Source organism: Colius striatus, chromosome 6 (genome assembly GCF_028858725.1).
Source record: "Colius striatus isolate bColStr4 chromosome 6, bColStr4.1.hap1, whole genome shotgun sequence".
NCBI classification, from domain to species: Eukaryota; Metazoa; Chordata; class Aves; order Coliiformes; family Coliidae; genus Colius; species Colius striatus.
In genome coordinates, this window is record NC_084764.1 from 30,035,265 (window position 1) to 30,310,553 (window position 275,289).

A 275,289-nucleotide genomic window follows, 5' to 3' on the forward strand; every position below is an offset into this window, starting at 1 on the left:
ACTTGATAAAGCTTGAGCTAGATCATTTCAGATCACATACTGCCTGAGGCTGCACCTTATCTGTTCTGTAAGCATTCGGCTCAATAAGAAGTTACTTCTAGCTAGTGGTGACTTAAAATCTTTTGGCTGATGGGGATCCCCACTGGTACTACCATGCAGGCACACTGTAATGTGGTTAGCTACTAGCCTGTGTGTCATCACCATATAGCACAGGAGGGAAACAAGACCAGGATTTTAAACTTGAGGTTTATAAAGTTCTGTTGGTGGTAAGCCCCAGCATTTCCAAGGTGAAAGGTGATGCTGAGGTATGAAGACCTCTGTTTTGACCAAAGACTGTTTTGTCTAATACCTCTTGCATTTTTTCCCCCAAACATGGGTACACCCACAGGCATGCCTGTCCCTTGCATAAGCAGGAAAAACAATCACAGTGCCTGGAGCAAGCCCCCACTCTAATGACTATATTAGTGCTCAGATTCCCCTTCACAGTCTCAAATAGCTGTCTCCTTGCTCACAGCCTGCCTGATGTTGGGCTGTGCATTCTAACTCTAAACCATCTAAAAATGGGTCCAGCATGAAACTCAGTTGCAGGGTTTTGAGACAGGATTTCACAGAATCCTCTGCTGTTACAGATGTGGAAGACCCATCCAGCTTAATTTCTGTAATGACTTTCGTAGACTCCAAAAGTGAGGGTGGCAAGAAGAAATATTCATTCATTTGAGAGAAATAGGGGCCCAGATATCAAGAGACTTTGACACTGAAGGTCTAGAAAGATCTGGGCCCCATCCTTCATACATTTCTGCTCATGCAGCATGCAAACTGCAGCTGTGTTTACTGTAATGATTTTCTTGTGATCACTGAGGCATAACATTTCCCAGCTCTACTGGACATAGGATGAAAGAAAGGAAGATAAAAGATCATATTTAAGTGATCACATTTTATGATCCAGATCTGGTTTAATTTGCTGTTTTATTTATACCTACTATTAAGTACAGACTTTCTGTTGATGAATACTCCTTTGGACAGGCTGCAGTCTTAACCTCTACTGGCTTTGTAATTTATGAAAAGATTACTATTAGCCCAAGTATTCTCCAAGTAAATGTTTCATATATTGCTGCTTTTGCTTGCACTCTGTGGAAAGCTACACTATATCTCTCCTGTTGGGTACATAAGGATAGAACGTGATTCCTGTAACTAACCTCACACACTCAGCTGCTTACTTATTGTGTTACATATAAATTTCAGCCTAAGAATTCTCTGGCAAGGAAACTCACAAATCTAATAAAAAACAGGTCCAAGACTTTGCATTTTGTCAGTTAACAATTCAGGAAAAGTGGAACTCAGTGAAAATCCTGTGCCTTCCATTGCAGATGAGTTTTTTAGTGTCACACAGCTTGTACGGAGCAGTAACCGTTTCCATGGCTTGTCCCATCACCCTCACGCAGACCCTTCTCATGCACTCATTCATAAGGTATCTCTGTGAATGAGTCTCAAAATGGCTGTAGGGAAAATGTTTCTTCACATCAATGTTTTTGCTATGAGACTACAAAATTAATTTCAAAGCGACTTTGTTCTTTCAAGGTCACTTCCAGCCCTTAAGATTCTGTGATTCTGTGGCCTTTAATTCTCCTGAAATTAATTTCCATCAGAATAGTGCCCTGCCTCATGGACTGTGCCGTTAGGACTGTTCATCTCAGCCATTCTGTCCACGGTTTGGTCTCAATACTAAGAGAACACCAAATCCACAAAGTATCATTCAAAAATGAAAAAAAGACAAAATCATCTCACAGTGTCATTGAGGAAAAAATGAATCTATGGAAGCCAGAACTCAGGTTTGATGAAGTGAGCAAGGTGAAAATCTTTTTTTAAATACAGCTGTTTGTAGACCAAAAATGATCTCATTTTCCCTTGCAGAGATTCTCAAGCTCTCCATTTGCCCAATACCTGGGAGGCTTGATTAACTTCAAGCTGACAGCAGCAGGCTTGTAGAAGTTGTTTCCACAGTGGTCTTCTATAAAATAAATTCTCACTATAAGCTTCCTATTAATCAAGAGTTTGTTATCTCAGAAGTCATACAGGATTGTCATCATTCTAGACACCAGATGGATTACGGATGACAGGGGATGTGAGTGGGCAAGATGGAAATAAAACAACCAGAATAAAACACCATGAACATTGCAAGCCAGACATATTTGGCAACTATACATTTGTGCCTTTATTATTTGTTAGGAACACAGTTCAGCCTTCTACTAATGTTGGCAGTTTGGAATGTGGAGTCTCATAACAACTTTAGTAGTGACCCAACTACTTTAGCCATGCAATGAGTTTAGATTGTGTTGCTCATTTTGTTTTGCTTTGATAACAAAGTAAAGAAGGCATATAGCCCCCAAAATATTATTCTCTTCTCACTGCCTCTATAGTTTCCTTTGTCAGTAAAGCCCAAGAATTGTTGGGGTTCATCAAGTGTTGAGCACCTATTGACCATCATCATTACCACTAGCAGTTGTTTCCCTCTGTCGTCTGACATATATATTTGTACCTGAGGAAGTCATCAATGTGATTCTAATTCTTTGAGAGTGCATGCAAGAAACCGATTTGGATGGGCAATGGAAACCACACAAGCATTCCATTAATTCAAAGAAGCCACCACTGCATAATGTTGAAAAAGCAGAAACAGGTTAACCATAATCATATTTGCCCTAATGTGCTGAAAAATTTTGGAAATGCAAGTAGAAAATTTCAGCTCAAAGCTTACTTTAATATCAGTATTTTAGAGAAGGGAAGAGAAGGAAGGGAAGAAGAAAATAAGAGAAAAGCTTTGGTCTTGAATTATTAATTGAAAGCCAGTGAATAAGTGTCTCACAGATCAGGCTGGATGTTTTGAAACTAAATTATTCAAAATGAAAACCAAATGCTTCACGGGAATAGTTCATGGAAGGAGTGTTTGATTTTATTAAAAAGACATTAATGATAATGACTTCAGGCATTACACAGCCTTTAGATCAGAATAAAGTAGTAAAATAGTCACCTAGTAAATTAAGAAGTAGCTTGACTTCATAACAAAGTACCAATACAGCATATAATTGACAGTGAAGTCTATAGACAAGATACACAGTCAGCTGACTTTGAGAAAAGACAAACTTTCAAACTCCAGCCAGTTAGCAAGTGTCAACAAACTCCAGACTTCATGCTTCTTATCCCCAGCTCCACCACCTTTTTTGGACTGAATCCATGTGTGCAAAGTGTGTTTAAAAAAACTAAAGTGAGATTTTTTTAAATTTGGTTGCCACTCCTACCAGTTGTTTTGGATTCATTATTTTTGTGGGAAAGCTACAATTGAGGCAATTGTGATAGCATGTAAAATGCTGTATCTTCAGGGCAGGTATCTGGCATTGACCTACCTTATCCAGAAGTTTTCTGTCCATATCACTGCATGCTGGCATGGAAAAGGTTGTCCCTTCAGTGAATGCTGACAGACAGTCTCCAAAACCAAAACTTTCTCCAGAGGAGACTGGACTCAGTCAAAGTTCCGGCCGCTGCTGGTGGACAAAAGAAATTGCTTCCCAGGAAGATATCTGCCATACCTCCTGGAAGGAAAGGTGGGGTTGAAGCTGAGTTGCTCACCATAAAGCCTTCTGGTTCACACAGGCTCCTGATTTGCAACCTTTCATCCCTATGAGAGGCTGTGCCCATCTGCCAGCAGTGGCTGCAGTGCAGCAGGGAGACAACCTCAGTGTGGGCATAGTTGATAGTCTATTTTATCAGGTCTGTTGGAGAGAGCAACCAGCTTCATTCAGACCAAGCAAATGGGGCACGATCAAGTCACAAGAAAGTTACACAATTAGAAATACAAGGTGGAGTGGCACAAGCAGCACAGAATGAATGCTGGGTGCGCCACCTGTGCACATCTTGCAAACTCAAGCACAGGCATAGGCTTTTGCTAAGGCAGTATAGATACAGCTTCCAACACCACATAGAGTTGCCAGCCCAACCCAAGTTATTTTTGTTCTACATCAGTTTAATTCTACATTGGCATTACAGTTTTCCAAATCTGCAACTTTATGAGTCATCTAGATTGAATGTTATAATAGCAAATCTTTTGATTTAGTACAATTTGTTTGCACTAAAGTAGTGGGAACAGTTGTGTGACGGAATCTATCAGCATAGTACGGGATTTTTTTCCTGCGTTCATGCCAATTCAAACAGATGTATCAGTCCTGCGCTACTCATTAACATTTTAAGTGACAGAAGATATCATTTGCTGACATACAGAGAATATATAATTAAACAGTTGGCTAGTAAATGAAACAGCTCACTGAGGAACATGCTGAAAGTAAACTGCTAATAACTACATTTTGAAGCCTATGGTAGCATATTAACTCATTGATGTGATCCAGAGAGAATTATGATTTGCTATAACGAGATACCTTTGGGGTTTTTTGTTTATTTTAATATACCTGACACAATTCTGCAATCAAATGGCATTAAGGAGGACTTCAGAATAACAATTCCTGAACAATTAAGTGATGTTTAAATCATGAACTTAACCACAATATTATTACAGTTCCATCTGCAGTGACCCAGTCAGATATTTCACTACACCTAAAGTAGCTGCTATCAGATATCTTAAGGATAGAGGAACATATAATATAGGTAAGCATATTTTTCCATTCTGGATAGCCAGAAAAAAGTTGTAGTAATATTTAATTCTCAAAAATATTAAGAATGTATGCTTATATTTAAAATCTGTAAACATGCAAAACCTCTTCTGTTCAGCATTGTACTGATCCTTAAATCCCGTTGAAAGACTTTCATACACATAATTGCTTTCCTACTTTGAACACATGTTTTCCAGCAGTAAGCCAGGTCCCATCTTACTGAAAGGGCAAATACACTCTGTCAATCCAAACCAGCTTTGGTACTGAAGAGGAAAGTCCTCAACAGACAACCAAAATTAAACATTATTTCCTGCTACAAAGACAGAATAGTCATTAAAAATATATGTGAGTATTGCTGTAATTCACAGCCAGACAGAGAAATAGCATGATGTACCTGAGGTACTCACTGACACCAGAGACACTGATCATTTCTCAGTGATCTTTCACCTCAAAATGATAAGCATGAGATTCTGGGCCACTTCCTGTTTCTCGTGTTTTTGTATCATGAAAATACCTGCAATTTAAATAAAAAAATTGCTAATCTATTTTTCCTGTGTTCAGTCTGCATTTAAAAATCTGCCCACATCAGCTGGTATTTTTAAGTCTTAGTGATGTTTTCTCACAGTTCCATTCAAGAAAATTGACTGCAAAGTGTCTTACAAGCACGTTACAGACACAGGCAGTAAGTTACCAGTCAGAGGCGGGTTTTAGAAAGCACTATAAACAATAAATAATGTATTGTATTTCATAAGTTATCTCAATAGGAGATGTCACTGAAGTCTTCTTGATCTTTTCTCTTTTTCTGCTAGCTATACATATTTAGCAATATTCTCTTGTATATCCTTCTGGTTACCACAGAATTAAACCCTCAAGCAGAAGCAGCATGGCTTGTATAACCAGGATTATTATTCACTAGAAAATTGTCCCCTCGCACCGCATGTATCAATTTTTTTAATATGTAAATGGGGAGGTTTTGAGGTTTGAACATCAATGTAGAAAGACGGGAACCTGAGTATCTCTAAACTTGCTGTAAGTGGACACAAATTCTCTGTAACTTGGCTCTGGCAGAAGTATTTGTACACAGTCAAACTGAGAGCAAACCTATCAATTCAGGCTTGCCCAGTGCTTGCCAGACAGAGCTCTGAAGAGTGAAGTAGTGAGTAACCATGCTGTACACATGGGCATTGTGGCCTGCTGAAATGCCCATCTTTTGATGGGGATAGAACAAGCCAGAAAAGGTGAAATGTAGGATGAACTGTCAGAAACCTTGATTGGATAGCTAAACACGGAGAAGACTGCATGTAAAAATGGCAGTAATAAAAAACGAGATTCAAATATGTTCAGCATCAGAGGACATTTGCAATGACTGCTGTACTACAAAATACATGGCTCAGGTTCATCTCACTTTGAAACACTTGTGTTTCCTGCCATTGCTGCATATTTTATTGCTCACACAGTTGACTGTGTTAATCTGAAGACACCAGAAAGCATCTTGGCATAAGCATCTATGATTCTAAGTGATCATAGCAAAAGCACACTGTCACATGGAAGCAGTCTTCAAAAAAAAAATTTAAAGATATATTTTCTTTCCTCCTTTCCTGTACACTCTTAGCAAAAGTTAAAACCAAAAAAAGAAAGCAAGGGGAAGAGATAGCAGTATCTATTTTCAGAATAAGTTGTTGGCTGCAAATCTGGAATATTTTGTTCAAAGAAAGAGAAAATTTAGGAACAATCTAAGCATCACTGCAGTATTTACTACTAAACTATCCCTCTGAAAGAAAGCACTCTACTATAAACTACTGCAGAGAAAGAGCTTACTGAGGGGACAATAGTGGCCAGATTGTCACTGTTCAGTGATGGATGGGGAACGCAGCTCAAGAAGCTGACAAAGAGCTACCTAATGCTGTAGACAACTACTTGTCTCCTTCACCTGACAGATTTGTTATTTAAAAAAAAAAATTAGGGCAAAAAGGAACCCTGAAATAGATACTACACATTTTTAAAATCTGTTGGGTTTACCTAATTCTAGGATTGTTTTTTATCAACAGAACAAACTGTTTGTTTGGAATTGCAAAGCAAATAGTCTAGTAAAATATGAGTCCACAGTCCACAAAGATCAACAGTTAATAGGGCTGAGAAACTTCATTTTTTCATTTGCTGCTTGTCAAAAGTTAAGCAACATCATAAACCTTCCTTTAAAGTCATTGTTACCTACCAGCAGATATTTAACAGAGACATTTATCTAATGCTTTCTGCACTTCTGATATTGTTCCAATCCTTTTTTGTTGTTGTTCTTTCTTTAGTTGTAGTCAGATGCTCCTTCTCAGCTAGAGTTCTGAGCTGAAAATTGCTGTCTACGTACACCAGATAAGGATGTAGTCCTAGATAAATTTCTGTCTCATCGTGTGCCTAAGAATTGTAAGACACCTGCCCATTTTAGAATTTATATATATGGGCACAAATAAGCAGACAGCCCAGTGAGTACTGCACTTTGGAGAGTGGAAGATCCTCTATTGCCAGTCTTACAGAGAGTGAGAAATCTCATTGCAGTTTTCAATATAGATAAAAAGGCAGCTCAGAGAAGGCTGTTTAAAATTTGACCATTTGAATAGTTCATGAGAAAACCTGAGCTTTGGGAAAATACAGGCTGTTTATCCTGTACTTAACGTTTAATTCTGTGGGGGTTTAAAATATTTGCCATAAGAAGGTAGCATTCCTTAACAATCTTAATAGTGATTTTTTAGCCTCTTCAGATATTAACTTAGATGCATTTTAAATAATTTCTATAGGATAAAAATTAGCAAGGCTTACTAAACAGTCTCTGATCACTCAGAAGTATCTTGCCTGCTAGAATTGTGATTAACTGTGGGACCTTGACAACAGAAAGCCAGCAAGTAATGGTGGGTGGAGAATGAAGTAACCTGTTCTTTTACCAGTGAAATGGTTGCACTGGACAACCTGTCTTGCTAAGAGAGCAAGCAACAGACCCTGTTCTAAGAAATAAATCAATTTGTGACCTAAGCAGGTCAACACTAGAGGTAATTTCACTCTTCTTTGTGGTATTTTTTGGCTGTCTCCTTTGCTTCCTGTTCAGACAAAAATATCTATCTGTAGTTGCTATTAATACCTGCTAAATCAACCTTGTGTCCAGCACACTGGTGGTCTGAAGCTGGGATGAGATTAATCTTTCCTCTCCATTCTGCAACAATAACTCTCAGTTCCACCCTGTGAGGACACATAAGCCATTTTTTTCTGGGTTGTGAACAACATAGGGGAAGTTAAGAAGAATGGAGCTTACTTTACAGGGAGGGATGGGAAGAAACTGTACAAGCAACAAAGAACAAACTTTTTGAAGAAGGGAGAAAGAATTGAAGCATCTTGCTGCTTCTAGGAACTTTCCTTTCAAAGGTGAGTAACATAGACACGTCTCCATTAAAACTAAACAAACTTCAGGGGCAGTTTTCAACAGCTGCTATGTAACACCCACCACTTAAGACAGAGTCTCCTTTATTATATCACCTCCAAACATAAATCTAATATGTTGTTTTTTATATAGATATAGAAAGCCCATACGTGACATAGAAGAGTATTAGCAAGACCACTGCAGAAGTGTCTGTACAATGCAATTCCCGTTGGTTGAGTTAAACAAGTATAACCTGTATTTGAGGTCTTACTTCATACCAAAACTGGCTATACCTGTTTGCCATAAGCTCGTACATTTATGAAGATATCAGCCACAATAACAAATCTGTGACTTTGCTGGTATGCCAGGAACATGTGCTCATAACAGGAATTTTCAAATGAATCTTTAGAATGCAGTTCAGCTAGACTTGAGCTAAGAGTAGCACATTCCCACAGTCATTCATGCTGAATTAAGTTTCCTAAAGTAATTTTAATTTAAATTTCACATGACTACTGTTATATGAATACTATAGATACCCTTCCTGGAAATTAACTACCAGGTTAGATTAATGGATGAATCGTGATCTCCACAAAAGAATTAATTCCCCTCCAAATCTCCTTCTTCTGGTCATTATTAACAGCAGAATACACACTCTTCAAAGTAAATATAGAAATGACTCACCATTCAGGAAAGCCTTGAGGAGGAGGGTATTTTGGTTGGTTTTTGACTGTCATTTTTCAAGCACTTGTTTTGTAAGAATTTAGTCAAAATTGTCGATAGTTGTGCAATATATAGTTGTGCATATAATGATCATCTATGCATTGACTTGATGGAAATGGACAGAAATGATAGCAAGTCCTGACTTTAGACACTTCTACATACACATTAATCTACAAAAATGTAATTAATTGTTTTTAATGTAATTTATTACATACATAAGAAATATTAGTTCTGCACATACCTATTCCTGTTGGCAACCCCATCCCTATTTGGGTCTGAGGAAAAGCTTGGGAAAAGAATGCACAGAAGTACACTGATTCCATGAAGGAAACATATTTCTGCACACTTCCCCAAGTTATCTTCTTTGTTGGGACTGCACCAGTCCCTTTGTCTGTGGGGCAAATAATTGGTAGATGCTCATGACTTCCAAGTCAGTCTGCTCTCCAACATACTCTGCTAAAAGCCCAAGACTTTCAGTGAACATATGAACAGAAAAACCTTATCAATACTGCCTTGTGATACTTAGACTCTCTCTCCCCTGGGTTGTGAATGAAAGGGATGATGACTGTCAGTAGCACAACAGGTTTTACCCAACAAGGATGATTATAAATGTGTCCTGGCAGTACTCCCTCTCCTTCTAACTGCAACAAAGTCTCTGCCCACAGAGTTCAGCAATCAGTGACCTTCCCTTAGAGCAGGTGGCAGCTCCTCACAGCTGCACTTTATGCAGCACAGGGCACTGCAATTAGCTGTGATGTCCTAAGGAGTGAGGAGCAGAACATACTCTGTAGACATGGTTTGGTAGCCTGAGACAAAAGGGTTTTGTCTATCAGCTGGTAGGCAAAGTAATTCAGAAGTCCTTAAATAAGCAATGCTGAGCTCTAGCAAGGCTTCAGATGGTCAGAGAAGGAGTTTCATCTCTGTCTCGTTTGGGAAAACAAACAATGAAGGAAGGTAATAAGAAGTTCCCAGTGGTTTCTTTTAAAAGAAATCTATCATGAACAACTTGAAATAACATCAAAAGCTCTTGTAGAAAAATCCATACAATCTGACACATACTGACTAGAGATTTTCCTCTGATAACAGGATAGTGGGAAAGTTATATTAAAAAGACATAAGTACTCTAAAAGGTAGGACCGAGGCAAAAAATGGCTTTGTTACTGTGCTTCTCATAATTCCAAGTAATGGCTGTAGTTTTCCCTACTCTGAAAAAAACAAGGTCCTTTTCAGTGACTAGAAGAGTGTCTGATATTCTCTCTTTCTGCATCACAGGAGTTATGAGGACATGGCATGGAAAGGGCAATGGGGAGGAGCAGCCCCCTACCAAAGGGAGAGGAGAGACACGGAGGAGGCCCTGCATGGCACAGCACAGCATGGCACAGCAGCCACCCAGGACTGCTCTCAATAAAGGCAGGCAGCAAAGGCCAGAACCACCTCAGCTGAACACTGAGACCTCAAGGAGCCAGTCACACTTCTGCAGAGACAATTTCATATCTCTCTCTCCTGTGGATCCCTTGATGTTAGATGAGACAGCATTTACTTCTTTAGTGGTAGCGAATCTCACACTTCAGAGCCACAGCTAATCACTGCTGCAGAGCAGAGGGAATACTGGGCAGCCATGTACAGCACTAAGCAATGGTGTACCTAGCAGATTTGGTGTCTCCCAGTTTGCCTAAAACCATTTTATCACAAAGGCTCCCACATGCCCAGCAGCATTGCCACAAAGGACAGCAGGACCCAGGTGGTATGCTGGAGTCAACATTCAAATGGCTCATCCCTTTGCTCCTGGCTTCTTACTACCTTCAGATCTCACTTTCTGGATACTTTAACAGACAGTCAGCACCTGCCAGGGACAGTGACACTACATCCCTTTGGATGAAAAGGCACAAGTCCTTTTTGAAGTTAATCTTCAGTAAAAATGTATGAAATCTCAAGAAGGGACAGTGACATGGAGTCCCGAGGGTCTGACTGAAAAAGGCAGATGTGAACACCTCTAAACGACATATTTGAATTTGACTCCTTTTATTAACCAAAGGCTTTTGTTGCCTTTATACTTGCTTAGGAGACAACAGAAGGGAGGTATTGCTGTCAAACCCTTCTGCGTCAGGCAGGAACCCACATTAATCGCTCCATACTGGCTACTGACAATCTCACACAAAAAACCGGGCACTTCCCCCTTTGAACCAGTATGAAAATTAAAAGCCTTGTAAATTAATGCAGATAATCTCACAAGACTCTGGATGGCTAACAAGTGTGGTGAGTGACTTGCAAAACAACAAGAAAAGGAAAATCATCATCAATAATTCAGAAGATCTCCTGAATGAGATGTATGATGTAGTATGTTCCAAACTCTCAGCTATCATCTGTTCTCTTTCTGCTTAGAGCTCACTGAAGCAAGTTAAACATTTTTTGCTCCCTTTGATGTATAAATAAAGAGACTATCCATTGAAGTGGTGTGGCATGATAACATATATGTATGATACTGGATACGAGCAGTCCTATTTTATTTAGCTATTATGATTAGCAAGGGTACTCAGATACATATTACCATATTGAAATGAAGTGTCCATCCTTATCCAAGAAATAACACTGTATATTTATACTGATATGTAAATCCAGAGGTAATTTTTAATATATATGCCTAAGAGTACAGGAGCTAGTCTTTACACACTAGTTCGGGAACTCACTTCTTGAAAAGAAGAAAGTTTGTTTGAAATATTTCATTCTATACATATCAAAGGCTATCGACTGGTTTTCTTTTCCCCAAGTCCTTAACCATTAAACACACAGGAATATTTTCTGAAACTTAATTAAAAATCTATATTTACATTTCCTTTTTTGAAATATGCATTTTGCTATCACCATTCCTACTTCTAAACTCTTCAGTTAAATGAGTACAGCACTGCCAGCAGAAGAAATAAGAAAGACCTGTGAATGCTGGGCTTTGGAGAGAGTGCTGGATGCATTTTTCTCATCGTCCTGCCCTGTTTTTTCTTTTTGTTCTGTTCTGTTTCTTGTAGGCACTAGAATAAACTTTCACTACTTCCCTCTCTAAGTCGAGTACTGGAGTCTGTTTTGCCCAGAACTGTAATTGGCAGTGAGCCCTCCATGCGTTTGTCTCAATCCACAACATCCTTGGTTATCTTTTTAGTTCCCATCTCCCTGGGGCCTCCGCCATCCTAACAAGGGTGGAGGTGGATGGGGGGCAGTGAGCAAGAGACTGTCATGGTGCTTCATTGCTGGCTGGGCAAAACCACAACACCTTTTTATCTGAACTATCTTGGAACTTGGAAAGGACTTCAGGACAAATCCAGTAACTCTCTTTGGTGTCTAAAAGGTCGGTGCTATAATGTGTAACATTTTTTGGTGCTCAACCTAACATTAGCTTCTGTGTAGAATGAAGGAAATGGTAAGTCGCAAGTCTCATTCCTCAAGCATTTTACTCAGAATTTCAGGAAAACACTAGTGGCCTTGCAGACCTTTTATCTTCCTTCCATGTGAAAAGTGCCTTGATTCAAAGTATGGAAGAAAGCTTACTCTTAAAAGCAGGAAAAGATTGTATTGGAAGTATATTTAAGAAACCAAGAGTAGTACTATTGAAGTAGAAGTCTTTAAATACTACTGTGAAGCTGAAAGAAGTACCTCAAGGAAGAAGGCATCCTCTGCCCAGAGCTGAAGTTAATAATCAGGTAGAATTTACTATGCTACCATAATAATCTAAATGATTAAGTTTTCATATGTGCTCTTAACTTAGGAATGGCTGCTCACATGATGATTGGATCATTATAGTAAACTCATTTTGGGAAAAGATCACATTTCCCAAACACTAGATTGCATTTCCTAGTGATTTTCTTAAAAGTAAGCTAGTGAGGACAGGCTTCAGATCTGCTTAGAGATTTGGTCTACAACAGGAAAGAAGCAGCTTTCTCCTACTTGGACCATATATGCCTCCTGCTGGCGAAACCATTTGATTCTTGTTTGGATTGACAAAGCAAATTCAGTTGAATAGTATGTTTATTTGAATAGTATGTTTATTTATTTCATCTGTTAAAAAAGTGTTTTTTTCATTTCACAAGCCAAATTTTGTTTTATTTTAAGTAATAGATGGTTCCTTTAACTTTCCCTGAATGTTAATTTTAAATGGAAATGTGACATTTTGTTTCAGGTTGGGAAGACATTTAATGCAAATGTAATTTCTCTGGAGTTTTTTTTTTCCTTTTGTATTTAACTGAGAAGATAACACTTTCTTTCAGTTTGATCTCCAAGTTATTTTTTTGTCTTCCATAGTTTACTTTTGAACTGAAAGATCAGTAATCCTGAGCTCCAGTTTTATCAAGATTTCATCTCTTTTCCAGTCTGTTCTTAGCCCAGAAACTGAGTTTTTTTCCATTGTATTTTGCTAGTCTTGTGTAGTTTTGTACCTAATGCTTCATCCTGTTTAAAGTCTGATCCAAATACGATATTCTTTATCCAGTCCACTCCCATGTTCCTTTAAAAAGAATGGGAAAAAAAAAATCAGCTTATTCTTTAGCAGAATTTACCTCTCTGGAAAACTATTGTTAGTAGCTGTCAAGATTTAAAAGTATTTTACTTTGGTCATTATAATACTGAAAAGCAAAGTGAATATTTTCACCCTCTAAATAGACCAGAGATGCCAAAGGCAGCCACCTCAACACAGCAGAAGAAGAAACCTTTCATCTGTCTACTCCATTCTATTTTTCCCATGGTGCTGTCACATTGGCTGTTTCCTAGCCAATAGCACATTCCAATCTTTGCCCAGCCCAGGGCTACTGACATATCCTGGCTTACAGCTTAACAGGTTGACATTTCAACCAATGTTTTCTGAACTTCTGCACTCTGGATACATATTGATTGTGACACAAGCTATTAAGAATCACATTAACGGACATGAAAACCTCCTCCAAAGAGTCTGCAGGTTCTCTCTGCCAACCTGTTTTCCTTTCCAAAGCTCACGGGGTTGTTAAACAAAGCTTTTCTTCTGGGTTTATAAGCACCTGTTGGGTCTCACTTTAATTCTTAGTACAAACTGACCAGTAAATTAAGCAACAGCACAGATAAAGAGGAAAAAACTTGACTACTACCTCTTACTGAGTTACATTTTTGGACATAAAATGCTATATTTCTTTGAAACTTTTTTTATTATCTGAGGGCATCCCCAGTGCACTCATTTTCCAATGTTTGATGGAAATTTACTATACATATTAATTAACAGGTACATCTGTCTAAATCAATATGCAAATGTCCATGCAGTAGCCAAGATGATCACTGCTTTAAAAAACAGCTTAAGTAGTACAAGTATGATAGCCACCAACATATGGAATATACCACTGGAATATTTGGGAATAGAGTGGTCAACTTGATTAAAGATGGCTTTAAACTGAAGGACTTGAGGGGTGGGGGGAGAAATGGCAAAGAACAAGCTATCCTGTCTAACAGGGAAACAGGGCAGGACAGGGAATGTAATGATGAGCGCTCCTCAGCCACACACCATGATGAGATGTGGAAGGCTGACCACCCTGAGGGAGTGTCAAATCAGAGATGATCCTCTTGGATCCATCCAGGGAACCCTGTGTGTTTGAGTAAGTCCCTGCACTGCCTCTACACCAATACATGCAGCCTGGGGAATAAGCAGGAGGAACTGTAGATGTGGGTGCGGATGCAGGGCTATGATCTCATTGCGGTCACAGAGACGTGGTGGGACAGCTGCCATGGCTGGAGCACAGCCGTGGAGGGCTATGTATTTATTGTTCAGGAAAGACAGACTGACAAGACATGGAGATGCAGTTGCTCTCTATGTGAGAGAGCAATTAATGTGCACTGAGCTCTGCCTGGGTGGGGATGAGGGGTGAGTTGAGTGCTTGTGAGTGAAAATTAAGGGGCAGGATAGGGTAGGTGATGCTGTTGTGGGAGTTTGTTACTGGCCACCTGATCACAGAATCACAGAATCTCAAGGGCTGGAAGGGACCTTGAAAGATCATCTAGTCCAAACCCCGCGCCAGAGCAGGACCACCTAGAGTAGATCACAGAGGAACTAATCCAGATGGGTTTTGAATGTCTCCAGAGAAGGACAAAGTGGATGAGGCCTTCTACAAACAACCGAGAGCTGCCTCACAATCACAATCCCTGGCCCTCATGGGGACTTCAACCACTCTTGATATTTCCTGGCAAAGCCACACAGCCAAGTGCACACAGTCCAGGAGGTTCCTACAGATCGTTGTTGACAACTTCCTGTCACAAGTGGTCAAGGAACCAACAAGGAGGGGTGTGCTGCTGGACCTTGTCCTAACAAATAAGGAGAGTCTGGTTGGGGACATGAAGGTTGGAGGCAACCTCGGCTGCAGTGACCATGAGATAGTGGAATTCAAGATCCTGTGTGGAAGAAGCAGGGCACCAAGCAGGACCATGACCATGCATTTCAGCTGACTTTGGCCTCTTCAAAGACCTGCTTGAAAGGATCTCATGGGATAGGATCCTAGATGGTAGAAGTACACGAGAGAGCTGGTTGATCTCCAAGCCCAGGATTAGTGTGTCCCCACAAGTAGAAAAACAGGAAAAGGAAACAAGAGGCCTCCATGGATGAGTAAGGATCTGCTGGGACAACTCATGGAGAAAGCAGCCATTTATGAGAGGTGGAAACAAGGCCTGATTTCTTGGAAAGAGTATAGGAAAATTGCCAGCGCATGCAGAGGTGCAACTAGGACAAGTAAAGCCCTTTTAGAATTAAACCTGGACAAGAAGGCCAATGGCATCCTGGGATGCATCAAGAAGAGTGTGGCCAGCAGGCTGAGAGAGGTTCTCCTCCCCTTCTGCTTTGTCCTGCTGAGGCCTCATCTGCAGTCCTGTGTCCAGTTTTGGGCTCTCCAGCTCAAGAGGGACAGGGAACTTCTGGAGAGAGGCCAGTGCAGGGCCACCAAGATGATCAGGGGACTGGAGCATCTTCCTTATGAGGAAAGGCTGTGGGAAATGGGGCTGTTCCATTTAAACATAAGAAAAAACTATTTCACTGTTCAGGTGAGGGAACCCTGGCACAGGCTGCTCGGGGAGGGTGTGGAGTCTCCTTCCTTGGAGGTCTTCAAGACCCTCCTGGACATGTTCCTATGCAACCTGATCTAGGTTGACTTGCTTCTGTAGGAGAGTTGGACTAGATGATCTCTAAAGGTTGCTTCCAACCCCTACCATTTTATGATTCTATGTTTCTATGTTTAGTCTGGAGAAGAAGAGACTGAGGAGGGATCTCATTAATATTTACAAATATCTGAATGGTGGACATCAGAAGGTTGGGGCACCACTTTTTTCTGTTGTATCCAGTGACAGGATGAAGAGTAATGAACAAAAGCTGGAACACAGAAAGTTCCATTTAAACACAAGGACAAACTATTTTACTGTTCAGGTGAGGGAGCCCTGGCACGGGCTGCCAGGAAGGTTGTGGAGTCTCCTTCTCTGGATGTCTTCAAATCCACCTGGATGTGTTCCCATGTGAGCTGATCTAGGTGGACTTGCTTTAGCAGGGAGGCTGGACTAAATGTTTTCTAAAGGTTCCTTCTAACCCCTACCATTCTATGATATTTATAGAAAGTACCTTACTCTTCTTGGCCTTCACAGCTTCCTCTCACACATGAAAAAACATACACCAGCAACCACCTTGCAGAGAGCTTAGATTATATTTACTATAGGTGGGCCCCTTGCTAGGGCTGTTAATGAGGAACAGGTGAACAGGAAACCCAGAGTGGGATATATTGCTAAGCACAGCCTGAACCTGTTTTGCTGTTGCATTAAATTGGCTTGTTTGGGAACTGCCAAATAAGAGCTAATGAGACCAAACAGCTTTATGCAGGATTGCAAGTGGGTGTAGCTAATTTATTAGTGTTCAGTCAGAGTGAGGGAAGTCTAGTCTAAAGAGAGAAAACTATCTATATTAATAGATCAGAAACAGATTTTGCAAGGCAAAAAATGTCAGTGATGAAAAGCAGAATTGAAATTATTCATTTAAAGTTTTTTTTAAACTGTGAAACTTCCTGCTAAAAAGGAATTCATATTTGCAGGGTGAGATAGTAACCATTTTATTTTCAAGTTTCTTTTAAGACAAACTTAGACTTACTTCCCATGACAAACACAGTCATACACCTTCACAGCAAGAATGTGCTGTTTGTTATAAATCATTCTTAGCAGGTAGATGTGCAGAAGGGATTCAAGGGGAAAGAGGTAACAACTGCAGCTTACAAGGGGGTTTTGTTGTTATTTTGTTGGGGTTTTTTTAACCTGATAAACTACATTTTCTTTATCAGATTGAGCTACATCAGAATGAGAGATGGAAATAAACCAGTAAAATTGTCTTCACAGCACAGCATGCATCCCCTTCAAGACGGACCTGCTCTAGGGAAGAATCTAGGATAAACAGCTGACTGGGCTGTTGTCTTTGAGACACATACACCTCCAGCCTCAGTTGGAGGATTAAACACTTCAATGTAAATCTAACAGCACAACTTGTCTCTTTCTGTACATAAGGCTCACTGGAAGTCTTGTGTTTACTCAGATAGTACTTATTTCCCTTGTAACAAAACACCCAGTCATTATTTGTTAGTGCTCAGCCCTTCAAAAGCCTGCTGCTGTATTCACACTGTGGAGTATCACTCAGCTAGGTTCTAACCTCACAGCACTCTTCAACAGAGGCGACACTGATTGCAGGAGCTCATTTTCCTGCTGCAGGATCTTTGTCATCTCCAGGTCTGTAATGTAACAGTATAAAAATGACCTCATGAGGTTTGTGTCTTTAACATCTCATCACAAAAATGCCTCAGTTTACGTGCAGTTTTGTGTCTTTTTCAATCCTTGCATTCCCAGCTTGTGCTCTGAAACATGCTAGGTGCTTTCTTTCCCACAAATCCTCTCAGAAATAAAAGATTTACAGGACAAACTCTGGCCTTTGTGGAATTTTCCCGCCCAAACCTCTTTTCCTGCCCAAATATTCAGGCAGAAGGAAGCAATTAACTTGCAACTGTTAGAACTGTACATCATGCATACAAGGGATTAATAGCCAGATCAATTTCTCCTCGCTGGATTACCTCTGAAAGGTTTGCAAGAGCAAAATGCACTGTGCAGGTCTTTATTTTCAATGACACCACCTGCAAAAGCATGACATGCACAGTAGTCCATTTATATGCAGTGAGATAGTGGCTTATGGAAAAGGTTTTGGTCTGGGTTTTGCTGTTGTTGTTGTACTAGACTTGTACTAGAGGCATCATAAAGTCAGACAGCAGAAGCTCTGATAATTTATAATTTCACAGCAACAACCAAAATCAGATTTCATGAATATAAATAACTGGGGGTTTTATTTACTATTATTTCTAATAACAATTATTAGAAATAATGTTTTTCTATTTAAAAATTATGAAATTCACAGATTGACACACGGATGAAGTTACAAACCTTTTCAAAACCACTCATGCAAAATCTGCACAAGTTCAGTGATGGTTAATGGTTCAGGAAGATCACCAAAGAAGCTTGTCAGAATTCTCCTGCACAAGACAGTAGAAAGTGAGACTGTAGAGCTGAAAGCTGTAGAAAAACAGAAGCTGAGTTGCCCAATATGTCTGAGGGCTGCGTGTACAGAAAATCCATGTTTCCTTTGTTCTTTCAGGTCTCAATTCCCATGTCAAGTCAAGTTGTGCTCAGAGCAGAATCTGAGAGTTAAAGTTGGCAAGTTACCCTTTTGCTTGACTTTTTATTTTCAGGATGCTTTGAAAATGTGTAATTCAGAGCGAGGAGTTTTGCATATGGTTCAGATACTTTTTGCTAAAACCTTCAATATTGGCAAAACAGTCTCACTAGAAATAACATCATGAGTTTTTTATAAGTGTTATTAAATATCAAAGGGTTAGAATTTTAGCCATAAAACACTTAATATTTGAATCGAGATTCTCTCCCAAGCTGTTGCATGCAACTAAAAACCAATGGATGACCTGTACACAGGGAGAAGCAATTTAGGACATTAAGATATCATTTGAGGTGTCAGACCTTTCTGTCTGCCCCTTATGGAATACATCGTTTGCACATAATAAAAATTGTGTATCTTGAGGTATTTAATAGGCAATCATATATGGAAAAAACCAAAAACCTACTCCAGTAGCAGACCGGCATCATTCTCAGCAAGTTTCATAGACACAGAAATAGGAAGGAATGAAAGAGAGTATTTTGCTTTCATTGAAAAGGTCATCAAATGCTCTGCTCAGTACCACACTGGGAGTTTATTCAGCATCATCCTTTATCCCTGAAATTATCATATCCCAAAACAGCGGTTGCTGAACACAGCTGATAAAATGTCAGCCAGAGACTCCTGCCTGGTATTGCCAGGCAGAAACAAGAGTGACACACATCTGGCTCAGTGGACAGACTGAGAACTCAGAAAGTTTAGAGATGAAGAATATATCAAGATTACATTTTCCTATGCCATCCTTGGTCACCAAATTTCGCCTCCTCAGTCACTTTGTCCATGTCAAATTGTTTTCCATGATTTGCCCACTGTCCAACTCCTTGCTCACACAGACAAGTCCTGTAAGACAGATTTTTACTTTCTTTGCTCCTAATCAGCAGAAATGCTCTGGTTATAGCTAACCTTATATTTCATATACAGGAAATGGATTTCCCATACCCTTACAGCTGCCTGTGCATCTGTGCAGGACATTTCCATTACAGACACGCATGTCTTGAGAGATGGACTCACTTGAAGAACAAATAAAACTGCACACATGTTGTTGGGTTTTGGTATTTTGGTAACCAAGGAAAGAATTGTTAGCATAATCTGTATATATTGCGTGTGCTTGATCCTTCATACAAGCAAAGTGCAGAGCAGTGTAACCAGGCAGTACTTTAACTCCCAGGACTCAGATTGCATGTCTGAGCTCTTCTGAACCTTGTTTGGAATTCAAAAGCAAATCTAAATTGTAGCTTTATGTCCTAACTTCTCATCACACTACAGTAAAACCCCAGATCTGAAAAACATAATACCTTAGTACATCCAAGTATGTTTCATCTATCCTGACACTACAGAATTAACACAACATCATTCACTGTATTTCTCAATGAGACTTCAGATTTGCTCATGTGTGAAATGAGAGGCTGGACTTTATTCAGACCTGTCCAAAACCGGAGGCAACAGGAGTACTAAAGGATTCCCATGCTTGAACAGACCTGCTTCATGCTGGTATCTACCTGCAGCTGGAGAAGTACAGGATCTGAAGATGGCCACAAGCTGCCATCTGCATCATTGTGAAGTAGAGCACAGGGCTGCATGGCATAAAAGCCTCCAGAATCCATGGCAGCTCTGAGTCAGATGAAACCTTCCCTGGGGACTGGGCTTAATGTCCTGCCTCCAGTAAGATAAAACCAGAGCGCAGCCCTGTACCTTAAGAGACTCGTTGGTCAACTAAGCAGAATTCAATTTCTGTTGGATCTCATTGAGTTAAAGCAATCCCAACTGACTTGAGATTTTTCAAACATTGTTTTTTCGTCCTTAGTTTTCAGAAAAATAATGAAATTAGAAAGACGGTACGATACTTCAAGTGAAGTGAATCATCACACAGAACACACTAAGAACTTCTTTCCTCCTCTGCACTACTGGTATGTGGCTCACTCCTGTAAATTATGCAATTAGATATGCAAATATCCATACTCAAAATTTGCATTTGCAGCGCCATGCTTCTACTCATAGCCATGGCAGTCATGTATTCCAGTGACTAGTTAGATTTTTAGCTGTCTCACGGTGCATAAAATCTCAGACACTATCACAGCAATTGAAGCGAACATTTTCGTGTATGCAGATATGGGCAGGCAATTCCAAAAGCCTGTCTGTGTGTTTGACTAGCTGTAAGACTTGGTATGCTTCTGCCATTACACCCATGCTTACTTTACCTATAAGCCCCTGGTCTGAACTGCAGGATTTTGTGAAAGCAAGGGAAAGCATCACCGGTGCAATCGTGTGTTTCTCATTTTCAGCATGCAAAATCTTCTACCTGCAATGGCAAATAGTGTAGCCCACAGGCTGAGGCTACCAAAATTTAGTGTGTTTTGCAATTCCCATTAATTATTTTGCATCTTTTTCTTTGCATATTTACTGTGAACTCCAGAGACATTTGTATTTCTTATATCCATATGTGCAGACACCACAAAGACTTTTAAAAAAATGCCTGTAGTTTGGTTACATTTGACTTTAGTCTAGAAATGCAGAGAGCTCATGTTTAGATTTTATCAAGAAAAGACATAGCAAATGTCAAACAAAGACAATACTTGAAAGGAAAAAACCCAAAAAATTTAAAATATTTGTTTAAAAAGTTACAAAATATGACAGCATTAATGGCACTTAAAGCTATAAGCACTTAAAAGATTACCACCATATTTTTCTCAACTTCTTTTCCTAAATTTCTTTTTTCTTTCTGAGATTATGACCACAGGTCCTGTATAAACCCAAACCCAGCAAAATGGGTAGAGAGCCCTGAGATTCTATGGTTACCCTGGCCCTCATCTGAATAGCATATATGCTCTTATGTCTATTCTTAAAAATCCAGATTCAGCTACAGAGAACAGCAGTTTGCTGACATGCAAAAGCTATAGCTTCCCTTCTGTCTTCATAGTCTTACAGCATTAAAATTGAAGGGTTTTCTCAGTGGTAGAAAGTGTGAGTGAGAAATTCTTTTTAAAAAACAGTTGGCCCACTGTTTTATACATCTAGCCAAATATCATTAAATTAATGTTTCTCTTCTTTTAAACAATATAGCACAAGATGTTGCATTGTCTTCATATGCATTTTCTTGGTGTGAGTTTACATTGAGTACTTCCTATGTGAGAAAAAAAATCCATTTGTTTATTTTGCTTTTTGTTTTTCACTGGTTAAGATAAATACCTACAGAGGTTTGGGTTTTTTTCCTTTTTTATTTAATGAAAAGAGCAATCCGAACTTTAAATACGTCTGTGTTGACTTTTCCAAACCAGCCCCTAGCTGGTTGCTGTGTCCATGGACATTCTTTTGGAGTTTAGAAAGAGAACATATCTGATTTAAAAATGGAAAGAAAAAAAATAGCTTGGATCACGTGCCAAAACATAAACTAAGACTTACTGAAAGTTTCTAGTTCATTCCGTCCATTTCTCCTCTTTTTAATCACCAGGGGAAGGCCTTATGAATGCATACTCCATTAAAAAGATACACTCTTTTTCATCTCTTTCAATTGCTCTTCTTACATAGCTGCCCTTTGTCTAATCTTACACCACAGTAGGAGCACTCAGGTAATATTGCCATGGTTCATTCTCTTCCTTTGTGTCTTGCCCTGGTAATGTTATACAGGCTGAAATTTCCATGTGCGTAGCTTTCTGTTGCCATTCTGCAGTGCTGTGTTCCTGAATAGTTTTGGCAGAGCAAGCTTGAGTTTTTATGGCACAGTGAAATATTCTTCGATGCTATATAATTCAGACTGAATAAGGAGTCTGCATAAGGCACGTGTCTCAATATATATATGTATATAAAAAACACTAACATTGTTAATTCAAGTCAAGCATCTTTTACATTTAATTTCTGTCTTCAAGTAATGCTTTGTTTTCATGTTCCTTTTCTTTGGTTTCATTGGGGATCACTCCATTCTCCAGGTCAGAGTGCTGCTGGATGCAGTTGGTCAGGACTGCAGTGCTAGAAGAGTTCTCAGAATTACATATCTTCTCCGTCTCTTCTTCCTTTTTATCTTCATCCAAGGAGTAGTTTCGGAAAGTCTCGTAAATTTTATGCACATCCTCAGGGATGGTCTTTTTGAGGTCTTTGTTTTTTCTTTTGGTCATCTTAGCAGACGATCCAAACTTGTTGACGATATTGTCCTCGGATGCCCCCTGCCCATGCTTGTTGAGCTGATCTGACCCTTTAAGGCGCAGGTTGTTGGGCCTGTTGTTGATGCTTTCCTGAGATGAGGCCTTGAAGCGTCCTGTTTCCAAGGCAGTGAAGACAGAGCGCTTCTCTGGAGATAGCATGTCCAAGGAGTGGGCCCGCTGGTCCAGGCCCAGGCGTCGGCGCTCCATGCTGCGGATGGTGGCTGCCCGTTGAAGTTTGTCATGGATCTCCACGCTGAGCCGCCGCCGTGTCTCCCTGAACTCAGCCGTCACGTTTGCTTTCCACTCAGCTGCATGGGCTTTTATTTCACCAACCTTTACAAGGACAAGAAAGAGGAATTCATAAAAAATTAAGAAAAGGCAAAAAGAAGTGACAGTCATTCCTACAGAAGAGAAGCACGAGAGCTTTCTTGTCTAGTGTAAAATCAGAGACTGGTCCCAACTCCAGTGCATCCATCTGGACCCAAACTTCAGCAGCAAAGTGGCTATACTGGCCAAGAGCTACATACATCAACTACTAACTAGCTAATGGCTGCTGTGGCATAGAACTTGTCTGCCTATTTCACATTTTGCCACCCCTGGAATTTTATACTTGTGTTACACAATGGGAGGTGTTCATGTTAATCCTTCTTTGGTTAAGAACAAAATCCTCGACTTACAATGTCAGTGGTAGATGGTCAGGAGTGAGCAAAATTAATTACATATCAATATGCTTCAGAACAGCACAACAAGCAATGTAGCAATACAATAATGTGTCTTCCCATATTGCTCATGGATAGAGTTTTTCAGTCCCATTGAAGGTCCTGTTCAGTGCCACAGAGTCACAAAGAAATTAATGTTAGAAATGCCTATTAGATAATTTCAAGTGGACCTCTGATCTAATCTAGGCTTCATTCTCAAGGTCAGATGTAGCTGACTTTAATGGAGGCTTCTATTGAGTAACTGTCTAAATATCACCCTCTCAAGCCAGTTGAAGGTGTTGCCAACACATATTTTGTGGCCACCATTTTGCTCTAGTTTACTCCTTTGCATCAGAGAACAAAATAAAGGCTAAGAATAAAGCACCTACATGGCTGCTGTATTGAACAAGTGTTTCTTCCAAAATGAAAAAAAAAAAAAAAAGAAGATAAATGACCAAACAATATCTCAGTCAACACTGGCCGTTTCCAAAGTTCAGCTGAAGGAGAACAGACTCAGGAGTGTGATATCTGCGGGAGCCCATCAAGGTCAATTGTTTGCTTGGGTTGCTGTAGCCAGAACTCATTTTTTGCATTCAGTGATCCACAAGGAAGTCATCTTTGGTTCCTCTAACTCTATTAGTTGTGGCAGCAGACATCTCACATTCACCACGAGAGATCAGATTCTGACCTATAGGTGCCTGCTGATAGTCAAGCCTCCTTTGTTCATAGAGATGCACAGAGGATGCACTGGGCCTCAGGTGGCACAGATGCCTTCATAAATGATAAACAGCAGTACTCCTCTGCCAAACCTTGTCTATGCCAGCTCTTTGTCTAACCCTGCTAGTAAAGCAGGACAAGATTGCCTTAAAAATTGAAATTATATTACTAACATCCTCCACAATAGGCTTCAGCTCTAGAGTATCAATTGCCTTATATTTTCCATGCTCATTTGAGTTGAAGCATTGGTAATACTGTATTTGAAACATGGAGGGCATGTTCTAAGGGAATTTAATCACGTTCTCATTGATGCTGCCTCATCAGTTTCTTACATTTTTACTAATATGATACTCAGTAAGAGGCCTAAATATAAACTCTTATTTAGAACCCTAATCGCTGACATGGGGAAAGGTGGGAAAACTGAATAAAAACTCTCCTTTAAATGCAGAGTCTTATTTCATAATGAAGAGAGCCAACTAATGTCTTCAAAACCTATCTATCTCAAATTTTTTAAAGAGAGAACACTGACATTTTTATCACAATCTTGTAGCTAATTTTAGAGTGAAGACTGGCCTCTCTTACTCCATAATTGCAATTCTACTTAAGTGTTTTCTGTATTTGGTAGTACTGATTTGGTATAGCAACCTAGGTGCTTCACTTGGATTTTTTTCCTCCCTTTGTGAAGGAGCTAAAGATCAAAGCTAACTGGATACCAAAGGCAGGTAGTGGAGGAAACCACAGGGAATACTGAGCATTGGTCACGCAGAGGAGCATCCTTTTTTAAACAGGCAAGTATCAGGCCCTTAAAGCACTATTATAAAATGACAAACCACTGAGAAATGACTAGCCTTACCTCTTCTTTTGTCTTCTTCGACAGGACTCTTAACCAGTCTCCAATCATACTCAGGACAGCAGCAAAATAGGCAAGGCCAACAAGGATCCAGAACCACACTAAGGGTTTATACCATTCCCGGTAATGGATGTCAGCATTTCCTCCTGAAATAAGCACATACTTATGCTCAGGAATCATGAGATGCCAAAACTATGACAAAATATCTGCAATTCTGAGAAACTCCTGAAAGTATTTCTTGACTCTTGCCAAGACCGTTGTAGTTCTAATAATAGACAAGGGGCCTGTCAGATGGGAGGAACACAGTCTGTTCTTCATTTTAGACTTTAAAATTACCTGTTGCTGTGCTGCCATGTGACCTACCAGACCACTTAATAAACACTTTTCTTTATATTGCTCAAACTCTGAAGCAATTCTGAAATTCCTGCTTTGATAGTACTTGCTCCACACTTGAACACATTTGCAAGAAAACAAGATTTAATACAGCTAGTCTTCCTGATTCTGAACTGCCTGCAGTCTGGCAGTTGAAGAACTTTGCAGTTCAACTCCGCAGGTTATAGTTTCCAGATTTTTGAGGGGTTAACTACAGGATTCAGAGACCTATAGGCAGAAACAAAAGTAGCTTTGACTTTCCTTCCAAATTAGGCTATCTGACAGGAAGCCAGCCCTACATCATAAGCCAGCCCTGATAATAAAGTTATATCATCTGTTTGGGTATCAATTATAATTCATTCCCTGGACAGTGACTTGAGAGGAAATACGGATCAAATGAAGCAACATATAGCCTATATTTGTTTTAGGATGATTTGGTAAAACAAGTATTGGACATTTGACTGTAAAAGGCTAAAATAAATGCTGTAGCAGCCAGGCTGCTACCTACCACAGAACAGAAGTAGTGGTTTTGTGTGGCCAAGTTTTGGTAGCAGAGGGGGCTACAGAGGTGGCTTCTTTTAACAAAGAGCTGCTAGAAACTTCCCCTGTGTGTGACAGGGACAGTGTCTGTTGGCTCTGAGATGGACTTACTGCTGACCAATGCCAAGCCAATTAGTGATGGAGGTAATATGTCTGGGATTAAAATATTTGAGAAGGGGAAGAAGTGGCTGCACAAACACACAGCTGCAGCAGAGGCAGAAGAGAATGCAAGCTCAACATCTCTGTAGACATCAGGGTCCAGGAGGAGGTGCCCAGACACTGGAAGAGAATTTCTGCTGTGACCTGTGGTGCAGCCCATGGTGAGGCAGCTGTGCCCCTGCAGTCCACAGAGGCCACTGGGGTGCAGAGATCCACTCACAGCCCACGAGAACCCCACACCAGAGTGAGTGGATGCCCAAAGGAGGCTGTGACTCCACGGTAAGCCCACAATGGAGCAATTTCCTGGTCGGATCTGGGAACCTGCAGAGAGAGGAGCCCACACCAGAGGAGGTTTGCTCCCAGGACTTGTGATCTTGTGAGGGACTCACTGGAGCAGTCAGTTCCTGAAGGACTGTTCTCCCCATGGATGACCCACGTTGGGGTAGTTTGTAAAGGGCTGCACCCTGTGGGAAGGACCCATGCTGGAGCAGTTCATGAGGAGCTGTAGCCTTTGGGAAGGACCCACACTGGAGAAGTTCACGAGGGACTGTCTCCTGTGGGAGGGACCCCACAGTGTAGCAGTGGGAAGTGTGAGGAGGCCTCCCCCTGAGCAGAAGCAGCGGCAAAGTCCATCTGTGATGAATTGACCATAATCCCCATTCCCTGACTCCTGCACCGCTGGAGGGGAGGAGGTAGAAACTCGGGAAGGGAGGAGGGGGATGGGGGGCAGGGTGTGTTTAAGATTTGTTTTTTGTTTCTCATTTTCTGTAGTCTGTTTTGATTGCTTTTTAATAAATCAGACCAATTCCTTCCAACCCTATCATTCTATGATTCTATGACTTCTCCCTAAGTTGAGTCTGTTTTGCCCATGACAGTAATTGCTGAGTGATCTCCCTGTCCTTATCTTAACTCATGAGCCTTTTGTTATATTTCTTTCCACCTGTCCATTTGAGAAGGGGGAGTGATAGAATGACTTGGTGGGCACCTGCCATCCAGCCAGGGATAAACCACCACAATAGAATAAACTTTTCCAAACAAAAGCAACTACAACCTCACTTTTGAAACCCCCAATCCTAACACAGTGCTATATGCACTGCAATACTGAGATACAGCAAAAGGCAGGTACAACCTTGAGATGAAGAGACTGGCAAAGAGCCTGCACATCCACATCCCTCAAAGCAGGTGAAGGAACACCACACTGGGTGACATTTGTGTAAATTTCTGCCTGAAGATTAAACCTACCAGAGCACTCAGGCAGAGGATTGCATATTTCCTGGACTCCAGTCTTGATTAGACAAGAGCTAAACACCAACCTTTACCTCTGTATGACTACAGAGAACTTTTATGATTTTCCTCCATTAAAATTGCCAGACAACACAGTTCAACATCTCCCCTGAGCTCTCTGCAATTTGAGACATTCCTACGACTTTTTAATTTTATCCAGACTCAGCATGAGTGTATGTGCAGTGATCAAACATCCCTGTCAAAGCTCACATATTTGAAAACTGGCAGGAACCCAAATAGTGGTTTTGATATTAATCTCTCCCCATATACCACATGAATCACTCTCTTTTTTCCAGTCTTTAAGAGTGAAAACAATGGGAGATGAGGGCTGCTGTTGCTATGGTACAATAGGGTTCTTTTGATCATATGTGTCCCTGAGGAAGCTTCCTATGAAGCAGATTGTCTATGTCTGTCTTATGGACTACTCAGAAAACTGAGAAAGTATGAGACCACTTATTTTAGCCTATTAGATATTTTGTCTCTTCAGGCACAATTTTATTTCCAATAGCAGTACAAAGTTTCCCAGTTTGGCAAGAGTTGGGACATGTTCTAGGTGGACTAGATCCACATAGCTCCATTGATGCAGTTTTATCCAACTCAGTGTAGTATTTTCCCTTTGATGTCAAATGAATAGAGATACAGAGAAGTTAAAGTGACAGAAAATAAAAGTGACAGGAAATCTGTCCCCAAACCAGTTATGAAACCCAAATCTCCTGGTGATCACCTGCCTTAGACTCTTGACTTGAGATCCCCTCTGAAGTTTTCTCATTCAGAGTCCTCCATTTGATTTTTGAAAAATCCAAGTTGCTATGGATTATATTCTCCTAATCATGTTGGATTCAGAAAAAAAATGTAGTAATATTCATGGCTTATTTTTTACTGTTATGTTATTAAAGAAAACAATACCAAAGTGCAATATGCTTAAAAAAACACTGTGATTTTTTTTTCATTCACACTGTGATACTACAAAGACAGAATATCAGTGAACTTCTCTTCACATTTAAGTAGTTAAAATGGACAAAGCTCATACAATCGCTTCTCTATCTGAATGCTCATAAAACACTTCTTTTTCATATCTGGAGCTCTCTTTGTTCAGTGCCTTTTTTTTCCTCAGTAATTCATGTCTTCTATACCACTATGTCAGAAAAAAAAGATCACAGTCCTGTCTACAAAAAGACTTGTCTACAGCTCTTCAGCAAAGAAATTTTATCTATCCTTGTAGTTTTATTTGATGTTTTTAACTCAATCATATTTTACTGACTTACAGTAAGTAACAAAACAGTACCATAATAAGACTGTTCGTAACACAGGCATCTCAATGCCTTTAATTAGGACCACTAACAGGAATGAGATGTAGGGGTCATGCACTCATGGGAAACAAAAAAATCCACTTATTTTAAACACCTTTTTGTTAGCAAAGCACTAGAGTGAAAAAAAAAAAATTAATTAAACCAACCAAATCCAAAAAGGTCTCATTTCTCCAACCAACAGTCTTGAGTCCCTGTTTGGAAACCGATAAGGGTGGATATTTCTAGTTCCTGCTAGTACTGTATTAATCTTGGAGAGTATCCTCCTAGTACTGAGATGCATATCCCATTAGTTCTTCCCTTCCTACATTACCTTTCCTTAACAGAACAATGGCAAAGTAAACATTTCTGACAAAGTTAGAGAACAAAATGCAGCTTCTGAAATGCTGCAGTCCACTACTGCACCTGACCACAGATTTCTCCAGCCCTATTGCTCAGCCCTACTTTGTAAAAGCATACATTCATCATTTTGGCTTCTTGCCACAGCAATCAGCCTCATACTGAAACCTAATGGACTAATAAAAATCTTGAATTCAGTGGGAAAGTCATTTGACTTGTGCATAATTCACTGCATGTTAAAGGGTAATCAGGAATTCCCAGGCTCCTGTTACCCACACTTCTGAAAGCTTGCAAATCTGCAGATGCCAAGGTACCTAGATCTTAAATTAATCTGGTATCTTATCGCACAGTAACCTCATGAGAAACACCTGGCATCATGTTCTGGTTTAGCAAGGAGCAGCTTTTGGCTTAGTAACAGGGGGAGTGGGTTGCAGTGAAGACCCGGTAAAGAGTTTGCAGATTCTCCCCTGGCTCCTGGGTTCACACCCACCTCTGGCCTGGCTGGGCCAATCTGGCGCCTCTGCCATCACTATTTAGGGGACAGGAATTTGAAGTGCTGGCAGGAGGTGTAAGAGTGATACAAGATGGAGGTGACGATGTGGGCCCTTCAGCCAGAGAAGGAGGAAGGAAGGAGGAGCAATAGACCAGAGACCCCTCTGCAAGCCGTGGCGAGAATGCAAGCTGTGCCCCTGCAACCTATGGAGATCCATGGCAGGACCGAGAGTTACCAGCAGCTCCATGTGAGTGAGTCCGGACGGGCGAGGGACTGTGTGGGGAGACAGCCATGGCCCAGGCCGTGTTGGAGAGCCTGCACGCCGCAGAGCAGCCCCACACGAGAGACAGAGAGGAGCTGCAGCCTTTGGAATAAGTGCGCGTCGGAGCAGCCCGTGCAGGGCTGCCATGCGTGTGAGTTACCCCACGGACTTGCAGGGAGGACTGGTGTGGAGCTCACCCGTCCTGAGGAGGGACAGACGGCAGAAGCTATCGGGAACAGACTAACTGAAACCCCCACTGCCTGCCCCCCGAACCGTTCAGGAGGGGACAGGGTAAAAACTCCGGGATCAGGGCTCTGAGCCCGGGAAGAGGGGAGGTGTGACAAGAAGGTGTTCTTAAAAAGGCTGGTTGGACTCTTCATTGTTGTATTACTCTGTGTTGTTTTATCTTGGTTATGTTTTGGGTTTTTTGGGGGTATGTTTTAGTTGATGTTGCATTAAATTATTTTCTGTTTTCTTCCCCAAACCGAGTGGCCTGGTCTGTTTTGTCCTGAACCTTAAGCGGCAATTAAGCCCTCCCTGCCCTTGAGCAATTCTCAGCCTCTTCAGTACTCGAGGCTAATCGTGGTCTTTGTTCCTGATGGGCCTAAACCATGACACATCACTAGACAAATTCTAAAAGCCACAGCCCTAATGCACAGCTCAGAGGCTCAAAGCTGCTCACCTGCTACAAAGTCACCAAAGCCAACGGTAGTCAGAGTGACGACCACAAAGTAGATGGATTCCAAGGCTGTCCATCCCTCAATGTGTTTGAAGACAACTACAGGAATGGTCACGAAGAAAATGCAGCCTGCCAGGATGAAAAGGATTGTAGAGATCACCCGGATCTTTGTTTGACTTACTTGCTTTTTCTAGAAAAAGGAAATAAAAAAAGAAAAAAGATATTTTGAATGCATTTCTGGGACTGTATATCTTGTGAATGGACTATGCCGGATATTTATCATTCTGCCTTTTGTGAGCTTATTAGATAGAAAATAACTGTCTTCCCTCATTAGTGAGAGCCCTCTCTGGGTAACAGTGAACCTCTAAGTCTGGTCCCAAAAGAAACGTGGTTCTCATTTTCCATGCACTAGGCAGTTTCAAAATCTACCAGAAACATAGTCTGGAAAAACAGTCCTGACCTTCATAAATGCTCCAGTGCACTCAAGTTCAGGTTCAACATGTAAGAAAAAATGCACATTCATACCCCCATATATATATATGTACAGGCACACTGCCTCACAAACCCCAAGCATTCAACAAGCAAGACCAAGACTGACATGAAAACAAACTCTTTTTTTTCCTTCTAAAACTCTGGGATTTTGTGCAGAAGCAATTCACAGTTCAAGTTTTCTAGACTTTGCTTGACTCAAAGTTTACAACTTTCATTCACAATATGCAGGTTAGATCTCCTTTTTAAACAAATAATGGATTTATGTCAAACACCAAACAGCCTGCAATAATATAATCTATGCAAATCCACTCTAGAAAGCTCTCAAATAAAGATTATGTGTGTTACTGCCTGCTACAAACCAAATACAAATGTGGGCAGCGTAACTGCAACATTTTACATTCCTAGATCGCAAAACCTTTACCTTTATTTAATATAAACTTAGATTTTGTTTCTAGTAATACTGATGCAAGCCTGGATTAACACAACTAATGGATTTATTTCAGAGTTTCTGTGCTGTAAGGAGACTCTAAATGAAATTTCACAAGAAACCTGGATATTGCTAGAAATCTTACTGTGGATTAATAACAGTGGCAGTGTAAATTCCATATTTATCCTGGAAAAGGAATGTGGAGGTCACTGTAAGTCATGTATTTCCAAATTAGTTTCCCAAATCAAGCATCTCCCTTAACCTAGAAACGAGATCTCATTTCAGATTAGGACATTGCCTAAGCAGGAAATAAGGTCTCAGAGGTTCTATCTTTATAATATAGAAAGGGATATTGCCTGAACTAGTTAATATCTAACCAGCTTGTGAGCACCACTACTGCTTCCACTAGAGCATGAGTGTTTATTTTAGAGGTGTAATGTCTGATCCTCATTAAGCCCTCATCTGACTTGGGATGCTCTGCATGTAATAACCTAGGTAGCAGCATAAATATACTATCCTCCAGAAGTGGTTTTAGTTCTGAAACTCAGACGATCCCTCTGCTTTTTTTGTTGTGGTTTTTTTTTTAATTTTTTTGTGTGCATGCATTGTTTTCTCTGTCTGGCTGAAGAAAAATAGTTAAATAAGGTCAGTAATATAGTGCCATAAATAAGATTTATCAAATATAAGACATGGAAAAACTGTCACTGAAGTACTGAGGAGAAAAACACACAGGAATATAAAACCTGACTTATATTCTTGTTTCTTCTTTTCCCAAGGAGTCATTTTAAGAAGTTTGCTAATATACTAAAGGATGGTCTAGATGTTTAAGAGTTATGGACAAACATTCTCGATGGAAGACTTTTAAACTAAATTATGTGCACTGAAGGAAAAGCAATGGATCACATGGATGCTATATGATGTCTTAGGTTGGCATACTTGCTTTTTTGTCATGGGGGACCAGGCTTTAACCAAATTCTTATTTACTGGTTTGGCCAAGGTGACTCAATCACTTCTACTAAATGTTTTGGTTTCCTGGTACATAAAAGTGAAATGGCAAACACTGTGCTACAGTGGAAGTGACAAAGTACATGCAGTGCTGTATAGTACTGAGAATCTCTGGACAAATGCCTTGGAGCTGTCAAGCATTACTGGTAAAGCAAAGTTATGCATAGTAAACCTTCCTCTAGTCCCCATGTAGCAGCATTAAAATGCATTTCAACACATGAAAGTATTGTCTTGCCTCATGGTAGAAATGAGCGTGGAAAAAAATGGCCTACAAACCAGTACCAAATGTTCAGGACACCCACTTGTTCATGAGTGATATATTCAGTTGAAGGCTGTTGGGTTTTTTAAGTAAAGATGGCAATGATGTTAATGAGAGGCTCTGCAGAAAGGCCTGACTCATGGTTATTGGGCACCTCAGTCACTCCCACAAAAGCAGAGCAGCTGAAGGTCTATTTTTTTCCTTACTCTTCCACTGATACAAAAGAAGTCAGGAAGCAATGGTGAATCAGGCACAGCATTTTTACAGATACTGAAAAGAGCACAAAAACAATATTCAGAAGCAAAATTAATTAATGAACAATGAATGACACGTGAAACTCAGAATACAGGTGAAAAGAGGGTCTTTTTATCTAGATATGCATTCTAGAGACATTCACAGTAGAATATAACAGCTATAGATCAAAAAAAATGGTAAGGCATAAATGTCATATTCATGGCACATGTACACTGTAGTAATCATATATTACCAAAACACTGGCTTGAATGTTTTTCTTGCAGATGGGGTTGGCCTTGATATTTTCCTACACAGAATGTAATTTTGTGCTGTCCAGGTTCTTCAGGAATGCGGAAATGCTGCCTTTACATTCCAGTTTTGGCATAGATGTAACGAGATGAGCTTAGATTAGCCTAAGCCACTGCAGTATTATACTGTACCATGTCATTATTAAAAGAAATATGTATAGAGATAATTACATACATAAACAGATATAAAAATATATTTGTATCAACTTTTTAATATATTTATATAAAACTAAATATATAGGACATATATATTAAAATATACTAATGTCTGAAAAATCAGAACACTTGACTGAAAAATTATTTTCAAGATAAGAAATACCCATAAATTTTACAAAATTTTTTTTCTCCAGGACAACATATTTCATCTTATGACTTTTTGATATTTTGCACTCTTTTTACAGACTAATGCCTTGATCACTGTGGTATAGAATTGGTTTCCCACTTTTCTGCTCTTCTTGCCACCTCTCCCTTTTCCTATCTGACACTGTATTATCTCCCAGGACTTTGCAGTGGGACTCCAAATAGTCTCACCAGCTACTGCAGGTCATTACAGTGTAATTAAGTCTGTCTGACAAACAAACATGGGTTTATCCAGTGTTCCCACAGTATATAGATGAACTTCTAACAGCCTTGTGGAAAATGCTCTCCAGCTGTACACTGGCTTTACTAATTAAAAAGAATTGCATTTAGAATTGTAACACCAAAGAACTTTCTGTTTTAAATGGTATTTGCAATCTGAAGTAAAAACACTGGCTAATAGCTGAGCCACTACAGCTACGCTAACACATCCTCTGAGCTCAGTTTATTGCATAAATACAGAATTTTCTAAAAGTGTCAAAATGAAACATTAAGAGAGGCCTTTCTTCAGGAATAGGAGTTCATCTTGTAGTCATTTATGTAAAGTGAAAACACTTTTGTTGTTTTCTACATTTTATTTGTTTTACCAACAAGTTCTCTCCACATTGATGAAGCAGATAATTTGAGAGATGTTCATCAAACATAAATAAATTAGTGCCTGCTAATCAGAGAGTCTTCAATTTAAATCCACCTAGAGATAAACTGGAATAGATTATAGATGCAATCTAAGAAGAAAAAATGGAGAGTTTTCAATCATATAACAACCTATGAGGGGTCATTTTCATTTACTAATGAAGGTACTAATTTTACTCTTAAGGTGACTAAGTACTAAACACATGACATCACTGCAGATGACATCATCTTGTTCACATGAATTCAGACAACCTAACATCAACCTGCTCCACTGCCAAGACACATGAGGATAGACATTTTCATGGAGACATCCTTATCAGTGGAACTTAGTTCTTACACTTTTTTTCCACCAATGAGTGTGACCTTGGTTTTTGTTTGTTTTTTATTACATACACTGGGGTCTTATCAGTTTTGATCTGATCAAATAAATTCAGGAGTTAAAAGAAATTCCTTTTGTTTTGTCCTTTTTTTCTCTCTCTCTGGTCATTGTCAGACACAATTTTTCAACCTAACTTGTGTCAAAAAAAGGACAAACAAGGTTCTTAAGTTCCCAAAGTAAGGCTTCAGGGATGATATATCTTCCTTCCAAAACAGTGAAGAATGTTTTTTCCGAGTAGGTAAGTATGAGATAAAAAGATGTTACATTCACTTTTCAGACTATAATGAATGCTAAGCATATGGAATGTACATTATTTCTATGAACAGTGTATTTCAAAAATACATGTTCCAAGATTTTGTAGTGTCACCTCCCATTTCCCAGAAACTCCACTAATATATAGTACTACTCAATCAAAAATAGCACTAGAACATTTGCTAATTGACAGTGAGTTCAGATGGTTCTCTGTCTTCCAAATATATTCTTTTCTGAATTCTTGACAAATATCCCCAAGACTCCAAGCAAATTGTTTATCTTTTTGGCCAGATGATCAATGACATATTTTTGGTGCTAGTATACTGTGTCTTCATGAAACATGCTGTCCTCAACCCTCCCTAAGGCTCTGCATTTTGGAGCACTGGTCCAAAGAAAACACATTTATTTAACATTTCTTTTGTCCCCTTCACCTACTCTTAACTTTATGTCCTTTCCCATGTTGCCAACTATTCTTGAAACAGATTGTTTCTTCCTATGCACTAATTAAACAGCTTGTCTACTAAATCACTTTCTCCAGATCAAAATATTTTAAACAAGAGGAAAGTAAGTCTTTGTAATCAAAGCATAAAACAGAATATCAGATATATTAGTTCTATCTTTTTCTCTGCCACAAACATTAGGTATAGTCAAAACATTTTTGCTAGGCTAGTGCAGATAGACATAGGTTCACACTGCTTGCCTTTTAGATCAGTGAAATGCATGATAGCCATGGTCCAGAGCCTGGCACATGTCTCAATGAAGAGTGGTGCCCATCTCAATAGGCTGTACAGAAAGACTGCCACAAGACTGGGCTCTAAAAGCACCTCAGTGATCAGTGGTACGGTGGCATCAACCTTGCTACTGCCTATACCTGTCACTGTGCATTCCTGTCTAACTTGTCCTAGCTCCCTCACATTCAAAGTAAGGCTGAAATGAAATGCATTTTAAAGATCATTGTCTTAGAGGTTACATCTAAGAGCAATATACTAATCATTTATTGTTCTATGTTCTCTGAACATACCCAGTATCAGCCAGCTCCAACAGACCCAGCACAGGTCACTACACAGCCAAGATGGTGGCACCTCTGGGAAAGTGTATTTAAGAAAGGGCAGAAATTCTGGATAGGCAGAGGAGGAGGGAATAGAGGAGTGATTAACAAGGCCAAGGGAGTGGGAGGTGCTCAATAGCAGAGCAGGTACTTCTCTGGAAGGACTGCAGCCCATCAAGGACCAGCATTGGAGCAGAAAGAGTTAAGAAGGAAAAAATAGCAGAGAGAAACCCCTGTGTTCTGAGTCCAACCCGTGCACTGTTGGCTGCAATGCAGGAGGAACTGAGTGTGACTCGCAGCCATGGCAGGGGTGGAGGAGAGGTGTCTGGAGTGAAGTGAGCCTGGAAGTGAAGATGAGACTGCGAAAGAGGGAGGAAAGACAACTTCAACATTTGTCTTTTTTTTTTTAATTTCCAAATAACCCAGACCAGTAATTAAAAATGCCTACTAATTGGCAACAAATTACCCAAGCCAAGTCTGTTTTGCCTCTGACTATACTTAGTAAGAGACTTTACTGTCTTTCTTTTGACCCATGGGTTTTCTCACTCTTGGTCTTGCTATTTTCTCCCCTTCCTGCTGTGGAAAGAGGAGTAAGCAAGCGGCTGTGTGGGTGCTTGCTGCCAGCCAGGGCCTTCTCACTACATTAATGAACAAGGTAACGCTGCTTGAAAGTATAATAGCAGAATTATAAATAATACTTTTTTAAAACATATACAACATTTGAGACATGTCCATGGGTTAAGAACAATGGTTTGAAACATTCTACCAGAAATGAGCTTTCCTTCACCCTGTCCAACCAGCTCTTTGAGTGCCTCAGTGCTTTTTTGTCATGTTTTATAAAGAATGCTGCTATTGTGGCACAAGAAGATGCAAAATCCATCCCCTATTTCTTAACTGTAGTGTCACAGAGGAGATACTCACATTTGTTACTAAGATTGGGAGAGACAGTCCCAAATACATGCAAGGCACGAGAAAGGGTAAAGAAGGATTTTTTTTTATATTGCTCTTTTCCTCCATAAAATCACACTTCTGTGGAGTGTTTGTCTAGACCCAGATGGCATATGCAACAAGCTTCTCACAGAGCATCAGCTTTCTCTACCCTTTTTTAGTAAACCTCTAGGCACGGATCTTGCTGCAATCATAATAGAATATTGATAGTGTGTTATGAAAATACAGAAAATTTCTAGGCTTAATATATCCTTTTCTCAGACTTTTTCCTCCTCTAGAAAACACATGTACGGCCTTCTGATATGCACCAATTTCTGCATGTTGCTTATTATGCTACTGAGGAAACAAAAATAGCAATAACAAATCTCTGCTCTAGCTGAGCTGTGTTCAGCTCAAGAGAAAAAGTTGAAGAAGAGGAAGCCATGTATATATATAGCTTTCTCAGACATCAGAGTAGACAAAGAACAACTCATGGCACAGACTTAAGTAATTTCAAAGGACGCTCAGAGAGGCCAAATTTGGAATGCATTCTTCCTATCTTCCTTCAACTACCTACTGAATTCTACCTATATTCCCCCTCTCCCAGGGAGCTCATGAACAGGATACTAATGGTTGCTTCACATCACTTTCCTGTACCTGAATGGATTTTACCTTGACATTCCTGATAACCTTGATTTTGATCAATGTTGAGTCAATGCTTTCATCTTATTCAGGAGTGCAATTCAAGGTAAAAAATAAAAATGCAGTTATCATGGTGCAAAGAAAAGTGTCACATAGCAGCAAGGCTAGATTTATGATTATATGCTCAGCATCTAATTAAGAAATGCACTGAGATGGAGAAAGACAATCAGAGTAGCTAGATCAATGAGAGATCTAGTTATCTATTGCATAATATGGCCACTTTCAAAGACTTAGCAAGAAAAAGAAAATCGAACTTCATGTTAAAATTATCTCCTCTTAGCAGGGTGGAAAAATTCAATATTCCTTTTCTTTTGCTCTACTTGGGCTTTCATTTTTTTTGCTATTATTTTATTGTTTTCTTCCTCTACAGTGGAATAAGGTATCCAGAGTCTTTCACACTGTTGAGTTTTCAGAACATTTCCATAGTGATTAGGAATGTAACATCAGCATTCATAAAGCTAGAATGGATACCTTGTTGGACCAGATATTGAAAGGTTAAACAGTGACCTTTTGAAACAGTGAGCAGATCTCCATGCTAGATTTCTTTTAACTGTTTTTAGCCCACAGTTTTTAATTTCTGCTTAGTTTGGAATAACTGGTTAAGCAGCCTTCCCTTTCCCTTTTCCTGGGTACAATATTATGTATCATTTTCTGCAAGAAATTCTTGCAGAACCTTTCAAAGCATATTTCATATTTACCATGAAATTCCTTATAGATACCAACACTATAAAGGTTGCAATGTTGCTGTCTTTATAGAGAAAAGCATTATTTGTGTTAGCCAAATAATCAAATAGTGTTCTCTCAGGTAACTAGCCCACAGGGAGTGAGTGTTTAGATGGGACACAGATCCCAGAAGAGTGGAAGGAAAGTAAAAGCAGGAAGAGAGAGCAACTCCCTCCAGGCAAAAACATGGAAAGAGTGGAAAATGTGTCACTCCTAGAAGTGTCCCTCCATGACACAAATCTCATCCTGCTCCTCCTAGTGTTCTCAAACATTTTGCAGGAGCTGTCACTGCTTAACTGCAAAGGTAAAAGTAGGGCAAGGAGCCCCTTCAAAACAAAAGGTCTGGCATAGGGTAAAGTGTGCATCAAATACTTTGCCCCATGGCTCAAAACAGTTCTTATTGCCACAATTACATGTGTATGTGTTGAGGGAAAATATGAACATGTGAAGCACTTCAGAGCAGTTAATACCATAGCTGGACAGTCCTGAAAGATGCAGGTTGAATATGTAAAGCAACATAACACTAAATTTACCACTTTTATTCAGCCTGTACGTAAGCTTGAAACAGCATCTCTTGGGTGGGAAAGTAGCATAGTCACAGGGCACTATGTACAGGTACCCTCATGAAGTAATCTCTGTCTATTGCCTCTCAAGATCCATCACTCCCTTCACACTCAGTCCACAGGAATTTTGGAGGATATTCTGAAGAACAGTAACAAAAATGGCTCTATGTATTTGTTGGGATAGAAGGATCAACAATTACTGTATCATGAGTGAAGGAGGATATTCACAGACAGAAGGAGGATATTCACCATTAGTGCTTAGGAAAGAGTTTAAATTGAAAAGTTCACATGTTCTTTGGCATTAATCAGCAGCTTCCACCAAAGTATCTGTTTTTCAAACTTCATGCAGAGTATCTAAGAATCCCTAGCTTCTCAGTAAACTATTAATTATGTTTTCAGCTGCCTGTCTTGTGTTTCATGAGAGATAACTGCTTGAAACTCATAGAGTTTATTTCCAGTGCACATCACTGTAACTAAAAGTTACATATCTGATACTCATTTTAGTAGGAGGCAGGTAGGTATAGTTTTACCCTTTAGAATAGTGGTTCCTGAACAATTCAGGCAGTAAGAATGACTGTTTAATTCACTTTAACTAGCAAATTTGGATTCTCCATCTGCAATAAAATGCAGCTCTTTGCCATTGCTTATCCTGAGGCCACTGAGAATACTAACCTGGTTTCACACTAGGCTTTGATACAGACAAAGAAATAACATTCACCTTTTTTCACCATAGAAAACAGAACAGAAGCAGATAGAGGGTACAATAGCTGGAAAAAGGAGAGAGATCATATCCCAGAGATAATTCATGATACATACATTAAAAACAGTCTGAGTACATTCAAATTAACTGTGGAAGAATTCCCTTTCCTGAAAACTTATTTCATTACTCTGGTGTTTTTATTTTCTTCTTTAAGGAGAAATAATTTCTTAATTAATCTGTGTAAATATTCAAACGAGCACTAAAATATTGGATACCCTAAAAAGAAAAAGCTAAAGTATGTTAAGAAAAACCCAGAAGATAACAGAGGATCTTAGGTTCATATACTATAATAGCTGCAATCTATCCATGATCAGAAAGTAATGTATTAGAAATGCTACCTAAATGAAAAATGAACTATTACAATTTAATTCAGATAGATACCCGTTGAACAGTGATAAATAAATATTAATCATGGATTACTTTAGGGGATGAATGCCAATGAATATCAGGTTTCTGTTTTGATGCACTGGAGGTGATGAGATTTCCAGATAACACTATCCTCTGGATTTAAGCTAGTTTTAAATCTGCCTTTAGAATAGTCTTTCCTCCTCCATACCATCACCATTTTAGTGAGACTGATTTGATTCTAAAATTGGAGCAATTATTCTCTTATCCTGGTGTTGACATGTTCTCCTATCTTACAGCTGCTGCCTTCTCTTTCTAGGAACCCCAGGAATTCCCTTTAACTATCACGGAGCTCAACACCTCCTGGGGCTTTCTATAGAGCTAGACTCACTTCAAGACCTTCACGATCCTCTCTTTGAAGTTGCCTCAGGCTGATGCAATACTTCTCACCACACTTTACAGGCCTAATGGATATTTTTGATACAACTAAAATGTTTAAAAGATCTTGCAGAGATGTCAGGATCTGAATGTAACTGATTGTGTTAGTATTAACCCTTAAATTATATGCCAATTTGAAATAAGTTAATTGACTTGTGGGATTAAAGATGCGCTCCACTGCCAGCCCATGTAAGCGTTATTCTTAACTCATACTCAACGGCAAAGATCAGTAGGATAAGAACATATCAGCAAAGGTTTGCTGCACTAAAGTTACTTTCCCTGAAGCAGATGAGCTGTAAGCAGCACTAATCAAATTTAATACCTAGTTAGAGGAAATAAAATACCAGAGGGATCCATAGATTTTGCCATTAATTTTTTTAGTACTAGCATACTATCTCAGCACTGTGCAGAAAAACATACTTTCCCTCATCTAAAATATAATGGAGGGGCAAAATTATACAAAAAGTAAAACAAATACATTTGAGACCATATCACAAGCCAGTGGTTGAACCTAAAATGGAATCCAGAGCCAAACTTGGCTCCTGCGGATGAAGAGTCATTTTATGTAAGGAAGTCATAGCCTGCACCATTAGTTGTTTTGTTCACCCATAGGATTATCTGCATCTTCTATTGAGCATTGGAGCATGAAGACTACTAAGGCAGGTGATGATCAACAGCAAAAATAAGACTTCCTGCTATATTTCCACTACCATAATTAAAGCATCAGTTAGAAACATAAAAGAAGATGTGTCCTGGAGCATCTCAAGAAGAAAGGTATTTCAGAGACTGGCATTGTAAATTTACTACTCCTGCCTTTCATCCTACAGTTCAACTTTACAAGAGACTACAGTCACACTGTTAGACATACTATAGTAGAATTTCCAGATGGCCCTGAGTCTGGACTGTTTTACATCCAAGAAAAGCAATAAGAACAACTCAAAAAGATCATTAGAGGAACCCAGGCAGGAAGAAGCAGAGAGAATTGATTTGTAGAGTACAAAAAGAGTGTCAGTCCTATTTATAACACATAAGCCACTGGTCAACTAGAGGAGAACACACTAAGAGCACTCATCTTGACAATAAAGTCCCAGATTCAGAAGTACTTTTGCATTTTCACTTAAGCAGTTGTCAGATGATGTTTTTCGATAGAAGGATTGAAACACACTTCCTCACTGCTCCCTCTTGTTTCCTACATATTGAAACTCCTTTTCGGGAGGCAGGAGTGAGGAGTGCACTCATCAGAAGTAGTTCACAACCCAATCCAGTGTAGTGAGAGATACACTCTTTGAATGTCCATATGCTTAAAAAGTAATTGTGCTGAGGTTTTATGTTCCTGAGGACAGCACACCAGCCTTGAATTGCAACAGACAAATGCTTCAGAAGAGTCTGACATTCCAGCACTGATGGTGTTTTTAGACAGTTACTTTTGGTCTAAATAAAGTTTGAGGAGGAAGACAAGATAAAATAAGACAAAGCATTTGCTGATTCCAGTGTGTCCATGCTCAGTATGCTAGCTGCTGTATATTGCACTTCCAAGCTGCTCTTTCTGCCATGCTCTTTGTATAGTGCCTACACAGATACTGCAAGTTATCAAGTTATGTAGCATCTATATTCCTTAATTTCACTTTTATCATCAGCTAATTTACAAAAAGCATACCTTCAAGTGTAAAACAGAGGAACTGAAAACAAAATTAAAATACTCACCAGATTCATAAGATTCTGTGGACCTATTGCTGGCAAGCACTAGACTGTATTTAGACTTTTTATTATTCTTACATTATAAAGTCAATTTTTAGCCAAATATGCTTTATGGGGTTTATAAAGGATGACATGTTGCCTGAAGATCTCTTCTGCTAGTATTTGACTATGCATATGTCCCTAAACTTAAGGGATATCTGACTGCAAAATCCAGATCTGGGTCTAGGTTTTGGTTTAAACTACCCTTACATTTCAGGATGTCCACATTTGAAATGTACATTCAGGTGCATATCTACTTGAAAGAAATACCACAGATATATCTACATACATAAACCAATCTTTTCTTGACCTGCATGCACCTCTTTTTAGTCTTGCATAGGGAACTGTGACTTTCAGGTGGACCTTTAAGGTGCTACAGGCAAAAGAATTGACAATGAGCTGAAACTGCTCACATCCATTTATCCTGGGTTTATAAATCAGTGCTCTAAAACACTTCTTTTTATCTGTACAAGCTCTCACAATGCAGATTACTTTTTTCCTGAGCAATGTATTCTGCTGCAGAGGGAGCAAAGCCAAAGCAACTTCGAAGAACCAAATTCCCAACTGGTGCAAGAGGACCAGAATCACAGGAATCAAAAGAAAAATGTTTAAAGTCAGCATACTCCGTGCTCTGCATAATATAGCTCTGCAAGGATACATCACCTTTGGCCTTTCTGTAACAAGGTGGTCTTGTGTATGAGGAAACTATTTGCATAATTTCTGTCTCAAAGTTTTCCTGCAGGTAACTTATCATGTTCACATGAAACATTAGTTTTGCTGGTAAAAGGGAGTTCTGGGAATTAGAAGGTAAAATTTCCTCTGCCAAATAATGAGTGGCTGTTTGTGTCTACTTCCAATTCTTCTAGCGATATCTTTACATCGGCTTCACTCTCAGCCTTACTTAATCTTTTTCATCTGACTTCCTTCCTCCAAAACTTTCCACCTCACAATCAGCATGCCAGTTGCTATCACATCCACTTCTCTGCCTACATATTTTCCCATCCATTTAAAAACTGTTTACAAATTAGTGTTTTCACAGTCTCAGCACACCGAGGGCCTGTTCCTGATGGCTTCTATTGTATCAAAGTGTTAATAACCAATAACAGAATGTAATTAGATCTACTGCCTGTACTGCAACAGTAAGAAATTCTTCCTAGAACGTGATAATGTAGAGCTCCTTTCTGGTGACTGTTTATATTTCTCAATCATTTCATTTTGCTTGAAATGAGACAGGAAACTGCCAGGCTAAGCTCTGAAAACTGAAACTTCAGTTCATAAATCTTGTATAATTTTGGAATAATACTGTGTATGTGCATCAGCAGGTTGAATTTCACACCCCATCCTGACAGCTCTGTCCAGAGACAGGGTGACAGTAGATGGCAGATTCATCATTGCACTGGACTGTTCCCCTGTGGAAGTTCTTGAATGTTTTTTTTTTTTGTATTGTAGGTTTTTTCCTTACAGAAAATCACAACTGTTAATATCAGTGGGTGTAATAACAGCACCTGATGCTGGCTAGTAGATGAAAGCCATAACTTAAAGCAAAAAAAGATTGTGTTGAGTTTTGATAACTTTTGATTAGCTGTCAGGAAGTGGAGAGGAAACTTTTCCATCAGTCTTCTGTTAACTTAATCTGCCCACAAATGCACATGTTGTGACGTATATTCAGAACTATAGGTTTTTACAAACTAACAAATCTCTTTAGTTATACCACATTTGTCTATTAACTCTGTGCCAAATTTTGAGTTCCGTAACAAGCATGCAAATCCAGAATGATTTTACTGGTTTGCCTAAGCAATGGCTCTGAATTTCTGGCTTTGGGAATAGTCTCAGATAGTTTGATTCAGCTTTCAAAAACTACAAGAATTAATGCTACTAAAGGGGAAGAAGAGAACGGACAGGATGGGGGCTGCAGATGGGGTTCCTGTACTATGGCATTAACCTAGAGAACAGGAGGTAAAGGTGGCACTTCAAGGAAACCTCAAACAGCTCTTTGAACAGCAAACAATCCTGAGAACTCACTCATCAGTTCTGCACTGGTGTCACGTATAATACTCCATGTTTGATGCGAGTACAGGGAAAGAAGAGGATGAGATAGAGCACAGAAACAGATAATAGGGCAAATGGAAAGACAAAGGGGAGACAACAAAAAAGGCTATATTTTTAAGTGTTCCTCCTCTCCAGAGCTACTTTTCTGCACAAAGTTTCTTTCCCATGCGCTTTTTGGATAAGGAATTTGTAAAGACAATTTCTGTCATTTGTACAGTAATAAATGATATCAGGTAAGCCACAAATCTCTAAAAAAATTAATCTCTAAGAGAAACACCAGCTAGGGTAGATCTCCTGTCTTCAGAAAGACAAAGGAAAGGTGGTGCTTTGGCAGTTGCTAAAAGAAAGTTTTCTACCACCTCAGCAGGATCTGTCTTATTCCTGCCCCAGCTTCAGCCCCAGCTTTCAACTATTAACTGCTTTTCCTGGAGCTGTTTCATAGTTAAGGTAATGAGCAAAATATGAGAAAAAAAGGTTACAAAATTTTTTTAAAAGGTAAAAAAGTTTTAAAAAGTGTGGATACCATTTTATAACACTTATATCTCTCTCAAATCTAGAGCATAGCATTTCCCAAGAGATCAAGAGATAGTTTCTTTAAGCTGAAGACCTGAAAGACTGGTAGTAAATGTGTCTGTTCTGAGTCAGTGAAGTATGAGTTGTTCACAAAGGCACTGCATTTCTGAACAAAGTAGCATATTTTCTTGAGATGTGAGTTTCAGAGGTGCAGCCTTGCCACCATCCATGTCTCTGTCTGCTTGCTCACACTTCTGCATTGCAATTCACGCCATACCAGCTGTGTTGACAGACTTGTCCTCAGCCTCATGCTGTAAGCCAGACAAGTGAAGGCAGTAACCAAGTCCAGGAACTCCTCAGAGTAGCTTCACCTCAGAAGCCAGAAAATCATGGAGCACTCTCAGAAACACATTGTACACAGGCTGAATGCCTGCATCTGTACTTGCAAGATGAGGGAAGATCTGTCAGGCTGTGCTCATCCCGTCTACTTCCAGTGAGAACTGAAACACTTGTTGCAAGATTTGAATAAAGACTATCTGAATCTAGCCTATATTTAACTCATAATGACAGCTGCTGCATTCTGTAACTGTGAATTCTGTCTGTGGAGTGCTTTCCTTTCTATCTTTAGAAGCTTGCATCCTCTGTGTGTACAGAGCAAGCCAAAAGAATGGGGTTTGTTCTGCTGTTTGTTTTAGAAACAGTCTTGGGTAGTTCATAAGATCCCTCATATAAGATTACAGTAATACTTTTACGGTTTTATGCCACCTTGTAATGCATATTTCATTTCTGTTGTGTCTGGGAAGATTTGCTAGATGAAAATAATTACAAAAATTGTCATATTTTTAATTAGATTTTGAATTTGTTTGTGATTTCCTCAGATGGGCTAGCAGGATTGACTCACCACTGAACTTAGACATTGAAAGCTTGTAATCAGTGCATATACAGTGAATCTGGTGAACCTCTACATACGCATTTTCTGGGGAATCCCATTTGCAGATGTGAACAGACTAGTAGCCAGATTCTGCTTCACATTATAGAAGATGGGACATGAATGAGTAGGTAGGACTTGAGTGACAGATGCTTTGTTTCTCATCTCTTACTTGGTTGATGTTTATTTACTTGAACTAAGCATGATTACTTCAGTAGGACAAATGGTACAAATTAGACAATGCATGGTGTTTGGGATACTTCCTCGTATCGCAGACAGTGTCACTCTGCCAGTGCTTCCCTTTCCTAAAATGGTGCACAAAAATATTGTGGTTTTACAAAGCATTATTTTGCAAAATTTTGGATTACAAGAGAAGCAGTGGAATGTGTCCAACTCTTCTGCTGAAATATTCCGTCAGTACTGTAGGGGTAGTGTGCATTTGATAAGAGCAGATCTCTTTCCCCCTTTATGGAATTGAAATTGTTCTTTAAATTCTCAGAGTGCGCGGGCTGATCACTGCAATAGCTAAACGTAGCATTTTTAGGCTCTAATTTGTGCAGCTAATTAATGTAGGTTTGGAAGGGCTCCAGTTGGGTCACATCAGAGGCGGTGGAAGTGCACTAGCACAGCTCCTCTGGGAGGAATCATCCTTTCATCTTTCAAGCTGTGTCAGAGGATGCCAGGGGCAAGCTGCCCCTTGAGCGGTGTGGGCACAAATTCACACTGTTGGGAGAGCAAGAGACCTGTTAAGGAAATACATTGGGCAAAAAGACTGTTGTCCTGCAAGAGAAACCTTCCTTTCCTCCTCATCTGCTACTGTATGCATACTGCCTCTTATCTAGCTTCAGATACAATCCTAACCCTAATGCAAGATCAAGTTGCCTTCAAATCCAGTGTGCCTGCAAAGATGATGACAAAGTTGCAAGGATTTCAGGAACTTCTGGCTGCCCTGACACCAGCTGCATAACATCCCTACGGGTGAACAGGAAAAACAGGCAACTGGAGACACACAGAAGCAGAGTGCTGAGGCATATGCACATGGAAACTTGATATCTTATAATGTCCATGACGCATGCAATGTTTCTTCCCATTCCCTTCCCCAAGGTTGCAAGCTGGACTATCCCAAATTGTGGACCCATTAGAAGGCAAATAATTCAGTTTCTGAATGCCATCTTAGAGACTCTGCTACAAACAAAGCCTGTGGGGGTAGATCTAGCACTGATTTTCATTTCTGTCAGTTGCCTTTCAAAATGGGATGATTAAAACTGCATGTGATACTCATGATGCATAGATTTGCTCAGTGGCAAATGGTCTTTAGGTTTTAAAACCATTTGCTGACACTCCTTTTACCCTTTTTAACTGCTGCAAAGTTTCACAGTGTAACTTTCAGAGAACCATCCACATTTTGGTCCATTTTGGAAAAGTGAAATTTGATACCATGCCTGTATTAATAGATTAGGATTTATTGCCCCAAACGCAGGAAATACCCATTATTCTACATTGCCAACATTGGGTTCCATTTGTCATCTTATATTCCTTTTTGCATCTTCATTTCAGCTGTTCTAAAATATCTAGAAATGTAACTTAGAGACTCTGTCACCTGCATGCTCATCTTGTTGTCTGAATCAGTCCATTCCAGGCCATCTGTGTTAAAATGGTAAGATACCAGAAGGACTCCAGTAGTAGGACACTGATAATGCTACCAGATATTTCTAATCTCCATTCACCCTTTAACCATATACTGATGTGTGAAACCTTCTCTCTTATATCATCACTTTCATCTCCTTATAGTCTTTGACGAGAAAACTTGTTAAAAGCTTCCTGGAAATTCAATTTTTTGTATCATGGTGTTTTATTACCCCTGTCAGTGTCTTTTTAACTTACATTCATTCCTTTTAGTTTTTCTCAAACCGTTCTCTTGATTTTTATGTACTCCCTTTAAAGCAGGTTGCTTTATGCCCACAAACATGCTGAATTTGAGTTCATTATAGAGACAGGTACAGAGTAAGAAACGAGAGTTACACATTGAACTAAATTTTGTTTACTGCTCAGGATTAAATCAAGAATTGTTATTCCATTTGTGGATTCTCTTGCCCAAACATTTATGGAGTTTAACAACATAAAAAACAGATACAATGGATTTATAACAATCAAAATCAACAGAAAAAACATATATCTTAGCCAAATAAGTGGACCACAGACCTCTAAAATGCTTTGAAAGCTTGCAAAATACCAAGGAGAGAATGAAATAGTTTAGATACAGTCATCAGCATTCATTTATGAATCTTAAAATACTTCATGTAGATCATATATTATTTTATTCATAAAATGTTATGCTGGCAGCTTAATGGTCATGACCACAACACTCAGAAGGCCAACAGTGCAGCTGACAGTCAAAGATTTTCTGATTCTCAATTCATGTCATGACTACAAGACTATTTTTTCTTGGGCAGAAACAGGCTGGAAGGTTCAGCTATTCCTTTGAGTTGAAGCAGGTACAATGAGAAGCTAGGTAAGACATAAATTAGTTATCATAGGTACTTCTGTTTTTGCAGGCCAAACCTGAGCCACCTTTCAATACCCTTATTTTTATTTCATGAAAACGAAGGCCATCTTCTAGTGTTGTCCAGTCATGCATGTCTGACTCATAATCACTAGTCACCTTTCTCTACATTTACACTGAGATATATTCTTTGCGGCTGGTCTGGGACACTTCAAAATAATTTAATCAAAAAGGAAATGGCTCATACTCCTGACCAATACTCAGTTACTTCATTTCAAAATCAGTTGCAAGTAATTTGCTATCATTTGTGGGAATATTTTAGAAATAGATGCCTACTAAACAAAGCAGCTTGGACAGCTTCTCTTCCACTCCATTCCTGGAAAGACTTACCTCCAGTTACACCACCTCCAAGGGAAGCATCTCACAGCTCACTTCTAGAAGTTCTGCTTCAAAGAGGGAATCCCTGAGGTGAACCATCAGCAAATTAGCAGAACAGCATTTGCTAGGTCTGCAGCACTGCTTGTGAAAGAATTGCTTATGGTGACACAGACTCAAAAACAGAGGGTACTGGCAAAAATCTATGCAGAAACCTAGTGGAGGGTGTACCCACGGTCAGAAGGACAGGTAAATACCATGAATATGATTCTGCTCAGTGGCATTATGCCAGTTACTGCAGCTGAAGATCTACTCCAACACATTTATCCTCTTGCAGTAATACTACACCACTCAGGCATCTCCTCAACTTCACATTCACTCCAGTAACCTTGCTTTCCAAGTCTTCTAGGCTTTACATTAGTAATATATCAGGACCTACTCTGTGTCCTTGTTCATCCAGATGTATACCATCTTCTCTCTATTTTCAGAGAATGGACATACATGTCCAAAGGAACTTGAAGGCTGTTTTACAGCTAGTCCTTGTAAGGAACCTAAATTAGAAGATACATTCACCAGAGATGGCTTCAAGGCAGAAATTCAGAGCTTGACCTATAATCCCTGCAATCACCATCTAGAGAAGTCTACTTTCTCTTCAATGACTAGAGAGGCAACTAAGGAGATTAAGCATCATCTCAACTGGACATGTAAATATTTCATGGTTCTCAACGTGTAAAAAGGACTGCAGGTAAAAAGAAGTTACATAACAGAAGAAAATAATGACTGTGAACTTACTCTGAAAACTTTTTCCACCTTTGCAATACCCTTCCCAAACATGGTTCCCAGTTGGTCTCCAATCCCAGCCAGCAAGAAGCCAAACAATGGAATCCCAAAGATAGCATACAAGATGCAGAAAACCTTGCCTCCAACAGTGCTTGGAGCAATGTTCCCATACCCTGAGGAGAAAAACAATTGTCAGAGTCTTGAAACGTCTATATGGCTTTTTGGAAAAACTGATGTGTTTAGAAAAACTGTTGTTACTGCAAGCAGACCTTTGCTTCTATTTACTAACTTTCCATGGCATTATGTCATTTCCCAGCTGAGATAACCCCTGTGATTAATTTATTGATTTATTCTTAGAGCCTCAGTTGCACATATTTTCTACAGATTACAGTCCTACCTAAAGTTATTTGATTAATTAATCTAGTTTGACTTATCATGGCACAAAAATCCCTCTGTGCTGGCCTGGTGCCTGTGTGCTGCTGCTCCTCTTGGGCTGTGCCAATAACTTCCTGATGGGAGTCTGATTTACCTGACCAGGCTCATTTTGAGTGGTTAGCTCATAATATTCTCAGATCCTCATCACACTGACTGCCCCCTCCAAACTGTGCTCACACTATACAAATCTGTTCTTAAACTCTTTATTGAGTTCCTTTTTCAATTTGACAATAAAAAGCTAAAATTCTATTTCATGAGGGTTTTTTAATAGCTTTTTACAAGGAAGTTTTTAAGCCTTCCCTCTGAAAATCCTATTCCATTTATATTTTAAAATCATTATCAACGCTGTAAAAAGGTGCATATGTGCCTTCCTTTCATCCTCTGGTAGGGTAACCTTGGGCTGTTGAAAAGATAACACATTCCGACCAAGACATAATTATCCAGTTCTACATCTTGAGTGAAAAGCCATTTTGGTCCAAGCATGTTTGGACATGTTCGGTTTCAATTTCCAACCTTGTAACTCCAGATAAAATATTGGGAAAATCTGATACTGCCAGAAAGGCAACCCTCCACCTGTTGTATGCAGTAAACTACATGTAGTAACCACAGTTTTTTCAGGCACTTCTTCTCTTCCTCGCACTACTTACAAACTTAAACTGAGGACTCTACATAGAGCATTATTACTCCAGTTGTCATGGTAGTTCTGTTAAAATGTTAATGTTAAACAGAAAAAGAATAATTGTGGAAGTAATGTTAGCACCTTTATATTGAAGAAGTGTCTTTAGTGAAAAGTAACAGAGAATTGTATTCTGACTATACATAAATTATTTGAATGTTAAAAATGATCACATAATCACAAATCACTGACAAAATACAGAGGAAACACAGGGCATCCATATCTAAAAAGAGTATCTGCTTCATCTACAGCAATTCTTCCTTGTCCTTGAGAATTAAGGCTCGGCTCCAAAGTCCTAATCCTGTTAAGTTTGCGATACTGGTACTAGGTATATCTCTCTGTCATGGAATGGTGAAAGTACGCTGACACAGACAACACCACCTCTCACCAAACTCAGTTTTTTTTAGGTCTGCACTGTGACTCCAGATTTCTCCTAAAACTCTCAAAGAAAATCCAGGCTTCACAGGCCAGTGCGCTGAGGCTGACTGGGTAGTCTGCCAAATGCCTGCCAAGAGGAGCTTTAACAGGGCTCTGGTGGATAAAATAAAATCACTTTTTAATGACAGATACAATATATACTATAAAAATCTCATTCATGGAGAATTTAAAGCAAATATGGGCAAAAATCCAAGCTCTTTTCAATAAGTTAGTTAAATAGCAGATGTCAATGAATATGACTACATAAACTATGCCTATATAGTGGTATTTATTTTAATGAGCAACTTAAAAGCTTGTCACTTGAGTCTATGGAGTAAACGAATATTAAGGGAGGGTTTTCTTACATTTGATTCAGAAATGTTTCCTTCCTTGCCACCCGCTGGTTTTATGCTACTGTTAAAAATACAAAGCAATGTGACTTAGTACATAGAGGAACATAGGAAGGAGTATGCTCCATATAGTTGCTCTTTCACCCTCTCTGACTACAAAGAAAAGGCAGACCCAAAGGCACAGACTCAACTATTTGAGATGATCACCACAGCAAGTCTTGTAACTGCTACAGGATTTTTATTTTTAGGATTACCTCCATGAAGAACCTCCAGATTCCTTCCAACCCCTACCATTCTATGATTCTATGACTCTACGATTCTATGATTTGAGTCAGATTCTCACTCTTTAATGAACAGTTATGTGACTGTTAAATTATTTCTCTATACAGTTACCAGTGTATATATCACAGTTGTAATACAGAGAAGCAATTTATCCAGTATTTAAATCAGAAGAATACTCAAAAGCAAAAATTTGCCAGTTGTTTCTAAATAATCAGATCTCTTGACCTCTTACCATGAGAACAATGAAATCAAGCTTAAAGTTGTAAAACCATTGTATAACTATCAGCAGATTAACTTTATCATCAGTATTGTCAGTTCATCATTTTTTTCCTTCAGACCATGTTCTGAACTCCCAGCTGTCTGAACAGTCTTCAGCAGAGGAATTGGCTCACAAAGAGAGGATAAACCCTTAACGTATCTAAGAACAGCATTCAGAGATCAAGAGAGTAAATACATAGGACACATGGTATAGGGGGTACAGATGAAAGGGCCCTGAGTAATGAACTTAACTAAAATTAGTGGTTCAAGAAAAGTAAATGGAGTGGGTCAGTATACTCTTCAACTAATATAGTGAAATGTGTCAGTATTTCAAGGCCACAAAATCTAGAATGGATAAAAATCCTTTTGGGTTCTTTCACAGAATCATAGAATCATGGAATGGCAGGGGTTGGAAGGGACCCAACCCCTGGTTTACATCATGTAGAATTCCTTCCAATTATTACTGTGTGTATTTGGTCTTGGAGTTAATTTTCCCCACAGCAGCCCTTAATAGTGCCGTTGCTTTGATTGGTAGCTAGAAAGGTGTTGATAACACCCCAGTGTGAATCTTTTCCTTTGCTTCTGCATATGGCCTTTGTTTTTGCTTTATTACACTGTCTTTATCTTGACCCACAAGTTTTTTCCACCCGTCCATGTCCTGCTGAGAAGGGGAGTGATAGGGCTGCTTGGTGGGCACCTGGTATCCAGCCACCACAGTATGAAAGCAAGGGATGATTTTAAACAGGATGTGATACTTGTCTGAATAAATTTTTAGTTACAAAGGGTAGGGAGAGTATGAGAATAATTATATCAAACTTCATAGCATAAGCCAAACTTTATTTTTGTGCTTATTAAGAAAGTTACTCTTATGGATAAATCCACCTATATTAAAATCCAAATTCCCAAACAACCATAGAATAATTATTCCATTGGCTACTGGTTCTTTATCTTTTCAGTACAAATTAAGGCCATCTGCATCTACATCATCTACATCTGCATCTATAACAGGGTTATAAAGCCTTAGCTACGTCAGTGCTGCTTGTTTTCCATTCAGAATTGCTATTCTACCCTGATTGAGTAAGCAGCTTCTGGTCTTTACCCAGAGGCTCTCTACTCTTGACACACAACAGAGGCCAGCCTTCTGAGAATTGAGAGAAAAACATTTCAGTTACTTCATTCCTTTATAATCTACCTTCCCCAAATTTCTTTCATTATCCAGGTCTTAATGTGACTAAGTATTTTACAAGATAAACAACAAACATACCTATTGTTGTGATGACTGTTCCAGCAAAGAAAAAGGCACTTCCAAGGTCCCAATGGCTGCTGTTGTTAGAGGAATTTCCTATGGGACTGACTCCTGCATTATCAGCCTCAATAGCGTGCTGCAAAGAATGAAACAACAGATCAGCCTTCTGCATGTCGTACCATAGCCTATGCAAGTTGGTATGGGCTCCAAAATGAAATTTCTAGCACTATGGGAGCAGCTTAGATTTAAACTTTTTTATATCCACTCAAAGTATAGTAGCATCCTCTGTACACAAGAGCTGAGTATATCACTGAACTAAATAGCTGTTAAGGTGAAAGATAGAAACAATGCATAGATAAATGACAAAAGATACAAAGCAATTGAGTGGAGGACCAACACCACAAAGAGGTCAATAAATACCATTCTTGTAGCAGTAACTGCCAAAGGAAAAATTCTCCAATGGGAAGCTGCAAGAAGGAAGGTAAATACACAGAAAGTCAGCTGAAGATAGTCAGCTAAGGATTTTAATTACCAGACAATTCATAATTGATTAAGCTATTTACATTTTATGCTAAGTAAAATACACACACATATATATATATATATATATATATATATATATATATAAAAATTTCAAATGGGATATATATATATATATCCCATTTGAAATTAACAGCTAGGATAGCTATGGCAACATCACAAAACAACTGTGGGATCAGCTGATCAGCTAAGACTTCCCAGTTGCCATACTGGTCATGATCCTATGTCCACAAATATAGTATGGTACAGAGACTTCCAGTTAGAGTTTGAATGAACTAAAGCCAGAACAGAAGCTGAAGTAGCTATACTGCTTCCAGGTCACTGTCTTATGTCTCGCACAGTACTGAATCAAACCAGACAAACATATCAGCCTGATACATGTTTTCTTGGGAATTTCTAAAAATGTACCATATTGTACCATGGAGACATAGACATTTGTCTTTCATTGCAGCACCACAGTCCAAGGCAAATTAGACCTAAAAACATGACGTTCCAAAGCACAGGAATAAATCTTTCATCAGCATCTGGCACATTCAGATGAATTGCTCCAAGTTCACTTTTGAGATGCCTTTTAGAACATATTCTGTAGTTGCTTGTACATCTCATGGAATCTATTGCCCATCACAGTGAAAGTCAGACTTCACTCTAAAATGACCACCTTTCAGTAAATCTCTCCTTCAAATGTTCCCAACTGGAACATAAAACCAATATAAAACCAATGCAAAGGAATCTTTCTGCCCCTTACTGTTTCCTCTTCTTTGCCATTCTCTTGTTCTGCTTCAGCCTCACTTCATGTTGCTGCCATCGTGCAACTGACACTACTGACAGATCTTTCCATTCTCTCTCATTATGATATTTGCTTCTCCTACATACTGCTACCAGCCTTCAGCCTTGGTTATGTCAAGGAACTTATTGCCAGGCTCAAATGGAGAGGCAAAGTGCTGCCTCTTACATCTTTTCTGACTTTGTTCAGTACAGAATTCCCACCTATAAATACAGGTTTGTTTTGAATTTTCTTGTTCCCTTTCTTAATCACTTCCCTTTTCCTTCTGACATATGATCTATGAATTGGCACTGTGATTATTTCACCTTTTTCTACACAGTCCATGTGCAGAGCAAGGTTAACCATTCAATTTTAGCATTGCCCCATTTCTCATCTGCTTGTGTCTGAGATTTCTCTCCTGATCTCCTCTGTAACCTCATATTCTCTCATGCTTTTAGCACTGACTTTTAAACATATCCATTTAACACCTCTTCTATCATTAGCTTTCATGATACACTTTTCTCCTCATTCACCTCTTCCCTCCAATGGCTCATTTATCACGTTTTTTCCTTTCCTGTTCATTTTTCACCTTTTCTCACTCATTTTTTTGCCTGTATTTTCAACTGACTTGTCACAAACGTTCCTTTACCACATCTTTTTCCTTGGGCTAATCTGCACCCCTGTTTTTAGTTATTCATCACATTGCCTCATAAAAAAGGGAAAGGAGTGGGAGAAGAGGTGCATGGGCAAGAATAGAGACCAGATATATCTAAAGAGATCACTACAGGATAGCATGTTTTAACAGTAGAGCTGCTACGTGCCAGGCTAAGCTGATTGTGAAATTACAGCGTGAGCACGCTCCACACTGGATTGGTTTCCTTTCTTGTGGGCAGAAAGCCAGCATTCCTCAGCACTTGTCCACCCTTCAAGAAATAGGGACACAGAGAAAGGAAGTGTTTAGGACTAAACTCTTCAAACGGGCTTCTGTGCCAGTTGCTGGCATGTTGCAGGTGGTGTGAAAGCAGAGGTATTTGTTTGTTTGTTTGCCCAGAAGAGCATAAATCAGTATGAGACAGGTTGCCTGCTTAAATAGGCCATGACACACTGTCAGCTACCCTGGCACGTTACTTCTGCCAAGGAATGCTGCTTGCCTTCCCCTTGAGTGTGTGAATGTCAGTGAGCTAATTACACTTTAATTACATTTGAGTTTACGCAGTTTAGCAAGTCTATTAGGGCCAAGCACTAGCCTCTGAAATGGACTGTCTCACTGCCCTGGGTAGCTTTGAGTCTCACAGTTTCCCTTGTTATCCAGAACAAATTCGATTTTTCTTTAAAACTCAAGTGACATCATTCATTTATAAATATCCAACTATCACACTACTATCTCTTCATACATGGTATTTTGCATATGGCGATGAAGGACAGAAGGAGGAAGCAAGAAGAAAGAAGCCATGCAGTTAGTAACTAATAGGTCATGAAACAAATAAAGGATGCCTTACTACCACCACTGTAAGTCCATCTGCACAGAAATAGCCTGCCAGAAGACTGACACAAAAGTCAAACAAGGCACTATCACTGGCAAGACTTTCCCAGCTCACACAGATCACGGAATTTTAAAACAATTTCCCATCTGTGACACTTCAGATAGGTTTTGCAGCATGTCCAGAAGAGCTGCATCTGTATGTTATCTGAAAGTATGGAAAGAATCAATTTCCAGAGTGCTAGACACTCTGTTGGCAATCCTTCCCCATTTAAGACATCTTAAATTGGTAGTTTCAGGTATTTTTATAGTTGAAGTACCATCAAAGGTAACAGGTTATCAAAGTACCCATAGCTGTTTCACATTTACTCCTCTCATGATCCTTTCTTCCTTCTCAAGAGGAGTTACATGCTCAGTGCACAACACTTTTTCAATATTTTTAGTCATTCAAAAAGCACTCTAATTAATAATTATTAATCTATGTGAATTTATCTTTTAAAATGCCATTCAGAGAATTTGGAATATCTCTAAGGGCTTAAATTGCTTTTCTTGTTATTCAATGGATGTGTCCTAAAGCAGACAGAGAGAAGTGAGGGAAATCACAAAACTACCACAGTCAATCCAAGTACTCGATATTATTCTTTGTTTAAACATATATTTCTGATCACAATGTTCTATTTGGTTCCTTGTCATGCCTAGATGTGTATTTTGTTCTCAGCTCCTTCGGTATCAGCAAATCCTATAGCAAAAGCTCAGCATATGTGGTGATACTGAGGACAATTGAATCCTGGGCTGCCCAGTTCTTAACATGTAGGATTCAGAGTCCAAAGAAATCCGTGGTAAACACTAACTTGTCTCACCAGTTGTCAAGAGTTCCCACCCCAACATAAGACCCAAATAGTATCTCTTCTCTATGGATCAAATAAATTACTTTATCCTTATACCAAACAGGAACTACTGGGGTTTCACCATCCCAAGCCCTGCCCCAGCAACACCGTACAGGTTTTGGGCTACAGCTCCCCACAACTCTGCCCTTACCTGCCTGTCCAGAGACTCCACCAACCCATGGCCTGACATGTGGGCTGACGGCCCAGGCAATCCTCAGCCTGTCCCCATCCCCAGGGAGATGGTGCTTGCTAGCCTGGGCTGGGGGATGCCCCTGACTGCCCCCAGCCAGCCACATTTAAGGACTGGCAGTGCTGGAGTCAATGGCTGCTAGCTCCCTGTCCCCTGGCATGCAGGTGGACATCAATGTGCATCAAGATTCATCTATCTGATCGTCCTTGGCACATGAGTGAGTATGTACCAGTCTTCACTAATGGATTAGATACCTTGATCACTAATTAAGTCAATTATAGGAAGAAAAAGTCTATAGTTATGCCCATAGGCACAAGATAGTGGGAGCTAATACAGCTGATGAGGAAACAGGAACCAAAAAGACTTTTTCTGGTTGCTCTGGAAAGAAAGACTTGTATCTGGTTCACTTGTTCATGTTTCTTTATTTTTTCTAATAAGATTTCAAGAACAAATAAGACAAATATTTTCCAAAGACAAGAATAATACCTTCTTGAATGCTGAGCTACTCAAAGGATGTACCTTATACATAGGTATAACCAAGGACAGGAATCTGATAAGAAAGTAAAATTCTTGTCATCTGTTTTTCAGTTCCATTAATTCTTCTCCACAGATCATGCTAATAATGATTACCTCCCTCTACAATTCTTTTCCAAGCAGATTCCTATCAAGCACACAAAATGCTGTTTCAATTGCCTTTTATGCTCTGATGTTTCCTGATTATTAGTATGCTTCTCATTAGCAAGCAGCTTGTAAAGACTAATTCTGTCGTAACTTTTCCTCACATTCCCTACCCCTCTAGTTATTCTCATCATTCCTCGTACAGTGATTAAGTGATCTTCATTATAAATTCCCATTTATTGACTTTTCCACAACACCATTTTTTAATGGCCAAGGACAGCATTTTCTCTTCAAGTATAATTCAAAGCAACAAGCTTTGAAAGCCCATCCCTTAAATATTTCTGCCTAACCAGTCTTCCAGTGACAATCAGCTAGATAGTGATCTATCTACACTTGTAGTGATTTGATTGTCATGCCTGCACTGAGGATAGACCTCCAGCATTCAAGAAGGGACATGCACAGAGATCCAAGTCCAAAGGGCTTAGCTCCCTGCAAACTTTTTAGCTACATTTTGGAAGCTGCATAGCTATGAGACAGTTGTAGACTTCTGCAGCATCCTAGGCTCAGTCTGTCTCCTATACAACTGGAATATTTTTGGACTAAAGTCACAAACTAGGATGTCCACACAAACTTCGGCAAGACCCAAAAGATTTTAATTCTTTTCTCATATCCTTTTAGTAAGAATAGTTAAAACAAAGACTAAGGACAGAAGGGAAGTTGGGAAACACAGAAGACAATTTCCAGAGGCACAGGCAGAGGGTTCAATAACCAGATATTTACCACTGGTCTTCTTCATATGTCAAACAGTTTTTTCCTGTCATCAGCAACAGGCAAGTCATCTCCATAGTCAACACAAAATACTTTTTTTTTTTTCTTTTCCATCTAGAACTTTCTTCTAGCACATGAAAACAACCCAGGCTCTCTTCATTTTGCAAGGAAACATCCTGAAAAGACACTAGTGAACCTATCAAGCAGCTGAAAATGGAAACATCTTTACAGGATTTTCTCTTTCATGCTTAACTTTAGGGCAAAAATAGTCCAGAATTTTAATAAAAAGTGCCTATCCAAAATATGGACTCTTAATAACATAATAAACCAGTAAAGCCTGACTAACTTATTTCTAGCTCTGCTTCCTTTTCAGCTTACAGGCTTACTCTAATGAGTTGCTGTAGTCATTAGTGGACATCAGTAATATGACTTAGTTCCTAAGTGGGTGATTTTTTTATACGATAATCATTCAAAGTCCTAAATTAAACCCTGAAGGAAAAGGAAGAAGAAAGTGGCCCATCAATAAGCTAAGCAACTTCTTACAGTAGCAAGCCATTCTATCTTACGTCACTGTGCAGGGCTTATTACTAACTCAGAGCTCATCACAAAAGTTTTTATTGAAACACAGCGCATAACCTACATAGAAACAGACTATTAATACTCTTATCAGGTCCACGGGAATTATTTTGACAAAACACATTGGTGATCTTCCTGTATGCCTCTACTAATGACAACACCTGACCTTTCTGCGAGGCACAACCCCTCTATTATACATTCTAAGTGTGCGTCATTACAAAGGCAAGGTGACTTCTTTTTGACCCCAGCTACAAATAAGCTTATGATATGACATATAAGAATAAAAAACCAAAAAAACAAACCAACCAAGAGTGTTGTAATATGTTAGCAGGTATAATTGCCAATGTTATTTTTCTCTTCAACTGCATATCCAGTCATTGAGTCCTGCTATTTGTTGGAGATTGCCATTATCAGTCTGAAATCACAGATATAAAGGCAGGTGCAGCCTTTGGTGCAATGAAGAAATGCATTGTGCCAGACAGAGATGTCACTTGTGAGACTATTGACATGAGGGCACGAAAGTACAATGTTAACCCCCTGAAATTATCTTCAAGCACTTCACTGTTCATATGTGCAAGTCAGTTACAGTCAGAGTTTTCAGTATCAGCATACTCAGCTCCATTCCTGGAGCAAGTCTGCCTCCCAAATACATAGAAGAATCCAAAGGAACTAGTTTCTTATTGACAAATCTGTTTCAGTATTTCACACCACTTGGCATTAAGACATTCACACGCTAAGCTGCTAAACCCTTTTCATTTACCTTTGCAAAATGACTTCCAGCTTCCTAGTGTAATGCCCGAGGACATACTGAAATCTCAGGAGATAAGATTTGTTCAGAATATTTGCCTTCTAAGAATAAAATAGGACTAGGTTTTTTTAATTTTATTTAAGTGTCACTACTTTTGAGGAGAAAGAAGGAAAAATAGTGTAAAATAAAGAAACAAAACTGGTACATAGATTAGGCTAGAGCATAGGGGCTATTTAGAAATCTTTGTACTGCAGTCAGTATGCAGGAATCTACCATCCTGTTGTGATGCTTCGCTTGTTGAACCTGATATGTATTCTGCTTTCTGCTAGAAAATAAAGTATTTTGCATATCTTTTAATAGTGACATGCCCACCAAGAGAATACAAATTTCTTGCTTTTAGTACTTTTAGAAAACACTCTGATCAGATCAGCCAGCACACAATATACCTGAGGAGCTGAAATATTGCCATGAGAAACATATCAGAATCAATATTCCTGAACAGCATTCACCCTGTCAATCAAACATGAGAACTACCATGAGAAACACATCTGAGTCAATATCCCTGAACACAATTCAAACTGCCAACCAAACATGTTCACTTGTCTTTTGCAGACAGATGAAGGCTATGCTCCAAGCCAGCCCTGATTGAAAAGCTTTGTAGTCACATCAGTGCCATACCACTTCCTGCTTGAGTGGGTTTGGCGTCTTTGCTACAGTACCAGGCTGCTCAAAGGTACAGGTACAGAGCTTCGGACTCAGAACTGACCTCTATTCTGTGAACACAGAGCACAAGCAGGGAGAGCCTACATCTATCTGCTAAGAAACAAAGAATTTGTTTTGCTTAGGAAAGGCAGTAGAGCATTACTGTCTGCAAGTGTGGGCAAGGGAAAAGAAGCAATTAAACAATCGGATATTGTCTGTGGAAGACCAGCTACCAGGAAACCGAACAAGTTTAAGTTGAAAAATAGGAGAATGCTTTTTCCATTACAACAATGAGATACTGGAATAGCTTTATAAAAGAAATACTAATCTTATAAATTTAATTCACTTATGGAAAGGATTTTATAATACAGTTAGGTAGATGGACACAAGAATCCGTGGGATAGCTCTGTGTTTTTTCAAACTGTTTGCAATCACAATGGAGCTCTGGTGCAACACCCCAGAAAGAAACACATTGTGCTCTTGGAAGGCTCAGATAAAAATTCAGGTTTGAAATACATGGCTGAAGTTCAACTTTGGTATATATTCCTTAGGTATCTCACATTTCACATCTGATCTCTATTTTCTGAGAGCTAACTGATAGGTTCTACACGGGATCCTAGAAGATACTCTACTGAAGCCTTACAAGATCCTTAACACTGTCTTTCTCTAGAGACTTAACCAGTGAAAGATAACTCCATCTTTGATAGACCTTTCTTGCATGTTATTCCATTTTCCATTTACCACTACACACTCAATATTTATTTCTTTCAAAATTGATTCTAAAGATCAGACACACTAGATCAGATATAGAATTCTTAATTGTTCTTAAATGCCAGTTTATTTTCTGCTTTTAATTGTATATTTCATAATCATTCATTTACCTAAAATTTGCAATAATAAACCTTTAAATTAATATATCAGTAAGTTCAGTATTCTTCGCTGAATATTTATTTCAAAATTCCCACCTGTCGTTTTCTGTTTGCTCCCCTAGTTGTTGTGTTTAATTTTGGAGAAAGAATTAAGAACTTAACAGCATTTGAAAATTTACAAAGATGATGGGCAAATGTCTTGTAAATGTCACCTCTCACAAAAATTTCTTCTAAATATTAAGTTCTGATTTTCTTTGCATACATTTTTCATTATTCTAGTGAATACACTTAAGCTCTATTTACAACGTTTTGGAACACAGTTTCTGTTCCTCAAACTGCAAAATGACTGGAAAAGAGCTTTCTCTTCACGCTGCCCATTACGAGGGCTTTGTTCACTACTGACTCAGCTGACCAAGAAACCACCAAGCTGTTTATCCTAACCTCCAAGAAATACTCTGTTCTTCATGGGGCCTACCTGAATCAACGTCTCCAGCTCTAACTGGGTTACACAAACGTGGTCCCGAAGAAAGTCAGCCTTCTCCAGTGCGATTGTGTTCTTCTGCCTGCTTTCAAAGGGCTGCTCCAGGGCACGGAAGACAAGTCCTCCCACCACCAGGTAAACCACCACAACAACAAAGATGGCCACCACTGTTTTCCACTTCATGACTGTCTGCAGGCCTTGAGAAGGGGCTTCCATGGTAGCAACAACAGTGGCTCGAGAGGAAACGGAGAGTCGTGGAGCTGGGAAATGCCCGTTAGTTTTGGGCTTGGGTTCACAAGCTGGTACTGGTGAGGAAACAGCCGCTGAAATACAAAGTAAAAAAATGTCATTTAAAATCAAATCCTGAGGGATATGGTCTTGATCTTCATCTATGACTTTCCTTCTTACACACATTTTCTAGACTCTTGAGTAAACCATGTTATTCACATAGATACAATTATGTTCATCTGGAAGGCATCATAAGTGGTTTGTCCACCCATACACAAGCCACCTCAAGGTGCTTAACCCATTACCTTTAGAAGTGGACAGGTCAGTTGCATAAGCAAAAATTTCAGAAGTATGCAGAAAACCATTTATGCAATAAGCATATGAACAAGTTTTACTAGTTAGGATACAAATTACACACGGAGATATTTGGTGAGGGACTCTGGTGGTTGTTTACATCCTTAAGTTATAATACTAACAGTATTAGTAGTGCTAGAAAATGGAACTGTTAATGATCAGTGATCACTACATGGCCTGGCATTGACAGAAACAGAAAATGCTTTGCAAGTCACCATGCTGTTTGGCTCACAACATAAGCAGGCCCATATTGTTTACATGGATTCCCCAAACCATGACTTCTGAAAATGTTTTTAAAGTCTGGAATCTTCACAAATTTTGGCATAAATCTTTCGCCAGCCAAGGCTGAGGTGAAAATCACTCAGGCACAAAGTACAACAGTGGGCCTCCCAGCCTGGGACTGAGACATTTTGTAGAACATGACCTGAGCAGTACATCAGAGATAAGCCCTGATTTCCATACAGATTTACTAGCCCAGTCACTGTATCAAGCTACCAAGGCATCTGAATCAAAGCTGGCAAGCCTTTAAATAATTCAGATGTCCCTGCATCCACCTCTCTTCACTCTCTGGTGCCACCATAAGCAAGAGCCAGGTCCCTCAGCATCTACTGATATAATGGTACCACATGCAAGCTTTAAAGATGCTGTATCCATTTTAAACCAAATCCATGCTGTAATCTTCCCATGGTGAGTCTGTCACTGGCCTGTAATTTCTTTGAAACCAGATTGGCTTATTTCATATGAGACCTAAATCATATTACATTTTAAATACAGCCACTTTAGCCACATTCTCTGATCTTATTCACAAAGTGTCTCTGCTGTTTCACTCAAAAATTAAAGCAGAATTATTTAAAAAACCTGATCAGAACAGCACTTTAAAATGATTCTATACAGTTTTAACATACCTTATTATACCTTGAGTTTGAAGTGGGCTACAAGTCTTTCCCAATAGAAAGTATTTTATGATATTGAATAATTTAAGAAATCAGCTCTTTACTACAATCACATTTTCATAGAAGGGATACACTTTTGAAGCATGAGGACAGAGCTTCCAGCTTGCTTTCTAACCAATGAACTACAAAAATCTATAGTTGCTTTACACATACAGTTAATGCTTATTATCATATGTGACTTGAAGGCTTCAGATACTAAACAGAAAGAATCTAGGATCAGAGGAAAAGCCCTTATGGTTGATCTCCTTTGTACCTGTTTTGCAACACCCTGTGGTACAGTTGCTCAGTTTCACCATCAAAAACTCATTGTGGTTCCCAACACTTCTCAACCATCATCGAGTGCTCTTACCTCCACATACATTTTACATAAATTCTAAGAGCTTGAATCAACAATAGGGAAAAGAGTGGCAGTATTAGAAAGAAGTCACATTTTTTGTAAAAGAGATCAATTATGTAATTTTCTAAATCTTTTTATAAGAGAGGACTACTGTAATAGATACAGTGAGTTTTAGCAGGAAATATCAGAAAGTATTCAGAAGAAACATAAAATAGAGAGGTGGTGTTAAGCAGTTAGAATCTCCCTTCCTCTATAGGCAAATATTTTAAATCTGAGTCACAACATCTTTTTATTGAACAAAATCAATTTGAGATTCCCAGAAGTGACTCAGCTGATATATATCAGTGTAACATAACTTCCATAGATTCCATGGAATTAAACCAATTTACATTAGTTAGAGCAAACAGCTACTGTGTTTACTGTGAATCAACACAAAATCTGCAAGCCTGAGGACTGATTTTGCATGCTTGAGATTACTCAGGAAAATAGTCTCAGGATCTGAAGCCCACATGGTAGGAAGAGAGCAGAACTGATATGACAGAAACAGAATGCTACAATTTTTTGAAACAGTGTAGTGGTTTTACTTGGGCCAGATTTTTGGTAGCAGGGGGGCTACATGGGTGGCTTCTTTAAATAAAGACCTGCCAGAAGCTTCCACTGTAGCAGACAGGGCTAATGCCAGTCAATTATAAGATGTACCCTGCAGCTGATGGAGGTAACACCTCTGTGAATAATGTGTTTGAGAAGGAGAAGTTGCTGGACAGTTTAGCAAACTGCAGTAGCACAGGGAGTGAGAATGTGAAAACATTCCCACAGACACCCAGGTCAGTGGAGAAGGAGGGAAAGGAGGATGCTTAGGCCCTGAAAGAAAGACTCCCCTGTGACCTGTGGTGAAAAACATGGTGAGGCAGGTTGTGCCTCTGCAGTCCTTGGAGGCCACCAGGGAGCAGAGGTCCACTCACAGCCCGTGGAGGAACCCATGCCCAAGCGGATGGATGCCTGAAGGAGGCTGTGACTCTGTGGGAAGCCCCTGTTGGAGTAAGTTCCTGGCAGAACCTGGGAGTCTGTGGGGAGAGAGTAGCCCAGGCCAGAGCAGGCTTGCTGTCAGGACTTGTGATCCTGTGAGGGACTCAGGCTGGAGCAGTCGGTACCTGAAGGACTGTTCTCCCAGTGGATGACCCACGTTGGGACAGGGTGTGGGAGGCCCCATGCTGGAGCAGTCCATAATGAGCTGTAGCCCATGGGAAGGACCCTCACTGGAGAAGTTTGTGAGAGACTGTCTCCTGTGGGGAGGGACCTCACAGTGTATCAGTGGAAGTGTTAGGAGGCCTCCCCCTGAGAAGAAGCAAAGTCCATCTGTAATGAACTGAACACAGCCCCCATCCCCTGCACCACTGGGGGGATGGAAGGAGAGTTTGAGGAAGAGGGAGAGGTGGGAGGAGGTGTTTTAAGATTTGGTTTTATTTCTCATCTCCCTGTTCTGATGGTTCATTAATAATTCAAATCTTTTTCTCCCCAAACCAAGTCTGTTTTGCCTGTGACACTAATTGCTGAGCAATCTCACTGTTCTTAACTCTCCCGTGTCCAGTTTAGGGGGGGAGTGATAGTACGACTTGGTGGGCATCTGGCACCCAGCCAGGGCTAAACCACCACGAATGACTATCAGCCTTAATATGACTGGCATAGTCCAGTGTAGGCTAGGTGAGTATTTCAGTGGTGAAAAATGCCAGACTTTCATATCCCACAAGTGATAAATCAAGAGGAAGGAAGTCAAGAAGTGATAGAGCTAAAATAGCTTTTATGAGTTTTCTATTTCTCTCTGCTAGTATAAATGTTTCTTATTCAAATCGTAATTTCTGGTGAAATCTAAATAATAACTTTACAGTAAAATCATGGCCTGTTTAATTCTGTCTTCAAAGGAAATTGTATTGTACTGATGTAAGAACAAATTGGGAAATTCAGGATAGAGAACATCAAGTATCCTTATAAATACAGTGTCACTTAAACAGCTCAGGGTACTACTGTGCTTGGTTTGCTTATCTTTAAAATATAAGATAACTGTTTTTCTAAGAAGAATTATGTTAAAGCCTTTCATTTTCAGCTATTAGAAAGAGCTACCCTAAGCATTTGTAGAAATGTTGATCCTAAAGAATTTTGTATTATATAAATTAATTCACAGAAGACTCCACTAAGGCAGCAACTGATAACAGAGACAGCCTCCTTATAAAGCTGATGCAAAAGGCACAACTGCCCCATATATGTTTAAGGGTAGGTTTTAAGCAGCAGCAGTTAAGTTTTGGACAACCAGTGTAGACACTCCATCTATCAGCTATGTCACTCTTCACAACAAGAGAGTACGCTTCAGCACATCATAAGAAATCAGAAGTCTCAATTTCTAATGGGAACTCTGCCTCTATGAACCTTTGTTCTAACAAAAGTGCTACCATTTGCTGTTAAAACATGGTTTCACCAACTAGAAAAATATAAAATAGTACTTACTTTTCTAACACAAATGTCCAGTAAGAATCCATGTTTATACAATTTTTGAGCACACATGTGAATGTAAAAGCTATATAAACTTCCAGTAGAATTTTTACCAAAAATCAAAGGATGGACTACAGTGACAATTCAATAACGTGCAGAGGTATAAAAACAGTTTAAGAAAATAAAGGACTACATATATTCTTGTATTTGTAGAGCTAATTTAGACTATAGTTTAAGAAAAATGGAGCAAAAGAGGATATGTTCTCAATAAATGCAGAACAATCCCTCCTTTATTTATCCATGTTTTTTCAAAACAAGCTGCTGTCAGAGCTGGCTTTTCCCAGAACAGAGAATGTGTGAATCACACTGAAGAAGACTTAATCTGCCTTACTGAAAGCAATGAGGACTCTCCATTCACATGCATGCACTAAATTAGTAGATAGATAAACTCAAAGGAGCACACCAATGTTTTAACACAGGCCTTATCTCATTAAAAGGATGCTAGCAGGGAAAGAAAGGTGAGTTCCTGCTTACATAGATAAACTTCAAAATACGATATTAATGTTACATGTCAAAATAAAATGGTAGGATCTGTACAGCTACCTACCTCTAAGAGTACCGCACTACCTGCACTATCTGATGAACAGTACAGCCAGGCTTCCCTCCCATTGCTATGTCAGAAGCTTAAATACCTGAGACTTCTGCTGATATTGATGAGAATTAAGGAATAAAAACTCTCACTCATCAAGAAGACTGGAGCAAAGCTTAGCTCAACTGAAGCAGTTGGCAGTTGGACTAGACGACCATTGTAGGTTCTGCAGGGGGGTTGGACTTGATCTCTAAAGGTCCCTTCCAAGCCCTACCATTCTATGATTCTATGAAATACTCTGCTTTAAAGCAAAATACTGTAATATGAAATGTTGGAGCTATTGACACAAAGCATCATAAGACATTGCTTCCGGTTAAAGATGGTCCTTTGCTACAGCAGGTATGCTTTGCTTTAGGACATTGATGTTTCAAGCAACAGGTTAGACTAACTTCTGGCAGAAATATTTAGGTATAGTTGGCTGTGCTTTACAGCAACAGGGTAAGTTAACCTGTTATGACTCTGTGAAAATAGTTCTAATTTGAAGATAAAATCTCCAGAGAAGTTCAAAGCATAGCCACCTCCGACCAGCTTCAAATAAGAGGCAAAATGCTCAGATAATGTTCAACTGGCTTTTGAATAAGAAATCACTGTGTGGCTTTGCCACACATCTATATCCTTGCAACTATCTTGCCCAATATGTCAAGAACATATGAGATACCAAAGAAACCTGACTTTAGAAGATAATTTCTCACTGGTTTAGACTGTCATGGTTTAGCAAGAAGCAGCTTTTGCTTGGTAACAGGGGGAGGAGGTTGCAGTAAAGACCCGGTAAAAAGTTCTCGGACTCTCCCCCAGTTCTTGGGTTCAGATCCACCTCCAGCCCAGCTGGGCCAATCTGCCATCACTATTTAGGGACGGGAATTTGAAGTGCTGGTAGGAGATATAAGAGTGATACAAGATGGAGGCGACTATGCAGACCCCACAGTCAGAGAAGGAGGAAGGAAGGAGGAGCACCAGACCAGAGACCCCTCTGCAAGCCACGGTGAGAATGCAGCTGTACCCCTGCAACCCATGTAGGGCCATGGCAGGACTGAGAGCCATCAGCAGCTCCACGTGAGTGCACCCAGACGGGCGAGAGACTGTGTGAGGAGGTGGCCATGGCGCAGGCCGTGCTGGAGCCTGCAGGCCACAGAGGAGACCCTTACGAGAGGCAGAGAGGAGCTGCAGCCTTTGGGATCAATGTACATCAGAGCAGCCTGTGCAGGGCTGCCGTGTGTGTGAGGTACCCCACAGAGGTGCAGGGAGGACTGGTGCGGAGCCCACCTGCCCTAAGGAGAGACAAACAGCAGAAGCTATCAAGAATAGACTGACTGACACCCCCACTCCCTGCCCCCCTGAGCCGTTTAGTGGAGGAGGATGTAAAAACACCAGGATTAGGGCTCTGAGCCCAGGAAGAGGGGAGGGGTGGGGAGAAGATGGTCTTAAAGGATTGCTTGGACTCTTCATCATTGTACCACTCTGTGTTGTTTTACGTTGGTTGTGTTTTGGGGTTTTATGGTTATGCTTTAGTTGGTGTTGCATTAAATCATTTTCTGTTTTCTTCCTCAAGCCGAGTAGCCTGGTGTGTTTTGTCCTGGACCATAAGCTGCAATTAAGCTCTCCCTGTCCTTTGGCAGTCCTCAAGTTTTTGGTACTTGAGGCTAATCGTGGGCTTTTGTTCTCTGATGGGCCTAAACCACGACAAGACTAAATGCAATTTTTAAAAATTAATAAACCTTCCTTTGTGGTATTGCTGTTACAATTTTTATCTGTGAAAAAATGTAAGCCATTTTTAATGGAGGATGTCATTTAGTAGCTTATTTTCTTACATGTTCATGTGCTACATGAGCACACAGGAATAAATGTACATTTTAATGAGAGTATAATATTCTTGACACATCTGATGCAAGTGTTGTTTTCACAGGATTCAGCACAGAATTAGATTGAGGCCATATATACTTATGCATACATAAACCCGGCAGCTGGCTTTAATACATGAGTTGATCAAAAATTAAATGACATTTCAGGTCCCATTTTAGTGAGTACATCCAAGGAAGACAACAAAGTACTTTCAGCTGAAGTAAAATGTTCTTTGATGTGCACCTGAAGCTAAGTACCAGCATGTTCCCCAAAATCTTCACAATAAGAATGGAAGTTTTTTTTAAAGATAGCAAATTATGCTTTCCTCAAACATTTACATAGTCAAGCACACAAGGTTTCTCATGGAGTCTTCCTTGTCTTTATCTTAAAACTAGAAGTTTAGATCAAATTATAAAGTATTGTTATTGTGCAGTCCAGTTTTACTGGGAAAATTCATGAGCAAATCATTCTCCCTGCAGCTTTCACAAGATACTGCATTGGGTTATCAGCAGTTGTACATCATTTATGTAGCACTAATTAATAAGCTAGCATTCCCTTCTGAAGTAATGAAATATGGTATTTTGTCAAGTGTATGAAGTTGCAGAACAGAGACCTGGAGTGCCAAGGCTCAGAAACATTTGTGAGGTGCTACCCGAGTTCACAACAGCTTCCCTGAACCAGGGATGAAGGAACTCTGCTGGCCATTACTGTTTTCATATCTTAGAAGGAGTCTCATTTACTTAATTTCCACTGGACAGAGTATTCTAGCTTTTTTTATTCCCCTCTACCCCTTTTCTGAAATGGCCACACACTGAAGATAGCATCAAAAGTCTTCCCGACTGAACAGTGTGGAAAGGCAGGAAAATGAGCAGCCCACCAGTGGATAACATATGATCTGGCTCATCTCCAAACAAATGTTCCTGGGGAATATGGGTATCTAGCATTTGCTTCCTATCTCACAACCTTCCCACAGACTCCTCAAAAGTGATTTCAGCTACTATCTACTTGGGTTAGGATAGTAGGGCTAGAAGTCAGAGCAAGGATAAGAAATATGTTAGAGAAACTGCTGAGACAACTAGTGTATTAAGCTATCAGCTATATGGATTTCTCATGAATATGCGACAAACAGAAAATGCATGTAGGTTTATGGATGAAGGGAATTTGTATGTCCAACAGGAAGCTGGTGGTTGCTATATGCATGACAAAAATAATGAAAGAAAAAGTTTCTGTCCATGTGTAACCAAAAAAAAATAATTAAGCCACTAAAATTTTGCATTATGAGGACATGGCTAATCATTTCCAACACCTGTTTTGCTTGCTATTCCAGCCCCCTCCCCACTACCATTCTTCATCTCTGTTGTGTTTTTTTAACAGGTTTTGCAAAGTAGCGAGCATCCATTTAACCAATGCAATGAATGTTGGATTTCTGCACACTAGCCACTCAAAAATACGATGCTGGTTTAGAAAGTCAGGCTTTTAGAGCAAAATATCCCAGAGGACAATGATTGTGTCTGCCTTTCTGTTTGTGCAACATCTTTGCATGATGTGGGCTAATTAACAGGTGACATTTCAGCTGTGATCAAGAAATGGGAGACAAAATCCTGCCTGCAGGCTACGATTACATATGGGGCAGAACACTAGTATCCCTGTGGCTGTTGTTCTGGATTGAGGCATAATAATAAGCACCGGTGTCTGGGGACCATGGGATCCATACAGCCATGGATCAAGAAAATTGCTCTCAGCACTGACATGTTTTAGGCTCTGGTCCCTCTGCATATCCCCAAGGTGTTCAACAACATGACTCGAGCAACGGAAGTCATCATGAGCCCGCCACACAAGGGGATTTTCACCCTACTGTTTGTACAGCATTTTGCTGCAAACTGCCATTGAAGTGAGAAGCATTACGATTACATCTGCTGTTTGTGGAAGCAAAACTTGACATATTGCTCATTTGGAAATTGCACAGAGTGCCTCCAAGCATATAGCATTCAGTGCAGCAGTGCCCCACTGGTTAAATCTAACATTGTTTTCCCTGAAGAGGCTTCTCTAATGCAGTATTAGTGGTGCTGACTTCAGCAACATCTCAGCAGTCAGCTGCAAACGCAGTCATCAAACATGGCATTCAGCAAACTAAGGAAAGAGAGACAGGTAAAGGCAGAAAGGGCAACATACATTAAACAAAACGGATTGAATGTGCTGTTAGAAAGAAAGTAGCACCGATTGCTCTCGATTGCTCCTTTCCCAGAGTGAGGAGGGGGAAAGGGAGGAGTACATTAGGTTACAAAACTGCACAAGGAGTAAAGTCACTGTTTACTTCCTATTATAGCATGATACCAGTGAAATAGAGTAAAAGTTCGTATATTGTGTTCTCTCTGTTGGTGGGGAGAGAAATGTCAGTAATATGTACCAGAGGGAATTATGTCTCACCATTGCTTTGCCATCGCTGGCAGCAGCTTGGGGAAAATGTCATATAAAAAAAGACTTCTGCAATTTTTGTATAATTTTTCATATATTCCCAGCTAGTGCTCAAACTAATGGTTCTCGGTAAGCTTCCAAAAAAATCCACATGACTGCTTCATCAGTTAAAATTGAAACATACTAATTAATAGCTCTTGGAATATCCCAACTGCTTAATTGATTTGGAACACAGTTGTTACAAGAAAACAAAAAAAAAAGGCTACTGTTTTATGATGTGTCTTTCATTATTCTTCATTAGAAAACTATAGTTTAGGAAAAATTAAAAATCTTTAAAAGCCTAAATTGGAACATGGTAGAAACTAAGATATCAGTGTGGCCTGAATTTAGGTCTCTCATTTTGTTGAAATAGCTTCCCAACTCTGAGAGTCTTCATAGTGAGGTGATGTTGATATATTGGAGATCAGAACTAAGGGGAACTTAAGATTCTAATTTTTTGTGGGAAAATTTCTTCAGTGGCAGACAAGAAACTTAGCTAAATCATCAAGATGAATCTTGCTTTCCACCAAGGATACTGTCACCCCTATTTGGTAGCAATTACTTCCAAAGGATAAATCTTGTGGGAATCTTCTCCAATATTTTCTGTCCATAGTACCAGAGTATTGATGCTTTCATTGATCGAAATCACGACTGAAATCAAGTACCTAGCTACCTGGTGTCCACAACAGTGTATTTGGTTTAGGTGGCAAGGTGTTGGTAGTTGGGTGGCTACAGTGGTGGTCTCTGTGGAAGAAGACCCAGGGGCTGTCCCATGGGACATGGACAATTCCTGCTGACTCCAACAGGCCTACCATGGGACATAGCTGAGTCCATCTGTGAAGCTGTAGCTGGTAGAACTTCTGTAAAACCACAGTTAAGAAATGGAAAAAAGTTGTGCAGGCAGCGAGGAATAAGGAAAAAAGTGTGAGAAACAATCCTGACACCAAGATCAGTGAAGGAGATGTGGGAAATAATCTCCTGAAGCCTGTGAGAGTTTTAGAAGATAACACGATGGAGCAGGTATTTCCATGTAGCCCATGAAGAGGACCACACCAGAGCAGCATGTGGAGGACACCAGACCAGAGCAGGCTGATACTTCCTGGAAAACTGCTACCCATGCAGAGACCATGCTGGAGCAGGTTTACCCTAACAGATTGCAGTCCATAGGAAGGACCCATGCTGAAGCAAGGGAAAAGTGTAAGGAGGAACTCACCACAACCCCCTATTTCTCATCCTTCCTGCACTATGTGGGGTGGGGAGGAGGAAGAGGAGTCAGGAATGAAGAAGTCAAGTCAAGCCTAGGAAAAAACCATAAAGGAGGAGCAAGGTATTTCAACCTTCATTTCTCATCATCTAAATCTATTTTAATTAACAGTAAATTAAATTAATTTTCTCCAAGTCAAGACTGGTTTGACCATGATAGTAATTACTAAGTGATCTCAACCCAAAAGCTTTTCCATCTTATTTTCTCTCCCTGTCCAGTTGAGGAGGCATGAGAAGCTGAGTGGGCAGCTGGCAGCAAGCTAAGGTCAAACCACCACAAACAGTTTACATGGGGCAATAAATACAAGAACACAACTTGGATTGTATTGTTCAACACTGGTTTTCCTCAGAGTCTCACAAGTCACAGAGTACACATGCATCTTGGTGAAAGAGTCATCAGTCCATTAGAATCATACCCCTAAGTCTATCAATGTCTAGACCAGGACTTAAACTACAGTGATGATCATGAGTTCCCTACAGAGCAAGCAGTCTTCCAACAACAGTGCCTTTTTGTTACTGTCTACTGGAGTTGGGTCAATATGGAACAAAAAGATTCATTTGTCTTGTTGAGTGGATTTGATTTTTTCACTTTTTATCATCTTTTAGTCTCATTTTTCCTTCCCACACATAAGCATTTTATTTCACTCACTTTCTATAAACATTTAAGAAGATGGATGTTAGCAGCACACATTTTCACATAAAGCTAAATGTCAAATTCATTAAATATTTCATGCTGGCAGGAAGTGCATACACTCCTTAACCAATGAAGGCAAAGTACCAATAAAATGCAGTGTCTTTGGCTGACAATTTTTAAAAATATAAGAAAACCACCATCTGTTTGCAGATGTTAAACGGATAGAAACTTGGAGCTGGGTAAACTTGTCTGGTTGGATTACTTATTAATCTAGTTGCAATTGGTTTAACAAATGTGTAAAAGATTTTAAAGTCTATGCAATTACCATTCCCCTGAGCTATGTCATGCTTGTTTTCTTTGTTTTCAATGGATTCTGTGAGGCTGTTAAAAGACTCTGATATTCTGTCATTTCATTTTATCAATTCTGAACCCAGATAGAAAAGATGTACAAGCTAATTTAATTTTATTCAAGAAGGTATGGTGATAAAGAGAGAAGGATCTGAATACCATTTTTATACTTAATATATTTCTGAATACCATACAATTACATTTCTAATTGTAAATTTCTTAAAGCACAGAAGAATGGCAGCTCAAGAATCCATCTCACAAGGAGCTTTCAAAGCAGGGAAAGGAAAATACTCCCAATAGCTGCTCAGCAAAATAGAAGGTCTACAGGACTAAAATCTCAGTGCCCTTAACCATAAAAAAGCCAGAAAAATATCACTATGCCAATAAATGCAATCCTAAATCAGTTTCTAATTCAGGTCTTTACTGATAGTTACATATTGTAATTATTTATTCCATAGAGAATAAACTTTTCAGAACAGAAGCCCTAACATCAGCAGTGTTTAAGAATGTCACTGCCTTGCATCATTACAAATAGCAATAATTACCATATATCACTGTCTTTCAAACAATTCCAGAAAAATCTGATGCTGAACAACAGTAGTTTCCCTTAACCTTTCACGTGAGCGATTCAAAGTATTTTTTCTCTCCCTCCCTCAAACTAGTTCAGCTTTCATTAAGATTTGCACTGAAACCAAGTTCAAACCAGGAAAAGCTGGGTAGCTTTGTTAGCATAGTACTGAGCTTCTGCTTATAGGCCTAGAGACTTGGCAGGACGTACTTGGGCCAAAACAGTGCTGTAGCAAAAAGGTTCAAGTTCAGTTTCCATGGCAGCCTAGCTCAGACAGTAACGTTCAACTTTCACTGAATACAGCTCTGTAGGTATAGCCTAGACAAAAATCCAGAAATTGCTTAACCAAGATCACATAACAAGAAGGCTAAAGTAAAAATCCACTTGGTGTTTTTTAGGACCTATCCAAAAAGAACCACTCCTATTTTAGACATCCGTACTTTAATTCTTTAGCTTTATGCCCATGTTTGGTTTCTGCGCATATGCATATAGTTAGCAACCACTGCAGATGATGATATATTTTTCTTTCTTCAGACTAACCAAAAAAGAATGCAAACTCTGAATGGCAAAGAAAAGGCTGCTCTGTGCAACACCTTTCTCCACTTATCACCAATATGTTCGTGACTAAATATTGACATGCTTCATTGTAACTGTTGAGTACAGGAATATAGAAGAGAATGAGTCAGCAAACTACAGGAGGCAAATGCTGGATCTGTATTTAAAGAATATTACAAATATCAGTCTCTTCCTTCAATCAGTTTTGACTGTTCTGCTGGTTTGAACCACAGTAAATCAAACTCCACCACATATTCAAATGCAATTTTTCCATGACACAATATTATTAATGTAGTCATCTTCTCCACATCTCATTTCAATTTGAATTGCAGCTTTCCAAAGTATTATCTTAATATAAATGAAAATGTTGTTTGGACTAGGTGTAAAAATGTGAATAGTAATCTCACAAACAAAAATAAGACACTGACTAACTGCAGATAGTGATGAATTCTTCCCTAGATCCCTTAAGAATAAGTGACTAATCTATACCAAGGAAGTAGGGGATTATATAGTAGGAATAATTCTAGCTACAAGGATAGCTAAGCCTGAGAACAGCCACCAAGATATGGATACCTCCTTCATTGGAAGTATCTGAGAACAGGGCATAAAATCATCTTCCAGAAATCATTTAGGTTAGTCTTTTCGATTTGTGCCCTGTATACCCCTACATAACCAAGAAGAAAAGCTATCAGTGAAGAGTAACAAAGAAAACCAGCCTAAGGTTGAAGGTTTGTGTTCATCATCCAGGTTTATAAATAAATTGGTTAAAAGTTAAAGGCATGTAAGAAACCCCAAACCTCAAAATTGTTCACCTTGATTCTATGACATTCTAGTCCCAATTCACAGCAGGAAAAGTCTCTTGAAATCCTTTCCATCCTCTTCTGTGTAAGATAGTCACAAGACATAAAAATTTCAACATTCCACTTTGCATCAATCGTGCCAAGCCTGTAACAATCTTTCATGATCATCCAAAATCTGAAAGTGTTTCACAAATAGTAGGTAAACCCCTGTGACACTAAGGAAAACAGCACTGTATGTGTTCACAGTTTGGCTCATGTAAACACTGTCACAGAGATGTTAGTGAATTAATTAAATTCAAGGAGTAATTTCAAAAGTTGATTAAAACAAGGTCTTTGTCATACGTGCATCAAGCAGATACAATGATTTGTTACCAGTGTATTAGCAAATGTTCAAGTTCTTTTAGAGGACACAATCTTCTCCACCAAACATGAAAAAATGCTGGTCTGTCTGCTACAAGATTAATAGACAGCCATAAATCAGATTCTTTATTTTTGTTGGTTATAAAGGAAAAATATGATACCCACGTGTAAGTTGCTCTTGCTGATTATTTTACAAGAACTTTCAGATTCTGATGCAGTCTCTCTGCTGTCAGAACCAGTCAGAGCCTGCCCACGAACCTAAAATGGACTTTCCAAGGGTTATTTTCCTGCAAACACAGCCTTAGAGCTCCTGCCTACTGAGGCTATGCAAATGGCAGGGAAACAACAGGATGCTGGCCTGCACAAGTATCAGCCAGAACTTACCACTGACATTAAAAAAAATCTCTGCAAAAGTCACAGTCACAGGATGCTGGGATACTTTCCCCTCTCTCCTCCCCCTCCCAGGCACTGCAGTTTTCTAAGGCATTTGTGACAGCTCAGTGGTCAAAAGAATGGAGGTGCTAAGGCAGGACATGAACTCCAGGAACAGCTGAGAGCATTTTCATTTTTTTCTTTCTGATTTGGCTTCAGGACAGCAGTCCTCGGGGCTTCCTAGCTAGCACTCATTGGCATTAAGATGAAGAGGCACTGCTGCTGACACCATTTGTAGCACTACTTACAGAGCTGCCAAGTCCAGACGAATACTTGAGTGAGATTTGTCTTGTGCTGGAGTGAGATTGCACACTGCTGGAGGGTAGTTTAAATTTTGTTTCCCTTGCTTTGCTTTCTCTCTCTTCTGACCTCTCTTCCACCCTGCCCACCTCCAAATCCATTCATCTGCTCTTGTCCCTCACTTCTCTCCAGCCATGCTGACAGCGTGGGAGGCAGCATACCCATAACTTGCTGCTCACTTCCTCTGCTCAGCTCTCAACTCTCAGATACCCTCCCCATTGCCTCTGACACTTGAGCCCAGAACAAGGAGCCAAGTACACGCTTACATGTGACGGGACTCATCAATGAACTTCAGGTACCGGAAAATGGAAAGTAGAGTAGAAGAGCGTTACAGTGAGGAGCAGGAAGAGTTGAGGGAGAGTAAAAGTGATTGACAGGAGCAAGTCCCAAATAAGGAGCCCTCCTGCTTCAAGATTGGTGACTATGTTTGTTCCAACACATTCACTGGCAGCAGCGCTACTTATGAAGCTATTTATAGAGAAATTGGATACAGAGAAACCCAAGAAAAATTCTCACCTTTCCCTTTCTGAAAGAAGACTAAAACCAACAGATCACTGCTAAAACCTGTTTCCCTACCATTACACTGGTATGTCTTGCCCTTGCTAAAATTGGAGTTCTAGTTCCTGCAGGTTCTCTGCTCTGTCAAGAGCCAGATAGAAATCATAGAATCATAGAATGGTGGGGGTTGGAAGAGACCTTTAGAGATCATCTAGTTCAAAGCCTCTGCCAAAGTAGGTCCACCTAGATCAGGTCACACAGGAACACGTCCAGGTGGGTTCTGAAGACCTCCAAGAAAGAGACTCCACATCCTCCCTGGGCAGCCTGTGCCAGGGCTCTGTCACTCTCACAGTAAAATAGCTTTCCCGTATGTTTAAATGGAACTTCTTGTGTTCCAGCTTCGTCCCATTACCCCTTATCCTGTCTCTAGATACTATAGAAAAAAGGGATGCCCCAAACTCCTACCATTTTGGCTCAAGATCTTGGAGTATAGAGATGACTTTGTGAAAAAGAGTTCCTGTTAGAAGAGATGAATCTACCATTGTTTTTTCTTATTAGCTAATGTATAGAAAAACTGCTTTCTCATTGGTATGTGACAAGCCTCCAGTACAAGTACCAAGGAAAGAATAGCTGCTCTCTGGTTCTCTGCAGATTTCACCCTTCAATGAACGACACGTTGAAGCAGTGATGATGATGCTTATCCATAATCTTCTTTTTAAAGACTAATTAAAAAAAATCCATTGCACCATGATCTATATGTTGGATGAATCAATTAGATTACTTCTCCTCACCAGGAAATGTCTTAGGACCCCAGTAATGTTTAAGAAGAGTCTGAATCTCCCATCACAGAAGTCGAAGTTGTTGGGCTTCAAAGTGTTCATAGAATGATGCAGGGTTAGTCGGTAACCTGCTAGAGAAAATGTCCAAATATTCAAATATTTGCTAGAGCAACTAGCAGCAGCACTGGCTAGTATAAACTGGAACTGTAAGAGGTATGTACATCGTTCAGCCAGGGTAGGACAATGTCTCCTGCAAGACTCTCTTAAGTTAACAGACAAGGAACAGATCATTCATATATGAGCAAGGCCAGAAAAACACATGCAATATAACCTCTAACCCCAGAACAAGGTCAGCACTGAACTGTTCCACTTCAATGATTTCTTGGGGATCCTTATGGATGCACCTACACGCTGCTGACCATACCTAAAGAGCTCGTTCTGATGCTCCTCTGTAAAAACAAGAAGTAGGAATTTCTGAATCAGTCTAGTGGTGTCCCCTCCAATCTGATTAGTGATTGGAATCTACAGAAAAATACTTTGAATTCAAATAAAATCTCATTTATGATTCACCACTTCAATTCAGTGATAAGTTATGAAATTTTCAAAGTGGATCTTCCACCATGTGGTAGCAGTTAGAAATCTGATAAGAAGCACATCAATAGGGCAATTTTGTAGTTCACTGGAACTATACTATTTGCACATCCTGAGGATATAGTCTGTTTAGCAGTCCTAAGTTCTTACACACAGCAACAGTCTTAAAGTGAAGGAAGGCTTTTGAATTCTTTGAAAATCTATTCTGGAAACAGGATGAAAAATACATATGAAATACTTATTAAAAAATTACTCTGTGAAGAAAAGATCTTCCACGAGGAAGAAAAAGTTGCTGTTTGAAATGCACTTATTTAGCATAGCTATTTTTATTTTTTCTTATTTTAAATTCCTTATAACTAACGCATTTTTCATTTACACTCTTGATGTGGAAGTTGTATCAGTAAAGCTGACACAGTTAGAATGATTTACTTGTCCAAACTGCATATAAGACACTTACTAGAAAGCGACTGTGAGTCAAAGGGAGTTCAGGTAAACCTAAGGAAATACGTGAAAGATCCTTCAGACTGATTATGCTGCTCATGGAGTAGGTAATAAACAGAACAGATGAACAGTATCACTGGGAGACTGGTCAGACACACAAAACTCCAGGTCAATTCCAGGCTGATTCTGGCTGCACAAAACTGGTTTGGAGTGTGCTACATAGTATATAATTTAGTGTATCTTAGATGATGAGTCTGGTACAACAATGGAATTACATAAGACTTTTCTTCTCTCATGCTCAGCTTCTATTCAGATAATACTGTAGAAACACAGTCGTAATTTGAACCATGATAAAACTTTATAGCTACACAAGGATTGCATCTGCTGATGTGGTATGGCTTCTAATATCTCATAGTACTTTAGAGTGTTGCCATACTGCATCACTAACATGTAGCTACCATTCACAGATTAGATTTAGGAAAGAGAAAGTTGTGGCCTTCTAATCATCTTAAGCAGAAGAATTCACAGCAAGTAGCAGGTGGAAAGGAGCTCATCCTCCTGCACTCAGAGTGAGTGAAAAGTTAAATCACTGTTAATAATACCAAGCTCAAAGCAGTATTTTGTAACTGTCAGCAGAGCTGCACTAATCATGATGGTATAGCTTCTTGTAACCTCAAAGCATGCACAAATTGAGAATGAATCTACCAGGAAAAAATTCTTGCCCTAAATGCTGTGAGTGACAAGCTACCCAAAGCCATTCGTCTGAACCTCAAAGTATGAGCAGGAACAACCCTTATCTCATTTCTTTCCTTTGCTGCAACTTAGAATACATCCCATTTGAGTCACCACAGATGTGATCAAATTGGCCATTGCAGCCTGGAGAGTGATTCTGCTGACCCTAAACCAGATACATACTAAAAGTTCTCTAGGCTTCTCAAATCATATTTGACGATATCTCCCCTAATCATAGCAATTCCCTATAAACTTAGAATACCTCTGTATTTCAGATACCTACCTGTATTTAGGTGTTTTACACTCCAACTAAGACACACTTGAATTCTGTTGCTCATCCATATTATATATAGTATCAAGTGAGAGGTAATAGGTTATCCTAATTGGCCTTACGCTGTTGCTCCAGAAGGGCAGAATTTTCCCTTAGATTCATAATCCCATATTAGTATAAGCAATTAGTATATGCAAACTGAAACAACAAATAATGTCTGGTAGCAATGAGAAATTCAGGTCACAAGGTTACATGTCAGTATATCATTGCAGCTCAGTAATGAACTCTGCTTCCCATGAAGGCAAATCAGTGTTGTAGCTGTAGCATCATGAAGAGGTGGCTCTGGTGTTCTTTCTGTAGCTGTCATGACTGCTGCTACCCAAGGCCTCCCTGCACAGTCCTTTCTTGTACAACCCAAACTCTGCAATCTTAACATTCAAGTAATCAATGATGGATCAGAGTGGACAAAAGACCACAATTAGACTTGCATACCACAGACTTAAGAACTCCCAAAAGACAGGGAGGGCTTACTTGCTGCTTATGGTCCTGGACAAAACAGACCAGGCTACTCAGCTTGGGGAAGAGAACAGAACATAATTTAATCCACCACCAACTAAAACATAACCTTAAAACCCCAAAACATAACTAACACAAAACAACACAGAGTGGTACAATGATGAAGAGAACAAGCAGCCCCTCAAGACCACCTTCTCCCCACCCCTCCCCTCTTCCCAGGCTCAGAGCCCTGATCCCGGTGTCTCTTTCTCCTCCTCTCATGAACGGTTCAAGGGGCAGGAAATGGGAGTTTCAGTCAGTCCTTTCCTGATGGCTCCTGCCACTTATCTCCCTTCAGGGCAGGCAAGCTCTGCACTGGTCCTCCCTGCCCCTCTGCAGCATACCTCACACACCCAGCAGCCCTGCATGGGCCGCTCCAATGTGTGTTCATCCAGAGGGCTGCAGCTCCTCTCTGCCTCTCGTGTGGGTCTGCTCTGCAGCCCACAGGCTCTCCAGCACAGTCTGTGCCGTGGCCACCTCCTCACACAATCTCCTGCCTGTCCAGGCACACTCACCCAGAGCAGCTGGTGGCTCTCAGTCCTGCCATTGCCCTCTTGCAGGAGTAGAGCCCACGTTCTTGACATGGGTTGCTCCTCCTTCCTTCCTCCTCTGACTGTGGGGTCCGCCTGGTCGCCTCCATCTTGTACCGCTCCTGCACCTCTTCCCACACTCTTCAAATTCCCATCCTTAAACAGTGCTGGCAGAGGTGCCAGATTGGCCCAGCTGGGCGGAAGTGGGTCTGAACCCCAGAGCCAGGAGAAAGTCTGAGAACTCTTTACTGGCATTGCAATGCAGCCCCCTCCCCCTGTTACCAAGCAAAAGCTGCTCCTCGCAAAACCATGACACAGAGTTAACCTAGAGGAATGTCTTTTGAGATATGTGAGCTGCTTCCTTCATTTCACCTGGGAGTTTCTGCAGTACCATTTCTTCTACAATTCTTTCATCAGTGAGTTTCTCACACATAGTAGTGACTGCCTCTTGTTTCTTTAAAATGAAACGGTGAAATTTGAAAAGCACTGCACAAGCTGTCCGTGTGTATTTGCCATGTTCAAATCATGACGATACTACAATATTACAGTATGGAGTAAGAGAGAAATAATCCAAACACCCTTTAACAGCATATAATTGAATCTTAAAGAGTCTCAGTGGCACAAGTTTAGGGTGCCAAAATCAAAAATCCTCATCCAGTAAACTCAGTAACATGTTTTTAATTCCTGAGGAAGAAAAGATGACTCAGTCCTGCTGAGATATGAACATATGGCTCTAAGAAATCTAGGTACTCAAAGACTAATGCTTAAAGCACTGTAATGATCCTATGGGATAGTGATACCAAAATAACTTATATTGCTTTGTAGAGATGGATTTTAGGATGTTAACTTCTATTCTCTCCTACTTTTGTACAGTTTATTGTTTTCAGCAAACAATGGTCACACAGTCTGGTTTATCAGAAAGACAGAGAACTGAAGCAATTTGAAGATATATTGACTGCATTTCTTTGGGGGCAGAATTGAGAAACAAATGGAAGAAACAAGCATGTTTCTCCAGTGAAGGACTTGCCAAATAAACAGATCATTATGTATTAAAGATACTTGCTTCATAAGATGAAGGTATTCTGTAGTATGTCTGTACAATTATTTATACTGTGCTTTAGTCTTGCTCACAGAGAAGGGCCATGATACATGCCTGAGGAACCAATAGAAAACATAAAGATACTTCATTTTTTAAAAAATATGCCCTAGGTTAAATGTTTCTTTCTAAAAGGTGGCAAGAATATCATGTGCTTGAAAACACTGAGCTCTAGCTGGATGCAGACAAACTAGTTTTCATGTCCACCCATTGTGTTCAGAGCATTTGCAGCCATGCCACAAATTCATTCTGCATTTTCTGCACTTACAGCAGATCTGACCGTGTCGCACTTTGTGTCCATTCTTTTGTATTCTGTATTACCTGAAGCAGATTTCCTTTGTCTTTCCTTGTTAGGACTTTATTTCTTTTCAAACATCCTCCAAATCTTCAAATAGCAAACTCAAACCAAATGGTAGACCTAACTATGTCTGGAAGTTTAAAAAAAAAACTGAACCCATACACAGACTTTACAGCTGATCACCATCTCTATTGAGGACTCCAGATCCTAACTGCAACAATTTCAATCCTGTTTATACATTTTATTACCTTATGTCCCCCATCACAGCATCAGCTTTCAGCAGGATGTTCCCTTTCCATTTCAAACTGGAAAAACAAAACTAAGCCAGGCTTGTGTATTCTCTTCCACCTCTTTTCTCCCTCTATATAGGTCTTGATAACAGACTCTATCACCGTATTGGCTAATTTTCACTTTCATCACTAAGGTATTTGCACACTCTGTCCTCAAAATCTTACCAGTGATCTTTGTATTTTTGACATCTGAATAACACATAATAAAACATGCGTTTGGGACACTTTGTCAATAATAAGACATAATAGCATAAGAATTTTATTAGCAGTTAAAGACAAAATCTGAATTCTTGGTTTCAGCATTGCCAGACCATGGAAACATTCCCTAAATTCTGTCCTTTCTTAATATGGTAAGATTTCATTTCTTAAGTACCATTTTGTTTAAATAATATGAGATAATGTCTGATTGTAACTGTGAAAAACAGATCAGAAAATATGTTGGGAGAATAATAATGGTCCATGGACTAAAAAGGATTGGTACTGCCACACTAAAGTACAAGGATATATGGTGTGTGCTCTTTTCAACTGCTGTTTTATCTCACATGACAGAGGCCAGGCCCTAGGATGTTTTGCAATTTCTTATAGAAAACATAAAACAGGTCTTCCTATAAAAAATGTATTTTAAAAGGTACTAGTTAGCCTTTTGCTGAACATATCATTTTTACATAAAAATTCTATAAAAACCAAATCTATGTTAAAAATATATATTCTCTGCTTTGGTTTTTGCGATTACACTGAGTTACTACAAAATAAAGCTTAGGCATTCCCATCACACTGAATTCTATAATACTGTCACATACTGGGGTCTGCTACCCCTTTTTTATCTTGACTTTCTCTTTGTTCCCTTCCCATTTCACTCTACGTACCCTACTTACAACAGTAAAAACAAAGCCTCTCTGTCTCCCAGTCATTCCAGGCACTCCTTTACTTTTAACTCAGTAAAGCCTGTGGGGACAACACAGTTCTGATACTTCTGAAATGAGGGATCTCACGTTCCTCATACTGAAGTGAGTGGTAAAATCCCTAGCTCTGGATTAAATCGAGATAGTAAAAACTAGACTGTATCACCATACATACGTATGTCTGAAGCTGATATGGTCCACACACTAGCTACATAAATCCACATAAATGCCAAAAGCTGAACCAAATACTTACCCCATTGCAACTGATATCATGTATCTTTCTCCCAGAAGCAAACTTCAGGTAGCATTCAGAGCAAAAGCCTATTAATGGATTACTCTTGAACATGTGGCAAAAAAAGAAAGCATTACTATTCTTCCCTGAAATAATAGTTCTGTCCTATGCTGTCTCATTGCTGACAATTCTCAGCTCTCCTTGTCTTAGACTTTCAGCTTCCTATTACCTTTGATTCTTTTCATTCCCTGTTTCTCACAGTAGCAATGACATCTTAATGGTACCCTACTTTTCATCTTTCTTATGTTGACTAGAATTCAGTCTTTCTTCACTATTACTAACAAAGCTGCTGCCCAGTCTTTCTGACACTTTCTTATTCCTAATTTTACTTTTCTGAATGCTTAGTTTTTTCCATTTCCAAGGCATCCTAGTGACGACAATGATGCAACTAATAGCTCTCTGCTGGTTTTCTTCCTCTCTTGCTAATTCAGTTGTATCTTCTTATCTCTTACCTCATTAGGGTCCACAGCATTCATCTGTCTTCCCTGCATGCTCCACAAAGCCTTTAGTAGAGTTCTGATTTCTTCATTCTCTTTTATTTGTTCTCCAAACTCTTCATATTTTCCACCTGGGCACTGTTTTTCCTATTGCACCTACACCATGCACCGCCAGGAGGCTACCCCTTCCTTATTCAATTTCTATTCTCCTTCAAAGCTCTCTTTAAAATAAACTCCTAACAGTTATTTCACAACTCATGGTTATTACACACAACAGAGTCCTACCTATCAGATGGGTCAGTAGCCAATACAATTTTGTGATGTAAGTAGCACATGGTCATTAGCTGGGATCAGAGCTTCTTTTTTATGCATTCCCACTTTCCATAGCAGTCTTCTTACACTGAGCTATTAAGAACTCACTAGAGCATAAAGATTTTGTCTATATCACAGTTGTACTCTCTGTCTTTTCATATATCTTCTTGAAAATAGAGGACAGAAATCAACACTCTCATTCTACTTATCTATACCTCTATAATCAAGTTTGCCTTCTGCAGTGGTGTCTCTGATTGAAAGGACAGAAAAAAGCAGCAACTGCAGCAGTTTGTAACACTACATAGGCAGTGTCAGTTTAATTTATACTGGGTAGCTTTTGCTGATGATTTTTCCAACAAACAGTTCCCAAGGGATGATCCAATCTTGATACTTCCATGAAGACATTGGAGACTCAGCTCTTTTGTCCCACAAATAGGTATCCAGTGCTGCTTGAGGTGTCTTAGATGAAATGAGAAATCCTATGGCAGGTTACACAGGACCTGTGGAAGACTTAAGCCCCTCTGGAGCAGCAGTTGCGGAATACCAAAGGTCTCTAGATACCTCTAATGGGAAACTGAATTGACTCTTCCATGTCTGTAAAGAAGAGCAAGTAATACCTGTTTCCTCTAATTGTAAAGTGCAGATAACCTCATTGTTTAATTGATGTGATCTGTGTACAATGACAGGCTGTTCTGCTCCCTCCTTATTGTTTTAGCATTTGATTGCAATACATATGCTCTTCTTTCAACAGCAAATCTTAGATTGCTATAAACAAGTTCATTATATTTCACAATGCCCTTGTACACTAGGGAAGTATTAATATTCTCATTTGGCAGTCAAGGAAAAAGAGGAAAAGAAAGGGTAAGTGGCTTACTGAAGGTTAAACAGTAAGACAGTGGCAAAATCTGAAGAGGAACTCCAGACTCTCAAGCTGCAGCTTGAATTCCTCAGACCACAAACTCCCATGCTAAAAGTAAGGCTGTTAATAAATGCATGATTTTAGGGTTCCAAACTGCAGAAAGCTGTCCTACACAAATTACATCTTTGTGAAAGGACATAGCAACTTGTATCAAAACTTCAGAGTTCCAAGAGGTTAGTGTAGAGATAAACATTTACCTGGAAATTCAAAAAGCTTTGACAATCCATACTGCTGCAATGGGAGCAAAAAAACTGCAGGCACAAAGGATAGAACAAGACTGAACACCAACTTCATGACTGAGATATACATCCTTCCCTTAGGAAAGACAGCTCACCATCAGACTGCAAGATGGTCATGCTTGGGGATAATTTCTGAGCATATTGGAAACAGTCTCATCTACCCTTCTTTTCTGCAAAGAAATGGTAATTTTAAGTAGGTAATTCATAGGGTAAAAAAAAAGTATTGCTGTGACATCTAGATGTCTCAGGATGAGTGACCCACTGTGGTTTAGGTGCTGCATAAAAATATGTGCAAAGAGATTATAAGACAATTCAAGCACAGATAACAGGTGGGTGTATCAAATAGCAGAAGGAATGCAGGAAAGAGGAGAAACGAGAACATCAGTTACAAGAATTAGTGTCTTCATATGCTTCTATAAAGCCAGTATTTTATTCTGATAAGTACAGATGGGAAGTTGTGTGAGGTATGAAACTAAAAATCTAGTCTTTCACTAATTTTAGTTATTATTGCTTTACCTGAACTGCACCAAATGGGAGAAACAAGATCCAATGATTGCAAATATCCAGGCTGATTCCACCAGTAACACAAATGGCTGGTTTACTTTTTACAATATATGGCCAGGTAGTGTGAGGTCCTGTACCCCTACTCAGTGTGTCTCAACTCTCCCTAAAACATTGTTGAGATGCCTGCTTGGGTTTTTACTAATTTCTTAAGCCACTCACTCACTGTATATGAATCGTGTGGGTTTTAATCAATAGATCTGAAATTCTAGGACATATTTCACATTGGATTGCTAGGAACAAGTCTCAGTTACTTTTGGGATAGTGTTTGATCTGTTTGTTAATGAGGTTATATAGTTTGGTTGCCTGGGTTGGTAGGGGGCATCGCTAGAGGTATCTGTAGCCTATATACTTCCAGGTTTATGAAATGCCTGCTTCCTCTAGAAAACACACTCAGCATTTACAGGGAACACACAGATACACTCTATACCCAAGGCAAGTGAAGATATTACACAACATACCTGGTTCATTCCAGTTAAATCATTGAGAAATCAGCCTCCCATTAGCTGTTTGTCAGACACGAGCCTTCATGTCTATTCTACTTTAAACCTGTTCTCTCCACAAAGTCTTTCTATGGTATATTGATCTTTGCTGATGTGAACTGAGAATACCAGTTTTATGAAAGCTACCAGCAAACTCTAATCTATTTACCTGTGTAAATCTTTATAGTTCAGTCAGCATAATGGAGTTCAAGCATTAATTCCTTTCAATGACTAACATTCTGCCCTGGGTTCAAACCAGGAACATCATCAGTCCCAAGACAGCCATATCCTGACAACAAGGGCCCTGGCCTTTAGAAGTGTGTATAGTTTCTGGCCAACATTGTTTGGAGTAATCAGATCTAAACAAGGTTTAAGATAGCATAGCTCTCATATTGTTGGACTGCTAGCTTGCTTGCCAGGAACATCAGTTGATGTATTTCAAGTACTGCTAGCACAAGTTAGCATAATTCCTACTAGACAAAACTATGGAAACTGCACATTCTCTGTCTGACGACCAGAACAGGGCACATTCATACAATATGCACTGAAATGGGTCTGGCATTTGAGTGTGAACATTAAGTAGACATGAGATATGTTGTTAATACTTTAGGACTCTTTGTAACCTTGCAGCACCAGCTTACTATATGTTGATTTTTCATGTGAGAAAAGCTATTTCAGTTCTTAAGTCCAGGTATATCACATAGGATGCAAAACATAATGTGTATATGCAGAGAACAGACTACAGATGTGCCTGTTAATCAAATTCATTTTAAGGCTCTACGATTTGTTTTTAGATATGTGTGAACATTTATATCTACATAAACATATTTTTGTTTCAAAAAGAATGGAACTCTGATTTACCTTGTCTTCTACTCACGTTACTAATTCTTCAGTGACACTATGAGAGTAGAGTGTCATTGCACTGTTCCTGTGTTGGTTAAAGGATTGGGCCTTAGACAGCTTTTACTTACCAATTTGCCTTTTTCCATTCCATCAGTTTTTATCTATTTCCTGAGTCCCTTGCAGAATTAGAAATTAACATTTTTTGTTTCCTTCCTAGCTATACATTAGCATCCTCATTGCCTGGCTAACAAAGTCGATATACTGAGGGGAAATAACTGGTAGGATTCTGCAGTCCTTAGCAGGGGTTCAGCTCAGCAGAGAGGAAACCTGCTGGGTTTGAGGGGTTTTTACCTGCTACGGTACTGTACAGTTTGGACACACTAGTAAATTGTGACCAACCACCTGTTGGATCCATACGCTTCAAAGCTGATCAACAAGCAAAGGAGCTGCATATAGTACACTAAGAGTACAGCCTCCTGAGTACCTTCACAGGGGAAAGAGGAAAGGGCTTTTTGCAGTAAAAGGCATTTTGAAATATATAAAATGAATTAAAATGATGCACGAGCAAACACATATTCAGAAAAGCACCTGGGATGAGTCAGTTTTCACCGCACAGAATTTTGACCCCAGAAAAGGAATATGCTGTTATTAAAATAACCAAATCTCTGTTGGCACCACTATCTATATGTTGATTCTGAAACTGAGGGCAGAGGAGGCTGATGTGTTGATTTCAGCCTTCACCTAATTAAAGATGTAGTAAGGCTTAAACTAAAGCTTAATTGTGTATACTATTCAAACAGCACATCAGATCTACTCAGCAGAAAGACGCCTGGTTCTGCTGTATTCCTGCTACACCAGAATAAATTGTTTCTAACGTTTCATTTTTTAGACGTGAGAGCATGGAGGATGACAGACAAATTGACCACTAAAACCAAACCTGCAGAATAAAGATGAATAATCAAAGCCTATGCTATCACTTCATACTTGCTGCAAGCACTGCTGTACAAGGACTAGCTGCCAGCAGTTCTGCTGCAAACCTGAGCATATGGCTTCAAGTTGCTCTTCTGTATTGATGCACAGAAATATGACACACCAGTATACAAATTACCAGTAGGGTTTTTTCAGTCACTTCTTCTGTAGGTTGCATATGAACCTCCTCCCCATGCTAGGAAAGGAGAGCATTTCATTATGGTTTATTTTAAAACACCACTTGGATCATTTTATTGAAAACCACTGCACTGGCGAAAATCTACTTCCATCATCACACAAACACACTCCCCAAGACAGGGTCCAAACCTAACTATAGAGTTAATCAAACTATCTGCTTGGGCTGAACAATTGTTAACAGGACAAAGAGTTCAAAGGTCCCTTCGGGCTCTGGTATTTAGTGTGTCTTTTTATACTGTCCACACTATGGGTTATGCTGCTGCAGCAGCATTTTGCTCCAGTTGCTTGCCAACAAACACTTGCCATCAAGGAGCCCTGAGCAAGCAGTCACATCTGTGTCCACTCCTGTACCACCCATTTAGCAGAGGCAATGATCACCAGAAACAACAAAGGAGCCAGAGATGCAAGAAACAGTGCTGTGAGCTAAAGATCACTTTCATCCCAGGCAAGTTTGCCATGAAAATACTCAAGAAAAAGGGAGGAGAGGGAAGAGAGATATCAAATATAGAACTATAAAACTTGCAACTAGAAGAGGTTTTACCCACCCACATACCCACCCAACTTCACATCTGAGGAGCATTTTCTAAGGCAGTGCTAGGATTGAGCAAGAAAGACTGAGCAGTGCACATGAGAAGCAGACAAGCATCTGTCGTCTCCTCCCATTTGGAGTCAAATCGTCTCCTACAAGTCACTAGACACAAGGAAGAACAATAATTGTTATTATTATAGTAATGATAGTAATAGAGAATCACCAACCTCGAGGATCCCAGTTCACTTGTTTTCTTGGAGTCTCGATTGGAAATTTCATCGCTTCCTTTTTGCACAGGGAGGAAAAAGAATTAGATAAATTCCCAACCTTCCTGTCTCAATGCTGCAGTCAAACAAATTAATTTCAAATTATAGGGAGCCTGCGCCGTTTGACTGAGGGGAACTGGTGGTTGCCAAGGCAAGAAATACACAAATAAATCAAAGAAGGTGGGGAGGGGCGGGGAAGGGAGTGGAGTGGAGGGGTTTGTACCGGCGAGGTGAGAAGGGGTGCCGGCACCCCAGCAGAGAGAGGAGGCGAAGGGATGGAGTGAGGACCGAAGGGTGCAGGCACGGAGCGGGCCGAGATGGGCAGCGGGTCGGGGTGCTGCTGGCTCCTGGGTAGGCTCCCACAGCGGCTCGCCCGGTCCACGTACAGATGCCAGAGCGGCGAGGCCTCTGCTGCCGCCTGGATCCTCAGCTGCGCCCACCTGAGCGGGCACCCGGGCTGGCAAGCCCGCAGGCTAACAAGGATGGGGGAGCTAGCCAGCCCCCACGCCCCCGGGGACACCTCCCCCACGCGCACACGCTCTCTAGCCTCAGCCGTCCCCCAAAAATGAGCCCACCTCAGTTCAGCCCCGGCCACTAGAGGGGTAACAAAAGTCAGCAGTGGGGGGCGAGCCGCAGCGGCATGGCTGGGGCGAGGCTGGGACCACCCTGGTCACTGCAGCAGCAGCAGCCTGGCTCGCCGGGGAGAGCTGGAGCGGGAAGAGAAGGAGGAGGAAGAGGAGGGAGACACCCTATAGCTTTGGAGGGAATTCACGGAGCCCCTCTCTGCACTGGCTTAAAAAGGGGGTGGGGAGAGGCTGAGTCCCTTTGTAAGAGACGGTAGCAGGGTGCTCTAGGGAGGGGGCAGGCTTCGGCTGGTACTTACTGGGTATCCTTCCCCAGAGAAGGATGCAGGCTTGTTTGGTGGAGTTTGCAGCTGGAGACGCGCGACTAAGCTACAAGCAGCAGGAGCAGCGGCGGCAGCACATGGCAGGAGTACGGCAGCATCCAGAGCCTCTGCAGCGCTGGGGGAGGGGAAGGGCAGGGGATCGCCCGAGCCCCTGCAGGCTCTACGGATCGAGGACTGGGCACTCCGGAGGCCAGGGGACTCCTGCTCCCCTTTCTGTCCCCTCACCTCTCGCTGCGGGCGGTGATGGACATCAAGGGAAACGCTGGCACGGTGGAGCTGAAAGATATGGCCAGGCTGAGAGGAGGGGGATGAAAAGCTGGGAGGGAAGCTGGAGGCCTCTCAGAGCCACCCCCTAAGCTCTCAGGGGGCTTCGAGGAAATGGAGGACACTTGCCTTTACCTTGTGCAACTACCAGACACTCCCTGCTTTCCGAGCCTGCATTCTGCTTCCTCTCCCTCCTGCTCCAGGCTTTCTCTCAAACCCACAACAGGCTGGTAACACCAGAAAGGTCTCCAGTTCCAGTTACAATTTGTGCCCCAGCTCCCCTCCCTCAGCCAGGAAAACAAAACCCCAGCCCCTCTGGGAGCTTGAAGGAAGACTGAGAGATTAACCCTGTCGTGACTCCTCTCTTCCACAGTGGAAACCAGCTCGTTGTGTGAAGGAGATGGCTTAGGGGAGAGATCCACAAATTCACGTGGGTCATCGGTCAGAGACCCATATCCAAATCAGTCTCGAGTTCCACAGCCAGGACCTTCTCAGTTTTCAGAAAACGTGGCTGTGATTTAAACCTAGTGTCTGAGATAAATTGTCCTCTGCTTTCTGCCCCGTACTTTTTGATCAGCTGTCCTCTGTGTCTTGCTTTCCTATCTGTTGGGGAGGGGAAGGGAAGGGAGTGGAGGGGTTTGTACCGGCGAGGTGAGGAGGGGTGCCAGCACCCCTATTTTCAGAGGGGAGAAATCTGCTCTAGTGGAAAAATAGAAAGAAAATTTTTAAAAAGGCATTTTGAAATGTGTGGCTGTCCTCAGGAAACTTTTATTGTGGAGGCTGACACACTCTTCATATCCACATTCAGAAGCTAAATAAATGCATACATCCCTGCTTGTCCCCAGTCTTTGTTCAACTCTGAACAAGAAAGGGAAATCAATATTAGTGAATCCACAGCTTCATTTGGTGGCAGTGTGCAAAGTTCTGTAAAGCAGTGTTGTAGTTTGAAGAAACTAGATGGAAGTAATGCAGCAAGTTTGCTTGGGGGAGGTGCTGGATGTCTCTCCTTTCCCTAATCCAAGCACACCCCTGTGGCTCTTGTTTTGTGCTGTACAGGAGGAGGCGGGAGACGCTGATCTAAGGGAGGACATGGTGAGAATGATAATGAGCCTGCTCAGTTAGACTTGAATTTGAGATGATGACATCAGGAGCACAAGGTATTTCCTTTGCAAGCAAACCATGATGCATTCTGGACAGGCTTCGGGATTCCTGTTGACATGACTTCTGCAAACCGAATGGAAAGAAAAGTGAGGGTAAGCTTTGCTAATTGTGCTACACAATCACTTGAATTATGGTTGCGAAATCTTTTAATGATTTCAATAATCAAAAAGGTTTCCAAGAAAGCTTCTGAACCCCCTACAAGATAATTTATTGAAGATGTATGTATAAAGAACTACTTATGTACTTATACATTCAAGATATATAGATATATATATACATATATGTATGTATATAATTTTTCCCCAGGATTCAAAACAGTTTTCAGTTTACTGGCATCTTCCTTGTACACTACTGGGAAAACCTAACATATAGACATTTACTACACAGTTGTGTCACCCTAACTCAAGCACTACTTTGTGCTGTAACTATCAGCAGTTAACTGATGAGCTGAGTATCACAGAATCTCAAGGGCTGGAAGAGACCGTGCCACAGACATCTCTCCACTGAGAACTCACCTAAGATCACCAAACTCAAATAGGCCACTGTAAAGCCAACAGCATTCCATTTCTGCTAACATATGCAGGAAGTCTATAGTCTAGAGGTGAAATGTTTTGAGTAGTTCATTACCAGAAAGTAATTTTGATTGTTACTGTCTACAGAAGAGGAATTTTCATGTGACTACATGAATTCTTCATTATTAAACTAACCTTAGAGAGACATATTTGTCTGACTTACAGTAAGACTAAGTATAGAATAATGACACGATACCATATTCTTGTTTCTTGTATTCTCTTAAAGTTCCCATATCCCAGAAAAAGTGTCTGTAAGCTCTACATAAACATATAGCTCTAGCTATATATTTTTAAAATCTTGTGGCAAATCAATTGTGATCTGGCAGGGACATAAACATGCAACATCATGTCGCTGTTTTGCAATTTTTTACCACGTTTATGATCATGGAAATCTTGTTCAATTATTCTGATGCCTCAGAGCTGCAGTTTTATCTCGTGGGCCAATTTATTCCCAAAGTAACTCATTTAAAATCAATGGGGTTACTCCAGAGATGGATTTGGCACAATGAGCGCATCTTTCACTGACAGCACAGCCGTTGCATAGAAACATAACTATTATCTTTTGCAAATAAAAGGCCTTTCACCCCTCAGTGATGTCAAATTCTCATGATAGGGAGAACTGGTGCCTTGAAGCTATAGCATTTCAAGCTGTGACTCTGTCAACTTTTATAAGCTAAGTGGAATCAGTAATGTTTAATATTTAAATGAAAGACTACCAAGAAAAAAGCCAAACCTAAATACAGCGTGATCAGTCTATTTTAGAACCTATGTAAGAATTTTCAGGACTCAGCTTCGTAGCAGTAGTTTATCCAACTTGTCCACCTAAATTCTTCCTTTTTATTTAGGGCTCACTGTTCAGACTTAATGTCCTCAGAGTTGATGTTAGCTGAGAATCAGTGCCTCACAGAACTAGGCTTGTGACAGTCATAATACAACAGACAAGAGGCTTTCTATTACACTGAAAGAAAAATAAAATGCTAATTTTCCTTTACTGATCATTAGTAATACAGTATGTGTGATTTAGAAGCTCTTTCTGATGTAACTAAAAGAAAGGCACAGAAGAATAGCTGAAAACATAGTTCTCACATCTACTTAAATCCAGTGAATAAGAATAGAAAAATGCATTGCTAGTAGATAGAAATAACCCATAACTTGTATGTTCCATTTCTTGGATGCACTGAAGAGATGAGACATGATTAGATGGAAGTTTAGACAGTTTTTGTGTCATCACTTTGTAGTATGCCCATTTGTGTATATAGCTGTTCAGTTTATGGTCAACTGTATGGCTGTTTGAAATCTGGTATTTCTGATTGTGAAGATCATTCTTCATTCAGTTTATTGCCACAGGAGTGCTGTTGTTTACACTCAAACCAAGACAGCCAGAGAATAATCTAAATGATGTGCATCCTGTTCTTTATATTCTATTGAACCATCCTTTAGTAGTATGAATTTGGACAGGATCCAGTGCAGATACTTCTATAACAACTTTATTCTCTAGGAAGCCTTCTTTCCCAGAGGACATTTAAAGCTTCCTCTCTAGGATAACCAGATGACTCTTTTTTTTCAGATGGTTTTCAGAAGCTTTAATGTAGCTGGGAATCAAGAAATTAAGAATCAGGACCACTATGTATTTTTACTACTTTTTTTATTGTCTTCTACTACATGCAGTTCTTACTGCTTTTTAAGTCGTAGCATGCAGTCCTGTGTCTTCATTCATTCAGGGATAAATCCACAGAACAGAAAATTTACTTATTGACTGAAACAGTTTCAGTGAAATCAGTGAGTGTACCTGAAGCAACTACACCTCAGTAACAACCTTTGCCTGGATTGGTATCTTCTCAATTCTGACCCATTTGAATTACCACAGCCTGTCTGCAGGTTTCTTTGACTATTGACAGGAAAAATAATGTGCTGTGATCCTGCTTGTTATATGCTAACACATCATTCATATCCTTAGACCTACTTTAAGCACCCACCCCCTAATGACAGAACAGGAGAGAGGGTACCTAGTGTGCAGACTGTAATAATCTTCTTAGTCCTTGGTTGTTCTTTGGTAACTATTCCTCATTAGCCAGGCTGCATTTTTCAGACACCTGTTATATCAATCCCTCTTTATGGCCAGGAAATTCTACAGTGGAGTAGTTACCACACTTTTCTTTTTGATCTATCTGAAAAAGTACACACACATTACTAGTGTAATAGTATATTGTAGTATTTTGTTTCAATAAAAGCTCTGCTGTGTAAAATATTATTAACTAAAGCTGCACAGTATTGAGCGTCTCTCTGAACCCACTTACATCTACTTCACATTAGTTTAATTTGACTTCAGCACAACTACTCCTGACTCATAGTCATGACAGAATTACAATCTGGTTCTCAGTTTTACCATGGTGCCTCTGAAGAATCTTCATAAGATCAAAGGCTGATAGCTGGTGAAAACAGCAAGCATGATTAATAAAAAGAAGCTACCAAATCCATCTTATAGCACTACTATTCTGTTCCCTCACATAATTTTCTTAAAGATTTCTTACTAGATGGACAGATGATGCTTTACCTTATCATGCTGATAACGTTCCTCTATATTAAACAGGAAATTTGGGGGTTATCTTTCGGAGATAGCGATGTTTCTCTGACAGTCACACGAGTAGCAGCCAGCCCAGCCGTCTGACGGCTCTCAGGACCCTGGACAGTTCCGCGGCGCGGGCCGCCGCTGATTTCCCCGCGCCGCGCCGTGCGGACCCGGGACTGGCGGCCGGCGCCGAGAGCTCGGCCTGCCAGGGCAATGCAGTGGCACTGCAGTGACAGTGCGGGCTTTGTAAAAGGACGTAGCAGCAGGCAGAGCCGGAGGAGCAGCACAAAAAACATCCCGAGTGAGAAAACGAGGGGCAGCAGATGAAGGGCAGCCAACATAAGGGGTGAAATGAGAACAGGGAATCTACAAAGCCTGGTATACAATTGAAGGACTGGATAATAGGTGGCCTTGACATGAGAAGGCTGAGGATAAACGGGTGGGACACAGGCTCTTTAGCTTGAAGGCAGATCAGGGGCTAAATGAGTGAAACTGTTTGATGCAGTACAGTAACATATTAAATCACACCTGCACATACAGGAATCATTCAAGAAGTAGTATAAATTTGCAGTACTTGAGTAGGTCAAGGAAAATAGGGACAAATAACATAGTTTTATGTGTATGCTTGTTGTTTGATGGGTTTTGTTTAAGAAATACACTTAGGTGTAGGTACACTAATGTTTAAGAACTACACTTAAGGTGTAAGAAATATTCTTACAAAGCTTTGTACTTGTAACATGCAGGGATCCTGGAGAAGACTTCCAAATTATTTTCTGTATTGCTGCATAGCCTGACTATTTCCTTCTTAATCTGCAGGACTAGAAGAACTAATTCAGCTACAGGAAAGAATGCTTATCCTGTACTCTGACCTTACTTATCAGCCTAGGGTAGGGTTGGGGGCTATAGACACCAAAGACCTTATTTCTGGTCTCAGAAACATTGTCTTACTACCCATTTTTCTGAAAACTTTCATAATTTCTTAAACATATTACTATCTGCAGCTGTTCCTTTCAGTGTTTTTCAATGCAGTATATCCTCTCAGCAGCCTAATAAATGTGGGTATTAGCAATAGAATAGTTAAAATAGGGAGGAACGGTCTGCACAGACAGCATTCACTGTGACCAGTCCTCCTATAGCTTTCATTTGTGTGTATTTATTTTCTTCTCCGAACAGCAGGAGAAGCTATAATGAGCATTTAAAGTGCTGACTACAACTCTTGCATTAATCATCATCACTTTTACAGTACTTAGAAGAGCTTTACTACTTTCTAAATTAGGTAACATATTTCTCACATTGCTTATGTAGTAAGAAGCTGTTCCCAAAATGTGAAAGCAATGGTATTTAGTACTGAGCTGCAGAATAAAGAATGAGATGAGGCTTCCTATTCAGTTTCACTCTTGGCACTCTTACACACATTCCATCAACTTTGTAGTCCAGGACATGCATATTTTCAGCTACAAAGATGTAGAACTTTTGCAACCAGTAGTTTAGGCATTGTTTGAGAAGCTAACACTCTGACTTGTGTGAGTCTCTGTATCTACACACCACCAGCACCTTCTGTGCTCGATCTCTCATGGGAAAATGACTCCGAAATAAGATGATATTTCAAGGAAAATCAAAACAATTAACCATTATTCTGTTGTAGAAAGAGTGAGGGCTATGTTCTGGGTGCAAATTAGAGATCATTAATATTAATTACAGGAATAGTGTGCCATACATTATAACAACAATCAGGAAAACAGTTCATGACTGAATGTCTTAATATATTAGCAAGGAAAAAGCTATTCCTGCATTTCTGAAGATGCATAGCCTAACAGTACATGCATCTCAATTTGAGTTTCTACACAAGTTGTACATGCACACATATATGGAGTAATGAAAAAAGAAACAAAACAAATCCTGAGTGGAATCTAGTGGATTCAGTTAAAAGAGAGCAATGAAAAAGCCTAGATTCATCCTAGTCTAGAATATAATTTTCTACAGCAATTACCATTCTGTTTCATTAACTGTTTCATATTTTGTGGGAGAAGATGCAGTAGACTCACAACATTTTAGATGCAACATGGCAAGAGACTGCAGTGTTATTCACACGTGGCATACTGTCAGCAAAGTGAGAAGCTCACTGTGAATCAACCCATAGGCAGTGGCTTCTCACCATTAGGATATCTGCCACAGTTTACAGACCAACAGGTGACATGCATTTCATTCTGCTACCCATGAAAAGAAATATGTCACTGTATATAATTACAGTAAGATTCTGGACTATATGCATTCTGGGAATATAAAGGCAATAAAGAGGTCATGTGAGATGGGAATTGTACTGAGATAACATATATTTATACTGAAGAACAGAAAAAGATAACGTCCATTCACTTCCTCAGGTTGTGTACAGGAAGTCTCCTTTACTCATTTACATTTTGAATGCACACATTCTTTAAGCCTTTTATGGAATAATTCAGGAATGCTTCTCTACAGCTCTAAAACAGATGCAGTTGCTTCTGTATATAGTTTCATGATACATAGAAAAGCCTTGAGATCTTCAAAAGGAATATAAACCCCTACATATTTAGTACATCTTTACATTGTATCTGTCTGTAAAAGTCTCACTTAGTAGTTCTAATCTGCTTCCTTACTATATAAAATTATGTGATGCAGATAGTTTCTAGTTCCCAGAGACAGACTTAGCTGATTGCTAAACAATCAGATCAAAATTACTTGCATTACAGTATGCATGTACAACTCAGATAAGCACTCTGAGTTGTTTTTTTGCGAGGGTTTTTTTCTGATTTTTATTGTCACAAAGAAATAGTTTCACACGGTTGTCTTTGAAATACTAGAGTACTGGGGACTGGTGACTGTTTTATTGCAGCAGTTGTCAACTAAAGCTTTCAAAAGTTCATACTCCAGCTGAAGATCCCTTGAAAAAAATAGTCTTCAGACAGTGCTGAGAAAAAGATGCCCCTTGAAAACCTCCAGTTGACCATTCAAGAATTCAGGAATCCAAACCAATTAGTCCTGCTCCATAGTTATAAAGGACTACAGCACAAGTTCCCAAAGGTATTTAGGCAAGGGACTCTGCATTAGTGGCAGAGAGGCACCTAAATATCTTGTGGATCTCATTTTAAGCACACACCACCAAATCCATCAGTACTGTAACTACACTAATGGAATTAAAGGAGAAAAGAATTTAGCACAGAACTACGTTGGTAAGCATTTTGTGTAAAGGAAGGTAATGGAACTGAAGACTCTATCACCATAATTAGCTACTTCAACAGACAGTGGACTCCACTGTAGAGTTCAGAAGTAGTGCAAAAGTGTACATTTATTGTGAAAGTTTTCTGAATGTCAAGTTCGAACTCAGATTAGATATGGTCATAAAAATGTTGACAGAAATTTGACTCTACTAACATAAGATGACACTAAATATATAAACAGGCATGGATGCTTGCTATTACAAGTCCTTGCTAGATAGATCAATAACTTGTCTTTACCGATGCCTGTACTTGATATTTCAAGGAGAAACATAACACAGCTAATTCTATTTTCTTTAGCATCTTCCATCAGAGTATCTGAAAACACAGCGCTAGCGAAAGGGAATCATGGAAACCTTTTAAAATAAATATTCATGAGAATCCTGAATACATTGAAAATGGAAAATGAGATTTTCCAAAACCCAAACAATCAGAAAAAAAATATTTTTATGACATAAGAACACAGACTACTATACTCAAAAACATTGTTATTAAAAACTTAAGAATCAAGACATATATATATATATCTTATTATCATTTTGCTTGGTAAACACATACCTCTTATTCCAGCAGTTTATTCCATACAAAATCTTTGCATAAAACCACCCTCCATCTCAATTACCATGGACATCTATAAATAATACGTTGCCTATTTGGGTTATGAATCAGTGTTTCGTATTACTTTCTGGCAGTATAGCATCATCCTTCAATTAAAATAAATATCTCATTCTTGATTCTGTAATAGTTCAAAAAGAATAAATCAAAAAGGCTCTTTAATTTTTCATTTTGTCTAATCACAGAAATCTATACATGCCAATTTACCTTTGAATGTCAACTTTTTTTTTCTCATTCTCATAATTCTTTTTCTCTTTTCAGTCTTCGTTCCACTGTCTTGAGAAGCAGTGGCCAAAACTGAGTGAAACATATCTGCGTCCATTAAAGATCTACAGCAACTTTATTTCATTTATTTAATTAAAATGAAAACAAACTTTGTCTGTATGCTTTTCAACATCATAACACATTTTGCTTCTTTGATTTGGGTTGGTTATTCAAACAAGTGGATTTTCTTTCTTTATGCAATGAACACAAAACAAGTTTTGAGATATAGGAATTAGGTGTTTTGTGCGTGAAAATTCTCCAAGATTGTGGCTATTTGTTATAAAATTTTCCAAAAGGAATAATATTTCAGTTTCTGCTTTAGGAATGAAGTCATTAAAACAAACATCTATTTTTGGCCTACTTTATCCCTCCCATTACCTTCATTATTCATTAATCAGGGGTTAGTAATAACAGGCAGTCAGCTTCCTTTTGTTAGTAGTTGTTTCTGATTCACACACAGTGGTAGGAGGAAATCCAGCTGTTGCAAACATTGCATACCCAACAGTCTGACAGCCCACAGCATCTTTAAAGCTGGAGAGGCTGCCATGGAAACTGACAAAACCAAAGCAATACAGATATATGTTTCATTATTTTGTAGAAACAAGTTTTCAGATCAGTAACACTGCAGCAGCCACAACACAGCAAACAGGAGCTAGATACTAGTAATGTAATTCTAAAAACTTACTGAGACTCAAAAGAAATGGACAGTGAAATCTTCAAATGAAAATTATCAATAGACCAAAAAAAAGGCCAGTCTAGCTGCTTTACTTTCAGCAAGAGAAACAACAATCATTTTTCTTACACAAAAAGAAAAAGCAGTAGACTTGACATGGCTGAACTACCCCCATTTGTACTTTGTAAATAAAAAATTTTTGCTATTGTCTTGAATTTTACTAAAAGAACCATTTTCCCCAGTCATTTCCAAAGCAACAAGGAAAATGTATCTTCATATCTGCAAATTTAATGGCAACAGTCTTAAAAGGAGCCTTGTGTTCACCTCCATTTGTTTTGATCATGCATTCTTTGGTTTATAGGTGTCATATTCCTTCTCAGACATTTTATTCTACCTAAGAATTTCCTGATGTTGTTAAGGCCAAGAACAACCAAGGCTATTTAAAACTTGAATTAAGTTTTAATCACCCAAGTAACTTGCGTCTTGTTATCTCCTCAATCTCCAGATTTAGACATATGATTAAGAAATGCCATTAAGAATCAAATTACTACACCTCCAGTAAAGTGAATAGAGATTCCTTCCCATAACCTCTACCAAGGTAAAAAGAACCTGATAATATTTTCTAACTCATAGTATTAATATACAGCTTACCAAGCACTTACTGAAGAGCGTATTGTCTTATGGTTGTCTTAGCCCTTCACGGATCATGATGAGGACAATGGTCTTTATCTATGAGAGCGATCTTATGAAATTTCATAACACAATGAAGTTTCTCCAGAAATCCTTCCATAGTTCTGAGAAAACTGAAAAAAAGGGAAAGATAATTGCATAGGGGAAAGGAAAATGATTAGCCATAACCAAGCTAACAAACTCAAAGTGACACCAAATAACTGGAAAATTGTGAGCGTAGTATCTGTAATCTAGAAAGGAGGAAAATGATCCGGGTAGGGAAAAGCCTGCTAGTTCAAGCTCAGCTCACTTCAAGGATATATTTTAATGAAATCAGAAACCAAGAGCATGTGAAAGTAATTAGTAAATGCAATAAAACCTAATAGGTTTTACTAACCAAGTAGAAGCTGACAGGTTGTTGAGATGCACTTAGCTAAAAGAGAGACAAAACAAGTTTTCCTTATAGAATTGGAGAGAAGTTACTAGCGATATTCCTGGAAGATCAGTCTTGGAAGACTTTTTCACAGTACATTTTGTAAAATAGCTAACTGTGCATATTTATAATACATGGGATGTGTGAATGACAGAAAGTGGAAAGTATTGCAATACTGAGGAAAGCATTATAATTTGGAAAGTACTTACTAATACTGCAAATTCGTGTGGTACAGATTGAAACACAATTAGTAGCACCAAGTGCAAAGGTATACATTGGAGGAGAAAGAAGAACTGTTGTTATGAACAGCAGATGACATAGGAGGAAAGAGATGTCAGTATTTAACTGCACATGGGAAGGCTTGGAAAACAAAATTCACACCAGTCAGGTAAATGTTTCTAGCACAGATCTTACTAGAACATATGAAGAAAAACATGAGCTGGGGGAATGAGGATCCTAACCTCAAAAGTGAATAGAAGAGCATGAGAATAAAGCCAATACAATATTAACTGAGTACACATTGATCATGAATTTAAAGGTTTCTAGACATCTAAGGAATTGAATTTTTGCGCAAACTTTTGAAGAGGGCTGCAAGGATAAAAGCAACTTTTAGGATGGAGATCGAACAGCTTATGGAAGAGATTTATATGAAGATGCTGTCTGTCATTAAAGAAATCATGATAACACATAAGACTTCTCCCTGCTCTAGTCCTATTTTCCTTTATTTCTGTGTTGTGTAACTCATTTGCATACTCAGAGTAAATTCTTCTATACTCCTGTGGAATTGCTATACTCCATTACAGATATTCATGTTTAATAATAAAAAACACTGTCCCTCTGTCTTCTGTGACATTAGATTAGGGATAAACAGATACTACTCTACGTTTAGATCTCATCTCTATTATGTAAACTTTGATGGTTTTGATGTTTATTATTCGAAGGATAGCTGTCATTTCTGTTTCTATTGATAAGCACAGTACAAAAAGAATCATCTCATATATGTAGACAAGTGCACTAACGCTAAGTGTCTCCATTTTTACTACCAACTATGAAACACATCAAGGTGATTTAGAGCGCAACTTACTCAGGCCCCTAAATTGGTGTATGCAAGGTCATACAAGTCACTGACAAAGCTATAAACAGACCCTGAGCATCCTGACTCTTTGGCCTGGGAAACATCCATCAAACTGAAGTCCCTTTATTTTCTGATGCACATAACATATCAATGGGAAGGGGAAAAATAAAGCAGTTTTGCACTAAATTTTAAAAGAGTAAAATTCAGTTTCTTTCTAAATGTGAATAAGGATACTCCTGAAATCTTATGACGTCAATAACAACACAGAAATTTAGTAAGTAGGTGACATTTTCCTTGGAATATTTTCTTTCACCTGAAGAGAAGTCCTAGAAAATGTAACAGAAAGTACTTACAGCAATTACTCCCTTTTTTAGTATTGATAAAATGATGCCACAGAAAATTAATTCTTAGAGGATTTAATTGCAACAGTTAAACTTTATACGCCCTGAGTCCTGCCATTTTCTTGCCCATTGCTTGCTTTCACACATAGTTACAGTGGTTAACATGACCAAAATTCCTATTATTTATGAAATGTGGCATGCAAGAGATATTATCAGTCTGTTTTCCTCATGTTCCACCATGTGTAAACACACAGGCAATGTCATTACAGTACTTTTTTAAAGGAAAATAAACCCCTCAAACTCTTCCAGTTTAGAACTTTAGTCTATTTCTAGTAAAACTGTACTTCACATTCACACAGATATTGAAAATGTATCAAACTGCTGTGGAAAATCGTAGCATATCTTTACTGTCTTTTGTAGGCAATTCTAAAGCTGCCCCTTGAGAATTAGTCTTCTTGACCTTGACAAAGCTGAAGGAATTCTCTTCAGCACATAGTTCAAGCCATATGCATGGATTAATACATTGCTAGACAAACCTAAGCATGCAGTGGTAGCTGTGTAGAAAGTGTATGGATCACACAGAATGCCACAATGACATTCTATCTCTGCTACAGACTGGGTAGACATGGATGATCTTTCTTACCCTACGCAGGAACAGCTTCACTGGATTTAGTGGAGTTATATCATTTATATATGTCTAATCTGAGTCCTAATTTTCTGATATTGACTGAAATAATAAAAATATGCTTTCATCTTGTTTCTCATTAGTTACTATGAGTAAGCATTTCCATGTGGCGCAATACATAAATCCACTAGAAAATAAAGCATTTCTTATGGTCTAGGTAATTGAGTTATGACATTTACATATTTTTTTCCCTTTAAAATTCCAATTACTCTTAGTTACTGCAGTCTGCATTCTTTAATACCTAACAGTTCAAGTAAAGTAATAAGAAAAGAACAGCTCTCATCAGTCAGCCCTAATAAAGAACAGTTTTTTACATACAAGCCTCCTGTCTGCAAACTTTCGAGGTAAAAATGGATAAACAGAAAATGACACAGTGTAAGAATAAATATAAGCAGATCTTGATTCATCTCAGCTACTAAGTTTTACATTACATCCAAGAATAACATCTACAATTTATAGAGGTTTCTTCCTACCCACATTTAAAAACAGTCTTGTATCATGCAGACAGATGCATTAGAAGACTATGGATCTGAAGAGAAAGAATAGCTGTAGACATCACACCTGCCTGCACAGCAGCTTCCCAAAGGGATTTTGGTAGTAGTTATTCATACTGCAGGGAAGACACTTTCTTCAATACTGATAAATAGTATGGTAGTTTAATACCGTGTTCATAGAAACCTTATGTCATTATCTATTCCTATAGTTCTCCTCATCTTCCTTATATTGCCTCTTACTTTAAGTTCGCTCCCTTCTTGCATTCTAAATTACAGGGTATAAAAAACTGCAGTTTTTAAGACATGGACCATCTCCTCTAAATTGTTTCTGCATCATCTTTCCCACTGGAGCCCTAACTTTACAAAAATCTCTGACTACTGCTGCTATACAGACAATAACGAAACAACTAAATGTATTACCATGATGAAAGGCAAAGACTCTCCAGCCCTGCCTGAACACACAACTTCCTATCATTTAGAAAGTTGCAATGATATTTCAAGACTGTACATTATTTTAAATGACTTGAAGAACCATATGACCAAAGAACATGCAGCAAACACAAGGCAAAAAAAAATCCCTACAATTCCTCCTGGAAAAGTATGCTATGGAAAAAACAATCAACCAACCAACCCTACTCCAGTAGTTCGTAAGTCTTTTTCTTTTTTCCCCTCATACTAGCTATATGAGAGCTAGTCCAGTTGTTTGACACAAGAATTTCCCAACAAGGTAGCAAAAAAACCTTCTCGGGCAGCCTGTTTAAATGCATTTAGAAAGCACTGCCTCCTCTGATCTTTCAGGGAAATGTTTTGCTTTCCAGATAATTGTAGAGGATCAGATTGTAAGGTTAATGGTCTGAATGAGCTGACTGGGGATTGCTGCAATTCAGCAGCAGCCTGCTGTGAGCAGCAGCTAGGAACTTGGAACGTTGACATCCTGAGCCACGGGTGGGCGACAAGCCCACATTGAGAAAGGACACTGATGGCAAATAAAAACTCAAGTAAACCCAAGAGATTTATTTCCATCATAAAGTAAACAGTGTGAAGAATTTTGGGCTTTTCTAGAATACTTTGTGAGTACAATGTGCAGATCTGGCTGTTGGGATGTTTTCTGCCCAAATATGTAGGCTTACTTTGATAGCTGTAAAAAAAAGCAAGAGCCAAAGAAAATAAATGGTTTGAAATGAGTAAAGACTCTCAAAAAACCAGCAGATTTGAATTTTGCAGTGTACCTAAAAAACTATTTTTTCCAAGACAGACAAACCCCACAAATGCAGAGGTCTGACATTATGAACAGATGCTGTCAGACATGCAGTCAGTTTCAGAGGAAACATATCCTGTCTCTGGGCTAAATGTGCAAAAGAAAGTTTTCCTTTTTAAAAAAATCTTTGTTAGACATAACAACTTTGTTTCTCCCATAAAAATAAGCACTACCCTGGGCTTAAAAATTGTTGCTGAATACTATTAACTGCATATTTTCTCAACAGTTAGATGTTCACATTGGATGATACAAAGGCAGCAGACAATAAGGTGCTGGTTCTCTAAATTCGTGTTATGGCAGTGACAGATGCTCATCTACACTTGCAAATGTGACTCTCCTAATATATTCTTGCTGCTTTCATTCCCTCCCAGTGTAGATGCATTTTAAAACCAATTTCCATTGTAATTCCAAGGAAAAGGGGATAATGCCCTGCTGAAAAAGACAGCCGACAATGTTCAGTGCTGTTCTTCCTCTTTTCAAACAGGGAAAGGACAAATCTCACATTTGTCACATTATTGCTTCTTCAACAACAGTAGGTGCTCTGCAGCCATCTGTGTTACTTATTTCTGTACTTATTTGGTTGGATCAAAGTCCAGGACAGAACCAGTTTTTGTCAAGGTCTATTTTTATTTAGTACATGTTACAAGATTTATTGTGTTAGCACGTTGCTATACATCTGGGTTAGTTTTTAATTACATTTAAAAGACATATACTTTCACAGACCAAAAGGATACAAACAGCAAATTGGTAATTCAGACCAATTAGAAATACATAAGGCTTTGGTTGCCATTGGGAGGTCAAAAATTTCAGAGGCAGGACATCTCCAGTATGCTGTGGCTGCTGATTGAGAGGAAACTAGTGGAAATCACTACATTCCCTGAGTGTTGCCTAGAAACCAGGGGAATAGTTGTGATACGTTTCTAAAAACACTCACATTTGGGTGTTTTAATTATCTACATGGTGGAAAAAAAGTATAGGAACAATAAAGGAGACTATGAGAAATCCATGCTTTGTGTCAGACAGAAGAGCCTGCTTACTGCATGTTGGGTACCACACATAGAGAATCCGAACCTTAAATGCAGAATTCAGACAATGAAACAAAAGAGTCTTCGAAAAGTACAAAAGACTCATTAGGAAAAAAAAAGACAGAAAACAGAAAGAAGTGTTTTCTGTAGCATGATCTCTGCAGCCAACAAAGAGTACTACAGCTAACAGTTAGGATACCATGTAGAGGTGAGACTATCATGCACTTTATTCTACTATCTTTGTTTTAAGCCTATCCCTGCCTCTACAATCTACAGATTTAACTATTTGGATTATATCAAAGTCTGAGCCAGAGATTCTGAAACACAAGAACTATGGTAGCTAATTTCCTAAAGCCCTTTCCCCAAATATCTAATTTCACATGCAATCAAAAATCTACTTTAGAAACAACAAACAAACAAACAAACAAACAAACAAACCCCTGCTGAGTTTGAGGCTTTATGGATCTGTAGGTTTTACACAGAGAAGTGAGGAAAACTGCTCCTCTCCATGGCATTGCCATTGTATTCAGAAGATACAGGAGAAAAAGACAAAATGCTGTGAAATTACTTCGTTTGACAAAAAGGAAAGGTGTTTGTGGCATCATGGGTGTCAGTAGTTGATACACCACAGGAATAGATGCTGTATAAAAAAAAAGTCAGAAAAACAGAGGACCACCAGAAGACTGACAAAATGATAGCTAGAAGGTGAAGCACAAGAACTAAGGAGTATTTCATATAGCTAACGGGAATGTCTAAAATTGTAAGGGAAATCAGCACACCATTAGGTAGGGGTCTGCAAGACATTTCAGCGAATATTCAACTACTGAAAGTTTTATCAAGTATTTGATAGAGTCTGTACAAAGCACTAATGTAGATGAACTACAGGTTTCATCCAGCATCAATGTTTGTATGACTTAGTGGGAATTTTGAATAACGCAGAAATAAAGAAGAAAAATGGTTTTAAAATACCATCCTCTCCATTTTGTTATGGTTTTGAACAACAATCAAACTATTTTTCCTAACATGTCAGGAAGGGTAGCAAATCACGTAAAAAACTGTATTTAGTCTGTCATTAATAACACTTTCTAGATGGTGAAGGGCAACGTCCCTCCAGCTGGAATGACACAAAGCCTTTTCTGAGGTGTCTCGCTACAGAGGTGACTGCACTACCTCTAGCTAGCTGACCAGTGAGAAAGGCTTCACTCAAAACAGACACACAATGGGTTTTCTGGCAAGAGATTTCACGTTAAGGAAAATAGCAATCTGTCTGACAAGAAGTAAATCCAAGCCTATCACTTCTAAAGTTAAAATCCAACACATCAGTCTCAATTTATTAATCAGTGATGGGATTAAATGCTGTTTCGAAAAAGTTTATTTTCACGGTTAATTTCTAAGGTGCTGGTTTTTTTGAAAGACATTGAGAATTAATTTCTTCAGTGTAACATACTGGGAATGCTCCAGGCTTTCGATTTGCCATCTGCTCCTCTGAAATATGAACAATTTGCCTTAAACCACTCCCTGGTATCCATCAACTTCCCATCAAGTTACAAGAAAAAGGCTTAACTAATCAGAGCACCTTTTCCCTGACAAGGCAAAACTTCCTCTTGACTGCAATGCACCACTTGAAGAGGTACGTTGGGGCCTAGCCCGCGGCTGAGAGATACCCGCAGCGCCCAGTGCGTCCTCCACTCCGCGGCTTGGGCCGGGGCTGAGGCTGAAGCCGGGGCTGTCAGCCTGGCCACCCCTCACGGAGGCTGCGAGCCGCAGGGCACACAGCCGCTCGCCCACCCAGACCGGCCAGACCCAGCGACTCGCCCCGCCCCGCCCGCCCGCCCACCCGCAGCCAGGGACGAAGCACTTCTGCCGCTGAACCGACCGTTGGCCTGCTCTGCCTCTTCGCGCGCGGCCGAGAACATGGGGCTGAGAATGCAGAACGGTAGCAGGCGGAGCCAAGGTGCGGGGGGCTCGGTGGCGGCTGCGGAGCTGGGCGGGGGGCGCGTGAGGCGGCGGGGCGGAGTGGAGTGGAGTGGAGGCTGCCGGGCGGAGTGGAGGCTGCCCGCCGGCGGGGCGCGCAGGCGCTCGGTCTCGCTGGCGTTTGCGGGCCCGCCAGCCTCCCTGTTCCCTGCCGAAGTTTGGCGGCTGGCACGGCGGCTGCACGGGGGGCCGGGCGAGGTTCGGGCACGGAACCGGCACGGGGCTGCCGGGCCCGCCTGAGACTCCTCGGTTCTTGCAGCGGGCGAGTCTCTGAGTTCGCACCTCTCCCAGTCGGCTGCGCTTAACCCTACCGTCCGTTTTATCCCTTGTGGGGAGCGCGGCCCGGGCCCCGGGCTATGGGGCAGCTCTGCTGTGCCACTCGCGCGGCGGGGAAAATAGGCAAGCACGGGTGCTTGCCCTCAGCAAGCGAGGCTTGACGGCTGGGGGCGGGATATGAAAAGTCACACATAAAATCCCGGAAAGGTTTTAATCCTCCTAAAAATGTGGCCTTAAGTTGCCTAGCCATCATCGCAAGTGTGTGTATGCGTTTTAATGGCATTTAGTGCTGCTGTGGGGAATGTTTCAGGCTATCGGGATCAGCTGCTTCGTTTTCGAGGCCTAAATGTCCGTGCTTTCTAGAATCAACTCTTTTCTTCTACAAAGCTGGTGTTCGTGAGTCATAACGGATTTTGCCTGGAGTGCAGAATATTGCTTACATAGCATTTGAAAGTAAATCCCAAGTTTTTTTATTTGGTGGGACTTCAATGCTAGTTGAAAAAGAAAAGGCTCAAAAGCTTTGAAGCTCTTACTCCTTACATAAATTTTAACTAGCTGTGGACTGCTTACTGCTCTGTTCCTATGACTATCTTAGGGGATTTTATAATTCTTTATAAAAAAAGCATAAACATGAAAAAATGTTTGCATGAGGCAGCTCTGGCTCATGGAAAATAGCTGAAATGTTTTTTGATCTGAACTGAAAGATATGCGTGATATAAAACAGTGGTAGGAATTATGCAGTGCTGTGCTGTAATGTCAAAATCATACATAGCTACATAAGGTCAGATCTTCTGAGATAACATTACGCTTCCATGTTGTGTCTTGGTGTCAGATCCAATCTTTGGAGGCAGTGACTGATATCACTCCAAAGATGTCTGATATTGAAGTAGAATTTGAACATGACTTCTAATACTACATGGGAATAGCAAAACCTAGTATCTTTTGCATCCAATTTTTATTCTCTTTTATGTAGTATGAAGGCAGTTTTATTACAAATTTATCCTTTTTTCTGACTATTCTTGGTGTTTGTTTAGCCAATGTTTTTATAGATAGTATATGCTGATGGTCTGTTGACCATACAATGAGAATAAATAGGATGCAAGATGTAAATTTAATTCAGATTGCAGCAAGCTTTGTGTGAATGACTCTTAACAGCAAATAAAAAAGTTCAAAAGTAGGGAAGAATGACTGTGTGCCTGTGTACAAGGGAACCTATAGCTTGTCTACATCGTGGTCATCATGGAGTCAGTAGTATGAGAATGGACAGACCAATGTCTTTAAGTTTCACAGGCACGTGGAAAGAATCCTTACAGGTGTCATCAGGGATTAGCACAGAGATGCTAATTGGTTACAGTGAGTTAACCTAGAAATCTATGTTCCTGAGCAGACTTCTCAAAACAGACATTGGATTGCTTGCAGACAGTTTACGAAAGAGGCAGAACACATTTGGTGGTTTCTAGATAAGACAGTTGTGGTCGTGCACTTTCCAGCCAGAATGTTAAACCAAAAGAAGTTACATAGCCTATTTCACATCATAGTGTACTCCATGCAAAGTTTCTTGTTCAGGCATGGCTTAATTATTATAAAGAAAAAATCTAAATTTTATACTTGAGTTGGTTTGTCTAGTGAGAATACTAAGCAAAATGAAAAATTTGGTTAGTTGTTGGGTTTTTTTTAAATATATTTAACTGTATAGATTTGAATGTAGGTTTCTTCAAAGCTGAGGTAAGGCCAAGATTTTTCGCACCATAAAAATATTAAGGAGTTAATAATTTATGGTTGCCTAATTCCATGTATAAAACTCCCATGCTCTTTACTGTATTAATTTCAGGAGTCACAGAATCTTATGGATTGGAAGGGACCTCAAAAGATCATCTAGTCAAAACTCCTTGCCAGAGCAGGACCACCTAGAGTAGGTCACACAGGAACTCACCCAGGTGGGTTTTGAACATTTCCAGAGAAGGAGCCATCTGGGCAGCCTGTTCCAGTGCTCTGTCACCCTCACAGTGAAGAAGTTTTTCCTTATGTTTCTTTGGAACCTATTGTCCTATCATTGGGTATCGCTGAGAACAGCCTGGCTCCATCCTCCCCACAACAGCTCTTTAAATATTTGTAAACTAATGAGCCTCCCCTTTTCCAAGCTGAAGAGCCCCAGCTCCCTCAGCCTTTCATCATAAAGGAAGTGCTCCACTTCCTTAATCATCTTAGTGTCCCTGCACTGAACTCTCTTCAGCAGCTTTTGTCCTTGAACTGAGGGGCCCAGAACTGGACACAATATTCCAGATGCAGTCTCACGAAGGCAGAGTAGAGAAGCAGGAGAACCTGCTGCCCACAGCCCTTCTATTACATCCCAGGATGCCATTGGCCTTTTTGGCCATGAGGGCATTTTTAGTGTGATGTCAATCCAAATGCTGTAATTCTAAACCAACTTTGTCGTTGAAATCCAGTCTTCTACATTGGGCTGTTTAATTCACGCAGGCAGTGATTGGCACATATCTGTACAACAATGAAATCATATGTTTTTTCGTAATCAGTGACGTATTTGTGCTGGTGATAGGGAAGATATCATCATTGCTTGCATGGAGGCTGCTGTTAGGTTTAGGCAGTTTAGACAGGTGTCAAAGGTTCTAAAATAAAATTTAAATGCTGTGCATATTTACACAGAACACCATCATATTTAGATTTTTCCCACATTAAAGTAAATCTTTGCGTTAATCTGACTGGAGCTAGGAGTATCTTAACACACACCTGTGACATTATGAGCTTCTTTCTCTTTGCTCTGTATTCCTTCATTTTCCACTTGAAGTTTTTAAACTCCAGCATTAGTTTTGTAAAACAAGTTGTCTTTTTCAGATGCTAAAGTTGCCTTGGAGCAGTAGGGAAGTTGTGTTCTAGCACCCTTGAATAACAGCACTATTCCTACAGAAGAATTGTTAAAGCACATGATAGCATATGCTTCTGGATTACTCTGTGCCATCTTGCCCAAGCACAACTATCCATTGAATTCAGGTTAGTAACATTTTAAGACAGAAGTTTTTTAAACTGAGATAGTATTGATAGTTGCACTTGTGGAATACTTCTAGAAAATCAGAAGACTCTGGTGCTGCTGCTAACTTTGTAGTGGTGCTGCTTAAGGAAATGATGATGGGACTGACTTTAGCTCATTTGCTCCAGCCTGCAATTTGTATCACAAAATGTGCTGCTGACAGCAGTTTGTTTCTGCTTTTGGAGTGTGACTAGAGCAATAACCTGTATTCAAAGCATCCCTTATTGGTCATGTGAAGCTTTTAGCTAGGAAAATGTTAACAAACATTTTCTCAAGAGCTAGTTCACCAAATATAACTCAATTAGCACATTTTAAGGCTACTGTATACAGCCATTTCATTAGATTTCTTAAAATGATCAGAGGAGTTCTTGAATCTTGAAACTGAAATACAAGTTTGGTTTAACAGTTTGCATTTATGCAGAACCTATTAGATTATTATTTGTAAAGAACCGAGAGACCTAACTCTTAGGCATTAGGAGTAGGTGTAAAGAAGAGCTTCTGTATAATCCAGCATAGCAAGTATATAAATAGCACTCATCTAATTAATGGCTTAGAAGATTGTGTAATGCGTATGTCAGAAAGTGATTCATTGTATCACTTTCATCATGTTTTGTGTCTGACAATAATGATCCCATGCAAAATTCAAATGGAATATTTAGGTCTTTATTTCAAAATAGGGATAGTGTAGCTTTTGGGGGCTTTGTTCATAAAGTTTTTCTTCTGAAAATTTAGAAACATTTAGAAAATAGCTGTTTTTGCCCTTTGGTGGCATCTGCCATTTCTTAATAACTCTTAGGAAGCTGGCTTTACATCTAAGCCTTTGTACTCCCAGAACTGATGGGTCTTTGTTATCACTGAAACCAGAAATGAGTCCAAGAGGCTTCTGTTAGACTTGTTTGAACAGGAAAAAACCAGGTGCAATTTTGAAGTGCTAGGTTTTGCCCCACTGTAACTCTCAGATAAAATGGAACACTATCAGTGCATTCAGTAACGTCTGATTCTAAAGTCTCTTGCATAGATACTGCAAAAAAGCAATGGAGACTTGCTATGTTTTAATTTTTCTAAAGAAGGAGTCTGTTGGTGGGTGACTGCTCTCTGCCAGCTTTGTCTTGTTTTCAGTTCTGTGTATATTAGCCAACTTCACCCAGCTGTGAGTAAGAAGTAGGACTCTTAGTGGCACAAATGTCAGTGGTGGGGTAGGGGAAAACACAACAAATTAACATACTCTTTTAGAGAAAGTTGAACAGTTGAGATTTCTTCACCTGAATTAAATACTTCAAGTCCAGGTTTTGGGTATATTGCTACATTTGGAAAACTTAGCTCATCAGCAACAGGATCACAGCTCCTATTTTTGCTGTGCATAACAAATATATTGCCATTGTGTGATGCTAGGGCAGACAGAAAGTGAGGTAGAGCAGTTGAAGAACTAAGGCAGTCTAAACCTGACTTCCCAATCTGTTTTATTCTACTATCACATTGCTGAAGTATCTTTATTCTGCTCAAATGGCTTTTGCTTGGTATGATTGGCAGGACAGAGTTAAGGTTATGTTAGTGCACAAAACTGCATGTCTGTCACAGGTTTGGATTTTGCCTCAGAAGTTCCTGTACTTCCTTTGTATCTGATCCTGCAATGAATATGAGCGTATGGTGAATGCTGCCCTGAAACTGAGGAGCATGTTTTAGGTTACCTGCTCAGAATGATCACCTACCTCTAGGTGGCAAAAATGTTAGAAATTTACTGTCTCCTACTTTAACCTTAATCTATTGATGTGCACTCTTATCTTGGTGCCTTTTTTACCTGACTGTTGTAATGGTTTGACATGACAGCCTTTACTGGTAAGGGGGAAGGGACTGTAAAGATGGCTTCTGTAAGAAGTGGCTCATAACTCTCCCCAGCTCTGAGCCAGACCCACTTCTGGGGCTGAGCCAATTAGATGCCTCCACAATCACTTTTTAAGAAGAAGCCGGAAGAGGAGGTTTCTTCCTCCATCTTTTTCTTTCTTCTTCTGCCCCTTCTTTTTCTTCTGGCTGGTGGTGATGCAAGGAGTAGGAACAGTGAGAGAAACAACCATGTGGACTCCAAGGTCAGTGATGAAAGAGAGGAGGAGGTGTGCTGGAGCAGAGACTCCCCTGCATTCTATGGAGAGAACTGGTGAAGCTGAGATTTATTTTAATTCCTTTAAAGACCCCGCATCAGGGGCAGAGATTTATTTTGCTAAAGCTAGCCCCAGACCTGGGACAGTGATCCACTTCACTAAAGGCCCCAAGCCAGGGACAGTGACTATGGCCAGAGTAGGCTGTGTCCCGTGGGAGAGACAGCCACTTCACTGCAGACCCTGAGCCAGGGGCAGTGATTTTCTTCTTTAAAACTATGGCTGGAGCAGGCTGTGTCCCGAGGAAGGGATGCAATATCCACAACTGTAACTGTGGGGAAGAACCCACAACAAAGCAGCTCATTAAACTTATGCCCTGAAGAGGCCTTGCCCCATGAGAGGGACGCTGTAACTGCAGAAACTGCAACCGTGGCAAAGAATCCACTCCAGAGATATTCACCAAGGACTGTGTCCCGAGTGAGAGACACTGTATCGGCAGAAGCCGCAGCTGTTGGGAACAAAGCACACCAGAGAAGTTCATTAAGGACTGTGTCCTGGGGGAGGAACCCCGTGTTGGAGCAGGGGAGGAACACCAGAAGTAGTCCTCATCTGAGAAGACAGAAGCAGCAGAGCCCATCTGAGAGACTGACCACATCCCCCAATCCCTGCCCCCCTGAGCTGTTGAGGGGGGAGAAGGTAGAGATATCAGGAGCAGTGAGCTGGGCCCAAGAAGAAAGGGGGGATTGGGGAGGGAGATCTTAAAGTGCTGGTTGTAATTTTCTCATCATCCTACTCCCTTTTTGCTTTTATTCCGTTCTGTTTCTTGTAGAATAAACTTTCCTGCTTTCCTCTCTAAGTCGAGTACTGGAGTAGTGGAGTCTGTTTTGCCCAGAACTGTAATTGGAAGCTCTGTTTTGTGCCTCTGCTGGGGTATGCAACTAGGGACCCTCTTTACTGCCCCAGTGTAGACAAAGCATCAGTTTTTCAAATCTCCACATACTTATCTTGGGCTTGCAAGCTTCTTGGTCTTCCTCACCTTGGTTTAAAGGCACTCCAGAGCACAACCTACCTTGAGTGAGACCTTGACCTCAAAAACATGACCTGTGCAAGGGGAAGCCTTGGCCATCTGGAGATTATTTGGTTCCAGGTATTTATATGAGTGACCTTGTCACTGGTCAATGAGTCACTTCTCAAATCCCAGGATTTGTGTTATCCTAATTTCTTCCCTCCACTCTCTCTGGCACTCAAGTTAGTTTCTTCTCCTTGGCATGTGACTGACCAGGGACAGACTATTTTTCAGGCATAATTTTCCAGAGAACTCCTGCAGCAGCAGCAGCATAGTGTTACCCTTCAGCAGGAGCCAGGTCCTTCCCATTCCAAGAAGGCCAGTGGTATGCTGGCCTGTATCAGGAACAGTGTTGTCAGCAGGAGCAGGGAGGTGATAATTACCCTGAACTCGGCTTTGGTGAGGCTGTACCTCAAATACTGTGTCCAGTTTTGGGCCCCTCTCTACAAGAAGGACACTGAGGTGCTGGAGAGGATCCAGAGATGGGCTACCAAACTAGTAAAGGATTTGGAGCATGTCTCATATGAGGAACAGCTGAGGGATCTGGGGCTTTTTAGCCTGGAGAAAAGAAGGCTCAGAGGAGACCTTATTGCTCTCTACAGCTACCTGAAAGGAAGTTTTAGCAAGACAGGAGTCAGTCTGTTCTCCCTAATAACAAGCAATAGAACAAGAAGAAATGGCCTCAAGTTGTGCCAGGGAGGTTCAGGCTGCATATGAGGAGGATTTTTTTTTCACTGATAGGATTGTCAGGCATTGGAACGGGCTGCCCAAGGAGGTGCTGGAGTCACCATCCCTGGAAGTGTTTAAGAGATGGGTGGATGTTGCACTTAGGGAAATGGTCTAGTGGTTGATAGGGCTGGGAAAAAGGCTGAACTCTGTCATCTCAAAGGTCTCTTCCAGCTGAAAGGATTCTATTATTCCATGACCAATTTATAACACCTGTAGCACCTCACCAGCCACAGCCAAGCAAGCAGGGGATGTTAGAATGATGGTAGAAGACTACAGGTAAGGAAAAGGCCAGAAATTGGAAAAATTCAAATGTGTTTAGGGAGTATGGTAGGAAGATGTAAGCCACATGAGGAGGAGAGCAAGCTTTAAGTTACTAATACTACTAATAGAGCATCTTACTTTTTAAAATAATGAAAGTATATTATGCAAGTATAAAAGAAACATAATTATTTATTTAAATGAAGTTTAAATCCAGTGTAGATTTTCATAACCAGGTTAATCTTTTAATGTACTTTAAGATAGCAGTGTTTAACTCTGTATATTTCTGTGTTATATGCACAATTATTTCTGAAACATGGAGAGTTAAAGGATACTTTCATTTAAAAATTCTCATAGTCTCAAAAAGGGAGAAATCTGTATTTCAGGTCCTGTTCTCATTCCTTTAAATGTGACCTTTTCAGAAGTGTTAGAGTAGATGCTTAAAGGAGTTTCCTTCACTACTCCTAAATCATTTAAAATTTCACAGAGATTATCTAACTCACTCTGTTCCCTCCTCAGTATGTGTACAGCATTAGTGCTGTAGTGTACTGTTAGTGTACAGTTAGAAACATGAATTCATAGCAGGATGCTCACTGAAAAAAATCACTACTTTGTAAAACAAGGATGGTAGTGATAGAGTGTCTTTAATTTCTATTAAATTCACAGCAGAAACCCCCTTCTGCATGTAGTTTTCTGAATGACCCACTTGGACAAAAGTGCCTTCACTAAATGTGTTTGGTTTAGAACACTGAGGGATTAGGGGAGACAAACAAAAGGAGCTGGCAGGGGAAGAGGCAACAGCACCAAAACTTCATAAATCTCTGCAGGGTATAGAGTGTTTGCAAAGCATTTGTCAGCTTGGGTTGAGGGTCCCTATCAGCCTCAGGGAGACCAAATCTCAGAGTTTCATGCAAATACTGCAATTCTAGTCCATTATAGGCAGAGATGCTTCCTACATTTGCAGCTGAGAGGTGGCCATGGTGCAGCTGAGAACACAACAGTCCTGGAACCACCAATAAAACAGTGCTCAAAAGGATTGTTGCCTTGGTGGAGTGACGAACACTTCCTCTGGGACAGCAGAGGAGACCTGAGGTCTACATCCCGCTGAGGCTGAGGGTTGTTTGAATCCAAGCTAATGTCTAGGACCTGCTCTTAGGAAAATAGTCTTTAGACATCTCTATACGGTGAAGTGGAGGTTTTGTGGCTTGTAGTGCTGGATTTAGATGCCTTTATCCAATATCCCACCTAGGGTCTCTGGTTTTTTTATGGTTTTAAATAACATCCGTCACTATTTAAAGGCATTGGTTTGCCACTGGAAGGTGTCCATATTGTTGACAGAATGTCTACTGCTTTGCATACTTTTTCAGCCGACATCAGACGTGGGTTGTTATCAGTACTATCCCAGCAACAAGCAGTGCAGCCAACTGAGGCAGAACATCTTGGAGTTGAGCAGTGGCTTTATCACATAACACTCAGCTGGGAATTTTCTAGCTGAAAGATGTTGGAAGAGGGAAATTTGTTGGAGGGATGGCATTCTCATGGGAATGCTTCATCTGAACTGACAAATGAGGAATACCTTTCAGGTCAAAGAAGAAATTCTGATCAAAGGGAATAACCAGTGGGCCAGCACTACGGCTGTGCTGCTGTAGCGTGGAGCTCAAACTCGTCATCTGCTACTTCACAGAAAGTGCAGGTACCAGGGCTACTTTCTGCCATAGGGATGTTCAAGACAGATGTGTTCTTTGCTCTGGGCAGTGGGTAATCCAGATGACTTGTAGAAGATTCTGTCCGTTTTCCTTGCTGATGGACACCGGTTGCAGTGTTGCTTCAATAATTTCAGTTCACTGTCTGAGGAGTTTCTAATATATTTTTGCCCTACAGTGTTGTTTGCATTGCTTCCTGTCCACAACACATTTGAGGGTAAAGTCAGAAGAAGCTTTTTTCCTGTTTCTGTTGCAGTTGATGCTGGTACTGTAAGAAGTCCAAAGCACACTGAGAAAAATGAGATAGGTTATAAAAAACCTACACCATTATATAATATATATCCCTTTGCCATTCTGGGTGGAGATCACTGGTGTGCCTAATCTGAGGGGAGGGTTATCCATGCTCTGCTCAGTGATGCTCTCTTCTCCTTTACTCTCTATTTTCAGCATGTTCCCAATGGGGGTGATGCAGACTTGTGTAACTCAGCACCATTTTATGACAATCATCTAACATGTAAATCCCATAAATGAAATATATCAGCAGGAAAGCAAAACCAAATGATACTTTTGATGGGAAACTGGACTATTTTCTTCCTTTAACCCTAAGACTAAATACGCAAATACTAGCCCTCGCATAGAAATTGTAAATATAAATACATATAAATATAAATAAGGCAGCTCTGGAGTCTCTAGTCTTTGAGGTACATCATTTGAAGGGTAGTGTGTCTGTGCAAAAGGGAATCCCACCTATTTTGCTGTGCCTGATTTATGGCAAGAAGTTTGCAAGCCATGTTCTACTCGGGTTAGAAAGGCACGCAGTGAAAATTCATGAAGAAAGCAGCCTTTTGGGGCAAGTCAGAATCATTGTACCTTAACTGTGAAATCAGTGTGGTTGTGCTATAATTTAAAGGTGATAAATAGGCTTGTAGAGTTGCATCTGTGTAGTATAGATCTTGAGTACACCTGTAGCAGTCAGTGGAGGGTATTTGACTCTGGTTTGTACCTGAATTCACCATGCACGCATATGTTGCATATGAAGGTATATGATTGCTTTGACCCTTTGATCCTTTCAGCCCAGCCTTGTGTGTTTTGAAAATGGCTGTGATTGGATTCATCAAGGTGGTGGTCAAGGAATGCCATGATGATGGCTATCTCAAATGAAAATGATCTCTCTCAGCCTCCTCTGCTGGTGTTAGGGGCTGGTTTGCATTATGGTGTTTCAGTGTCTACAAGAAACACCGTATATTTACACTCTTTGATCTCTCACATTGATCTCAATTTATATCAGTGCTGTGACCGACAAAAAAGAGGCTTTCTTTAACAAAAAAAATAGATTTTTATGCTCTTTGTGAGTTATTTGGTGATGAGGACATAGACTAACAGGACAGAAAGAAAATGATAGTGATAGTAGTAGTAGAACTGACAAATCAGTTTGCAAGTACGTAGCGTGGCTTTATGGCTCAGAATAGGGAAAGGCCGTTCTCTCCAGGTTGCTGGAATAGAGTACTTACACAGCCAAAGTAACTAATTGTAATACTTCAATAGACTGTTATTTAATGGTCTATGAGTCTCCTTCTGTACACAGCAACAATTCAGGGGTAAAAAGACTACCTTTACGTTGCTATTTTGTTAAGATTTATGCTGGCACTGCAGTACTGGGGCTCCAATGGAAGCTGAGTTGGTTCTTTCATTCAAAGTTACGGCTCTGCCTGGTTATAAGTTAGTAAAATAGGACCTGTGGAGATAAGATTTGTGTGGTTTCAATTTATTGTTGCAAGTGCCTCTTTGACGAACTATTGTTACAGTATTTTGCACTTACTGTTTTGCTAAGTGGGAAAACATTTCTGGGGGTTTTGGGTGGTGGTTGGTTTTTTTTTTTTTTGGAGGAGAATGTTAGAATTTATTTCTGTTTTTTTCATATTCTCATTTGTTGGCACAAACTGAGCCACACACCCCATGTGCTGAGATGCCTTCTTTGTACCCCCTGGGGTAGTTTGTACACAGCAGCCTTGGACTCAGGCTTAGGTAAGAGGGCATGGCTCAGTAAGGTGTTCTCAGAGACAGAAACCAGCTGGCTTCAAACTGGGAGGACTGGCTGATTCCCCAGAAGGCTGTGCTGCCATTCAGCGGGATCTCGACCGGCTTGAGAGTTGGGCAGAGAGGAACCTCACGAGGTTCAACAAGGACAAGTGCAGAGTCCTGCATCTGGGAAGGAACAACCCCACACACCAGTACAGGCTGGGGGTCAAACTGCTGAAGAGCAGCTCTGCAGAGAGAGACCTGGGAGTCCTGATTGATAATAAACTAAATACGAGCCAGCAATGTGCCCTTGTGGCCAAGAAGGCCAATGGCATCCTGGGATGCATCAAGAAGAGTGCGGCCAGCAGGTCCAGGGAGTTTCTTCTCCCTCTCTACTCTGCCTTGGTGAGGCCTCATCTGGAGTGCTGTGTCCAGTTCTAGGCTTCTCAGCTCAAGAGGGATAGGGGAATGCTGAGAGAGTCCAGCACAAGGCTACTAAGATGATCAGGGGAATGGAACATCTTTCATATGAGGAAAGGCTGCAGGAACTGGGGCTGTTTGGAGAAGAGGAGATTGAGGGGTGATCTTGTTAAGATTTATAAATATCTAAAGGGTGGGTGTCAGGAGATTGGGACATCCCTCTTTTGTATAGTAGGTAGTAACAGGACAAGGGGTAATGGGATGAAGCTGGAGCACAAAAAGTTCCACTTAAACATAAAGAAAAACTATTTCACTATTCAGGTGAGGGAGCCCTGGCACAGGCTGCCAAGAGGGGTTGTGGAGTCTCCTTCCTTGGAGGTCTTCAAGACCCACCTGGATGTGTTCCTATGCGACCTTGTCTAGGTGACCCTGCTTCTGCAGGAGGGTTGGACTAGATGATCTCTAAAGGGTCCCTTCCAACCCCTACCATTCTATGATTCTGTGATTCATTATTCTTTCACAGGACCAACCACATATTTATCCTGGTCTTGGTCTCCGTGTGCTGCCATTCAGAGTAAGACTCTCCTCAGTCCTCCTGACGTAGTTTCAGCCTGGTGACCCCAGGCTGCTTCAGCAACCTTGCCCCAGAAGGTCATATCCTTGCAGTTTCTCCTGTGATCATGCAGCCTTCCTGTGTTATTACTGGGGCACAATGGAAGACAACACACTTAAAAGCCAACAGTCAATATGGCAGTCCCATGGATGTTGTTTGATATCCTAATGCATTTCCAGGTGCAAGGTTAAATGCTGTTATCTTTCAAGCAGCTGGTCCCTGCTGTTCATCTTCTGTAGCAGGTTTAAAAACAGGCCTGTCCCACAGTCTTTGTGGTTTCCTGTGAACATTCAGCAAAGCAGTTTTCTATCAGGCTGGAGGAGGCAGCATCAGCCAAGGGAAGTGCTTGGACGCTGTTGACAACCTGTCTCTCATGAGTATTGGCTGATGGAAGTTTTCTTCTTCCCTTGGCATGTCTCTCCTTTACAGACACCTCCCATTAGGTTAAACTAACATATATATGCAGTGAAAAGCTTTCTGATTATGTACAGACCTGAGGGATTAATATGGAGCTGGTCTGTCTGCCTGTGTGGGCTCTGAAAGATGAGACAGCTACCAGAGGGCTCGGTGACATGCAGTGGTCTACGTGGTTTGTGGCTGTGGTGAGCAAACCTGTCCTGTGCTCTGCTGTGCAGACAGATCATCACATGTACTGCAATCCTTTTGAACTGAGGGAGTGCTGTGAAGATTTGGGGGAGCATCAAGTTCACCTTTTTGATACCACTGTCCAGGAGTATTATGGGGCTTACTGACTCTAAGAGCTGGTGAGCACAACCTACAGGGTTTTTGAATCCAGATGAGACAGCGCTAAAGGACACATATGACATTTCAAATGAGTGGATGACAGTTCTCCAGGATTATTGTGGATAGGGCAAGAAGATATTTGGCTTAAGATGACGCAAGGAGTCTTGGCTTTTTATCAGGAGAGACTTTTCCAAGCCACAGTAGGGAAAAACAGTGGAAAAAAAAACCCTAAAACCACAAACAGTGATCTTTTAAGATCATCAGCCGTTAACTTCACACTGTCAAGCTCACCACTAAATCACGTGATCCCTTCAGCATCACATCTACTCATCTTTTAAATACGTTCTGAATTGTACTCAAATTAGCTCATAACTGTCTAGAGGTTAATGTCTTTATCTAGAATGTAGCTTCTGTCTTCAATTTCTAACAAAAGCATTGAGAGTTACTTGCAAGAAATCAGTATTTCAGATTAAATTCTCAAAATACAGTTCCCCAGACAGTTTAATCAATTTGTTGTCCTTAGAATGAAAGCATAAAACCTATTTTGCTGAGCTGCACCCACATACTATGAACACAACATAGTCACAAATTGTTTTGCACACAATTAAATATTTCACAAAACCTTTAATAAAACAATCACTAAGGAATACTAATACTCTAAAACACAGAAACTCCTCCAGCCACATGAGCCACTTCACCTGAAGACATTTGTGGTTTGTGGAAGAAACTTATAGTTAATGCTACTTTTTAAAAGTTACCCTGGCTCTTAGTAGCTGGATATGCTCAAGTGTAATGCTTAATGATGATAAATCAATTTGACCAACGAAAAACACCGTCTCTCCCAAAAAGTAAAGTTTGCAACATATTAAAGAAATTGACTTATCACAAATGGGGAATGTTATTGAACGAGCTCCATAGCCTGAAGGAGGACGTAAAAAATTAGTTCATTGGCTTGTGAGGAAGGGAGCTGGCAGCAGGGTGGTGTGCAGGGGCAGGTATGAGAGGGGCTGCAGAAGCCAGTAGGCTTAAAGCCTGCAGCAGCTCTGCCAGCATCTGAGCTCTGGGTGTCAGGAGAGAACTAGTAACAGCAGGTAACAGGCCTCTGTCTACTTAAAGCTCAGAAAGATGCTCAGTTCACTGTGTTGCACCCCAAACACCATCTCTACCAGGACTGTACCATAAGACTTCTTGGAGGAAAGGCGGCTTCAGGGCAATTGCAAAATCTGTATGGTGTGTGTATGGTTTTGGCCACTCTTCCTGAAGGACCTCTCTGGCAATATCTTCTTTGCTGGGTATAAAAACTTCCCGCGACGTCGCCCTGCAAGGGATATATCCTACCATACATGACGTAGTGGCAGATCAGTGTCTCGAGGCTTGGCGGGATTGCTGTTTGCAGTGCTATGCAACATATCTCAGAAAACTCCCTTGCCCTGCAGCCTGAGATGTTCTGCCTCTAATCTTCACAGGCAAAGCTTCTCTGCAAATACATAATCTCTGCTAGAGCTCTTGCTCTTCAAGATAATTCTCCTCAGCCGTTTTCTGTCTTTTCAAAGTTCCCTAAAACCACTTGTTTTCCTCTAACAGAATGTCAGCTGGCTACTGGGTTGGCCAAAATGATGTGGTCATTAAATCACTGTGATATTTTTCACCGGCAGGTTGAAGTTCCATCTCTTGACCCTGAAAGTAAAGGTCTTTTAATTCTGCATGTGCAGGCAAACCAATGCTTTCTGTTAAATAGATGGATTGAGTGTTCCGCTTAAGTGTGCTCAGGGAAGCAAGTGCTACCAAAACGACATCATCTTCTCTGCTAAAACATCCATTTCATTCCTAAGACTTCTCTTAAGAAATAGAGGGGCATATTTAAGGTCAGTCCTGAGCAACCCTTATCTCCTATCCTTTGCACTACTCAGGGAGAAGAAAAGACAGTCCCAGGAAGAGGGAGGGGTGGGAGGAGGAGTTTATTAGACAACTGACTGTGTATGGGGTCAAGCTCCCAGAGGCAATGGGCTTTCTCAAAGAGGCAGAGCAGTCGCCATCCGGGTGCTAACGGGAGTCTGTGTTGCCCAGTGCTTTGCCAAATGACGAGGAGGGGGGTGGCAGAAAGAACACAGACACCAACAAAAAGATTCATTTCACTGTACTGTGTACTTTTCAGTGTTACAGAAAATTAGGATACAGAAAAATAGGATATTCAATTACAACAATATACTTATGACACTCTTAAGCTGTAAAAAGCATAAACAAGGTAACGTACCTAATCATTACTACAGGGGATCAGAGACAGTGATTAAGAAGGATACATCACCAGTTGCCCTACTGATGTGTTACCATCTTCCAGACCCACAGTCACTGGGGAGCCCTCGTCACAGCGAGGGTTTGGAGAGCCTGTCCCGGCAATTGGGAGCTCCTACGCAGTGCGTCCACTCGTACGGGAGGTCTCCAACGTCGCTGCAAGAGGGTCCAGCTTTTATGCAATATGGAATAAACAACATAGAACCTTGTAGGTGAAAGATCTGGCATTATCCTCCGTTGAGATACCACCTGAAACTTGGCCAAGGCTTCAGGAGGAACCAAGGGAGTTTCCTTATCTTCTGGGCTTTTCACTCCAGGTAACTTTCAGTTGAGGCTGATCATCTGCTTTTCCAGCCTTGAACACCAGCCCTTGTACACACAGGGACAGATACATTAAAAAGCACAGATACATTCTTAGAGACGTTTTAGCTACATTCTTCACTAATACCTAGGGACTTTCTCATCAGCAACTATGTTTTGTCCAGTTCTGCAGCTCCAGCTCCAAGGGGAGTGTCTTCAGGCCTGTCGGTGTGTTGAAGAACTGCGCCTCTGTCCAGCACAGCTCTCAGGCCGTGTCCTGCTGCTAGTAACAGCAGGTAACTGGCCTCTGCCTACTTAAAGCTCAGGAAGGTGCTCGGTCCATTGTGCTGCACCCCAAACATCATCTCAATCAGGATTGTACCGTAAGACTTGTTTGTTACGCGGAGCTTGCAGGAGCATGGGGAGGGCAGCACGGTTACAAAGCACTGTCTCGACTGAGGCAAAAGCGTACTGGCTGCTTTTACCAACACCTGGAACCAGCGGGTTGTTTTCTGTATGTCTAAGCACGTGCCAGTGCAGAGGCTGTCTATGAGGCTGGGACCCTGATTCATCTTCAGTTCCTCCTTGGAGCAGTGGAGGAAGCACAGCATGTTCCCCACCAGCTCCTCCCTCCCGCAGGTGCACTCCTGCCGCACGTGGAGGGAGGCACCCCCCACTGCCGTGTCCTCTGTGTTCGTCATCTTCAGGTGGAAAACATGCCCACGGGGGGCTTTCAGAGGCACAAGCACAACGTAGGCAGCATCAAAGTAAGGGAGACTCACACCCTCTATGGAGCTGCTTATACTGATGGCTGACTTCAGCCGGGGCATGAAAGTATTCCTTGAAAGTTTGTTGCTGATGGAAAGAAGCTCATTCACCAGCCTGAGCACATAAACAACTGGTTCTGGAGCATCCACAATGCTCCTAGCTGAAATCCTGCGCACACAGAGTGAAGTGCCGAGGTTTTCTTGCTGCCACGTGTTTTTTCTGGAAAGCCCATTGCTCCTTTTCCACCAGCAGAGCCCGAAGAGCAGGACCAGGACTGCAGCAGCAGCAGCCCAGAATTGCCACTGCTGCAAGGCAGAAAAGTACGGGGCTTCCAAGGCAAAGCTCCACTGCTTGTGATATTTCTGGTTCTCCTCTTCCAGCAGCCAAATCATCTCTCTGTTCAGCTGCTCAAGACGCCGCATCGTGCTTTCGCGCTTGGCCTCACCCAGCCCATCGTCCAGTCCATCACTGACCGGCTGTGCTTTCGTGATGAGGTATAGCGCAACACTGGCGAGGAAGCCTATGAACCCCATGGCCTGCAGGGAGAGAATTATTTCAGTGGGGTGGGAGAGAGCTGGCAGTGGGGCCGTAAGCAGGGGCAGGTAGGAGAGAGGCTGGGGCAGCCAGGAGGCTCAAGGCCTGCACCAGCCCTGCCAGCGGCTAGGTAGGCCCTGGGTGCAGTGCCTGCCCCCAGGGGCCACGTTCCTGCCCTGGTCCCCCTCCTCCCACCACCTATGCACTGGTCGCTCTCCCAGTGCGTTCTGGGCACGTGCTGCCCACTGGCCCCGTTTTATAGCCGCCCCACGGCCTCTGACATCACAGGCACCGCAGTGCTTCACGGTAACGGTTGCCAGCCAACCACCGCCCTCAGCCCCCCATGGGCACAGGGGCCCACAGCTTCCCCGGGCAGCCAAAGCCCCAACATCCACAAAGGACTGACCCATCCTGTCATCTCCACAGCCGACTCAAAGATTTAGAAACTGGGCAACTGCAAGAGTCACAATATGGACAACCCTGATGATCCATTTGGAAACCATATCACCGAGGACGAAAAGGCCTGACGAGAATGCAAAGTCCCCAAATTAGATGTTGTTAAAAACTATTGCTACGTTCAACTATTGTTTTATTAAACACGATTTGTGTCAGCATGTAAGGTTTAGCAAAGACCTCATTGTAGTTGGTAGGATGAAGGATGACAGCTAAGGACCTCAGATGATTATACTGTAAAACACACCTTGTGGAGGAGACCCCACCTATAAACGTGGGACCACCTCAGTATAAATGAGTTTAGACATGCGCAAAAGGATAATTCTTTATGAAATCATAAGTGACCGATCACATACCTGGCTGAAGTACCGCTCTGTCTATAGGACCCCACTCATTTTTTGGAAAGTGTGATGGCTTGACCTTTCTCAAACTCCCTGACAGGAGGTTGTTGGGGGGTGGGGGGGGTCGGTCTCTTCTCCCAAGTCACAAGAGACCAGACAAGAGGAACTGGCCTCAAGTTGTGCCAGAGGAGGTTTAGAATTGGGTGTTAGGAAAGATTTCTTCACTGAAAGTGTTATTGAACTTCGGAATGGGCTGCCCACGGAAGTGGTTGAGTCACCATCACTGAAGGCATTTACCATGTGCAGATGCGGTGCTGAGGGACATGGTTTAGTGGTGGGCATGGCAGTGTGTCGTGGTTTTGCCCAGCCGGAGCAAGGGGGAAGAAAACCGCGACTCCTCCCCCTCCCCCTCTTGACGGAATGCGGAGGGGATCGGAGAGGGAGGAAAAAAAAAGTAAAAGAGCCCGCGTAAGTTGAAATAAGAACAGTTTACTGGGGAAATTGAAGAGTAACAACTATAACAAAAACAAGGGGATATTACAAAGAAAACTGGTGAGTGACACGGTTGCTCACCACCCGGGACCCGACGTGAGCGACCGCTCCGGACCGGCGACCGAGAGTCCGCGCCCCCCCGGAAGAGCTTATTCCGGCCAGCCCCCACCTGTACCCTGGGCATGACGGTTAGGATGGTATCGAATACCTGCTGGCCAGCCTGGGTCAGCTGTTCAGGCTGTGCCCTTTCCTGGTTCCTCACGGGAATTAACTCTATCCTGGCTCAAACCGGGACACAGTGCTGCATGAACAGTTGGACTTGACAGTCTTAAAGGTCTTTTCCAACCTAAACGGTTGTGTGGTTCTGTGACAAACTTCTTTTTTCCAGACTTCTTCACAGCTTTCTCATGAAAGCTGTAGCTATCTTTCAGCTAACTGTTCCCTGGGGCAGTATGTGACCTTCATCAGGAGTCAAAATCCTTCGGTCTTCCAGCCAAATAGCAAGATTGTGTGAGACACCTTAAGTTGGCCCATCATAGACCGGAAGATATCTGGTTGAACTTTGTGCCAGCTAGATCTGTTGCAAGAATGATTCGTGCTTAGCACGGGATGTGATCTCTTGTCTGTTGTGTGCTGCTTTGTAACATGGAGCAGTGCTGGTGGCTGAATGCTGACTTGCCCCTGTGGACTGAGATCAGCATGGATGAGAACAGAGCAAAAGTCTCATGAAAGTCTCCTTGATTTGCATGGGAAAGATGCTGTGTCACAAGATTGTCTGAGCCTCTGGAGTGCACCAGGACCCAGCAAACCGGTTCTCAGAAGTTACTGCTTTTGTGGATGAGAGAGACTTAAAAATCTGTCTGTCTTTACAGCTTTGCAGGAAAGGCGGCTTCAGGGCAATTGCAAAATCTGTGTGGTGTGTGTATGGTTTTGGCCACTCTTCCTGAAGGACCTCTCTGACAATATCTTCTTTGCTGAGTGTAAAAACTTCCTGCAACGTCGCCCTGCAAGGGATATATCCTACCATACATGACGTAGTGGCAGATCAGTGTCTCGAGGCTTGGCGGGATTGCTGTTTGCAGTGCTATGCTGGGTGGCTTTGAAGAGCACACAGGTGCTGTAACTTATCTCAAAAAACTCTCTTGCCCTGCAGCCTGAGATGTTCTGCCTCTAATCTTCACAGGCAAAGCTTCTGTGCAAATACACTATCTCTGCCAGAGCTCTTGCTCTTCAAGCTAATTCTCCTCAGCTGTTTTTTGTCTTTCAGAGTTCCCTTTTTTGTTCTGTATTCTTCTTCCATAGCACTTTCCATGGTTCCTCGCCTGCCTTTTTGTGAATTTTACTGGCACCTCTGCCTTTCCCTTCTTGCGGCCTCCAGAATTGCCTGCCTTCCTCACCAATTACTACATCTCTTTTGTGGTAGCTTTTACAACTTTTTCCTGACAACATCCACAGTCACTGAGTTGGGATTTTAAAGATGTCCTTTTTTTTTCGCAGTCGTTCCTGGGCCTGAAGTTTGCTGTGTGTCATACTTAAAACCTCTGCTTTTAAAAAGCAGAGCAAGAAGGCCTAAGAGCACTTGCTTTGCTCTAACAGAATGTCAGCTGGCTACTGGGTTGGCCAAAATGATGTGGTCATTAAATCACTGTGATATTTTTCACCGGCAGGTTGAAGTTCCATCTCTTGACCCTGAAAGTAAAGGTCTTTTAATTCTGCATGTGCAGGCAAACCAATGCTTTCTGTTAAATAGATGGATTAAGTGTTCCGCTTAAGTGTGCTCAGGGAAGCAAGTGCTACCAAAACGACATCATCTTCTCTGCTAAAACATCCATTTCGTTCCTAAGACTTCTCTTAAGAAATAGAGGGGCATATTTAAGGTCAGTCCTGAGCAACCCTTATCTCCTATCCTTTGCACTACTCAGGGAGAAGAAAAGACAGTCCCAGGAAGAGGGAGGGGTGGGAGGAGGAGTTTATTAGACAACTGACTGTGTATGGGGTCAAGCTCCCAGAGGCAATGGGCTTTCTCAAAGAGGCAGAGCAGTCGCCATCCGGGTGCTAACGGGAGTCTGTGTTGCCCAGTGCTTTGCCAAATGACGAGGAGGGGGGTGGCAGAAAGAACACAGACACCAACAAAAAGATTCATTTCACTGTACTGTGTACTTTTCAGTGTTACAGAAAATTAGGATACAGAAAAATAGGATATTCAATTACAACAATATACTTATGACACTCTTAAGCTGTAAAAAGCATAAACAAGGTAACCTACCTAATCATTACTACAGGGGATCAGAGACAGTGATTAAGGAGGATACATCACCAGTTGCCCTACTGATGTGTTACCATCTTCCAGACCCACAGTCACTGGGGAGCCCTCGTCACAGCGAGGGTTTGGAGAGCCTGTCCCGGCAATTGGGAGCTCCTACGCAGTGCGTCCACTCGTACGGGAGGTCTCCAACGTCGCTGCAAGAGGGTCCAGCTTTTATGCAATATGGAATAAACAACATAGAACCTTGTAGGTGAAAGATCTGGCATTATCCTCCGTTGAGATACCACCTGAAACTTGGCCAAGGCTTCAGGAGGAACCAAGGGAGTTTCCTTATCTTCTGGGCTTTTCACTCCAGGTAACTTTCAGTTGAGGCTGATCATCTGCTTTTCCAGCCTTGAACACCAGCCCTTGTACACACAGGGACAGATACATTAAAAAGCACAGATACATTCTTAGAGACGTTTTAGCTACATTCTTCACTAATACCTAGGGACTTTCTCATCAGCAACTATGTTTTGTCCAGTTCTGCAGCTCCAGCTCCAAGGGGAGTGTCTTCAGGCCTGTCGGTGTGTTGAAGAACTGCGCCTCTGTCCAGCACAGCTCTCAGGCCGTGTCCTGCTGCTAGTAACAGCAGGTAACTGGCCTCTGCCTACTTAAAGCTCAGGAAGGTGCTCGGTCCATTGTGCTGCACCCCAAACATCATCTCAATCAGGATTGTACCGTAAGACTTGTTTGTTACGCGGAGCTTGCAGGAGCATGGGGAGGGCAGCACGGTTACAAAGCACTGTCTCGACTGAGGCAAAAGCGTACTGGCTGCTTTTACCAACACCTGGAACCAGCGGGTTGTTTTCTGTATGTCTAAGCACGTGCCAGTGCAGAGGCTGTCTATGAGGCTGGGACCCTGATTCATCTTCAGTTCCTCCTTGGAGCAGTGGAGGAAGCACAGCATGTACCCCACCAGCTCCTCCCTCCCGCAGGTGCACTCCTGCCGCACGTGGAGGGTGGCACCCCCCACTGCCGTGTCCTCTGTGTTCGTCATCTTCAGGTGGAAAACATGCCCACGGGGGGCTTTCAGAGGCACAAGCACAACGTAGGCAGCATCAAAGTAAGGGAGACTCACACCCTCTATGGAGCTGCTTATACTGATGGCTGACTTCAGCCGGGGCATGAAAGTATTCCTTGAAAGTTTGTTGCTGATGGAAAGAAGCTCATTCACCAGCCTGAGCACATAAACAACTGGTTCTGGAGCATCCACAATGCTCCTAGCTGAAATCCTGCGCACACAGAGTGAAGTGCCGAGGTTTTCTTGCTGCCACGTGTTTTTTCTGGAAAGCCCATTGCTCCTTTTCCACCAGCAGAGCCCGAAGAGCAGGACCAGGACTGCAGCAGCAGCAGCCCAGAATTGCCACTGCTGCAAGGCAGAAAAGTACGGGGCTTCCAAGGCAAAGCTCCACTGCTTGTGATATTTCTGGTTCTCCTCTTCCAGCAGCCAAATCATCTCTCTGTTCAGCTGCTCAAGACGCCGCATCGTGCTTTCGCGCTTGGCCTCACCCAGCCCATCGTCCAGTCCATCACTGACCGGCTGTGCTTTCGTGATGAGGTATAGCGCAACACTGGCGAGGAAGCCTATGAACCCCATGGCCTGCAGGGAGAGAATTATTTCAGTGGGGTGGGAGAGAGCTGGCAGTGGGGCCGTAAGCAGGGGCAGGTAGGAGAGAGGCTGGGGCAGCCAGGAGGCTCAAGGCCTGCACCAGCCCTGCCAGCGGCTAGGTAGGCCCTGGGTGCAGTGCCTGCCCCCAGGGGCCACGTTCCTGCCCTGGTCCCCCTCCTCCCACCACCTATGCACTGGTCGCTCTCCCAGTGCGTTCTGGGCACGTGCTGCCCACTGGCCCCGTTTTATAGCCGCCCCACGGCCTCTGACATCACAGGCACCGCAGTGCTTCACGGTAACGGTTGCCAGCCAACCACCGCCCTCAGCCCCCCATGGGCACAGGGGCCCACAGCTTCCCCGGGCAGCCAAAGCCCCAACATCCACAAAGGACTGACCCATCCTGTCATCTCCACAGCCGACTCAAAGATTTACAAACTGGGCAACTGCAAGAGTCACAATATGGACAACCCTGACGATCCATTTGGAAACCATATCACCGAGGACGAAAAGGCCTGACGAGAATGCAAAGTCCCCAAATTAGATGTTGTTAAAAACTATTGCTACGTTCAACTATTGTTTTATTAAACACGATTTGTGTCAGCATGTAAGGTTTAGCAAAGACCTCATTGTAGTTGGTAGGATGAGGGATGACAGCTAAGGACCTCAGATGATTATACTGTAAAACACACCTTGTGGAGGAGACCCCACCTATAAACATGGGACCACCTCAGTATAAATGAGTTTAGACATGCGCAAAAGGATAATTCTTTATGAAATCATAAGTGACCGATCACATACCTGGCTGAAGTACCGCTCTGTCTATAGGACCCCACTCATTTTTCGGAAAGTGTGATGGCTTGACCTTTCTCAAACTCCCTGACAGGAGGTTGTTGGGGGGTGGGGGGGGGTCGGTCTCTTCTCCCAAGTCACAAGAGACCAGACAAGAGGAACTGGCCTCAAGTTGTGCCAGAGGAGGTTTAGAATTGGGTGTTAGGAAAGATTTCTTCACTGAAAGTGTTATTGAACTTCGGAATGGGCTGCCCACGGAAGTGGTTGAGTCACCATCACTGAAGGCATTTACCATGTGCAGATGCGGTGCTGAGGGACATGGTTTAGTGGTGGACATGGCAGTGTGTTGTGGTTTTGCCCAGCCGGAGCAAGGGGGAAGAAAACCGCGACTCCTCCCCCTCCCCCTCTTGACGGAATGCGGAGGGGATCGGAGAGGGAGGAAAAAAAAAGTAAAAGAGCCCGCGTAAGTTGAAATAAGAACAGTTTACTGGGGAAATTGAAGAGTAACAACTATAACAAAAACAAGGGGATATTACAAAGAAAACTGGTGAGTGACACGGTTGCTCACCACCCGGGACCCGACGTGAGCGACCGCTCCGGACCGGCGACCGAGAGTCCGCGCCCCCCCGGAAGAGCTTATTCCGGCCAGCCCCCACCTGTACCCTGGGCATGACGGTTAGGATGGTATCGAATACCTGCTGGCCAGCCTGGGTCAGCTGTTCAGGCTGTGCCCTTTCCTGGTTCCTCACGGGAATTAACTCTATCCTGGCTCAAACCGGGACACAGTGCTGCATGAACAGTTGGACTTGACAGTCTTAAAGGTCTTTTCCAACCTAAACGGTTGTGTGGTTCTGTGACAAACTTCTTTTTTCCAGACTTCTTCACAGCTTTCTCATGAAAGCTGTAGCTATCTTTCAGCTAACTGTTCCCTGGGGCAGTATGTGACCTTCATCAGGAGTCAAAATCCTTCGGTCTTCCAGCCAAATAGCAAGATTGTGTGAGACACCTTAAGTTGGCCCATCATAGACCGGAAGATATCTGGTTGAACTTTGTGCCAGCTAGATCTGTTGCAAGAATGATTCGTGCTTAGCACGGGATGTGATCTCTTGTCTGTTGTGTGCTGCTTTGTAACATGGAGCAGTGCTGGTGGCTGAATGCTGACTTGCCCCTGTGGACTGAGATCAGCATGGATGAGAACAGAGCAAAAGTCTCATGAAAGTCTCCTTGATTTGCATGGGAAAGATGCTGTGTCACAAGATTGTCTGAGCCTCTGGAGTGCACCAGGACCCAGCAAACCGGTTCTCAGAAGTTACTGCTTTTGTGGATGAGAGAGACTTAAAAATCTGTCTGTCTTTACAGCTTTGCAGGAAAGGCGGCTTCAGGGCAATTGCAAAATCTGTGTGGTGTGTGTATGGTTTTGGCCACTCTTCCTGAAGGACCTCTCTGACAATATCTTCTTTGCTGAGTGTAAAAACTTCCTGCAACGTCGCCCTGCAAGGGATATATCCTACCATACATGACGTAGTGGCAGATCAGTGTCTCGAGGCTTGGCGGGATTGCTGTTTGCAGTGCTATGCTGGGTGGCTTTGAAGAGCACACAGGTGCTGTAACTTATCTCAAAAAACTCTCTTGCCCTGCAGCCTGAGATGTTCTGCCTCTAATCTTCACAGGCAAAGCTTCTGTGCAAATACACTATCTCTGCCAGAGCTCTTGCTCTTCAAGCTAATTCTCCTCAGCTGTTTTTTGTCTTTCAGAGTTCCCTTTTTTGTTCTGTATTCTTCTTCCATAGCACTTTCCATGGTTCCTCGCCTGCCTTTTTGTGAATTTTACTGGCACCTCTGCCTTTCCCTTCTTGCGGCCTCCAGAATTGCCTGCCTTCCTCACCAATTACTACATCTCTTTTGTGGTAGCTTTTACAACTTTTTCCTGACAACATCCACAGTCACTGAGTTGGGATTTTAAAGATGTCCTTTTTTTTTCGCAGTCGTTCCTGGGCCTGAAGTTTGCTGTGTGTCATACTTAAAACCTCTGCTTTTAAAAAGCAGAGCAAGAAGGCCTAAGAGCACTTGCTTTGCTCTAACAGAATGTCAGCTGGCTACTGGGTTGGCCAAAATGATGTGGTCATTAAATCACTGTGATATTTTTCACCGGCAGGTTGAAGTTCCATCTCTTGACCCTGAAAGTAAAGGTCTTTTAATTCTGCATGTGCAGGCAAACCAATGCTTTCTGTTAAATAGATGGATTAAGTGTTCCGCTTAAGTGTGCTCAGGGAAGCAAGTGCTACCAAAACGACATCATCTTCTCTGCTAAAACATCCATTTCGTTCCTAAGACTTCTCTTAAGAAATAGAGGGGCATATTTAAGGTCAGTCCTGAGCAACCCTTATCTCCTATCCTTTGCACTACTCAGGGAGAAGAAAAGACAGTCCCAGGAAGAGGGAGGGGTGGGAGGAGGAGTTTATTAGACAACTGACTGTGTATGGGGTCAAGCTCCCAGAGGCAATGGGCTTTCTCAAAGAGGCAGAGCAGTCGCCATCCGGGTGCTAACGGGAGTCTGTGTTGCCCAGTGCTTTGCCAAATGACGAGGAGGGGGGTGGCAGAAAGAACACAGACACCAACAAAAAGATTCATTTCACTGTACTGTGTACTTTTCAGTGTTACAGAAAATTAGGATACAGAAAAATAGGATATTCAATTACAACAATATACTTATGACACTCTTAAGCTGTAAAAAGCATAAACAAGGTAACCTACCTAATCATTACTACAGGGGATCAGAGACAGTGATTAAGGAGGATACATCACCAGTTGCCCTACTGATGTGTTACCATCTTCCAGACCCACAGTCACTGGGGAGCCCTCGTCACAGCGAGGGTTTGGAGAGCCTGTCCCGGCAATTGGGAGCTCCTACGCAGTGCGTCCACTCGTACGGGAGGTCTCCAACGTCGCTGCAAGAGGGTCCAGCTTTTATGCAATATGGAATAAACAACATAGAACCTTGTAGGTGAAAGATCTGGCATTATCCTCCGTTGAGATACCACCTGAAACTTGGCCAAGGCTTCAGGAGGAACCAAGGGAGTTTCCTTATCTTCTGGGCTTTTCACTCCAGGTAACTTTCAGTTGAGGCTGATCATCTGCTTTTCCAGCCTTGAACACCAGCCCTTGTACACACAGGGACAGATACATTAAAAAGCACAGATACATTCTTAGAGACATTTTAGCTACATTCTTCACTAATACCTAGGGACTTTCTCATCAGCAACTATGTTTTGTCCAGTTCTGCAGCTCCAGCTCCAAGGGGAGTGTCTTCAGGCCTGTCGGTGTGTTGAAGAACTGCGCCTCTGTCCAGCACAGCTCTCAGGCCGTGTCCTGCTGCTAGTAACAGCAGGTAACTGGCCTCTGCCTACTTAAAGCTCAGGAAGGTGCTCGGTCCATTGTGCTGCACCCCAAACATCATCTCAATCAGGATTGTACCGTAAGACTTGTTTGTTACGCGGAGCTTGCAGGAGCATGGGGAGGGCAGCACGGTTACAAAGCACTGTCTCGACTGAGGCAAAAGCGTACTGGCTGCTTTTACCAACACCTGGAACCAGCGGGTTGTTTTCTGTATGTCTAAGCACGTGCCAGTGCAGAGGCTGTCTATGAGGCTGGGACCCTGATTCATCTTCAGTTCCTCCTTGGAGCAGTGGAGGAAGCACAGCATGTACCCCACCAGCTCCTCCCTCCCGCAGGTGCACTCCTGCCGCACGTGGAGGGTGGCACCCCCCACTGCCGTGTCCTCTGTGTTCGTCATCTTCAGGTGGAAAACATGCCCACGGGGGGCTTTCAGAGGCACAAGCACAACGTAGGCAGCATCAAAGTAAGGGAGACTCACACCCTCTATGGAGCTGCTTATACTGATGGCTGACTTCAGCCGGGGCATGAAAGTATTCCTTGAAAGTTTGTTGCTGATGGAAAGAAGCTCATTCACCAGCCTGAGCACATAAACAACTGGTTCTGGAGCATCCACAATGCTCCTAGCTGAAATCCTGCGCACACAGAGTGAAGTGCCGAGGTTTTCTTGCTGCCACGTGTTTTTTCTGGAAAGCCCATTGCTCCTTTTCCACCAGCAGAGCCCGAAGAGCAGGACCAGGACTGCAGCAGCAGCAGCCCAGAATTGCCACTGCTGCAAGGCAGAAAAGTATGGGGCTTCCAAGGCAAAGCTCCACTGCTTGTGATATTTCTGGTTCTCCTCTTCCAGCAGCCAAATCATCTCTCTGTTCAGCTGCTCAAGACGCCGCATCGTGCTTTCGCGCTTGGCCTCACCCAGCCCATCGTCCAGTCCATCACTGACCGGCTGTGCTTTCGTGATGAGGTATAGCGCAACACTGGCGAGGAAGCCTATGAACCCCATGGCCTGCAGGGAGAGAATTATTTCAGTGGGGTGGGAGAGAGCTGGCAGTGGGGCCGTAAGCAGGGGCAGGTAGGAGAGAGGCTGGGGCAGCCAGGAGGCTCAAGGCCTGCACCAGCCCTGCCAGCGGCTAGGTAGGCCCTGGGTGCAGTGCCTGCCCCCAGGGGCCACGTTCCTGCCCTGGTCCCCCTCCTCCCACCACCTATGCACTGGTCGCTCTCCCAGTGCGTTCTGGGCACGTGCTGCCCACTGGCCCCGTTTTATAGCCGCCCCACGGCCTCTGACATCACAGGCACCGCAGTGCTTCACGGTAACGGTTGCCAGCCAACCACCGCCCTCAGCCCCCCATGGGCACAGGGGCCCACAGCTTCCCCGGGCAGCCAAAGCCCCAACATCCACAAAGGACTGACCCATCCTGTCATCTCCACAGCCGACTCAAAGATTTAGAAACTGGGCAACTGCAAGAGTCACAATATGAGCATTGAAAATTGGTTGAATTTTGCAAAAGTAGACCCTTTTCATGAAAAAGTCACTTGCTATCCAGTACATATAAATTCAGTAGTGGCATCAGGTACACGGTGGAATCTGCATAGCAATTTTACACTCTGCCCTTGCAAGTTTGTGATTCCTGCTGATTCCAATGTATTCCCATTTGTAAGTTAAGCAAGTGTATGATTTTTGTGTCCATGTTGGCTAGACAGTCTGACAGCCAGAGACAATTTACCTATTAGCTAGAGCTTCTACAAACCTTCCATTTTGATTCTTTTTTATGAAAGTTACACTCTTGAATTGAAACGTTTCTTCAGGCAAAGGTAGGTGCAGGTGCAGGCAGTCACTAGCTGCACTGATGCTGCTGGGAATGGGTAGTGTCTGCTCTGTTGAGTCAGGGTGGGTAATATCTATAGAGTAACTCCTTTAACTAGATGATTGAAACCATTAAACCAACTTGGTCAGAAAAATATGTTTTCAAGTCACAGCTCAAGCCTTCACTTCTTTTTCTAGTATCTGAACACTATAACAGAACCAGTTCCTAAGAACTGGTTTTTTGCCTCCCTTATTTTTTGTTGCTTGGGTTAGATGGATTTCAGTGTCTCCATTGTATAGCAGTTGCCCTAAAGTTCCTTCAGCCCACAGACAGTTTTACAGATTCTTTTTCCTCTGAGAAGATAGATGAACATGATCAGGAGACCTCAGACAACTTGTACAGTCCCTGGAAAAAAGCTCCTTGGCCCTTGACTCATCCTCAGAGCAACATTTTGGAGTTTTCAGAGGTGTACAACTTCTGATGAAACAGCCTTTCAACTGTACACAATTGTTTGACAGGTAAATAAACTGAGGTGATTTCTATAAGCCACTCCTTTTTTTAACATGAAGGCATTCATGAGAACAGGCTGCCCGAGAAAGCAGTTGAGGCACCGTCCCTGAAGGTACGTAAAACATGTGTAGATGAGGTGCTGAGGGACTTGGTTTAGTGATGAACGTGGCATTGCTGGGTTAGTGGTTGGACTCATGATCTTAAAGGTTTCTTCCAACCTATACAATTTTGTCATTCTGTTTTGTTTAAGGGCAGATTTTCAAACAGATTTGATTGTCATGTTGGCTTCTGAGTGAAAGGTGCCTGTTTCAAACTGAAGGGCTTTGGAGAAGTTTCTGCTCCAATATTTATGGCTGTATCCAGACAACTTAGCCTGCATTGATGTTGCTGTCCTAGTTTTTCTTATTGAGTGAATAGTTCTTCAATTTAAGTGGAACTTTGACCGTCTTAGATTTAACTGGCCTTTTTAGCAAAAGGTTAGAAACACCCAGGTGCATCTTTGTTGTGCCGGCTGAGGACCTTCTGGTGCCACTTCACTTTACCACAGTTGATGTCACAATGGTCAGGGAATGGTCAGGGAAGTCATTTGCTTTGGCAGGTAAGTTTCAGCTCTGGGCATCACCAACTGCCTACAGATCCCAAGCATAATTCTCACAAAGGAATTGAGTGCTGAATCTCCTGCGCTGTTATTTCCTAATGCTCAGGAAGGTCAGGAGCTTGCCTCCTCCGTTCACAGTTTGCTCGTGCCACGTGTATGAGATGAATTATAGTCCAGGCTGTGTTTTCAGGTGGCTTTGTTTCCCTCTTTTCAGATTGAATTATTCTTTCTCGTTGAAAACTGTGTGTTAACTGTGTGTTTTTAACTGTGTTAAAAACTACGAGAGGTGCACCTGCACTGCGCAGTGGGTTGGACCTACAGGGAGTCGACATGTATACTGATCTATGTCTACTCTCTGAATAGCTACACCAGGTTACATAAATTAGAGCAGTGATTGAACTGCTGTAAATTGGTGTAGTTTAGATCAGGCTGAGAACAACTATGATTAGAGGAATATAGAGCTGAGAACAGCTTTCTGATCTATGCTAAGATTCTTCTAGGAGCAAAGTTTGAATTTATATTTTTAATGGGTTCCTGAGACAAAAAAAATGTCTAGGTGAGGACTTGTTTCCTAACAGCTTTTATTATATCCATTGTTGATATTCTATAGCTTGAATATGTTTACAGCTTCCATAATTCAAAGAAAGAACGATCTCAGGATATTTTAGAGATATGTTGAGTATCAGCTACAGTGTGACCGCAGCGAAGACATCACACTGTGAGCAACTAGAATCAGTTATATCCTGTGTATGTAGAGGCTTTGTACATTGTGGAGAAAAAATGAGGGAGCATGGACACGGATCCCAGGATATAATGCTAGGCCCGTTGGGGCAAGGCAGCCTGGGCTCTAGTTATATGGATTTGGTGCATAATCAAGACCAGAGTCAGAGCCATGGTTAAAGCAGTTGCTGTCACAGAGACAGCAGGCCGCTTTCTGTTCCCTCAAGGTCGGACTGTTTTTGACTAAAAGTGGTAAACAACTTTGAGGAAAAACAAGATGTGAAAATATGAGGGAGCTTGCTTATCGCAGAAACTGCAAGTAGGATGAACATGAAAATGTAATCTATTAGCTGCTGTTGCTGAGCTAGCTTTGAAGCTGCTGTGTATATAAGTTAGAGCCTCCTTTCAATAAAGGGAAGAAGATTTCTGCCATCACACTGAGTGGGACTGGATTTCTTCCCACCCAGCTGAGAATCGGACCCTAGGTTGAGAGCCCCATGAAGTAGGCTTTGAGCTGTTTTTTTTAGGCCAAGAGCCGAAAACTTCGTGGCAGTACATCACTGGGCTTTTTGCATGACAACTGCAACGATGTTTATTATTATGCTATAGTCATCAGCCCAAGTATGTTGCAGCGCTGTTATTAAGCCAACTTCTGAGGCCTTTTCTAGGTCATTAAGCAAAAAGTAAGTAAAGACTAATTTACTCTGTTATTAATCAATTAATTAAATATATTCAAAAGTCTTGTTTTAAAAGGCAATGTATTGCTTGGGTGAAAAGTTAATAAATTAAGTAAAAATTTAGAAGAACAATAAATAATTCTTCCCTTCAGTTTAAATATTTTTTGAAAATTATTATTATTTCAGCAAAGCAGTCCAGAGCAGTTCCTAATTTGAGGAACTGCCAGGCTGACCAGAAAAAAATGACAAAGGTGTTGGAATTTTACCCAGTAAAGCAGATCATCTTCCTTCTGTTTTGTGCCTCTGCTGGGGTATGCAACTAGGGACCCTCTTTACTGCCCCAGTGTAGACAAAGCATCAGTTTTTCAAATCTCCACATACTTATCTTGGGCTTGCAAGCTTCTTGGTCTTCCTCACCTTGGTTTAAAGGCACTCCAGAGCACAACCTACCTTGAGTGAGACCTTGACCTCAAAAACATGACCTGTGCAAGGGGAAGCCTTGGCCATCTGGAGATTATTTGGTTCCAGGTATTTATATGAGTGACCTTGTCACTGGTCAATGAGTCACTTCTCAAATCCCAGGATTTGTGTTATCCTAATTTCTTCCCTCCACTCTCTCTGGCACTCAAGTTAGTTTCTTCTCCTTGGCATGTGACTGACCAGGGACAGACTATTTTTCAGGCATAATTTTCCAGAGAACTCCTGCAGCAGCAGCAGCATAGTGTTACCCTTCAGCAGGAGCCAGGTCCTTCCCATTCCAAGAAGGCCAGTGGTATGCTGGCCTGTATCAGGAACAGTGTTGTCAGCAGGAGCAGGGAGGTGATAATTACCCTGAACTCGGCTTTGGTGAGGCTGTACCTCAAATACTGTGTCCAGTTTTGGGCCCCTCTCTACAAGAAGGACACTGAGGTGCTGGAGAGGATCCAGAGATGGGCTACCAAACTAGTAAAGGATTTGGAGCATGTCTCATATGAGGAACAGCTGAGGGATCTGGGGCTTTTTAGCCTGGAGAAAAGAAGGCTCAGAGGAGACCTTATTGCTCTCTACAGCTACCTGAAAGGAAGTTTTAGCAAGACAGGAGTCAGTCTGTTCTCCCTAATAACAAGCAATAGAACAAGAGGAAATGGCCTCAAGTTGTGCCAGGGAGGTTCAGGCTGCATATGAGGAGGATTTTTTTTTCACTGATAGGATTGTCAGGCATTGGAACGGGCTGCCCAAGGAGGTGCTGGAGTCACCATCCCTGGAAGTGTTTAAGAGATGGGTGGATGTTGCACTTAGGGAAATGGTCTAGTGGTTGATAGGGCTGGGAAAAAGGCTGAACTCTGTCATCTCAAAGGTCTCTTCCAGCTGAAAGGATTCTATTATTCCATGACCAATTTATAACACCTGTAGCACCTCACCAGCCACAGCCAAGCAAGCAGGGGATGTTAGAATGATGGTAGAAGACTACAGGTAAGGAAAAGGCCAGAAATTGGAAAAATTCAAATGTGTTTAGGGAGTATGGTAGGAAGATGTAAGCCACATGAGGAGGAGAGCAAGCTTTAAGTTACTAATACTACTAATAGAGCATCTTACTTTTTAAAATAATGAAAGTATATTATGCAAATATAAAAGAAAGATAATTATTTATTTAAATGAAGTTTAAATCCAGTGTAGATTTTCATAACCAGGTTAATCTTTTAATGTACTTTAAGATAGCAGTGTTTACTCTGTATATTTCTGTGTTATATGCACAATTATTTCTGAAACATGGAGAGTTAAAGGATACTTTCATTTAAAAATTCTCATAGTCTCAAAAAGGGAGAAATCTGTATTTCAGGTCCTATTCTCATTCCTTTAAATGTGACCTTTTCAGAAGTGTTAGAGTAGATGCTTAAAGGAGTTTCCTTCACTACTCCTAAATCATTTAAAATTTCACAGAGATTATCTAACTCACTCTGTTCCCTCCTCAGTATGTGTACAGCATTAGTGCTGTAGTGTACTGTTAGTGTACAGTTAGAAACATGAATTCATAGCAGGATGCTCACTGAAAAAAATCACTACTTTGTAAAACAAGGATGGTAGTGATAGAGTGTCTTTAATTTCTATTAAATTCACAGCAGAAACCCCCTTCTGCATGTAGTTTTCTGAATGACCCACTTGGACAAAAGTGCCTTCACTAAATGTGTTTGGTTTAGAACACTGAGGGATTAGGGGAGACAAACAAAAGGAGCTGGCAGGGGAAGAGGCAACAGCACCAAAACTTCATAAATCTCTGCAGGGTATAGAGTGTTTGCAAAGCATTTGTCAGCTTGGGTTGAGGGTCCCTATCAGCCTCAGGGAGACCAAATCTCAGAGTTTCATGCAAATACTGCAATTCTAGTCCATTATAGGCAGAGATGCTTCCTACATTTGCAGCTGAGAGGTGGCCATGGTGCAGCTGAGAACACAACAGTCCTGGAACCACCAATAAAACAGTGCTCAAAAGGATTGTTGCCTTGGTGGAGTGACGAACACTTCCTCTGGGACAGCAGAGGAGACCTGAGGTCTACATCCCGCTGAGGCTGAGGGTTGTTTGAATCCAAGCTAATGTCTAGGACCTGCTCTTAGGAAAATAGTCTTCAGACATCTCTATACGGTGAAGTGGAGGTTTTGTGGCTTGTAGTGCTGGATTTAGATGCCTTTATCCAATATCCCACCTAGGGTCTCTGGTTTTTTTATGGTTTTAAATAAGACAGTGGGTAAGGGTAATCTGAATGGTTTTTTTTTCCCCCAGTATTTTTGATTCGCAATGTCTGAGGTGCAGGTTTGTTATAAAAATAGCAGGTCTGATACTTGTGTTTAAAACCTTGTGTTCCTATGAGGATGCCGTAATGAAAGACTGGGCTCCTTTCCAGTACATATTCATGAACCAAATCTGAAATGGTTTTGTAGCAAAATAATTTCCATAAATTCTGCATATCCACTAACAACTAGGAAATAAAGTAACAAATAGAAACTATCAACTGCCATCACTTTAAAGATTGTAAAATTAGAAATAAAGAATCATAGAATCATAGAATGGTAGGGGTTGGAAAGGAACCTTTAGAGATCATCTAGTCCAACCCCCCTGCAGAAGCAGGTCCACCTAGATCAAGTCACACAGGAGTGTGTCCAGGCAGGTTTTGAAGACAAGGAGAAGGAGACTCTACAACTCCCGTGGGCAGCCTGTGCCAGGACTCTCTCACCCTTACTTTTTTCTCTCTTGTGTTGTACTGTCCCATGGTTTGGCCCAGCTAGCACAGTAGCACCACGACAGTTTCTTGCTCATTGCCCCCATTCACCCCCACCCTCGTTAGGATGGTGGAGGCCCCAGCAAAATGGGAGTAAAAAAAAAAAAAAAAAGCAAGGTTGTTGTGGATTGAGACAAGGGCAGGGAGGGCTCGCTGCCAATTACGGTTCTGGGCAAAACAGACTCCAGTACTCAACTTAGAGAGGAAAGTAGGAAACTTTATTCTACAAGAAAGAGAACAGAATAAAAGCAAAAAGGGAGCAGGATGGTGAGAAAATTACAACCAGCACTTTAAGATCTCCCTCCCCCATCCCTCCTTTCTTCCTGGGCCCAGCTCACTGCTCCCGATATCTCTACCTTCTCCCCCCTCAACGGCTCAGGGGGGCAGGGAGTGGGGGATGTGGTCAGTCTCTCACAGCTGGGCTCTGCCTCTTCTGTCTTCTCAGATGAGGATGACTCCTGGCATTCTTCCCCTGCTCCAACACGGGGTTCCTCCCCCAGGACACAGTCCTTAATGAACTTCTCTGGTGTGAGTTGTTCCCAACAGCTGCGGCTTCTGCTGATACAGGTTCCCTCACACGGGACACAGTCCTTGGTGAATATCTCTGGAGTGGATTCTTCACCACGATTGCAGTTTCTGCAGTTATAGGGTCCCTCTCTTGGCACAAGGCCTCTTCTGGGCATAAGTTTAATGAGCTGCTTTCTCATGAGTTCCTTCCCAGCTTCTGTGAATATTGGGTCCCTTCCTTGGGACATGGCCTGCTATGGCCATAATGATAAAATGTCCCTCCCTCAGGACACGGCCTCTTCTGGCTATAGTTTTAAAGAAAATCACTGCCCCTGACTCGGGGTCTGGAGTGAAGTGGTTGGGTCTATCCCACTGGACACGGCCTCCTCCGGCCATAGTCACTGTCCCTGGCTCGGGGCCTTTAATGAAGTGAATCGCTGCCCCTGGTCCAGGGCCAGCTTTAGCAACATGAGTCTCTGCCCCTGATGCGGGCTCATTATCAAAATGAGTCTCTACCACTGCTGCGGGGTCTTTAAAGGAATTAAAATAAATCTCAGCTTCACCAGTTTTCTCCATAGAATGCAGGGGAGTCTCTGCTCCAGCACACCTCCTCCTCTCTTTAATCACTGACCTTGGAGTCCGCATGGTTGTTTCTCTCACTGTTCCTACTCCTTGCACTACCACCAGTCAGAAGAAAAAGAAGGGGCAGAAGAAGGAAGAAACAGGAAGTAGAAGGAGGACGAAATCTCCTCTTCTTCTTAAAAAGTGATCGTGGAGGTGTCTAATTGGATCAGCCCCAGGAGCGGGTCTCGCTCAGAGCTGGGGAGAGTTGCGAGCAACTTCTTACAGGGGCCATCTTTACAGCCCCTTCCCCCTTACCAGAAATGGCTGTCATGTCAAACCATGACACATGCTTTCGCAGAAAGCCTATAATCATAGACACAGGACACAGTAGTTTTTTATCCATCTGCCATCTGCTGGCCATGCAAAGAAAGGGAACGTTTCAAAGTTTGGTTTTGCTGTGGTGTTGAGAAGACGCATCTCCAGCTGAAGACACTGAAATTAACAGGTTTCTGGTCATGTTTAGCTCAGGGCAAAGGCAAGTAGCTTACCTGAAGAGAATCAGTTGTGGTTATAACAATGTCACAGCATTTTCAAGATGCTCATACTTGCCTCTCTCATTCTGTCACATAAAAATGAGTTAAAGGTGATCATGTAAGTATTTATCTATTAGCTCTGAAATTAAAAAAAAACTGACATATTTAGGTTATTTTGAGGCGCTGTGACTGAAACTCTTCTAATTAATACTTAGATGTTTGCTGTAATCAGATTTCTGATATATACTTTTTTTGTCATTAGGACAAACTTTTATCAAAAAAATATATATTATAATCTAATTTTCAGGTCCTCCATAAACCTTAAATTTTTGAGCACATGACCACTGTGACTTCAGGAAGTCATGAGTTTCAGGGTGGGTATCTAGCATGACACTGAATACTACTCGTGTAATAGTGTATGGTAAAGAAATACCATACTTATTGTTAAAAGTTTTAAACCATTGCAGAACCAGTCATTCTAAATCATTCTAGGTCATTCTAAAGCTTGTTTCAGGATGATTGGAATTTTAATATTTTGAAAATAATTTATTTTTTATATTTTTAAGTAATTTAGCATTGTTTATGTATGTTTAAATCACAAACAGATTAGGAAGAATTGTACCATTTCACATTCATACAGATGATTAAGAATGTTGTCCTTTGGCTTGAAAGAAAACAATATAAAGAGACAATTGCAGGACAGCATTGAAAAAATCTACAGTACCATTTTCTTTTTTCGGTGGATATTGGTTTTGTTTTTTTTTTAATTTACCCCTTTCCAACTCCTGGTCTGGCAACTTCATAATGAAGTAGTAGTAGGAGCAGAAAGTGGGAGCAGAATAGTAGAGGGAGTGCTATTATTGCAGACACCCTCTCCAACACTATAAAGCTGCAGAAGTCCATACTGTATAAGGAGTGGATTTTCTAAGTGTGAAATCCTCTTACTAATTCAAATTTACCTTGATATTTGTTGGGCTTCATAAGAGAGGGTATTGTGTTTGTTTGATCTAGATTTAGTGTCATTATACAACAGAATCCCAAGGAAGTACTCTCCAAATTTCTATGTATGCTAATGATTTTCATTTTACTTATTTTCTCAAGACACATTTTGTTGCCTCCCTAACTAATCCTAGTCACTTGAAATTTATAAGGCCTTTGTGTAAATGATATTAAAACATTATTAAAGGAATGATTTCTTTTTGTTGCAGTCTGTACTAAGTAATAGTCAGACACTGTATGAACCATCTTGTGCATCATGCTGTTGCACTTAAAGTAGAGCTACAGAATGTAGTAATTATGTACATAATTGCAAGAGTACTCTTAATAGTCATTATATCATAGTGGGAAATAAAAAAACACCTGGAAAGCCAGATGCTGGGCATACAGGAGGTAAGAAGCCATGAGAGGTAAAATTAAGGTACTTTTAACATGTGTGGCATGGTATCCTACAGTCTCCAACTAGTTTGTAATTATGTCTGTCTTTGTAGACCTAGTTGAAGGCCACTGAGAAGAGATTTGCACCCATCTTGGGTAGGTCCAGCTTGCTGCTTATCCAATGAAGGGTGGAAAGCTGGAAGTGACCAGTCAGGGTAGAGCAATAGTTATTGCCTGAGAGCTGTAGTCCCTACAATTGCTAGTAGACACTTGGCAACTGCAGACTCTTGAATTGACAGATGGGAACAGAAAGACCATATGTACCTTGATGGTAATAAATTTGTAGAACTTGACTGCACAGTTTTATAATTGATGCTAAGTAAGCATGGTGTATTTACTCTGTTCAAGAAATGGTCTTGGTTTTGCTTTACATTTTAAGCAGAGTCTTGGAAACCTTAAATGAATGGTTTGTATACACTAGTATTTGTAGTAATAGGATATCTCCTGTTAAAGTTTGTGTTAAAAATGCTTCAGATTCTTAATCATTTCAGGTGCAGATTTTTAAATCATGGATTCTGTAACAGACAGTGGTTATGAACCTTACCGTCAAGAGGACATGTAGAATTTTTAATTCACATTCCTTCATTTTTCAGAACATCTGTTTGTCTAAGTTTTGTCAGCATCTACACTTGTCTATAGCATTCCTAGTCATTGGACTGTCAGAAGATTGAGTGACAAGCCAGATTTCTGTTAGCAATACATTCTTCAAATAATGTGTTCTTGTTGGTAGGATAATTTTCCCAAAAGCATCTATCCTTCAAGCTGTTAAACTTGCATTTTAGTAGAATACTAACCACAGTCATTGCCTATGTAACAGAATGTTTTTCACATATGTAATTTGACATAATGGTAAAATTCGATCAATAAAACTTTAAAACAAATGAGCGGTCAGCAGAGTTAGAAAACTCTGGCCATACCTCTGTGCAGTTTAATCACCAATGTAAAGTTCACACTGAATTGATCTAATGGTTTTTTCTGTTTAGCTCTCTCAACTACTAAAAGTACTACCATCGTATCTTGGTGTTTACATTTAGTTACTTAACTATACTGTTGTACTTCAGTATAGTGTTTAAATACACTTTTTTCCTTTATGAAAAAGGTCATTACAGTAATTTGTGAGTTCTTTGGGGTAAAAGTCTCAGCTTGTCTCTCAAAATATGTATTTTCTTTTTTCTAACATATGTTTTGTTTCACTTGACACTTCATTAAAGTGAGTGAATACCCAGCTGTTGGCATTCCCAGATGTGGTCCAGCAAGTCCATTTAAAGGACACTTGAGTACTAAGAGTAATGGTAAGTAACTCATGCATTCATCAGAAGGCTGACATGATCTCTTTTATGTGAATTATTTGATTTTTTTGTTTTGTTTTTAATAATTGAAACTTTTGCATTGGGCTCAATTGTTGAAGTTTAATAGTACTTATGTTTAATACTCATTACTGAAAATACTTTTGAGAAGTCAATTTTGCCTTGACTGTACAGCTAACTAGAAATAGTTAGCAAGATATCCAAATTTATATAGATGCCACATCTAATTAGCTGGAACATAGATATGGATACTGCTTTAAAAAACCCTTTAGGTTAAACATTCCTTTACAGTCAGTAGTTTACATGACCTGATATACGTTTCTCTGCCACACTGCCACCTCAAACGCTTTTTCCAAAATGGCTGACATTCTCATAGTCCAACTTTACCACTCTGTAGCTATTTATGGAGTTAATGGCTCAGTGAGCAGGGGAGGAACTGAAGTAGACAGGATGATTTTATATGATTGTAGCTGCTAAAGAAAAATTACTGCCGTTGGGCAAAGTTAAGCACATGATAATGCAAAATTTGTGTCTGCGAACTGCAGTTAATAACTGGTTAAAATTTTAGTAATCTTGTGCGTGCCTTTATGACGTTTAAATGTGTTTTAATCTTACAGCTTTCTGCATTGACTCCTCCCAAAGCCTAACTAACCAGTACCTGATCAGAGATCACATGCTGTTTCATTACAACAAAATTCTCTCAGCCAAAGGTAAAAATGTGCATATATTAATGAACTTCCTACCCTCAAATTTGGCTCAATCTTTCAGAGTAGGCTCATATCAAGAGAGAATGAAGTAGATTGTAGTAAGCATAGTTTTCTTCTTGTTTCGTACTCAAGCTGACATCAGGAAAGAGATATGGCAGCTGCTGCTTAATAATACTTTTGTATAATTGAAATGGGAAATTTTGTTTGAAGACACCTTCCTTAAGTGCTACCAAAGGCTGTACTGTAATTTTAGGGTACTTGGTGCTATGTTTTCTTCATTCTGCTTTTGATGAAGTAATGAATTTTGAAAGTATATACTGAACTGAAAATTACAGAGACAGTCACTAAAACAAGCATACAGAATTTATTTTAGGAATGAATGCAGGATATTTTCATAGAATCATAGAATGATAGGAGTTGGAAGGGACCTTTAGAGATCATCTAGTCCATCCCCTGCAGAGCAGGTCCACCTAGATCATGTAGGAACATGTCCAGGCGGGTCCTGAAGACCTCCAAGAGAGGCGACTCCACACCCTCCCTGGGCAGCCTGTGCCAAGGCTCCGACACCTGAACAGTGAAATAGCTTTTTCTTATGTTTAAATGGAACTTTTTGTGTTCCAGCTTCATCCCATTAACCCCTTATTCTGTTGCTGGATACAGTAGGAAAAAGGGATGTCCCAACCACAGCATTTTCAGTGAAACTCAGACCACTGTGCCTTTTCTTTTTTATTTAAAAGTATTTGTTACGGTTTGTTCATACTTGACCAATGGCCCTAGGTAGTTTTAAGGAATAGGAAAACTGTCCCATGTGTTTGCAAATGAAAAAATAGTGTTACCAGTCTTTATTATTAAGCGCTATATATATATATATATATATGGGGTTTTTTTCACATATTTTACTGTTAGAAGGTACTTACGTTTATCAAAAGACAAACATTATGAAATCAGTAACTTAAAAGCCTATTGAACTTATACATATTTGTGTTTTTCTCAATTATGGTGAGCTCCTGATCAAAAAAAAATCCAGTTCAGAGCTGCATGTTTACTCCACTGTGAACTGACAATACCCTGTTGTCAGTGCTGTAATTGAAAACAAACTGTATTACACTCAAAGGTTTTTTTTACAGTCATAAAAAAGTGAATATGCACAGTTCTAAGAAAAGTCTGTAAATTGTCGTTAATGTTGTTTACAGTTCACAGACTATTTTCATTCTTCATGGCATAAACTTGTCTTGGGCATCTCAGTCCTAGAGATATTAATGCTTGGGCTTGGTGTGATGGCTTGAGTATTTATATTAAATGCATGAAAGTTTGCAGGACATCACTTCCAAGAGAAATGTTATGTGAATTCCTCCCAAAACGTACTCTCTTTTTGTAGATATTCAGAGAGATAGGGTTTTGGAGATGGTTCTGCTGATTCTCTTCATTATCTTTCCTTTTTTTAATGTCTGCTTCAAAGAGAGGTATGCTGGGGCTTTGGATTTTGCTACAGTCCATGCTCACAAACATATTTTTATCTCTCTACTGTATAACACACTGATTATCCTCAGATGTACAGTTAAATGTCATCAGCACAAAGTATATTGAAACCTTTGGTAAGGAATCTTTGTCTAAATGATTATTCTTCCTTCAAACGTGTTTTACTGTAACATTTTTATCTCAGAAGTTCTCTGATTACATTAATATCAATCCAGTACTTTAAGTACACAGGAACTAGCATATTTTAAAGTAGAGAAAAATGGTTGTGTTCTACCTAAATTAGTCTTTGTTCTGTGTTGGTTTATTGCTACGTTTTTTTTCTAGCCACCACAAACATTAAGTAAATACTGAATGCTCACATGGATTTTTTTTCTTATTTTCAGCAGCCATAGACTGTTCAGTGCCCAGAAGTAGGTTAGCCAGCATCAAACGTAAGTATTTGTGATATGTTTATTCTGCAAAAGTTTCTGTAAAACTAACTTAACAAAAGAGCCAAAGGAATAGAAGAGTAACAGTAGAATATGACCCTTAACAGAACATTGATGTATCTGCTTGTTTCTTCAGCTTTCCTGTACTGCTCCAGCTATGTAATGGTAGTGAGATGGGTCTCATCTATTTCTGTTAGTGATTAGTTGGTCTTAAGGATCACAATTAATTTTGCTTAGGATTCTATTCAGCACACAGTTAATGGAACACACAAGGAGAATTTCAGCATTTTCTCTCTCCTTTTGTCTAATATGATGTGAGCTTGAGCTTTTAATGAGAGAGATTTCTCATGCAAGTTCAAGAGGAATTTTGGGACTATGGCCACCTGGGAACCAGAACTGAAACTTCTAGTTCCATTTGGCAGAAAATAGCCAGTTACAAGCACACAACCCCACAGTCAGAATTGACTACAGAATCTGTAGTTTTTCGGGGAGTTGTGTCATTTCTTAACTCTGTTTAAAGGTATTATTACTGTTGCCTTACTTCATAATGTCCCTGAAATCCAGTCAAACTAGAGTGATACTATCTTGTAAAGTGATCAGCATAACTAGAGCAGATTTTTTGCACGGAATAAATCAGTCATCCTTTTGGCAGAAAGACTTGATTTCATTGGAATTTTTCAGTAGTTCTGCACAATGGGTTGAGACTGAATTAAGCAACAAGTTATATCAGTATTAAAGATGCTTTATGTGGGCTTGCTTTTTCCTGCTTTCAAAAGGTGCAGCACAAGCAGCAACAGTAATAGAGCAATAGCTAGAGTCTGCAGATTGCAGTAGGAATTTTAGATCACCTCTTCTGCAGAGTCATCTGGAAAAATGTCTGCATTCTTGTGCTCCAGGTCTACTAAGGTTTGCTTTGAAACAAGTGTGAAAATACAGAGTTGGTGTACCTATATGTTGATCTAATAACGTCCTCATGTAGCTTTTCTTTCTGGATCTGCTAGAATCTTTCTTAGATTCCCTAATTAACAGTTATTCTTCCATACCTTTTCAGGTCTTGGATCTTTCTCAACACCAACAAAAGCCCATTTATTTTAGAGTCTACAGATAAAATGCTTGTGAGCTGATAGCTTGTGTGTTTCACACCGGAATGAGTTTCCCTGAATAATGAATTCATTTTGTGAGACAGTGACAGTGCTTTAACAGAGAATCCTTGTGACAGAGCAGGTGTGCTCTGTAGTGAGGAAATTTCCATTTCAGATAGCAAGGCTCTGTGCAATGTGTTTGTTTCTCTTTTCAGTTCATCTTACTCAGACCAGTGTCTGACTATGTAACTCTGTCCTGGTCACAGATAGAACATTAATCTCCTATGCAGGACATGATGGGAACATGTCACCTTTGTTACTGCTTTTGTTTTTACCCTTCTGTTCGACAAAATTGGTACACTAAATCCTCGCTAAATTGCTCTTTAACCTATTTTCAAACTGTGCTGGAAAAAGCTACTGCTGTGTTTTGTCTTATTAGAACATGCATACAACCAACACAGCTCCAGAAGATGTTTCTTATTCAGAAGAAAAACTTAAAGCCAGGAAAAAGAAATATAGCCTTTGACCAAAAAAAGAAATCCTGAATTTACTTACTGTTATTCTAGGCTAAGACTTGGGAGTGGTAATTGTTACTTAGTTGAGATTTATGATATTTCCAAAATAGAGCCTCACCTTGTAAAGTGAAGCTGAGCATCATAGTTCAAGGGTCAGAATCCTTGTCAGTAGCACAGGATTCATTTGGAAAAAATGTTGGACTTCCTTCGCAGTCTCCCAGAGCTGAGTAGGCAGTGTGGTTGGAGGTTTTTGTCCTTAGATTTATCTAAGTTCAAAACTCTAGTTTGCTTGATTTTCTGCACTCAGTGGAAATAGACAATTACAAAGTGACAAGGAATTTGCCATTAAAAAAAATCCATTTGACAAAGCCATAAATAATGTTGTGAGTTTTCCCCTGAAAGTGGCTTCTCAAGATGATATTATGTCTCTGCGCCAGTTTTCAGGTTTTATTTTGTGAGGTGAATCATTGTTCTCTAATAAAAATGTGAGAGCTGAGTGAAAGATAGAAAGCAAAGTAATAAAGCAAACTTATGTAAACAATATCTGTTTATTAGAATATTCCTCAACATAATGTTTTCACTTGGCAATGCTGAAAAATGTTCCCAATTACACTTTCATCTTGCATTTTTTATCATATCATATTTTATCTGCGAAAAATGCTACAAATTTTCTCCCTATTTTTTCTGCAAGAGCAAGCAAAATGGCTCAACGTCTGATTTCACTGGAGTGCCCTAGATGTGCCCCAGACACAAGGCTAGAAGTTATATAGCTTGCTTGCTGGTTCTGTTCACCATTTCAGGAGTGGGTCTTTCTACCTGACAAAGACAATAGATAGATGTCCTGTCTAGTGATTTCTTTTCATCAATTTAGTCTGCAGGCATTCTCATTTGTCCTTATGCTTTGAAAACTAAACTTCTGTCACATATCTGACTTCATGGAATCATAGAAATGCTGGTTGTAAGGGACCTTTGGAGGTCATTTACTTCTCCATGATTTTCCTGCTCAAAATGGGACTTCTGCCAACACTAGATCAGTCAATCAAGTCTTGGAAGCCTCCAGGGATGGAGATTCTGCAACATGTGCAACCTTTTCCAATGTTGCAATATCTGCATTGCTAAAAGATTTTTTCCACATGTCCAATTCAAACACTGTCAAGTTTAGAACTGAATTTACTTGGAAGTACTTACCTTGGTAATTCCAATTTCGAAAGCCAATTTTTGGATGATGGAAAATAAGAGGTTTAGATGCCAGAGATGAAATTACTTGTTTTGTGAGAAGTTAACAGCAGAAGTATCTCAACTGCAATAGGTTATCATGTATGTGTTTGTAGCAGATACCTAAGATTATATTTTCTTAATAAAAATCTTTGGAAATTAATATCTATACTCAGTGTGTGCATGCAACTGATGGGGGTTTTTTTATGACCTGTTTTCCTTATATGTTTTGTCACCTGAGGTCACTTTATAAGCAGAGAAGAAACTCTGCCCAAATTTCAGCCTGAGTAGTAGAATTAACAAAGGGATAATTCCATGAAGCATGTCTACTTTCAAATTGTTGGTCTCACTGCCTTCAAGGAATTTAAGATTAAGACTACTCAGGCATCCCTTGCCCAGAGTCTGCACTATTCTTATAGACTGTAGATGTTTAGAATTAAATTGAAAGTTATTTCCATTTATTTCACACCTCAGAGCAGTTGGGGTTTTTTTTCCTGTTGTCATACACATTGTTCATCAAGAACTGCTGCTTTCTGTACTGTAAGTATAGTGCAACCGAGTGTTATGTATATGTTATGCAACCATGTAACTGTTACACATTCAGTACAAAGTGCCATTTTTAGTGTCTCAGGCAATCTACCAGAGAATAGTTTTTCTTCCTGTCTTTTCCGAAACAGCTTCTGTGGAGATGATGGACATTATCTTAGGCAGTAAAAGTACTGAAAAATTTACTAGGGAAAAAAGTAAGGGGAAAAAAATTGAATATTTTAAAACCAAATTATTTTTTCTTGGTGATGGGACACACAGTTTGTCCAGGCAGAGTTGCAACATCAGTGTTACTGAATATGGAGGGAATCCCTATAGTTGAGGGGTTTACAGCTTTATTCTTCTAGTAGTTCAGTGCCTGTCATTGCCTCAACTAAAGCATATTCCTCTCTCTTTTTTAAGTCTTTGTGTTATTTCTTTTTGCATTCCAAAGTAAGTTTCCATTCCCCCTCTATTTCAAAAGAGATTTGGGAAAGGGTGTAAAGTTTCAATTGGAAATGCTAAGATTTATTAATAGCATAGAGTTACAAAATAGAATTCCTGCAGATAGTGTTAAAAAACATCCCCTCAAAATGTGCTTCATATAATGATAAAATAGCAGGTGAGTATTTCCCTTTGGGGTTGTTGTCATGAATCAGTCATTAGTGTTTAAGAATTAAACATGATACTGTAGATGGCATTCTCCCTGGCCAACTCACTGTGTTCAGTCCTTATTGTGGATTTTGTTTCCACTATTCTTTTCCTGGTATCCTAGCTGGGAACAAAGTAGGAAAGCTGCCATGCCACTGGGCTAACCATGAGCATGTTCTTGTGTATTAGATCAGCCTTATTGACTTAAAATAGTTGTTAAAATGTGAAACCTCTTGAAATGTGAAACTTCTATGTTCAGAATTAGTCCAAGCATGTTGATTGATACCAGGGGCCATTAGAAGTTTGTGCTTGTGGAATTTGTGCCAGAAAACTTGGCAAAAGCTATGCCAAGTAAGGCAGCTGCTGCTCCACATGCCTGGTTTCTAACAGTGCTACCTTTTCAACTCATATGTTTAGAGGTTTTTCCACAGGACATATTGCTAGTACAACCCGAACCCAGTGATTAGTGTGCTTGGGAATGCAAGTCTCTCTGCTACCAGAAAGCAGGGGGAAAGAAGGAAAAAAAAAAAAAGATATTCTGAGGAGTTACCCACGAGGCATCTATTTTAGCCTGATGGAATTTGGATACATGGGGGAAGAGGGGATGTTAAGATATCAGGAGAGATGACAATTTACACCGGTCGGTGTTTTTCTGCTTTTAGGGGAGTTAGGTTCAAGTATAAATACCAAGAAATATATATTATAATAGAATTCTGTATTAATTTCTTTCATGTGATCACATATTTTACATTAGATTTGTCTGCCCTATGTGCCATGAAGAGCAGAGATCTGTGAAAAGCTGTCGTATGTATTTTCTTGTTGCTGCTGTTTTGCAGGAAGCTTTCACAAAATCGCCCCATCTTTGATTCTTAACTTTTCTATTTAGTCTTGTCCTTAACATATGTATTTCTGAAAATTCAAGTTAAAAGCAACTAATACAAGTTTTTTAAAGGCAATCACTCAGCTAATTCTAACATGTATGCTTTCAGAGTTGAAGTATTTCTTTGCAAAACTCTTCTAGTATATTTATCAAGTTTGAATTTTTGGAGAGCAGGAAAACCCACAGTGTAAAAAATCTTTATGAACCTCTACTTTTAACTTTAGTAGTTCTTTTCACAGAAATTATTTAAAGTTTCTCCTACAGAAAGGTTTTCTATCTTATTTTCTGAGAGGTAATTACTTTCAGACATGTATTCAGTACATCAAAAATATGTTTTTCATGACCATTAGATCATCCAGTCTCACATCAGGAGTTACGCAGACCAAAAATTTCGACCAGTTGTGCTAATACAGAACTCAACATCCATAGTGAGTATGGTAAATAAAGCACATAAACAAGAAAAGCCTGCAGTCTTGACCTGTAAAGGTCAAGAAGTAGAGATAACATTATTTTCTTTCATAGTTGTCTCAGTAGTTTATCATCATTATTATTGAAAATCTGTCCCTGATTTTTAGTTTCATTTATCCATCTTTACCATCCGTCCCCTGGGGAGATTGTTGTTTTTATACCGTTATCCACAACTACTGAGGATCACAGAACTAGCTATAGCATACCAGAGAACAGCAATACCATTATGCTTTCCCTTTATTCTCAACATTAAGTCAGTACAGTATGTTTCAGTTTAAATGTTTAAGTTTGGGGGCTACCCCAGTGATACCCCGAGACAAAATCCATGGTCCAAGCCCACCTAGAAGCTAGATGGACCCATTTGTAGGGTACACAAATGACAGTTTACCTGCACAGGCTCAGAATTATCTGCAGCAATGGTGCAGTGTTTTCCAGTTTCTGTGCAGCAGGCTGTATGTAGGCTGCTGAATGCTTCCTATGGCTGCCACAACTCTCTGCAAGATGGCTGTCAGATGCAGACCCTATACAAGGATCAGAAGTGGATGGATTTGGGGTAATCCTGTTCTTCTAGCCTCTCCTGAAATCCCTCTGAAGGATTTGTGGCTCCCTGTTAGGCTTTATTTCCAAGTTTTCGCAATGGCCAGATGATTTCATTAGTAGCTTTGCCAAGCAGTATCACATTTCTGAGGTATGTACTCTGATTCAAACATTTCTATTTGATACAAGCAAGGCTGTAGGATCAAATCCTTAATAAATCCTTTGTCACCTTTTCTTATGGCGGTTCCTCACTTATTTGACGACACTGCGCTACTGATACAGATGTGAAGGACTGCAGAATCGTGTCTGAGTGTTCTGGTTTAGCAAGGAGCAGCTTTTGGCTTAGTAACAGGGGGAGCGGGTTGCAGTGAAGACCCAGTAAAGAGTTTGCGGACTCTCCCCCGGCTCCTGGGTTCACACCCACCTCCGGCCCGGCTGGGCCAATCTGGCGCCTCTGCCATCACTGTTTAGGGGACGAGAATTTGGAATGCAAGTCAGGAGGTGTAAGAGTGATACAAGATGGAGGCGACCACGCGGACCCTTCAGCCAGAGAAGGAGGAAGGAAGGAGGAGCAATAGACCAGAGACCCCTCTGCAAGCCGTGGCGAGAATGCAGCTGTGCCCCTGCAACCTATGGAGATCCATGGCAGGACCGAGAGTTACCAGCAGCTCCATGTGAGTGAGCCCGGACGGGCGAGGGACTGTGTGGGGAGACGGCCATGGCCCAGGCCGTGCTGGAGAGCCTGCATGCCGCAGAGCAGCCCCACACGAGAGGCAGAGAGGAGCTGCAGCCTTTGGAATGGGTGCACGTCGGAGCAGCCCGTGCAGGGCTGCCATGCGTGTGAGTTACCCCACGGACTTGCAGGGAGGACTGGTGTGGAGCTCACCCGTCCTGAGGAGGGACAAACGGCAGAAGCTATCGGGAACAGACTAACTGAAACCCCCACTGCCTACCCCCCGAACCGTTCAGGAGGGGACAGGGTAAAAACCCCAGGATCAGGGCTGTGAGCCCGGGAAGAGGGGAGGTGTGGCAAGAAGGTGTTCTTAAAAAGGCTGGTTGGACTCTTCATTGATGTATTACTCTGTGTTGTTTCATTTTGGTTATGTTTTGGGTTTTGGGGGTATGTTTTAGTTGATGTTGCGTTAAATTATTTTCTGTTTTCTTCCCCAAACCGAGTGGCCTGGTCTGTTTTGTCCTGAACCTTAAGCGGCAATTAAGCTCTTCCTGTCCTTGAGCAATCCTCAGCCTCTTTGGTACTCGAGGCTAATAGTGGTCTTTGCTCCCTGATGGGCCTAAACCACGACATTGAGTTAACACAGAAACTATAGTTTGTGTAAGAAATTTACATTTAGACTTAGGAGAAACCAGAACTTCACACCCAGTGGCAAAATATGATTTGCATTTGATGAGATCTCACCCCAGGTGCTTAAGTTATGGTGTACTGGGGATTTGTTTAGAGCTAGCAAGCTGATAGTAGAAATTCTTACTGACGGAAGAGCTTGCCGGCAGAAGAAATGTCACCAGCTGACATGCCAAGCACTTCAATTATGGTCACTGCAGGCACTTTAAGATCAGTGGAAATAAGGTTGACATTTGCATTGTTTAACTAAGATAATTCGTAAGGTGTGTTACTGCAAAAATAGCAGATAGAAAAACATGATGCTCAGTGTTGGAATGTTCTTTTGAGATACATTGTTCTGCAAGCTGAAATCGATCTAACCTAATATTTCATTGATTGCCGTGGATTATTTGCATCAGAAATGAAAGAACTTGAGGGTTAACTGCCAATTGTACTGTGATGTGACATATGATAACTGTAAAGGTTAGAAATCCAGAGTAAAGGACAACCACTAGCCTTCCAAATCATACTGTCCTTGTAAGCACAGAGCTTTAAAACTGCTTAAGAGTGTGGTGTGTATGATTCTTTCTTCCAGGTTTATGACATTTGTTTTATAACTCTAAGCATGTGTCTAGAAATACTGCTGTAGCCTAGGCTTAAAGAAAAAAGAACAAAGCCTATAGAGTGTTCTAACAGGGAAATATAACACTGACTTCTGCTTTGGAAGCATGGTATACTCTGCAAAATGGGTAGTTTGCCTGGGCAGAAGTGTTAATTCTGTGATAGATTGATCAGTGTTTTATAGGGATCTCTTATGGAGAATGCTCTAACTTCTAAAATTCATGGCTGGTCTTGTGCATCCTCTCACTAACAACAGAATTGAGAACAGATTTATGGGATGAATGCAGTAAGTTAAGGAATTTAGTTTTGCAGACTGCGAGTTTATCTGATATACAAAAACCGCAACTTTATTGACATTCTGATCCATTTTTTCATTACTAGTGGTGGTTTTAAGCACAGCAGTTAATGAGATAAAAATAATCTCGAAGACCCTAGTAAGGTTTTAAAAGGGACTCAGGTTATTTGAATCTATAGACTGTATTTTTTTATTCCTAAATATTTGAGTTTCCCTTTTTAGAGAGATGGAAAAAATCCAAGTGTTTTTTCTTGTAATTGTCATAAAATCCTTATTGTCTTGAACTTTTCCCATAATTAATTCTACAAGTGTGATATGGTTTTGGAGCCATTGTACAATAAAGCTACTTGCAGTGGAATTGTCTGTTAACACATGCAGTTGATGTTTACTTCTCACTAGTCTATGACAGTATACCAAGGGCACTCTTGTCAAATTTAGTTTATTAACCTCATTGAAAACTAAAGAAACTATATTTGGGATTGATTTGAAGCAAAAAATATCTTCAATAGTGAGCAGCCTTTCCAATTAACAGCTAAATCTCACATTTAAAACTGCATGTTTCTTCCTGAACCTAGTCTCATTCTTTCTGAATTTAATATTTACAGCTGAAAGTGGCTGTGTATGACAGCCTTAAGTATCTTCAGCTCTCAGCAGTTTTAATAGTGTCATTAGTGCCTCAAGGGTTCAGGCCATTTGTGTGGTGCCTTTTTCCATCTGGATAAAGTAAAACGTAATGACTGGATTCTCCACTCCTTGCTTGGGGAAAGTACATGTGCAGTAAGGGGAGCACGTTTTTGTGTCTGTGCTCATACCCCTAGCTGTGTGACTTCCTGAGGGCTTTTATCTACCTGTCTGTTTACATCTACTTTAACTATCTTCAAGGATTTTTTTTGTATCTCTTGCTTTGCTGGTTTCACAGTTCTTAGCTTTTACAGCTGATCTAGGCTGAAAATTCCCTAAACTGGCAACTAGATGGGTACAGTGCTGGGATTTTCTGCCATTCTGTTCAGTATAGTTCTGCTCTGCCTTTCAGTCTGCATGAGTACCTGTATCGCTTTTGGAATGCACTTAATGGATTAGCTGAGCTAGGCTTGCTATAGGACTGGTGTGAGGCAGAGACATTACATTTCCCATGCAGGGGACAGTAGTCCCAGTGGGTCATTCTGGCATACAAAGACAGCTTTAGCTAGCACTCTCCTTCTTTCCTCTTGGGCATAAGCTGTGCTTTGCCTAAGAGTTGTAGCACACAGTCCTGGAGGTTTGTAGTAGCCAGCTTTTATAGCTTTGAATGCCAGAAGTAAAGGCAGAGTCTGTCCATGTATATTAAATCTCAGACTTTATCTTGTAAAGCATAGAATAAAGACAATATGAGAAATGAATGTTTGCAGTAATATTCAGACTGCTTTGCATAGGCCAAGCTGTGGTATGCAGGTAGAATATACAGTAAAGCAATTAAGCCCGTCTTGTCTTAGACAGACCTTCTCTCCACCTAAGCACTCAAGTGTAAGGGATTTTGTTTCAGGCAGCTACTCCTGCTTACAAAATGAAACACCTGTACTTCTGTGTGATTTGTATTTTTGCTTTGTAGAGCTGTTATTCATTCATTGTTTCTCTAGGTGTTTATCCAACATGCATCTCTGCTATCACCATTTTACCTGAGCAATAGGCAAGACTTGACATTTTACAACTTCCATGCATGTGCATACTCTGTTGACCCAGCAAGTGTAATTATTTATCTCAAACATACAAAACTTGTGATCTGTAGCTAATTTTTGAATTCTTAGTCTGTAACTTCTAAGACAAACATAATTAGAAACAATAGTAATTTAGAATAGCCACATAATGTAGCGTAACAAGAAAAATATTGAGTTTTAATTATTTAATGGTACAGTATTCTTTCCTTCTGTTCCAAAGCATATTTTAATTCAGAGTTGTGGAATTCAGCATATCTTAACTTGAGCTCATGTTTTTCCAGTAATAACAGCAGCTTCATATTATAAGTACTGCAATGGAATATGCTGAATGAACCAGCAGCCATGAAAGAAATTATTTTGCATTTTACATATCAATTGTAAGAATTTTAAAAAGAGAGAGAAGGATTTCCCTGAGGAATGAAAGCAAGGATTTTGCATCTGAAAGAAAAAGTTATTTTTAAAGGAGGATGAAAATATTCAATACAGTGAATACATGTGCCTAAGTAATTTCTAGAGATTAACGTGTCTGTAGGGTTAATGTCCACAAATGAATGTGTTTTGCAGGTTGATTTAATATTGTCAGATTGCTGGAGTTCTAAACTATAGAGACACATGTGCCACACCAATCCACAGTTACTTACATTTCCATGCATTAAGTTATGTGTGTGAAGATTGGGATCTGCCAGAGTATGATATAAATACAGTATGAAACTGAAGAAGAAATCCACAAAGGCTTTTCTGTCTGTGTGTCTGTATCAAACAAACCATTCATACACTTGGGTCTATGTTAAGTGAATGAGAGATGTAGTCAGGAGTTAAAATGAGTTTCATTGTGTATACAGACTTCAAAAGTGTGCTTGTTTATATAAACCCTCTTCTTTCCCATTTGGAAATTAAGTTATTAATGTTTTTTACCAGCCTCATTTGCATTTTTTCAACTTTGTGATCTTCATCTGTGGTGTCTGAATGCTTACAATATGCAAAAACTTGTACTGTATTATGCAAGATATCAGATGTAAGTGACTGATAGAACACAGAAAATATACCCATATTTTGGGCTCCTCTCTTTATCTGATGGCATAGATATCTAACACATCTTCTGTGCTGCATGAATGCTGTGAACAAGATCTTGGACTTCAGACCAATGTAAACTGATACCAGTTTCCCCTCCTGATCTGATAGTGGCTCATTCACAGCATCTGTCTTCATTTTTTATGTTCTTAACATGAACTTTCTTGTTTTGCCATGGATTTCTGTACTTGAGAGACTACTCACTGTTTTTCCATGGTGTAAGCATAGATTTTTTTTTACTAACAGTTAACATGTTTGGGGTGTGGGTTTTTTTTAAATACAGTGTATTAGTACAGTCAAAGGAGATCTGTCTGTAAAAAGTTGAATGTTTGAGTGCTGTGTTAGTAATGCTGATCTAGTGATGTATTAGCTGTGAGGTAAGAATACTTCGGGGAAGCCAAGGCACAGCTTCAGCTGCCAACATATTGTTAATACTTTTCTTCTAGAATAGAGGAACTGGAAATCCTTGTTATGTTTTCAAATCTCTTAGGACAAAAAAAGAATAATATTTCAGCTTAGATTTGACAAACTTTGTCTCTTTCCTAAGTTGCTGACCAGCAAAGAAGAGAGAAACTGAAAAAGAAGATAGCCAGATGTGAAGAGGAAATGAGTGTGTGTAAAACTGCCTCTCAATCCAGCTCAAGAGAGAGTGGAAAGCTGCTGCCATCTTCTTTTGGAAAGGTAGCTATTTTATTTTTGTTTAGGAGATGCCATAGTCTACTTGCAGACCATAATAACAGCTGATCACTGCTATGCAGCAGCTCTAGAGGAAGGGCTGGCATATTTCAAGCAGCAGAAATTAGGCAAGGATCTTCCTGGCATGTACCCAACACCAAATGCACACCTCTGCCTTCTGACAAAGATAACAGGTATCTGAAGGAAGAGTGCTTCTGGTAAACTCAAACTCTAGTTACCCTTGAATTCTCTTGCTTTCATCTCAGCTGAAATCCCCATGTCCTTTCAGTCGCTCTAGGGCCTTCTGCCATTTCCTAAGGCAGAACTCTGGTCACCACTAACCTTCCTAGCAAAGAATTTCGAATCTTCTGGTTTTTTATTGTATTCAAAGCCTTACTTTGGAAATATAGTTCATATCTAACAGTATACCACATGCTCAAAAAAATGAAAGTGTATTCACATGGGTTCCTTTATTTTGGCTGGCATTTCATCCAGGTATATTGTGTGAATTTTCCAAGAATAAATAAATAAACAGCCTAATAAATTACATTTGTCTGTTCCTCGATGTAAAGAAGCAATTGCAGCTTGAATCAGAATGATGTTTTAATTCTGTTTGTTTTACCAGCAAGTGCTTCATATGTTGTTTAAATATCCATGAAGGTGGAGAACATTTCCAAGTAGTACAGAAAACTCCCATTAGTTTCTTTCTGTATGACTGTGTTTTGTAGCAGGCAACCTTTATTGCAGCATAGAGAAATAATGCTTCAAAATTCAGTAAACGGCTTTTAGTTATGGATGAAAGTGCAGGCATGCATAAGAAAAGGGAGAAAATCTCTCATTTAAAATCCAAATTTTAATTTTCATTAATACCATTTTTGTCCTTCCACATTCTGCAGACTCGGGGCAAGAGAAGTTCCTCTAAGTTATTTCATCTTGAAACCAAGTAAACTGTACTTAAAATGTATCTCATATTACTGTATAAATACCCAGTTTTAAAGTGAAAGGATGCACCTGTGGTCTTAGCTTCAGGTGTCTTCCCACCAACTTTGTCTTATAAGTGTAGCTTGTATCATACAAACAGAAACTGCAGTTTTCTTTACGTTTCCTAGCCTCAGGATATATAGTTCACAAATTGTCTGAATTTAACATTATCAACTGCAAAGTATGTTTTAGAAAGGGATGTTGGGAGACCTGCAAAGTTAATGTTTAACCACAACTAAAAAGGGGTTTTTTTATATAATATTTTGTTTGCCTCTAGGCAAAACTTCACAAATGCAAAGTATAATCCTCACTTCAATAAACTATTTGTCACTTTGTTAATCAAATCATTGATTGCTGGACTTACAGAATATGTTTTGCTGTGCTTTAGACAAGAGCAGTGAGTCAGTAGGAATTAAGAATCTGTATATGAGTTCTGGTAGAAGGGCAGGCACTGGACATTACTGGGCTGCCATGTTTTTGTGCTAAACTTGATTTGCCAAAATCTACAGTGATTTCCAACGCTGATTTATACACCAAGGGAGGATTCTTCTGCTTCAGTGATTATTTGTTCTGTAATGCATAGTGAGGATGTTGGGCATTCTAATTGTATTTGTGTAGCCATCTCCTATATCGATAGGTGACAGCTGGAAACCAAATTCTAAAGAGGCCTGATAAAGCATATGATAATGTAGAGGATTTTGGGCTCACAGCAGTCATATTATTGCTATCAATGCTGCCATAGGGAAAAAGCTGATTATCTATCCTCTGTCTGTGGAACTGCTCCAAAAATTGGTTTCTCAAATGAAGATATTCCTGGCTTGGGATGACATTCAGCACAAATTTGAAGCAGTTCACCTTAGTTCCCAAGGAGGTAATGGCAGGAGTTCAATGTGATCCTGTGCTTAACAAGCATCACGTGACGTTACAGGAGGAACATAAGACAAAAAGACAAGGGGAATTCTCCTGGCTTGGCCTCTGTTTCATTTAAATATAAGAATACAAAATGTAAGAAATTACTTTTATAATGCAAAAACTTGGGAAAAAAAATTCAGATTTTGCCAAATAAAATGTGTCTCTTGTACAATGTATATCAACTTAAAACACATACATATGTGTATATATAGGTCTTATAACCCTTGTCACACTGACAAGGTCAATGTCTGACTAGATGATATACTAAATACATGCCAACCAGGTTTGATAGATCTACATGACTTTCTCTTTTCAAAAGACTTCTTTCATTAGGATTTACTTTTTATTAATTCTGGTAAGTCTGGTGCCTTTATTTAATAATTTTCCATTTTTATGTAGCTGTATTTATTATTTAGTGCTGCAACAGAGCATAGAATTTTGTATTGAGACTGTACTTTGTCATGGTAAAAAAAAAAAGAATTCCTCTATATAAATATGTGTTATGTACATTTCTTGAAACCTCTGTGAATTAGAGACTTTTATTGTACACTGAGCTGAATATGAAACTGAGTAGCTATAATATGTCTTGAACCTGTCTGGCCTGCTCCTTGACCATTTTGTACACAGGTTTTAATGCACAGGAGCAATGATTTCTGTATCTGTTACTTCTGAACATAAATGTAAAGTTACTGTAATGAGAGAATCTGCTGTGATATGTGAGGAACTGACAAAGTTATTTCTATTGTGGTTATGTAGATCTCATGACTGACTTTTTAAAATAATCAGTGATTTTAATTAGAGAGTTCCTTATCAAGCTGTGGGTTAAGATGTGATAGATGTTTATGGTGTATCATGCATTTCTCTCTGTTTAGCAGAAGACCCAATTGAGAAGCTAAGGAGAAGGCTCATTTTCAAATGGTTGGGATCTCTAGCAAATAAATTACTTGAAGGAAAGTAGTTTATCTCTCACAGTCAAATAGAGGGGTAGGAAAAGCATAAGATGTCGTGGGCACAGCTGTGCTTTGCTTCTGCTCCTCTCTTACCGTGTAGCGTCATAACGACCATTGATAATATGTGTGGAAGCTGGCCAGCTACAGACGGGAGTGCAGAAAGGGCCAGTAACTTTGTGTTTTGTCTCTTCCTGAATATTTAATTTTGAAGCAAGTATTTAGAAACTGAGACTGAAAAGCCTGAGGTTGGATAAGCAGCATATTTGTGAGTATCCACTTATTTATCACTCAGCGAATTACTTGTATATACTCCTTCTTTAATGAGTTGCTCAAAGTTTTCTCACATTAGAAAAAGCTCTTTGACACAATCTGGAAAATGCCATTGATGTCTGTGCATAGAATGGCACTACCATGTAGACTTTCCAGCTGCTGTCAGGGATGGAAAACTGTATCCTAGTGAAATTCCTAGATTATTATTTTTGATTTTTCTGTACAAAGCTGACTCAGGTTTTTAAACATCTGTCTGGAGCAATTCAGTGGGTCAAACTGCACGAAGCTCACTATGACTTAGATCTGAAATGAGAAAATCTGAATTGAGCTGGCCATGAGTTAAGTCTCTGACTTGAGCAAGACATGGTATTTCATTCCCATGTTCATATAATCCTATTAGTCCACGTTTCTGGCTGCTAATAATTTTTTTAAAAGAAATTAGTCCATGCCAAAAGGCCAGTTGGAGGAAGGGTGCTCCATAGGATGGGAAATTTTCTCTTCTAAGCATTTGAGGTATGGTTGCCATTGCCGTGACATTTCAAGATCCCTTTCAGTGTGTTTTTTGAGATTTTCTTTTTTAATTTCTTAAGAATGCCAGTTGTGCCCATCTGCTTGTGCAGACGAAACAGAGATTAGGAAACACCATTCACTGTTTCAAATCTCTCGCGTTAATTTTGCATGTAGCACACATGCCTACTATGTGAATTGCCTGCTCAAATGCTTTATGTTTAAACATTTATTATACTGTTGTGATATTAACAGTCTGAAGACATATTGTGCTTCAATTAGTTCTGTCAGAATGAGAGATGTAAGTGACTAAAGAAGGAACCTTCTGAGCATCACAGAAAGATGTTTTCATCAGGAATGTTCAGTACAGATTTCCCTTCAGGTGTCATAGCGACAATCACCCCTCACACTGGTTGTTCCAATTAATACATTTCCATATGCACATTCAGTAATAGCCCTTATTAGTAACATCACAGTATTTGATGAGAGTAGGAACTTGCCATGTTGTACAACTGAATACCACACACACTAAAGAATGTCACGGGAACGTAGTTTTGAATAAGAAAAGTGGTTATTATCAATGTCACCGTGCAAACTGATTCTATTCATACAGGCCTTACTTGTTTATGTATCTGTGTGAATTTTCTTCCTTGCCTTTCTCAATACTTAACGAAGTATCAAAGTGTGTCATGAAATGAGCAGATGACACAAAAAGGCATTATGGGAGCAGAGACTGGAAAGGCAGGTTGTTACTTACTACAGGAGATGTTTGCTCTGTCAAACAATGGGGAGCAGGCACTCAGCCCATATACTGCAATATGAGATGATGGAGACCCCTCTAGATAAACTTGCTGCAGGCAGTATTCCATTTACTTCAGTTTTGTGACTAACAAAACTGAAGCATAAATTGTAATTTGTGACAGCTTTTTAAGGGAGTTATTAATGCTGAAATATATTGTATCTTTCAAAACAAATTACAGTTGGTTGAATCAATAGAATAGGAACATATACTGGTAAGCAAGATAGGTGTCGAGATTCTTGACTCCAAATTACATTAGTTTATGGAGGAGTGTCTCCCATGGGAAGGACCCCACGTGAAGGGGACAAGTGTGAGGAGTCCTCCCCCTGAGGGGGAAGGATCAGAAACAATGTGTGATGAACTGATTGCAACTCTTGTTCCCCATCCCCCTGAGCCGCTGGAGGAGGTAGAGAACTTGGAAGTAGAGCTAAGCCTGGGAAGAAGGGAGGGTTTAAAGATTTCAGAGTTCTTTTTATTTCTCATTATCCCACTTTTATTTTGATTGGGAATAATTTAATTTCCCCAAGGCAAGTCTGTTTTGCCTGTGACAGTATTTCCTCTCTCCTGTCCAGTGATAGAGCAACTTTTGTGGGCATCCAGCCAGGGTCAGCCTGCCACAGTGAACATTGTTATACCGCTTGCTAATACAGGCATTTGTTACTGCCTGTTACCAGTTCAGCATTTAATTATGCTGTAAATGTAAACCAAAGTTGGTTCATGTGAGACACCATCAAGAAGGGCTTCTTTTGGCTTAGATAACTGAAAAAAAAAACCTCTTTACATTAGTCATCAGCAACTACAGACATCCCAGGGTACTGGAATAGCATAGATAGGTCTTACTGGTATGGGAGAAAATTGTGGTGTGGAATTGTTGTGAAGGAAATATATGGTATGATAGGAGTGTAATCCATGACTTCATTTAGATGGTAAACTATCTACATTTTTGTATTTCTCTAAATAGCATTTACTACGTGCCATACAATATTCATAGACATGAGTTGGAGTTTTAATTTAGATATTAAATGGTTCTGAAGGGGGGAAAAGGGGAATCATGTAGATTTAAAGCAATAACAGTAGCACCCTTATGTGACAATGCAGCATTTGTACAGCAAGAGTCATGTTGCTTAGAACTTTGAAAAACATCTTTTTAGGATTTAAACAATAGAATAGGAAATTGTGTATATTTATATGCTATACTATGAATTACACAGGCTAATATTCTATGTTTACTAGTTTATTAGTAATCTATTACTTTCTTCTGCTATATATTAATAGGTTGCAAATCATGAATTTTCAACAAATGTGTCAGGATTTCTAAGTTTTGTTGTCTGTTCTCTTCCTCTCCTTAACTCCCCCAGTAGGAGACCTCAGAATATCTTGCAGAAGTCGCACAGGTACTTTTTTTACAGTTGATGTTGACACTTTTGTTGACATTCAGGCCATTGTCACTGGTGGGGCAAATCACACATCCAGCCTTCAATCCGCATCTTAATCGTCTGATTGCTTTCAAGAAGTGAAGCATTCTTGAGGATTCTTCCAGGTTTATGTTGCACTTGGGCAATGGCACACCACTGGAGATCTGCTGAATTCATGCTGCAGTGTTCGTAGGTCTCTCAAAATTAATCATAAGAGCAGGACAGGCTGCTGGGTGAATCTGTAAATCATCTACCTGGCAGTTAGTGTTGTATGTCATAAATAAGCACATAACACAGCATATATTTAAGTCATATCATACTGGATCCACTCTTTCTTAGGTTTACTGTAGGGGAGCTATTTCTTCAGTGACTTCAGTAATGTAATGGTTCTGCCTAATAGCTTTCACTTGTTTGATAGAAGCATAATAGAGATGAATGGATCATATCCTGAAATCAGCTTCCCTTTCTTCCTTTTTTCACTGTAGAGCTTTAAGGCCTCTACAGGTCTCTCCTTATCTTCCTGTTCTTTGCTCATATGGTAGAGGTACATCAACAAGTTAATCTCTCTGTTACCTTATCTGAACTTAAATTTCAGGTTTGTTAAAAATTTGGTCCTTAATTTGCCTTAGATATTAAATTTTCTTCAGGAAAAGCCTCTACTCATATACACTCTCACTTAGTTGCTGTTGATATGGAGTTATGTGAACTGGTGGAATGTAAGGAAAGTAAAATAATTTTTTTAAGTCTGGCTAGTTAATTAAAAGTGAATTAATTTGGGTTTGTTAGCTCAGATGTTTTATTTCAGCTGTGTTGTGGTTTAGGCCCATCCAGAGACAAAAGACCACAATTAGACTTAAGTACCACAGACCCTGGAACTTCAGAAAGACAGTGGGGCGGGTGCTTAGTTGCTGCTTATGGTCCCAGACAAAACAGACCAGGCTACTCAGCTTGGGGAAGAAAATGAAACTTAATTTAATCTACCTCCAACTAAAATATAACAAACAGAAATACCCAACAGAAAATTAATGCAGAGTAGGGCGAGTGATGGAAGTGCAACCAGCTCTTTAAGATCACCTTTCCCCTACCCCTTCTCTCTTCCTGGGCTCAGAGCCCTGAGCCTGGTACCATTACCTCCTGCCCACATAAGCAGTGCCAGGGGCAGGGAATGGGGGGTGCAGTTAGTCCTTTCCTGATGTCTCTTGCTGTTTATCACATTCCTGAGGAGAAATGCTCCTCGCCAGCCCTCCCTTGCTGCAGCTCAGGGTCTCCCACACACTGGGCAGCCCTGCACGTGCCACTCGTGACAGGCTGCTGCAACCCCAGTTCATCTTCTCCAGGTTGGGGTCTAAACTGCTCGCTCCCTCTGACCTGGTGTCTCCAGCTCTCACCCCGTCTGGCACAGGCTCTCTGCTTTTTGTCATGGGCTGCAAGGATGTCATGCCTCTGGTCCAGCATCGCTCCTTCTGTCTTTTCCTGGCTGTGTGCCCAAGTGGTCACCTCCACCTTGCCCTCCCCTTCCATCTCCTCCCACACACTTCAAATTTCCATCCTTAAACAGTGCTGGCAGAGGTGCCAGATTGGCCCAGCTGGGCCAGAGGTGGGTCTGAACCCCAGAGCCGGGGGAAAGTCCAAGAACTCTTTACTGGGCCTGGACCGCAGCCCCGTCCCTCTGTTACCAAGCAAAAGCGACTCCTCACTAAACCACGAGAATCTGTTACTTTGCCTTATTATTGTACTGATTGTACACTTTGGCAGTGAGATGTTCCAGAATAACACTTCAGCTTGTCTCCTTCACTATTGTAGGACCTAGGGCCAAGCACTGTCTCAGGGAATACAGAAGCTGCTAGGTAGTCTGAGTACAATGGGAGTCATCTCTTCTCCATCATGCACTTGTGTGTAACAGAACTTGAATTGCATAGTTATACATGTGGATGAAATAAGTTAGTGTGTAAGTTGTAAGTTAGTGTTTGCTGTTAGGCTTCTGGTTTAATCTTCAAAACCTGCAACATGGCCGTCCTTGGACATTGTAACATGTCCTACATTTCACTGACAGACTATTCAGTAGGTGTCTGTATCCTAGGTAGAAAAAGAATATGCAACAGCTGTCTTGGTAAGATGTGTGTTAACTTTTCAGACACACTGTAAAGTACACTTCCTCGTGTGCATAGCTTGTCCAGGTATTTATTCATTAAAGTTGCAGTTTTTCAAAATTATTCCTATAACAGCAATAAAATTTCTATTGAATTTTTTCTTTCTCATTTGACACAAAAAAAAGAAAACAGAAAAAACTTAGGATGCCATTTAGATTTACACTTGGATTTAGTTGTGTTTTTCTGTCTTACTTGTCTTTGCCACAGTGTTGTAATACAATTGAGGAATAAGGTAGACTTTTTAAGCATTAAAACAGGGGGATTTTTTCAGAAAGCAGAAAAAGCAACATGGTCTTTCCAAATATTTCATTCTTTAAGCTTTCTCATTGATAGACTTGTTTTCAAATTTTTATTTTAGGTTATCAACTGTTTTCTTATCCCTGGCATTAAAATTATATTTATGGTAAGATTCAGCCCTTCTAAAATGGAATATGTTGGAAAATTCCCCATCACCTTCCCTGAGACAGATCTACGTTCACAGTCATCAGCAGGCTCTGGTATGCGCGGCTTCCTCCTTATTAGCTACTCTTAATGTTAGTGGCAGTGCTTCACTAACTTTTTAGCTTACTCAAGACTTAAAAATTCCCTTCTAGATCTCAAAGAGAAAAAGATACATGAGCTTTTGCCACAGGATTTCCCATTTTGTTTTGCTTGTCCTCCACATCAGTGGGATCTGTTTGGATGGATTCTTTACAGAATAGATGGTTTCTGAAAACTGCCATTAGGTGTTCTTACAAACTGAACTTGACACCTGGACTTCAATCTGCATATAAAATAGACTTATATTACACCACTTCTGGTGAGGAGTAAGTTGGCTGACCATAATTTTAGTAGTCTTCTAACTACATCCTTTTAAAGTAACATTGAAAAAAAGAGTTTGTTTCTGAGAACTGAAGTACATTTCTAAACTCTAACGTGTTGAACAGTTGAGAAGCAGGAGCAGTAATACTATCTCTACTATCACCTGAAATCAAGCGTATCTATTCATAAACTCAGCACATTTCTATCTGTCCTGTCTAGCTGTAGTAAAGCCCCTACTTGCACTACTGGCTTTCTGCAGTGTTAAGAGGGAATGTTTCACAGCTGCTCATGTACCTGCTGGGTTGAGAAACCCAAAGGAGAAGAGGATAGAAACTTGCCTGTGTCTGCTGGAGGACATTATGATTGATTGTATTACCATAGCAATTAGGACTTCCTTCATGGAGCAAGACATCATCACACAAGGTAACACCCTGTGTTTGTACATGTCCCACGTACAGGGAGAAAAGGGTCACTCATGGAATAAACAGAGGTTTTTTTATTCTGTCTTAAACCACATGACATTATTTTCCGCATTGGTCTAAGTTGAATGGGTGAGCAGTGCTCCTTACAGAATGTCCGTGTTGTGAAGACCACCGGTGTGTGATTTGCTTTGAAGCCAATAAACTTTGGAAAGAGGCAGCACCTCCATACTGGGAGAGAACACGTGCTATGAACTGGTTGACAGGACCACTATGGCTAATGTGTGCCTTGCCCAGGTGGTATGAACAGAGCATACTCAGATAAAATAGTGTGTCTTGATGCAGCAGTTCCATCACTTGTAAAAATTTATTGAGCCATTCATCTAAAATGATGAAAATTCTTAGTTTAATGGAGCCATCAATATTCTACAACAGAGCACCAATGTTTTGCTACAGAAGCAAACCATTTCCTTGTTGCTCTCATTTTAAAATCTCTTAGCACTGTGGCTGCTCGGAAACTAGTTTGATTTTACAAAAAATTGAAAGTTTTTACATAGAAAATGCCTCTAAGTTGGTAACAATAATAGCAGGGAGTAGCAGCTTGAGTAAAACTAGTAACTTGCAAAGCAAACAAATCTTGGTTTAATTTTTTCTAGAGCTTCTTGGAAGCAGAAGACAAAGGCAGTCTGTTGCCCTGTGCTGGGCAGGTGCAGTGCCTCTCAAGAGCGCCATCTCCTCACAGTCCCCATGGCTTGGTGTGCTGCAGTCCAGGAAATCATGCCAGAAAACACTCTCCAAATCCATCCAAGGCATTGAACTCAAACTCAAAGGTTGGTGCTTCAAGTACACCAAGAAAACGCCCTGGACTGTCAGGCAGTTGCTCTGCTGACAGTTTTGTGAGCATCAGGCATTCCCAGAGGCGTCAAGGAAGCAACTCCAGAGTCTGCAGTGGTGATCTTCTAGACAGGCACTCTGAATTCTTCACTGACAGACGAAAACCTTTTACTCCACGCACCTTAATATCAGATGCTAAGTCTTTCCTGTCAGAGTACAGGTATTACACTCCTGCTCGAAGGAGAAGGAAAAACCACACCAAGCAGCACGTGGAAGCTCAAACACAAACTGATGTGATCAGGTACAGAGATTAAAACTTTATTTCAAAACTCTGAAATCTGGTTGTTATCATAGCAGTGACTTCATAAAAGCAACATGTTTTACTCTCATTTGCAGTTATATGGAACTAGAGTAATTATTCTGAAAGCATTCTAGATATGCCTTAGCAAAAGCTAAGACAGAATGTGATGTTCTTTGTTTTGCATTGGCATATTTTGTTGTCCTCTCACTGGAGCAACTGGTTTCATCTGTATCCGATTTGTATAAAGTGCCACTCAGTCCAAACTGTGGGATCTCACATCTGCTGGGGATAGCTTGTTCCCTCTCTTTTCTTTGCTCTCCCTGGTATATAGCTGTTCTTTCTGTCTTCTAAAGGATTAACCACTACAGGCATGCAAGTAATACCCTGCTCTTGCCTCTGTAGTCTCATACTTTCCAATTTGTTAATTAATACATTGTGCAAATATCCTCTTCTTTGAGTGTAGGTCTTCATTGTCTTTTTATCATTTTAACTTAAATGCCTTCAGATGTATCCTGTATGACATTTTATAGAAAACTGATGTCCTCTTGCTTGAATTCTTAGCAAATGAAACTCTTTTGATTTCATTTTAATTGTACTGGCACTACCTCATAAAGAGAAATCTTTTCTCTCTTGTGTTCTCAGTACCTGCATCCCTAACTGTATTTGTCCTAGGACAAACTAGGAATGTCATAAGGCTGGAATTATGATAGCTTCAGCTCTATATTGCAACTATTGGGTGTTTTTCTGGCTGTGGGTAATATATTTTCCTAGTGCACTTCAATGTGCAGGATCATCTCCATTCTCAATTTTGAAAAATATTTTGGGTAATTTAGCTATGCCCTGTGAATGTGCAGCCAAATAACGGATTTGGGCCATCTATGTATGACCATTGTCATCCTTCAAAATGAACTATAGGTTAGTTTTATTATGTGAATGGAAGTCTGGCAGAAATTTGCTAAACTATCTAAGCCATTTTGGTACGGTGTCCCATTCATTGGTGGGCAATTTCCACAGCAGCACCTGTATTCTCATCCTGTATTTTGAAAGTCGCTTTCTTAGAAATCTGATACATCTCTAAATCTTGTAGCTTTCCATCTGCAGACAGGACATCCAAGAGAAAAGTTACAATGGAACAGCAGAAGATTCCATTAAAGGTAATCCATCTGTCAGTTACCAGAGTACTCAGGTTTTCAGTTTCGTGCTCCTTCAGAAATCGCCTTTCTGAAGGAGGTGGGGGGGGAGCAGTTTAAGATTATTAAGTTTTCAAGACAAAATAGAATACCAGCATCTTGGAGAGGCAGAGGGAAGCAGGCACAAGACCTGCCATAGTTCTTAAGACATAGTTCTTCTGAAGTTGTTGTCTTAATTTGTACTAATACTCAGATGGAAGAGTCTGAACAGAAGTTACGTTCCTACTTTCTGCTTTATCTTGTAGCCACTATACAGACAAGTCCTTTAACAGCCCTGTCAAACCCAGCAGAAGTACTTCAACTGTAAACTTTCTCCCTGAATAAAGGCTACAGGGTCAGACTCTTGATGTCTCTAGCTTAATAAGGCAACTAATTATGCTTTATTCATTGAAGGAGAGAGAGGAGAGAGAATATGTTTATAGCTTACTCAAAATAGAAGAGAGACCACAAGAATTCATCTGCATCAGACCTCATTAAGAAAAAGTTAAATGACCATCCAGAAGGCTTCACTCCAATTGCATGAAGAACTTCTGATTTCATTTTGAAACGGTCATATCTGATTTTTTTCTTAGCTGTTGTAGAAGTGACAACAGTAAATCATTAAGTTTACAGTGGCCCTGTCAGATTATTATCATTTAAAATGCAGGTAGTCAGCAACTTCCCAGCAGTTTTATGCAAGCAGCCCAAGAGATGTGATTTAGAGGGCTGGTTCCTGGTTTTACATAGTAAACTTTTTTCCTGTTGGTGACATTGACCCCCTCTGGCTTTTAGAGAATTCATCTTGATGTACTTGTCACGGAAGACATGTTCCACATCTCCATTGGCCCTGACTGAAATGTTTGGATGTCAGGGCTGATGACCCTTTGTTGCCACATGCCTCAGTTTAACTAGAATTTCTCAGAAAAAAAAACCCAAAATTTGTAGGGCTGCTTAATCACAGATAGTTATTTGCTTTACTTTAATGGTAAAGTTTGCTGTGTCTTTGTATTCTATTATAATAAAGAATTCTGTCTGTGTTGTAGGCTGAAGATAGAAGACACACTGTGGATGAGCCCGAGAGAGGAGTAGCTGCTTTTCCAAATTCTTTCCTAAGGTGCCTGTGCTACAGCAGGAAGGAGTATTTGAAGCATTCCTTCTTCCTTTCTGTACAGCTGCTTCTTAGGCCACAGGCCTTTACTACCATTTCATTTTACAAGTCTCTTCTCACAGGACTTTTGGTTGGTTGGGGTTTTTATGTCAAGGGCCTTTCCTATTATCTAAATTTATGACCTTCTTACGATAAAGTTTCATTGGGAAGCCATTAAGGAAGAGAGCTTCGAAATGTAGGAATAGTTTTGTCAGGGGTGAACAAGGACACATTAATACAGCTGTTACTCACATTAATAGAGCTGTTACTTCTGTCTACCTGAGCACACATCTGAGCTTACAGACTATATATTTCTTATACAGTACTACTATTAAGTCCTGAATTGGTATTTCAATTGGTATTTCTATTCAGGAAAAAGAGTCTCCAGTCATCCACTCTTTTGAATCTATGATCTATCAGAGCTGCAGACCAGAGGCATCTTCCCCATCTTTTTGTGAAAACATAACCCTGAGAATATTGTCTACAGTACAAGAACAGTGCTGGAAACCGTGCCAGAAGCAAGGGGCTCCCAGCTGCCTCTCCTCACTGCTGACCTCAGCCTCATGCCTCTCCTCACTGGTTTGCTCTCTGGCCTTTTCATACAAAGGCATTTTTACCTGAGGAAAAAAATTGTGGTCCAAGTTAAAGAAAACACTTACAGGTAGTGGAGGTATAGATAGCATCTGAAGTAACACTGAGTTCTTTCTTTTGAAGTATCAGAGCGCTGAACTAGTGAGGTGTTACAATACTCTTGAACCCCAGTCTGTCAGGCTTCAGTGATTTTGCTACTGGAGCAAGGTTTGGGGGTGTTCTGGTGGGTGCTTTCCAACAGGAAGTGGGGTAATGGCACAGCTTGGCTCCAGAAGAAAGTGAGATGGAAGGTAGGATAAAGGGTTTTTAGAATGTTACTCACTTCCTTATTCTCTTGTTTTTATGATTAGAGAGACATGGTTGTATTCTCAGCAGTCTTCAGCAAGGAGGCCTATTGAGGCTGAGTAAGTACACGCTTCAGCCACTTCTCTGCTGTTTGCAACATTAGAAACTAGATCATAGAAGTCACAGAAACCCTTCCTCGACTTGAAATGGTAAATGAGGACTTTGAATAAACTGTTGTTCACAATTAGAACTGACATGACAGAATTGTCATATAACACTTAAAAATTTTCATGTGAATCTAAAACTTAAGAAAATTCAATGTGAGTGGAGCAGCAAGTCAGACATGCTTCTTGTCCAGTGGCTATACTTTAAACAGCCCTTTTTTGATTTGTAAGCCCTGAAGCAAATGTTGGCAAAATAAAATGTCAACTTTAAGGGCATTCTTACCACATTTCTGCTCTGAAATTTGATAAGAATGAGAAGTTTGAGTTCTGTGCAGAAACACTGACAATGCTTTATTGTGTGACCTTGGGAAAGCCATTTAATTCTCTCTGCTTTAGGACAGGCTTGTTCTCGCCTAACATTAAGGATGTAACAGAAGTATCAAAGAACAGCTATAGACATCTGTCTTGGCTGTAGAAAGAACCAAAATGACAGTCATCAGGCTGGATGATAAATTCTAGATAATAGAAGTCCTAGAAACTATCTCCCAGTTTTTATTTTCTGTTTAACATGAGAGGATCGTTTGATAGAGCTCGATATCTGGGAAAGATACAGTGGAAGAGAAACAGCACTTAAATATCTTCTTGTGGGGTTTTCTTTCTTGCTGTTTTCCAAATAGAACTCCAACCTTTTGGAGAGTCCCCCATTTAGAGCAATTGGCATCAACAAAGCTTTAAGAAGTATTCAAGTAGAAAGAAAATTGATCAAAGAAGTGAAATCCACATCTCCTACTAACAAGGATTTTGTATATTAAAGACTTGTTTGAAAGGAGTGGAGGCTGTCAAATAAGCTTTTCTATTTTTCTGAGCTTCCATTGAGGACAAGCAGTTTGCAGCAGCAGTCAGAAGCTCCTTTGGAAGCTTTTACTCAACCTTTTTTTCCCAGTTAGCACCCCTTTCTGCTTGAGTGCAGAGCAGGTTCTGAATGCTTTCCAAGATTTGCTGATTTCCTCACTCAGGATCTCTGTGCTAACTTATACCACCCCAGAAAGTTGGCATAAACAGGAAGCACCATAGTGACCTTCCTAAGAGTCTGGTATTTGAGGCGGGGCTTTGTATTATTATTCAAACTGAATGAAAGGTTTTGTTTGTCCCCATAGAACTACCTTTCTGAAAAATAGCAGCTGGTGCCAGGAACTGTACAACCTCCTTCACTGGCATTTCCCATAAAGATGACTGGACCTACTGCATTGTGTAATATGTGTTTCTCTTTTAAAACATCTAATGCTGGGTTTTCTATTCTCTCTGCAGAGAGGAGGACCTTTCATGTTTAGCTTTCATGGAAGATGTAACAAATGAAATTCTTAGCTTTGGGCTGTTTTCTAACAGGTAGGTTACAGTTGTTTGCAAATTTGTAATGCTGTGTCAGAAACACATGGCCTCTGTGAGAAGGAGAAGCAGTGTTCAGTAATCATGTCTTTGTCACTGAGAATATATAGACACACGGTTACTTGCTTTTTGTTTTGTTTCCTTTTCTCTTTTTGCTTTGTTTAAGAAAGGAGAACTAGGAAAGACTAGGAAAGTATGTCATCTACTTCCATCTGCTGTGACGTTTTGTGAGATAAAGGCCCTGTTAGAAATACACATGAAACCCCAGGTGGAAGAATACCAAGAAGAAATCCTTTTACTCTGCAACATCTGTTTTGCTAAATAAACCAAATTACCAGTCTTTCACACAACAGATCCTCTCTCTCCCTTCTGCCCTTGTTCCTGTTTCAGTATGAACTCTGTCTTCAACATGGGTTCTCAGGATTACAGACTGTTTCAGATGAGGGTTCACCAGTTGCTAAATCAGATTTGTTTCAATAATGAAACAGTAAGTTATGATAGAATTCACATATTTGAGCAACACTTCCAAATTATTTTCCATAAAGTTCTTTCTGATAAAGAAGTCTCAATTTATAGCAAAAAAACACCAGTTCTGCAGTATTTCTGATATGGAATTTTAACCCAGTTTTTACTTCCTTTATCGAGGGAGTCTAATTTCAACAGAATATTCTCATCTTCCTCTGATAATGTTTCCAGTTGTTGTTCTATCCTGTGTGCACACAACTGTTTGTCCTCACATCAAGGCTGTCAATGAAAATGTTAAGTACACCAAATACAACAAATCAATCTTTCAGAAATTCCAAGAGCAGCCTCCCTCTGGTTCCTGTTTACAGTGATGTTGCCTTCCCTCAAAATGCATCTTGCACTGTTATTTTTTTAAATTATTTCTCATATAAGCCAAATTAACTTCACTTGACCTTCTAAAAATCTGGTCCAGTGACTGTATACCTTGGATGTCACAAAACACTTTCTCCATGCTGAATTGTTTTCTCATCCTGCATAAGCAATGGAACAGAATGCTCAGGACTGAGGATTTTTCTCTGGATTTTTTTTCTGAAGCTGTATTTCATTCCTTCCCTTTATTTACCCTTGTGTATAACAGTCACTAGGAGACTTTGCATAGTTCAGCATGCCAGTAGAACAGCCACTGGGCTGTTGGTTTTTCCCACCACATCGATCCAACAGGGAAAACACAGCCAGAGTTGTGCTACAAATCATCCCATGGTTACCATCTGCTGCCCAAAGCTTGGGTCTGCCTGATGAGCATCTGCTCAGTGAGATACTGACCCAGGGGAATTCTCTTTGGGACAGAACATAATTGAAACAATCTTAGAATCACTGAATTGTTTCAGTTGGAGAATGCCTTTAAGATGGGGTCCAACTATTAACCAGCACTGCCAGGCCTGTCACTAAACCATGTTCCTCAGCACCTTATCTAACATGGCTTTTAAATATCTCCAGGCATGGTCATTCCACTGCTTCCCTGGGCAGCCTGTGCCAGGGCTTGACAACTCTTTCTGTAAAGAAATTTTCCCTAAGCTCCAATCTAAACCTCCTCTGGAGCAATTTGAGACATGTCCTCTTGTCCTGTCATTTGTTACTTAGGAAAAGAGACTGGCCTCCACACCTCCCTACAACCTCCTGTCAGGTAGTTGCAGAGAGCAAGAAGATCTCCCCTCAGCCTTTTCCAGACTGAACACCCCCAGCTCCCTCAGTTGTTCCTCATCAGACTTGTTCTCCAGACTCTTCACCGGCTTCGTTGCCCATCTCTGGACAAGCTCCAGAACCTCAGTGTCCTTCATGTAGTGAGGGGTCCAGAACTGGACACAGTATTTGAGGTAGTGCTGAGTACAGGGAGACAATCACCTCCTTGGTCCTGCTGGTCACACTAATACATGCCACGATGCCACTGGCATTCTTGGCCACCTGGGCACACTGCTGGATCACTTTCAGGCAGCTGCTGACTAACACCCCCAGCTCCTTTTTGTCTGGGCAGAAATTCTAAGAAAGGAAAATAAACAACTAAGGTAATTAAGTTATGTAGATGTTAGTACAAGTGGTTTTTGTTCCTGTTAAATAATCTAATTGTTCTTTCCTAGAGTTCTGGAACAACTGTTTGAGTGTCATATACAAGAAAACAAGTACGGTTTGGATGAGGTAGGTGCTGCCCCTGTAACATCCTCGTCCTCCTCGTGCCTTCAGCGATGTACAGCAGAGATGCGCTGGTCTGTTTGCGGGTGCAGTGCTCGGGGAAAGCATCTCTCTGTCAATGACATTTACAGACTCCTGCATCACACTAGATCAGGAGTCTCAGTCAGATAAAAAGAGCATTAGCCAACACTTGCTGTATGTAGTCAGTTGATTGGAAGCAGCCTCCCTCCCTTTCCTCATGACGGCCCTTTCCTCCTTCCCCCAGAGCAAAATGCGCCGTTCGCTGGCCATGCTAAGAGCAGAGCTGGGCTGCAGCACGGAGCACAGCCACCCCCTGGACCTGCCCGGGTTTGAAACAATGGAAGAGCTCGAGTTTACCAGTAAAAGGCAGGGCCAAAGAAAAGCTTCAAAAAATGAAGAGTTGTTTGAGATCATGGACTCAGAAGTAACACAACCAAACACATGTGACTTACTGGTATGCAGGGAAAGCTCAGGAGAGATGGAGAGCAAGGATGACTGTTCATATGCTGCTGAAATGATGGATACTGGGACAGCGTCTGATTCTTGTGTGAAAGCTGAAGATCACCCAGACACTTCACCCTCATGCGAGGCAACTTTAAACTCGATTACTTGCGATAGTGGTTTGGAAGCCAAGAAGGAACTTGATGATCTTCAGGAAAGCTTTGCAGAGGCCCTTCAGATCTCACATGACCATTCATAATAGCAGCCAAAACCCAGCTGCTAAACAGGGATAGAACCGTAGAGCTATGGACAGCTGCCGTTTGTTAAAGAGCTGTAAATTATTTGTTTTATTTTCAGTTTGTTTAAATACTGCTAAAGTCTCTGCAGCAGATTTAATTAATTTAATTAGGCATTAATTACTCTCCATGCAGACTCTAAAGGGTAGAGTGTTAGTTATAAAAAGATCTATTTTGCTTATAATTGTATAAAATTAGATGGATATTTTAGAAGCCTGCAATAGTAAGTTACAGATATTGACTGGGTTTTATTTATAACAAATAAATTCATTGCTAGTGCAGGTGTGGTCCTGCTGTAAAGATCCAGGATTTTGTCACCTGCAGGAATTCAGCTTACCCACATCAAACTGTGGTAACCCATACCTGCAGTGGAGAGAGGGAACTGATGCCCATCCTGGAAGACAGTGCTGTTTGATGATAAATCCCACTGAGGCACAGAGACCTTTGTTTTCCTTTTACAGTAAGTGTAGAGCACAAGAAGCACACCTTTTCCTTACATTACCTAAAGTGAAATAAGGAATGAGTGTTGACAGGCAACTTTCTGAACATAAGAATTTATTTTTGCGTTGGTAGATGATCGTTCCTTCCTCAGCCCTCAATCATTAACTCATTTGTCTTGGTCCTTGTACCAACAGGTACAAAGAGCCATTTTGTGGTATTGGCTCTTCTCAGTCTTTGCCTAACCTCCTGTCAGCTTCTTGCCCCAAAAAGGACATGTATCTCTAGCTCCTGTGTATAGCAGCTCCTGTGCTGCTTAATCCTCATTGTCCATGACTGAGGTGATCTTTCTGGAAAGTAAAGACTGCAACAATTTTCAAACTGCACAACACTAAAATACACAGTTCCATTTCTTGCATTAACATCAACTTTGGCATAACATTCTGCATCAAGTCTGGGTTTGAAAAAGGAGTCCTACCTAGAAGAAGACACAGCAGGAATCTCGTACAGGAAGTGTGGTCTGTTTTATGATGGAAGTTTAAGCTGAAGTTGGCACATGCATTGCACAAAATCAGCCTCAATTGCATCATCTAATCCAAGTACAGCTCTTACCTGGCACTCACCTACTGCTGAATGAGCTCAACAAGTTCAGAGGGAATGTCCAGAAGGTTGTGTCCTATAGTGTAGGTGAGGAACTAAGAAGCCTTAGGAACCAGATGAAGCCTGTCTCCGGCCACCTTTTAGGGCTGGTCAATCTGCTTCTTCCAAGGACAAACCCAAGTGGTTACAGTTAATACAAACAACTGCTATCCACCTGCCTCCCCTGTGGCCCATGAGTCTCTGCCACAGGCTACTGATTCCATAAGCCAGACGACTGCTCACAGCTATTGGTAGCTCCCATAGACACAGCCCACTGCTTCACTTGGGACGCCACCGAAAGATTCTAAAGAAAGCCAATCCAACAAACCCAACGTTTCTGCCACAGGCAGCACTGCAGTGCTGATCATTCCCCCAAAAAGTAAAAGACACTTTCCTAGCTGCCTTGGCCACAGCAGTAATTTACAGTTGTTGACAAGGAGCCAAGGGTTTGTTTTGGCCATGTCGCTGGGGCCTTTCCTGAGCTGTGCTCAGCTGCCTTGTGGGAGCCTGGCCCACAACTTGAGGGCTCTGGCTCACTGGAAAGGAGATAGAGGCCAGACACAGAGGGCTGCCTCAGTACAGTGCAGGGAGGGTTCCTCCTCAACCACAGCAATTGAAGCTCATCTACACTCAGGGAAACTCTCTCTCTCTCCCCTCCCACGGAGTAGGATGCAGCTAGGGAACTAGTCTCTCTATTGTATAAACAATTTTAACACAAACAGGTTGTTAGAAAACTGAAGAGCGTGGTTAGACATATCCATGTATAAAGCCTCTTTGTTCCTCAGCCAGGACTTCATCCACTCTTGGGGCCCTGCATTCTGAGTTCTCCACTCTTGGTCAATAATGGAATTTAGGTTTTTTTCCCTACCTGTCAGTACACTGTATAATTTGCACATCATGAAAAAAAATCACTTGTTAAACTTTGGCTTGCGGTCAACGTGACTCTGATTAAAGATTAATATGAAATGCACATTTGAATTCCACAAATAAAAACCCCTGAACACCTCAGCAGTGAGAATGGTCATGAAATCACAGAAAGGTGCAAATAATGACACATTTCCTGTAGTACGAGTAACGCGAAAATAAAGACAAACAGTTCCTTGACTGTGTTTCCTGTTGATGAGCTGTCAGACCATCAGTGACATTTTCCCTGGGTAGATGGAATAGAAATGGTAAATAAATTCATTAAAACAGACCTTTCACAAAGGAAGCATCTGTCTCCCTAAGCCACCAGTGTGACATTGCTGGTAAAGAACCAGAAGATGGTGCAGTGCAGCATGGTAGCAGCTGCAGCAGTCAGCCCTGGCCAAGGAATGGGGTTCTTGTTGCACAGCCACTATCACCAGATTGTGGGGAAATAACATTCTAGGTAAATGTTACCTATATCAAATCAAATCATTTATCTACAGCTCCAAAAGCAATTTCAGGCTACTCAGGGCATAAAACTTTCTCCCAAGGTGCCGCTTCAAACATGAGATTTGCAAAGCCTGACTCACATCACTGGTCAGATTAATCAACAGTGAGGTTTTTGGTTTGGGTTTTTGGTCTCATCACATTTTACTTGGTGATACCCTCAGGTCTTATTGCACAAGCAATAGCAGAACAAGGTAGTCACACCACCATTACAAATGTGAATGCTTCAGAAATAACTAATTTGGGAGCAGTAGGCAGCTGTGATCTGCAGTATGAGACTTCTGCCCAGGTTTCTGTGGGTGATGAGCACGTGCAAACAACATCAGTGTTTATTTCAAATGGGCAAAATCCCTCTATTGTTACTTTGCTCTGTAACAAATGTGTCTGTCTTTCAAGCCTACGGTTTTGTCATCAAGGCTCTTGTTTTCAAAGGTAGGATTTTGTTTGTTTACAAACCAAAGCAGGGCTTTTTGTCATTTGAAGTAAAGATTAATGTGATGAAAAAAAAAAGAGATGTCTTGGTGTTGATCAGAAAATAAAAACCTGCAAGCAAAAGCTAAGCTGTCATTTTAACCCTGATTGACCCCATGTCTAAGACTTCTACACGTTTTGCATTTGGGCTACAGAACGACTCTGGGGTTCTGTGTCTCTCCACGTCTCTACAGCTTTACATCATTTATAGCTATGCAATAGCAGTTGTAGAACGATGCAGCTCATCTGGTAACGTGTCATAATTCAGGTACAAGTGACTCTACCAGACAGCAAGGAAAAAAGGGGCTACTATTTCTGAGCAGTGATCTGTGCAAGGAGTATGAACAAGAGTACTGGACCATCAGGACAAATAAAAAATAGGTCTAGGAGGTTCATGTGTAGCACCTAATGCCGGCTGTTTGAATGCAGTGACAGCACAGCTTCTAGCAGCAAGACATCCCAGGAGCTCCCTTCAGTGTGCTGTTACTGTTCCCTCTGTGCCTGAGCACCAAGGAAAGGTAGCAGTGCCAGGCCACAGCCTGGGAGAGGAGAAACAGCCATGGAAAATGAGTGTTAAAGGGAATGTTTGAAGAAATAAAAGGGGAAAGGGAAGTTGTTATCTATTCCATTTTTTAAAAAATGATCACAGAATGGTGGGGGTTGGAAGGGACCTCTAGAGAGTATCCAGTCCAACCCTCTGCTAATGCAAGTTCACCTCAATCGGGTTACACAACATGTGCACCCAAGCTTTGAAACCCTCCAGAGGAGACTCCACAACCTCCCTGGGCAACCTGTGCCAGGGCTCCCTCAACCTTATAGGAAAGAAGTTTCTCTGCATGTTCAAGGGGAACCTGCTTGTGCCCGTTACCCCTTGTCCTGTCACTTAGTGCCACAGAAAAAAAGACTGACCCCATCCTCTTGACATCCATATTTTTAAGCATTGATGAGATCTCCCCTCAGTTTTCTCCAGACTAAACAGCCCCAGTTCCCACAGCCTTTCCTCATAAGGAAGATGCTTCAGCCCCCTGATCATCTTGGTGGCCCTGCGCTGGACTCTCTCCAGAAGTTCCCTGTCCCTCTTGAGCTGAGGAGCCCAGAACTGGACACAGGACTCCAGATGAAGTCTCACCAGGGCAGAGTAGTATTTGAGACCTAAATATTAATGAAAAGGGGAAAAACTACAAAACTGTAACTCTATGTGCTTCAGGGAGCTACGGGAAACTCCAGCATCGCAGTTTAGTTTCTGACCCCCTGAGGCAGGAGCATCCTCTGATAAGGAAGTGCAGGGCACTGCAGCTGTGTGCTCTCCAGAGTCACCAAACCTTTCTCTGTGGCTCTTCCCAGGCACTTCACCTGTCCCTCTCAGGACCTAACACTTGGTGTTGACACAGAGGTCACAGAGCAGAGCAGCAACCAGGGATATCAATAACAACAATTTCTTGCTGTCCAACCAAACCAGATACTCACAAGCTGTCCAGTCTTCCTACCTCCTTTATCAATAGTGAAATCAGCTTCATTCAGATACATCCATCTTCAGTTTCTATTCCAAGCAGCAAGGTGACCCACAGGCAGGTGAGGGGTGAATCCATCTGCGGCAGCAGCGCGGGGCACGGCCTCTCACGGGATCTGGTTTCACAGCCCGCCGCGGGTCACGGGCCAGCGGAAGCTGCGAATGTCACCGGCATAAAGCAGCGCTGGGAAGGGAAAGAAGAATCAGCTGTTAGCACTGGCATAAGAAATCAACGGTTGAGCTGCAGAGCACCTGTAGCTCGCCTCCACCTCAGCCACCTTACAGAAAATCTAGGAGGGCTCCAGGGTGCCAGGCAAGTTAAAGTGACATGAACCAAATGGAAGAATGTTCTGTCTACTGCACACAGGACTATCTGCTCTCTGCAGAAAGCCTCCAGAGCAGCTGGAGTCTCTCTTCAGGCCTCCTCATCCTTTTAGCTCACCCACGATACTGAGTTCAGCGGACAGCAAAGAGCAGGCGGTGTACTTGACACCCAGCCAACAACACACATGTGTTAGATTTGCACCTGTCCCTTAAACTGTGAGCCTGGCCCACAAAGGTGAGGGCTGGCACCCAGCACCGCCGAGCTGGGGCCTGGGTCCAGGCTGCTGCTGTGCCCTCCTCGCCCCTACAGAGCACAGACTGCGGCACATACAGCCTCTCCTCCACCCTTCCAGCCCCACCACAGTGTAGGAATGAAATTAGACCTTGAGAAGGGCAAGTAAAGGCTGCATAAATGGAGTAGGGAGGCACATGAAACCTGAGAGAGAAACTCGAACACAGGCTCAGCCTGGCAGGCCACAGAGCTATGCCGTGCCACTCTCGTAGAGGACAGGCAGCGTGATCTGTAGCACGAGGTGCAGAGCTCTGCAGTTATCCCAAGAATTCAGCAAGCCCGTAGGACTCTCCTTACAGTATCTGCGTGAGGGCTGCGGCATACCCTGCATCTCACAGCAGCCACAGCCCCATTCCAGGAGAGGAGAACTATGAGGTGACCCCAGCTCTCCCCAGCTATCTGTTTCTCTCACTCATAAGTGTGCACACATGCCAAATAAGAAGTGAAGCAACATGTCAAAGGCCATCAACTCTTCTGTCAGTCTGAGAATTCCTTGCAGGACTTCAGAGGTGTAGCCTCTCCAACAAGAAATTCAGCTCAGAGGCATTTGGCACCCTGTTTCTTCCCCCGATGTTTGACACAAGCAAGCCCAGAATTGATCCATTAGCATAGGTTTGGAGGCTGGCTTGCCAAACACTGGGCACAACCGTCTCAGATAATGGTGGATTTGAAGAGAAAGAAGTGCACCTCAAGCTCTCATCTCAGTTCCCCCAGAAACAAGCTTGCATGATGGGTCCTCCCCTCCCACCCTGAGAATCTTAAGCCTTACCCAGAGGCTTTCAGCTTAAATATAGGTCTTTCAAAGGCCCTCGCTGTAGCCCTCCATAGCATATGTTTTCTCCATGGCTGTTCCTTACTATTTGAACTTCTTGGAGCCTCCGTGAAGTCCACATCATGGTGCAGTCAGATCTTCCCACAGAGTCCTTGGGCGCATCCCCATAAGCAGCTGCCTGTTGCCCATGCCCCTGCCCAGAGCAGCAGCGGGGGCTTAAGAGCACGGCCATGGCCCAATGTACCCGGGAGATGCACAAAGGCTGTGTGGCAGCGGAGCCTCCGGCCGGGCCGGCCCACACACACACAGCTCCACAGGCAGCAGCCAACTCAGCCTCTAAATTAGTGCAGCATTCCCAGTTTCCTTCAACAGAGAATGTAAATTTGCCTTACTTCTGCTTGTTGGTCATTGTTTGAACACCAGCACTGTGCACAGGGATAAGGTTGACCTTTCGTCTTGAAAAGAGGCTCAAATGGAGCATTTCAGTTCCAGCTTGATGGTGTAAACACACTGAAAGCACTAAACTTGACTTGGTAGCCCTCCTAATTAACACCATGGCACTAAGGATAGATTTTGCTCTAACTGCAGGGAGTGCACACGCTCAGCAATGTTCCTTATTTTAAGGAGACTGGGTTTTTTGTAGTGCATCAAAGCTTCTCCATCTAATACCTGTCATTTGGATTCCCATTGCTCTTCTGATTGACATGTCTATGGAACAACTCCTTCCATCCTTTAAAACCTAAGAGGAACTCGGGAAGAAGACAAATCCTTCATCTGCCATCAACATTCTAGTTTAACAATTGCACTTGCCTCCTCTCTCATAATGCCACTTTGACTACTAACATGATGCAGGGCTTCCCTTCTCCTGCAGCAGGAAACAGGCATCTGCCTTTGGACATGGCATTGCTACATGAACCCGTGCACTCTAGCAAGAGCCACAGTGCAGCTACAGAAGGCGGTAGGGATCTCTTGCAGGTCAGGCTGGAAGAGTCGTCCACAGCAGGACAGAGGAAGTAAGAATCCCCTACCAGCACCCCAGAGAGAACAAGCCCTAGGGCCCAGCATCCCAGGGATATATTTCACCATAACAAGTGGGATCAGCAGGACAGCTGTCTCGCACAGGCTGAGCCACTGTCTTGCACGGGATTTTCTCTTTAATCCCTCTGGAGCTGCTGTCAGGAACTGAATCGAACCTCTAGTTTTGATAGACTTGATTCTTGTCTATACGTCTCTTTTTCAAGCCAGAAGTTGCCCTCAAAGAATATCTAGACAGATTTACTGATTATTATAGCAGGCCTACTTCTGCAAGAGAGCTTTCAGGACCCCACAAATAGCAAAATAAAAATGTCATCTCTTGCTGTGTCAGTGAAAGGATGGCTTAAACGGGGAAAATGAACAGTTCCCAATGAAATGGTTTCTCCTAATTCAGGGAAAGAAGTAAACATCTGGCAACTGATGGAATTTAAAGTGATGGAGACCTACAGCTCCTGGTCTTCAGAAGACAACTCACATTTTTAAAATACAGAGTGAGCATCTGCTATTTCTACAGGCTCAGAGATGGCCAACGTCGAACAAATGAGCTTATTTCTATACCGCTATGGTGGAGGAACCTCAAGAGACTCTGATAAGACTGCTAAAACAGTATTTTCCACAGTATCAAACTAAAACCAAACTATCTTCTAATTTCTTCAAGCCTTTTGCTAAGGATTTTGTCAATGGAAAGTAATTTTCAGCTTCAGTCAGTCACGAGTAGCACAGCATGCAGCCAGAGGAAATGAGATACATACATGCACCCACAGACTATGCAGTTCCTTCAAATCGGTGATTATCAGTATTAGCCAGGCTTGACAGGGGCTTTCTTCAGAGGGACTTAACACCACTGAAAATTCTTCATTTGCCTCTGAGTACTTTAATTCAGGGTCTGTTCGTGGAAAGATTTGATGTCCTTCTAAATTTACATAAGGCACATGATTGTCATTTTAGAAATGGCTAATTATAATAATAACGTGACCCTCATCCACAAGCCCTCCAAGTCTTTCCAGGTTGTTTCGTTTATTACAACAGATATTTTAAATTTGTAGAATAATATAGGGCAGCAAATAATACTGCTTTGGTATGTTGGGGATCACAGATGTTAGGTTTAAACTTAGGTGTCCATCTGAAAGACTGGCATGCAGCTCAGTTTGGGAAATGTGGTGATTGATCAGAAATGGGACAAAACTTTTCTAAGCTCTACCCCTTTTAGCTCCCACATCTACGTTGTGCCATTCGGCAAATGGGGGCCCAAGGACATGCGTGTGCCCTGAAGCCCTTGCTTCAGAAACGCTCCCAAATGTCACAAAGCCAAACATTACGTCTTCAACCCTGGGCACCTCAGGAAGAGAAAGAAGTTTACTGGTAAAATAGTCCCAGGTACACCCCATATCTACACATGCCTGGGTTGTCTTTGAATTAACGAGACTGGTTAAAAGCAATTGTGGTAACAACAGAACTAGCTTTTAAGTATCAGAACCACAATTTCCTCAAGCAGTCTGTTCCACCTGAGCCACACAACTGCCATCACTCAAACACAAGCGCTGGTGGCAGAAGGTCCAACTTGCCCAAGAGCCAGGCTGAGGCACTGAGGCACTCACTGACACAAAGAGCTTGGTCAGCTCAGGCCAGAGGAGCTTCACCCATCAGCCAGGCCTCACTCAGTCTTCACTCAGCTCCAACTCACCTGCAAAACCATTCTCCTGTCAGTACCTGCAGAAGTGACATTCCCATCAGTCAAATTGTGATCATCCACTGCCTCAGGCTGCTGGAGGTAAACGGGAGGAAACAGCTTGTGTCTTCATGCAGAGCCCAGCCTTCCAGGTGATGCTCATAAACAAGTGAGGAGAGAGAGAGAACACAGGTGTATATGCTGTCATTGACCTCTCAGGGGAAAGGAATGGGTGTTAAAAAAAACCCAAATCACTGAAACCATCAGATCCTGAATAGAGCAACTATGACATGTAAAACTTGCAGCTAGGTGCCCAGCTAGGTACCTACCACTGCTGAGTTTTACATAACCTTAATCTATCCACAGCCATTCCAATTTAAAGAATCTTAACAGCTGAATGAGCTACTTCAGTTCCTCTGGTCAAGGCACCAGACTAGGAACTTCTCTCATCAGCTCACCTAACTTTCTCTTGTACCAGGCTCTGGATCTCTTGCCCAAAAAAGGCTGCTGGCCACTCTGCCAAATCCAAGAATGCCCATCAGGTAGCTTTGGCCACTAGAAGGCTCCAATGGGGATGTCATGAAAATAACAGCTACACTTTAGAGCAATTTGGTTTCTGAAGAGGCCTTTACCTGAGGTGGAAAATCAGTATAAACAAGACTGATCAGAACTGCTGTGTGATTTTACCATGTGCTTACTCCCCAAGAAATCACATTTCCCTGCTCTGATTTTGAATCCATGTCAAATAGAGAGCTTTGCCTACACTGAATATGGCACAAGGCATTCCCCAAGATTTGGGAACTGATCAGACAAGTACATAGACAGCAGTATGTTACTGTCTTACCTTAAGTTAATTAATGCCATCAAATTGAACATACCTAGAAGACATTCTTAGTTAAAAGCTTGGTTATTCCAGATACAGTTAAGTGGGCAGCACACCAGGCATTTAGCAAAGACGAGGGAAATGCAATTGTACAGTATGAAATTGCAGTATCCAGTGTGCAATTCATTTATTATGAGGTCTTGTGCTATGCCAGGTGTCACACAGCAAGTCTTCTGCACCACCTCCCTTTTTGACTAAATGTCAATTCCAAAATGAAGATGACCATCAGCATCAGTTATTCTTAGCAACTCCAACGGTAAGTATACAGTCAACTGCATCCTCTCTCACATGCTTTTGGAAAGGGTTTTTCGACTTTCAAAACCTTTTTATCCCTCCTCCACTTAAAGGTCACAGGGAAATGGAACACTAAATTTGCAGGGAAGTCAATACTAAAAATAGCTTTAGAAAATGCAAAACATTTTAAACAATAACGATAGGGCAGCAGACACAAGGCTTCCCTGCCACAGTGACAACAGCTGTAAGTATTAGTGCGAGTTTTATATTCGTACTGAGATGCAGGACAGTACTTGCAGCACTTGAGAAGAGAGAACATCCTTCTGTACAGAAGGTAAAGTCCCTGGGACTCCACGTGAAAACTAAGTTAGCTGACTTTTAATAATCCAACAATAAAAACTTATAGTTGCTTCAAATATTTATTTCCATGGCAAAAATAGACTATAATATATTCATTTCACATATATTACATTCAGTAATACAAGCTTTTCCATCTATGAAACACAATTTGTACATTGCTTTACAAACCAATTTCAGTTTTACAAGAATTAAAGCTGGTTTGATTATACATTTTTACAGTATTGGTGGCAAGACAGCAAAAATAGACATGTTAACCACTAGCTTAGCACTAGAAAATAATACTTCATGTTTGCTACTGTTTAAACGAATCCTTGCACACTGGCTCAACTGAAAACGCAAGAAAACGGAGGCAGATCCTGCATTCCTCTGACATTAAGGACTGAGTCCTACAGAACTGCTGAAAGGACTCGAACCACTCATTTGCTTTAACTGCTGAAGAGATTTCAGCAGTGTGCAGGAGTGTACCTACTTACTGATTTGCCAGGTCAAGCCTCTAAAATTTCCATCCAAGTTCCCCCAGACGAGCCATAAAGAGGACAGATACACACTGGGTATTTCAAAGCAATTTAAGAAAGTATCTTTGTAAAAAGCATATAGACCTTGTCTGTCAGAATTATCCAGGATTAGCACGGGGACAGACTGGAAGATCTTAGCTGGTTTTTCCCCACCAAGTTTCTTACCATTCTAAAAATTAACGGCATTTGCAAAATCTTTAAAGTACTTTACAAGTCTCCTAATTTTACCTAAATATTTTCAAATATAAAAACTGCATTTAAATTCCCTTTATAAAGTTAGGCACCTCCTGAAAGTCTGTTCATCAGCATTTGGTAGCTTTGATCGGCACGCACCTGACACAACCCCACGTGATGGTACCTACGGTCTCACTCTCTGGCTCACTACAGGCCAGAGCTCAAGTAAACCCTATTCATTAGATGCTTTGCATTTGATTTCTGTCTTCATGCCCTAATCAGAGCTGAAGAATAGACCTCTAAAGAACAAATGCGCTGGAGGTTATTCTTCACCGCTGAAAAGAACAGAACCAAAGGCCATTTAGCAACTGTTTTTTGAAATGCTCATTGAAGTTAACAAATCCTCTTTTTTCCAGCCCCTGTAGATCTTAATAAGTGGTGCCAAGAGAATGCACCAAATTAGCTGGTCCCCAACATGATCTTACTAAGAACCTTTATTTATTTTGTTTACAGTCATGTTTGCAACAGTTGTTAAAAGTTTTAAGGATTTTTTCCCCTCACTTACTTACTGTACTGCAAATGCTGCTCTGCAACATCATTTCTAAGCACATCATTAATTCGACATTTCAAGGGCCTGATTTTCAGCCCAGCCTTAACCTGATGCAACTCACATCTACTGTAAATATCTAGCTGCATCCATTATGTATTTAGATTTTCACACAAGTCAACTTGCACCCACTAGCAACTACCACTGCAAAACTGCATGTGTGCCTTCCCTCCCTATACTTTGCATGGGTAAACCCAGAGACCGTGGCTTGAAAAAGCCTGACCTTTAATAGGTAAACAGAGACGGAGCTAACAGATTGCATTAAATATATTTGGAAAGGAAGATACATAAAAATAACAGAGCCTCTGAAAAAATAATTGGAGATTCAAAAACCACATTTGAAAAAGCCAGTAAAAATAACACCTATGACTTCATGTTCACTTACCCTACCACGCCATGAAAAACATACCATACGAATCCAACCCTTCGCCAGCTCTACTGTGGATACAAAACGTTCCAAATCCTCCTCCAGATGCCTTCAGCTGTTCCTCAAATCCTCACTCTCTACTTCCAACATTTTTAACTGTCACAAGAGGATTTCTTCCAACTATCTCATCTACTTTTCCTTTAAATTCTGCAGCTTCACGTATGCACATTCCTGCTGAATTCTTTTGGTTAATTCCTGTGATCTGTATTTAAATTCAAAGCAGACATGTGAGTGTTGATGCTGTAAGGGCTCAAGCCTTCTCTGGCAATAAGCTTGGTTTAATTCCTACAATATCAGGACAAACTTAAGGAATTCTGCGTCTTGCAGGAACGGACTCTGGCTTTGCAAGTTGAAACCCTAAAGCACGGGGCTCTTAGCAACTGAACTGTTTCTTTTAAATTAATAATGTGACCTAACTACAGAAATAGTGAACTCATTACTCCACTTAGGCCTAGAGCTTTAGTAATGCTGCAGATACTAAAACTGAGGTCTCATTACACAGATAGCTTGTATGATACAAGACCCTGCAGTTCCCAACTTTGGTCCAGAGGCCACTGAAATCTGTGAGCCACTCGACTTTTAACAGCTGCCCCAACAAGAAAAATGTAGCAGCAGCCTCAAGTAGTCTTACATTTAGGAAAGCTATGTCTGAGAAAATTGCTCCAAATGTCATCCACTTAAAGAAAAAAGAAGATAGACAAGATTACAAGAGGAGCGAAAAATACACTCCTCAAAATGCCAAGAATTGTTTCCATTTCGTACACGTTTATTTGTTACTACTTTATTTCTAAATATTGATGATAACTTCGAGCAGCTTTTCATCCACAGACGTTATAGGAACTCTGCCTTGCTCATCTGCTTTGAATTAAATGTCTTTCTGGATATCAACCACAACACCCTGAACTCCTAATTTTTACCATACACTTTTTACTGTGCAAGAGGTATCACAAGGAGAGCAATACAAAGGCATAAAACTTTTCCTGCTCTTCATGAGAGACAGCAGCAAAAGGACAGCACTGCTGCGCAGGGTCCCAAAAAGCCACGCAATACTCCTGTGTGTACCACAGAGCCTCTCCTTCACAGAACGGGGTGAGGAGTGATTTGCAGCCTACACCTAAGCCTGCTAAGCCAGTGACATCCTTGCAATGAACAAGGCTCTGACTCAGTTCACAGAGGAAAGTTGCTAGCCCAAGACTACAAAGATTCACTAGCCAAAAAAAAATCTCTCATCAGAGCAACCAAGAAAGAAATCAAATATGCAGAAGCCCTTACTACTATTTGCAATTTTTTCTTTCCTGACCCTTCACAGAATTTGACCCTAAAAAGTATTTTCCACCTAGCCCACAAAAGACAGTCAAATCTGTCTCTTGACAGTGTATAGCACCTTTATTTATCCCTGAGAGTTCTGACATCCCTAGAGATCAGCATCATTTTTGCCATTTACTGCAAGAACGTCTCACACAACTTCTGTTACTAAAAAAAGTCAGCTAAAATCTTGCATAATTATCTGGTTTCATCCCCATAAAAACAGACACACATTTGGCAAAATGGACAGGCTTAGTGAGATTTTAAACTTCTAACAATTCGATCCACCTCTGACTTACACTGTGACTGGATTTGGACAGTGAATGTTCTCACAACGTCCAGCACATCATGAAGCACTTGGCGCAACTACACATCAAAAAGCCTCCCTTTTGAGGCCCAGAACTAAGGGCTAAAACATGAGTTTCCTTTTAACAGTTCACTGAAAAATCTAAACAATGGGGTTTTCATTAATTTTGTTACAGGAGGTTGTGAAGGATGGGTTTTTTTGGTATCTTTGGAAGACAACCTGCTCATTCTCAACGCTCATTTGGAGATACATGGTTACTAACAAAAGCAATCCTGCTACCTTCAGTAGGAAAACTCCCATCAATTCCAGTCTACTAAGGTCAAATCTCCTAATGCAAAATGGACTGCTGATGGACAGAACTGAAAGCTGAAGTGGAGCAAGTAGCAGTGTTATGCTTAAAAACAGAAATCAAGACTGTGACTACCAGATCAGAGAGCAAGCATCTCTAAAGGCGAACACAGCTTCTTTCAGCAAAACAGAAAAAGCAACATACACATCTCCTCACTCCCCTCAGATAAGCCCATAGGGTTTTAATTAAATGGGTTGTTTTAACTGCTCCTATTAATGCCTCACAGCTAATGTTCTGTTCAGTAACTGCTGAAAAGCTAAAAACCGTTGTTCCTTGAAGTTGTGGTTGTGTATGATTTCATTAAAAGCTGCTTGTATCAGGTTACGAAGACCACAGTCCAGTTTGGAAATGGTACAAGGTACATTTTAGAGCACCCTCTCCCCTTCAAAAACATTTCTGAAGATAAAAGTAGCAATGTTTCAAAACACAGCATGATACAAATAGCTCGGCATGTTTGTTTCTTTCAATACTTCTGTTAACACAGATATGTCAAATCAGTTTGTTTGCACTCAGTCCTCAGTTACTGGATTCCTCTTGACTTTCAGTTCTACATTTGGCAGCTGATATTTCCCAGGCATTTTATAGATACAAAAGGAACATTCCCCCCCCCGCCCCATCTGAAACAGTCAACCTTACTTTTACTGAGAGTAGAATAATTCAGGCTGCCTGAAAGCAGAACAAATGAACTGGACTAATAAATACACTGTAAAGTAAACCCTTTTGCATAGAATAACATATTAGCATAATGTCATTTGGACCATGTGTTTTTCTTTGTGGCAGTTGATTATTAGAGAGGAAATGGTGGCAACCTATTTATTATTCTTAATTAACATTTGGGGAGACAGTTATTGTTTTGAAGGGGGTTTAATTATTCGTATCAGTTTCCAAATCCTTCTTAGAGTTCACAAAATTATCAATTTCATTAGTGATAAAAAAGACTTTTAGTCTCACTTCATTTTGCTAAGCTGGCATCAAGGGAAATGGACACTTAAATATGCCTGCAGACTGCTCTATAATACGGGTTTTTTAAATTAAACCAGATATCTACAAACTAATAGCTCACTTTTGAACAGGGATTTTCAACTCAGCATCTCAGAACACTTGAAAAGGCAGGTAAAACCACACTCCCCATCTGGAAACCACAGACAGGATTATTTAAGGATATACCATAATTAGACCATTTCTGTGAGACAAAATGGAAACTATCAAATGTACAACTCATCCTCAGGTCCATGCCACAGCCATTGACTCAGCCACCTACACAGCTACTAAAATACCCATGCCTCCATGTCACCTCCACAAGCTCCTACATTCCCCAGGTGCTCTCAAACTGCTTCTGTGGATATTCTTCGTTGCAACGCCACAAGGTATTAGCAAAATGTGTTCTAGTACTGACAAAATAATCTGGATGGTTCTTCAGAAACTTCCAGTGCTTTAAAGCCTTTCTTGACTGGGAACATAAAGATTTTTAATGGTCATCTTTGCACAGTATAAACCAGCAATCACAGCTGCCACATCTCCTCCGTTATGTTTCATTCCATCATTTCCACTTCACCATTATGCACCTTCTTACGCCAATTTGGTTCTCTTATTTCATCAACTTAAAAGGCTCTTCCTAAAATAACAGGTTAGTAATGGTATATTACCACATGAAACAATGCACGATTATAGTTTCTATGTTTAATTACATAAATAACAGAGAAAAAAAGTGCTTAAAACGTTAGCATCCACTTTGATTTCAGCCAGTAAAATCAAACTGTCCTCTAAATATCTGAGTAATACTGAACATGTACTTTCTCTCATCCATTTGCTTCCAATAACCTTGTAGTAATTTGAGCATTTTCCCTCTGGCTGTTGCAGGTAAACATGCCTCTACTCAAACGGAAGTTCTCAATAGCAGGCTGGACTAGATGATCTCTCGAGGTCCCTTCCAACCCATAAGATTCTGTGATTCTGTGCTTGTCTTTCACTCGTCAGCTCTATTACACAGCACTACAAGTATCTACCAACAGCTTCCCCTAGCACTTTATGATTTTGAAAAGTTAGTTCAAACATTGTCAGTCTTCTCTGACAACGTAATGCTGTTTAAAAAGGTTTGGTTGTGGTGTTTTGGGCTTTTTTTTTACTTAAAAATGCTGAATATAAAAATAACTGTCCTTAAAGCAACGGTGTAAAATATCTAAGAGCTGCTAATTTTGCTGAATAAACTAAAGGAAACCAAAAGACCATTTTTAAAAATACAGATATATTGTTCTAAATATAAAATTGAAAGCAGAATGAAACTGCATAAGACCTTGACATTCCCAAGGAGCAGGTTTCTCACCCCATGTGCATCTACAGATTTCAGCTTTCACACAGTTAACAATTATGTTTTAAAACATAATGTTAGTAAAATTGTGCCATGTACTTCTGTCCCAGGAGATACTTATTTTGCCCAGAGTAACATTGCTCTAAAGAACATATGCAAGTACTACAGACCAGTAAAACCATTCCCTGCAGCCGAACATGGGAAGAATTTAGTCCAGTGAAGATGTTGCTTTGCAATGACTGTTACACTGACTCGCATGTACCAGCCCTCAAATGCAACTCTGTGATTCATCGGACAAAGAGAAGAGGCGTGAGGGCAGGTCTGCCTGGACAACGGTAACTCTCTTTTCTGCAAACTTGCAGTGTCCCTTAGGAAGTGGCAGCATTAGATAAGCCTAGAACTTTTGAGAAACTGGATGAGAACTCCATAGACGAAAGTGTACTGCGAAAGGGTCTGCACCATCATCATTCTCTGCTGTCTCAACATGTCCAGCACCCGTGGGATGTCCAGCATCTGGAGGAAGAGAACAAACCATGAGACTGCCAAGCAAGGAGACTGGCTTCCATTTTCTCAGCAAGAGATTTAGAGCAGTATCAGTGATCTAAGGGCAAAAGCAGTTGCTCTAACTTCAGCTCAGACAATTCAATGCCCACGACCATGCCCACCTCTTCCTCTGTGAAGTACACTTAACGCTGAACTTGCCTGTCCCATGGGGAATAGCTCTTCACAAATCTAACAGCCACAGAAGTCTGTCACGGCATTACTGTGTAACAACAACCAGTTTGTTGAGTCTCAACTGGTATATTATATTCTTAATAAATATTTTGCAACTGTTCACCTGTGGCTAAAAGCTGACAAGACCAGGTTTTAGTCTATTAAGCTACTGCTTTGTCCTCTGCCGAGACTGATGCCGCAAATACACCACACTTAGGAACAAGCAAAGTTCCTAAAAAAGTTTGACTGGCTACAAAGCATGTTCTGAAATACAATCCACTGAAAATAGGGCATGAAGTGGTAAAGTCAGAGTGAAATCCTTAAACATATTTAGTAGCTTAGGGCATACCTTGTTCCACTCAGTGACTCAACATCTAATAGAGTCAAGAATCCAAAGACCATTCCAGTACCCAGTGTGTAACTGGGCAATTCTAGAAGATTATTAACTTCTGTTGAAATGCCAAGAGCTCTTTCAAGCATAGTGAGGGCTCTTCTAAAGACCATATCTTGGGAAAGTTCAGATGAACAGCCATAAAAATATTCATTTGGCAGGTTATTTACTCTTCCATTACCTAACATTATTTAAAGCATGAGAAAGAAAGAGAGATCACCTCATTGTGTTCCAAGCAAGCGATCATGATCTCTGACAGTATGACCACTCCTGTTCGTCCCACACCTGCACTGCAATGTACCAGCACAGGAGGATTGGAGTTTTTAGGATCTGCAGTGCTGTTCGTATGGCGCCGCACTGACTGTATCTCTTCCAAGTATGCTGTTAAGTTTGACAAGATAAGAACAATAAATTTAGGAGATGAAGCCCCATAAGCCATGCTGTTATGCTGTATGACCACCAGAAAAGTAGTAATTTAACAAATGACATCTCATAGAAAAATGATGCACTGCATAAATCATGTCATATCCCAACCAAAGCAAGAGAGCGCTTCCAAGGCTTTTCCAAGGCTTTCCTTGCCTTGTTCCCCTGTTCCCCACCCAAAGGCAGTTTGTGGACATCTTGCTACTGCTGGAATATGCTCAAACATGTAGTATGTAATGCAATTACGTTTTAACAAGTAGGAACTTCTAGGAGATGATATATTTGGCTTTAGACATAAGCGGTCACTTTAACAAACTGGCAGGTATATTCCTGTCAAAAGTATAATCTAGAATCTCTTGCCTATGTGAAGAAAACTTACACAACAGAATGTCTGACATATATGTGAATTAGCTTGTTATAAATAACAGTCGTTTCAGAAGATATTTTAAAAACTCAACCAACTAACCCCAAAACAAAGCTATTAAATACAACTTACAGAGAAATCCCTTTAAATCCTCTGGACAGCCATGCTCTGGCCAGTCAGTATACTGCAGATGCCAAACTGTTCTCTCCTGTCCTGTGAGAAGATGTTTAATCTTCAAACCGGTAGTTGCGTAGCAGCCCGAGTCAGTACGGAACCGTGTGGTAATCTTAAACCTTCCGTATGTGACAGTGTTGTGTCTCGACCCAAGACGTGGCCAGTATCTGAAGCTTTTTTCTCGCCCACTTTCCTTAAAAGTAAAACACTTGCTTAACAAGAAACTCACGTGCAACAAACGCTCATACAACTAATGCTCCCGTAACTGTTGAGAGTTTGAAAATGTATGTCCTTCTGCCAAAGAAAGGAAGACACAATGACACAGGGGTCACTAGGAATTTATCTTTGGTCATCTTGTTGGAGCAAAGACCCCCTTCCTCTAACAGACTATTACAGAATAATTGAGGAATTTCTGGGAGAAACCTGACTCAGTTTATACTCACTTCCTCTGCTGTCACCATAGCTATGATGGCAATTCCCTGTTCCCAGATCATCTGCCAGAAATCCTGACATGTATTCTGCAAAGGGCCCTGCGTAGCAATGTAATCCCACTCCATGCCACCAACAGAGATCTGCAACAAAACACATATGAGATTAGTAATTACTGAAAACTCTCTTTCCCTAATTCTTAAGTCAGTCATTTGAAGATGCACAAACCGAAACACAGCAACACTGCAGAAGTAGGAGCCCATCATGAGTTATATCTGCCATTCATTTTTTAGTTTCATCTTGTCACATTAGATGCAGAAGAGACACACCGTTTAAAAAGTGTACAGGCAGGTAACTGAATACATGTAGTTTGCATCATAAGCACAGTATGTGGATAAATCAAATTGTATTTCTGTTTTGTGAATTTAAGATATTCCAGCCAAACTGAGTTGAAAGAAGCTTTCATACCCTGGTCCTGTAAATGCTTTTACATGCACTAAAAAGTCAGAATTAGCTGATGTTTCCTCAGAAAATACATTGTTTGAGAAGGGTCAGAAGAGTTACCATTTGTGAATGTGGAGTACAGAAATTACAGTATCAAATCAATGTACAAACAGATGTATTAAAAAAAGATAGTAACACAATGACAGCTGCTGCTTTGACCATCACAGCTCTCCTCAGACAAAGCACAAAACCAATTGCAGATGCACTTTAAGTAGGTGAATGTATTGAAAATGAGAGCTAAAGAGTTAAGGCTAGGGAAAGGGGGCAGCTGAAGATTATGGAAGAGCAGATTTCCCCCAGCTCCATCTGTTCCTCAAAACATCTAAAATAGCTAAAGCTGGGAGCTAGCTTACTGCCTGTTGTGGATCTAGTCTGAGAGTACATAAGAGGAAGAGATAATCATTGCCACTGCACTTCAAAAATGTCATAATCATTGCAAAGAATCCCAGTTTGTTGTAAAGCTATTTGCATCCTTAACTCTGGGAAGAATGGACACGTCTTCTGTTAGCCCTGATCCACAGAGAAATGAGACACAGATAGAAAGGACACAGCAGTCAATATGGAAGGGAAATGCAGAAGACCTCTCCAGTAATCAACCCTCTACTATCACAGGTAATGAGGAAAAATAGGTTCTTCCTTTCCCCAAAGAAACCTCTGCAGAAGGAGGTGAGAGAGATGGAGGGATTCTCACCCATCCGACCAAACCAAAATTGATAGCCAAATCTATTGTAGTTACCACATGAACTGCAAAAAAACCACTTCTCCAATAGTGTTTCTCTCACCTTGATATGAGATGCATTGATGTAACCCGTGTTATTTTCTTTGGTTGGGACGAGCTCTACTCTGGTGTCATCGTAAGGCAGCACGTCCTGGAAACGGTTTCGCTCAGCATTCTCAGGGAGCCGAGCTATGGAGCACTCACCATCTACCACTCTTTTTTTCTGAATGCGCTCATACTCCGTGAACACCATCCCCTGCTCTAACCGTTGTTCCAGAACTTTACACTGAAAGACAGAACATAGACAGCCACATAAAGTACGTTCTAAGGCAAGTCTATTTTAACAGAGAATTCACAAAGTAAAAATGTAGGTATTTTCCTCTCCTACATGCTTTTGCAATGCTTTTCCAGCTATTAATATGTTCACAAATGTACCAGAATAAATTTGAAGCAACCCTAACCAGCAGGAATTTTGTTCAAGTGAAAACTAAGAAGTCTGTTATGCTTCATTAGGTCAAAAAACTGTGGATACTGCTGATGAAAGACAATCCAGTTGGGCAAAGAAATATTTGGCCAAACCTGATAGCTATGGTATACCTCAAACTGCCTCAAATACCTTTGAACAAGAAATACTCATTAATCCTCCTGCTCAATATAACATGTAAGATTAAATCATTTGAAAAGGTCTCCTTTAACCTTGTAATTAAAAAAAACCCCAAACAATTAAGTCAATTTTGTCATTGGATGGAGAAAAACTCTAAAAACTTAAAGCAAAACACCTACTGTGAGCTAATGATTCAATGAGGTAATTCACTACCAATATTCCACATTTTCTTAGGCTGAATATACTCAGCTTTGCATCTAGCAGCAAAGTCTTCTTAGAACCTCTCTCTGCATCTGAGGTATAAACCCAGGATTTTTTCTACTAGTATAACTCAATCTGTTTTATTTAATAAGCTGTTCCACATCACCCACGATTTATTCTTTGTAAACCAAATTCTTTCTAAATCATAAGACTTTTCTGGAATTTCAGCATCCCCTTGCCAACAATAATTAGAGGAATAATATGTAAGATTTCAGCCAGAAAATTTCATCTATGTCACATGTCTCCAGCCTCTCACAGCAACTGCTCTGTGCTATCAGGTCAGAAAAGCACCTTGTATCGAATAACCCTAATGCCCAATTTTGCAGAGGAAGGTGTAAAACCTCAATCATATGCAATTTGCACATCAATACATCAACTGTACGAATTTCTCCATCATTTTAGCTTAAATTCCCTCATTTAAACTCCTAATAACATGAAGCTGAGCAATGAAACAGGCACTGAACCAACTCTAAAGTCATCTTATAAAAATCTGCAGTCTGAACTTTGCTTCACATCACGTATTTGCTTTGCATTGCCTCTTCTCAGAAATTACTCTCATAACACAGTATCTATTCAGCCTCTACATGTCTGCCTGCAGAGAAAGTGTAACAACAGATCTTCTTCAAAACTTGACTTTATGGATTCTTCTTTTACCTCAACACTTTGGGCAAAGCTAGATAAGTAATAATATGGATGAATTCAATAAATGCCAACCCAGGAAGAGATGATTGCTGTTAAGTAAGAGGAAGTAACAAATCCAGCAACTAAATGTAGAACTGAGCCTCAATAACATAATATTAATTTTTGGCCCTTAGGAGTGTGTGTATATATATATATATATATATATATATACACACACACACACACACATATAGTTCAAAAGAACTTCATCTGTTAAATCTGTTAAAATGGAACAGTAAAGTCTCCCTCCTAAGGATGTCACTCCAAGCCTTCAAACTCCAAGCCTGAATTTCTACTGCGTGACTTGGAATTAATTTTCCTGGCCTGTTTCTTAAAACTGCAGCTGGTGAGAGCAGGACTGTTCCTTCAGGTTCTGATCCCTGCCCAGTGACTATCATCATATTGAGCTAGAATGGTTCTGCAGGCTGATGATGCACAACCATGCCCAGAACTGGATTCTAAAGAGACCCCTGCTTGCAGAATGTACAATCACCAGAGACCCCATGTCAGACGTGTGATGACAGCAGTGTACTACACAGCTCTTCACAGGCTGGATACTAACTGTACTTCACTTCCCTGCACCTATCTAACTATATATAAGGCAGACTGAGCTATACTTACTGATGTTGTTTACCCTGACACAAGCAGATGAAGCCTTATTTTTCTCAAAGAATGATCCTCAAATTCTAGAATCTGATGTTCTCTTAGTGATCTGAGATATTTTGCTGAATTTAAAATTTCTGCAGACATGAGTTCCACCTATATTTTCAGGGATCCACCCAAGGAAAACAGACAAACACAATCTGCATGAGCTGTGGCACATTACATTATAACTAAGTTAAATCACATACACACTGAAAACTCTCATTTTGAGTCTGGAAAATCCCCAAATTAAGAGAGAAAACAGAAAGACTTGGCACAAAAATCTATCAGTATACACTAGTTAATTTGCTTCCCATATGTTCAAAGGGTTAACTATAATCTGAATCATTATCATCTTAAATCTTAAAGAAAAATCTGTCTCACTCAATAATTCTAGCAACGACTTATCAATTAGAAATCTCATACTTAATTTCCTTTATAGTCTCAGTAGAGTTGCTTTGAATCTGAAGTATTTTAAAGTCAACACAAAGCACCACTGGTAAGCATTTCATTTTGAAAAATCACTAGTGTAAAAGAGAAATTAAGCATTAAAGAACTCCAACATACCCGTTCATCATTTGTTGCTCTTGTTGATTCTTCCTTCCCCTCATTTGGCAGAGGCATTCTAGTCAAAGCTAATCCGTTTAGGGCAGCTAGCTTTAGAGGCCCTATTTTTTTTGCATCATTTTTATTCTTTTTCATACCCTGAAAAAGAAAAGCTAAAACTTGAATATATTCTTAAATATCTGATAAAGCAGAAACCAGGTGAGTTCAATTAAGCCAAGGATATTTCTTTGACCCCTTCTGCAAACAGCTCTGACCTTTTTTGGTTTTTTTTGGATAAGCACTGCAGTGAGAGATTACAGAGGTGGTGGGACTACATTCCTCCAAGGACATGACACAAGTCTGTCTTCATTCCAAGCAGGTTAATGAAACTGCATGAGAATGACAAATATTACTCCCTACAAAGCTCACAACTGAAGCTGTGAGGTGACAACTCTGGATCATTCACATTCTTGGACAGAACTGAAATAACTTTCAAGACTTTCCAGTTTGCAGGCACTTTTCTTCCCAACAAGTGCGCAGAACAATGAACATACACCTTTTAGATATTTGGATATAGTTTTATGTTTGACTAAGTTTGCAACAAACAATACCTACAAAACAAGAACACAGAACTGTAGATAGATCTAAGCCCTGAGCCAGGCCATGAATCTAAATTATCGAAGTTATCATTCATTATTTGAGGAAAAAACAAAGGGAGATTTTTGGAAAGAATAAATTCAAATGATTGTCTGAAAAAGTGTAAGGGAAAACATCATCATTCCTTGCAGTTGCTACATTTGGTTGTTAATAAAAATAGACTGAAAATGTGAATGTATATGCTGCTTGAATGAAAATGAATGCTTTCAAATGCGAAATGGTATTAATGATTAGGAAGACAAAGTTAAGAGGATGTGACCACATTTAAACAAACAGCACAGTAAGAGTTCACTGAAAAAAAAACCATACAAACATTGGTAGGGGTCAGCTTTGTTTCCATATTCATATCCCAGTATTGAATACAGAAAGGTAATATTCTCTGTTATGCAATGACTCTCTTACATGTTATTAAACTAGAAATCATTTCACTGAACACTTTGATATTTTAATATCAATTTCATTTCAAAGGTTGACTTGAACATTCACACAGCCATCAGAAGGAAAAGGCAGGGGACCATTTTTGGTAGACACATTGGTGTCTGAAAATGTATCTTTTGGAGATAAAAAGATCCTAAGTGACTATCTAAATGTGAACACAAGGGCATCACGGTTTTTTCCTATATTCAGATAACAAGTAGAAGGAAGGAGATTTACAAAAACATACACAACTATAAAATGAACTGAAGCTGATGAAGGTTCTTTTCATTGTGTTCAAATCCACGTATAGCAAGTCTGACAGACAAAAAACTGTGAGAGCAGTAACTATTTAAATACACAGTTTTTGCATGTTAGCTTTTGCAGCATCAGCTGTAACAGTCACCACAAGAGCAGAAGTTATATGCTCTTGCCACTATCATCCAAATTGTGCAGAAAACTGTCACTAACTCAGGCAGGCAAAGTTAACATCAACATTAAAAAAGCAAAAGAACGATAAAAATGTTCTTCCTGCATTAGCACCTTAAAAATGTCACAGACTACATAACACTGAACAAACGTTTAAAACAAAATGCGTGGTGAGGACTGCCTGTGAAATTGTACAGTCCCACACTGACTTGGATGCTTCTATGAGGTAGGAATCAGAGGGAAGGTGAAAGCTGTAATTATTCACTAGATATGGCTTCATAAGATTGAATTAGGAGAAAGATGTGGCAAGCACAAAATATCTTTAAGTGGGGTAAAAACACATTGAAGAGAAAGCAAAAGAGAAAGGATATGAGAATGGGAAGGGACAAAGGAAAGAAGAGAATGCGAGGAAAGAATTTATTTGCCTAATGTGCCAGGCTCCCCTCTTATGTCAGAGAAAGAAAACAAAAAGTAAGCATTCAGCTACATCAAATTATTTTGTGAAAGGAAGATCAGAAAGCTGGTAAAGGAACAGAAAGAGTTGCTTCTGCTCCAGATAAAGACAGGTAGGGTGGAATTTGGGATCTAGAACCAACTTTAACTTGGCTCATTCTACAGTTGCTGGCCAGGTTAGATGTATTGGATGGGTTGGGGGCTGTGCAACTGGATTTGTATGGGAGGACTGTAGAAACAGAACTCAGACAAGGCAAAGAGAGGATAAAAGACAGCTGAGCAAAGTTTATCAAGGGAAACCAGAAAAATAACAGTTAAGCTTAAGGCAGCTTTCAATTCACATGGTTTTAAAGCATCTCAGGTTAATTTAAAAAAACATAAACCTCAGACAAAAACCCCATGCAATTCTCACTACAGAAGAACTCAAAACAATACGAATAGCATCCACTTACACCCAGTGGGGGAAGGCCTTCCACAATATTCTTCTTCCCAGACAAAAGATCAGACACAGGTCTCTTCTTTATTGAATCTTTCCTTACTCTGTATCTCCCCGATGTTGTAAGATCAGATTCTGACATAGATGGAGTCAGCAGCCCTTCCCCTCTTCTCTGTATCTGGCTTTCTACTAGCAAATGAACAGGGCTCATATCTTTCATTCTCTTTTCTGTCTCTGTGATATGTAATTTAGGCTCAAGAATATGCAAAGGGCCGGCAGACGAAGCAACAGAGCTATAAGGGTAGTTCAGTACTGAATCATGAGAATAACCACCAAGAACAGATGAAAGTTGTGTTTGATCTTCGGGGAGAGGAGAGAGACTGGTACTAGCCTTGTTTTCTTCTTCAAATTCTTCTTCTTCCTCACTACTGTGAATCAGCATAGTGGCATCTGAAAGGGTTTTCTTATGATCACAGTTCACACTCTCTTCCTGCTCACTTTCTTTTTGCTTTGTTCTCTCCATCAGAATGTTGGGCTGCGGCCCTTCTGAGATAACTCTTGGAAGAGCCACGTCTGCTGCAGAAGCTGACATGGTCCTCTCTTTAATTCTTATTCCTTCAAAGCTGGGAGTCAAACCTGCTATTTCAATACTGTTCCTTTTCTGCAGTTGAGCATGGCGTGCTGATGTTAGAGGTTCACTGACTTCCTGAAGAGAATGTGCCACAGGCAGGCTGTCTTCCTGAAATGTCTGGACAGAATGGTGCACGCGCCTTGTGATAAGATCTGGATTGCTGCTGCTGATGTAGATGTGTCGTGAAAGGTCTGGAGTACTATTGGCAGGTCTGGGGTACGGGTACGGAGGAGGTGGTCGATAGACTTGGGTCTTCATTATATTTGGTGCTGGATAGTCCTGAGCTTGGAGCTGCACATTTGTCAACTCAGGCACACTGACTGCCCCAACAACCGGGCGCTTTTCAGCAGGATAGGGGTAGGGGGATTGACTATGAAAACTGTAGTTCAGGTTAAATGGATAATGGTTAGACTGAGGGGATGCAAAGTGAGCATGTTCTCGTATTTCAGGCTGACTGTAAACTAAGGCATCAGGCCTGCTGTAAGCATATGAATTGCTGATGTTAAGATTTCTCATTGAATGACTCTGTCTGTCTGTGTGCACCATTCCTCTGTTGAGCTGTCTCATCACAGTTTCGTAGTCTGGCGTGGGTCGATAAGAAGGTGGTATTAGTGCACTATGTCTATGTGACGGGACATAATCAGTTCTGAGGACATCACTTCCAGTAATGCTCGGGTTAGAGGACATGGGGGATGGCTGCAAGTAATGCTGTGGATTGTTCAAGGAGTTTGTGCTATGTGCACTATAGACACTACCATTGCGGATCCGACCACTGTAGTCATGAGGGGCTCTATCCAAACTAGTCTGAGAGTGACAGTAGTATCCATTCTGATTGCTCACAAAGAGGTTATCTGAAAGTAAAGTTTATGAACAATCTTTATGTCTGAGACACCAAAGACATCCTCTGTTACGATACAGCTAACTAATGTCTGAGAGTTTCAAAATCTTACTTATTCTTAGCTATGTATTGAAATGGGAAGGGGAAAAAAACCCCAAACCATACGGTATGTATACTAGAATAAGCAATTATGTTCATTTAGCTGATGCAAATTCCTATTGGAAAACATTCTCTCAGTGTAATAATGGCTTTCTTCTGTTTAGGATAGAATCACAGAATCATAGAATGGTAGGGGTTGGAAGGGACCTTCAGAGATCATCTAGTCCAACCCCTCTGCAGAAGCAGGTTCACCTAGATCAGGTCGCATAGGGACATGTCCAGGTGGGTCTTGAAGACCTCCAAGGAAGGAGACTCCACAACCCCTCTGGGCAGCCTGTGCCACTGCTCCGTCACCCTCACAGTGAAATAGTTTTTTCTTATATTTAAGTGGATAGGTTTGCTATGTTTCAGTTTATGTTAAACAAAAACCATATCAATTTTAAACCACACTAATTGAAAGAAATCTAATGAGATCAGTTTAAACAGCAGGAAAGAAAAAAAAGAACTAAAACCTGAAAACACCCCTAAGAGCAAGTGACCAAATCCCCACCTCGTTCTTCTTCTCTCCTGCCATAAATATAGTAACACAATAAATATAGTAACACAATAACTTTAAAAAACTCACAAATTACTTTTTTCTCCAGAAATTCTGGAGACAATTTAAACCACCATCTACTGTTTGCATATTAACATACACTCACTCTGACGGGTAAAAAAAATGATCTAATAGTTTCAACATCCAACATACATTTAACAATTTCACCATTACTTAATTGGATGTACAATTTGCCAAGCTCCAGAAGAGAACAAATCAGTCATTGCTTTAGATGCCTTTCATGATTTAACTCTTCAAGGATCACCAAAATATTTGCCACAATGAATTTGCTGACAATCAAAAACTCTTCTGCTTGTGGAAAAATTGTTCAATAATAGGACATGTGCTGTAGCAAGTATCCTGCAATAATTCCAACACTATGTTGGAAAAAAATTCCTCTACGTTCTGAACGTACATACCTATACCTACACAAATACTTGTGTAACTATTTAGAATGAAAATGAGCTTATTTCCCTTACCAGTGAGTTACAGTACTTTTTTTCATCCAACTGACTTGTAGGGACTGTAAGGTCTCTATTAAAACTGAAGTAACTTTGCAAAAGATTAGGCTAAGCCCTTTAGGACAGCACCTTTGTTAGTTTAAGACACAATGCGTAACTATCAAAAATTCAGTCCTGACTCACACTGTAAATCCCTTAGGAGTGCACATTCCTGGAGAATTTTAATTAGATTTTTCTTGGGTTTTTTCCTTTCTTTTTTTCACTCAAATGTATTCCAGTTCCATAACTTGCAGACGTCCATAGATTTTGAATTCCCAATCACCTTGCTGTCTAGCAAACTCCAAGAGAAACTTTTCTTCCTGCATCCTGGAATTAGTAGTTTTTTAATTGTCTGAACTGTATAGGGGCTCAGTTACTCTTTCCAGCTGTTAAGATCAAACCTGACAAGAATCCCACAATGCCATAACATACTACTTTGGTACATAAACCAAAAAAGTGAGAGTCAGCTTAAACTCACATGATGGACCACAGTGTATGGTTGCTACACGTTATTTTAACTGTCTTTGCTCATAGTCCATAGGGAACTGGGGTTGTTTAGTCTGGAGAAAAGGAGGCTGTGGGGAGATGATTACTCTCTCTCTACAACTACCTGAAAGGATGAGGTAGAGGTGGTGGCTGGTCTTTTCTCCCAAGTAACAAGCAATAGGACAAGTGGAAACGGCCTCAAGTTGTGCCAAGGAAGGTTTAGATTAGATAGTGGGGAAAATATCTTTACATAAAAGGTTTTTAAGCATTGGAATAGATGGCCCAGGGAAGTGTTTGAGTCACCATCCTTGGAGGTACTTAAAAGACGTGCAGAGGGGGCGCTCAGGGACAAGGTTTAATGGTGGACATGGCAGTGCTAAATGAATGGTTGAACTCAATGATCTTAAAGGTCTTCTCCAGCCTAGATTCTGTGATTCTATTTCACATTAGCCTATAAGACTAGAGTAGCAGCAGGCACTTCAATGAGCACTTGCTGCTATAAATGTAACCCACGTTCACTCTAGCTAAAGTAGCTATAAACACAAGTTATAGCTTTAAACTCCTAACATTGTGTAGTGTGCCCTTGGACTTAATGAACTTACCTTGGGAGGATGCATATGGTTCAGTATAATGACCATTGTAATGCAGCTGAGGTGGTGGAGGCATCATATAAGGCTGAGGCTTGGGCTAAGAAAGCAAGTGTCTTACTGTTAATTAAGAACTCATGATTTATTTTAAAAATTTAGTTTTGAACATGTTTTAATTTATAATATCATACATATAAAATGTATAACACATGTGCATACACAAAGCCTTAGTCTTAAACCATTTCTCTGAATTTGCAATGTAAGTTTCTCCTGTGAGGTCGTATAAGAAATAATAAAAAAAAACCAAATAAAGGAGGAAACAAACCCAAAACCCCACACTACCAACCCAAGACTGTATCTTGCCATCTGACATCTAGGAGAGTCTCCTAGAGACAGAACAATTGAACTAAAAATACAAGTGTTTCAAATAATTTTCATTGCAATTATTTAATTCCATTATTCAGATATTCCACACCAGCTTTTTCTCCAAGTCAGAAATATTTCTTCACACACTAGACACTTCCAATGCTCATTTTATTGCACTGAAGGAGATAAATGCCTGATTCAAAGCCAACTGAAATCCATTAAAATGCAAATATAAAACCATTTGCTGTGCTTACCATGGACATCCTGGATGAAGACCGCCTTCTAACAGGATTCACTGTAATGGGTTGGGTTTGCCTACAGAAGAAATTTTATGGTGAGAAAACATTCTTAACACCACCAAGACCTATTTAAAATCTTGGAAAGTGCTCCCAAGTTAGGTTAAAAAACAACCTATATTTCTTGGAGTCAGGACCTGTTTTAAATAGCCCTCCACAACAGCCTCAAAAGGAAACGGGGAAGAGGTGGACTAGGTCCAAATTTGAAGCCCATATAAAATCTCACACTGTAAGTTAGCAGTCATACAAGAGCAGATATAAAATTCTCTACAGAACATAATGTTACAGATGTTACAGGAACTGGAACGTGTGACTATACACCATGAGCTAACAGTAATACATTTTCATAATTGTTTGGAGTGCCTCCATGATGAACAGTTTCAAAACCTTGAGTTTTTTCCCCACCCTATACTGCACCTCCACTCTGTATCTTGCAGCATGACAGAGGTCAAAAGACAGCAGAATAGTACAAATGCAGGGACTGACAGATTTCAGAACGATGATTTTCAGCTCACCCTTTGGGAAGCGAAGGACGAGAAAGGATTGGAAAGCGTGGAAGAGAAAGAATGAGGGAAGACTTCTGAGAGCCCTCCTCAGGTGGAGAGTCCAGGGAGTCTCTAATGACAAGGCATGTACAGATAAAGAAAAAGAATCCTGAACTTAATACAAACACGCATAAGGTGGTTTTCATCACCAGGACAGGGAATCTTAGAGACAATCAGAAAAGTTTTTTTGAGGACTTCATCTATTAATAAAACGACGTTGTGGTGAAAGAGTTAAAATAAGTAATCCTAAAGACTGACATTTAACACAAAAATATAGAACTGACATTATTCAGATAACAATACACAAATACACTACCACTACCAATAAGTTTATCACTCTCAAAAAGCAGCCAGGTTAACAAGCTTAGAGGTATGAGGTCTACTCTATTCCAAATTAACATTACTCTTCTAAAATACATCAGCATTAAACACACTAGCAAGTCATCTGTGGTACAAAATATTCCATTGTCTTTCCACTGGTCTCTGCAAATTTTGGACCAACTCTTCCACAGCTATCTTCTCCTGTACAAAGAAGAGGAACAGAACATATGGGAACCATGCTTTTTTCTTTATGACAGACTATTCACTGGGTCTAATTCTCTATTCTTCTGACTGAAGTAACTTAACTGAAGGAATGCTGCACCAGTGGAATAGCTCAAATTCCAGCCCTTGATTTACAAGTTGGAGACAAGCCTATTTAAACTTAATTTGATGAATTGTATTAAATTTACTTTGCACTGGTGCTACTTGAGCTATACAGATTCCATTGATATCCAAAGGACCACATACCTCTCAGCTGTCAATCCAGCACATTTCAAGAGTGCTTCACATACACTTCCCACCCTTTTAAAGGCCTCTAGAGTGTCCTTTCAGAGCAGCTCACCCAAACTCAAGCCAAAATCCCAATCACTCCAGCAGCTCACAAACATTCTAGCAATAGTAGCCCCCAAAGTAAATAAAATCTGTCACAGCATTGAGGTTCAGCAACAGGAGCCAAACAGTGTCATTTTTGGTAAGATTTCAGTTTAACATTGTTCTCTCTCATAAAGAACACGTATGAGAAACTGGTGGGAATTATTTTATCAAAAAAAGACTAAGAAAAAGCTCCAAAATCATTACTATAATCTAAAAAGGGCAGTAAAGACATTATAGATAATATAAAAAAATTCACTTCTCATTGGAAGCTTAAAAGTATAAAGAGTTCTGCTAATGTATTCTACTTACAGGCTGCATTTATTTAGTCTGTAAAATTTGTGTCTAGCCACACACATCCTCCACACGTATTTTGCTGTTTCCATATCTTCCTGCCAAAGAAAACCCCCCAAAAATTTGCATATTAGGCCACATATGCACACTCTTCACTTGCTTTTACATGAGCCACTGACATTTTTTAAATTACAATAGCATTGACCAGTTTTGTTTGAATCTAATTTCATGACTGTCACCAGGTTTTCCCTGAAACTGTACTTTATAGGCCTGAAGATGCATAGTCTATCTTATAAGATTTATGAAAGTTGAAAGTAGAAGTCTTTTGTTGAAGCCATTCTTATCAGCTACAACACTAACAGAATTTAAAGTCTACCCATGCCATGCCATAAGACTATCAACAGTTGCCTTCTTGATAAGGGCAACTGGTAGATGCTACATAAAACTAATGCAGCAAGGAACACAGTGGCCCATTCCAGCAAAGCTCTAAGATCCCGTTTATCTTCAAATGACACAGATTTAAAAGTTTAAAAAAAAAAAAAAAACAAATAGAAATTTTACTGGAATGGATGAAAAGGTTTATAGTCACCTGAAACAAACTTGTCAATGTACCCAACATAAAAGGTCAAATTTTTAATGCCTTCCCAAGAAAGCTAGACAGAGACAGCTTTATTACTTCTGACTCACTCATACAGTTGAAAGTTGCCAAATATATAAGAAGTAGGTTTTATCCCTTGAGTTAAACTAGAAGTCTTAATTTGTGCTTTTATTTACTGATGCCTTAGGGGGAAAAAAAAGTAAAAATTTACTCACAGTTTGGAATTGGATTGTCTCTTCTTTGTTTGCCAGCTCTAACGCAAAAAAGGATTTGTTATGGGACATGTTGGCAATATCATGCCACCTGCAGACAAAAGGGATAGAACGTGATAAGCAAGCTCTACTTTTCAAACCACAAAAAATGCAACTGAAGAACAGAACCACTATCAAGAATATGGATAAAGAACTGAGGGCAAGTTGCAGATGATCACTTCTGTATCTAACTGCTGAATGGAATATATGTATGTGACTATCTCTTTTGAAGATGTGTAACATGTACAGTAATAAGTTTTTTACTTGTCTTCCACTTGAAATACATTCAGGTGTTCTTAATTTAAAAAAAAAAATAATAATCAATTTCCAGATATATTTAGTTACCAGTAACTAATAACGTCCTGACTATCTGAAAGTAAACCATGCATTCTAGGAAAAAAGAAGTCTACATTAAACAAAGCCATTAAGGCATTCATATTTTCTGGAACTCTCTTTCATAGGCAGATAAGAAAAAGCTAGATTACAAAAAATATAATGCCATATATTTATTCAGCTTCTTGTTAAATACAAATGTAGTTTGAGTCATTAATATTTTTTAAGTGTAAATAAAGCCTCTTATCATTGATATAATAAAAGAACACTCTGCAGTACACAAACACAGGGAAAAAGTATGGTATCTATACAGGACTCTCTAAAGGTATCTATACAACATCCACAGATTTGACTACTCACTATCATATGTGTGAGGAGAAATATTAATGTCTCCATTTTGATGTAGAACAAAGACTCCTCACATTTCAGGCTTTGGTTCATAGGCATTTATGGATGCAATTATGAAATTACGTGAAACGGTCTGAAGCACAATCCAGCCTTTGTAAATTTTACCAATGGGTTATTTGTCTGCACTTTCTTGCTACCCAAACACCATGATATATCTATCCCTGATAGAACCGCCCTTAATCACACCACAAATAATGAATAATAAAGCAGAAAAAATGATCCTGAAATTTGAATAGAAATACTTTCTGATGCTCTCCAATGTGCAGCCTTCTTCTTATGTTTCTATAGACACCGTAACCACAATTTTTTTGGAAATTATGTGAAAAGCATGGGCAAAGTTTTATTCCTCTTCCCCTGTGTGCTTGTAAAGTCAGATGGTAGAGCTGTTGTTGCATTCTGTGGGAAAGCAGAGTAGGGCACTTCTACCACTATACACCATTAAAAAGAACTTGGCATCAACTCTGCTATCAGCAGCAGACATAGTAATTTTTGTGAAGGACAGGTAACAATCTTGAATTTTTAAATTCTATTAAACAAATCCACTACAGAAAGAAGCATAGTTGCTACGTCCTCTAACCCGAGAAATTCACCACCAGTTCCCATTACTGTCAGACCATGGGATTTCAAGATTCTGTTCATATTCAACCAAAAATTAAACTCTAGAAGATTAAAGTTTGCTAAGAATAAAGCCTTTCTCACTCCAGTGATAACTACAGATCTTTAAATTTCAGATTAAAAAAAATCTTTCTATGTATGTTAAAAAATTTATTACAAAATCTGCCAAAAGGTACCCAAGTAACCCTTCTTGAAGTTGGTGGGAACCAGGCTATTCACTTCAAGACTGAATTTTAAGTAAGACATGCCTATGTCTACAATTTAACTATCAGAACTTTAAACAATAAACTAAAACAGTATGAATCCAAAACAATGAGACAAATGTTATCAAGTGTCTCCCCTCTATTTCATAGAATCATAGAATGGTAGGGGTTGGAAGGGACCTTTAGAGATCATCTAGTCCAACTCCCCTGCAGAAACAGGTTCATCTTGATCAGGTCGCATAGGAACACGTCTAGGTGGGTCTTGAAGACCTCCAAGGAAGGAGACTCCACAACCCCTCTGGGCAGCCTGTGCCACTGCTCCATCACTCTCCCAGTGAAATAGTTTTTTCTTATATTTAAGTGGAACCTTTTGTGTTCCAGCTTCATCCCATTACCCCTTGTCCTGTTACTATCTACTATAGAAAAAAGGGATGTCCCAATCTCCTGACACCCACCTTTTAGGTTTCTTCTATATATCAGAGGGACTTCTGGATAATTTTACAATTCAGTATTTCTAAGGATATTTATGTGCCCATCCCAGGACTTAAGATGTTCTACATGCACAGAATTATTGCTTTTTTATTCAATAAATATTTTCTAATAGAATACACATTAATCTCTTACAATTAATCTGTCTTAAAGAGATTCACCCTGCAGTCTGTATGTTGAAAAATTCTGATGGACTTCAGTATTCACTGTAACATGACAACTACAAGATCATGTTTGGGTTTATCAAATTATAAATACACATACTATCTAAGAGTCCTTCATGCTGTTGAGAAGCACACAAAATATGAAGGGCACAAAGAGAGAACAATACTAACCTAAATACAACAGGAGGGCGACCGTTTTTGTGTTTGACAAAGATACCATCAAGACATGCTCCAATGAATATGTCACTTCCTTGGCTGTCCTGTAAGAAGTTGCAAAAAATTATGCAAATACAGAAAAAAAATCATTGAAAGCAAAGTTCCATGAAAAGAAAATACTTTCACAACTCCAAAGAAGAAAAGGGGTGGGGTGATTTTTAGTTTTTTTGTTGTTTTGGGCTTCTAAAATTTTTTTTTATTATAATTCCCCCTTTTTACATAGGGGGGGAAAAAAAGCAACTGAGACAAAGATCAAAGTCCTGTTTACCTTTGCTGGATAGGTCTCTTCACCATATCCCTCCATTCTCTCTACTTCTTGCATATACAACATTTCCGCATCAGGAGGAGTAAGGCCTCTAGAAATGAAAACAACAATCAGCATGTACTGACAATAAGAAAAAAACAGAATCGTAGAAAAGAGCTTCAAGGTCATCAAGTCAAACCATTAACCTAACACCTAACACTGCAAGCACACAATCCATGTCCCTCAGCACCTCATCCACAGGTCTCTTAAATGCCTCCAGGGATGGTGACTCCATCACCTCCCTGGGCAGCCTGTGTCAGTGATTAACAACCCCTTCATTGAAGAAGTTCTTCCTAACATCCAATGTAAACTTCCCCTGACACAACTTGAGTCTGTTTCCTCTTGTCCTATGACTTGTTACCTGGGAGATGACACTGACTCCTACCTCACGACAACCTTCTTTCAGGTACCTGTAGAGAATGAGAAGGTCTCATCTCAGCCTCTTCTCCAGACAAAATACCTCCAAGCTCCCTCAGCTGCTCTTCAGAACGTGTGTGCTCTAGACCCTTCACCAGCTTCATTGCTCTTCTTTGGACACTCTCCAGCACTCCAATATATGTCTTGTAGCAAGGGGCCCAAAACTCTCTTTTGTTTTAATCAAAGCTTTAAAAGTGTCCCCAAGATATCTAGGCATCCATCAAATTATGCTGTTTTCATCTGTACCAGTGGCTGATTTCTCTCAGCATTTGCACTGATTTTTGTCACCTTCTTTCTCTCAGGTCCCTCTAGGGATAAATGGCAATAAAATTACCACCTCACTTGGTAAGAATGAAGGAGTACTGAGGGCCCTAAATGTAAGACAGACATGAAGCTGTTGGAGAGAGTCCAGGAGAGGGTCATGAAGATGATCAGAAGGTTGAAGCACTTCTCCTACGAAGACAGGCTGAGAAAGTTCAAGTTGTTCAGCCTGGAGAAGAGATAGCTCTGGGGAGACCTTCTAGCAGCCTTCCAGCACCTAAATGGGCTGAAAAGAAAGCCAGAAAGGGCCTTTCTTTTGTTATTAGGATGAAACTCTTCACCATGAGTGTGGTGAGGCATTAGAACAGCCTGTCCTGAGATTCTGTGGATGTCTCATTCCTGGAAGTGTTGGAGGCCAGATTGGATAGGGCTTTGAGCAACCTGGTCTAATGGAAGATGTCCCTGCAAGCTGGAACTAGGTGATCTATAAGGTCCCTTCCAACCCAAACCAACCTATGACTGTGTGATTATTCTGGCACTCATGTTCAGAACCTGAATTTCACTTATTACAGTATACACATTTAGGACCAATACAAAGTCTGATGCTTCACATATCAAAAAAGAGTCTCCTTTTCTAAATGCTGACAGAGTTGTAACTGTCATGGTTTGAAGAAGCCCAGACAAGATCTGTAGGTAAAGGTATTTTTTTAAATAAAACTAACTAGCAAAGACCTCTGTCTCACATACCTCCAGTAGCGTAACAGGGACTAAAAGTTTGTGTTTCCTTACCTACCTGAGTTGGCCTCAAAAAAAACCTGTTATCTCTAGCTGCAAAATATTGTCATGCTCATTCTTATGTCTCTCAATACTTTTTCAATCATCAGTTTCTCTGTTTCTTCACTTTTCCTGATGTCATGCAGACTACATTTTCTTGGACAAACCTTAATCATGCACTCTTGGTACAAAAGCATTTCAAAGGTAAATGGATTTTAAATTTTCAAACTCTAGTTTTAAAACAATACAGGAAAAAAAATCAGTATTAACTTACATAGGCACAAACATTTTTCATTGATGAATTGACAACAGAGAACTTTCCTTTGTCTTGGACTACTGCAATTTAACCTCCTTTTACTTGAGATCATATGCATTCTGGCACAATGACTGTCTTTACATTTCTACTGTCCTCAGTATCTGCCAATGTTGTTTATCAAGAAACTTTCTTAATGGGGTTACAACTTCATATAAACAAGCTTCAGAAATATTACTCAGGTGAAGTCACATTAATTGCGTCTGGCATCCTTAATTTTGAAGCAGAATCCTCTCATTCACATTAACAGTCATTCTGTTCTCTTTTCACGTTCATTTAGAAAAAAAAATCTTGTCATTTTAATGCAGATCTAACAGTGGAAAAACTCATTTAAATGGGAAGTGAAATCAGTCCAACTGTTTACTGAGATTCCCATCTTCCTGAGGTACCAAAGAACCACATGAAAATTAAGCAATAAAGAGTTCTAGAAATTTTACCTGTACTTCTGATGTAGCAAGGCAACTTTCTGTGTTGCTTCTTCCAGTATTTTTTCTTCTTGTAGCCAACCCTTAAGGTAAGATAGCATTTATAAAACAAATAACAAAAATCCATACAAAATTGAATTAATATAGTTTCTTCATACAGGCAAATCAACCCTTCACTCTAGTCTTGGAGCTTAGATACTATAATAAACACACAGACAAAAAGCACAAACACTGTTTTGAAGTGGTTTTACTTACTTCCCATTTCCATCTCAGCCTTCCTTTCAGTGTAATATAAAATTAACATCTCACAACATCTTTGCTTCTGTGTAATATAAGGTATCATATCTCCCTCTAGTCTCAAAGAAAACCTTTACTAAATATGACAGTCTAGGGAGTAATAAGCTAGATGGATCATGAAGCCTTTAATAATGATTTGCATTCACCAATCTAAAGAAACATTTAAACTGAAATTTATCGATTTAGGAATTTACATTTATCAATTTAAAGTACTTACCACTGGAAACAAAGCAAATCTTTGTAGAAACTCCTGAGATTCATACTGATCATAGTCTCCAAAATCAGCTAAAAAATAAAAGATTTCTTGGATTCAAACATTTTTAACAAAATTATTCAATACCCAATTAATTGCAGCGGGATCTCCAAGTAGTAAATCTCCATCCTATCGAACTACGATCTGAAAGCAAAACAACGGAGTAAACTAACCAGCAATGTTTGTGAAGAGGAAAAGTAAAAACACTTTTTAACCTTGTTCAGAAAAACTGATCACACTCCGTGTGAAGAGGCAAGGAGAAGAAATGATAAAACAGCCAGAGCATTGCTCCAGATTCCTTAGTTCATTGGGTTTTTATTTGTTTGAGTTTTTAATCACAGAATTGCTGAGGTTGGAAGGGACCTCTGCAGATCCATTCCTAAGCAGGGTCAGCTACAGCAGACTGTCTCAGAGCCTTCTCCAGTCACATTTTGAATAGACTTTATTTCTTTCTTAATAGACTAGAAGTTTTGATGGTGACTTTACAAATTTTCTGAGCAACCTGTTCCAGTGTCTCAGCATTCTCACAACAGAAAACTTTTATTATGTTTAGATGAAAATTTTCTGTATTTCAATTTGTGCCAATCGCCTGAGAAGAGTTTGGCTCCATCTTCTTTACTCCCTCCTGTCAGAAACTTCATTACTTGCAGTACAGCTCTGGGAGACCGCTCCAACGTGCAGCTGAACTCAGACTGCCCAGAGCAGTCAGAGCCCCCTTACACTCCCAAGCCTTCTACAGCTCCCTGTACCCAGATTCACAGAAGGTAGGACCTAAGAGCCTTCCCAGACTCAGGGGCACCCTCATAAGGGACTTAATAACAGCTTTGCTTTCACATCATGCCAAAGGTCATCCCAAGGAATTTGCCTCCTTTTCTATTTCCAGGAAAAAACCTAGCCAATGTTTCAAAGAAGATAAAGAAACCAGTCTAAATTGGAAAAGTTATGTGCCAGTCTCACAGGAGAAGCTATGGAACAGCAGTCTGTACAGAAGGGCTGTTCACAAAAATATAAACACAATCCCCAAGTATACAGATCCTATTTACATTACCAGAGATTCTTGTCCATAATAGTACAACTTTAGAGACATTCAGGAACCAAATTTGTATTACACATTAGCAATTAACTTTCAAGTTATTTATGATGAAGGAGAGGACTTGTAACATACTACACCAACACAGCACTTGAGATAAAGCAATGTTTAGAATTAGCCTATTGTAATTATTTCAAATACAGATTCTTCAAACCAGTTCACTCGAAACAGCAAACAACTGCTTCTGTTTGTTCACCAGCTAAAATGAATTAAGCTTCTTCAGTCAATAAAGTACATTAACTGAGAACCTGCCTTTTTTTTCCCCGTGTTATCAACACATTCAGTTTCTCTCTTATACAGACAAGAAAAAGGAATGTGAAAGCTAAAAGGATAAATACTGTTCATCTTGAAAGATTTCTACAAACAACTCACTGAGCAGAGAGACATTTACACTGTACAAAGATATGAAAACAGTAAAGTAAGATTTTGACAGTGGCAGTTGAGTAAATCCTGGCTTGGATTAAACAGATTCACTATTGAATAATCAAGGCACTAATATAATTCACTCTACTCCTGTGGTAATTACATGTCCAAAAAACATAATCAACATCTTTAACATGATACTACCAAAACATACAATTTTAAAAAGACAAAAAAAAAAAAAAAAAAATCAAGTTGTATGTACTGCAGATGATTTTAAGTCCCTTTCAACTTTGGTAGATTTACAGTTGTTGTTAGATATGTTGGCGTGGCATTCACTATGAAGCAATATACACACACTAAACCAAGCTGTTGCCATTAAAAACTTTTATTTTGAGAGTCTTAAGATCAAACAAGCATGTTAGCAGGGAACATCAGGCATGATCAGTGCACATAGACTTAGAACTGGTGGTTCTTTGCTGTATACTCCATCCCATCTGATGCCAAAGAAATAAAGAAGCAATTTTCATGTAGGTACTACAGAAATAGGTCTTCAAGAGTTATTCAAATACAGGAAGTAACAGTCTTGCATACTAACTTGAAATATTTTTAGGTGGTAGGATATTTGGGAGAAAGTGAAGTGTACATTCAAATGTTCTTATTCATCTCTTGTTATCATATCAAGATAAAAGAGCCTTCATTAACAGAAACAGATGACAGGTCTGTCGATGTAAGCAGATGACTAAATTCCTTGCCCCAAAGTAACTCCAATGTCTAATTCCAACCCAACTCCTGAAAATATATGTTAGATAACCAGGTACACGTCTGAGGACTGCACAGAAATAACCATCAAGTTTGAGGCCCCTGATCCTGCTGTTCCCTATCCTCAGCCTATATGACAAAGTTCTAAGGAGCAAGACTTTTGTAACTTCCTGAACTGGGACTTTGAGTGATAAATAGAAAACACGCAATACAAGATGTATCACCAAAGTTTCTAATGCAATCTTAGCTAATTGGCATAATTGCCTTACTTACCCTGAACAGCTAAACCAGCCAGATGGATTGCTTGTTCCAGCGTGCAAGGAATGTTGCCCTCCAAGATATCTTTCTTTAATTGCAAATAATACTGATACCTACATGGGAAAAAAGAAAAAGTTAACATAGGCTTCCTAATACGAAGAGAGTGCAGATGAATATGCCAGCATTTTCTATTCCTCTCTACATTCCACAGCTTGTGTGGAGGGCAGTCTTTCTCATCAGTTGGAACCACTGTCTCGTAGTACTTGTTAACTCTTTCATTAGCTTTCACATATCACTGCAGAATCAAATACTGCTACCTCTTACAACAATCTTCACGATTTCTACCTACTACCATACCCTCATATTTTTTTTTCTATTTACCTTCCTTAATATTCTTCTTATGTCTTTAAAATGTTCAGTACACTATTTTATTACTGCATTCTCCTCCAGTAAATCTAACATTGCACATTCCTTCAATCACAATATTGACTTTCATTTCTGCATTACAACCTCGGAATAAGTTTGTTCTTACTCCCAAGGTAACTTTTTTTCCCCTTTAATCCGACCTTTTCTTGGGTTGTCTCTTGTACATGCAGCCACTACTAGCTGTACCATTTGTCCACAGTCTGAACCACTATTTACTTTCATTTTTAAGCCCCTTTCAGTCGTCCATGAAACACCCTATCTTGATTCCAAAACACCTCAAAACTAAAAAATGCCACTATGATTATATGGACTTTGCCAAGAAAGACACCTGTCTTCTGTAAGTCTAGTTTTAAAAGTTGCTGAACTTCCTCATATTTTATGTTTACTCTCCTGAAGTAAAGCTTTAATACTGAGAACATGGAAACGTGTGCTGCAATTCATTCAGTGATTAGAAAGACCAGGTAGACAGCACACAAATTTTCATCAGGCTAAAAGACGACTCTTCCCTCAGTATTTAACAGCCTGCTAAATACAGTGAGTTTATAAATACTGTTTAGGCTCTTCTGGATCCTAATGTAAAACGATAGTACACCATATTGCAGTATGTAACATCCTTACACAACACACACAAGAAAAACTGGAACTAAACCCAGGCCTTAAGGAAAAGAAAAAGCCACTGCATATCAAGGCATTTGGGGAAATAAATCTCTCCAGTCAATCAGTAAAACCTAAGTTCTTTCCAGAGAACTGCTATTAAAAGTAAGAAGATGAAGAATTGTAACATTATTTGGTGAAGGCAAAAGAGACAGTATTTGCACTATGACATTTCCATCTCTTGGTACACATTAAACATATAATTTGCCTAAACATGCTCAATCTCATTTATATTGAAAAGGTGTGAAAAAAATCCACTGATTTCTAAAAGTAATCCAGATTCTCACTATTGGACATCAAAGCAAGTACCATTCTTTAGGGCTTGAGTATAAGGCTGGCACATAAATTCCTGCTTTCTACATGGCAACACACTGCAAAATTGCTGTTAAAGCTCCAGCATAAACATCATGGTCTTTAAATGCATACCAAAAGAATATCCAGGGCTTTTCAGACAATTTAGCTATTTAATGCAACATCATGACACCTGTCTTACTCTAATGCATCCTAGAAGTACACCAAGAAGCACAGAAGGAACTAAAACACTTTGAAGCCCAGCCATGCAAGTATGCCTATCAGGAATTTATTAAAACCAAATTTCAGTAAGATCATAAAAAAGTTATTGTTTGATCAGTTTATAAAAAAATTTAAATATTCAAAAGGGAAATAAATACACAATGTGAACATAAATTCCACCTAAAATAATAATTTCCATTTCTGTAGAGGTATGGGAGGGGAAAGCAGACAATTTTTAAATTAATCACACATTTCGGAATGCTGAAAGCAAAATTACAGGCATATGTATGAGGTTTACCTGGTAATCTCTTGCTGAAGCTGAGCAACAGTAGGCACATAGAACACTACTCCAAAATACACAGTTGGCTCCAAGGCATATTTGTCCAGTTGCTTTTTCAGAGGCTTGTCCAAATCTACCCATCTGCGCTGATTCTGCTTATTATAATACCATAGACTGAAATATGTAATCTAAAAAAGGCATATCAATGATGGAAAAAGTTACTATATAGAAAAAATACATTGTATGTAGGTCTTGCTACTTAGAAATAAAGGTTTTAAAACACTAAATCTGTGCTTTACTGAAAAGAGAACTGGAGAGACATTTAATACCAAAGGCAGGCATTACTTCCAGATAAGCAATCCATGTACATAAGGTCCTCCGCCTAAAACATTACTGAACCCACTCTTTATTTGCAAACACCCCCTTAACCTTGTGGCAACTCACAGATGTCAGTAGTAAGGACTTGTATATGACAGAAAAACTAAGGCAAGTGAGGAAGGCAAACAGATAATGACATGGAACAGCAGGAGAGCAAAGTATGGCTTCTCATGGCAACTGCCAGGCAGGCTCACATGGGATGCTGAAGGACAAAAGAGCACTGAACAGCTGCTCAAAGACAAGCACATAAAAGCACATATATGGGATCATCCCATGAACAAGAAAGTGACCAGAGCAGCAAGTTACCTCGCCTGAGCAAGCAACTCCTGCCTAAGCCAAAACACAAAATATAGTATGCTCTGGAACAGAGTGCATTGAGAGGCTAAGGAATATCCATCCCTGGAATGTCAAAATTCCACTGGATCACATCTTGGGCAATGCAATCTAGCTTTAGTTAGATCTCTCAGAGGAGTTTGGAGCAGAATATTTTTAATCACTGCACAATATAGTTCTAAATCCACACTGTAGAGCCACCCATTCAAATTAAAATTACTCCTCTATGTTTGAACTGATTAAAATCTGCTTTTGTATTTCATTCAGTTCTGGACCAGCAAACAGATGGGGACTGGAAAATATTCATGTAATTATTATGGCAAAACCAGAAATAATTACCAGTTTTTGTAACTGAGGAAGGGAGATAAGAGAATGCTACAAACTACCAATTACATTTGTAAGCATCCACATGGCAATTCTCCAAGTCTTTGCTACATACTCATTATTATATGTAGAAATGGTAGAAATATCAACACCTTTAATCCAAGGCTTTTCTTTACATATTTTCAGAAGTTGATTTACAAAGCTATTAAGGATGAAGTTTTATAAAACAATGGACTATTCATCATAATATCTTTTTAATATCAATAATTTCTGTGAATTAGACTTGAAAAAACTGCCAACCTTACAAATAAAGTGTTTACTATTTTTTTCTCAGAACCTCTAGCATTTCTATTCTTTGGAGCACAGATTTGAAATTCCTCACTCTGCAGACCTGTCACATGAGGAGAGATGCTGGAGCTGAGTAAGGCAGCACAATCCACTCCCCGCGTAACAGCCAGCACAACTAAGGAAAGGCAACTGGTGACAGCTGTAAGCGACTCTTCTGAGAGGTCTGGAGGTCCCTGTTTGCCAGCCTGATGCACTCTCTAGAAGTGTGCTGCTTATTGGGATGCCATCAAGCTTAGGGGTCAGGATTAAAGGGAAGGTGGGGCCAAGTGACATAGTGGGAGTCTGGTAGAGGCCACTCAATCAGGAAAACCAAGTGGACAAGGCCCTCTATAAACAGATAGGAGCAGGATTTCAACGACCTGGACATCTGCTGAAGGGACAACACAGCAGATGATAAACAATCTATTTGTTTTGTGGAATGTGTTGATGATTTCTTCCTTTTCCAAGTGACAGAAGAGCCAATGAGGAGAGGTGCTATGCTAGACCTTTTTCCTCACCAAAGGATAGGGGCTGGTGGGAATGTGAAGCTCAAGGGTAGCCTTGGCTGTAGTGATCAGGCAAGCTCACTACCCTGGCTTTAAGAAGAGTGGACTTTGGCTTCTTCGGGGATCTGGTTGATAGAGTACCACAGGATAAAGCCCAGGAGGGAATAGGGGGCCCAAGAAAGCTGGTGAATATTCAAGGATTACCCTCTCCAAGTTCAGGAGTGATGTGTTTCAACAAAAAGGATGTCAGGAAAAAACACCAGGAGGCCTGCATGGGTAAGACAAGATGCTCCTGGACAATCTCAAACACAAAAAGAGAAGCCTACAGAGGGTGGAATCAAGGACAGGCTGCTTGGCCAGAATACAGAGAAATTGTCCAAACAGACCAGGATCAGGTTAGGGAAGCTAAAGCCCTCATAGAATTAAATCTGGCCAAGGACATCAAGTGCAACAAGAAAAGCTTCTATAAATACATTGGTGATCAAAGGAAGACTAGAGAAAATGTATGTCCATTCTGGAAGGAATCAGAAGACCTGGTTACCTGGGACATGGAAAAGGCTGAGGTACTCAATGACTTTTTGCCTTAGTCTTTACCAGCAAGTCCTCCAGTCACAAAGTTCAAGTTCCAGAAGACAGAGGCAAGGGAATTTCCAAGTGCAGAAGATCAGGTTTGAGGCCATCTAAGGAACCCATAGGTGCATGAGTCCATGGGATCTGATGAAATTTAACTGCAGGTCCTGAGGGAAATGGCAGATGAATTTGCTAAGCCACTATCCATCACACTTCAAAAGTCACTGCAGTTTAATGAAGTTCCCTATTTTTAAAAAGGAAGACTTGCAGAACTAGAGGCCTATCAGTCTCATCTATGTAACTACCAAGACAACAAAGAAGATCCTCCTGGAAAATATGCTAAGGCATGTGGAAAATAAGGAGATGACTGGTGACAGCCAACATAGCTTCATTAAGGGCAAATTGAGCCTGACAAATTTGGTGGCCTTCTACAATGGGGCCACAGCACTGGTGGACACAGGCAGAGTGACTACAGAGAGTCATCTACCTAGACTTGTGCAAAACTGTCCCACACGACATCCTTGTCACTAAATGAAGAGACACAGATCTCACAGATGGACTACTTAGCGGATAAGGAATTGGCTGGATGGTGGCACTCAGAGTTATGGCCAACAGTTCAATGTCCAAGTGGAGATCAGTGCCATTCCTCAGGGTTTTGTATGGGGATCAGCGCTTTAATATCTTTGCCAGTGACACAAATAGTGGGATTGAGTCCAGACTCAGCAAATTTGCTGGTTACACTAACATGCTTGAGGGAACATGCCATCCAGGGGGACCTTGATAGGCTTGAGAAGTGGGCCCATGCAAACCTCATGAGGTTCAGCAAGGCCAAGCACAAGGTCGTACACATGGGCTGGGACAATCACAAGCACAAATAAAGGCTGGGTGAAAAATTGAGAGCAGCCCTGAGGAGAAGGGTAAAGGGCAGGTGTCAGGAGGTTGGAGCCAGGCTGTTCTCAGTGATATCCTATGGTAGGAAAAGGGTCAACGGGTATAAGCTGGAACACAAGAAGTTCCAAAGAAATATAAGGAAGAATTTCTTCACTGTGAGGGTGAGGGAGTACTGGCACAGGCTGCCCAGATGGGTTGTGGAATCTCCTTCTCTGGAGACATTCAAAACCCACCTGGATGAGTTCCTGTGTGACCTACTCTAGGTGGCCTTGCTCTGGCAAGGGGGTTGGACTGGATGATCTTTCAAGGTTTCTTCCAACCCTTAAGATTCCGAGATTCTGTGATTGGGGGTTTTGGTCAATAAGAAGCTAAACAAGGCCCAGCAATGTGCATTTGCAGCTTAGAAAGTCATACCCTGGGCTGCATCAAAAGAATCACAGCCAGTAGGTCATGGGAGGTGATTCTCCCCTTTCACTCTTTCACACTGCCCTTTCACCCCATGAGATCCCACCTGGAGTACTGTTGGAACAAGTCAAGAGAAGGACCATGAAGATGATCAGAGGACTGAAGCATCTCTCCTTCAAAGACAGGCTGACAGAGTTGGGGCTGTCGAGTCTGGAGAAGAAAGGTTCTGGGGAGACCTTATAGCAGCCTTCCAGCACCTAAAAGGGTCTACGAGCAAGCCAAAGAAGGACTTTTTAGAAGGGCATGTATGTAGTGATAGGACAAGGAGTAATAGCTCCAAACTGAAAGAGCATAGATCTAGATTTGATATTTGGAAGAAAATCTTCACCATGAGGGTGGTGAGGCACTGGAACAGGCTATCCAGAGATGCTGTGGATGCTCCACTCCTGCAAGCATTCAAGGCCACATTGGACTGGGCTTTGAGCAACCTGGTCTAGCCCATGGCAGGGAGTTGAAATTAAACGATCTTTAAGGTCCCTTCCAACCCAAACAATTCAGTGATTATACTAAAAATCCTCCAAATTAAAATTATTGTTACCATGACAGAATAACAGAACCTTCAGTATTCAGAAGATTACAAAAAGTTAGAATGAAGTTAGCCCCCTAAACTTTCATTGAGATCTCTTCTGCAAACTCTGAGACAACTCTGGTCCTATTTGATAAAAAGGCAGGCTGTAATACAAAAAATAAATTGAATTAGACATGTTCATAGAAGAAAAGATCAGTTTTTCAGTATAGTGGGAGATATCTGGATAAAAGGCAAAATGCTGATAAATACAAAATAGTTTCATGGCTGGGAAAGTTTAAAAAACACCACAGAGAAACAGGCTATATTCCCACATCAGAAACAGAGTTGTCTTTTAAAGGAAATTCTACTAATGAAATTTTTCACAGGTGGAAACAATGTGCTCTTCACTTCTGAAAACTAAGACTCAAATTTATTAAGTCATAAATACTTCCAGTTTCAAAGGGACAAAACAAAGATGGCTCTGAATAAAAACACCATAAACAACACTGTTTTCTAAATTTTGCAGCCCAGACACACAAAGTTTGCTGATACCTTAGGAAACATTTTCTTTTATTTCTGTGTGTCAATCTCCAATCAAAAGATACAGTGTGTGGTAACCTCTATCACCCCATAAGGACATTAAGAAGACAGTATCTTAAGATTCCGTAAGATATGTAAGAATTCAAATGGTAATACCACATAAACTCCATTAAGAAATAATACGTTCACTGCAACATGGCACACTGAAAAGGATAAACTGTGTCAAATGACTACTCCTCAATCCTTCCTGCAGAATGAATAAGGAAAGGAATGCATGTAAAAAAATGTTATTTCTCTTTCATTACAAGGCCGTTAACACCACGTGCATGGTCACAGGAGCCAAAATCACACAGTGAAGTCAACATCCTTAACTGCTGAGTGTTATACATGCAACTCAGATATAATGCAAGGCAGTAAATTAGACCAAAAAAAAAAAAGTTAAAGTTGAACTACATGTTGAGAGCTTTTTGATCTCACTTGCGAGGAATAGTTCAAAAAAGAAAGTCCACTGTGCTGTCCTAGCTCACCTGTCCAAGAGGTGAACCACATCAGCCTCAAGCTGAGTGAGATCTGAAACATCAAACTGCAACCTTCTGGGTGAGAGCAGAAGCCAAGGCAGAGACTGAAACCTAAGGGTAACAGCTAGAGAACCACAGAGGCACACCAATAAAGTTGAAGACTTTTATAAAAGCTACCACACAAACACTTCTGGAAACCAAAAATGTATGCAAAAATTTCTAGGCAACTGTTGAATAACTTTCATCCACAGCCTGGGCGTATTCAAAGCAGCACAGATGTGTAACAAAACCGTAAGGACAGAAAGAGTACCAACTTCTGTTAACACCATCACTGCTTCAAACTCTTTGGTGTAAGATAGTTCTAGTTCTACATCCTGAAATCTAAATTGAAAGTATAGCCTATTTTTAAGGTATGATGATAATTGCACTAGTCCATTCCTTTAAAACACTGACTGCTTTTCTTCACCTACATGCAGAAGCAAGTAGTTGCTGACAAAACAAGACTAAGAGAAATGTTTCCACATTTTAAAATAATCTCTGGAATCCAGCATGTTTTTAAACAAGATCTTTCTCCGATAGGATTTTCCCTTACAAACCCCTCCAATCTGGACTATCAAAATTAATATGAAAGCCAAGCAAAACACTATGGACCAAAGCTTGTCGTTCTGACTTGCACACAAACCTTTCACTTTACTTCAAGGGCAGAATTTGATCCGGTGAGTTTGCAGAGGAGCTTATGCACCCTGGAATATTCGCACTGATTAAAATAGAATCCATTTTTATTCATTGCTAAAACATTTTATTATTAGCAGCTCAGGACAACAACCAGTGCTAGAAAGAATGTAATGATATAATTCTTAAAATATGTTAAGCTGTTAAGATTAACACTACCTTGAGGTTTCATTTATTTTAGTGACTTGTTCATGACCCAATCCCTTTGAGGAAAATCAAATAGAAATAAGAAGAATATATGATTTCCCCAGAGTTACTTTCTACCTAGCTGCTTTCTGCCACTATGGCCAGGAATAGTAAGCATTTTTGCATACAAGTTCAAGAGTTACCAAGATCACAAGCACAGCAGAAGCCCAACACAGTATTAAAGCTCAACTTGATGGGAGTGGAGTGACTTCGTCTATGAACTCAATCAGACTTCTTAAGCTAAGCAAGGGAGTTTTGTCAAGTATTAGTGCCGCAAAACTGCATTGCTGTAGGTGACTGTATCGTATCTTTTGGCATGATGTATGATGAGAGTCAGAGAAGTGGGGCTAATCAGTCTTAATAAGAGACTAAAATAAAACCTTACTGTGGACTTCAACTGCCTAAGAGCAGGGCACAGAGAAGACAGAATCAGACTCTTCTTGGAAGTGCTCACTGTAAATCTAAGAAGCACTGGGCACAGGCTGCAATATGGGAAATTCCATCTAGATCAGGAACAAAAATTCACGACAAAGCTGGCAAAACACTGTAACTGATAGGCCAAAAAAGGTGTTCCAGAAGGTGGGATTGTGCAACCCCCAGAGGTCCCTTCCAACTCAAACTATTATGTGATTCTATGTCATTATAGAATTAGTGCCGATAAACAGATTACTGGGAAATTATTGGATGTATTTAAGTTACATTTTACAAACCTATTCAAAACTGAGCTTTAAATCTTAAAATTCTCATCAGTTTCCAAATCCATTGAGCATACTTTGCTGTTCCTTGTCTACTTTATTACTTGAAATGGCATCAATGAGATACTCCTTCTGCCTTGTAGCAACTGCTTGGTATTAGCTGCAATTAACTGCTGCATTTCATTTAATTTTCCTTAATATGGATCAGCCTCATCTTTAATATATTCCAATTTGGCTTGAATCTAAACATCATTTGTATATGTTCATTATTCTGATTAACAATAAAAAAAAAGTTTTAATATAGAATCTCAGGGCCTATTTTGGTCACAGTTTACATTACCTAGAAAAGAAACAAAAATAACAAATGTATATGCCATATATCAAACATGTAATCATATCACTTGAGCTTAACGGCACCTATCATGATCCTCAAACTCAACCATCTCTTCCATTTATTAGCAATAGAATATAAAGAAAAAGTGATGTATAAAGATGTATAAAGATGTATAAAGATGTATAAAGATGTATAAAGATGTATAAAGATGTATAAAGATGTATAAAGATGTATAAAGATGTATAAAGATGTATAAAGATGTATAAAGATGTATAAAGATGTATAAAGATGTATAAAGATGTATAAAGATGTATAAAGATGTATAAAGATGTGAGGTAAGAAGTAAAATTTAAAAATTCAAAACAGTAACAAGATTTACAGAAGAATATAATAAAAATATTTTTTCTGGTTCCTCTTTTACACCAGTACATACAAACAAAATAAGGCATAGGACTTCTACTGAACAGAGGGTTGAAAAACACCCCATTGTTGAAGGATAAGCACTGCAGTTGGATTTAGAAAGTCCCAGTTCACTCAAGGGCTCCATTGTGCCTTGCTTTACTATATGCTTGGATATAAAACAGCTTCTACCATCAGGATATCACAGTATAAATAACCTACATGCAAGAGAATCAGATAAATAATCTTGTACTACGCATGACAACCAGACACCAAGTGGAAGCTTTACCCTACACCCAATGTTAAGAATTATGGAAGGAGATAAGAAGCCTCGAAAATTCTCCAGAAACCCCACTCTTATCACAGCAGACAATCTCCATAGATCTTCCAAGTCTCTAGCAGAGAAAGGATTTGGAACAGCCTGGACTTGCCAGTGCACAATATCCAAGACTTCCTGAAGAAAAAAAATGCCTGAGAGTCCTGCTGTGTACAAGCCATTGAGTGGAAAGTTGCACTCCTCTGCATACTACCACAACCAATTCTTCTTGCAGAAAAATGAAGACAACTGCCTAACCTCATAAAAACCTCCCCTTTTCCTCCATCTTGAAGCTACTCACTTTAGAGTACTTTCGCTTATACTATTTTTGTTCTAGTACTGATGATATCTTCAACTGTAGCTTCAGCAAAGACTGTTTAGCAGGGTAGTTATATGAATGCAGAGAGAAGTCAGACTTAAGTTTTAATAGTTTTCTAACAGGCAAGGCAGATTCTCTTGTTCATTCATTAGACAATGGTAAACTGGCTTAATTAAAAGCTGAAGAGCAATATCTTCATAGTGCACAAATGACATCATATGCAAGATATATTAAAATCTGAATCTCTTGCAGAAACAGGTCAGACCAAGAAACAAAGAAATACATTCTTTAAAAAAAAATGTGTTACTTTCCCCCACTGCTGTCCAAGGCTCTGAGAAGGATGGACTCATACATCTGCATTTGACTCACATCTTCTACAGCACTGACTTTAAAAGGAGTACCAGGTTCCCATTCATCAGAGGCTTAAATCTTTACAACAGGGAAAATTAAAATTTCAGTGTAGTCTAAAAATCTAAACGATAAATTCATGCCTTTGCTTCACAAGAAAAAGAAACCTTCTCTGACAAAGTTACTATAAAACCATACAGTAATTCACAAACATTGTGACAGTGAAAAAAAATTCAATTAAGTGGTATATTCAAATCCTGACCTAACTTTTTAAAAAAACCTAAAGCAATCAGAGGCAAAGCTTCCTAATTGCCACTATTGCTTTCAAGAAAAACCTTAATTTTGTGCTGCTCAGTATAATAAGACTGAGTTCAAATCCTGCACCTGAATGTATAGCTTTTTTGTCTTGAGAAAAAGGAGACTACAATAATTGCACTGAGGCAATTACCGATTTTTTTGGTCCTTGAATCTCTGTCCCTCATTTTTCTTGGTGCCTAATTACAGTACACTTTTAATTAATACATACTTTAGGAGTCAAGTTGGGTTTTCAGTTATGTAGTGTCTTTTAAATTCGTTAAACACTGAAGATCTGTATTTGTATATATATTCCTCCATTACAAATTCTTCTTTCCTAATTTTAAAGAAAATCTGTTTCAGAGAGGCAGTCAGAGCTCTTCAACCACCAACACTGCCTCTCCTCTGATTTTTGTAAGGCATAAATGTAATTATGTTAGTGACCTCTCTGTAGCGACTTGGCCCAACTTTATTTGCTGGTCAATACATTTATTGAGACATGTACATGGAAGATTATTTATGGTTGCACATGGTCTTCACTATGCAAAAAAACCTCTTATTTAAGAAAATACCACCCTGAACAAAAAGGGGCTTTTTTGTGTTTTCTTCAAGCAGTAGCTGATATTTTACTATTGAGAGCAAAGTATTACAGCATTGTTCAAGCATTACTGAATCACTGTTCCAGAACTTCAAAGTTATTCAAGATCTGCATAACCTTGATTCCTTCTTTCCTATTCATGTCCAAAACAAACACAGGAACTTGCAAATGCACAGCACACACTCTCTATAGAAAATTCCCTACCATTAGTTCTTGTACTCGGGACCAAATCTCTACCACACATCTGCAATTAAGTCACACTTTGCTTGTACACAGAAACAGAATTTGCCCCATCATTCTGGTTTCAAAGTGTCATTAGAAAACAGAAATAAAAGAAGATCCAGCAGAGAGGTAAATCAGTCCTAACATCTCCTGCCAAACATCCTATAGATACATAGCTGTATTAACATTTTTGTAAAACCACATTTCTGTGTTTTTAATAATGTTTCTAAGTGTTTAATTTGTACACTCATGCCTCAGATGAAAGATGAGCAGTGTTGCACATGCTTTTTGAGGCAGTTAACAATCAGAGCTCTCAGCGGCTTTTCAAAACTTGTCATTCCAGAACAGTTTTCCGCAACAAATACAGCTTTTTGCATACTTCAAGTGTGGTTATAGCTCTCTCACAGGATAAAAGACAGGCTGCACTACAAAGAATAAGTAACCTATGTTCCCTGTTCCCTTTGGCATCTTTCCCCAGTTCCTCAGTTTGAGAGAGCTGGTTTATATATCCATTGCTGATGAGTCACATTCTGGGAATACCAGAAAATGTCCTTATTTTAATACATTAATTTCACTTTTCTCTAAAGTCTGCCATCCAGTAAAAAAAACAAATTGGCAACATACCTAAGGCTTCTTAAAGCCTAACCATGTGTCCATACTAGTATACGACTTGGAAATGGAGAAGTACTAACTGAAAATCAGAAAAAAAACCCAGTGTTTAGCTACACCAAGCATAGTTTGGAGACTACTCATCTACATAAAGTTAAAACACATATCTTAGAACACTGCACATTAAAAATAAGCTGTTCAGTTCACTATCAGTAATTTCAGTAACTGCAAACCAGAGAGAAAGAGGTATTTACAAATTTTACCACTCAATATGTAAAAAGGTAGAGATTCCCCTCATACCTCCTGCCAAAAACTCTTCTGAAGGTGCAAGGGAACCACATGCATAGCCCATCTATGGTAATCTCAAACTGATGCTCGGTTTTAATAACTACAGTAAGTCTCAATAGTCACATAAACAGTCATAGTTCAATGTTTAACATTTTGAGTTCACACTCAAGCTTTAAGGGTGTTTAGCACAGCAACAATATGCAGTATCTTACAGAAAGTACTCCGTATTTTGCAGTATCAAGGACTAGCATTGTTTTCGCAGATTTAAGTGAAGTGCTGAGCACATTTTTCTTTCTGAAAACTTTCTACGAAGCAAACAGCCAGGAATGATCCAGTAGCTGCTTCGCAAATCTGACTATTTAAAGGCAGAAAAACATTTTCTGAAAGCAAGCTCTGGAAAGTAATTTATAACCCTATTTTCCATTCCCTTTTATTGCAACACATTTTCCTGCCAAAATAATCCAGGCAAGTATGCATGACTGAAGGAATCTGCTCAGAGTTCAACAGTGTACTGTCAACTCCCTTAATCTGATATATGACTAGAGGCAACTGCCATCTTCCTCCTTTTTTTTTTAAATAAAAAACACTCTGATTTTTAAGAATAGCTGAAAAAAACCTGCATCTCCAGCACTCTGTTACTAGTTCAATAAAAGCTAGAAGTCATCATTCAGAAAGATAAAGCCTTTGTATTTTGCAAACCAAATATAGTTAAAATTCTTCACCTTTCGTTGACTTTCCAGTGACATCTGAAAGCAGAGAGAGGTAAAACTGACAAACTCTATTCACACAACAATAACTGAATTTGAAATATACGACATCTGATGTGCTCTAAGTAAAGACTAAGGCCTCGAGAGTAGATTCTCCCTTTGCTAGAAGGAGCAAGGCAAAAAGTCATACCCTTTCACAGGACTGCATTGTTCCAAAACAACTGTACACTAAAGTAATATTTGCAGAATCCATAAGCATGCATATTAGGAATGAAAACAACCACAGTAAACAAGCACATAGAGATTCATGGACTCACATTGAAGCAGAAAAAAAAAAATCTGAAAATAATTAACTACATATAGCATTTCATGCTGAGAAACCCTATGGTAATATGGTAAAGGTTTGCAACCTGATCCAGATGAACCTGCTTCTGAAGGGGGTTTGGACTAGATGATCTCTAAAGGTCCATTCCAATCCTACCATTCTATGATTCTATGATTCTAGTGCTGTGTACAGTAACATATGTTTGCAGGATTGAGTCCTATTATTTGCTCAATATGTGCGCAAAGCTGTAAGTAGTTGCCATTGCTTGACAATGAAAATATAACTGTGACTTTCTGAAATGTTGTAAGACAACAATTATTTTCATGATTACTCTTATTTTGGCTACCTAAGTTCAGGGGTTTCATCCTATGTTTTAAACCCATATTCAAAACACTATTATATGGCAGATCACATAACAGAGCAAAAGCAGCTTTTTCAGAAGAATGTTAGTAACACTAAACTTGTACTGTAAGTTTTCTCCCTCCTGCCCCCCAAATGTGCACATGCTGTCACAGTTTAATGACTGCAAAATGAACTAAACCTTTCCAGACTCTAGTGGGAAATGTCAGTTTACATAGGACCAAGAGCATTCAACTACTGCAATGAAATCCACCCATGTTCAACAAAATGATCTGACAATGATGTTGGTTCATATGACAGTAATCTATGTAGAGATCTACAAACAACATTTTGCAGATGTAATTCACTCAATATAGGAGATGTATGAATAATCACTAAATGTCTGGGAGAAGAGCAAATCTCAGTTGCAAAAGGATTTTTCAAAATACCAAATAAGGAATTTTTTTTTTTAAGGACAGGTTACACAGATGCATACAAATTCAACTGGCACAAACCTCGTTTCCTCATGAGGCCAGCATACAACCTGAATGACTATATGCTTATTCCAAGTCAATGTCTGCAAGCATGTTTGTGGTGTTTGAACAAGCAACACAAATAGTTGGTCACTCGTACACTTATCACATTTTGTGCTTTATGTTCTGCTCACAGAACTAATCCATCAGAAGAAAATACATGCATACAAATGACTCTTTCATATCTTTAGCACAAATAACAACTCTTTCAAATCTTGCAGTAACTCATAATCACATTACTTAGGCAGATTTTTTTCTGTTGTTGCTTTGTAGGCTGTTTTTTTTAACAGTGCTTTCAGCATTATAAGGTTTAAAAAACAGTTGCTTTGTTTATCCTTCTAAGCTACTATTCACTGTCACTTCTCACATGTCCTGCCCCTTGGTTCATTCCCTAGCTCTGTAAAATAACTTTTGCAACTGTTCTGGAGCAATCCAAGTCCCCATCAACACCAGAACATGAACAAACAAGACAAACACAAGGTAGTTGCTCCAGAAAAGAAATCAACCACCCCAAAAGGGTAAGGATTCACCACACAGGTCATCTAGTACCAGAGACAAAAGTCACTCTTCACTTGACAATTCACTTACCTCCCGCAATTCAAGCCTCTGAGCCACTGCTTCCAGACTTTCCTGGCCTGTGCTTTCCACTGACAGAGTGAACTCCACAAATTCATTGTTGAGCAGCTGGATGCGAGCCACCAAGCAACTCTTGCTGGATACTGTGTAACGTCGAGTTCGTTTCAATTTTAACCCGAAAGGTAGAGGCATCTTCTTTTTCCCTCACAGATGGTTACTGATAAAAAGCTACTACCACCCAGACCTTTGACAGCAGACAAGTAGCTATCTGCTCTCAAAAGGTAAGGAGCTGTAAAGTCTCCAGAAATCAACCAGCAGCAGCGGTATCCATTAAAGACAAGCAAGTTTTCCACCAAGAGGCAAGTAAAAGGAGCATATGCTGGAATCCTAATAAGGAGCAAAAGAGAATAAATACAAGAATCAGAAATGTTTTGACCGATAGGGGAATGGTAACATGGGAAAATAACACATATCTTTTTTCTAAATCTAAATATCAGTCTACTTTCCCAAACTGCAGAGCTGTTAGGCATTCAAATAATGAAATAAGCACCAGAGTTGCTGGTTTTCCCACACAAGACATCGGTCTTTGGCAAGCCAATTTATTTTTTTAAAAAATTCACAAGTGAATAATGAGTCTTAACCAAATGTGTCTGAAACATCTTAAAATAGATACTTTTAAACTGAACCAGTATTTAAATGAAATACCTCTATGAAGTCTGAGGTGTCTAAGTTATTTCTAATACTGAATAAAGCCATTTTCTTTAAGATCAAATCCAGCACTCTGGCTTGTTTTTTAGAGCAGCATGCAGCTTCCACCTATCTGTTGGACTAAACACAAAACCAAGCCCCATCAACGATTAGGGAAAGGAAAGAAAGACAGGAAGAGCAGCATCAAGGCTCACACTGAAGCCATTTCCTACTAGACAATAAAGATCTAAATCCTCTCATTTTCCCCGAATTACAGATAGCTGTACCATAATTTCTTATGCTAAAATGCCTCAGGTTATGCTTTGCTTCACCAAGACAGTATGTGAACTCTGAGAATCATTTATTTTCTATTTTTTCCTTGAAAAATACACTTATTGTCAGCCTAAAAGTAGGCATCCATTCCCCCACCTTTTGCAAACAACTTCATGCCTCCTCTCCCGTCAAGTCCGTAATATACATGCTTCACCCTTCTCTTTCAGATGTTTCCTTCACTCATGCACGCGAGCCTAAGAAATTTATGACTCCCATTAGTGCTGGTTTTCCGTAGGACATACAAAATAAAAACACCATGTACAGGGTGCTCGTCTGCCGAAGTATATGTGTTGAGAGCAAGCGGTACAGCGAGGCTGGGCACCGCGGCTACCACTGAAGTGAACGCGCTCCCAACGCTCGAGTCCGAGCCGCCATCGCCCCAGGGGGAGGGCCGGGCCGCAGGGCCGGGGGCCCCCGGTGCGGGGCCCAGGGTGTCCGCTGGCCCGAGCAGCGGCCTGCGCCTCGCGGCTACTACCCGCGGACTAGGCCAGGCCGGCCCCGGGGACCCCGGCGGGCCCGAGGGCCGGGCTGCTCCGCTGCCGAGGGCAGGCTACGCTTCTTCCTCTCATTGTTAGCTGCTGCTGCTGGCGTGGCGAGCTCTGCCTGGGGGGACCTCTAGTGGCACCGCCGCCCCGCCGCGAGGAAAAAATGAGAGCACCACCTACATATCGGCAAGATGATATTTATTAGTAGCACATTTTAGAAGGCATAATTTGATTTCTAAAACCTCTTACAATTATCAGACAGGAATAACATGTCCGCTTTATCTGGGGTGAGGGAGTCGAAGTAGTTGCTAGTGCACCTGTTTTTAAACTCAAAGGTACAGCTATAGCTACATGCTACTTGTACATTTATATACACATCAGACACTCAACACAACCTCAAACCTGAACCGCAAGCTTGAAGATCTCGAGTCACACGCCCTATTCCACTATAAGCAGCATGGCAAAGGAGAAAGGGAGGTGGGAAGATACTGAAGGCCTAATATGGGGAGAAAGAGGAGGCAGCACAGCATTTTTCCTCAGTGACATCTTTGAAACCCTACTCCAAAGACCTATAAGCATATTTCATTATCACACTTCTAATAATCTGGAAGCAGTTCTGTCCTACACAGTCCCCATCCTCAACAGATAACCACTTAAAGTCTTCACTGAATTTTAAAAAAAGGATCCAAACACTCATTTATTTTTGGGTGCAGCTGCAGAATAAGTAAATGACAGCAACAGGTTTCCCTGAAAAATTTAGGGATATGTAGGGACTCTTCACTTTATTACTCACTCTGCACTTTGATCCTCCAAAGCCTGCCCCCCTGGAGCAGCATGCGAGGAATGCTTTACAGACAGGAGCTTTTAGTTTCCTGCCCACTGCCAGCAGAATCTCACACCGGGTTTATTCCTGGTAGAGAAACTTGGCTGCCTGACTTCAGCTCATGTCCCCGGGGCCTGTTTTCCGATACATTCTATGCACAGTTACACACTTCAGTGCTACAGCGATGAGAAAAAAATACCTTTTTGAAAACTGTAGTCAGAAGCATAGTGTTGCTTTAATCTCAGTTATTACATAGTGCCAATATGAAAGATACTGAAACTTTTATGCCTCCATCAACAAAGTATTCTAAGGGTGTGCAAAAACAAATAAAATTGAAAAACATCACTAGCCAAGAGGCTGATCCTGACAGGTGAAACTCCCAAACATGCTGACATGAGGCCATCTCAGACTTGCAGTTGTTTGCTATGCAGACAGCTAGCAATGCAAGCAGAGGAAGGAAGTTTAGAGCAGAATTTTCAGAGCATGCCAGGAGTGCTCTTGAGGTTATGATCTGCTGTTTGCATTTATTGGTCTACTAAGCATTTACCCTAAATGATTTCATTTCAACATGGTACATGTCCGATGTAATCTTCAAGACTTCTGAAACACATTTATAATAAGGAAGACTTAAGTAACTAACTCCCAGTCCATGCCACAAAAGACCAACTCCGAAAAAACTAATTTCCTGGCATACAGTAAGTTAACACGGTAGAATAAAGGCAAGTTTGGTGAATAACACTGGGATATCATCATTCAGTAACTTCTACTGCTAGCCATGTGTACTTCTTGCAAACACGCTGTGCCACTTTTACTTGGCAGCTGTGCATTCTGCCATGCCAAGAGCTCTCTCATATTTGCCTCTGCATTACTTTAAATTCAGACACATCTGCACTGTTATCAAGCTATATCACCAAGGGTTACAAATCAAACTGACGACCTCTGCAATACAAAGCCTTTATATAGTGAGGCCTGGAATTTTCACACAACAGCTAAAAACATCTTTAGTGGCCTTACATTGTACATTTATATTTCAATGTAAACATGTACTTTAAAAAACATTATATTAGAATTTCAGCAACATGGCCATGACTGACACATGATTATTGATCACAGTGGTATCTTTCTCCTTTACCTACACCTCCCACTCTCTGATCAATAATTAGTATTTTACTTTACAAAGATTTTCGGAACAGCCTGCAGGAATGACAGTGTGCAAAATAAAACTGTGATATATTATGCTGAAAAAAGGGTTCCTATTATTTGTAATGTTTAAAATACATTTATTGAGAAATATCTGGGGAGCCAAAAAAACCCCCTTAGATTACTCCACCCTCCCCTTGTTTTACTAGCTAATCTTTGACGTGACTCTTGGACTGAAAGAGCAGCAATACGTGCATACCTCAAACCTCCCCTACCTCCATAAGCAGTTCCACAGACTTTACTTTTCAAAAAGTAAATGCCTAAAATTCTTCAGTCTTACAGTACAGAGTAGAGACGCTCACCAATTTTTTTCTACCGTGCCCGTGTTTTTTTCTTTACCTTTTGCAGCGATCCAAAGGCACCGAGTCTCCTTTCACATATGTTCAGCTGGAAAAAATCCACAGCACTCCGAGACTTTTTCTCCCGGAGACATCTCATCGGTATTCCTCGGGAACTGACTTACTGTGTTCCTCTCGCCCGAAACAGCTGCTATCTCGGCTAACCCACCTTCTTCTCAGATCACTCATAGTGAAAACATTCCTCACTTCCTGTCTCAAAAAACTTGCTCTGGGTATCATTCCACTGGGTAAAGAGCTGGGGGTGGAAGAAAATATTACAACAAAATAAACCTGTGCTAACCAGCTCTTCAGGCAGCCCCTTTCATGTGACGCTGCACTGCATGAGCACAAATTGCGTTCTCGGGAATATCTTGAAACCGCCCGTCTCCGTGTGCCTCTCTGTGTGTGCGTTTAATTTCTTTTCCTGGAGGCGTTCCCCTCGCTCTATCCATGCGGAAGGATACGCTGAAAGAATTAAAGCAAAGGCCCGTATGCTTGTAGCCCATTACCTCAGAGAGTTGGAATGCCTGGCAGGGAGAATGTCAGCAATGAACAGCTGCTTCTCTGGCTTCGGGGGCATTACAGAAATAGGGGTTACAACAAATAGCAGGCAATCCTTGTTCTTTTTAATCATATGATCATTTATTTTAAGCCTTTTCAATTAAGGCAAATCTCTTACCAAAAAATCTGCTGGCCTTATTTTTACTCAGTTTGGAAATATTTTGAGACTTTAATCTGTCTGTACTGCACCTATGCACATACATTTATGTCTGCAGCTAAAAACAAAAGTCCTTGTGAAGATTCAGCTGTTTGTAACATACCCAGCTAGAAAATGCAGATGAGAGACTGATCTTTCAGCCCTTGCTTGGACTTAAAACTCCCAAAGGTGTCCATAGAAATTATGTTCTTGGTTACAACTGTCTTAGAAAGACTTAAATGCATAGCAAGTAATATTAATAGTATTTAACCAATGTAAACATCATATAAAGGACTGCACTCCAGTCCCACAAATACATGGACATATATGTGTGCGTGTGCTCACGTGCATGAGACAAACAAAAGTATATTCAAACTTGAAAGAGGTCAGTGATGAGGAAAAAGGTAAAGTGAGTATGTGATTGCTGACTCATGACTATAAAACTTAGAAAGTGTTCTGGTAACGTAAAGCACACAAACATGCTACTGTCTGAGCAGGTCAAACCTGCAGATCCACTATGCAAACAGCACGTTACTCGGGAGGACGCTGCTTTCAGCTGAAACACGGAGGTATTTTTGCACTGTGATGAATTGTCCTGAATTCTCTTAGACACGATGAGCTTTCCTGTAATTGGTGGAATATCTCTATTTTTCCTTCCCCATACATCAGGCATAGCTATGATGAACAGTTCATAAGCCAAGGGAAGAATGAATTTAGGGGAATTTCATACTGAGTAAAATTAACTTGGAACTAAACTAAGCGGATACCTTTTTCTAGTGGTATCTGCTACAAGCCAGAACTATGGTTACTTGCCAGAGAAAACTGACCAATACCATGTATGAAAATCCAAGCCATGAAAATTCAAGGTAACTGAGGCAACCCTTCCTATTTCTAAACAATGCATGCTGGAAACAAAGTCTCAGTTCTCTCCTATGTCACATTTCCTACTCTGAATCTTGTTCACACCCATTTCCTGCCTGTTTCCCTGCCTAGAAGTTGCATTTATTATAGTTTTCTTACTTTCCATAGTTACTGTATTTTCACTCTCTGCATCTATGTTAAAGACAACGCATCATCTTAAAAGAGGCAGGTAGGACATTGTTAACAGGCTCCTCTGCAGCTTACATTTTTTCTTTTTGAAGCCCATCAAACTTATTCCTCAATTAGATTTTTCTTCTGCTTGCTACAATCCTAGTTTGTATCCTAACTTTGTGTTTTTCTGCACTTTCTCCATTTTGCCCTATCACATTTCTTGTTTCATCAGGTCTCCATTACTTGCTTTGTGCCAACCAGCAACTCTAATAAATAGGACAGAGACAAAGGTGTCCATAAACATCTGATAAACTCAAAGACATATCAGTTCAGTAAGACAGAGTGATTGCCTCTGGGTGCTCTACAGTGCTTGTGCCTCTCCCCTTTAACCTCTGGTCATATTCATGACATACATGGGTAGAAACACACACGTCTTTTGCTATACTCTTTACTCCCTTCTTGAAGATTATGGAAGGAAAAGGCTAATATCCTGCAGCTGAATGTTGCAGCCCTTGTTCTAGAAGTACAGAGAAAAGTCTAGCCATTGGATTGAACACTGCCTGTGCAGAGTGAAGCAGGGATAAACCTACATTGCTCTTATTGACATCTTCCCTTCTGGAACAGTGCTGATTTTTTTTTCCATCCTGGTCCAAACATGTGATTGCAGTTTGGTCGGCCAATAAGGTGAAAGCTGACGCAACTATTTACCTTCTTCCAATTCTGGGAACTCTGTCCAGCATCAGGTCTTGGCCTTCTAACAGTAAGACAGAAAGCTGGAGGTGGGACATACAGGAAGACAAATCAGTCACCCCCCAGGCAGGGAAGTGGCATGCATAGAGAGTCATCCATTTGTGATAGAAACACAGGCAAGATAATCCAGAAACTACCAGTTACGAGGGACATTCCCAGCATACTGAAACAATGAAGAAGTCATGTGGAAAAACATCTTAATTTACTCATTAGCCACACAAACCAATGACTTCATGAACTGAAAAGTCAGAATACTTCTGATTCTGCATGTGACTCTTAAAGCTGTTCTCAGAATAAAGTTGCTTTATTAATCATTTCTGTGTTTTGGCTTTGTCTGAAGCCTCCCTGGATTTTCATCATTTCATTTCCTATATGCGAAAAAGCAAGAGACATGTGGTAGTGGAGACAGTGGAAGGTGTTAAGAAAAATAAGCATACGACATGTCTGTTACATACTTGAAGCCTTAAACTTCCTGTTTGCAAGATTCATTTTCACTTATAAGGTACAGTGTTGAACCATATTTCACTAAGTAAGTAATTAAGGTTATACAATTTTCCTAATAGAAGAAATCAGGCAGTTTTCCTACCCATAACAGTGTTGAACTGGCAGCAATGAGGTCCTGTTGTTATTCACAAAGGATGCTTTTTTAATGTTTTAAAACACTGTATTTCTTTCCAAAGTAAATTCATTATTTATGACACAAACTCAGTTTCTATTTCCATGCTTCAATAATTATATTTCTTGTTCCAATAATAAGGCAATACAAGTTACTTTAAATCTTAAGGGAGCAAAGTGTATCTCTTGAAGGTTAAAATGGAAAATTGGAATTAAACTCACCAGTCATTAGTTGTATCTCATTGTAACACCAGTATATTTTAAGTATAGTTAGGTAAACTGCTCAGTTCATTAGCAATAATTAGTCTAGGCTATCTTGATATGATGTGTGGTCTATATTAGGAGCAGTGGTACAGAAAGAGATTAATACAGCCATTAACTACAGTATCTGGAGTTTATTTTACCCAGTGGCATTACCTGTCAAAGACCCTTTATCTGTAGGCTGGGCTTTCTATAATGCTGCTACTCATGAAATCAGAAGTGAAGCTTGGAAATTGGTACACAAGAAAAATGGTATGGCTCACATAGAACTTCCACATAGCTCTTTCTCCCTGTGCAATTGATCACTTGTAGCAATAAGACTAGTAGATGCTGCTATCTAAGAAAAAGAAAAAAACATCTTGTCAGTCTAACATAAAGTCACAAAACTACAATTCAGTATAAAACCACTTTTATAGTATACCTGCATAATGGCATTAAAAGTTACTGATACCTTGTGAATTGATATGCCATATTTGATTTCTAACAAATAAGAGACTTCAATTTTTTAATGTACTTTTTAAGAAGCAGCATTGATATGAAGGTAACCTCATAGCTAATCTTACAGCATTCATACTTATCCTAAGCCATGTGGCAGGACGTTGGAAGTTTTATAAAAAACTGGAATAAAGAAATAGGCAAGTTAACAAGAGATGAACATGATAATTAAGAGCAGACTCGCCGACACGCAACTATTTAGAAAGATGCTGAAAGAGACATTTATTCTCTTTCCTCCAGGGCCAGACTCCCAAGCATGCAGCAGCAGCCCCAAGCCTACAGAGCACGCCAGGCCGCAGCCCGCAGCTCAGAAGTGGTTTGTGCCAAAGGACGGCTCCAGGCGGCCAGGCCTGCTTGCCTGCCCGCTGGCCTCTCGGCATTGATCGCTCTGGGGTACGGTGGCCCTCCTCGAGCCTGGGCCAGCCACAGAGCTTCCAGGGGACACGGAGCAGTGCATTACAGAGGCAGAGCTCAGTGCCTGCCTCCAGCGCCCAGGACCTGGCTGAGGCAGCTGCTTGCGAAAGGGGCGAGGAGGGACGCAGGCAGAGCACGCTGGTTGGTGAGGGGCGTCAGTGACCACAGGCCCCTTCCACCTCCACGGTAACGCTCAGCCGCCCGCCAGAGAACCGCCCGCCAGGCCACGGCCACCCGCGGCGCCGCGCACGGGGAGCCCGCCGCGCTGAAGGGGGCGGGGCCAGGCGGCGGGGAGGCGCCGGCGCGGGCCGGCAGGGGGCGCCGCAGGCGGAGGCCGCCCGCTCTGTGGCGCGGCGCTCTGGGGCCGGCGCGGCTGACGGCGGGAGCGGAGCCGGGAGGCCGCGGCGGGAGGGGAGGGGGCACGGAACGGCACGGCGGGAAGAGACCGCGGCGGCGCGAGCATGGAGATCGGCACCGAGATCAGCCGCAAGATCCGGGTGAGAAAGAAGCAGCCGGGTCGCTCCCTCTCCATCCGCGGCAAGGGCCTGACCCCGCTTGCGAGGGGCAGGCCCGGCCGATGGCTGAGGCGCCGGGCTCGCTCCGGCCTCCCCTCAGCCGCGGAGGTGGCGGGGGCGCTGCACCTCCCACCCCTTCCCCTGGCGGAAGGAAGCACCCGAGCGAATCCGCAGCCGGACCGGGGTTATGGGGAGCACACGTGGGTGGGCGGCTTTCGTTCCCGGGGCTCGCCGGGGAGGGGCACGGGCAGGAGAGTCTCTGTTTTGGGAAGCGGAGCCGGGACCCTGCCGTAGCCCAGAGGGCAGCTGTCACCGCTCGCCTCCAGAGCTGGAGTGTGCGCCCTGCAGCGGCGCAGGCCCGGAGCCGGAGACTGGCAGAGCGAGCAGCCGTTGCCGGGGGTTCTGGTGTAAGCCTCCGTTACTGTCAGGTCTTGTCAGCTGCTACCGCTCCGCAATTACAGTTCGAAAATCCTGGCGTTTGTTTTTGTTTTTACTTGGTGAGCCGGGAACGATCTTTTATCAAACTGTCCAGGATTCTTTTTCTTTGGACCATAGGTTTCAGTAGCCCGGATGGTCACTGCTTAAAAAAGGGACAGCAGGGACTCAGAGGTTGTTTGGTAGCAGCAGGAACTTGTATATAGAGAATGTGGTAGAGAGTGTGAGATTCCTGGCAGTTCGCAACTATTCTACTGCCAGTCCCTCACTGTCACAACCTTTTTATCATGAGTAGTGGAGAACAGTTAACAAGAAAAACTTTGCTAAGCCTCCCACCATGTTGCAGTTAGAAATACTTTGTTACTCCATCCCTTAAATGCTATTTCATTATTTTTTTAGGGTGCTATAAAAGGAAAGTTGCAGGAGCTGGGGGCTTACGTTGGTAAGTTTTATCATGTGTTTAGCAATCTTCTTTAGGTTCATTGTTGATAGGGAACAAGCAGCAAGTTAATGCAACAGCATATTTACTTATTATTACTTGTGCTACTGTATGGGAAAGCCTTAGGCATGAATTATCTGAAGTACTAGACTAGTATGAAAGAAAATACTTCACACAATATGTATAGTCTTAGCATTAGAGGAGGCAGTACATGGACAGGGATTTGTGAAGAACTAAAAGGAAATAACTAAGATGACAGTCTTTCATTTCAAGGAGAAAGGATGGCAAGGGATTTGAAGGAAAAACAAAGACTGATGTATCTGTGAATGTTTAAGTACATTTCTTTGATGCGTAAGTAGAAACATACAGAGCAACATCCTTGCAAATATAGCAGCAGTTACCTGTGACCACTCTGAGGTGGAGTCAGTCTTTCTTAGGTGTTGTTTCAATAGCCCTTTAAATTTAGGGTGAGGTATTTGTCAAAATTGGGAAAAAGGATATTATTGTAAGACAGAGATAGACAGACTGTTGTAGGAGGTGGAAAGGCCGTGTCACAAATCTGCAAAATACAAGAGCTTGACTGTTAAGGGGAAAACTAAGAGCTATATTAAGCTAATGTTGATGAAACATGTAACTGAATCTTAGAGGCAAGTTGATGTTTTATTTTGAATTGTCAGGAGACAGATATGAGCAGTGTGAATGTCTGTGATGTTTGGGGTTTTTTTTTCCCCTGAATCCAGGATTCAATGGATATTGCACTTAAGAGCCACTGTGTTTTACAGATGTTAGTAAGATAACGCAGTGTTCCGTTGGAAGCAGAATCCCCCAGTCCTGCAGCTGCCCTGTTGTCATCTGTAATACTTCCTGGATTTCAGATGAAGAAGAGGAATTGTGAGCATAGCTCATAGATCCCATGACTGCAGGACTAAGTTCAAAGTTTGCAGTTTAATCTTGAATAAATCGTATTTGCTATTTAAAAAGGTCCTTGTATTTATGGAATCAAAATATTGACTCCGTAGAAGAAAGTTACCAGTGAGCTGGCATTCTGAAGCAGCAGGTGCAAGGGGCCGTGTTTAGATTTTTTTCATTGCAAGATTGTCTTTTTTTTCACCATTTCAAAAGTTGTCTTTTTCAGTAACTCAGTTTTGGGTTTTTGTGATCATTCCAGGTTTCAATTTCACAGTCCTGGATTCTTTGCTTGCTTTTTCCTGCATTTCTAAAAAAAAAAACCCACCAAAATCTCTTATCTCTAATGTCTTCCTTATGAGGAAAGACTGCGGGAACTGGGGCTGTGTAGTCTGGAGAAGACTGAGGGGGGGATCTCATTAATATTTACAGATATCTAAATGGTGGATATCAGGAGGTTGGAGCATCGCTTTTTCCTATTGTATCTAGCAACAGGACAAGGGATAATGGGAAGAAGCTGGAACACAATACATTTAAACATAAGGAAAAACTATTTCACTGTTGAGGTGAGGAAGCCCTGGCACAGGCTGCCCAGGGAGGGTGTGGAGTCTCCTTCCTGGAGGTCTTCAAAACCCATCTGGACGCATTCCTCTGTGACCTGATCAAGGTGGACCTGCCTTGGCTGGGGGGATTGGACTGGATGATATCTAAATGTCTCTTCCAACCTCTACCATTCCATGGTATCACAATGCTGGTAGAATATTAGTAATCCTTGATCCCAACCATGGCTGGCTATTTTTTCTCTGTTTTTCTTTTATTTCTGTTTCCTGTATTCCTGAAGGCAGTTCCCAAGATCATCATACAATGTCTGCCCTTTCTTGTTAGTCAGCTTCTGAATGTTATCACCAAGCCTGACTTCCCTTGGCATCTTTTTTTGTTTTAAACCATTGTTTCCAAATTTCTGTCATTTTCCAGGTTTCTTTTCTTGAGTATTTTGGACAGCGTTTCAAGTAATTTTTTTTCAAAAAGTCTCTATTTCTACTGTAGGTGACTGGTAAAAATCAATTCTTCCTCCTTCTGGTTACTATGAACAAGTACCGTGCTTTTTTTTCTTTCCAAATCTGCTAGTTCTTTTGAAAAGTATTCTAAAAAACTTATTTGTTATGTAGAACTTACTAAGGAAAAATTCATGTCTGTAACACAAAATATAGTTAAATATTCATCAGCCATCAAAATTTTCAGAAGCCTGTAGGTTTGCATACCATATAAGTTGGTGTAAGCCAATTCAGTCACTGAGAGGAGCAGTTTTCTTTCTCTCTTTCCTTCTTCTGTTGTGTTGTTGTAGGTAATTCCACTAATTTGTATTTTGACCTGGACTACCTATTTATGTTATATAAATATATAGGTGTATGTTTTCTTACTTTATTGTATGTTAAATGACCTGAGGAGATGATCAGGTCTAAAGGTAGTTTGGCCAAAAAATAAAATGAATTCCTAATTTCTAGATCTGAGTATCCACCCATCTTGTGCAAATTGCAGTTTACATTTTAAAAAAACCAAAACAACACAACAAACCAAAAAGTTAGAGTTGAAGCCAGGAATGTGTCACGTTGGAACACTTGAGTAACGACAGGGCAGTGCGGGTGCAATGTATGAATGTTAATTCTGGTCTAAGGTACAGATAAATTATTTACAGGGTACATAGAGAAGTGTAGAAGAAAGGCAAGTCCTTTGATTTGTATATTGATTTATATTGAAGATTTTAAATTTTTTAGATCTTTTTAATGTTGTGTGCAGACTTGAGGGAATGTGTGCATCTGTATTAGTGCCTTAGTTCATATTCACACTTTGAAGTGGATTTCCTGACTGTCTTCACTTAAATGTTTTTATGTTCATGTCATGGAGTGGTATTGGAGACCATGAAGTGCTTGATTAAACTAAACTGAATTATGGACTCAAGAAGCATATGTAATGCCCTCAAGCAAAAAATGCACATCCAGTCCTTCAGAGTAGATGAGAGCTAGGCCAAAGAAAAAACCAAACACCAACTTCCCCAAACATTTAATGTAGTAATGTCATATTCTGAGCACTTTCCTATCCATTTGATGAGTAGACATCCCTTGTGTAGCAGTCCAGCAAGGGAAGGGATTTCTTGTTAAGTTGCATATATTAGGGAGTTAGAGACTCAGACTCTTGGGGTTGCAGGGTTGGGTTTTTTTTTAGATGGCAAATGTAATAGTTTTGATTTGTTCAATGCACCCGGCAGAAAGGGATACTCTGTATCTCTTTGTAATGAAAGGAAATTTGACAAGGATAAGGTGTTATATTTAGTAATATTTTAAATGGCGAAAATTGTAGATGGTTGTTAGTGTTCAAGGACGAGGATATAGGCAACAGAGTGAGAGGCTTTCTTTTATCTTGTCCCTTTTGTATTTGATTTATTCTCTTTTTAAATACTTTGATCTTATCTTCAGCTTACGCTCTCGTGGAGTTGTTGATCTTTTATTCCTCACTCATAGCTGAAACTTGTATTGAACTTTAGAAGCAATGGAAGTCTTGTTGATTTGCTGACTTTTCCTCTGCCTGCAGAGTCTTTGTAGTAAAACTGGAAAAAAAAAAAAGCTGGTTACGTGTTTAAGGATGTTTACTATGTCTTTTATAATTTATTATACTTTAAACCAACATATTTCTCTTTCTATTAGATGAAGAGCTCCCTGATTATATTATGGTTATGGTGGCTAATAAGAAGAGTCAAGAACAGATGACAGAAGACCTTTCCCTTTTCCTTGGAAACAATACTGTCAGATTTACTGTCTGGTATGTTCATAAGCTACTTGTCACACTTCTTATCAATAATCAGGACTGCTTTCTAGAAGTGAAACCTTAGAATTTAAGAGTTTCTTATCTTCCTATTTTGTAATTTACATTAATCAAAGCTTTTACTTTGCAAGTCTGATAGGTAAATCACCTTTGTCTGCCAACAGTTAGGCTGTTGCAGTGATAATTAAGTGACAACGGACTGAAAGACTTATATTCTTTATTTGCTCATAAGTTCAGTTTTTCAAGTGAAGTGTGAAATGCTCAAGTAAGTGAAGGCCATATGTTGGCTAAAATAAATTATTCCTGCAAAAGCCACAGTGAGCATGAGAGTGTTATTCACTGCAGTTAGATGCTTTTATGCTAACAGTGCTTCAGATTGCTGTCGTGCATGGGAATTACTATATGAGGACAGATGAGCAGTGGATCTAATTCTGTATCCAGTCTTTAACAAGGCTTAGCACCAAATGCCTAGGTTTTCCCACCTCTCAGGATGTTTGTTTACTACCACCACCCAGCTCTGCAAAACAACAGTAGAACTCATGAATTATTATGAGCAGAACAAATTAGCAGCAGATGAACTCTTTAATCTTGAGAGGGGATTGGTTTATGCTATGCTGCATGACAGCCATTATATTTCTCATGCATTTTCCATTACTGTATGTGGCTTACAGTATAAACCTGTAATTAACTCCATATTTCGAAGTATCCAAACAGATATTTCACTCCAGAGATTTTTCTTGTTTTCAGAGTTGTGTATTTTTTCAAGTTAATCTTATTTCTGAGTTTCTAATCTAACATAGTTTTATGGAATGTTAATTTGTTTTCTATAGATTAGAGGCATACTACTTTTTTCTGCTTTTTTAATTTGCTTCCCTTGAAATTTTCATACTAACTGGGTACATTCATTTCCAATATTTCTTCTCTGTGGTTAGTCAAGTTCCTCTTTATTTGGTTAGGAGCTTTTACATTTAAATAGCAGAGAGGAACATTTTAGAGGTTGTGCATGTTATGAAACCATAAACATTGGCAAAAAGTGGAAAAATAATTCCAGCTATTCCAATTCACTGTATTAATCATAGAATCATGTGATTTAAACTGATGGATTTCCATATGACAATGTTACTTTTATGGACATAATGTGAGTTTGCTCTTTGAGTTTTCAATTTTTTTCCCAGCATTTGTCAAAAATACAAGAAAGGAGTGCAATGAAGCACACACCTCTTTTTTTAAAAGTACATAGGCATTTATGTCCTTTATTCCCTCTTGCAGTCTGCCTAGGCAAAACTTCAGGGTTTCACTGTTTCAGTAAGTCAGGCAGTTGTCTTTCTCAGAGTAGTTGGAGTCAGAGTCAGAATTAGTCAGACAAATTAGTGAGGTTTACAAGTTGATGAGAGTAACAGCAGTACTGGGATTTGGACTGAATCCTGATATACAGTAAGAAATAACATAATAGTTAGCAAAGAGCAATTTTATGAAACGGATTGATTCTGAAACTAAAACTTTATTGAAAAAATAATAAAGAGAGAAAGCAAATTTCATCAGGGAAAAGAAATCAAGATTATCTTTTTTACATATGTTTAGAACTGAGTATCAATTATATGTAGATATTACACCTCCTGCTGGTTTTGACACCTACTTAAATTCCAAATATAACGAGTCTTTTCATCTCAATTCAGTATCCATTTTTGCTTATTAATACAAATTCAACATCAGAGTGCTTTATCAGATCATGAAGCAAGTATTTCTTGAAAGAATGATGAAACCAAGATGAAACCTATGCACTAAGCTTTAAGAGGACTGCTGGAAGAAACATTAAATGATGTTACATTTGGGAGTTTTACGTGGTTTTATTTCCTCCACAGACAGCCCAGAATGTTTGCATTCTTGAACACTGGGACCCTAGCTAAATCCAATACTCAACAAGGTCTACCTTCCTTGATTTATCTTTGTGGCGGGTAATTTGGGGTCATCTGTCAAAAGTTTCACAGCAATTCTGTGACAGTCCTGGCAATCCTACAGGTTGGCCAACACTTCTTACTCTGAACCAAGTGTCAGGTCACAGTTATCCAGAGGTCAGTGTGAAAGCCAATATGAGTCAGCAGAGCTCAGTTCACAACTTTTAAGAGTGATCTAGTGAAAACTCACAAGGAAGTGAGCATAAGCCTTCCTTATACTCGTATGCAGTCTTACTTTTCCCAATTTTCAGTATGCTTTTGTTTCTTAACTCTTTTCTAATTGTCTAAATTATGGAGCTGCCCATCATCAGGTTTGAATTCCAATTAGGACATATTTAAGTGTTGGGATTTTTTTCTTCGTTCCCACTGTAATGTATGTTTATATTTGAGCAGCTTTACTATTTTACAGCCTTTTTCTTTTCTGTATTGCTTTAGCTTGGTGCCTTTTTCACAGGCAGATGGCAAATTTGGTACCTTGCTGAAAGGTTTTTGCACATCAACGTGTCTGAAAGTATTGTTGATAATATACAAAGTGTGCTAGGAGAATCCCGAGTATGTTAAGTGCAGTTAAATGTATATTGTGTAGGTTTGTATTTAGAATTACTTTTAACTCTGCTGCATAATTAAAGATATGAAGTAAAATTTTCAGCTATACTTAGGCTTCTCCCTTAGATTTTTTTGAATCCCTCCTGTTGAAGGTAGTTGATTGTAGTGAAAGAATGGAAAGTACTAGGTTTACTTGTGTCAACCAACTGAATGTCAGTAGTATGCAATCAGTACTCTATCTGCATACATGAAGACTCAATGGAGGCAAGATACTTAGAGCCTCTCTTTTGAAGTACAACTTACGTCAGTTGATGGAAAGTGATGTCTTAGATAAATGTGATGCTTGTTATAGGGGAGAAAAGGCAGTTGGTTTCTGAAAGATCGTTATTGGGGTTGGACTAGATGGTCTTTCAAGGTCCCTTCCAACCCTTAAGAATCTGAGGTTCTGTGACTCTGAATATAAGTTAAAGTTCTTTTTGACCTTTTTTTCCTATTGCTTCTTTTCCTGTCCCTTTTCTGTTTCAGGCTCCATGGTGTTTTGGATAAGCTGCGATCTGTGACTACTGGTAAGTAAGGAAATTAATTTTATCTTTTCTGTGTAGTGTTCCACGTCTAATGGGTTTCAAGAAAGACGTTAGCTGACAGGTTTGTTAATTTTCATTTTTTAATTAATTTTAATTTTTGTTTTGTTTGGAGAGCATGTCTTTTGGATCCTTACTTTTTAGGAAGTTACTTCGTATTTTGATATGAATTTATTTCTGAGTCCAAAGTTTATTTCTGTGCATTTCTTGATGATGTGTTCAACAGAAACATCTTTCAGCTTGCTGTGTTTTCAGTGTAGAACAATGTCTTGTTTGCAGTTTCTGAAATATGTTTACTGCAAAACCTGTATTACTGTGCTTTGATTTAAAAATGAAAAGTACCTGTCTCCACAGAACCAACTAGTGTAAAATCTTCAGAATCCAGTATCTTTGAGAGCAACGTTCCTTCCAGCAAAAGCAGTTCATGTGTGAGTGATGAGAGGAAGTGTGAGGAGACCTTGCCACCTCTTGCAGTTTCCAGCACTCGGACTGAAAGAAACGACTCCAGAGTTTCAACTAGCTCACAGGAGCAAAGGAATGCTGCTTCACGGTAAAGCTTCTGGTTCCTTACATGTAGAGCACTGGAACAGACTGCCCAGTGGGTTGTTGAGTCTCCTCTGAGGACATTCAAAACTCGCCTGGATGAGTTCGTGTGTGACCTACTCTAGGTGGTCCTGCTCTGGCAGGGTGGTTGGACTAGATGATCTTTCAAGGTCCCTTTCAACCCTTAAGATTCTGTGATTCTGTGTAACATTAGTTGTGTGACCGCAATAGCCATTCTGAAGAGCACAGGTAGTTTTGAGTGTTGAACAGTATTGAACAGTAAAATGTTGCTACAATTCATGGCATAAAAACCATTATATCAGGAAAGAATTTCCATTTCTTTAAGCAACAGATGATCTTAGATTAATCAAAGTAAAAACAGTGGTCAGCGTGTTAGATTTGTATAAGCAGTAGAACGTGCCTGATTCTTCCCCCGCTGGCTTTGTTTAAAAGATAGTCCTTAATTTCCAAAACTCCTGTTTGCAGAATAGTTAATAGTTGGCCGTTTCTTATTTCATCAGGCAGTCTTGTGAAGATGGTCCTGCATCCCGCTTAACATCTGCAGTCAAGCCTTTGAGGGAATTGTCACCTTCAGAAGCTGTGATTGACATTAAACCTGAACCAGATGACCTAATTGATGAAGACCTAAACTTCGTGCAGGAGAACCCTTTGTCACGGAAGAAACCCATAGTAACTGTAACTTATGGTTCTTCTCGTCCTTCCGCTGAAATCTACCGACCACCAGCTAGCAGGAGTGCTGATGGCAATATACATGTGCACAGATTGTCACAACAGGGCAACTTACAGGGGAACTGGCAGTTAGACACACAAAGCTGCAGGTCTTTGGAAACAGGCCAGCTGAGCAATCCAGGAGCATTTGTCAGCTTAGCAGAAAGTTACAGACCCACCTCCAAACTTAGTGCTGATAAAGTAGGCAGTGAGGTTAGTATAATCTAAACTTGCACTACTTTGCACTTGCTGGGAACTTAAAATACTATGTACATTTCCAGTAAAATCTCAACCTTAGAGAAACTGAAGGCCACCTGTGATCGATAGCAGGAGGTTTGGGATTTTATTCTTTGGGTCCGTGGATAAGAAAAGATTGCTTAGTTTAACATCAGCAGCTGCCAGGCTGCTGCATCTGAGAGTTAATTAGCTTGTACACATTGATACCACGTTGAGTTGGACCAATGGGCAGCACATTATGATTCACAAGATGAATCAGAAATAATAGTTTTGATGGGACAGCATGATCTTCTGTAAGTGCTGGGTGAATCTCCAGCTTTACACAGTTCTGTCAATCAGTATTTTTAGAATGGTGTTTCTTCATACCTGTGCTAGATTTATGTTAGTCTGTAAGCCTGGTTATGTTCCTTATTGGGATTATTATTATTATATTGTTTAGAAACTTGGCATTGAAGAATTCCTTGGCATGACTGTTGTACAAGGACAAACTAAAAGGTGATTGCTGCCCTATGTACTTTGGAGGCCAGACTAAGCCAGGCAGGGTGATAGTCCTAGCTGATAGTTTTAAGACTAACCACATGAATCAGTTAAGAACCCTTTGTGAGAGGGATGAAGGTTGCTATGGCTGCTAATGTTACAAAGGAGGAATGATACATACCCTGTATTCCAAGTGCATCTGTTACTGCTTATATAGTTCTGTCTTTGCTAGCACTTAGTTCTGTATAAAGGACAACATATTTTATTTGGAAATCTAGAGTGCCTTAAAGATACATGCTGATGTCTTTGTTTTTTAAGGTGAAAAAGTGAGAAGGACAATATAGTGGTTTGTTTAAGGCTGTACATAAGTCACTGGTGATTTAAGGCTGTACCTAAGTCACTGAGGAATGACAGTTGCCTCTCCTTGAAAATGTTAGAAAAAGGTCTTGGAATAATTTTCTTCTATTGCTATTTCATGAATAATGTCCATGAGTGGCTTATTGCAGGAGCATTTCTTAGAACTGTGGACCTTTGCTGTATTCTTAGAGAAGTTACTGTGTTTTGAGAACATTTAAAAAAGCCATTTCTTTAGGTATTGGGTATTTTACTGTATGAGTCTTCTGTATGAGCATAGTCCAGGTCCATTTATTACGCTGTTTCTTTCTCCTTGGAGGATACAGGATCATTTAAAGGGTCCTGTGTGCAAACCTGTCATCCAGATGCCTCATTGCACCCCTGTGTAGTTCAATGCTGAATGATGGTTCCTACAGGAATTACTGACGTTTGCTTTCTCCTATGCTTTCACCCAGCCTAGTATTTAAATCTGTCACTACGTGCTCAGTGGTGGTGGTGAGGGCCTGTGTCAGAATGGGGACCTTGCAATGCCTAAATTGGACCATCCTGGCTCTGCACAGCTGTTAGTGTCCTTTGGAGTATGTCAGCTTCCTAGAAATTAATCCTTACACTAACCTGAACTTAGAGTTGACACAGAGAAGAAATTAATTCATACTGATTTCACTTTTCTGTGTCAGACATTGAACAACTGCATCTTGAAGGGTCTTTTCCACGAGTTTCTGTGGAAAACCCTGCTTTTTCTGTAGATGTTGGATAAATTGCCTGTACTTCAGGCTTTTTATTTCTCCTTTTCTAAATGTTATTTACAGTTACATTTTTAATGAGATGTTTTTGTGTAAATGTGTCTGATTTTCATCTTCTCTAGTGCTGTCACTTGTTTCTGCAGATACTCGTGCAACTTGAATGGAAGTTCTCCATCTTCTGGCACTAGGCAGAATTGCAATATGTTCTTTGCTGACTTATTAATACGTGTTTTGTGCTACATGAATTGTTCTGTCTGCTCTGTTGGTTGTAGGAAGAAAGCTCCAGGAAGAGACGATTGCCTGTTGTAAGCTCAGTGGTCAGAGTAAAAAAGTTCTGTAATGATGGGGAGGATGAAGAGGAGGAGGAAGACTACGGATTGCGAACAGGAAGCATCTCCAGCAGTGTCTCTGTACCTGCAAAGCCGGAAAGAAGGTACATAAGATTCTGTGTGGCTGCGAGAATGCATTTCATGAACAGCATTTTGAGTTTGGAAGTTGCGGAAGATGGTTTGTGCTTTTGAAAACTGACAGACAAAATTCAGTATTTCTTGTACTGTCTCACAACTCTGTGGGTGAGATGCCTGCTTATACCACCCTTTCTCCTCTGATTTTAGAACTTGTTTTTATTACTGTGCATAAGTTGCAATGGAGTTTGAAATTTTACACTGTTTGGGCAAAGTTTACTGGCAAAAGAACATTAATGTTGGCATGTTTCAGACAAGGTATTTGATACGGTAACATAATCATAGAATCATAGAATGGTAGGGCTTGGAAGGGACCTTTAGAGATCATCTGGTCCAACCCCTCTGCCGAAGCAGATCGACCTAGATCAGGTCACACAGGAACGTGTCCAGGCGGTTTTGAAAATCTCCAGAGAAGGAGACTCCACAACGCCCCTGGCAGCCTGTGCCAGGGCTCCCTCACCTGAACAGTAAAATAGCTTTTCCTTATGTTTAAGTGGAACTTTTTGTGTTCCAGGTTCATCCCATTACCCCTTGTTCTGTTAATAGATAAAATACAAAAACGTGATGCCCCAACCTCCTGACATCCACCATTTAGATACCTGTAAATATTAATGAGATATTAATATTAATTAAATATTAATATTTAACGAGTTCCATTGTTTTGCTTTTATGTTGGGAGTAGTTCTCAAACATCAGTTGTTCTTTAGGTGGTTTTAGCTTTTCTAAAGACTTGAAAGATTTTCCCTTGTTTTCTGCTCCTTAATTCTGTCTGAATGTCTTCAGTTAAAGTACATCACTGGTTTGTATCTGTTTTCAACAATAAGAGGAAGAACATTGAAACTAGGGAAGAAGTAGTTTTACTGATCTACAGTACTAGCTTGTATAAGATTTGTTTTAAGCTAATAAGCTTTACTGAATTTACAGACTTCTTTTTCAGAGCTGTATTGAGAACAAATACATTTGATATTTGATAATATGTATGAATGAGGGAACAGAATTGTCAGGTCTTTGTGGTTTCAGACCACCTTGGAGAAGAGTTGTACATTATTGTAATCTGTATGTAAAAGTAGCTGCAAGATGCACAGAAGTTTTTGTAAACTTTTAAAAGTAGATATATTTTAATTAAAAATGAAATTATTGATTAAAAAAATTATAATTGAAAAAGAAACAATTTCTCTTCAACACCACAGTACATTTGTCTGATTTAAACTTTTTTATTGTTGATATTCAAGGGTAATCAGGTTTGGTTGGTTTTTTTTACAACTAATATGTTTTTGATAGTCTATTTTCATCTGGATCTTACTCCCTGGGGCAGCTGCATAATTACTAGTGCCAACAGAAATGTAGCAACAGGCAAATGAAGGGCAGAGATGAGAGAAAGTGAATGGCAGTTTGTGCTTCTCAGATGCAGCATGGGTTTTCAGCAACTTAAGCTGAGAAGTGAAATCACCTCTGAACTCCCATTTTTGAGAGCATTTTGTGGATCTCATCCACTCAGAGGATATATTAACAAGCTGAAAAAATAAAGAAAAAGTGATTTTAGATTATGATTTCTATCAGTATTTTGCATAACTCTGTCAACCTGATGAAATAGCTGTGTTTAACATGGATACAGTTGCTGTTGTAATTCATGTACAATTAATTATCATTTTTCTCTCCCATAGACCTTCGTTGCCACCTTCAAAACAGGCCAATAAGAATTTAATACTGAAAGCAATCTCTGAAGCACAGGAATCAGTTACGAAAACCACCAATTATTCCAATGGTAATGAGCATGATGAAGTATTCTGAAGTTGATAGTGTCCAAGGAGAAAGTGTTCAGAATTAGCGGGTTGTTTGAGCTATTTGGGCATCTTTTTTTTTTTTTGCTTTCTGCACTCTCCTCCTTTCTGAGAGGGAAGAAGAAAAAAGGCAAACAGCAAAAAAAAAAAAAGCTAAATGCACTGGATATGTGTGATGTGAAAAATAACAAGTAACATACAAGTTGTTGTATCAGCCTATATTGTCTTTAAACAGTGAGGCTGCAGTTTTAGTTTAGTGGTTTTAGGTTTTGAGTTGCAGTTGACAAAGCAGCTGAGCAGTTGCCTGTGTGTAGGCAGCCAGTGCTCCTAGCTAGGAGAGACTTCTGCTGAAGGAGGGCAAATTCTGCTGTTACTTTGTGTGCTTTCATTTCATTGGGTGTTAATGAAGCCAGTGTTGTCAGCAGGAAGCATTGCATGTTGCCAGGGAAGATGCATTCACTAAACTACCCAAACCGTGACTTTTATGCCATCTGGAGCAGGGCTGAAAGCTATCCAAAATCTCCAGCCTGCTGTCTCTCAAAAATCTGCAAACTAACTGCAAGAAACAGATCTTTCTGCATTATGATATTTATAAAATGTTCATTGAGAACTCCTTGCCTGTATTATTGTAGTTACTTGTATTTTCAGGGTTGCACAGGTGCTGATCTGGAGGCATGAGATATGGGTGTTTTCTGTGTTCAAAGGCTCTTGACTTGGAGGAGACATCTGTGCATGGGATATAGAGCGATTGTATTAGAGTTACTTTAACAGCACATGTAAAAATAGTATTGTTGTGTGATTGGGTTCTATGCAAGTGCTTTACCATTATTTCTTTAAATGAAGTTCCACAGAAGCAGACTGTTCCAGTTGCACCAAGAACTCGCATTAGCCCAGAAGAATCTCAGTTAGAAGTAATCCACGTGCAAAACAGACTGCCTGCTCTGAGTTCCCAGCTGCAAGCAGAAGAGCCAAAGGAGCAGACAGTTGAAGTAGTTCAAGGTAATCTCATAATATTCTTTAAAAAATTGTACCAAGGAATGTTGTTTTACAACAGGCTGAGCAGAGAAAATATGGTTTTAGTTTTTAAGTCAGCATCAAAAGTTGCATGTAAAAATGCCCTGAAAACCAGGAAGCTTTCCAATGCAGGGCTGTGAGATAGATATATATGTATACACACACAGGCACAGATAACCTCAGAGGAATTCACTAGCGAGTAAAGGTTGGTGTGGCATATCACTGGAGAGTCATTTTGCATAAGCAGATGTATCCATTTATGCTGGGATAACCTCTCTTTTCCCCATCCTTTGCATTTTTTCCATCAATGTCTTGTAGAGGTAATTCTGTCGTGAAGCTTATGTGAGGAAGTTAAGATTCTCTAAATTTGGAATAAGTGCAGCATGTGAAGCATTGGAAGATTCTTTTTGACATGTTGTTACTACATAAATAGTTGCAACGTTTTAATTTTCTTGTGTAAATATCAGAGTACTAAATTTGCTGTTACAGGACAGCTGATTCCAGGATAACTGTGTGAACAGTAGGCTTCGTTTTTACTTGTGTTATCCGACTCCTGAAGGAAAATGGCGTAGCATTCAAAGGCAATCAAAGTATCTTTTCAGCATGATTGTCTTACAAAGAAAAATGTGTGTGTCTGTGTAAGTTACAAGGAATTGTAGATGTAAGGTGATGGAGAAACAGTTCTGTAAGAAGTTCTTTATTCTTGCTAAATATTTAGATATTTAGATTGTTGAAGAAAATTGAGTTTAAGGTCTTTGTTACATCAGCTCAAGGTCTTTGTTACGGAATGGTCAGCATTTGTTACTGGAAAAAAAATTTCTTCAGTCTCTTACTGCTCATATAAATGTATTTGTGTCCTGGTTTAGGCCCATCAGGGAACAAAAGACCACGATTAGCCTCAAGTACTAAAGACCTGAGGATTGCCAAAGGACAGGGAGAGCTTAATTGCCACTTAAGGTCCAGGACAAAACAGACCAGGCTACTCAGCTTGGGGAAGAAAACAGAAAATAATTTAATGTAATAGTAACTAAAGCATAACCATAAACCCCAAAAAACATAACCAACACAAAACAACACAGAGTGGTACAACAATGAACAGTCAGACCAGCCCTTTAAGACCACCTTCTCCCCACCCCTCCCCTCTTCCTGGGCTCAGAGCCCTGATCCCAGTGTTTTTACCTCCTCTCCCCCAAACGGCTCAGGGGGGCAGGCAGTGGGGGTTTCAGCCAGTCTGTTCCTGATCACTTCTGCCATTTGTCCCTCCTCAGGACAGGTGGGCTCCACACCAGTTCTCCCTGCAGGTCCGTGGGGTACCTCACACGCACGGCAGCCCTGCACGGGCCGCTCTGATGTGCATTTATGCCAAAGGCTGCAGCTCCTCTCTGCCTCTCGTGTGGGGCTGCTCTGCGGCGTGCAGGCTCTCCAACATGGCCTGCGCCGTGGCCATCTCCCCACACAGTCCCCCACCCGTCCTGGCTCACTCACCTGGAGCTGCTGGTGGCTCTCAGTCCTGCCATTGCCCTGCATGGGTTGCAGGAGTACAGCTGCATTCTCACCGTGGCTTGCAGAGGGGTCTCTGGTCTGGTGCTCCTCCTTCTCTGACTGTGGGGTCCACATGGTCACCTCCATCTTGTATCACTCTTACACCTCCTGCCAAGCACTTCAAATTCCCATCCCTAAATAGTGATGGCAGAGACACCAGACTGGCCCAGCCAGGCCAGAGGTGGGTCTGAACCCAGGAGCCAGGGAAGAGTCCAAAAACTTTACCGGGTCTTTACTGCATCCCGCTCCCCCTGTTACCAGGCAAAAGCTGCTCTTTGCTAAACCATGACAATTTGGAATCTTTCTGCTAATATAAAATAGTTGAAATTGTATCTCCAAAGTATATAAGAAGCTTTATCAGTCTTTGAACAGAAAAGATGCTAAATAGTTTTGCTCTTCTGCCATTGCCATGGAAATGACAATTAGGTTAGGAAACCTGCAGAAAGCAAACTAAATTTTTTTCAAACCTTAAGTCAAACACAGAACAGTGTTAGACTGATTCTTTTCACCTCTTAAGAAGACCATAAAGTAGTCCCTTGGAGTTAGCTGCTTCCCTCTGTCTGTGCTCTGTGAATAGTCAATACTCCAACAAATGGGGAGGAAGAATTTGTCCTTTGTAAGCTGTTGTACTCACAGACCCAGTTTGTACTGAGCAGTGGTTGTAGGAAAGTCTAAAGTTTTCCAGTGTTTAGATTTTGACACACCATCTAGCTGGAGAAAACTGTTTCTGAAACAATGAGAAAGGGGTTCATAACAAGGAAAATACCCTTTTTTTAATAGAAATGTGGAGTTTTTTCTTTGGGTTTTTGTTGTGGGCATTTCTTAAATCAGTGGGATTAGAATGGTATGCTTCAGGTCTTTAACCTATAGTTTCATTTTGGCTGCAGTAAAATAAACATGCTTCTAATTACTGGGGTTTTTTTTAGGAGCTGAACAAAAGGAGCTCTCGACTCGGCTCCAGATTGATCCTGTGGTTGAAGATACCTTGCAAGTGACTCAAGGTTCGCCTTGTGATCTTTTATTTTCAAATTGAACACTGCTGATCAATGACTGTTAAAACATGCCTTCCATTAATTATATTGATTTGTAGTATTTTCTAGTTTCTATATATCTAAGGAATAAAAGTGTTATGTTATTAGGTGTTCATAGCCTGAGAGACTTTGGGGATGCGTGGACTCCCTTCAGTGCTGTTTCAGCACAGCCATTCCAGTAAAAAAGTTTCCTAATCTGGCTTCATAAGGCCTGTGGCTCCTGTTGATCTATTGCTGTGGGACTAGCCAGGAAGTAAAAATCTTTTCTGGAAGCTACTAGTAAGAAATCAAACAAAGATAAAATCAGCTTATTGGCCAGGTAAATTCATATACGAAAATATTACTGTACATTAAGAGTACAGCTACAGCCTGATTTTTCTCTTTTGTATGTAATTTTTCTCCCAATTCAGATTACTATGATGCAGAATCTATGGTCCACACGGATACCAGGTCATTTATCCTGAAGAAGCCCAAGTTATCTGAGGAAATAATTCCACAGAATCAGCAACTGGGGAAGAGGGCTACAGAGGCAATCCGGATACTCTCAGGACGTCTAATACAGACACGGTAACGAGTTCTTTCTTTTAGGGCTGTTAGTAGTGAGAGTACTTGTTTGTATCTTAGATGGAATCACTGAATGGGGGGGGTGCCTTGGTGACAGAGGATGCCGAGAAGGCAGAGCTGCTGAATGCCTTCTTTGCTTCAGTCTTCGCTGCTAAAACTGGCCCTTGGGATAGTGCTGTACAATAGTCTGGAGAATGGGAGACCTTCCCTTGGTGGATGAGGATGGAGTTAGAGAACTCTTGGGCAGGCTTAACACCCATAAATCACAGAATCACAGGATCTGAAGGGCTGGAAGGGACCTTGAATGCAGCCATGAGTGCTGAGGGAGCTGGCTGTTATTGCTAAGCCACTCTCCATCATGTTTGAACAATCATGAAGCACAGGTGAGCTGCCTGAAGACTGGAGAAAGGCCAATGTCACTCCTGTCTACAAAAAGGCCAGAAAGAGGATGCAGGAAACTACAGGCCAGTCAGCCTCACCTCCATCCCTGGAAAGGTGATTGAACAGCTCATCCTGGATGTCATACCTAAACACAAAGGGTGGTTATCAGGGGGAGTCAACATGGATTCACCAAGAAGAAATCCTGTTTGACCACCCTGACAGCCTTCTATGAGTGCATAACTGGCTGACTAGATGAGGGGAGAGCAGTAGATGTCATCTACCTTGACTTCAGCAAGGCTTTTGACACTGTCTCCCATAACATCCTCATCAGAAAGCTCAGACAGTGTGGCTTGGATGAGTGGACAGTGAGGTGGATTGAGAGCTGGCTGAATGACAGAGCCCCAGAGGGTGGTGATCAATGGCATAGAATCGAGTTGGAGGCCTATGGCCAGTGGAGTTCCTCAGGGATTGATTCTGGGGCCAGTCTTGTTCAACATCTGCATCAACAACCTGGATGAGGGGACAGAGTGTACCCTCAGCAAGTTTCCTGATGACATCAAACGGGGAGGACTGGCTGATTCCCCAGAGGCTGTGCTGCCATTCAGCAGGATCTCAATTGGCTGGAGAGTTGGGCAGAGAGGAACCTCATGAGGTTCAACAAGGACGAGTGCAGAGTCCTGTGTCTGGGAAGGAACAGCCCCATGCACGAGTACAGGCTGGGGACTGACCTGCTGGAGAGCAGCTCTGCAGAGACCTGGGAGTGCTGGTGGACAGCAAGAGGGAAAGGGAACTTCTGACAAGCGTCCAGCACAGGCCATCAAGATGATCAGAGGACTGGAGCATCTTCTTTATGAGGAGAGGCTGCAGGAATTGGGTCTGTTCAGACTGGAGAAGAGGAGACTGAGGAGGGTTCTCATGAATACTTACGAGGTCCCTCCTTTTAAATACTTACAAGTATTTTAAAGGGGTATGTCAAAAGAATAGGGTGGCACTTTTTTTTTTTCCAGTGACAGGACAAGGGGTAATGGAAAAAAGCTGGAACACAAGAAGTTCCACTTAAACATCTTGTTCAGGTGAGGGAGCCCTGGCACAGGCTGCTCAAAGAGGTTGTGGACTCTCCTTCTCTGGAGATTTTCAAACCCACCAGGACACGTTCCTGTGTGACCTGGTTGAGGGGAACCTGCTTGAGCAGGGGACTGGACCAGATGATCCCTAGAGGTCCCTTCCAACCCTTACCATTCAGTGATTCTATGATTCAGCTGTGGTTGTGCTTTGTCATTCCAGTTAGGATCTGTAGTATTGTGGAAAATGGACTAAAAAGCAGAGGAAAAATAACAGAGGCAAAAAGCCTCCAAGAACCCCTTCTAAAAGAAATTAATTCCCAGGGTCAACTGTAGCTTGATTCATGTCTTTGGTTTTTCAGAAAGAAGGAAGAAGAACTGAAAAGTACTGGGTTTTTTTGTCATAGCTGTTCTGATTTCTGAAATCTTAGTTTTACTTAGTTTTAAGTTATTACTTGAACGTGACTTGCTTAAATTGCCTTTAGTTTCATACCTGTTTCACTCCAAGATGACATTTCCTAAGAAATCTCTTTCACCGCAGTATAGAGTGTGGTGAATCCTGAGCTCCCAGTGCTGAAGGGAGACCAGCACATTCTGCATGCAGGTGGCCTAGTACCCAAATCTAACAAAGAGTTAAGTGACACGTGGGACAAGTGATTTCAGGCTCCTTGCTCAGAGAAGTTTAAAGTTCATGGCAGCTTCAAATGATGTATTGTGAATGTGTTTTCATTTCCCCAGGGGAACAAGGGCTAGTGCATGGTAATTTTCCAAACTTGTTAAAGTCCTTGATAGTTCCTGCTACCAAAGAGCTTCGTCTCTTGTCTGTCAGAGTGAAAAACTACTTTGTACAATGTGATATGCTTTATCCTGTGGGCTGCTGTGGTTGAGAAACTGATAATGGGTTTTTTTTCATGAGTGACTTTAAACAGCCTATGTTAATTAAAAATAAAACCAACAATGAATAAACCAACCCAAAAGGATGACCTTGCAGTGTCACAGTTGAAAACTGACTGTGCTACAGGAGAGTGGTGAATTTTGCATGTGGATAGGTCAATTTCTGACTGTTTGAGCTTGAAAGTTCTGGCTTGTGGTGGCTTTAGTGTGTTGTTTATCTTAAAAGCATTCTACACTATAATTGGTTTTAGCCTAACTTCACAGATCACCACTGTTTGTCAAAGACAAGAACACTATAGTGGGTTTCCAAATATTTGGAATCACACACCATTCAGGAAATCCCTGGGGTGAAATGAGTAAGACAGTGGAAGATTGGAGAAAATATGTCCATCCTCTGTTTTTTATACTCCCTCTTTTATGCACATTGACTACTGTCAGGTACAGGGTGCTGGGCTAGACTGATGTTTCTGTCAGGCTGAGCATGAAAGTTCTTAGTGTCAGTATTTTGATTCTCTCTTCCTCACTCTAAAAATCGTTACACCCACTGTTTCATAATGCCCTGTTCAGTATTTTTGAGGAGGCACCTGTTTTGTGTGTTAAAAGGTTTGTGATTCCAAGAATGGTGTTTAGCCTTGCTCTTGTTGTCTCAAACGAGTAAGTTCCTCAAAAGATGAATCACTTTGCTTTATTTAACTCTGTAAGTGAGCTTTCAGATCTGTTGAGCAGAATGACACGTACCTGCCAGATTCTCTGCCGTATGCCACTTCAAGCTGTATTTCTTACTAGTGCTTCAGGGAGGCTGGAGGGCAAACTGTTATTGGATTATATTATTAGTAGCATTAAAAGAAAGTTTGTTACTGTGTGGCTCTTCCTAGATTAACTTGCACTATTCTTGGCTACTAGTTCATCTCACTTTTACTCAAAACTCTGGAGTCAGAAAATTTTTACTACATGTCTTTGTTTGATAGAGACCAACTTGCCCAGCCAGAGAAGCCTGCTAGTCCCAAGTTCATCGTGACACTGGATGGTGTTCCCAGTCCACCAGGATACCTTTCTGATCAAGAAGAGGAAGATATTTGTATAACAGAAGGATTAAAGCCAGGTGCCCAAAATATGTGTCCCAGCAAAGGATTAAAAGGCCTCCGAGCACAGCAGATGCAGATTGTGACCAGGCAGCTGGAGAGCTGTGATGGTAAGTGTGCTTCCCGGTGGGACCTGACCTCACTGTGGTGGTGTGACTGTGCATAGAGCCCTTAGCTCTGTCAGTCTTAAGAAATCAGAGTGATGGTATCTGTACTTCAAATTAGAACATTCTTCAGGAAAATGAAACGAGGTAGTTCAGGGAAGCTGTACCTTTAGAAGTCTTTATCTTGATAAACTAGAGCAATAAGGCACAGAGGCAGATCTCCGGTATGGGAGATGAAATGTTGTGGTTTTGTGATGAATGGTTTGTCACACTTTGAATTTTAAAAAATACACAATTTGCTATTAATCTTAATATTTCTGTCCAGATTTGTGATATCAAAAGGGGCCTTTTAAGTATAAAAGTATACTGTAGAGATAGGTTGCTAGAAAAAGCAGATTTTAGTCTTATATTATTTTAACATGATCTATTCAGGATACTCTTTGACTAATGTGGGAAATTGTTTGCTGAAGTCTATTTTTGAACGGTTTAGAATGCTGAAATGGGCTGAAATGGTGATGAAAAATTCAGAGGATATTGTTTTGCCATAGGTTGATTGAAAATTTGCTTTAAGTTCCTGGTTGATAATAAACTAACCATGAGCCAGCAATGTGCCCTTGTGGCTGAGAAGGCCAATGACGTTCTGGGATGCATCAAGAAGAGTGTGGCCAACAAGTCAAGGGAGGTTCTGCTCCCTCTACTCTGCCCTGGTGAGGCCTCATGTGGAGTCCTGTGTCCAGTTCTGGGCTCCCCAGCTCAAGAAAGACAGGGAACTGCTGGAGAGAGGCCAGTGCACGGCCACCAAGATGATCAGGGGACTGAAGCATCATCCTTACGAGGAAAGGCTGTGGGAACTGGAGCTGTTTAGTCTGGAGAAAAAGAGACTGAGGGGAGATCTCATTAATATTTACAAATATCTAAATGGTGGGTGTCAGGAGGTTGGGGCAGCACTTTTTTCTGTTGTATCTAGCGACAGGAGAAGGGGTAATGAGTAAGGAGATGAAGCCGGAACACAAAAAGTTCTGCTTAAACATAAGAAAAAACTATTTCACTGTTCAGATGAGGGAGCCCTGGCACAGGCTGCCCAGAGAGGGTGTGGAGGCTCCTTCTAGGGAAGTTTTCAAAACCTGCCTGGACACATTCCAGTGTGACTTGACCTTTAGCAAGGGGGTTGGACTAGATGATCTCTAAAGGGTCCCTTCCAACCCTACTGTTCTATGATTCTAAGAAAAGACTTTTATTTTCAATAGTAGCAATGCATCCAAGTTTTCTGAACTAAATATAGTATTTCATGCTGTACAGAGAACTTAAATGTCACGGATCCAGCTGTAAATGTGTAAGGCAATTATGAGAGAATCAGAGGGCAGAAGCAAGAGATCTTTCAAGTCCATGTCTTCCCAGTCCCACTGGCTGCAGAAGTACTAATGTGGATTGGGCAGCCTTAAAGAAGAAAGGAGTGTTATGTATCTGTTGGCACATATTTACTAGTATGGTGAAGTACATTAGAGTACTACCTTTGCACAGTTGTGCTTTTACTCATATAGCCTCTTTCATGCTCCTTATCAGAGCTCGCTGGTACAGGAGAGCATTTCAGGCCTATCTGTGTTCAGGATGTTAATTGGCCATGTTAGCCAGGCGTGACACGGGGCAACTGTCATTGGCACAGGGTCAGCGTGGACGTGCCCAGTACAGCAGTGTGGGTTTAGGGTAGGATCCCTGTCCCTGGCTTTGGGGCATAAGAAGGCAGAAATGAGGCTGAGGGCAGAATGAAGCTGGAGCAAGGGTGTCACTAGTGGGGTTAGAGAGGTGAGTCCAGCAATCCTGGCAAGCTTTGGAAAGGCAAAGGTTTAGGCAGATTTGGGAAAATAAGACAACATTGAAAGCTGTGCTTCATTGCCTGAAAACAGAATGAGGGTTTAGAAATAATGTTAAATAGGTGAAAATCAACAGTCCCAGGTTCCCGTAGGAGTAGTGAAGGCACTGAACCTATGGGGGTATGGAATGTCTGAAATGATTTTTGGATTGGGGTCTGGGTTCAGGGGACTGAAGTGGAAGTGGCGTCTGTCCAAGGAAATGACATGAAAGTGGTTCCTGTTCAGTGTGAGTCCCCCCCTGCTAAAAAATCACATCTCATCACCGTAAACAAACATTTTTCATCTCCTGGAATAATTTTCTAGAGCTAAAAATATCTTGGAGAAAGGAAATAACACGTGGCTCAGCAGAACAGTCATAGCTAAGGTTCAGTTAAAGAATCTTTGTCTTGTCTGATCAAGGTCTGGTCTATTTGACTTTCAGTTTGGATTTCTGAAGAAAATCAATTTATTTTGCTTGTAAACAGTGCAAGTTTGATCTTCTATGACCAAAAGGCAGCTGTCAGTCCAATATTATAACTTCTTTCACTTTCTGGTTTTGCAAGTTCTCACCAGGCAATATGTTTGTACAGGAATTTTTACTGTCACCACATTTTGTGGTTAATTGTGGCTTATCAAGATACTGAGTCAAAAGGAGAGGGAGACGAGGAAATACTGTGGATGTCAGTTACACTGTATTGGGTGCTCCACATTGCATATAGAATCATAAAGTTCCCAGCTTGGGGTTTTTTTCCTTTTATCTTTCCTTCCCAGTGGATATGGAGCAGTTAAACGTGCTGCAAAAACAGGAGAAGGTGCTGGAGCGCTGCAAGTACTGGCCTGCCTGTAAAAACGGAGATGAGTGTGTGTACCACCACCCCACGCTGCCTTGCAAGTGAGTAGTGCAAAGCTCATCCACCTGACCTGTTACATGTATTTGGTGCTACAAATTTCCTTTCTGTGTTAGTCATTATTTTTGCCTATGTTGGGGTACCATTACATCATTCCTTTGTTTGAAAGCCAAGGCTGTCAAGTGTGTGCTGGACCTTTTGCTTTCTCTTCCACAAGCAGCAACAGTCCAGAAGAATCACTTCTGTTTTGAGATGAACATTACTGGATTGGGGACCTTCAATTACTCAGACACTTGAAATTTGGTTTAAGATCTGACATAACTAAGTTGGAAATAGCACTTTCCCTTCAGAGAGCAGGCAGTGTCGCAGCTGCACCTCTGCCCACCTGCCCTGTGCTGGAGCAGCCGCCATGTGTCTGCAGGTCCTGATGCAGTTCTGCTTTTCTGTGGCCTTCTGGCTTTCCTGTGCAACAGTTGCTTGGGGATTTTGCTCTGGGTATGGGCTTATGGCTCAATCTCTTTGCCCTCAGAGTTTTTCCTAACTGCAAGTTTGCCGACAAGTGCTTGTTCATCCATCCAAACTGTAAATATGATGCAAAGTGCACCAAGCCAGACTGTCCTTACACTCACGCCAGTCGACGAAGCCCCCATCCAACTCCCAAACCAGGTGAGCACCTTTTGTTTTCTGACTTTTAAATGATTTTGCTTGATTTGGCTGAATTTTCTTTCAACTCTTAATGCTGAGTGAATAATTAAACAGTAAAAACTGTTATCAGAAAAGTCTCACGACGCTCTTGCGCAAGAGCCTTCTGTGAGGCCAAGGCAATGACCTGTGCAGGCAGTCCATGCTGCTGGAGGGATTAGCCAGCACAGCAGTTTTACTCAAATTTATTTGTTAAATCGGATGCATATTGTACCAAGAGCTTGTGACACAAACGGAAAACAAAACAGGGGTTTTTGCCTTTGTATGAACAGGTTTTTCCTGTAAGGACCCTGTAGGTAACTTGATGTAGCGATGAGATGACTTTCAGGGATGTTACCCAGTGAAGGCAATAGCTGTGTTTGGATTACAGGTTGGTATTCCTGAGCTGTTGAACAGTGCTAAGATAGAAAGAGTGCCTCTGCTCCCCTGAAGCTGGGATTTGTCCCAGCTGGAAGTGGTTTTGTCCTTAGTCACAGTAGGATGCAGTTTCGTTGCATTACCAGAAGGCAGAGTACTATGTGCTTTTCTTCTGAGCCATTTCACAGAACCACAGAATCTTTAGGGTTGGAAGAGATCATCTCAAAAGATCATCTAGTCCAACCCCCCTGCCAGAGCAGGACCACCTAGAGTAGGTCACCCACGAACTTGTCCAGGTGGGTTTTGAATGTCTCCAGAGAAGGAGAATCCGCAACCCATCTGGGCAGCCTGTGCCAGTGCTCCCTCACCATCACAGTGAAGAAATTTTTCCTTGTGGTTTTTTGGAACCTCTTATGTTCCAGCTTATATACATTGTCCCTTGTCCTATCATTGGACATCACAGAGAACAGCCTGGCTCCATCCTCCTGACAGTCACCCTTTACATATTTGTAAACATTAATGAGATCACTCCTCAGTCTCCTCCAAGCTGAAGAGCCCCAGCTCCCTCAGCCTTTCACCATAAGGGACATGTGCCACTCCATCATCTTGGTTGGCCTGTGCTGAACTCTCTCCAGCAGCTCCTGTCCTTGAGCTGAGGGGCCCTGAACTGGACCCAATATTCCAGATGTGGTCTCATGAGGGCAGAGCAGAGCTGGGGGAGAACCTCTCTCGAACTACTGCCCACAGCCCTTGTAATACACCCCAGGATGCCATTGGCCTTCTTGGCCACAAGGGCACATTGCTGGTTCATGCTCATCCTGCTGCCCACCAGGACCCCCAGGTCCCTTTCCCCTATACCACTCTGTGCCTGTGCCCTTCAGTGTGGTCAGCTTAAGCTCCAGCAGGTGTTGCTGTTCTCACAATCAAACATCTGAATGGCTCTGCTTCAATGTGTTGGAAGCGTTGTCAGGCCCATGGTACCTTCTGCCCTGAAATGGTGAAGAACTGAGCCTACTGATTACCTGAGGATCTTGTTCCACACCAGGATGAGATCCACAGAGTGCATCATGTGATATGCTTCCCATATTTCTTGCAGAACTTTGGCATATTATAGACTGTGTTGTCCTGCAGGAGGATTGATACTTTCAAGTTTGTGTGGAATGATACTAAAAAAGCAGTTTATTCTGATCCAGGCTCATCTCCTGTTCCTTTCTTTTCCCCTGTTAGCACCACTGCCCACACCATCTATATCCTCTACTAGTCCGCTGTGCAAGTTTTTTCCTGCTTGTAAGAAAATGGAATGTCCGTTTTACCACCCAAAAGTAAGAATTCTCTCTTCCTTTCCTGTCTAGAAAGATAGTTGAAGTATGTTTCTTTGGGTTAGGAAATGTCACTGGCAGTTCACACTTTGTGCTTTTTCTTTTCACACTTTAACTGTAGCTCAGCCACAGAAAATGCAACAACAGTGACTTCAAGAATTTGGAAAGTTACATTTTTAAATAATCGTTCCTGCCAGATGCTTCTGGAGTGTTTCAGACAGGCAGGCAGCCCCTGCACTCGTCCCAGCCCTGCCCAGGCAGGCTGCTGCGGGCAGAGGAGGAGGATGTCTTGTTGCTTATATGCAAGGAACACATTTCAGACTGTTGACTCTTAGTTCAGCTGTGCTGCAATGTACAAAAACATTAAAGATTGCCGAGTTATCCTGCAGAGTATCAGCATCACTGAAATAGTGCAAGAGGTTGCAGCTGGTTTACTTCTGTGGCTGAGTGTCCCTTCCTGTGCTCGCTGCAGTCACGCCCTGACGCTGCTGATGGGCAGTGGCCCCCCAGGACAGTGCCCAGACAGGGGCAGGAGCTGCTCTGCCTTTCCTCAGTTCTGGGTGTGCTGCTGCTGTTTGTGCACAGAGTGATTGAAATTGAACTCTGGAACCCTTAAAGGCCTGTCAGGGCAGTTGTGGAACATCTAACCCTGAATTAATGAATGCTTTCCTAAAGGGAGTTCCTTCCATACCAGGGCTGCAGTGAGTGCAGTAGGCCAGGGAGGGGGTGGCTCAGATACCCGTGGGGCAGGTGTGCTGGGGGGGGTGGTGTGGGCAGGAGCTGGGTGATCCTGGGCAGGCTCCTCTGAGCCACTCTGGGCGTTAGCATTGCAGGTTTAACACCCAGTGCACAAGGCCTGACTGCACCTTCTACCACCCGACCATTGCGGTACCGCCGCGCCACGCCTTGAAGTGGACTCGGACTCAAACCAGGTGAGACGCAGACTCCTGGGTACGTTTCTCATGGTTAGGTTTAGCGTGTATTTTGTGACTTCTGGGAGTTAAACTCCCATTGGTGACATGACTAATGCGTGTGTGATGAACAGTTCTCTGTAGGGTTTGGTTTTAGTTGGCATGAGCCGATGTGATGCAACACTGAAACCCTGCCCTGCAGCTAGGACAGGGCAGAGTCCCTGCCGTCCTGACCTGGACATGTTGTTTTATTTGAATAAAACTGAAAACCCAGCATCAGCTGTCTTCTACTCTTGTTTTATCTGTGTCAAAGCTGTCTTTTACACAAAAGTTTGAACTGTTTCTCAAGAGTGTTTCTGGCTGAACAGCTCCTTCCTGTCATCCATGACTTGAGAAACTGGGAGCAAACTTCCCAAAGCTGCAGTCACTGACCCATCTTAAAGGCCAGGTCACATGAGCTTTCTACTCCTCCCTACCTCACCTGCCAAACTAAATCGTTACAGGGGCAGGATGCAAATCAGTTCTCAGATCATTTTTAGAGAGGATTGCTACTTACATGTTTTCCTCTTTCCCCTCAGTGAATGATGATACCACGGGGCCAGGCCTTTGCCTCCTTTGGACAGCAGCACCGAGGAAGCTGAACGACCAGGGCAGGGCATGGGAGAAAAAGTCATGCATTTGGAGCTTTTAATATACATTGTTTTCATAAAATGAGGTTGATTGCATACTTGAAATGTCTCTAATTTTCCAAGTTTGTAAGTCTCAGCAATTTTACATTTTTTTTTACACTCTAAGAAGAAAATGTCTGTGTAAGAGAAGTTTTACTTTCAATTCCATTAAAAACTCTCAAAGCACAGTTCATGTTCTATTGGGGGAAAGGTTCTTGCTTAAGAGCAGGTGTGTTGTGTGTTGTCAGAATATTTTGGAAAGCCTTGTCCTGTGCGTGGCTCACACGAGAAGTGGGGTGTGTTCAGGCTGGCTTTGGTAGCTTAACTGCTGTCCTGGCACCTAGCAACTGGGCCCTCTCCCCCTCCCAGGGCCCATGGGTTGGGGCACTTTTCCCATGTAGCAGCCAGCAGACCCTGGATACTTTCTCAAATGGGGAAGAAAAACAACAAAATAATGCTGCATAAGCAAGAACAATGAAACAACTCATGGTCTTGTGCTCCTTTTCAAAAGCCTATGAAACTAAATACCTCTTCACTTCTGTGGTAGTTTGAGCCTGGCTGGATGCCAGGTGCCCACCACACCGCTCTATCCCCCACCTCCTCAGCAAGCCAGGGAAGGGGAGAAAATAAGATGGGAATCTCGTGGGTTGAGATAAAAGCAGTTTAATAAATAAGCAGCAAAGCCGCGTGCGTGGGAAGCAAAGCAGAAGCAGATAAAGCTGTTACTCTCTGCTTCCCATCAGCAGCGCTGTCCGGCCACCTCCCGAGAAGCAGGGCTGCAGTACGCGTAGCGGTTGCTTTGGGAAGGCCAGAAATGAATCTCGCCTCCCCTTCCTGCTCCTCTCCCCCAGTTTATATTCCTGAGCTGACGTTATATGGTATGGAATATCTCCTTGGTCAGCCTGAGTCAGCTGTTCTGGCCGTGGTCCCTCCCAAGATTGTGCCCACCCACAGCTATTGGTGAAGGTGGGGGAAGGAATGCTGGAGGGACAGCCCTGATGCTGTGCCAGCAGTAGTCATAATAATGATATCAACAGTAAGCACAGCACTGCAGGAGCTGCTGTGGAAAATCACTAACATCCCAGACCCACTACAACTTCAAAATAAATGTATTTGGAAGTCTCCATGTACACCAGAAGTCAGAAAGTACCTCTCCCCCTCTCAAGAGTCTTCTCCCAGTACACCTGAGGCAGGGGCAGGTGAGAGAGTTCCTGTGACGGACAGGGCAGGGAATCATCCCAGGAGGTGGCTTAAGTGGTACTATAATGATGAAAAGTGTTAAGCAGTAACATAAATGCACTTTTTTATTAAATCTGTTGTATCTTTGGGGGAACTACATTTTCACAAAAATATACAAAAGAATTTCTTTTTACAAATATTTACATTGGGTATCAGAAACCAATGGAGCTACAGCTTTCCAACTTAAATTTGACAAATATAGTCTGGAATTCTTGAAACGTAACACTCCAGGAAAGTATTCTTTCTTCATTTTTGTGTGAAATAAAGTACTCAAAGTTCATATCCAAATTTTTAAAAATCTTAATGCAAAAATCTGACATTTAATTTTTTTATATATATGTATATATATATATACTTTAAATAAACATACAACATTGTTAGAGGGAGTAGATGTTCATGGTGGAAACTGAAATGGAGTACACTTAAAACCATGATCCTGAGGACAGTACTACATGACCAGAGCTTTGGACTAGTTTCAAATACCTTTTTTCTAGTTGGTTTTCTTTTTTTTTTACTTTTTTTGTTGTTGTTGTTTTGTTAAAGCAAGAGGGATTATCTGACACACTCTTTAATGAAACAACAAATCTGAGCAGACAACGGGATTTTCAGCTTAAAGAACTACAGTGGAGTATTTTCCTCCGGTGACCTGAGCGGGAAGGGGGAGGAGCAGAGCGAGTGGGGCTGCACGCGAGTGCCAGATGGAACCCTGCAGCTGCCCTGACTGCTGGAGACCTGTCTCCTGGAGACCTCCCTTAGCTGTCCCTTTCAGAAGCAGCTGCCACCATGAAGCTATTTTTCCTTTCCAGGATGAGCTGAGGAGATGGTAATTTGTAAGGGCAGCAGAAACCAAGTTCCACCTCCCTTGCTGAAGTGCCACGGCTTGGGTGTTTCATAACCTCCCGTACAACGTTTAGCATAAGGCAAAGCTGCTGATTCTTCTCTGCTAGGGAAAATAAAGTGAATAAGCCAAGCCACAAAGCTAAAAGTGTACATAGTTTTCAAGGGAATGGTTCTAATGCATTTACTTACTGTTACATTATCTGATCACTGTGGTTTTGAGTGTATTCTTAGGTGAAATGTTACATTAAAATGCATTCACTTTCTTCACAAATGAGTAACGCAGCTTTTCCGTTACTCGGTACAACACGCTGTATACCTGTAACTCAACTAAAAAGCATAAACAAAGCTTATCATTACCAGATAGTGCATTAAAAAAACACATCAGAAAGAGCTATTTTGCATCTAAAACCACAACGCCACGATGAGCTGGAGGAAGTAAAGGAAAAACAGAGCAGAAGTGCGGGAAATACTACCCAACAGCACCAACAGTTCACAAAAGTACAGAAGACCACTGTTTTTCATGCAGTTTGTGCCTGTGTTCATGCTTGGAGTTTCTTTAGAAAGTTTAGTCCTTGGCTTGCCGAAGCGTGTGGTACAGAGCGTGTCCTGGGCCTGAGGTGGGGTGACAAAACCAGTGGGTGCAGGAGGTGCCACGACAGCCCCACGGCTGAGCTCACCCATTCACACCTTACACAAGGGGCTGGGACAAGGGATTGAGCTGCTTTGCTTCCTGGGAAGAACAAACACACACCCTGGTTTTGACCTGCTGGGCATGGACAGATCTCTCCCCTCCTCCCCAGTCATAAGAATCTGCAATGGAGCGAGTTCATTTGCAGCAAGGTAAGGCTTGGAACAGGCTTGGGGCTGTGCATCACCATGGCAACAGCAGCGCAGTGCTTAACACTGCCTTGGAAAACACTGATAATGGGGGGCAGGGGAGGATTGGGCTGAGGGCTTCTGTGGGAAGGAAAAATAACACAGCAATGTCAAAAGCTAATGAATGAATAATTGGAGGCTACTGCATGACAAACCTCCGACCTCCCCAAAAAAAAGCTTATAACCCTGCAGAGAACTGACACCTTCCTACCTCCCTGTATCAGCTCCCACCACTGTCACAGCTGTTTCAAGAACATTTTCTTTCCTCACTATGTCCCTGCAGCCCTCTGCTGACACCAGGAGCTGTGGGACAGGAAGGAGCTGCAGGACAGGTGCCCTCAGCCTGCTGGCAGGAGGCGGCAGCCCATGGAACACTGACATCAGCCCTCTCACAGAATGGCAGGGCTTGGAAGGGACTTTTAGAGACCATCTAGTCCACCCCCCTGCCAAAGTAGGTCCACCTAGATCAGGTCACACAGGAGCACGTCCAGGCAGGTTTTAAAACCTCCAGAGAAGGAGACTCCAGACTTTCATGTCAAACCCCTGGTGCCTCAGGCCCACATCCATGGGCACAACTTGCTGCCTTTTAGCAGTGCAGAATGGTGTGAACCAGACCCATCCTCACAGCGCTGCAGTGAGCAGGACAGTAATTCTGGGGACATTTTGTACAGATTTGGATGTTTGTTGGTTTGGTTTGTTTTTAAATAATCTCTCACATGACATCTGTACCCAAACCCTGCAAGATATGTACTGCTAAGGGCAAAATTACTCTGTAGGGTCTTGAAGTTGCCCCACAAAAAGCAACAGAAACACAGGAAACTCCTATTTTGACTTTTGGAAGAGAAACTCGACTACCTCAAGCGACAGAACGTACCACCCTCTGCCTTGAGCTCAGCTGTGCCCTGGCAGGTGGAGAAGCATCAGCCAGCTACTCATGCACAGACTGGGCATTACAAAGTCACTACAGGTACAACTCCAGTTGCCTGAGCAGCACCTGTAATGAGGCTGGATTTCTTTTTACTTTCAGTCAATTATTTCCTTACGTTGTAACAGTTTATTATGGGATAAAATCAAGATCTTTACTGATTTATTCCCACTAATGTGTGTTCATAGGCCAACATCACATTCACCTTCCTGTCTCTCTGGAGGCCTGAGGCCAAGCAGCCACTGAAGGAAATTTGGGCTCAGGTGTGACTGGAACAACCCTCTGCAGATTCCCCTCCCTGTCACACCTCCAGTGAAATGGTACAAACACAGGCTGTAGCTTCAATGCCTGTCACCTTGCATACTGAGCACGTCTGAGAACAGAACCAAGAACTGGTGGATAACAATTCAATAGGAAAGAAATGAAAGGGGCAGTAATTGATCTGGCTTGTTTAGGAAGAGTTTTTATAAAGTATAGTATTGTTTTGCTTAAACAACACATTTAAGCCCAGTCACACAAGGAACTAAAACACAGACCAATCAGAAGCGGCCTGTTAAAACAATCCACGTTTGGTTTTCACAAGAGAGACTAGCAGCACTTTCAAACATATCCTTGCACTCTTTTCCCTGAGCTCCCAGTGCTACACAGCATTTTTGTACTGAGAGTCTTGTCCCCCAAGCACCACACACAGGGAGCACCTGCAGCAAGGACTCTCCTCTGCCAGCCACCACAGCACTGGCCCTAGCTGTGGGAGTGGGAAGAGCAATGAATGGGAGCAGCTGCATGTCCCCAAAAAAAAGTGAGCCAAGTAGGCTGCAGCCCTTTTTCCAGCAGGCAGTTACTCTCCAGCCCTCAAACCCCCGAACCTGCCCCGTGGGACGGCCCACCTGAAACCAGGTGTTTGCCACAGTGGCAGGACAAAACTGCCCCATCTGCTGCCACCCCTGCGGGACCTTTGCTCCTGTCTTTGCCCACCTAGGAGCATTCCTTCCTCTGCTTTCCTTTCTTCCTCCTCTTTTCCAGGTTCATATTTACTGCTTTCCTGTTGCTATTTCCTCCATAATTTCTGTAATTTCAAAAGTAAGTGGAAATCATCAGAACTGCCTCTTATCACTGTGCTCAGTGACTTGTTCCTGTTGTGTTTTTCACTGCCTGGAAAGAAACACACGTTCCCTCCCAACTCCCAAAGAAGAAGTGAATTGGTTGAATTGCTGATTTAACAGCTAACCAAAAAAATGGATCAAGGTTATGACTGGTATGCTGTTGGTAACCTGAGAGGGGATGGTGAGAGGTTACCGGTTCTAGCATCAAGTAGACTGGAGAAGCTCCTCTACGAAACCCACCTACTTTTGAATGCTTTTGGCAAGGAAATCTATTGGGGCTTTTATGGATATTATAAACTTAAACCTGTTCTCTTTTTTTTTTTTTCCCCTGAAAAGAGATAATCAGAGTTAATCAGAGTTTAAGTCTTAAGCCAAAGTTAATTGAGTCTTCAGTCAAAGTTAATTGAAGAGCAGAAGCTGGAGACAATGGAAGAAACGGGCATGGTCTAAGCACACCACAGTTGTTGGTTCAAAGAACACACAGTGGGCTTTGGCAAGCTCCCATACCCTTCCACCCGAGCAAAAACCAAAGAGGGCTACTGACTTCAGGGGAACAGAGCAGAGTGCCAGGAAGCACAAGAAAGCCATGAGAACAGAAGAGTATGCAAATGCAGTACAACTAGTGATGTTAAAATCGCTGATGTAGCAATTTATCTTGACTCACAATTTTACTTCCCTTTCTGTAGCCTAGAGGATGAATCACTTTCTCTGAAACACTGACAAGACAGCATTGGTCTACAGCTTCTGCTAATAACACTGTTTAAAAATTCATCTTTAAAGATTAAGGCTTGTCACATTTGTGACACTGATCATGAAACAGGGAATCATGTCACCTTGCCCAATAAGAACTGTATTTGAAACCAAGATCCTTCACTTGTCAGAGAACTGCATCACACAGAGAAATCCCAGGGAGGGACTCCCGTGTGTCAGTCTGGAGGGAAAGTCACAGGCAGGCAGACCTGAGCTCTTGTGGGCACAATGCAGAATGCTCAGGGCTTGCAGAAAGGTGGGCTCTGTTTGCCTGGCAAACAGGCAAGTCACATAGTGGGGGCCAGGCAGCAGCTGAGAGAGGGGGATTGTGGTTTTAAACTAAGCCATTCTTGAACATTACCAAAGTCTTGCTCTTGGGGTTCCAGTCCTCTTATGTTGATCTGTTTTCCAGGGATAGGATATAACTCTCCTGCAACATTTTCTGCTGTCTGTTAGTGCAATTCCAGGTCAGCAGTAACACAACTTGTATGCAGTTCAGCTACTTTGCAATGAATCTTGCTGATACTGGAACCCGGATACTGAGCAAGATGAAAGTTACTCTGAATGCTTTCCTTCAGCTGTCAACAAGTGATAGAGTAACCTCACTTTTCTGAAATGCTTTCTTTAGTTTTACACCACCTCTTGCCTTCCCTACAAAGATCAGAAAGTCATACACGATGGCTGCCTCCTTGAGAATAAACAAAGTTAAGACTTCCAAGTCTAAAGGACTCAATACATTTGGCTGATTTGTTCTCCCTGACCTAATCCCACCTGTGTTCCTTAGTTCCTGCACTACAGCAATTCTCAGTTTTAAAAGCATTTCATTTTTGTTTGCTCCTAGGAGCTCGATTTCCCATCTCTCGTCCTCTTTTTCCTAAGCACAATGAAATGGCTTTCAAGGGCACATTTATTTCTTTTAAATGAAATGTCATTTTGCTCTTCTTTCATCAGTTCTTTGGTTTATTTATTTAAATAAAAATATTGCTGAATTTAAAGGTCCCAAAGATGTATGTTTGCTGCTAGCCAGAAAAGAGAGAGCAAAATCATCCACTCTGAGTGATTAAATCATAAATAGAACCTTTGCCTCCTCTTCCTTGGTGCTACATAACCACAGAAAAGGCTTTCTCCAGCTTCAGACAGAGCCCTCCCGCCCACCTTTCTCCTCTCTGATGCTTCCAAAGGCTGTCACTAGTTCCTCCCCAT

The 275,289-nt window shown here is 40.7% G+C and overlaps 4 protein-coding genes across 8 annotated transcripts; 2 read left to right on the forward strand and 2 right to left on the reverse strand.

Annotated features, from left to right (window-relative positions):
• Positions 1-22,353: 22,353 nt before the first annotated feature.
• On the reverse strand, positions 22,354-88,968 carry KCNK10 (potassium two pore domain channel subfamily K member 10). Its single transcript, XM_061998381.1, has 7 exons — positions 88,917-88,968; positions 61,362-61,690; positions 52,764-52,881; positions 49,094-49,254; positions 30,348-30,534; positions 24,913-25,055; positions 22,354-22,977 (listed from the first exon to the last, which is right to left on the reverse strand). Exons 1-7 carry the CDS (start codon positions 88,966-88,968, stop codon positions 22,354-22,356), a joined length of 1,614 nt encoding a protein of 537 aa, XP_061854365.1.
• Positions 88,969-107,094: 18,126 nt separating this feature from the next.
• On the forward strand, positions 107,095-177,468 carry SPATA7 (spermatogenesis associated 7). The gene is made up of 12 exons (XM_061998550.1): positions 107,095-107,165; positions 145,238-145,318; positions 145,951-146,043; positions 147,903-147,950; positions 159,388-159,521; positions 169,376-169,854; positions 170,942-171,008; positions 172,067-172,137; positions 173,112-173,165; positions 174,519-174,596; positions 176,696-176,753; positions 177,013-177,468. Exons 1-12 carry the CDS (start codon positions 107,126-107,128, stop codon positions 177,466-177,468), a joined length of 1,659 nt encoding a protein of 552 aa, XP_061854534.1. The 5' UTR covers positions 107,095-107,125.
• Positions 177,469-192,894: 15,426 nt separating this feature from the next.
• PTPN21 (protein tyrosine phosphatase non-receptor type 21) lies at positions 192,895-236,653 on the reverse strand. 2 transcript variants are annotated; one of them, XM_061997620.1, is made up of 20 exons: positions 236,238-236,653; positions 233,487-233,584; positions 232,383-232,757; positions 219,209-219,378; positions 217,333-217,430; positions 214,812-214,879; positions 214,310-214,380; positions 212,072-212,159; positions 211,759-211,847; positions 209,340-209,427; positions 208,545-208,624; positions 206,734-206,794; positions 206,129-206,213; positions 202,394-203,859; positions 200,010-200,147; positions 197,319-197,540; positions 196,047-196,175; positions 195,562-195,796; positions 194,863-195,023; positions 192,895-194,050 (listed from the first exon to the last, which is right to left on the reverse strand). In XM_061997620.1, exons 3-20 carry the CDS (start codon positions 232,560-232,562, stop codon positions 193,922-193,924), a joined length of 3,558 nt encoding a protein of 1,185 aa, XP_061853604.1. In that variant the 5' UTR covers positions 232,563-232,757; positions 233,487-233,584; positions 236,238-236,653; the 3' UTR covers positions 192,895-193,921. The 2 variants fall into 2 exon arrangements, with proteins under 2 accessions (XP_061853604.1, XP_061853603.1); XM_061997619.1 differs by lacking the exon at positions 233,487-233,584.
• A 4,208-nt stretch (positions 236,654-240,861) lies between these two features.
• On the forward strand, positions 240,862-268,600 carry ZC3H14 (zinc finger CCCH-type containing 14). Of its 4 annotated transcripts, none has more exons than XM_061998265.1 (17): positions 240,862-240,997; positions 241,850-241,892; positions 245,498-245,612; positions 248,642-248,682; positions 249,052-249,247; positions 249,762-250,182; positions 252,053-252,213; positions 253,909-254,009; positions 254,869-255,024; positions 257,508-257,582; positions 258,023-258,179; positions 261,481-261,704; positions 264,320-264,440; positions 264,926-265,062; positions 266,683-266,777; positions 267,600-267,706; positions 268,264-268,600. In XM_061998265.1, the coding sequence occupies exons 1-17, from the start codon at positions 240,962-240,964 to the stop codon at positions 268,268-268,270; spliced, it is 2,193 nt and encodes a 730-aa protein (XP_061854249.1). In that variant the 5' UTR covers positions 240,862-240,961; the 3' UTR covers positions 268,271-268,600. The 4 variants fall into 4 exon arrangements, with proteins under 4 accessions (XP_061854249.1, XP_061854252.1, XP_061854253.1 ...); XM_061998268.1 differs by having other exon boundaries at positions 249,762-249,936; positions 268,264-268,599; XM_061998269.1 differs by having other exon boundaries at positions 249,762-249,930; positions 268,264-268,599.
• The last annotated feature ends 6,689 nt before the right edge of the window (positions 268,601-275,289 follow it).

What these genes read in the sequence shown, in the direction of transcription:
- KCNK10 (XM_061998381.1), bottom strand. Translation starts at nt 88,968, where the DNA reads ATGAAATTTCCAATCGAGACTCCAAGAAAACAAGTGAACTGGGATCCT. An exon ending in AGCTGGAGACGTTGATTCAG is followed by an intron (nt 52,882 to 61,361) that starts GTAGGCCCCATG and finishes CATTCTTTGCAG; the next exon opens with CACGCTATTGAGGCTGATAA. An exon ending in AGGTGGAAAAAGTTTTCAGA is followed by an intron (nt 30,535 to 49,093) that starts GTAAGTTCACAG and finishes TCCTTTTTCTAG; the next exon opens with AAAAAGCAAGTAAGTCAAAC.
- SPATA7 (XM_061998550.1), top strand. Translation starts at nt 107,126, where the DNA reads ATGGGGCTGAGAATGCAGAACGGTAGCAGGCGGAGCCAAG. An exon ending in AGCAGAAGATTCCATTAAAG is followed by an intron (nt 171,009 to 172,066) that starts GTAATCCATCTG and finishes TCTGTGTTGTAG; the next exon opens with GCTGAAGATAGAAGACACAC. An exon ending in ACAAGTACGGTTTGGATGAG is followed by an intron (nt 176,754 to 177,012) that starts GTAGGTGCTGCC and finishes TCCTTCCCCCAG; the next exon opens with AGCAAAATGCGCCGTTCGCT.
- PTPN21 (XM_061997619.1), bottom strand. Translation starts at nt 232,562, where the DNA reads ATGCCTCTACCTTTCGGGTTAAAATTGAAACGAACTCGACGTTACACA. An exon ending in CTTCAGCAAGAGATTACCAG is followed by an intron (nt 217,431 to 219,208) that starts GTAAACCTCATA and finishes TTTCCCATGTAG; the next exon opens with GTATCAGTATTATTTGCAAT. An exon ending in AGACTAAATAAATGCAGCCT is followed by an intron (nt 206,795 to 208,544) that starts GTAAGTAGAATA and finishes TTTCTTCTGTAG; the next exon opens with GCAAACCCAACCCATTACAG.
- ZC3H14 (XM_061998265.1), top strand. Translation starts at nt 240,962, where the DNA reads ATGGAGATCGGCACCGAGATCAGCCGCAAGATCCGG. An exon ending in GCTGCGATCTGTGACTACTG is followed by an intron (nt 248,683 to 249,051) that starts GTAAGTAAGGAA and finishes CTGTCTCCACAG; the next exon opens with AACCAACTAGTGTAAAATCT. An exon ending in GTCCGTTTTACCACCCAAAA is followed by an intron (nt 266,778 to 267,599) that starts GTAAGAATTCTC and finishes TCTGGGCGTTAG; the next exon opens with CATTGCAGGTTTAACACCCA.